This window comes from Urocitellus parryii, chromosome 2 (genome assembly GCF_045843805.1).
Source record: "Urocitellus parryii isolate mUroPar1 chromosome 2, mUroPar1.hap1, whole genome shotgun sequence".
Classification (NCBI taxonomy): Eukaryota; Metazoa; Chordata; class Mammalia; order Rodentia; family Sciuridae; genus Urocitellus; species Urocitellus parryii.
Genome location: NC_135532.1, coordinates 33,597,589 through 33,885,946, shown reverse-complemented (window position 1 = coordinate 33,885,946; position 288,358 = coordinate 33,597,589). Strand labels below are relative to the sequence as shown.

General features: G+C 38.0%; 4 protein-coding genes across 4 annotated transcripts; 2 read left to right on the top strand and 2 right to left on the bottom strand.

The window, feature by feature from the left end:
• Positions 1-50,044: 50,044 nt before the first annotated feature.
• On the bottom strand, positions 50,045-60,463 carry Nhlrc3 (NHL repeat containing 3). Its single transcript, XM_026408749.2, has 7 exons — positions 60,086-60,463; positions 59,619-59,771; positions 59,176-59,323; positions 56,960-57,160; positions 55,522-55,613; positions 53,061-53,173; positions 50,045-51,824 (listed from the first exon to the last, which is right to left on the bottom strand). Exons 1-7 carry the CDS (start codon positions 60,167-60,169, stop codon positions 51,572-51,574), a joined length of 1,044 nt encoding a protein of 347 aa, XP_026264534.2. The 5' UTR covers positions 60,170-60,463; the 3' UTR covers positions 50,045-51,571.
• A 455-nt stretch (positions 60,464-60,918) lies between these two features.
• Positions 60,919-83,750, top strand: Proser1 (proline and serine rich 1). Its single transcript, XM_026408754.2, has 13 exons — positions 60,919-61,612; positions 63,449-63,514; positions 65,868-65,936; positions 68,196-68,290; positions 69,674-69,767; positions 71,709-71,819; positions 72,381-72,464; positions 73,726-73,804; positions 74,234-74,329; positions 76,652-76,696; positions 79,460-81,245; positions 81,723-81,876; positions 82,439-83,750. The coding sequence occupies exons 1-13, from the start codon at positions 61,568-61,570 to the stop codon at positions 82,559-82,561; spliced, it is 2,847 nt and encodes a 948-aa protein (XP_026264539.2). The 5' UTR covers positions 60,919-61,567; the 3' UTR covers positions 82,562-83,750.
• A 6,364-nt stretch (positions 83,751-90,114) lies between these two features.
• Stoml3 (stomatin like 3) lies at positions 90,115-108,072 on the top strand. The gene is made up of 7 exons (XM_026408755.2): positions 90,115-90,166; positions 99,204-99,307; positions 99,389-99,461; positions 102,609-102,691; positions 104,546-104,749; positions 106,433-106,567; positions 107,845-108,072. The coding sequence occupies exons 1-7, from the start codon at positions 90,115-90,117 to the stop codon at positions 108,070-108,072; spliced, it is 879 nt and encodes a 292-aa protein (XP_026264540.1).
• A 15,811-nt stretch (positions 108,073-123,883) lies between these two features.
• Frem2 (FRAS1 related extracellular matrix 2) lies at positions 123,884-286,437 on the bottom strand. Its single transcript, XM_026408751.2, has 24 exons — positions 281,253-286,437; positions 276,213-276,302; positions 214,536-214,682; positions 209,392-209,622; positions 198,702-198,827; positions 197,263-197,514; positions 165,195-165,344; positions 158,356-158,565; positions 156,739-156,936; positions 155,520-155,684; positions 154,626-154,808; positions 151,449-151,579; positions 149,287-149,445; positions 147,573-147,876; positions 145,410-145,541; positions 144,788-145,119; positions 133,534-133,726; positions 132,085-132,189; positions 130,553-130,680; positions 130,319-130,453; positions 129,472-129,598; positions 128,456-128,643; positions 128,078-128,224; positions 123,884-126,723 (listed from the first exon to the last, which is right to left on the bottom strand). Exons 1-24 carry the CDS (start codon positions 286,420-286,422, stop codon positions 126,211-126,213), a joined length of 9,516 nt encoding a protein of 3,171 aa, XP_026264536.2. The 5' UTR covers positions 286,423-286,437; the 3' UTR covers positions 123,884-126,210.
• Between the last annotated feature and the right edge of the window lie 1,921 nt (positions 286,438-288,358).

The window sequence follows — 288,358 nt, the reverse complement described above, 5'->3', positions numbered from 1 at the left end:
GGATACACACAATTTGAACAGACCAATATCAATGGATGAAATTGAAGAAGCCATCAAAAGACTACCAACCAAGAAAAGCCCAGGACCAGATGGGTATACAGCGGAGTTTTACAAAACCTTTAAAGAAGAATTAATACCAATACTTTTCAAGTTATTTCAGGAAATAGAAAAAGAGGGAGCTCTTCCAAATTCATTCTATGAGGCCAACATCACCCTGATTCCGAAACCAGACAAAGACACCTCAAAGAAAGAAAACTACAGACCAATATCTCTAATGAACCTAGATGCAAAAATCCTCAATAAAATTCTGGCAAATCGAATACAAAAACACATCAAAAAAATTGTGCACCATGATCAAGTAGGATTCATCCCTGGGATGCAAGGATGGTTCAATATACGTAAATCAATAAATATTATTCACCACATCAATAGACTTAAAGATAAGAACCATATGATCATCTCGATAGATGCAGAGAAAGCATTCGACAAAGTACAGCATCCCTTTATGTTCAAAACATTAGAAAAACTAGGGATAACAGGAACTTACCTTGATATTGTAAAAGCTATCTATGCTAAGCCTCAGGCTAGCATCATTCTGAATGGACAAAAGTTAAAGGCATTCCCTCTAAAATCTGGAACAAGACAGGGATGCCCTCTATCACCACTTCTATTCAATATAGTTCTCGAAACACTGGCCAGAGCAATTAGACAGACAAAGGAAATTAAAGGCATAACAATAGGAAAAGAAGAACTTAAATTATCACTATTTGCAGATGACATGATTCTATACCTAGAAGACCCAAAAGGATCTACAAAGAAACTACTAGAACTAATAAATGAATTCAGCAAAGTGGCAGGATATAAAATCAACACGCACAAATCAAAGGCATTTCTGTATATCAGCGACAAAACTTCTGAAACGGAAATGAGGAAAAACACTCCATTCGCAATATCCTCAAAAAAAATAAAATACTTGGGAATCAACCTAACAAAAGAGGTGAAAGATTTATACAATGAAAACTACAGAACCCTAAAGAGAGAAGTAGAAGAAGACCTTAGAAGATGGAAAAATATACCCTGTTCATGGATAGGCCGAACTAACATTATCAAAATGGCGATATTACCAAAAGTTCTCTATAGGTTTAATGCAATGCCAATCAAAATCCCAAAGGCATTTCTTGAAGAAATAGATAAAGCAATCATGAAATTCATATGGAAAAATAAAAGACCCAGAATAGCAAAAGCAATTCTAAGCAGGAAGTGTGAATCAGGCGGTATAGCGATACCAGATTTCAAGCTATATTACAGAGCAATAGTGACCAAAACAGCATGGTACTGGTACCAAAACAGGCGGGTGGACCAATGGTATAGAATAGAGGACACAGAGACTAATCCACAAAGTTACAACTATCTTATATTTGATAAAGGGGCTAAAAGCATGCAATGGAGGAAGGATAGCATCTTCAACAAATGGTGTTGGGAAAACTGGAAATCCTCATGCAACAAAATGAAACTGAATCCCTTTCTCTCGCCATGCACAAAAGTTAACTCAAAATGGATCAAGGAGCTTGATATCAAATCAGAGACTCTTTGCCTGATAGAAGAAAAAGTTGGCTATGATTTACATATTGTGGGGTCGGGCTCCAAATTCCTTAATAAGACACCCATAGCACAAGAGTTAATAACAAGAATCAACAAATGGGACTTACTTAAACTAAAAAGTTTTCTCTCAGCAAGAGAAACAATAAGAGAGGTAAATAGGGAGCCTACATCCTGGGAACAAATTTTTACTCCTCACACTTCAGATAGAGCCCTAATATCCAGAGTATACAAAGAACTCAAAAAATTAGACAATAAGATAGCAAATAACCCAATCAACAAATGGGCCAAGGACCTGAACAGACACTTCTCAGAGGAGGATATACAATCAATCAACAAGTACATGAAAAAATGCTCACCATCTCTAGCAGTCAGAGAAATGCAAATCAAAACCACCCTAAGATACCATCTCACTCCAGTAAGATTGGCAGCCACTATGAAGTCAAACAACAACAAGTGCTGGCGAGGATGTGGAGAAAAGGGTACTCTTGTACATTGCTGGTGGGACTGCAAATTGGTGCGGCCAATTTGGAAAGCAGTTTGGAAATTCCTGGGAAAGCTGGGAATGGAACCACCATTTGACCCTGCTATTGCCCTTCTAGGACTATTCCCTGAAGACCTTAAAAGAGCATGCTACAGGGATGCTGCCACATCGATGTTCATAGCAGCACAATTCACAATAGCTAGACTGTGGACCAACCCAGATGCCCTTCAATAGATGAATGGATAAAAAAAAATGTGGCATCTATACACAATGGAGTACTATGCAGCAATAAAAAATGACAAAATCATAGAATTTGCAGGGAAATGGATGGCACTAGAGCAGATTATGCTTAGTGAAGCTAGTCAATCCCTAAAAAACAAATACCAAATGTCTTCTTTGATATAATGAGAGCAACTATGAACAGAGCAGGGAGGAAGAGCAGGAAGAAAAGATTAACATTAAACAGAGACATGAGATGGGAGGGAAAGGGAGAGAAAAGGGAAATTGCATGGAAATGAAGGGAGACCCTCATTGCTATACAATATTACATATAAGAGGTTGTGAGGGGAATGGGAAAATTAACAAGGAGAGAAATGAATTACAATAGATGGAGTAGAGAGAGAAGATGGGAGGGGAGGGGAGGGGGGATAGTAGGGGATAGGAAAAGTAGCAGAATACAACAATTACTAATTGGGCATTATGTAAAATTGTGGATGTGTAACCGACGTGATTCTGCAATCTGCATTTGGGGTAAAATTGGGAGTTCATAACCCACTTCAATCTAATGTATGAAATATGATATGTCATGAGCTTTGTAATGTTGTGAACAACCAATAAAAAAATAATAATAAAAGAAAAAAAAAGAATCATAGGCATCCTAACACCTGCATCTGTAGAGCAAAACTCATTATCTTCTCTCCTTTATTTTACTGACTCTTAATTAATTTAACAATTCAACTAAACTCTCCCAAATCATCCGGTTCTGTCTTCCCTCTCTCTTTCCTAGATCCAGTCACTGCACTCTTCTCAAATCCTTCCCTATCTCTTGTATCCACTGGCACTTACTTGGTTAAAGTCCTCAGGACTTTACTTTGTTGCTTGGCTTGTTTATTTGTTCAACTTTTGTGTGGAGGAGGCATTCATATTAATACCTTTCATGCCTTTATTTAATAAAGTCTTAGCACCTTCAGATGTGTCAGGATCTGTACTAAGAAATAAGGATACAGAGATAAAAATACCAGAGCAACCTTATAGATTTGGAGAAACAAAAAGGAAAAAAAAATAGTGCACCATATTATCTAGGGTAGGGGCACAGAATCAGCTAAAGAGGCTCTGATAGTGTTTATGTCTGAGTAGAGTTTTGAAGGACAAGTAAAATTTACCCAGGTAGAGAGATGGAAGCATATTGCAAGTGTAGGAAATTGCATGTACAGCAGCATGCAAAGAGAAATCACACTGAGCTCATACAACAGCAAGTAGTTTTGCACAGCTGAAAGAGAAGGATGAGAAGAGAGTGGTTTGAACATTTTAAAACACATTGAAAAGAGTTTTATGATGTGGGATGAACTTGAAAGATGTGTGTGAATTTTTCATTAGTCCTTCCTTCCCAAGATGATTCTGAATTCTCCAATCCTGGAATATGCATCAAACTTAGTCACTTGTTTAATGAACAGATTGTGGCACAAAGTGCTACCATGTGACTTTTGAAGCTAGATCATGAAAAAGTTGGCTTCTGCATGGCTCACTCTCTCCCAGATGGATTGCTCACTGTGGGGAAAGCAGTACCACACTGAGAACCCCCATGCAGCCATGACGGGAGGAACTAAGGCCTGTGGCCAATAGCCAGCATCAACTTGCCAGTTACCGGAGTCTGCCACCTTGGGGTCAGACATTCAGCCCCAATTAAGCCTTGAGATGATTGCAGCCCCAGTTGACATCTTAAATGCAAACTCATGAAAGACCTCTAAACAGAAACATCCCACTAAACCATGCCTGAATTCCTGACTCACAAAAACCCTGAGCTTAATGAGGGCTTATTGTGTTAAGCTACTAAATTTTAGGATAATCGTATAATAAGTTGTCTTAGATAACTAAGACAAAAGAGGATGTAATTATGTGTATGTTTTGCAACAAAAATTATGACCTACTGAGAAACGGAGTGAAGACAGAGTGGAAGCAGTTAAATAAGTTTGGTGACTGTTACCGTAATTACGTAAGGATGTGACAAGAATCTGAATCCTCAGGCCTCAGCTTTCTGGTTAGAGAAAAAGAAAAAAAAAATGGGAGACTGAGAGAGGAAAAAGCAACAAATGTTATTGAATAATTATCTGTGGGAAATGAGACAGTGGAAAACATTAGAGATGTGTCAGGAGCTGCCACATGGGAACCAAGTGCCCCTTAACTTTGAGCAATGAGAGTGTGGAGAGGTGGCAAGCCAGTCATGGGCTGTGTGTGTGTGTGTGTGTGTGTGTGTGTGTGTGTGTGAACTATGAGCTTTGAGCACACAAGGTGGACTGAACCAACATGTCCCATCTGTTTGGGCGGGCGATGTATGCATCTTTTTGCTCTCTCTGCCCAAGATCCCCACACAGCACATGAGATGGATGTGGCCTTACTAGATGTCAGTCAACCTGCTGACAGCAAGACATCCCGAAGCTAGACTCAACCCCCTGAAACCTGACCCCGTGCCTCATTTGAATGGCTTCTCCCCAATAAAAGGGTTCAGCACATGATCCTTGCTCTCTTTCTTGCCTGCCTTGCTCCACTTGTGAGTGCTGAGGCTGAGGAGTGGTCACTGAACCCAAAGAAAAGATACTTTCTGTGTCTGTGTCTTTATTTAGACCACAAATTCACTTGGAGTGACCCTGACCGGTTTAGTCATGTGATGTGACAGAGATGTAAGTTAGATTTCTTGCTTAGCAAACCAAGAAGATGGAAGAAGAAGAAGAAGAAGAAGAAGGAGGAGGAGGAGGAGGAGGAGGAGGAGGAGGAGGAGGAGGAGGAGGAGGAGGAGGAGAAGTAGTAGTAGTAGTAGTAGTAGTAGTAGGCAAAGAAAAAGAGAAGCAAATTAAGTGAGAGAATACAGCTTGGTTTTTATTTTTGAATACATTGAGTCTGATGTGCCTATGATAAATCCAAATGAAGATGTCTCAGTAGTTATATGGGCACAAGCGTCTAGACCTCAGAAAAGGGAAATAAGGTAGACTTAGGTTTGGAATCAAAGGAGACAGAAGAGTGTCACTGAAGATGGCCAACGCAGAATGTCAGATTGCTTCAACATTTAAAGATAAGCAAACCAACAAAAAAATAGACAAGTGATCAAGGGGGTGAAAGTTTAAACCTAGAAGGAAATCACAGAAACCCAAAGAAGAGGATTTAGAGAAAAGGTTGCTGGGAACCAACTAAGATAAAGACTAATAGGTGTCCACTTGATCGAACAATCAGGAAATTACTGGTAAAATTGGACAGAGCAGGTTGAAATGGAGTGAGGGGGATAGAAGCCAGACTGAAGAACATGACCAGAGGGGAACATTAAATATGAAGTATGCTCTTGAGGAGCTCACTGAGTGTTTTGGTTTGGATACAAAGTGTTCCCCAAAGACTCATGTCGAAGGCTTGGTCCCCAGTGCAGCAATGTTCAGAGGTAGGACTTGGGCAAGTTATTGGATCACAAGGCTCTGACTTCATCATTGGATTAATGCATTGATAGAAGAATGGACTATTGGAAGTTGGTGGAAACTCTAGGTAAATGGGTCATGGTTGGAGAAATAGGTCACTGAGGGCATGTCTTTGAGGACTAGATCTCATCCCTAGCTCAGTCCTCCTCAGTCCTTCACACCTTCCCTCTTTTCTGGTTGCTGTAAGCTGAGCAGTTTCCTCCAACAGAACCACCCACCATGATGTTTCTGCCTTGGACTCAACAGACCATGGACTGAAACCTCCAAAACTGTGAGCCAAAATAAATCTTTCCTCCCACTGTTCTTGTCGGGTATTTTGGTCACAGTAACAACAGGCTGACTAATGCACTGGGAATGGGAGAGGGGAGAGCCTCTCCCTGCTCCTGCCCTGGTTCTCCCTCCTCTATTTCCACTCCACACTGCTGTAAGGGTGAGAAGGTATGCGTTCAAATCTGAAGAGGTTCCTGGTTAAACTTAGTAAACTGACATCATTCAATGGTCTCCCTGTCTTCACTAGATGTTATTTAAATAATGGCAAAGAAAAAAATTTTGAAACATAAATCAGAGACATAGCGGTTGAGATTTATCAACAAATTTTTGGAAGAAGGAAAGGCAAAATGAGAGTAATGACTTAACAGATAGAAAGCTTTGAACTGCTATCTGGAGAAGACTGGAAGAATTATCTGAGCTGTCCTCACAGAACCTGAGATTCTCAGAACATGCAGACACTCTAAGGAAGAAGAGGTAATAAAACCTTTGGCTGAACAAGGGTTGATTAAAAGGCTGACTATGTGCTGGTTGGACTTCTAGGTGCATGGCAGTTTATTCTCTGTATAAAAAGGTGAGCAAGGTTCCAAAAGAAAATGCCTTCACTACCATAAGATTAAGAAGGACTCCTGGAAAAAAGAAATTGACTTAGTTCTCAAATATTTTTGCAAACCAAGCCACCAAATGACAGAAGCCAGGAGTTCAACTATGCGGTGAATAACAACAGGTAGGGACATCATATAAATCGAAAGAGCATTTTTATGCCACTCCCCAACCCACCCTTGTTTAATCCCTGCTCATCATGTGAATGGGAGTATGAGCAATTTTACTAAATTTTCATTAACTTTAAGAAATTCACATTTATTTTCCATTGGTGTGGGGTTTTATCAGGATAAGGTCCTAATCCAAAACTCTTTCTACTACTCCCAATTATTGGTCACCTTTTACATTTCCTTTATGTGACCTTTCCTTGATACAATGATTATGAATAAAAACGATCTCCTGGAATTGTCTATTAACCTAAGTCTCAATGCAATACAGTTATTTCTGTCTATGCTTATTGTTTCTGATAGACAAAATTTCCTCTTATCTGAGATGGTGACTTTCTTCATATTAGGATCTACTATAGCAATCAGCACTTTGAATGAACATTTAAAAAGAAAAGAAAAGGAAAGGAAAGGGAAACCGAAACAGGGAGGGCTGCATCTTATTTAGCAATAAGACTGGTTACTACCACGGCTTCCCTCCTAGGGACCAACAGTCCTATTTCCAAAGTCTACAGATGGGGGATGGTGAGGCTAGCACCACTCTTCTTTTCTTCTTCCTGCTGGGGTTCTTCCCTTGAGTGGTCACTGCAGAAGTCAGTGCCTACCTTTCCCATTTTTTTTTGGCGGGGGGACATCATCCCCTATGTGTGGGTGAGAAAGGGATAGAGGAAATGAGGAGGGACATGGATATTCCTACCAGAGGAGCTGGACAGAAATCCTAAAAACCTCATCTCCAGGAAGGGGCCCAGATTGAAGAGGACATTTTGTTGCCAGCTTCCACAATTAGAGCTGGTGGGTCTTTTTCACCTGGTAAGTGAAGCTATAATTTATAGTTTGTTCCTAGAGTGTTATCAGCACAGAGTTCAGCCCTCACATTTTAGCAATTACAATTCGAGTGTGAGCTTATTTTACAGAAATTATTAGGCAATTATCACATTATGCTACTGATAGCTTATTCTGAATCTCAGCTTCAAAGTTGTCACATTGAAAAGGAATTTACTCGTACCAGTTTTGAAAATAACTTATTGATTCCTCACCATCTCCGTGTGCCTTAGACTCCAGGAACCTACTTTAAAAATCTTGGAATTCCTTGATAACACAGACTTGCATTTTAATGTGCTCTTTGTAGAAGACTGCTAAACTTATTTTCCAGATGTACTTGATCTTCTTAGGATTTCATTTTCTCCACATATTTAGGTCAAAGAGTCTCCAAGTGGTCTTTGAGAGGGGAATAGCACAGGTCAGTTCTCAAGATCTGTCACTGCCTGAGCTCCAAGGGAAAACTGTGGTTCGTCTGAACTCTGCTGTCATGGTAATCTTCTAAGCAGACAAGACTTATACTCCGAGACAGATTGCTAACTCAGCAGGTGCAGTGAAAGACACAGACCCAGGCAGGTGCTAATAAAAAACTGAGGGAAGAACAAAGGAATATTCTCTGTGCTCCTCAGGAAATGCCACCCACAGGAAGGGATACACTGCCTGCCAGACACGTGGACTTCATCATGGTCCGCTAGGCAGAGTGAATCGATGCTATTGTCAGTAGTGGGCTCCATCTATGCTCTTGTGGCTGCTATAATGACTTGAACAACAGAGCAAGATAAACTCCATCTGGTTTCCTCAAGCGGAAATGTCCATTTCATTGAGTGTCCCACCTGCCACCTTTCCCCTTCCCATTATGGAGTAGGATTAGACATAAAGTGTCTAATCAGATCATGCTGCCGTCTTTTAAAAATCACCCAACTTCGGTCTGGGGTTGTGGTAGAGTGCTTGCCTTAGCACATGTGAGCTACTGGGTTTTATCCCTAGCACCAGATAAATAGATAGATAGATATAGACAGATAGATAGATAGATGATAGATAGATAGATAAAATAAAGTTATTATGTCGATCTAAAACAAAAAAAAATTAAAAAGATCACTCAACTTGTACATTTCTGTTTATATTCCAGTATTCTGATTTATATCCACACATAAACATGCACAAGGGGTGGGGGTTCAAGAAAGAACAGGTTAATTTTGCAAAAGGCGTGTTGTGTTAATGTAGTTCTCCACTCCCTCCCTCCTGTCCCTGATGTGTGCGTACGTAAATTAGGCCAGCTTAGGTTTTGATGCTTTTCCACCCAGGGAGACACACAGATTTTATGTAGTATGTAGGTTTCTTAGGCTGGGAAGAAAAGAAGTCAGATAAATTAATGCACACAAAAGTGATGGTGGTGAATCAGATTTCTTTCTCCCTGTAATGTATTATAGAAGAAAAGCCTACTCTTGGGGCAGAACAATTCTTTCTTGTGTTAGACAATCCCTCCCTCTTCAGGAAATTTAGTAACTCTGCCTGCATTACCTGTGCCCTGTCTCTCATCCCATCTTTTTGCATCATAACAACCAAAAGGCATTTCCATCCTTCTCCAAATACCATCCATTAGTATTCAGTGCCAAAGACCATCATGCTTCCAATAAGAATAACAACTTCAGTGACCACTGAGTGCTTATTGGATACTTAGCACTGTGCTACTTGCTTCATTCCTGGCTTTAAATAAACTAATTGCAGGTAATTGCTTAGCTGAATATTTGGAAGTAGGTATTACTTTTGGGTACTACTAAAATTACAAAGGGAAAAAAGTTCTTTAAGTTTAGCCAAGACCAAAGGAAGGGACTCTCAGTGAAGTTGAGCTTTGAGCTGTTCTGCTCTATCATTGCCAACTTCTGCAGTACCATATGGTATTTCTTAGGGTCTACTTAATACATAGCATATCGGTTCATTTTCCATTACTATAATAAAATATCTGAACCTGGATGCCTTTATAAAGAAAAGTGGTTTATGTAGCTCATAGTTCTGGAAGTTAGGGGTATAGAGCCAAGATCAGCTTGGCCTGGTGAAGACTTTGTGTCAGGATGGAAGCATTTGAACAAGGGACAGATCACAACACCAGTCAGCAAGCAGACAGGGGCAATCTTAGGACCTCTCATTAGGCCTTTCCTCTGAAAAGCCCTACCTCCTCTCAACAACCACACAATGATCAAGGTCCCGACACATGAATCTTTAGAGGACATATTCAAATCATATTCAAAACATAGCTACAGAGTACAGCTATTTTATCGGCCACTGTCAAACTTATAATGTGTCTGTCCACTTGACACCCATGAGCCCTTTTAGCTACACTCTTTAAGTACGTGGACCATTTGAGGACCCTCTGAAGCTCCCGCTGTCCTGCTTACACTGGTTCACCAGCAGCCAGACAATCTGTTTTGAAAATGGGAGAAAAACTCTCATAAAAATGGTATTTGGCACAAGTTTCCAGTGGTGGGGGGTTGAATTCAAAAGGCTTCACAAATAAATTTTAAACCTTGATAGAAAGAGAGCCATGCATAATGCCTCTGTCTTTAAATGGTGGCTACTTGGTGGAGCTTTGAGGCTCTGCAAATAGTGATGACTATTTATATTGACAAAAGAACCTAGTCATTGTCTATATCCATTTTTCATATTACAGTCCCTGGCAACATTTTTCTTTAATTTTTTAATTTTTTAAATATTTATCTTTTAGTTATAGTTGGACACAGTACCTTTATTTTATTTATTTATTTGTATGTGGTGCTGAGGATAAAACCCAGGACCTCGCACATGCTAGGCAAGTGCTCTACCGCTGAGCCACAACCCCAGCTCAACATTTTATTGTTAAAAAAGCATCTAACAGTTAAAAATACTTCCAGTTCGGCCAGGTTGGTGGCGCACGTCTGTAATCCCAGCAGCTCTGGAGGTTGAGGCAGGAGGATCATGAGTTCAAAGCCAGCCTCACAAAAGCAAGGTGCTAAGCAATTCAGCGAGAACCTGTCTCTAAATAAAAAAAAAAAATACAAAATAGGGCTGGGGATGTGGCTCAGTGTTCAAGTGCCCCAGAGTTCAATCCCCGCTACCTCCCTCCACCCCAAAATACTTCCAGTTCAATGTTTTCTGCTCTGTTTAGTGTTTAGAACAAGGATATTCCTTGCTCAGTTTATTAGGCTAGATCTCTAAATAAACTCTGTAATGTCGTGATAAAAATAAAGAAAAAAAGAAAACTGCTCAATGATGCCATTTTTTTCTTAGCAGTTATGGAAAAAGTAATTACTGCTTTATTTTCTAGACACTCTTAGAAGAACTTATGCTGAAGTGTTTTTTGTTTTTTTTTTTTGGAGGGGGAGGCATTTAAAAAGCCATTTGCTTTCATAGATGCCTCCTTTTTCACCATTTATCCATTCTTTCACGGATCATTACAGAAGTTCCAGGTGCTTCCACAGGGCTGAAAGAAGGTAGCTCACACGACAATGTGCCCGAATGAGTAAGGTCCCTTTCAAAATATATATTCCGGGGGGTCTGTTTCATAGCATGAAGTATGTCAGTAATAATTTGTATTAATGACCAGGTGATTTCAGAATACTTGAGTAATGTTCACATTGGTTGATGTTGATTTGGGATATTTTAGTTTCTCTTTAGTGAAGGGTAAGAATCCAGCAGGCTCAGAAGTCATAAAACAAACCGATAGGAGGACAGAAGTAGGGTCTATATCTACACAGACGCTAAACAGGAATAAAATCAATGCTGGATAGTATCTAATTTTAGTTAATAGATATACATAAGTATATGCAGATATATGTGAAATAGTTGTCTTGGATCTCCATATTTTAAAGAGACAATTCTAACATTTTTTTCTGTTTAATAATTTTCTAACAAAATATATATGTTTTTTATCCTTGACAAATTTTAATGTAATAATTATGATTGAAACAGTCCAGACAGAAAGTCCTTAAAGTAAAATGTATCCACCTATTCTTAGTATGATACAATGACAAAATAAAAGTATTTTAAGCATAAAAGATATAACAAGTTAGGGAAAAATTCTGAAATGGAAATAAAATGAGAAAATACATTCAAGGAGAAAGGGATTATTCAAAATTTTTTGAAGAAGTTGTTGATTTTTTTTAAGGACTGATAATGACATAAATTCATTATGTTGTTTCAGCTCCACAGACCATATTGAAAAGACTAAAGTAACAGGTTTATTTTTAAAAGCCAATATTTGTATTATCCCATAAGTTAGGTCCTTTACAAGATTTTCCAGTTTATAAAGGAAGATGGTCGGGCTGTGATCTCTAAGGAACTTCTAGTTCTGTTTGGTAAATATGGTTAATATAAATTGCATTTCCAGTTCTTTTCTCTCTTGACAGAAATTAGGATGAAGATATAATAAAACATGATTTCTAAAAAAATTAATGTGTTCCATAAGTATTTATCATAAACCCACTTTCTACCTTAATGTTTAAACATTTAAACATTAAGGATATATTCATGCTCAAGAATGAAAAAAAAAATCTTTACCCTCTTGAGGTTATGTTTGAGTGAGAAGAAATACGTACACACATACATACATGAAATACATGGTATATAGGTGGCGATAAGTCCTATGGAGACAATGAATACAAGAAAAGGCAGGAGAACATCAGAAAGACAGACAGTTTTCAATAGACCTGGTAAAAGTCATGAGAAAGTAACATTGAACCATACGGTAAGGGTTTGGGTATTGTGAGATGATCTGGCATCCTCAGCTTCCTGAGGACTGACACAATTTAGTAAGTACAAAAATGATATCAGAGCCCAGTGTGGTGGTGCAGGCCCTTAATCCCAGTGATTCTGGACACCGAAGTAGAAGGATCACAAATTAGAGGTCAGCCTTAAAAACTGAGGGAGGACTTAAGCAACTTAGTGTGATCAAAATAAAAATATAAAAAGGCTTGGTGGGGGGGGGTGTAACTCAGTGGTAAAGTGGCCTGGGTTCAATCCCAATACCAAAATTAATAAATAAATTAATAAAAATAAAAGTTAAGAAATAAAAAAGGAGATCAGAACCAGTGGCTTCAAGAAGGGTGGTGGTTGTGACCCCATGAGCAGGGGCTGATTTTATGTGAAGCTAATGGAGCTGAAGCCTCTAGGACCCTCATTTGCATGGGCTCTTTTGAGGACCCCAAATGGAGCTAGCAATGAGTTTGCATGGCATCTTGTTCTTGTTACTTGAAGAGGCCACCCTCAAACTGTGTAAATTTCAGATGCCACAGAATTTGGAGTGTTCTGGCTGCAGACATCAGGTGGGGAGGGAGTGGTGGTGTGGCTCATGCTAGGGGCACACAAAATTCTGCTTGGAGCTGGGGTTGCACAGTTACCCACTGTCCCAAAGCAGGTGGTGGGTCACCTTATGGTTCTCTATTCTTTTCCCTTCCCTTTATCTGCCACTTAAGTCATATGTCTTTGCAATTTATTCCATAAGAGGTGAAGTGTATTTTCTTGCTTCACTGCTGTGGGCTTTGGCTGTGAGGTTTACGTTGGCCAAAGGAATGTTCTGCATATGATGAGAAAAGAGGCTTTAAGATACACCTCTTGGTATAGACTTTTCCTTGAGTTCTCCTCCCTGTGTCATGCAACAGGGCAGCCTTCCAGTCTCGGAAAAATGAGACTACATTTAGAAAACCTGACCCCACCCTAAGCTTATCAAATCCATCCTAGATCAATTGAACCTTAGCTAATCCACAAACAACAATAAGAAATACATGCTTATTGTTTATGCCAACTGAGATTTTGTGACATAATTATGCCAAATATGTGGCATAATTGATAGAGCAAACTATTCAGTTTTGTCAATATAGGCTAAGTTCTGCTGCAATAACAAAAGACCCCCACTTTTCTCACATTGTATGCCATCATGGGTCACCTGAGTCTGCATTCTGTAATGTCACTTAGGAACCCTGTCTTATATCAAGATTCCTATCTGGCCTTATGGAACTCCTAGAAGAGGACAGAGAGAGATACAGAAAGGTGCAATACCGCTTAAAACTTCTGTTCAGGAATAATGTGATTTTTTTTTCACATTTTTTTGGTCCAAGGAAGCTAAGCCTGAGCAGGGCAGGGATCCTGCAGAGAGCAGCACAACAGAAAAGGACTCCACAGGAAAGCTTTTGCTTCAGGGAGAGGCAGCAAATAACTTGAAAAATAATAAAATCTACGATAAACCTTGAACATTTGAGTGCATATTATGAAGTAGATGAAGTTCAACCCCTGCCCCATCTTTGAGGTTTTTTCCTTGGTTGTTCCAAATTATGCTGGAACATAAATCTTCAAAGCAAAGGCTGTTTTTGTGCATTCATGTGGATCTGCAAGTTATCACAGGGCCCATCACTCTTCACAGGACAGACAAGCAGTAATGTAGAGCCTGTAATTTTCTCCCTGACACTATCAACACTGCTGTGCTCTCCAGGCATCAGGGTTTTCCATGGAAAATAAATTAGATATTATTAATTTTCCAAATCAAGCAAAATGACTATGAAGAGGAGCCGTAATGTTATAGGGACCTCATTTTCCCTTGCTGCTTTGGTACAGGAGTGTTCCAAAAGCATGGATGTCAAACTGACACTGCAGAATCTAAAGTCTACCCAATATCTATCTACCTCAGGCCACAAGAACTGTGTTTTACATTTTATGCTAGCATAGAAGGAAAATTCTATAATTTCTTTCTCCTATAATTAGTTTTAAGAACCAGTCAGTCAAAATGATACATCATTTTCCTTTGTTTGGAAACTCAACTTCCTAGCTGTGTGATTCTTTTCAGCATTACTCTCTTGTACATAAGCCAAGATGGTCACCTGTTGTGCAGGGGGACACTACAAGATAATGCAGTCTTCCACCCAGCTGCTGGAGCTAGAGTCCTGGACGTCTCCAAGGACTGTCGGTTCTACCTTCCCTCTTTTTTTCCTACACCACTGCCCTAATTCAGGCCTTAGAATCATTTGCTATACTAGTGTCTTAGCCTACCCACTTCTCATCTCTTCCCTCGTTGTTAGTTCCCTAAAACAGTTAGTGGGACCACAGTTCCTCCTTAGTTTTCTTTTGGCAGTCTAAGAAATCTTTCGGTAGCTTGCAACTGGTAAGAAGTAATAGATTGTATTTAGAACTATGTAATGTTATGAACGACCAATAAAAAAAAAAAAAGAAAAAAGAAAAAAAAAGAAAAAGTGATATACAATGAAAAAAAAAAAGAAGTAATAGATTTGATATATTGGGACATGTCCCAATTATGGAATTTTAGCTGATAATTTTGCATTTTTCCATTGATACTTTGCATCTTTTGGAGGCAAAAAAAAAGTGCTAAGACACATAAAACCTATTTTGGAGCTTTATCTTTGGAGCTCACACAGTGGGGGAAGAGGCCATCTATGTTTCAGATGAGGGTAGAATGGCAGTAGAACTCAAAGTTAACTCCAGCTCTTCGCTGAGCACTTGAAAAGTAATATGGTCTCAAGAACTTCTGGCTCATGGAAGGCTTGAATACTTTTGGTTCTTCCAAGGAAGGGCAAATGATTACTGGCATCTGACTCTTCAGGGTACAGTAAGTAGTCACAGGTCTACAACTGTGACCCCAGGTGGAATAAAGGAAAGAATACCATTTGAATTTGAATCCTAGGGATATTTTGAACCTGATCTCCATCATTAATCATATTTATTTATTTATCTATTTCCCACATTTTATTTTGCAAAATTCTGTGTGTATATATGTATATGTGTGTGTACACACACACACACACACACACATGCACATAGTGTTATGTATAATCTGCTCTTATTTATTATACATAGTAGTACACTATGTATTCACTTGTATCTTGCTTTTTTAAATTTATGAAAGTATTTTAAAGTAGCTTTACCAATTCATAGAGGCTTACCTTAGCATTTTTTATTACTAACTAGTAATCTATATATAAAGATGCATCATAGTTTATTCAACCATCTCTTTGAATGGCCCTAGTTTTTCTCCAATATTTGGTATTTCAAACATTACCACAATATGAAACCTTGCACAAACATTGTTTCATGCTGTAGATGTGTTTCTTCACAGTAAAATCCTAAAAGGGGGCATGTTGGGTCAAAGTATAAATGCATATGTAATTGTAATTAATATTGATAAATTCTCTGACATTATAGTTGTAATAGTAATTTTTTATGTCAATTTGGATTGGGCATGGTACCTAGATATTTGGTCAAACAAACGTCATTCTGAATGTTTCTTTCAGAGTGTTTATATATATATAAAATGTACACATATATATGACATTATATATATGTCATTATATATATGTCATTATATATATATATATCACATTAATATCTACACAAATATATTTTGAATAAAGCATATGGCCCTCCCTAATGTAGTTGGACCTCATCCAGTCAGGTGAAGCCCGAATTGACCAATAGGCAGGTCTCCCCCAAGCAAAAGGCAATTCTCCAGTCTGGCAGACTTTGGATTTGAATTTTTTAGTTCAGCTCTTCCTTGTTCTGCAGACTGCTGGCCCATCCTGAAGATTTTGAACTTCTTAGCCTCCGTAATAGCATGAGCCAATTCCTGAAAATAAATCTCTTTGTCTTCATATATGTTCACCCTATCGTTTCTGTTTCTCTGCAGAACCCTGACTAACACAATGGTCACATTATTAATCATTCCATTATTTATGTATGAGAGTACCTGTTTCCCCAAAACCCTGTAGACAAGGTATTGTTAAGCAACTGAATTTTTTTTTTAGACTGATAGGTAAGAAATGGTATCTTAGAGTAGTTTTAATTTGCATTTCTCCTATTGTGAGCGAAATGAGAGCATCTTTTCATATGTTTAAAGACCATTTGTATGTCTTTTCCAGTAAAAATGCCTTGAAAAGATTTTTATAATGCCCCCAAACAAAAAAACTCTACCCATGGACCAAACTAAATCCCTGTTAAAGAGATAGTTTAATGATGTATGATTAATAATTTTATATTCAGAGTTAATATAGTTGATTTTTTCCTAATAAGAATGTACACTCTTATGGAATTTGGAATACACATGTCCATCATTTCATTGTTTTGAAGTTTTATTTTTTGTCAGTCATCACACAGTTAGCAAAACAATACAGACTAGGAAATTCTATTTCATAAAATGTGTCCTGATGGAATTTGAGATTTTACAACAGACTTGCTAAGCCCTAGGGAAGATGCTTTGTTAGGGCACCTGGCATCTTTCTATTAGCTAAGGTAATCTATTCTTTTTTTCTCTCTCTCCTTTTACTTCCTCCCCATCCCTCAGGTTCCCTGAAGTTTTCTTTGTGCTAATTGAATAAAGACAAGTCTGTGCCTTTTCCCTTCTGTAGCCAAATACTTTCTTTTATTAACACTATCAAGTGTAAATAACAGCTCAAAAGGTGCAAAGTGAATGCATTTCAAGTTAAATCTGCTTCTAAGGTACTAAGCCCAAAGAAAACCAGACTGGCAACAGGAACCTTTACTTGCAAACTAGATTGCTCACCCTCCCAATGATATTCCATTTTCCCAAACCTGCCAGCAAGAAACTTGTTTAATATGAAAGGACATTGAAAAGACCAACAAGGAGTGAGTTAGCCATTCCCTATCACCAGGCAGTTGCAAAATTAGCAAGTTGTGAGACACATACTCCTTGTAAACATGTTCTATTTTAAGTTTGAAAAAGTTGCACATATTTTAAAAACTCAAATCTACTGAGCCAGTCAGTTCTCTTTGAAGGAGTCCTACTTTTCTCCAGAATTTTCTTTCAAACACACTGTAATACATGCATGTGATGAATAATGGAGTTAACCGCCTCATCACAAACTCCTACAAGGGCACTCTCTGGATAAAAAAGAATTTAAGATTTTAAACAACCTCAGTGTTTGACTCCTTTGGAAAAACTGCAGCAGACATTGTTTTCCAAAGTTCCCACTAAAACAACCTAGAAAGGAGCTAGGCTTTGAGTCTCCTAATCTCTAAAACTCTAATGATAATAGCACTTCAGAGACTCTATGGGGTCCAATATGCATAGTTTGGGCTACCTCAGGAATACTATATAACTATTGCTAAAACTTTTAGCCTAACTGAAAGACTCATTGAATCATAAACTATGGGCAATGAACATGAAAGAGAAAAGGAAGACCAGTAGGAGAAGCTCACAGGTAACTGAAGGAGATTTGGAATTGTTTCCTGAAGACCTTAAAGCCAACCCCTGATTTCATCAGACCTGAGCTCTGAAGGAATCTTTCGGACTGGAAGCCTGCATAAGAAGCAAACATGACAGAAATTGTCATACCCCTTGTCACTCAGAAGAGCCATCTGCTCCTGAGTTAAAGCCATTTTCTATTAAATTCACCAGCATGCTAATTAAAGAATGACTGGAGGATGGTGAAGCTGCCAGATGCTATGAAGATATATCACTGTCTTTTTATATGGTTAGGCAAACGTTTAATTAAACCTGCAGCTGCTCTGTCTGCACTTCCCACCAACACAGCTAAATCTCATTTACCTGAGAAAATCATTTCATATTAGTGTCTTTCAAAAAGTAAAACAACCTAAACCAGACTTTCCTCAAATATTTAATGTCTTTGTACATGATTTAATTATACGCATCAGTAATTACATAAGGGGCAACTTGAACCTGACATTCCTTGGGGTTCTCCTGTGTCTCCTGATAACTAATCAGACGTCTCTCTCAGCACAGAGAGCTCTGGTATGGGGCTGGGTGCTCCACCTGCATCTACCACATTTCACTTGGGTGTATGAGTTTCAGTGTATTTAAAAGAACTCTTTTTGAATAAAATTAGACACATGGGCCAGGAAGATGGAAATGGAAATTGGCATGAGGGACGGCTGGTTATAGGACTCTTACTAACAATTGTCATGACCATCAGCTAGCACCAGGGACGGCTACTGGTCATTTTCTTTTGTAATAGAATTTTGTTTGAATTGGGGGTTTACGCACATTTTTCTCCCTTTTAAGTGAGCACAATATTTTGATCGGCAGTGAATTTAGCCGGAAAACATGCTACATATCATGACATTCAAGAACAAATCATAAGCATTAATCAAGGCTATCATCTGATTAAAATAGACTTGCATTAATTGAAGATCATGGAGACTGGGTGTACTCTCCTTCAGTAATGGGTTTTGGGGTTAATGTCTTTATGATCAAGTGCAATTCGAAGGGGAAAAATGCAGTTGAAAGTTTTAGATCTGCTAAGAGCTGAGTCTCAGATACAGATTTCCCTGCAAATCCTCCAGGGAGAAGAGCCTCCCTGGAGGCATCCAGCCTCACCTCCCTGCGTGGCTGGTCCCTACAGTGCTGTTAAGAGTGAAAGTGCTGGGATATTTTGTGCTGGGATATTGTGGCAGGGAGTGACAATAAATACAATGCAGGGGAATCATGATCTGCTTGGGTTATGCTGCAAACTTAACCCAGAGAGTTAAAGGTTCTATAGGCTCTCTCTTCTCCAAATGCTTGGCATCCTAGTGACTATTTGTCAGTCATGACTAACCCATCAGTTCCTTTTTCCAGCTCCAAGGCTGTTCCCTTTCCAGAAGAGCTAGAAGAAATGCCCCAGGCCCGGTGTCAATGGGTCACATTCAGGTACTGCTGCTTGGGCAGCATGTTGCAATTTGTGTTCTTACTTTCTTGCTAAAGAGGTTGGAGAAAGTTTACTTGGAGAAAACGTGTGATATTTTCATTCAATCCAGTAAATCTTCATCACTCTGGGAATGGGATCGCTTGGTTCCTTACTGACTAACCCTAAATAATGTTCCCCTTCCAGGGCTGGGGACATAGCTTGGTTGGTAGAGTGCTTGCCCCTCATGCACAAGGCCTGGGTTCAATCCATAGCACCATAGAAAAATATAAATACATACATACATACATACATAAGTAAGTAAATAATGCTCCCCTTCCATAATAAAAAGGAAACAGAACTTCTAAAGACAATCACTGCAATTATATGGGAAGGCCCAGAGGAGGTACAGAATTGAAAGTATATCATAACAATATTGTGCTCTTAATTTATAAACATGGCACTTTGAGAAGTACAGTGGGGAGGAAGGAAAGAGTGAACTCTTTGAGTGGAGCATTGTTTTGTGAACCTAATGTGAATTTTGTCACAATTCATTGTAAGAGTGTCAGATGGTACAATTATGATGTCTGTGGACATCTGGGTTTTTTGAGGTTGTTTGTTACTGTTTTTGTTTTTAAGGAGAATGCTCACCTTTCTGTAAACACCAAAGTTATGTTTCACAGCATGGGACATGACCACTGACCTTCAGTCTTCTTTCAATTCTTTATTCAGGACAAAACCGATAAAGAAACTAAGAGGGCAAGACAGACTGAAGTGGGGTGGAGTTTCTTGCAAGCAACTGAATGGGAAGTGGTAGTGGGAGGCAATCCCTTCCTGCCTATTATATTTTAAATTAGTCCCCTGCGTGTCCTCCTTTCTGAATCTTAAGTTGACTCTCCTACTTAAAAAACAAACAAATAAACAAAATCGATCATAAGGTGACAACTGAACTCAGGATTTTCTGATTTCAAACTAATAATTTTCTGCAAACTAGACATGACACTTCTGGATCAACAATAATTTTAAGTTTGTTCTTTTGGGTTTTTTTATATCTGAATGTTTGACTCCTTTGTGGGGAAAAAAATGGAGGATAAAAACTGTTAACCAATGTCTCCACTAAACTGACCCAAGAGGGAGATGGGTTCAGGTTTCCTAAACTTGGGAGCCTGCACTCTTGGCCCACACTGGCAGGACTCCAAGAAAATGCCTTGAATGCAGCTGCCTCTGTGTATTCTGCTGGGACATATGCTGGACTTAAAGATATTAAAGCAAAAGCTCTAAATAAAATAGGCATGGCACCTGTTGTTTTTCCACCAAGATCAACCAATCTAGAGAGAAATTAAAAAGTGGAAGAAGTAGTCTTACATAAATTCTCTGTTGTTTTTTTCCTAAAAATAAACAGGTTTGGATTCTTGGAAATCTAATTCATTATAAAAATTAAGTATACATGGGGGCTGGGATTGTAGCTCAGTGATGGAGTACAAGTTCAGCATGAATAAAGGCCTTGGGTTCAATAAGCAGCATGAAACTCCCCCCTTAAAAAAATGAAAAACAACAAACAAACAAAATCTACCATACAACACACAAGATGGGGGAAAATAAATGAAGAGCCATTCATTATCGTAGGAGTTAAGTAAAGAGGGAAAAAGCATTAGTTACCAATGGTAACAGTCAATTACAGGGAATTGAAAGTAGATCATAACAATATTGTGCTCTTAATTTACAAGCATGGCACTTAGAGACCCTGCTTAGGAGGAAATGAGCTTTGGGTTGATTTTCCAATGATGAGGTTATTCAGTTCCACTTCCCTGTGATGATTGGCTGTGACTCAGGATGTCATTTGTGACTGTGTATTATGACAGGCTGATTAATCTTGGTCTTATTTATGCCATCTGCTACCAATAGAAACATATAGTCAAGACAAAGCAATAATTTGTAGAGAAAATAATATGCATAGTTTCAGAGTCTCCTGGCCAGAAGTAACTAATTCAGATGGGATTCATGAGCTAATTCCCCCTTATGACATCATCAAAACCTAATTACTTCTCAAAAGCCCCATTCCTGAATACCACCATACTGGAGCTGGGGATTCTACATGAATTTGAAAGGGCACAGTTTAGTCTTAGTAGATAAAAGAAAATGCATATTTTATAAATGCACTTCCAATACATTTGTTGTCTTCTTATCATGACTTTTGAATAGTACTGTGAGTATGCAAAGGATATAAAAATAATTAAGACACAAATTTCCTGTACACTAAAGAGTACTACTATAAATATTCTAGAATGCTCCTTTTGGTCAATGCATGTAAGAGCTGCCTTGTTGGATCAAATGCACATGTTTAGATCTAGTTTTTCCAAATGGCAATACCAGTTCATACTCAAGCAGCACTGTGAGTTCCAGTTGGATTGAAAATTTTCAAACAGGAAGAAAATAACTGCAATTTTCTTCAATGAGAAGAAATGCCCAGATCCCCAGTTGGTTAATATAGTTTTGGTTTTTTCTTTTTGCATTTTCTTTTGCATCCCATACACTAAAAGACTAATGATGGAAACAGAAACTACTTTAAGTACTACATAGATAAATATTACTAAATGACTAGTAAACTATAGCCCTCTTCTCTTGCAACTTAAAAAATGACTTTCTCAAGGTCCAACTCACATGCTGCTATTGATAAAGTTTTCATTCATCCTCTCAATGAGCAGTGATACTATTCATTTAAACTCTTCTTCACTTTATGTTATTCAGGTCTCAACTTCTATTTTGGCCAAGTTGTGTAACTTATCTCCTCTGATTCAGTACTGGTTTGAGACAGGGACTATGGATATGTAGAATTATCTGTTCCTCCTAGATTTTGTATACTTGCCCAAAGGGAGATTTTTGAATACTTGCTCAGTGAATAAATAATTTTCATATTTATTGTGATGAGTCCCACTCATGTATTTCCGGCAGCACCATGTTCTGGTACTGGCAATGAGTGAGTGGGACTGATGTCTGGTCATTTGTTCTCCTTGCTTTAGAAAACAAATGAGTAAAAACTTGATCTTATAAAGTTTAAGTTTGAAGCTCATTTCCCACTTGCCCCAGGGAGCAGGTTGTGGGAGAAAATGTGGAAGAGAGGCAGAAGGTCAAACAATTTTTATTGTTCAAAGGAATGCAGTGCAATATGTTCTCTTGGAGCTCTGGGGATTTAAATATCAGAGGGATTGCTGGCAGCTTGAGTTTGCATATGCAGCACTGTTTGGGAATGCTCATATGGTGTGTGATTTTGCTGTGCCTAGAACTGACAGCGCCATCTGTTCCTTGCTTATTGAGCAATGGGACTTAGCCTGCCCTCTCCAAATGAACACAAATGCATGTACACACACACACACACACCACACAAGCACAAGTGCAGGTCCAACCCCCACTCCAGCCTAAACAACAAACACTTGACTGACTCTCCATTTCAAGCTTTAATCTCAGCAGGAAATTCATATGAGTCAGGTATCAAAATAGAGTCACACTGAGATCATCTTTTTTCATGGAGAACTGTGAGGTCCAAGTGACTAAAAAACCAGTAGTCATCACATGCAAAGACATTTAGCATGGAAGATGAGTTATAATGACAGATGGCACCAGTCAAAAAAAAATCCATAGAAAGAACTGTACAGGAAGGGTATCGGTGTATAAGTCAAACACAGGCAATGTAATGAAACAGCGATACAGGATAATAGAATCAAATTGCAATTGTAAGAAATGTTAAGAAGAATGGTTTTGTTAACTGCGGCTGTGTATCTATCCATTGATTGGAAATGGTAGCTATTTCCTCATATCATCTTCATCTTCTTCATCATCAAAGGGAAGCAATGGAGCTCGAGGCTAGATCGACACACCTGTGTTGCTGGAGATCGTGTTCTATGAACAAAACAGAGAAGCTGAGCAGCATGATTCATGAGCCATGGGTATAGAGAACATACGCCTAGGGTTTTCTGTGGTTATCTCAGTTTTATGTAATTTAATTCTTTCAAAAAGATATAACTGAATGATTGACTAAAGCTAGAATGACATAATTTAATTTTTTGTAAGTCTTTCCACGTAAAAAATGTTCACAAACCAGGAAATGTCCTTTTCAGAAATGGAATCCTTATTTTGGATTCAGAGAAAGAGCCATCATCATGGTGGCCTCAAGGTGATAGCTATATTTTGGTGTCAATGTACGAGTAGGTGAAAGCAAAGGTCAATTTTGGCAAAATGTTAGCAGAGTTAATCTGAAAAAAAAACAAAAAACCTCTCACTATAAAACACAGAGAAATGCTGATAAAATACAAAGAGAACTTTATTAAGTGTATTGACTGAGCTTATAAGATAATATAAAGCATTCCTATGAGACCAACCTGGAAAAAAACTGAAAACATTTGTAATGAATCTTATAAACTGAGCCTTTGGGAGGCATTTGTTTTGGAGATGCAAAAAGGGGTGCTTGTTAGTTTAAATAATATGAGGCCTTCAGATTTATATCAGAAAAGACTAGACCTTAGGTAGTCTGACATAAAAGTTGAAGTCCAAATAGGATATTTCATGGCCTCAAAGTATCTACCCCCCAAGATATAGTAATCACAAAAGGAAAGATGGTAAATTTCCAGTGGAGCATCCTGGCAGACATCATCTTAGCCCAGAGATCACATTTAATACAGTTGGTCCCTGTATCTCCAATTTCCCCATCCATGGATCTCACCAATCACAGATCAAAAACACTTGGGAAAAAAAAATACACCTTTACTGAACACATACAGACTTTTTTTCTTGTCATTATTCCTTGAACAATAGAGATAACAACTATTACCGTAGCGTTTACATTGTACAAGATACTGTGATTCACAGAGATGATTTAAAGAGTACAAGAGGTTATACATAGGTTATATGCAAATACTATGCCATTTTATATAAGGAACTTGAACATTTGTGTATTCTGGAATCTGTAGGGGATCCTGGAAACAATTCAGCTCAGATATCAAGAACCAACACTATATATATATTTTGACATCATACACCCAATAGGGTGAATTGAGAGGCATATCACTTCTCCAGTATTCTTGCCAGTGACGCCCAACTTCAGCATAATATTGAAAAACATCAAACAAAATCAAACTGGCTGGACATTTTACAAAATAATTAAACAGTACTCTTGGAAGATGTCAAAGTCAGAGAAGACAGAAAAAAATGAGGAGCTGTCCCAGACTGGAGGGAACTAACTGTAACATGAGATTTTAGATGGAGTCCTAGAGCAGGAAAGGAAAAAAAAAATCTTTTTCATTTTATTAACTTTAGTTAATAATATTGTAAAACAGCATGTTAGTCAGATATACACCACTATAAGCAAAATACCTGACTTAAACAACTGAAAGGAGGAAAAAAATGTATTTTTAGCTATAGTTTTAGAGGTTTCAGTCCTTGGTCAGCTGGCTCCATTACTTTGAGCCTGAGGCAAGGCAGAGCAACATGGTAGAAAGGTGTGTTGAAGGAAAGTTGCTCACTTCAAGGCAGTCAGCAAGTAAAGAGAAAAGAAGGGACCAGGGACAAAATATAGTCCCCCAAAGGCATGTCTCTTCTCCCTCCAACCAAGTTATACCTGCAACAGTTTGTACCACCTCCCACTAAGGTCATGAAAGTATTCATCTGCAATAGATTAATACCCTCTTGAGGCTATAATCCAATCGCTTCCCCCAAGGCCCTCCCTGAATATTGCCACACTGGGAATATGACTGAGCCTTCAACACATGAGCCTTTGAAGAACACTCCATACCCAAACCATAACACAAGGTTAACTTTTTTGATAAGAGGTTTTTTTTTTTTTTTGGTTAAGATGTTAACATAAAGCAAATCTGTATGGAGTCATAGAAGATGTTAACATAGGAATGAAGGGTATATGGATCTCTCTGGTGTTATTGTACTTCTCTAAGTCTAAAATCACCTCCAACCTATTAACTAATAAAAAGAAAGAAACAAACAGAACAAATAGGAACCAGTTACCTCATTGTAGTTATAAAAGGGTTCAAAAGAAAAAAAAATAATGGATCAGGGAAGAAGAAATGGGGCAGGGAGAAAGGCCATTGAACCTGATTAAAGTAATTTATTATATTTAACTCTAATGAGCAGGCAGAGCCTCTTTTTCTCTTTGACGGCTACCATTATGTAAGAGGGTATGTGGGCACAGTGCCCACTCACTCCTTCCCACCTGCTTAAGTCACCAGTAAGTAACAAGTCAGTGCTAATGGCATTGTAAACACCAGGAGGAAGTTGTCAGGAAAGCAGTTATTATCAAAGTTCCAGGTGGCTTGAAATTTCCTGGGAGTGGCTCCTACTTCCTTTCACTCAGTTGTAGGTAGGCACTGTGAATTTAATGGAACCATAAAAACAACATGTCATTCAATAAACCTTGGGCTTTAGAGGCTGAAAAAAATAGGAGGTTCATATTGACTCAGATGAATCAAATTCAACTAATGATATATTCAATTATATAAATCAGTTACTCTAGGCTTTCTGATACCATTTCTTTTCTTATATTCTAAAAATTTACCTGCTTTCTTTTTTGAAGATTTTGAAGTCACCTTTGAAGAAGACACACAAGATCGTCCTATTCACCAAGAATAAAATACTTTCACAATGAAAGAAAATATATTTTTGGCATGAAGACCTGTGGAACTTCCTTACAAGGTCTTTGGGTCTATGATGCTCACAATATCAGAGCATTGACGTTCATGGTTTAATATATGCGAATTTCCCCCCTGATTTTATATGTAAATAGCCATGGACTTTTGGTGGAGCAATAAAGCTAATTTGAAACAAGGCATGTATAGGTCAGGTTTTATAATCGAATATCTGGACTTCATATGTTACACAAATAGGGAGGGAGGGGGAGAGGGAAAGAGAAAATACTGGGGAATGAGATTAATCAAGTTATATGCATTTATGAATATGGCATAGTGAATCCCACTAATATGAATAATTATGATACACAAACCATATAACAATTCTGAACTATATGCATATAGTAACATAGCCTCCAAATATATGAAACAGAAATTGAGAGCATTCCAAAGAAAATGAACTAACCCCCATTTTCCCATTAATTAAAAGCTCAATAAAAACAAAAAATAAAAATCAAATAATACAATTAGTAATTTTAGACAGCAAAATATTCAGACAATATTCATTATTTTCATGCATAAATGGAGCATTTCAAATTGACCATACACTTAATTATAAAGCAAGTCTCAGTATTACAGATAATCTATATCAAATATACTACTTTCTCTACAATTAAGTTAGAAATCAGTAATACAAAGACTTAAAATTTCTCATAAATTGTGAATCTAACAGACTTAAAAGAAGAATCATTATAGAAACTGGAAAGCATTTGGAGCCTAATTATAATTAAGGTGCTGCCTATCAAAACCTGAATAGTCTAACTAATGTGCTACTTAGAGGGGGAATTTATAGAAGTAAAAATAAAAGGAAATAGATTTAAAAATAATGAGCCAAGCATCTACTTAAGAAGTCAGAGAAAGAACAGAATGAACCCAAATAAAGTGAAAAGAAAGAACAAGGACCCACATTAATAAAACAGAAGGCAACGTGTGGAAAGAATCAACGAAGTCATCCTCTGGTTCTTTGAAAAGACAAATAGATAAATTCTAGCAATATATATATATATATATATATATATATATATATATATATATATATATATATATTTTTAGTTGTAGTTGGACACAATACCTTAATTTTATTTATTTATTTTTATGTGGTGCTGAGGATTGAACCTGGAACCCCGAACGTGGTAGGGGAGCACTCTACCACTGAGCCACAACCCCAGCCCTTAGCTATTTATATTTTTTAAGAGAGAGAGAGAGAGAGAGAGAGAGAAAGAGAGAGAGAATTTTTTAATATTTATTTTTTAGTTTTCGGTGGACACAACATCTTTATTTTATTTTATTTTATGTGGTGCTGAGGATTGAACCCGGTGCCCCACTCATGCCAGGCGAGCGCTTGAGCCACATCCCCAGCCCAAGCTATATATTTTTTTAAAGAAGAAAATCCCAAACAAGCAATAGTGGGAATAAAAAAGAGGATATGCATACAGTGTAGTTCATATTAAAGGGAAACGACATTGCACGTGACTGCTTGGGTGGATAGTAAGAAGTGCCCATTTCAGACTCTCTGGGCTTCAGCTTCTCCTCAATGACTGCTGCTTTTGTGGGGATCATTCTGTCTGATATTTGAGTCCTTGAAGCTGCCCCTTCCATTTCTCTGTATCAACTCCCCTTCTAAGCTATAGAGGTCTGTACCTCTGGAATCTGTGTTCCTCTCTAGTCAACAGGGTTGTAGAAACAGACTGAAGCCCTCAGAAGAGCTCAGAGAAGCTCAAAGGAGACACAACTCTCACCTCACCACAGGGTTCCCTTGTCTAAGCCCTCCTCGTCCCAGTCCTCAGTTGTCCCTAAAGCCAGCTAAAGGTTACTTTTCCCCAAGTCTGTCTCTGTGGTAACTCCAGAACAGAAATAACACTATTCCATTTATGCAGCTCTGGAGACCTGGGGAAAATAGATGTTCTTTTTTCTCTGTGTCCTGTGAGGGCTCGGGATCTGTAGCTGTGAAGTGGATGGGCCTGAGGTAGCTTCTGCTGTCATTCCCACCCACCCCAAGGGTCACAGTCACATCACAGGGAACGTCTGCAGTGTCAAAGAGTTTGCCCAGGACAGTTGGTAGCTGTCACAATTGAAATCTTAATCTAGGTCTGTCTGAGTCAAAATGCTGTCTTTTTTTCCTTTTTGACTTCTGTTGAGGTAAATTCTTGTGATGCATCACTTCTTCTTTCTGTGCTATTTATGTCTCCCATGCTTTATGTGACTTCCATTCCATCTTACAAAAGGACATCAATAGAATAATGCATGAGAATGAAGGGTGCTATTCTGGCGTGGTGGCCCATGCATGTAATACAAGTGGCTCTGGAAGCTGAGGCAGGAGGATTGCAAGTTCAAAGCCAGCCTCAGCCATTTAGCATGGCCCTAACCAATTTAGCAAGACCCTGTCTCAAGATAAAAAATAAAAAGAACTGGAGCTGTGGCTCAGCAGTTAAGCACCCCTGGGATCAATCCCTGGTATGTATGTATGTATGTGTCTGTGTGTGTGTGTGTGTGTGTGTGTGTGTGTGTGTGTGAATATGTGCGTGTGTGTGTTTCAATTTTTTTTCCTTTTTAAAAACCCAAATGCATAGTTCTCTCACTAGTCCCTGCAGACCACAGAATAAGACCACATTTTCTCCATGATTATCCGTCTCCTCACTTCAAAAATAAAAGATAGAGAACGGGACCAAACATTAATCCTTTCAGCTCTACTTGCCTAATGGAGTGAATAGTTCAGGGATAGAACTTCCCCCTCTGATGTATCTAAACTAAAACTCATAGGGTTCACAGGAGAAGCTATTGTGTCTGGGAGCTGGCAACTGCCAATTTCTGCAATACAACAAAAGACTAAAGGTGCAGGTTAAGAAAATTAACATTTACTTCTATTGTACCGTTAGTGAAGTCTAGGTGTTGCAGCCTTGTGCAGTTTGAGTGACATATTTGTGCTAATCAGCACTATCATCTTTATGATATTTTTATGCCACAGAATTGCAGCATACTGCAATGTATTTATTTTCAGTCTTGAGATAGTACAAAGGTGTTGGGGTCATGGTAAAGAATTAGGCATGATGATACAGGGAGAAATGAATTTTTCCTTCCTTTATCATTTGTTCTTTGCATAAGGAAAACTAGAGCAAGCTCCACTCCTCATTCGGTAGGCTCCCAGCCCTTCCTGTTTCAACTCTCATTTCTTTCCTCAATTTTTAAGCTCTATCTTCTTCACAGAAAGTATTTCCAGTTCTCTTCAATCTTAAAATGGGACACATTAAGTGCATTCAACCCGATAGCCTTTTCTAACTAGGTACCAGCCTATTTCTTTGTTGCTTCTCAGTCAAGCTTCTTGAAAAATTATACTCCTTATCTCTCTTTCTTCACCTCCAATTGATTTTTCAACCCACAGCAAATAGGATCCAATTTTTCCTAATTGCTTCACAGAAATTGTTCTGACTAAAGTTACCAAGAACCTCTTCTTGAGTCAACCCAGTGGTCATTTTATTATTTGAATTGTCTTTAACAAGTTTCAGGGCTGGTCATGTCTTCTTTTTGAAATTATTATTTTTTTGGCCTCTGTGACTGCCATCCTGTTATTCTCTCCTGGATTTCCCACCATCCCTCTGGCTCATCCATCCCATTCTCCTTTGGTAATTCTTTCTTGTAACTGTCCCCTCAAAACTTAACACTCTTAGACTTTGGTTGTTAGTCTTCTGTTTGTGTGTTATGTCTCGTTTTCTGCTCTGAGTGATCTTACTTTCTGGGCTTGTCTTCCAATTTCCACCTAAACAATGGCATTCCCCAGATCCCCATTCTCAGCCAAGACCTTCCTCCTGAGCTCCAGGCTAGGATATCCAATTGCCTGCAAGATGTCTCATCTTGAATACATCCCAAGCATCTCAAGTTCAAATCATGTTTCAAATTGAATTTAATGGGTTTTTTTGTTTTGTTTTGTTTTTCTCCAAAGCTGCTTGCACTATCCTGTTTTCTTTGCCAGAAACCCCAAGCTGGAAACCTGGAGTCATTCTAAACTCCTAACTATCACTCACTTGGTCCAGTTCCATGCAATCCAAGTCTCATTTCTTTTTTCCCCTTTAACCTAAAGCCTTAGTTTTACCTCCTCTTCTTAACTAGACTTAACTACTTTAGTGACTTGGAGAATCCCAATCAATTGATCATCTGAGCCAAAGTGACCAATGTGACCTGTCGTAATAGAATATTTACCTTTGTATTATATTCTTGTTTAACACCTGTTGATGTCTTTGCACTTCAGAAATAACCCAAACATGAGCTCCATAATTGTTGCTGGGTTGTGTTCAGTAGCTGATTTAAGAGATGACACAGAGAATAAGAAACACTTCCATTTTTCAAAAGCTCCCATCATAGGATTCTGATGAATAGTCAGGTTTGAAATGCTCCTATAATCTGGCTCCTGCCTTAATTCTCTCTTCATTCCAGAGCCCTTTCCAAGAATCCTGTGTTCCAACCACATGGAGCTCTTTTTAACTTCCTAAGTTCATGATGCTATTTGGTACCTCTATTTTTACAGATGTTCCTCCTGGTTCTGGAATGTCTTTCTCCTCTTCTACCTGGAACACTCTTAATCATCCTTTAGACTTCTTTCAAACATCTTCTTACTAAATATTTCTAGGCTTAGAAAATTAGAGCAAAAAACTTCTCATTCATGCCCATATTCTTCCTGGGACATATTTCTATTTTTGCACTTTCAATGCATTTTAACTATATTTTATTATCCATTAGCCTTTGTTATTCCCTTTTTTGGTACCAGGGATTGAATCCAAGAGTGATTAACCACTGAGTCACATCCCCAGCCTTTAAAAAAAAATTTTTTTTAAATTTAGAGACAGGGTATTGCTAAGTTGCTTAGGGCCTTGCTGTTGCTACGGCTGGCATTGAACTAAAGATCCTCTTGCCTCATTCTCTTTTTTATTTTTTATTTTTAGTTATACATGACAATAGAATATATTTTGGCAGAATATACATACATAGAGTACAACTTATTCTATTTAGGTTCCCAATGTTGTAGTCATACATGAGTGGAGTTACCCTGGTGATGTATACAAATACAAAGCTAGAAAAGTTATGACCAATCAATTCTACTGTCTTTACTATTCCCCTCCCACTCCCTTCCCTTCATTTCCCTTATGTCTAATCCAATGGACTTCTATTCTTCCCCTCCCCAACCTCCCTTGTTGTGGGTTAGCATCCACAAATCAAAGAGAACATTCAGCTTTTGGCTTATTTCACTTAATATGTCATTCTCTAGTACTATCCACTTACCGGCAAATGCCATAATTTCATTCTTAATTATGGCTGAGTAATATTCCACTGTGTATATATACCATATTTTCTTTATCCGTTCATCCATTGAAGGATACCTGGGTTGGTTCCATAGCTTGGCTATTGTGAATTGAGCTGCTATAAACATGGATGTGGCTGTGTCACTGTAGTGTGCTGTTTTTAAGTCCTTTGGGTATAGACTGAGAAGTGGGATAAGTGGGATAACTGGGTCAAATAGTGGCTCCATTCCAAGTATTATGAGGGACATTCATACTGCTTTCCATAGTGGTTGCACTAATTTGCCATCCCACCAACAAGGTATGAGAGTATCTTTTCCTTCACATGTTTGCCAACATTTATTGTTACTTGTATTCTTTATAACTGCCATTCTGAGATGGCATGAGATGGAATCTTGGTGTAGTTTTAATTTGCATTTCTCTGATTACTATAGATGTTGAACATTTTTTCATTTATTTTTTGACCATTTGTATTTCTTCTTCTGTGAAGTGTTTCTTCAGTGCCTTTGCCCATTTATTGACTGGGTTATTTATTTTTCTGATTTTAAGTTTTTTGAGTTATTGGTATATCCTGGAAATCAAGGTCTTATCCTGTCTCATGCTCTTGAATGGCTGGGATTACAAGTGTGTGCCACCAGACCTGGCTAGCTTTTGATATTCTTAAAGGCAGAGATAGTATCTTAGATATTTTTGAGTTTCCATACCTGAAACAATATGTAACACATATATGATATTAGATACCTTGAATGAATGAATTTCTTCAAAATATCACCCCAAAAGATTGAATCCCCAAGTATTTTTTGAAGTGAAGTTAAAAATGACAGAAATTATTCAGTCTTTGATGGAAATTAATTCAATGATTCAAAAGCTTGTTTAGTATCAGTTACTGGTCCTTCAAGAGGCAAATCCTTCCTCTTTAATCTGATGCTGTGGTTCCTGGGCTATTTGCTAAAGAGTATATAAATTTATATGATGAAGCTCTAATAGCCAGATGTTTACAGTATTTATTTTTTTCAGGGACAAAAACAAACCATCTGATGTATCCCCATCAAGGATCAACTGCTCTGTCCACTAGTGAATTTATTACATAGCAGACATTTTACTTGGCATTAAACAGATGAGATAAATATAATGGAGTTTTGCCCCAAAATCTCTATGGGGCACATATAGATATTTAATTCCACCTGAATGACTATGTTCAGACTATGAATTCATAGAACATTGGTTTTGGGAAAGCCCAAAAGTAATATCTTAGATAAAAATGATTATTGTTTATAGAACTTGTACAAACAAGATGACAATAATGCATTCATTAACAGTTGTCCTCTATTTAGGGACAGGAGCCCAAGCTGTGATGGATGCCCTTAGGGGCTATAACAGATTGCAATGATGAAGTAATCAGTAGAGCCAGATCTACGTGTAGTGGTTCATTTATTAGATCAAGGAGAGCCCCAAGCCTTAATTACAGTTAGTAATAGGGGAAAGTATTGGCTGGACTTGGATTCCTGATGGAAAAGTGGAAATCACAATGGATTTTCTTCACCAGGGGATCTTGTTGACTTTAGGCAGAATTTCATACAATGTTAGCTTTATGAAAAATAATTATGTTATTTTTAAATAGGAAAAAAAAACACCCTAGAGTAACTAAAATAAATGATTCAAAGTGACATACTGGCAAGAAATTTCACTTCAAATTCCAAGCCCACCTTCCTCCCATGACACTCCAGACTGGATTACCATAAGCAACTTACAACACAGGTGTAAAGTGTCCGGAATCCACCTCCCTGACTGATCCTTTGTGTTTTGAATATGCTGTGGTATGGCAAATAGTACACCAATCAAGCATTGTAATAAATGGTATGTAAAAAACACACTCCTATTGTCTGAGCTTCTTAGTAGACATAGCATATGAGTAACTCAGGAAGAGTAGGAATCTATTCAAGAACATCAGTAGGGGAGAGCTGTGGTTTAACATTTTAGGCAGCTTCAAGAAGGGAGAAAGAAAATTTCCCTTTGTGATTCCAGTCTTCATGTGGTAGAGCCTGTGGCCTGAAAGACGGAGAAAATGTCAAGAATTCTGCTTTTATGTTTCTAGGCATGTTCGAGCCAGGAGTGGGAATATCCAGGCTCTAGAGGCAGTGAGACCTTTGCTGAAACCCAGCTAGGTCACTTTCCACCCTTAGATCATTGGCACTCTGTTTCCTTATACAAATGATAATGCCTCAGAGGGTGGCTTTCCAGAATAAATGGAATAGTGAAGCATTCTGCCCTTTTCCTGCTTTATTGAGGTCTCAGGTTCACAGCACCCGATGAAGAGAATGAAAGACTTGTACACAAAATGTAAGGACATGGTGAAAACTGTGTCAATCAAGACAAATGATATGATAATGCAATATTTTAAAAAATCAAAATCAATGTAAAAAAAAAAACGCATGATGAAGACAACATCAATATTTTATATGAAGTGAGGATCCAGCCCTCTGCTTACAGGACTTAGCCTCACTTGCCTCCCTATAGCACTGGCTCTGTCAGATCCTATCTTTGCTAGTTTGATATTTTATTTGCCATAGATTTTTCACATTATTTCATTTTAATATGTTTACATATTATTTATATTAATTACTGAATTTGTGAGTAATCATTGCATTTTATACCTGAGCCAAGCAGGTCTCTCTCCTCCTTCTGATCCCTGCCTGCTTCTTCCTTCCTGTGGGCCCCATGTCTCCGTATCCTTTCTTTTCCTCTTGGAATCTGACATTCTAATCTCAACTCTAGACTGGAGGTACAGTGGGAGGCAGCCTCTGAAGTTCAGGCTCTTCATGACTTATAAACTCTTTGAAGAAACAAGGATAAAACAATTGTAAAATGAAGGAGGACATTATATCTGTTAGGAGTCACCTAGAGCTGCTGTGCCTGACAAGTGGAGGGTAGAGAGGGTGAGAGCATGGTGCTAGACAATGTGCCATGTCCACCCCTCACCAGCAGTGTAACAGCAGATACTTAAGTACCGTCCTTTACTAGTTGTGCCATTTGGGACAAGTCTTTTCTTAGTAGTGGTGTCACCTTGGACAAGTTACTTAAGTTGTTCATCTTACACGTTTTGCTGTGCTTTGCAAATTATTTGAGTCCTACCCCTTGCTAGAAGTGGAATTTGGAGGAGTTACTTGAGGTCTGCTCCTGACTGTCTTGGTTAGGTACTTGAGATCTGCCACTTGCCAGTTGATGTCCATATTGACAAGTTTCCTTAGCCATACATCTAATTAGTTTTGCCATCTTGGGTGAGTTATTTGAGCTCTACCCCACTTCTAGTACCATCCTGAATAAGCTACTTAAACTCTTGCCCTTACTAGTTGTGCCATCTTGGAAAATTATTGAAGCTCATTAACAGGCCATGTTTGGGACATTTCTTTTCTCCTTTCTTTTTTTTTTAAATTTTTTATCAAGTCAGATTACTATTTTATTCTTTAACAGGATGTGTTTTTTCCTAATTTGTTATGTATAACAGCAGAATGCATTACAATTCATATTACATATATAGAGCACAATTTTTCATATTCTGGCTGTACACAAAGTAGAGTAACACCATTTGTGTCTTCATGTATAACTTAGGATAATGATGTCCATATCATTCCATTATCTCTCCTACCCCTATACCCTCTCCCTTCCCTTTCCTCCACTTTGCTCTATCTAGAGTTTGTCTAATCCACCACGCCCCTCCCCCAATTCCATTATGAATCAGCCTCCTTATATCAGAGAAAACATTCGGCATTTGGTTTTTTGGTTTTGGCTAACTTCACTTAGCATTATATTCTCCAATTCCATCCATTTACCACAAATGCCATGATTTTATTCTCTTTTAATGCTGAATAGTATTCCATTGTGTATATATACCACATTTTCATTATCCATCATCAAATGAAGGTCATCTAGGTTGGTTTCCACAGTTTAGCCATTTTTTTGTGAATTATGCTACTGTAAACATTGATGTGGCTGTGTCCCTGTAGTATGCTGTTTATAAGACCTTTGGGTATAGATCAAGGAGTGGGATAGCTAGGTCAAATGGTGGTTCTGTTCCAAATCTTCTAAGGAATCTTCATACTGCTTTCCATATTGGCCGCACCAATTTGCAGTTCCACCAGCAGTATATGAGTGTGCCTTTTCCCCCACATCCTCACCAACACTTATTGTTGTTTGTATACTTAATAGCTGCCATTCTGACTGGAGTGAGATGAAATCTTAGAGTAGTTTTGATTTGCATTTCTCTAATTGCTAGAGATGTTGAACATTTTTTCATATATTTGTTGACTGATTATATATCCTCTTCTGAGAAGTATCTGCTTAGTTCCTTGGCCTATTTATTGATTGGGCTATTTGGTTTTATGGTGTTAAAATTTTTGAGTTCTTTATGTATCCTGGAGATTAGTGCTCTATCTGATATGTGTGTGGTAAAAATTTGCTCCCCAAATGTAGGCTTTCTAGTCACCTCACTGATTGTTTCTTTTGCTGAGAAGCAGCTTTTTAGTTTGAATCCATCCCATTTATTGAGTCTTGATTTTAATTCTTGTGCTATAGGAGTCTTATTAAGGAAGACAGGGCCTAGTTTTTCTTCTATTATGTGCAGGATTTCTGGTTTAATTCCTAGGTCATTGATCCATTTAATTTCATTTTGTTGCATATGGATTCCCAGTTTTCCCAGCACCATTTGTTGAAGAGGCTATCTTTTCTCCAATGTATGTTTTTGGTGCCTTTATCTAACATAAGAAAACTGTAGTTATGTGGATTTGTCTCTCTGTCCTCTTTTCTCTACCATTGGCCTACAAGTCTATTTTGGTGCCAATACCATGCTGTTTTTGTTACTATTGCTCTGTAGTATAGTTTAAGTTCTGGTATACTGATGCCACCAACTTCAGTCTTCTTGCTAAAATTTGCTTTAGGTATTCTGTGTGTCTTTTATTTTTCCAGATGAATTTCATGACTTCTTTTTCTATTTCTATGAGGAATGTCATTTTTCTTTTCTTTTTTTTTTCTTTCTTTCTTTCTTTTTTTTTTCCTGCTGGGGATTGAACCCAGAGCCTTGCACATGTGAGGCAAGCACTCTACTAACTGAGCTGGAATGTCATTCTTGAGCTCCACCTTACCACCTGTGCCATCTTTGGAAGCTGTGTAAAGCTCTGTGCCTTTTTTTCCCTTTATCTGTAAAATGGACATGATAAAGGTGCCCGTCTTGTGGCTAATGTGAAGATGAAATGATTTAATACATGATTCATAGGTATTAAGTATTCAAGAGCTATTAGAAATTATCATTTAAAAATGTTTTAGACATTTGTTTTCCAAAATGAAAAAAGACATCAGAAATAAAATTATAGTTTATTTCATTTGTGATGATGGATGGTGGGGTCTTGCAAATATGAGGCCCCAGACTCATCTGATTTCAAAGGAATTCCAAAGTTTATAAATTCTGCCTGGCCTTGAACTTGTGATCCTCCTTCCTTGGCTTCCTGAGTAATGGGGATACAAGTGTGCCCCACCATGAATAGCTATTGTTCACCAAAGAGAAGAAAACTGGTGTCCAATGAAGTTAAGTGATTTTTCCTGAGATGCACTTCAAGTAGAGGTGAAAACTGGGCCATCACCCACTGCTTTTACAAATTCTTTCCTTTTAAGATGAAGGACTCCATGAGAGGAAATGTTGATTCCCACTCAGAAGCAATCCAATTATCAGTGGATTTGTATAGTTAAAATGAAAATTTTTACTTCTAGGTATCTGTGAACATGGAGATATCCCTGAATAGAATTGTTCTCTATCTAGGGGCAATGCCTTGAAGACATTTCTTGCTTTGTACCTGTGTGAGTTGGCAATTTATTTAAAATGTATTGACTAAATGCATAAAGGTGGAAGATGGCAGACCAGTGAATGGGACACCATATCTGGGAAGAATTCCCTCCAATTCTTCACTTCCCTGCTTCATCCCATGTAGGAATTGTAGCAGTTGGTGGAATCCTTGGTCCTGAAGGCCCATAGATGGGGGATAAGAGACTGCAGGGAATCAAGTAGCTCATGTCCATGCCAGACCTCTGTGCCCCATTTCCATCTCTTCCTGATGAGAAGGGGTAAGTCTCCCTACCTTTTTGTGTTAATGTGAGGAAAAAACCTGCTTATGGCTCTATTGCTATTTTAGCAACAGAGAGGTCCTTTGGGCCTAAGGAACTAGCAACCTAGTTTCTAGGGGAACTGCCTGTCTTTCTCTGCACTCATGGAACTTGTGAGAGTCAATCAACCCTTTGACACTGCATTGTGGTCCCTTGCTGGACTCTGAGGAAATGGAGAATTCCATTTATGTAGCTTTCCTATTCTCTGTTACTGAATGATCTTTGAATCCAGAAATAGTGCATGGTACTGGGTGAGGCCCCTGGACAATATCAAGATTCTGTTCTCAATTATTTATTAAACACATGGAGGTTAAGATATAAGGACACAATGAAGAATAAGATCTAGTTTAGGGCAAACTGAGGAATGAAGAATAATATTGTAGGAACTGAGAAAGGGCAGAGAGGAGTCTCAAAGACTTCAAAACTATTTTAAAATAACATAATGGTCTTGATCGTTGATGTCACACCAAATGCACCAATAGTGCTCTGGTTTAAAACTTGCCTTTGATATTATTCTGTTTTTTTTTTGTTTGTTTGTTTGTTTGTTTGTTTGTTTCTTTGTTTTGTACTGGGATTTAACCCAAGGGCACTTAACCATCTAGCCACATCCCCAGAACTTTTTGTATTTTATTTACAGACAGGGTCTCACTGAGTTGCTTAGGGCCTCACTAAGTTGCTGAGGCTGGTTTTGAACTCGTGATCCTCTTGCCTCAGACTTCCAAACCCTGGGATTACAGGCATGTGCCATTGTACCCAACCTTTTGATATTCTTCTAAACAGGAAAAGTAGTGTTCATTTTTTCCCCTGTGTTAATTATAAGCTGTTGTTTCTACATAGATACTTAATAGTCTGACATATACAAATGAAATAGGTAATAATCTTTATATGCATTGTTTCAAATTAAGATCGACTTTAAATATGATCTCCAGTTATTTCTAAGGAGTTGGACATTTTATTGATGAGTGAAAGCCTCTTTGTCCTCTTTTTTTTTCAGGTAGAATCATCCATCATCAACCCTATTAAGGGCCTGAAAGGTTGAGGACATTATATTCCATTTTTTCTCTGCAATGGACTTATCTTTTTGGAGTTGTACCCTGGAGTACCACCTGAATCGGATAAGCAATCTTGTCTTTAGAAGCCATAAATTAAGGAGGATGCAAAATACTTATTTGCCAGAACTGAAGCTAATAAGACATTCTCCATTTATAGATATTCCCTATAGAAAGGAGAAGGACTTTCTATAAGTCTGCACCTGATAGAAGTGTTTTGTATTTTTAACGTAGCTGCCTGTAATTGCTGCATTACTTGGTAAACTCATATTACATGTCAACCTATCATAGAAAGTAATTTTTCATAGTCCAAATAATTCTTACTTGTTACTTTGTTACTGTCTTTCATATGAGCTTAACCCTTTCTTCATTCTAAGATTTAGCGTTCCCTCTCATTCCCCACCTGTTAAGTTTTCTGTTCAAAAATTTTTGTATTTTTTGGAGGGTGGGCACAGAGAGAGAGAGAGAGAGAGAGAGAGAGAGAGTCTTGCTAACTTGCTTAGGGCCCTGCTAAATTGCTGAAGCTGGTTTTGCAATCCTCATGCTTCACCCTCAGGAACCTCTGGGGTTATGGACATGTGCCACCACACTTAGCTCTGTTCAAGCTCTTGAGTCATATCTATATTGCTTTTCTTAACATAAAATGCTTCTTACTGATCATATGTTCTGAAATCCTTAATCTTTAGCAACTCCTACTCTACTTTCTCTGGGCTGAAAATTACAGCCAGAGAAAATAAGGAAAATGGGAATACCTGACACAGTCAACAATCTTTATTTATTTATTTGTTTGTTTGTTTGAGACTGAGAAATGATGGTGGAATGTGATGGTCATTATTATCCAATGTATATGTATGAAGACATGAATTGGTGTGAATATACTTTGTATACAACCAGAGATGTGAAAAATCGTGCTCTATATGTGTAATGAACATTGTGATGCATTACACTGTCATATATAAATAAAAAATTTAAATATCTTACAGTATGTATTCTTTGATTTCTATTTTTTGTGCTCAGCATTCATCCATGTTGTTGGATGTATAATTTTTGTAAATAAACTTTTATTTGAAATCTACGTTAGCAGATAAAAATACAGCCACTTTAGCTTTCTTATAATTACCATTTGCAATGATGTATCCTTTCTCATTCAGTCACCTTTTAACTCTGTATATATAAAGTCTATCTCTTGTAAACCACATACAGTTTGCTTTTCTTTCTTTTTTTTTAATCCACTCTGACAATCACTGATTTTAATGGGGGTGTTTAAATAATTTATATTAAATGTGATATTTAGTATGACTGGTTTTAAGTTTTTGTTTTGTCCTAATTGTTTTTTGTTCCTTTTCTCTCTTTTCTAGCTTCTTTTGGAATTGACTATTTGTACACTCTTTTACCTTCTTCTATTGGCTTATGATCATTATGTTCTTGTTTTCTTTTTGATTGCTTGCAGTAGGATTCACAATGCTCCTTTTCAAATTGCCAGTCTACTTTTGAATGATGTACCACTGCTTACATTGTTATGATCGCATGTTCTCCTTCCCAGTTCTCATTTTTTTGTGCTATTTTTATCATTTTTTTTGCTTTTACATGTTATATAAATGTATCAATTCATTTTTATTAGTTTTGTTTCCAACAGATATTCAACTTTAAAAGAAAACTTTTAAAAGGAAAATGTCTTTGATGTTTATTACTTGTGGTCCTTTTTATTCCTTTGTGTGCATCCAATTTCATTTTGTTTTGTTTTGTTTTTTTTAATTTGGTACCATTTCCATTCTTTTCAGCCTGAAGATCATCCTTTAATATTTTTTTGTAGTACATGGTTGATGGCAGTAAATATCCTCGACATTTATTTGCTTAAAATATCTTTGGGGGCTGGGGTTGTCGCTCAGTGGTAGAGTGCTTGCCTGGCATGCATGAGGCTCTGGGTTTGATCCTCAGCACCACATCCATGTAAAATAAAGATACTGTTTCCACCTAAAACTAAAATAAATAAATATCAAAAAAAAGAACCTAAAATATCTTTGTCTTCTTCTTCTTCTTTTTGGTGTGGTATGAGGATTGAACTCAGGACCTTGTGAATGTGAGGCAAGCACTCTACCACTGAGCCACACCCCTATCCCTTTGTCTTCACTTTTGAAAGAAATATTTGCTGGGCATAGAATTCTAGATTGACTTTTTTTTTCTTTCAGCAGTTTAAACACATTATTCCATTATCTTATGATTTATATTTTTTCTTATTGCTGCGTAGTCTTTGTTTTCATTTTTATGTTTATTCCACATCACATACAAAAAAAAAACATATTTTCTAAAAATATGTTTCCCAGTTTCTTTTGAGCCCATACCTGCAGCACTTTGGGTGTTCACATTTTTATTAGGAATCCACTTGTGAGGTTGCAGGTGTTCCCCAAGAGGATGGGGACTTGCCCTCTGTGCTCACTCCCCACTGAGCCTTGCTGCAGCCCTTAATGTCTGTGCTTCAACCAACACTATGGATAAGAAGATCTAAGACTTTTCCCGTTATGCTCTTCAAAATTCTTCCAGCCTCCACCTACCATCCAGTCCAAAGTTCCTCCTACCTTCTCAGGGGTGTGTTAGAGGAATACTCCATTTCTAGGCACCAAGTCTTTATTAGATTACTGTGGCTGCTGTAAGGAATGATCACAAGCTTAGTGGCTTAAAACAACACAAATTTATTCTTTCACAATACCAAAGTCCAAATGACTGAGTTCAGTATCACAGAGCCAAAATCAAAGTCCAGGCAAGCCCACATTCGCCCAGCCTGGAGGCTCTAGGAGAGAATCCCGTCCTTACCTCTTCCAGCTTCTGGACACGGCTGACATTCCTTGCCCTGTGGCTCCGATGCTCCCATGTCTGCTTTCATGGCCACACTGATTCCTTTTCTGTGTGTTGAATCTCCTCCCTTCCCCCCCCTTTCTCTCTCTCTCTCTCTCTCTCTCTCTCTCTCTCTCTCTCTCTCAAGGATCCATGTGGTCGCCTTACACAAAAGGATCCAGCCACCAAAAGGATCCAGGATACTCTCATCTCAATAACCTTTTCTTTTAGGCCATATAAAATAACAATTGCAGGTCCCAGAGACCTGGACATGGACGGGGCATGACTCATACTACAATGGCCTATATACTTCTTTTCAAGTGCAATGGTCCCTGTTCTCCCAGCTTCATTGAGTGTCATTTGGACACACAAACCTCAGCAGTTGTGAGGAAATAGCATCCCAAGGTGGATTTATGGGGAGAAATGCTAGGAAAGCAGGCTGAAGATATCTGTGTAAAATGCTGTGTAGGACATAGGGTATTTTTTGAAGTCTCTCTGAAATTCAGAGAGTTTGGGAAATGACCTAGGATTCCTGTATATATATTTGTATGAGGAGAAAGTAGGAGGTGGCATGAGAGTTGTATCTTCACAATGAAAAATAATACACACAAGAAAGGGCAATGCTGAGTGCCGCCCTGGATATTCAGGCTTCGGAGAAAGAGAGAGAAATCCAGAAATGGGAAATGAAAAATCCAGAAATGGCTGAAACAGTGAAAAAGAAAGGTAGGGGGAAAGGAACAGAGAAAGGATATAGGTCTCCAGAAAAATAGGCTAGGGCTAGTGAAGGCTGGCCTCAAATGAGATCCACATGGATAAATGAAGAGAGAATTTCAAGCTGAGATGCTTAAGCTGGTTAATGATATACCAAACTACTGAAACTTAACAGAAAGTAAGTTATAAGGTACTAAGATTCATTCATGCAGTCAACACTTGGCAAGTATTTATTGACCTCCTTCTATGTGCCACTGTGGTACTAAACAAAGCGAAATCATCTCGACCCTGACAAAGTTAAAATTCCTGTGAGAGAAATGGGTGGCACAAGAGTAAGAAATAAATGAGTAGTACCGGAGGATTATAAGAGCAGAAAAAAAAGGAGGGTGTAAACACTTATTTAGAACAAAGGTTCAGGTCAAACCTTGCAATAGGTTGGATATTTAATGTCCTTAAAGATCCATGTGTTAAAGGGTTGGTCCCCAGCCTGTGGCACTGTTAGAAGGTGGTGCACGCCTATAATCCCAGTGAAGCTGGACTCAACAATGGCAAGGCGCTGAGCAACTCAGTGAGACCCTGTCTCTAAGTAAAATACAAAATAGGGCTGGGGATGTGGCTCAGTGGTTGAGTGGCCCTGAGTTCAATCCCTGATACTCAAAAAAAAAAAAAAAGTAAGAAAACTTTAAAAGGTGGGGCCTAATGGGAAGAACTTAGGTCACTGGGGCCATACCCTTGAAGGAGATTTGGGGACTCCAGAGACTCCTTCCTTTCATCGCTTCCTGACAGTTATGAGTTGAGCAGCTCGTTCTACCACATGCATCCTAACATACTAGGCTGCTTTGTCACAGGCCCCCAAAAAAGATACTGGAGAAGAATAAATGAAAATCCAGAGGAATGTGGAAATCTGGAAGCCATGTGAAAAATATGTTTCAAGGGTATGCAATTTGGAAAATCAGACTCCTAACTTTTAACATTTGCCAGTGGATTTTTATACTGCATTTAAAATTAGTATAAATATGCACTGATCAATGGGGCCAAGCAACCATAGACTGAGATCATAAATCAAAATAAACCTTTCCTCTATTTACATCGATTATTTTGGGTATTTTATAACACTCATAGTTTCAGAGATTTCGGGCCACTTGGCCCCATTAATTTGGATCAGCAGTGACATAGCATATCATGATGGAAGCACATGATGGCCTCATGGTGGCCAGGAAGTAAAAATAAGAGACAGGATGAAACTGTGGTCCCAATATCCCTTTCAAGGGAACATGTCCAGTGATTTAACTTCCTCCCACTCAATCCCATCTCTTAAAGGTTCCCAAACCTCAGAGGAACAGAATGGAAACCAAATCTTTAACACATGGACATTTGGGGAATATTTAAGATCAAAGGGTAGCACTAAATACATATCTCTTTGAGGAGGCTATATTTGAGAAGAACCTGCAAGAATGTATGGATTAAGGTAAGTGAAGATCTGGAGAAATGATGTTCCAAATAGAGACAGAGGAGCAGCTAGGCCAATAAATGGTGGTCACAACTATTCTATCTGAGAAGGAGAGAGAGGAATCAAATATCTATTTTGGACCTGTTATATTTGAAATAACTATTACAGTTCCAAGTAGAAATGTCAAGGACTTGTCTATCTAAGTCCAGAGCAGAGAAGAGCACTCGGAACTACAGATGCTAATTTGAAAGTCACTGGATTTGGATGATAATTAATTTAATTGGCCTGGATATGGTGGGCTGAGTACAGATAGAGACAAGAATAAGCCCCAGGCGTTGAGGCACTCCAGCATTTATGAGTCAGGAAGAGAGATGCAGTCCCAAATAAAGATACTGGAGAAGAATAAATGAAAATCCAGAGGAATGTGGAAAGCTGGAAGCCATGTGAAAAATATGTTTCAAGGGTATGCAATTTGGAAAATCAGACTTCTAACATTTAACATTTACCAGCGGATTTTTTATACTATATTTAAAATTAGTATAAACATGCACTGATTAGGGATTGCTAGACTGTAACTTTCAAAAGGGAGAAAGAAAGGAGAAGCAGCTCAAAGACGTTGTCTTGGGAGGGTTGCAATCTGAAAAGGTGATTTTCCTTTTACTTTATTGGTTGTATTTATAAAGGAGATCAAAATCTTTGGAGAGTTCATGGACAATGCATATTTTCCATAATACTACCACATAAACAATATCATTATTATCATTCTGATCTCTCCTGGCATTTGTTGATAGAATGCATAAATCATTCTTTCAAGATTTAGAATATGGAGCTAATGCCTGGGTTGAAATCCTGGTTCTTTTTTCCTGTTGTAAGACCTTGACTTCAGTCTGTTTGCCGCTCAGTTGCCTCAGGTGTAAAATGAGAACAGCAACAATGCCCACTCAAAGGATTTCTGTAAGGATTAAGTAGTTCACAGAGCTTGGTTCAGAGAAAGTTTTGCATATGTTGTTATTTAGTTGTAACCACATAACCATAAAGAACATCTTACAGTCTTGTATTATTCCAAGTCTTTCTTGCTTCATGTAATTTCCCAGTCATCTTCCATGTGGATTCACTCTTCTTCATCACTATTTTCAAAGGCCACCTAATGGTCTATGTAGGATAAACAAACCATTGTGGTCTTGTGACATTGGCAATTCTAATTCTTTGCTATTTAATTAGTAAACACCCTGGTCCTAGATATTTTTTAATACATGCATACATTTGTGCACATGTATATGTGCATCCTTCTAAGAGAAAAGTCTTAGGTCCTTAGGCCAAGGTAAGTCTATTTACTCTATCTTGAAAATCACCACCTGCCCACTCAAGCATGACCTTCCCGTTAGGCCCAAAGAGTCCCTAACTACTGAAACCACAGCAAAGATGCCAAGTATCAATCACAGGACCAGACAGCTTATGTTTTAGCTACTCCATTGTATTTGACTATATAGTTCAGAAGTTTTTTTCCAGCAGTCTACTACACCTTGCAGAAGGGTAGCAGCCTGGCAGATATTCTCTGTCAATAAACCTTTGCTAGAACTCAGAGATGTGTCTAGATGTGTCTAGTCACAAAAAGCACATTAGTGTAGTGGTCAGAGCACAGGTCTGGAGCCAGACTACCTGGGATTTGAATCCCATCTCTGCAGTTTACCAGCTGGGACAAGTTGTTCATCCTTGCTGTGACTCGTCTAATAATGCCTTCTCAACCTCAAGGCCATCATGAGGTTTAGTGAGTTAATGGATGGCAAGTGTGAGAGCAGTACCTTTCAAGTACTAAGTTTTTAATACAGTTCAACGATCAGTTTTCATTGGAATATCACTCAAAGTACATCATTTTGTAGAAGTATAATTATTAGGTCAGAAGTCACACTCTCAGGATGGCCACTGTTTAAAAAAAAATAATATTGTAAGATTGTATGTAGAGAACCCATGTGCACTGCTGTTGAGATTGTAAGATGGTGCAGCTGCTGTGCAAAATGGTATGGAGTTTCATGAAAAACTTAAAATAGCATCACTAATCCCATTAATGGGTATATGTCCTCAAGAGCTGAAAGCAGAATCTCAAAGAGATGTTAGTACACTCAATGTTTATTGCAGCATTATTCACAAAAGCCAAGAGGAAGCAGGCCAACAGACCACCGGCAGATGAATGGATAAAGAAAATTTGATACAGACACACGATGGAATATTATTCAGCCTTTAAACAGATGGAAATCCCATCAGAAGTTACAACATGGATGAAGCTTAAGGACAAAATGTTAAGTGAAATAGGCAAGTTACAAAAAGATAAATACTCTGTGATTTCACTTAATGTGGGACATCTGGGGTGCATCAATCATGGAAACAGAAAGCAGCTGGTTGCTGGTTGACCATCCTGCTTGCATTTTAAACCCAACCTATGTCCTCTCTGGTGTCCACGGAAAAATCCAGCCTGGCACAGTCCCTAGTTCTTCAGGTGGAAGTCACCACCACAATAGGAATAACTGGAGAAAGGGCAATGAGGAGCTTTTCATTGAGTAGAGTTTTGGATCTGCAAGATGCAAAGGTTCTAGAGATGTTAGACCACCTTGTGAATATGGTTAATATCACTGAACTGTACACTTAAAAATGATGAGAAAGGAGATTTTATAATGGATGTTTTTTTACAATTAAATTTTTTTAAAAAAAGTTAAAAACCCTCAGGGCTTGGCACAGGGCATGTGCCAAAAACTGTCAAATGAATAAAATGAATAAAAGCCTGATAACATAGTTTTACAATCAGATATAAGGATCATCCTCTGACAACAACTAAATGTTTTATAATTACTCCTAGTAGTAAGAGTCCGGTATTAATCATACCAAAGTGAAAATCACTGGAGGGAAAGGGGCACAGGTATTTTATAAAATTCAAATGAAAAATATTGAACAACCCTTTTACAGTCATTTGTTCAGTTATATGCATTCTTGTAGCTAACTCAATTTGAAAGTCTCAAATCAGCAGAGCTCCTTGAAAAAGTTAAGTGGATACAAGACACCATCTTCTCTCAAATTTTTCTTGGTTAAATTGCCTTGGTAGGGATCTAGTAGATAAAGATCTGTATTGTTTATACTCTGGCATGGTAAATTTAGAGTCATTTTGGTTCAGATTCCAAAATAACATTTGAGAAGATGCTTGGTCTTTTCTGTCCGTGACCATATCCTTGGGCTTATATCCAGTGAAAAAAATCTAAAAATCCAAACAGCTGCAACTCAAATATCTAATCAGGAGGGTCATGTTAGATAATTATTGATCTCAAGAGGTTACGAGACAGCTGTAGTGAATTCTTATAATTTTATATTGCGTCAGCATCAACTTCGAACACAAATTTAACTTTCTCTATCTGAAATTGGGCTCAGTCTCCCTTAATGCAGTTTTCAGTTCTACACCACACCCAAATGGCTCAAGTCAGCAACCAGAGAGGAAAATTTAGAGGCATCTCCCCACTAGCAGACTGGTGCTTTCATTAAATAGAACATTCCGGCATTTCATTAAAACTTAAATTGACCTATGCAATCCAGGAAAGAAGTTTTCCCTGATTCATTATGCCCTCTTTGCCAGGATCTCCAAGGCAAAAATCTTTGAATGTGTTTCCTATTGTAGTGGTGACTTCTACCTGAAGAACCAGGGACTGTGCCAGGCTGGATTTTCCCTGGACACCAGAGAGAACGTAAGATTGAGCTTCAAATGCAAGCAGGATGGTCAAGCAGGCATAGCTGGACACAGGTCAGATAAGAGCCACAAGGGCATCTGGTGGATGAACAGGTTCTCCTGTGACAGAACACCTGGTGTCTGGTTTGAGAACTAAGTATTAGGCTACCCAGCAGGTTAAAGTATATCCTGTGCATGGCACACTGGAAACACCCATATCCAGCCCCCTGTTTCCCATCAGTGTAGGATTACTAGCTACTCTAGTATTGCAAACCCCAATTTAGCTGGGGCTCTGAAAACAAAGAAATTGAATGAAAATAAATTGTAGTTAGGATGACAAAGCTGTAGTCACCTCCTATGCTATCCAAAACAGTAGCCAATAGCCACCTATGACATCTAAATTTAAAATATGTAGAAAATTCAGTTCCTCAAACCCACATTATGTTTTAAGTACTCAACATCCACATAAGCGAGGGGCTACCATACTGAATGCCAGAGTTACAGGACATTGCCCACCATCACTTCTATTAGATAGTGCTGAAGACTGCATGCAGTGAATGGCATGTGCACCAAATAGGAATACTTGACATTTACTGTCACTGGTTTAAAGACTTTATCCCCTTCTCACATTGCCCTTGATTTTTCATCACATAAAAAATAAGTTTCTTCATGTTCTATTAAAATTTGAAGATGTGCTATTTTGTTTCACCTGTAAGGATGCCTGCAATGAAAAGAGAAAAAAAGTCCTTGCTCTCTAAAGAATTAATTCATTTGCTTTAATCAGGTAAGAGATATCTCTTTCTTTCTTTGCTACAGCTACTCAGAAATAACTCAATGCTTAATCTCTGTAACTATTATTAGCTAAGGTTTTGAATAAATGTACTTTTATCCCCTTTCCCATACAATGTCTGACAGTCTACCTTAATATAGTCTAAATATTTTATATTAAGGAAACATAATTCCTTTGGGCGATATATAGAACATAATAAGTTGTATATGAATAGAACTCTACTGCCCTCTTTGTTTCATGAATGAAAGTTTCAAGCAAATCATTATGACCAAAAGTTTTTTCCAATGGTAAATGAAAGGGGAAAAAGTCTCTAACACTTATTACATCAACAGATAGTATACATCAACACCAAAACCACTTATCTTTTCTTTACAAATTACACAGAAGTAGAATTAAATTTTAACTATTATTATTTACAATACAGGAAGTATTTTAAGATATGCTGTTTTTATTGTTCCAATTCTACTTAGCTCTTTTGTATAAAATGATATCTACATGTTTGAGGATTAGTTCACTCTATCAACTCAGACTCTATCGATCAAGTGCCAGGTGTAGAAATGATTTGGCATTTCTATAAATAACCCATTTTTCTTATATGTAAAAGAATCATAAACCAGAAGGCAAAATTGTTAAAAAAAAAACTAGTATAAGAAAAAGAATTGCTGATTAAATGCATCTCCTATTGTACTGAACTCACATAATCAGTTTATAGTTTTCCCTTTGTCTATAAGAAAAAGAATTGCTGATTAAATGCATCTCCTATTGTACTGAACTCACATAATCAGTTTATAGTTTTTCCTTTGTTTAAAGGGAATTATTCACCTCAATCTGTCAGTTTGAATTATTGAAAATTAAATTTAAACTTTTTTTAAATGTAGAAAAGTTCAATTAAACAGTAAATTTCCAATCCTTGAAAAATGTCATCTATAAACCAATTTTCCTCAAGATGTAAGCAAGATGAACAAAAAGTATAGCTATGATTAATGTAGATTCAATTTTAAAGTCAAAGTTATAGAGGTCGACATTTGCCCATTTGTTTCAAGAAATGCTTACCATAAGCAGAACACTAGTGCCCTCTTTTGTATGAAGAATGTAATGCAACCCAAGTGCAAAACAGGGTAACTCCCAGAAGTAGAGCAATGGCTTAAGTAGATTGTTTTCTAACCAGCCGCCAACAACTAAGGCAGAGGACACTTACCTGAGTAACTCTATCCAGTTTTTTTTTTTTTTTTTGGCTCAACCCCCCCCTTTTTTATGAATAAAGCTTATTTATTCTGAATTAATTTTTTTTAATTATCGTAGAAAATAAAGCAATTTAAAGTCATTGATGCAGGATTTAAAAAAAAATGATAGACATGTTTTAGGAAGTTTAAGAAGTAAAAGCTTAGAAGTTCCCAATTTTAACAAATAGAAACTAATAGAGAATTGGCATTAGGCTGGGTCCCAATTTTAATGCTGGTGGCACATACAATCCATCCTGCTTTCAAATACTAAGTGTTTTAAACCAGCAAAAGTCAAAAAAGTTAGGATTTTGTTGTCTTAGCCTTACAGCCAGTGACTGAAGCAGTCTTTTGCTAAGACACCTACACACAAATTAACAGATCCTCTTTTTTTCTCATTAGACTGTACCCAAGCTTTCTCTGCATGACAAATATGTCATTCTAAAGATTTACTCTTATAGAGGAGGTTAAAAAAAAACAAAAAAAACAAACAAACAAACAAAAAAAAACCCTTAGCCTTTGTTTTTGATTGGAACACTTCCTCTCCTCTCTACCCCAAAAATGAACCTAGAAAGTAGAGGCATAAAGAGGTTCCACTTCTGCTGTAGAAACATAAGACAATTAGGTAGTTAGTACCCCCAGTCGTAACCACCTGCCACCTCAAATGAAGCCACGCTGTTTAAATCTTCCAAGCAACCTCTATCAATATTTATGCAGAGCAGCTTACATTTTATAAAGATGGATATGTTCTATTAGCACCAACTTGTAATATTATGATTGCTGAATATTTAATGGAATAAGAAGTCACAAACTGCTTTTTATGACAATAAAATCAATCTTTATTTGGAAAGCCAGATAATATTAACTTTTTTTCAAAATTTTAATATGCATATTTTTAAATGGAAAACACATTTCTCATTAATTTAACCAATTAATCCAAAGGAAAAAAGTGAAATACTGTGATTGCAAGTTACCAATCAAATAAACACTTTTTGCATATATACAGAAAAACATTTTCCGTAAGTTTTATAAGATTTGAAGGGCACATCTGTACCTTACCCTCACAGCCTTCAAGGAGGAGGAAAAGCCACCATGCTCCCACATTACTCAACAAAGACAACGCATTCAAGCTGCACAGACACATTTATCAATGGCCTTAGAATACAGGTTAGGGTTTCCTGGTGGTAGATTTACCTTCCTAACCACATTATGATCCATGCATATAAACAAGTACAGATTCAGTCATAAATTCACTATGACTCTAGTCATAATGGGGAGGAGCAAAGTCAGCTCAAGACTCTTCATATGCTATACAATTCACAGTACAACACTAGATAAAGGGGAAGAATCTTGAAAGATAACAATGATAAGGTTCCCCCAAAACCTAGAATAAACTGGAACAAACTGAAAAAAATGGCCCTAATTTGGAAGCCAATATTCAGACCAATGTGAGGGAAGAGGATAGAAACAGAAGCAGAAACAGAATGGCAGAATTGCTCCAAATATTTGGCACATATCCATACAAATAATTCTCATGAAAAAAATTTTGAGGTAGACAAATATTAGAAATGTACTTAGTTATGCTAAAAATAGAAAAGAAAAATAGGAAAAATTGAGGATAGGCCCTATTTCCATCATTAACTTAAAATAATTTCTACTTATTTATAAAAACTCCTCTTAGTAAAGTGCTTATGAAATGTAATTTTACTCCTAAATTTAAAGATGTCATTAAGCATCTTTTAGCTAAAGAACAAAAAACAACTTGGGTTTCTAAACATGTTTTCCCCTCTGCGTCCCCTGCCAAGATCCTTCTGAGTTTTGAAGTTCAAGCTCAAGCTGACTTCCCCTGCAGTTTCCATGAGTCCAGAGTACCACGCTCCTACTAAAGGCCCACCCTTGTGCGTTGCTGTCCCTGCCATGACTGTCCACTTGTCTCCCCACTGGATCCTGAGCTACTCAAAAGGCAGACAATCCTGCTGCCTCATTTTTGAATCTCCAGGTCCTGGCACTCTGCAGGTACTCAAAATTACTCAAAAGCCCTTTCTATTCACAATTTCTCAAGGGGTCACTTTATATAAGTTGAATGAATGTAGTTCTTCGTGTGATATTCAATAAATTATCCTATGAACTCATCTGATTCCCACTTTTTGTAAACCAAGGAAGTTAATCTGCCAGAACAAATAACTAGGTTACAATCTTAGTTCCTCTTTCTGACACTATTTTTTTTAGTCATATTTCTTTCATTAAAATGTCCTTATGCACTTAATAAGTAAAATTAAATCCCAAGAATATGAACAAAACATGATTCTTAATGGCATAAAATAAAAAATCAATACTTCTGATCAAATGTATCAGGTAAGAATAAACAAAATGTTTGTGCTTGGATAGCAATGGTAAACCTTTAATGAATCTATGAACCTGAACTGCCATGCCCTCAAGTATTGCCAGGAATAAAATTCTATACACCGAATGCAAGAAGATAGCTATTCAGAGGGACAAATTTTTGAACTTGTTTTGCCCCAATTTCTGCTACATAGATTGCTCCAGTCTTTCTGTCGACTTCTAAGAGATGCGGCAAAACTTGATCTGGTAGTTGGATTGTGCTGATCACAGAGCAGTCACCAATGCTTCCCACCGGGGGTGCTGCCAGAAAGGACAGCCTGCTGAGAGTCAGCTGGGCCACAATCAAGTACTTCCCATCTGGAGTAAATCTAAGGAGGAAGACATTTTACATAAATTTATACAGAAGAAAGATAAATGCTTACTTTTGTAAATATTTTTATTCCCCTACAATACTGAACAATAGGCAGCTACTCCCAGAAATATTCTTTTAAGAAGAATTTTAATTTGGTCTAATTCTGTTGAGGGGAAAAACATCTAAAATAGTACTTGTGGCCCAAAATTAGCTTGAATTAAATGATAGCTGCAAACAAATAGAAACTAATAGAGAATTGGCATTAGGCTGGGTCCAATACTATAGACTCAAATTTTGATTTTCCTTCTTTGCTTAGAAATTTGCCAAAGGCTCACACTCTTACATTGGGGACTGCAAACTGGTCAACCAGTCTGGAAAGCAGTATGGAGATTCCTTAGAAAACCACCATTTGACCCAGCTATCCCACTCCTCAGTCTCTATCCAAAGGTCTTAAAAACAACATACTACAGTGATGCAGCCACATCAATGTTTATAGCAGCCCAATTCACAATAGCTAAACTGTGGAACCAACTTAGATGCCCTTCAATAGATAAATGGGTAAAGAAAATGTGGTATATATACACAACAGAATATTACTCAGCATTAAAAGAGAATAAAATCATGGTATTTGCAAGTAAATGGATGGAGTTGGAGATTATAATGCTAAGTGAAGTAAGCCAATCCCCCCAAACCAAAGGCCAAATGTTTTCTCTGAGAAGTGGATGCTGATTCATAAAGTGGGGGGGGGGGGGATGGGATGATGGAGAAACTTTGAATAGGCCAAAGGGGAGGGTGAGGAAGGGAGGGGGAATGGGGGTAGGAAAGATGGTGGAACATCATTACCCTAGGTACATATATGATGACAAGAATGGTATGGCTGTACTTCGTGTACAACCAGAGACATGAAAAATTGTGTTCCATTTGTGTACTATGAATCAAAATTTTGCTTCCATGCATAACTAATTAGAACAAATAAATAAATTTTTAAAAAATAAATTTGCCAAAGGCTGTAGGAGATGTCTAACACATATTTATTATCTTTGATACTGAAATTCCACAGAGCACTGGAAATTTAACTTTTCACTTTATCTGGGATTTAAAAATCCCAGACATCAAATATTTCTGTATCTTTTCTGTCCATTTTCCCCTGCTTAAAGTTAACAATAAATATTATAAACTTTAGCTAGCTTCAAGAAAATTAATCATATAAATCAGTTAAAACAAGCATTTTAAAATAAAAAGAAATAATTACCTAACTGAAGAAGGTCCCTCTTCTGTGAAACAATTATTCCATTCTCCTAACCACTCTCCAGTTTCCTTATCAAATACTTGGATTCTTTTATTTCCTCGGTCAGCAACCCACACCTGAAAAACCAGAAACACTCGAAATGTAAAAAAGATCCACGATACAATAAAAAAGAATAATAAATGTTTATTTTCATCCATTTCCAACACATTATCTCTTGGTACTTACAGTTACTAAGGAATATCAACCCCATTTTCAGATAAGGAAAGAAAGGTTAAAATCATTGTCTATAAAGCTCTTACAAGCAAGAAAGCCACAGTCTATGGCCAAGCGTCTTAATCCACAGGCTGTAATGGTCTGTCTAGTTAACCAAACATGAAAATAACTAAAAACTGGACACAATGCTGAGGATTGATATACTGAAAAAACAACATTCATTCAATCCTTGAACAAGCATCTACCTTCACTGAGCACTGCTGGTCTGCCAGTACCTAGACACAAGCAAGTAAAAGCAGCCTTGCCCCTCAGCAGTTCAGTATAGTGGGGAATGAGGCATTTACTCATTCATATTGCAATATCATTAAAACTGCTGTTATTACTAAGGTTTGTCCAAAGTGAACTATTTAAAGGAGGGTGGGATGTTAGTAACACATAAACTATTATAATAATATGCTTAATTTAGGTTTGTTATAGGTAATGAGTTATTAAGGAATTCCTGGTAGAAAATAGGAAGTTAGATTCATTCTAAATGACATTTCATGTGTGTGTGCAATTTACATCATGCATAAAGTATAAGAACTTTTGATGATATGTGCCTAGGGGGAACAGGAGGGGAGAGCTAACTTTGCTGATCTTTGCCCCCAACCCTGCACTTCAGGTCCATTGGTTTCTTGGGTTTATGGATTTAGGGACTTTTTCTGCAGTGATATTCTGATTTTTATCTTCATCAACATGTGAATTTTGATAGCCACTGACTTCATTTTTAAGCAGAAACATGATGCAAGGTGATTTCTCAAGGCATTTTCCTGATCTGTGATTCTTTACTATGGACAGGTCTGTTCAAGGATTTTGGGATCACTCTCTTAGACAAATGCACCAAGGTGTAAATAAAGTTAACGCTCTGGGATTGACTGACACTTTATATTGTTAGCAACATCTTTCCTTCTTAATATTCAACAAATTTTGATGACAGGAAATCCTGTTTAAGAACTACTAAGTCTTTAACTCTGGAGTGAATTAACTTACCATATAAAGTTGTCATGATGATCAAATGAGTTAATCATGTAAAATGCTTAGAATAGCATTGCTGCTGTTATAAAAACACAAGTGTATAGAAATTAACACTCACTTTTTATCACTAAGTACAGAGTACTCCCATTGAATGATCTCCAAGGCCTCCTGGAACATTCCTCACCATTCTTTATTTGCATGGGTCTAGGTCTTGCACACTTTGAAATTTGGTCTTTTTATTAGCCCACAAAGGGAATAATTAACCAAACTCAGGAGGATAATATATAAAACTAGAATTCTAACATTCTAGTTCTCAATTTATATACAAAGTTCATGTGGTCAGTTAAGTTCTTATGGTAGATAGATCCGTGATCAAAACATTCTTCATCAATATGTAAAGTCAAATCATAATTAGACAGTTGTTCATTGCACACAGAATCAGAAATGAAAATGGAAGAAATGTCTAATGGCATAAAAGCCAAAAGCCTGAAGCACTGTGAATCAAGAGGAATAGCTGTTAATAAGTCTATGTGGCTAGTATGTGCAGGCACTAACATACAAAGCAAGAGAGACTCAATATGTGCTTTTACACAGCTTACAATCTATTACAGGAGACAATTAAATGACGATAATATAGCATGATAGTTACTATAATGAGGAAGTACAAACTACTTACTGTAAGAAAACATGAAGAGAAATACAAAAATATTTGATGGCGATTTGATTGTGGAAAGGTAATCCCAAAGAAGTGATATCTGTTCAGAAGGTGAGTAAAAGCTGAAGGATGTGGTAGTAGGTAGGGGTGGAAAAGATAAGAACAGACTGAAATTTTTTGGTTAAAGGTTTTTGTCCCTCAGAGTGGAACTAGTAGGAATCAGAGTTCACCCATGAGGCTCTTTTTCAAGTTTAAGAGTAACCTCTCCCATCCCCTTTATGATCAATTCATTTTTCTCATGAATTGGAAATAGTTTTCCTCTATTTTCAACATTAGGGCAACATTTTTTTTTCACCTAACTTTATGTTTGGTTCCTTATTTGTTCCTTCTAATCTACTGCGCTCATTTCTAAATACTTGGGGAACCCCCTCAGTATAGGACCCCAACATTTGCATGAGTGTGAGTGCATACCCAACACCAGAACATGCGCCCAGACATACCTAGTAACACACAGATCCACACACCCATACACACACATATGCACAGAAATTGTCCCAGACACAAATGACACTGTATTTTTACCCGACCAGATGAATCAAGTGTAACACTGTGAGGTATGTTGAACTTAGCAGGCCCTGTCCCATTTTGTCCATGCAGCCAAAGGATCATGAAATCTATAAATAGTAAATTTATGTGGTCAGTGCAATATATAGAATGTCTTAAGTATTTGTGTATTACATTTTGTGATACAAATTGCAAAAAACTAATTATGCCCCCATTCACTTAACTATGCTTTCCTGGCTTTCTATTTATTCATCAATTTGCCTAATTTTACAATGCTTCAAGCAATTAATCTACTTCTTTAAAAAATTCAAATGGAGATACTGATTAATGATTTCAAAATCACCATTAAGGGTTCACATCATTCTCTCTCAAATAAGTTCCCTTTCCAACTTTTACTTCATATTATCATTTCACTGAGCTTAAAAATTAACATTATGTTTTTATAGTTTGTCTCCTTTACTATCAATTAATTGTGGGCCTAATCTCTTTTACTTGTGAATGTAACAGTCTTTGGAATTAGGGATGCTGCAGATGCAATTAAGTTGAAGTGAGATTATTCTGAATTTAGAGAAGGACTATATCAGGATATATTTCTAGTGAGCTCTATCATTTGGAGATTATGTAGTCATTTTATCATTTAGTAGTAAATTTGGTAACAGTTAAAGGAAAATAAGGTGTGGTAAATCTAAAAAATCTGATGGAAAAAACCAACCAACCAAATTTAAGAGACAGATTGAATATGGGTGTATTTAATTTCCTGTGGCTCCCTTTAAAAATGGCTACAAACAGGTGGCCAACAGAAATGTATTCTCACAGTTTGCAAGAGAAAGGAAGGGGAGATTTGATTGAGACACAAAGCTCCTTTGCTGCTGAGATCTACTACCTGTGGATTTGCAAAATAAAGCCTCCCAGAACTTTTTGCCCATTCCTCTATTTGCCTCCCACAGAAACCAGTTTAGTTGATGGACTACTTCTTTAGGAAATCTTGTCCTATTCACCAACTTAGTTTCTCCATCTCCTAATTTTTACTGTATATTAAAACAGACTGTGGGATTCCAGGCTCCTAACTCTCCATTCTTAATTACATAGGATATCCACTTAGCCCTCTATTTTGTTTTTGTGGGATACCAGGGATTGAACCCAGGGGTGCTTAACCACTGAGCCACATCCATAGCCTGTTTTTTTTTTTATTTTCTTTTTGAGATAGGGTCTCACTAAATTGCTTCAGTTGCTTTTGAAGGAAACTCCTATCCTTGATGAAGAACAAGTAGACCTATAGTAGAATCATTTATTGTTGATAATGCCACCCATAGTTTTCTAGTTTTCTCCCAGAAATACATTTTAGCCCTTTATAAGCAGCTTTATACCCATCATTATTACAACATTATACAAAAAAGCAAACAAATCCAATTTAAAAATGAGATTATTTTAATACCAGAGAAACAAGGCCATGTACCTTGGGACAGTTTGATCAATCTGTTATTCAATCCACCATCTCCATCCACAATGTAAATATCTCCTGTGTCATCTACATAGAGTTCTGCAGGGTTATCAAATTGCAGAGGATTCAAACCAGTGCCTTTTTTCCCGGGCGTACCCAAGACTTGAACAAGATCACCAAAGGTATTGTATTTTTTAACAGTATGGCCATACGATCCTGTAAAGATACACATGAATGTCTCACAAATAAAATTACTGTACAACATTCAGTTTTCAAATAAACTAGGGGCAAAACCCTGATAGAATTAAACAGTAATTCAAGGTTGAATGGCTGAAATAGTTAAATGTTATAATTGATAAGCAATAGTGCTTCTTTATAAATTACAAATTTGTTCATGAATTAAAATCTTAGTTACTCCAACATAAGTGAATTCTAAAGTCAAAAAAATAAAAAAACATTGGCTCACTGCAAAGAATGCTCATAATGTTAACAAACTATGTGTACCATTTTCTTTTATCTTAGGAACCTAAAAAAGATGGAATATAAAAGCAAATCAGAAGGAACTTAAAATGAACAACTTACATGGGAAACTGTTATTTCAATCATAAATGTACAGATTTTAAATTTCAGTAGGCAAGAAAAAAGTTCTCTGTAACACAGCTCTTTTTTTAAAAAATGTTTTATTGTTGTTGATAGACCTGTATCTTATTTATTTATATGTGGTGATGAGAATCGAACCCAGTGCCTCACACATGCCAGGCAAGTGTGCTACTGCTGAGCCCCAGCCCCAGCCCCTATAACACAGATTTCTTAAATTACATATTTTCCTTGTACAAATTAAAAATTGAATCCACTGATTTTTTTTCCATGGAAAAAAAGAATCTTTCCAAATCACTGGCATCTTATTTTCTCACATACATTGAAATTTATTTGAGTTAACATGATCTTATAAGCAAAAGAAAAAAGCAGAACATTAATTAATAAAGTTAAATCATAAAGCAGTTATAAGAAATCAACTTGAAGGCATATAAGATGGAACTAATGGATAGGTAATCAACAAACTAATTGGCTACCCTAAGCTTACCAGAAATAAAGCATATCAGCTTGCATTCCATTTTAAAAAGTGTATTTAGTATAATGCATGTTTTGGATCCTTGAGCCAAAGTTTGCAGCAATAAGAGAACACAGTATTATTAGAGAAAGCAAACCTCAAAATTTCTCAAGAAATGACAAAAAGGATAGAATAATAGTAAATTTTTTTTTTAAATGATTGACTTGCAGTCACATTTTCATTAGAGGAAATCTCCTTTGAAAAAGGAGAAATTAAAAAAAAAACCCTGCTTTCCAGATCCATGGGTAGCAAAATAAATTATGGAAATATAAGCTCATCTGCTCTTTTTATTTCTGGGAACAAGTGAAGTCATGTTAAAAAAAAAAAAGGAATGTTAAAAAAAAAGAATGACATAAATAGGGGGAAAAAAAGTAAAAAAAAAAAAACAACCTAATATCTAAACTAGCTAGCATGGGAAAACAGGATGTCCCTTAAGTCAAGAACATAACTGGGCCCAGGAACACTAGAAATATTCTATTTATGATCCCATGCCTTCCTGAATTCTTCAGGTAATGACAGGCTATTTCTGGTGTGGTTTTAGCCACCAGTCCAAGTGAACTGCTTTCTCTGAAAAGTTTCTTCATAGCTGCAAATTAAATTATGCTTACTTCGTTTTTCTGCAGTCTACTGAAAATATTTGAGACAGAAGATTTCAGACATGCTTCAGTCAGCGGAAATTCAAAACCATTACCACCAGTTTCTATAAATCTCTGTACTCTGGGCAACAAAGTAATTAAGACTTCTTAGCACAACCTCTTTTGAAGAGAACTGGTGCAAGAAAATAAGAGCTAAGGACTCCAGTCATTCCATTTAAAGGATCACTGTCTTATTGGGCTTCATAAAAAGGTGTAGTCTTACTTAACTTGAGAAGAACCACCAAGGATTTAAAGAGGAAAGGACCTTGACAAGTTTAAAAGATCACAATGATTACAGCCTCCTTGCTTAATTTCTTGATTCTGAAGGAGTACAATATAAAGATTTTTAGGAACCAGTGATTTCAATGAATTATAAAAGAAATTTCGATTAGATTTGGCAACTCTGACTTTAAAACGTACAAGCAAGAACATGGGCAAAGATGTGATTTCCCGCAAGGTAATTTAATAGATATTACTACACATACCACTTCCTACATCTGTGATCCAGACGGATTGTTCATGTAGTGTACTGGCTGCAAACATACCATGAGGTGTGTCAACTGTATAATTCCAGTCTCGTAGGAAATATCCATCCTCTGTGAACACTAATACCTTTGGGATGTTATCCCCTCTCTGAAGGTATACAAAAATAACTGCTTAGATGGCATCGGTTTAAGGAATGGTAATCCTTATTTTGTCGGAGAGAAACAAAAATGAAGTTAATTGAGAAATTTAGTAATGTTTAAAAAAAACAATTTCAAAACCACCAATATTAATATCTATCACTTAAAACCAAAATATTTTCTTAAGCCAACTTTAGAAAGTTGCATAGCTCGAATAATATGCGTGTACATGTATACTTAGTGCAGTGAAACAGGAAGTCTGCTGTTTCCTGTCATAAAAAAAAAAAAAAACTCATTTTACTTACTTGGGCTACATAAACCAATCCGTTGAGTGAGTCAACTGTAACACAAAATGTTGTTCCTGTAAAGTAGTCTGAATACTTAGGCCAATCCAAATCCAGCCGGTAAGCAACTTTCTCTGATCTCCAGGAAATTTGAAAAGCAAAGTTCCTTAAAACCTTAAGTAAAATTAGAAGATAAAGATTCAGTGTGCCCTCCAGGTGTTTTTTTTTTTTGTTTGTTTTGTTTTTGTTTTTTTAAGATTCCAAAGAATGAGGTTATACATCGAAAGACCAAAACGAACATAATAAAACTCTAGAGCTGGGGAAGAGGCGAAAATAGCATCCACACACCTTTTTAACATCAAGAGGCGACTGGTTCAGCCTCAAGTGTAGGTTTGGGGAAGAAGCTGGTGCAGGAGCCAGGGCCCACCATCTCATCCCAACCGTGCCATTCACAACACTGACAGTCCTTTCCTCACTACTCAACTCACCGGGGAGCCACAAAAACGCGAATGCAAAATTAGACTTGCAAGAAAAAAGCCGGCACCGGCCACGTAGACCCAAAATCTCGCCATGACCAGAGTTAGGGGAGGGAACGGTCCACAGGTGAGGGGTCCACAGGTGAGGGGTGCCGGACAACCCCCCAAGCCTGAGAGGCTGGTAGCTGCAGAGCGTCAGTCTGGATGCCCCGGCTGAAGACCCTTATATCCTACCCCCTTCCCAGAGGTACAAGGAAACAGAAGGTAAAAGAAACTCAAGTCCAGGAAGACCAGTTCCGGGTTTGTAGCGACTTTCCAGGTTCCCGCCCCCATGTCAGGTGCCCAGAGGGCCGAACCAGTGACCACCCTTCCCCGCCCTCCGGAAGGTCTCTGCATCCGGCTTCTCCCAGCCACCCTTATCGCGGCTCCCTTAGATATGCCTTATCCTCTTGTCGTTGATTGCTTTTAATTCAGGCTTAACGATCAAAGCTTCACACCAAACACCTGAGTGATAAGGGAGGAGTCTCACTCAAAAAGTGATTCTTAGGCTCTGAGAAAGATTTAAGCTACACCCGATTCCAAAATATCCAGGCATCCGCTGTGGATGCCTACATTCCCACACCAGGACCCTTCACTGGCTTCCAGAAAAGTGCGGCCCTTGCTGGCGGCGCAGAGTTGAGTTTCTTCGGGCGCGACGGGCTGTATTGAAGGTCCCTAGGAGCCGGTGGGGGCTGTAGGGGTAATCTGGCAGGGCGCCTGGCGCTGTAGGTATTGCGGTCTTCGCGAGCCCCCTTGTGCGAGGCCGTGTCCCCCTTTCCCCGGCTTCTGGTGCTCTCAGGTCGCGGCCCGCTCCCGGAAGCCACAGAAACTGGTAACAAAGAGCCTGCTGGGCCGCCCGCTGCCCGGGCTGGGGGACCCAGAAGTCTGGAGGAGTGGCTGGGGATGACCGCGAGCCGGGCCATGAGTCCAAGATCACTGCGGTGAGGGGCGCGGCCGGCGGCCGAGGCGCTGGTGCAGGCCGTGACGCCGGCGCTCCACTCCTCGCCGCCTGCGGCGCTCCGGAGCTGGTGCCTCTGCTCTCCTGGCCGCTCCACTGGGGAAAGTGGCTTCCCGGCCTCTCCCGGGCAGCTCCTGGCCCCCAGCTGCAAAGGAACGGCGCTCAGCCCCGGCCCGAGTCCCCGGGTTTCTCTGCAGGACACACAGGACCTGGCTCTTCCCCGAGGTGCCCCGAAGCTTTGTGTGAAGCATCTGGAGAAGCCGACAGGAGGGATTTTTGGTTTTAATAAAGTTTTTTTTTTTTTAAAAGTCTCCGTTTTTAGATATTTTTCGCGGAGTTTGCAGTACACTCTACCTCTTCGCCTTCTTTCTCCTGCTCCTGGAGTGGTTTATTCCTCAGCTGTAAACATTTTTACTATCAGTGGAGCAAACCAGAGATGAACGTTTTGTGATTGAAAGTGTAACCATTAAAAACCACGTCGAAATAGTATAGTCAAGATGGACAAAAAGTCCTTCGAGACGGTGCTGGATGAAATCAGAAAGGTAATTGCACTTGATGCCTTAAATTAATCTGCGAAATAGGAATCATCGTGGTTTAGTTTCTGGGAGGTACTGTGTGTAGGTTGCACAAAATAAGAATCAGAGCATTGCCAAATTGGTTTGAGTTTTCACGTGTTTTGCAGGAGCTTGTGCCTTGATAGGTTTCACCGTGCGGATAGCAATCCCAGTTTGAGAATCAGCGCGGCATTGTGGAATTTGTATTACTCCTCAGTTGTGAAGCCAGCTGTGCAAATCCTTAACAGCTGTGTATTTTCGAATAAGTAATTTAATATTTCTGCGGCTACTTTTTTCCTTTCTGTAACACGAAAGTGTTTGAAAACCAGAAGTACCACGTGGAAAGTTTCTATTACGGCAATTATGGTTTTTTTTTCCCCAAATCTAAAGATAGGCAGAATATATTTATTGCCTCGGCCAGAACAAAGTTAGTGTTCTGATGATTAAATGTGGTTAAGTTTACTCTGTTGATGAATTGACCATCGATAACTTGAGTTTCAGTTTTTTTCTTATTTTCGTGATTCTTTTTGAGATATAGTTGGGTATCCTGCCTCTAGGAGTGAACATAGCAAAAAATTTTGGAATGTAGTTTTGAGCCTAGCATTATCTGAAGCTCAAAAATTAGTTACCCATTTAGAATTTAAAGGACTTCTAGTACCATTATTCTGTTAACTGAGTGCCTTGCTTCGGCCTTCTGAGCACTTCTGTGGCTCATTAACTGACACCAAAGGAATTGTTACCACGTGCTTCCATGCTTTTTATTTATATCAGCTTATGAGTTTTTTACTAAAATTGTTTCTGGAGCTGCTGTTTCATATTGTTTTTTATAAAATCTTTTTTTATTGACGTTTCATTTTTTATATTTGATACTTTTGAATGCTCTTTTGAAAACAAATTTCTACTTTTGTAAATCTAGTTTGTCCACAAGTTTAGAAACAAATACCAATTTGCTAACTGTGTAAAATTAGAGTTTGTCACAATTTGTTCATGAGCTAATTTGTAAATACTGTTTATGAGAAAATAGTTCTAGACCAGCAGATTTCTATTTTTGGATGATACAGGATGTCAGTGTATAATTGTTTTGTAGTAAGAGCAAAAGGATTAGTTATTTTTAATGATTAGAGCCACAAAGCTGTGATAACCTGGTGTTTCCATCTTTAAGCTCTGCAAATACCTGCAAGGAGAGAGATTTGATTTCATTGAGCTCTAGATAGTGGAGGTCAAGGCCACCAACATCTCTTTCACCTACTGATAGATTTCTATGCAGAAAAGGAACCTTTAACTAAATGTTCGCAGTAACTTTTTGAAATAGGTGGTGAATTCTGTTCCCTTTTGTGAATGAGGAAGCCCTAAAGGAATTAAAATGCCTAGCAAAGACCTTGAATTCACGGACCTTGGGGCTTTTTGTTTTCTCATTTACCGGGTGAACTACCAAGCCTCAGCTAGACCTTGTCCTCTTGTTTACCTATAACTTAGCACATAATGGGTACTTGACAAATAATAGATAAATCATACATTTACTCTTAAACAATGAAAATTTGTTTGGTTTTCAGATATTAATTACATATTCAGGAATTATCTGTGTAATTTCTACTAATGTGGAATCTGCCTATTACAATTTATTCCCTTTCTTTGTAAAAGTGAGTAGGGAGGCCCTACAATGTGGGACCTGAAAGGGTAGACATTCTGTCACCACATGACCTTAGCTGCTGCTGTGTGCCAGGGCTAAAGAAGCCCTGCCACCATTGAGCTGCTTGGGCAGTTTTGATATATGCGTATTACTATGCTGCTTACATATATTAATGATGTTTTTCTATTTTTTAGGCTGTTTTGACAGAATATAAATTAAAAGCAATTGAATATGTGCATGGATACTTCTCTAGTGAACAGGTACTTTTAATTATTTGTTTAAATGAGCTTTTTTACACCATTGTTCTGGTTAATACCAACTTACCAGCTGTTCAAATTTAGAATTGCTTGTACTTTGTTCTTATATTTATTCAGGAACTTTAGAAGCTTGTGGTTTTGACAGAGCCTGAAAGTAGTTAAAAGTGTGAATTAGTCTGGACACAGTAATCAAAAGTTATAAACTTAATGATAAACTTATACCATATAATGTCAGTAATTGCAAAATTCAAAAGAGAACATGAATAAGTGATGAAATGTGTTTTTATGTGAAGCCACTAAATAAAAATCTTAGCAATAAGGAAATATAAACACTGTGTCTAATAAGTAGTTTCTGTCATAGCCAGAAGACTAGTGTTTTAAGCATAATAGTTTAATGAAAACTTTAACCCCACATTAGGAGTTTGATTTCTTTCTTTTTTTCTTTTTCTTTTTTCAAGATGGTATCTGCCGTATTCCCCAGGCTGGGCTCTAGCCCATCATCCCCCTGCCTCCCCCAACCCCAGGGTCCCCAGTAGCTAGGATTAGAAGAAGTGCAGCCACTGTGCTGGGCAACTTTGATCATATTTAAGAAAAAAAAAATGTGTATGTATATAAACACACAGAAGAAGGATTTCTGAAGGGCACTAGGAAAATTCTTGATAGCAAAATCGGGCAGACATAGAAACGTACATTTAGAAAGAAGTTGGGAAAGGGTGAATCATCGATGAATCTGCAGACTCAGAGATAGTACCAACTTTTTATTTCTCCAGAGTTTGAATACATGTCAGCTTGAATAACTTTACGCCTGAAGTTCTTCTTAGGATTTGCATCTGTTAGTGCCTTTTTAGGGATAGTTTTTCAGCTTTCCCTTTGCTTCACAAGTTGCCTTATGCTCTTTTTTTAAATCTAAATGTTTTGAAAGATTTATGATTTCTTACAGCTAACAGCTTTTTTTTTTTCCACATACATGCATGTGACATTTTGTAGAAAACATCTTCCTTTAGTGATGCCTTTGCTGACATCCTTTAAAACTTTATTAAACACTAAGTGAGACATTCTGAGTCTACCTTGTTGAAGATTGATAGTTAAGTTTTATGGTTTGTAAAGTACAACCTTCACTGTATAGTAAGAACACTGTTCCCACAAAATAAGGACATAAACTCTTCCCAAAGTAACTGGAGAGTATGCCTAATGTTATTTATGCATCTCTCTATAAGCAATAAAAAGTATTTTCACTTTCTTCCCATATCACTCTAGTTTACACCATTGACTGGTTCTTGTGGAATAATTAAATTCCTAGCACATTTTCAGGAATTCAGGGTAAAAAAACTCAGATTTTATGACTCTTCCTATTTAATTTTTCTCCCTTTTGGAGTATCCTCAGAGGCTGTGAACCAGAGTGGTATTGATCATGCTGAGACTTGAAAGTTGTGATCTTGAAGCCCTGCTCACCTCTTACTGCCCATCTCACAATGTCCCCTTCATTCATTTGAAGTTCTCTGGTGGTGGTGGGAATTGGTGGTAGCCTGGTTCTCTGAACTGTGAAAATGATGTACCATTTGAAAACTGGGAGAGTAAATCTTGGTGGTTCTTACATGATTTATGTTATGAGTATTACAGATTCAAATAAAAAGGTAGAAGGTAGACTTACACTGAATCATACTGTCACACCATTGTGAATGATTAAAACTATGCCACTCTCCATTATTGTTTTAAAGTTTTTCATTCAAATACATCTTTTGTTCATAAGCTGTCATTTTTATCTCTATCTAGTACTTTTCAGATTTTTTGTCCTCAGTAGGATACCCCCCATTGAATATCTTCCTTTCTTGCTAGACCAGTGCTATCCAATAGAACTTTTGTAATGATAGACATGTTCTTCAGCTGCAGTCCCTTATATTAGCCATAAATTTGGTATGACTGTTGAGCACTTGCAATGTGGCTTATACTAAAAAGGAACTGAATTTTGTTGTGGTGGTGGAGGATACTGGGGTATAAACCCAGGCCTTTTCCATGCTACTCCAGTGTTCTACCACCAAGTTATGTCCCCATCCCCCTTTTAAAATTTTTATTTTAAGACAGGGTTGCCCAGACTGGACTTGACCATGGGATCCTCCTGCATTGCCTCCTAAGTAACTGGGATCATAGATCTGTGCTGCACCCAGCCAGGAACTGAATTTTTAAATTTTGATTTTTAAGTGATTTAAATTTGAACAACCACCCTTAACTGTGTTTGACAGCAGGTGGAGACTCTGGCGCATGCTCATCCCCTGGACTTGGGCTGTATTGAATTTCACATATTGAAATAAATCTTAAATATTTGTAAACCACACTGTAATTAATTCTCTGCTTTCAGGTAGTGGATTTACTGAGATATTTTTCCTGGGCTGAGCCTCAGTTGAAAGCAATGAAAGCATTACAGCATGTAAGTAGTTTGTTTTTGCTTAGAATACAGATCTTAAGTATTTTTACTTCTCCCAGTTTTCTTGGATTCATCTTAACTTGTAATATGTTTGAATTAGAAAAGTTAACCTTAAATTTTATACTTTGATTATTCAAAACTATGTTACAAAATTTTCTAAAGTGTGAAATTTAAATTGCATATACTGTATCATTAAATTGTATGCCACAATGTCCTAAGTGGCAAATTGACAAACAAAACAAAGGATTTGAATTCTTAAGTATTTTTATGCACTTTCTTCTATTGTTCAATACTTATCTTTACCTGCTTGTATTTAGTCTTAGAAGAGTCATCAGGTTACACTTACATTCTTTAGATCAGCACTGTTCAAATGAATTTTCAGTGATGATGCAGATTTTTATATCTGCACAGTCCATTTTGGGAGCCACTGGTCACATGTGGCTATTGAACACTTAGTCTGAGGAACTATTTTAGTTTTATTTTATTGTAATTAGATTTAATGGGCACAAGTGCCTTGTGGTTACTGCATGAGATAACATAGCCTGGAGCCTAGATCAACAACAGTATGTAGATTATACAGTGTTAGCTGGATGTAGAGGAAGATTTTCTAAGAAGTGATTGGCATGAATACTTTAATAGAGTCAATTTATAAGACCTAACTTCCTTAAACTGATCTGCCTAAGAAAGAATTTAGGTGTGTTATGCTTCTATCTACCTCTTTAACAATTGCTTGTTTTCTACTTTACAAAAGAAAGGGTGAAAATCTTTGTGAACCAAAAAGATAAGCAGAGTACAGTTATTCAGCAGGAAATATCTGGGAGGGCTTTGCCTTATTTTATCAGGACAGCAAACCCATGACAACTCCGAGGCCTGCTTGCCTGTCTACCTACTTTACGATTAAAATTTAGAGGTGAGAAGTACATTGCAGGGACAACTCAATACACTTACTTGAATTAAATTAAATCTCACCTTTTCTAACAAAGGAGAGATTAAAAAAAAAAATTGGATTTTACTGGTGCTTTCACACTGAAGACTTAACTTTGCCAAAAAGGTTATATAATGAACATTTCTAGAAACTAAATGAGCTAAATTAGCAGTTCTGTATTTTTTACAAATATACACTATCAGGGGTACATAAATCAATTCCTTGGTAGTACATTATTAATGGGTTTGAAAATCACTGCTCTGAGTTTTAGGAGCTAGGGTATTAATCCTAACCAATCTTAGTTCTTCATTGATTTTTGCATTTGAATTTCCATAACTGTTAACTAACTATGAATCGACCAAAAAAAAAAATTTTTTTTTTTTCTGGTACCATGGGTTGAACTTGGGGTTACTCAACCACTGAGCCACATCCTGAGCCCTACTTTATTTTGTTTAGAGACAGCTTAGTGTCTCACTGTTGCTGGCTTTAAACTGGAGATTTTCCTGCCTCAGTCTCTTGAGCCCCTGGGATTACAGGTGTGTGCCACTGTGCCCAGCTCAAATTTTTTTAATGCTCTTCAGAAATAGAGATACCCTAAAGAAATAATTATGTAACATCTCACATCTTGGATAGTCACAATGTATGCTTAACGTATCAATCTTATGATGGCTGTTCAACAGGGAGCCCAGTTTAAGTTTTGGTCTAGCTTTTGTGACTAGTATATCCTTTGCTGTGTAACACTAGCCTCTTGCACAGCTTTTTGGCAAGTGATCTGTGGCATACCTGCTCCCACCTCCCAACTCAGGAATATAATTTTTTCTCACTCCTTGACCAATTGAGCCTCCTAGATATATACTTTTCTGAGGAAGGTAGTACTTGCTAGTTTCTTTATTCTATAAATGAACACATTGAGAAATGTGGATTAAAAGAGAGCTCATAAGAGAACTGAGATCTTGATCTGAAATTGTTACATTGAAAGAAAATAAGAATAATTCACACATTTTCAGAACTTTCATTTGAAGTTTCACCTAAAATATATTTCACCTAAAATGTTTACATTAAGAGTATTTAACTATTTCAAAAAGAGAGCAATTTTGGGTTTGTATTGTGCTCAGTACTAGAGCACTTGCCTCATGTGTGAAGCACTGGGTTCAATTCTCAGCACCACATATAAATAAATGAATAAAATAAAGGTCCATCAACAACTGAAACAAATATATATATATAGTATGTATACATATATATATATGTATGTATGTATACATATATATAAATATGTGGCAATTTCCAGCATGAAGATTTTACATTGAAAATAAAATTATCTTTTATATTAATAGAAAATGGTAGCTGTTCACCCAGCAGAAGTGGTCAATATACTCAACTGTTTCACCTTCAGTAAAGATAAGCTAGTTGCTCTTGAACTGTTAGCTTCGTAAGTATTTCTTTTTTCTATTTACTTCAAATTTGGATGCTTTTTAATTCTTCTAACTTATTGTTATATCTTACTGTATTCAAATTATGTAAGTAAACAAATCTCTCATAAAATGTAGTCTGAAAGCATAGGGATGAATTCAGATTTCTTTGTGGATAAACATTCAATTTACTTATTACACATATGGTTGTAACTTAGAAAATAGTGGGGCTTATCAAGATTATTTAATTTGACTTTTCTGCATTTTAGTAGCTTGTTTTGCCTTCATATTCTGAATGACTTAACAGGCAAGTTGGTAAAGACATAGGAGTTTAAGAATTGTCAATAGAATAAACAACTTACAGCAGAGGTTCTCTGCTTACCCATAGCATATTTGGGGATACTTTTTTTTTTTTTTTTTTTAAAGAGAGTGAGAGAGAAAGAATTTCTAATATTCATTTTTTAGTTATCGGCTGACACAACATCTTTGGTGAGGATCGAACCCGGGCCGCACGCATGCCAGGCGAGCGTGCTACCACTTGAGCCACATCCCCAGCCCCATATTTGGGGATACTTTAAACACTATGAGCAATATGTAAATATTTTAAGTATTCTGTGGAATAGCCCTTCTGATTAATGTAAATTAGTACAACTTATCTGGAAGGTAAACTTGAAGAGCTTTTAAAATGTCTCTACCTAGGGCAGCATTTGATAGGTGATCATGATAAATGTGAGCATGAAGGGAAACGGAGGGGACCTAACCTAATTCTTTGCATGATTAAAAAGTATGTATTAGTTGTTTATTTATGGAGCATGTATTTTACAGTCCTTAATGTCTTTATGCATGTCCATAAATACACAAAATTAAAATAAAACATAAGGTAAAACTTCAGTTTTAGATTAACTGTAACTTTTATGCATTTAATACATGGTTTATGGGGCTGGGGATGTGGCTCAAGCGGTAGCCTGGCATGTGTGTGGCCCGGGTTCGACTTGATCCTCAGCACCACGTACAAAGATGTTGTGTCCGCTGAAAACTTAAAAAATAAATAAATAAATAAATATTAAAAATTCTCTCTCACTCTCTTTAAAAAAAAAAAATACATGGTTTGGCTCTATTGCAATAACGTTCAACACCATCAGAGAGGGTATATTTTCAAGATTCTCAAAATAATCATTTTTATTTACAGTATTACTTTGTCCCTTTCCAGTAATCAGAAAGATAAACCTCAGTTCAGTTATTATATTTATCTTTATAATATAAATTGACCTATTAAAAATAAACAATCACATTTTCTCCCTATGTCACGGGAAAGCTTTACTCAGGTATGTCTGTGTGGTAATCAAAAGCTGCTGAACTGTGTGTATTCTTAAATGAAAAACTAAATTGTATTTTCTTGGTAGAAACATTGTCGATGCGCAGAATTCTCGTCCCATTGAAGATTTGTTCAGGATAAATATGTCTGAGAAGAAACGGTGCAAAAGAGTACTTGAACAGGTAATTGTTCTCAAGATTGCTGTGCCATTTTTTCTGAATGGTAGCACATGAAAAAAGCACCTGTCTTTTTTCTCTGTTAACTTTGAGAATAACCCGAATGCTCGTATGTGATGAGTTAAGAGTGTACATTCCTGCAGCTCATGGAGTAAAATAGATCTGGTTGAAGGGGATAGTAGAGCAGGGAGAGATGGCTTGAGAGTGAAAAGCATCACATTGTGCCCCCTGAAGCTGTTATGTCTTGGTCCTTTGATAGCTTTGCCATTATTGCAGATTTTTGTCTTTAATTTTATGTATTTAGGAACTTGATTTTTTCAAATTTGCTTTGTTTTCAGGCTTATGTTAATTAGATTCCTAAGAGATTAATACCAAAGCCAAGTTCCGGTTTATTTAAACCTACCAAAGTGGGAAAAGCAGTTCTTGTCCAAGGCTAGAAAACTTGATATGTCATCTAAGTTAGTAAGTTCCTGGGACTGTGATGTCTATAAATTGAATTAATAATTCAGAACCTCCTTGAAGAAGATGCATATTGCTCTTGTAACTCTGTCCTATTTAATTCTTATATCGTCCTCTGAGCTTAGGGAGGGTAGGCAACTTTGCTTTAGTCCTATGTTATTGTAGTAGAGATAAGGTCTGAACCTACAATTCTTTTACTTTTTAATTACTTCATTGGATTTCTTGACTGAAATCTTTATGGTATCATGCCTTTGCCACTGTAGTTTTATTCCTTACAAAGTGTTTTGTTGATGTTACCTTTTAACACAAAAGTTCCACGTCTAAGAATTTTTTCCAGTGGAACAACTAGAAATACAGTCTTACCTAAATGCATTTACATAAATTTATAATAATCAGAAATAGGGATGATTTTTAGAGCTGAAGTGTTTAGTAGGGGGCTGGATTATATCACCAATATGATATGTGTTGTGGATGAATTTATGAAACCGATATAACTATAAAAATATGTGTAAAATCATGCATACTTGTAAAATCTTTATATATATGTAAAACCATGTAATCACAATCACATATATATTATATTTTACATGTCTATAAATAACTGAATATTCCTGTAATACAGTATAGTCTTGTTGGAATATATTTGCCTTATACAGTGTTTATCATTCATCTAATAATATTTTTTAAGAGAGAATTTTTTAATATTTATTTTTTAGTTTTCAGTGGACACAACATCTTTATTTTTTTTTTTATGTAGTGCTGGGATCGAACCCAGCGCCCCTGCGCATGCCAGGCGAGCATGCTACCGCTTGAGCCACATCCCCAGACCTCATCTAATAAATATTGAGCTCCAACTCTGTATATGTGAAGCATCATTTTAGAAGCTAGAGATCTAGTAATGAAAAGCCTAGACCCAAATCCCTTCTGCTACTGTGTCTCAAGGGTGTAGCATTATTCTGGACATCATGTGGTCAAGTGTATTGAGCAATGCAGTTCTTTGAATAGTAGCATACTCTGTTATTTGTTTGCATTTTTCCCACTAAAATGTAAACTTCTTCAGAGCAAGGACTTTGCCTCTTTCACCCCTGTGTTTTTCTTGCCTTGCCTTTAATGAGCTTGGTGTTTAGAGATTTGGACTGTATTATTTCTTGTTGGTTGGTGAAATGGAACAGATTTGATAATAAATACTTTTTTTTTTTTTGCACATAATTTACAGAATGCATTGTGAAGATTTCTTTGTTTAAGGGTCTCTTAGTTGCAGTTGAAAGTATATTATACCATTTTAATAATTCCACCTAAATAAAGTGATTTTGCATATTGCCTTTGAACATGTTAATCATTGCAAGTGCTGACTGATGTGTTAACAGATTGAATGTGATGCTGTTCCTTAATTCATGTTTTTTACCTGGGATTCCTAGTATCCAAAATATTTGATTTTATGGGTTTGACTTTTTTTTTTTAACCACTCTCCTCTTTTTTATATTACAGGCTTTTAAGGGGGGCTGCAAAGCTCCTCACGCTATGATATCTTCTTGTGGAACAATCCCAGGAAATCCATATCCCAAAGGAAGACCTAGTCGTATAAATGGAATTTTCCCAGTAAGCATACTTTTATGACTGTATATGAAACTTCTCATGACTAAGTGTGAAATATAATCCAAGTTAATGATATTTAAGTGAAAATACCAGTTGATGATGCTTCTGCAAAGGAAAGGAATTTCATCATGTCATCAGCATAATTTGTGGATTCATCACTGATTGAAAGTTCATGTGTAAATTTCATTAACATTTGTGTAAAATCTTCAAGCCAAACAAAAAAAGATGATGATTTTGTTTCCATATTTTAAAAGTACTCATTTACATTTAATAAAGGAAAATTTCTCAAACCCTCAGTAATTTTCAGTTTTACAGTTAAATATGTTTGGGAAACTTTGCATGCAAAGAGGAAGCTTAAGAACTTCATCAGGATCATGCAGCCAGCCAGGGCAGAACTGGGTCTGGAATTCAAGTCTTATTCTTACCAGCTTTATCCCTTATCGTTGTTTTCTGTTTTAATATAATACAGTGTGGTTGTTCGGGCTTGGGTTTATTTGAAATCTCAATTACCTTTCTTCCCCACCCCTCTTTTATTTTTTTATTATTTATTTTTTAATAACACAGGGAACCCCTTTGAAAAAGGATGGTGAAGAATGTACAAATGAGGGCAAAGGCATAGCTGCACGGATTCTTGGACCATCCAAGCCAGTATGTGTGAAAATGAAAGAGAAAATAATTCTTAACACCTAGTAGTTTTCTATTAAATTTTTGTATTGCAAAGTTTAATTATGTCAGAAATGCTAGAAGAGTAAGAGTAGCCTAGAGAAGTATAGTGTAATCCGCAGTGTTAAGACCCCTTTTGAGATTAAGCATTATTTTAAAGTGAGATGAGTTAATTATTTTTATTGTTTTCTCTGGACACATTCAGTTGTTCAGTTCAAAGTGTGATGTTTGCTTTAACAGATTCTGGTTTAACAAAACTGGGGTGAATATTAGTGAAACAAGAATGACACCAGGAGACTGAGAGTCTTTTCAAGGGTGTGATTATGGTGATTAGAATGTAAACTGAACAGGCAGAGATAGCCCTATGGGTTTAAAGTATTGTCAGAATTGAAGTATTAGAGGCCTGTACTCGGCCACCTTGTAATCTCTGCCCATCCATATGACAAGAATGCCAGTGGCTGTTTTTTGTGACAGCTAGAAAGAAACTGGGTCCCTTTCCCCCAGTGGGTCCCTTCTGCACTAAAGGCATTCGTGCTCGCCCTCTCTGTAGGTAAAAAGTACAGCATTTGCCTTAGCTTCAAATACTTGCTGTTCTCTAAAAACCCATTCTTTGAATATTTGTTATTTATGTAATGCCATCAACTATAAAAGTATTTGTGCATTTATGAATTTTAGAAAACGAAAAAACCCTGAAATATTCAATTCCTAATTCTAGTATACATTTTATGAAAGTTGTCAAAATGCCAAATGCTAAAACAAACAGTGCATTTATCTTCCAGAAGAAGAAAAGAGGGTAGGAATGATAGGATGAATTCCTAATCAATTGAGGAGGATATGGCCATTGGGGTTCTTATGTAGCTGAGATTCCAAAACCTAGTGGATTTATTGCATTAATTAATATAAGAGGAGAGGAATCCTTGGATTAATTTAGTCTGGATCAGAGAGTAGTTTGCTATTTAGGATAAGTTCTGACCCTTCATTGGAGATGATTGGGTAGTAAAATTAAAAAAAAAAAAAATACTTGGCCATCTTTGGCAGAATTTACTTTTCAGAGTACCTAGAAACTACTTTTATTAAAGCAAAGAAATTTCCCTCATTTATGCCATTTCTTAGGCCAGTAGCATTTGATCTTTGGGGACATTTTTAGCCTATTAGAACTAAACATTTTAAAAGGCAGGTTGTATTTTGTTTTACCAGGAGACATCTTACTTGGCTTCCTTCTAACTGCTGTTCTTGTCCCGTCTAGCCTCCTTCGACATACAACCCACATAAACCTGTTCCTTATCCTATACCTCCATGCCGGCCACATGCAACCATTGCACCAAGTAAGGAGTTCTCTTCTTTTTACTTCTTTTTCTTTTTTCCTGTTTATTAATTTGAGAGTAAATTCTAATTTTATGTAATTGGGATACCTGCAGCACTTATGAAGTTCTCTGAGAGTTTGCTCAATCTTTTATATTTTTTTGGTAATTTAACTACAATATTGTCAAATATAGATATTTAAATTAAATGTATGGCAGATTCTGCCTGCCATGCCATTCAGTGAACTTATGCCTGAAATGAACATGTAATGGGAATAGCCATCTCCTGTTATCTCATTATCTCAGTTTTTATTTAACCCTAGACCCAAATCTCTATAAGTTGCAAATCCATTATATAAATAATTTCAAATAATAAATGAGATAGCTGCATTAATATACTTTGAACTCCTAACCACAGAGAAATACTAAATTACATATATTCTATTATTTTAGGTGCTTACAACAATGCAGGTCTGGTACCGTTAGCCAACATGATAGCTCCAGGTGTACCCCCTCCATCTCCATATACTCCGAATCCTGTAGGAACAGGTAAAGTCATGATATTTGGAGTGTTAAAAGTAACTAAATTAGTCATTCACAAACATACATTTGGCAGGGACAGTTGTTTGACATGGCATGTCCTAACAATGGGAGCACAAGCTCAAGAGCCTTACCAGTGTGGTATGAGTCCTTGGTAACATTGGGCAGTTTTCATAATCTTAATGACTTCCATTTCTCCATGTGAAATACAGAATAATACTTTAAAAACTATTGTTCAGTAACATTCAGCTAACATTAGAGAGATGATCTGCAGTGTGCTATATATATGTAAATGAAAGAAATGTGAACAAAGTCCTGTTTGCAAAGAATTTGCAATCAATGAGAAATATAGGCGAGGAAGGAGAAGACAATTTCAGTTTATTTTACTTCATTCATTCTAAACTGCACATTTTTATAGTTTAATTTCTCTGAAATTGGATGTGCTTTATAGCAAATAGCAGCTTAGATTCTGAGATAGAAGAATGATTATTTCTGTGAAAAAGTACAGGTGGTGTGCAATCTCAGAGGAAGGGCATCCAAACTAGTCTTGTTAAAATAAATATCAGTTGCTTGTGTCATGTATCACTAGACATTGTTGACTCAGTAATGTCCTAAGTTGAAGCACAAACAGGTAAAAACGGACTGGTAATGAAATACATGACAGGAATGACAAGGTGACAATAAGGTAGTTTCTCTGTGGCCTAGAAATACCTGGGGCACAGTTAAAAACATCTTCAGTAGAGATTCTGCTTCAGTGGATGAGAGGTGGTGCTGTGGTATCTTCAGTTTTCCAATGACTCCAAGTGATTCTTATCTTCAAGCATGTTTGGGAAATACTAGAATCTGTGCACACAGAACTCCCAAAGTATCAGCATATCAGGGTTTTGTTTTTTTTTTTTAAGACTGCAAAGTTAAGAGAACCGAGGGTGTTCTGCCTCCAAACCTTTTTTTTAGGACAGATGCCTGTCTGGTTTGCCAAAGGAGTGATAGAGAGGGAAACCAGAATTGATGGATATTAGTATGTGGAGCAGAGGGTGGAGTAGCAGAGGATACTCTGCCCTAAGTTAATTTATTTTGTGCATATTGGAAGGGTAAAACCCTGTGGAAGAGTTGGACACCCTGTGTCTTAGAGGGACAGGAAGGGAGTTGGAATCTGTCCTCCTGTAGCCTGAGCTCTGCTGCCAGTTGGCCTGATTGTGCCCACTCATTCTTTAATGACAAGGGTTCTACTTGAGTGCCTTTGAGCCACATGTTTGAACAGGGGCAGGTTGTTATAGAAAAAAGAACCATTTCTCATGGGTGATAAACTTTTGACAAACTATGAAGAAGTAATTAACTTAATGGTACAGTGTACAGTTTGGCTAAATTTCTCCTACCATAGGGAGCAAGGACTTTGAAAAGGTAGTGGGAGCATTCAGTTTGAGACCCAACATAGAGGGAAAAAAAGAGAGTAAGAAAGTAAAGGATGATGAGAAGGGTTCATACTGTATATGAAGAATAAATATTTTTTCATTTATTGCCAAACTGTTCTCCAGCAACCCTGTACCAGTTACACCTGCCCATGAGCATATATGAATTAGTTTCTTCACACCTTCTCAACAGGGTAGATAATCAGTTTTCTAATTTTGCCAATTTAATAGACTAGTGTGTGTGTGTGTGTGTGTGTGTATGTGTGTATTACAAAAATTTAGTTTTTATTTGGATTAATTATATTTTACTTAGCTCTTTGTTTTTGTGCCTTGGTCAGGACACCCTTCCTCAGCCCAAAAGTATGAAAGTATCTTGTATACTCTCACATTACTTTAATATTGATTTTTAAATATGTAGCTTTTACTCTGCTTGCCCTCTTACACACAGTGGATTCTGCTCTCATTCACCCAGCAGCCGCCTCCTGCTTCGGTCTTCCTAGTCTTCCACTCCTATAGGCAGCAGTTCTGAGGGGCTTGCTGGTACCTTAGCCAATAAAAATGGTCTCTGCACTCTAACTGCAGGCTGCACTCTCTCCTGCATGTACACTCAGGCTGGCTCCTTTTCAATAATGTGAATTTAACAATGTGAATTTAAACCTTGATAAATTCAGGGGAGACCAGCAGGGGAAGAGAATGGGTTAAAGAAAGGAAAGAACAATCATTTATAATCCCCTCAGATTCATTATGACTTTTGTGTATTTCTTTTATTTTTCCATAGGTATTCATTGTATTTTCTAACTTAGTGTTTGTATGTTCATATCCTTTGTTTTTCTCATTTTGATACCAATCTCTGATTGTTATGGTGGGGGAAAAAATTTGATTAAAGTTTGAAATCAACTTCTGTTTATTTACTTTTACATAGAAAATGAAGACCTTTCCAGTCAGTCAAAACCTACACAAAATCAAAGTAAGTACCAGATCTGATCCAGAGATAACATGTCTGTCATGGTTGTCTGCTCTTTGTTGTTCACTGAGGACAATTTGAATTGATTATATTTGGACTATTCTAAGAAAAGTTCCTGGATAAAGAATGTAATTGATACTTACTAAAAGTTGCTTAATGAAATGCATATTAATAACTACATTTAAAATTAATCTTATTACTTTAATGTTATTTGCAAAACTTGTAATGAAATCTAAGTGCTGTGTAGCATGTGGATCCATATTTACATTGTGTGATTTTGAAAGCCTCATTTCTTTTTGATATAAACACATGGAATGATAAAAATCCTTTTTGACAAGTGCTATTTTGGATTCTACTTTTAATTATTTCAGTATTATTAAACATAACTGAATGTAGAAAAGAATAAGTGACGCCAAAGCAGAAAGTAAATTGAAGTGTGGCCAGGACAGTGTTGTCCTATGGCAGCAGCTTGATAGCATTGTATTCTTCCTTTCTTGGAGGATATGAGATGGTTTCAGCTATGAGACCTGGAGTAAGTTCTTATGTAGCAGAGTATCACATGAATCTAATTACTATAGCAGATGGTTTCAGTGGGGAAATTCCCTTCCCTGAGAACAGTATGTAAAAAGGGTGCTTTTGAGCTGGTTCCTAAAGGAAGGAGCAAATTGGGGTGAAAACAACACCAAGTAAGATGTCAGGATACCTAGTTTCTCATCCCGTCTCTGGAACCATGAGGTTTTGTGACCTTGACTCATTTAATTTCTATGGAAAGATGATTAGGGAAACTTCATCCTTTGTGTTCAGCTTTATTCATGAATCTGTTTTTGGAAAGAGGTAACCATGGTATCATAAATACCGTTGGTAGGAGTAGCATAGTTTGATTTCCTATGCTATGTTATGTGAACGTGATTAGGAGTTTTTTCTTATTCTTTTTTAAACCATGTTAGGAAACACTAATAAAGACAAACTAATGTAATAGTTAAGAGTAAGGATCTAACAGGACTAGGTTCAGATCTTGGCTTTACCACTTAATAGATACATGATCTTTTAATAGCTTGCTTAGCCACACTAAGCCTATAAAATGGAAGTGTTACTGTCTATCTCAGAATTAATTTGGGAACGAATGAAATGATAGCTATAGATTACTAGCAGGGGTTGTGACAGATAGTGTTTTAATTATTAACTAAATTATATAGCAGAAATTGATGTTATGATCATAGTATGTAGTTGGGATTTTATAGGTGTTTTTTGTTTTTTTTTCTAAATTTTTTAATATTTTAATTTTAGGTGGACACAGTATCTTTATTTTTTTTTTTCTATGTGGTTCTAAGGATCGAACCACATAGAAGAAAAAAAATAAAGATCTTGTGCCAAGCAAGCAGTCTGCCATTGAGCCACAACCCTGGCACCTTGTTTTGTTTCATTTTTAACTGTAGGCACAATTATTAATAGGGCAAAGCTTGTGCTTTATTACATTGAAAAGTATCTAGTAGAAGTAGCTATAAAGAGCACTCTAGGATTAGCTTGGTTTCTCTTGAGATTATCATTGACTGTATAGTCTTCAGCACATAGTTAAATCGGATAGTGGATTCTCAAATTTTTCCAACCACTATAGACTTAAATAATTTTTTGGTACATTATTTACAAAATCAAAATTAGAAATATATTTCTTATGTGTCTAGTTCTTATGAAATAAGATTAAATCCATTTTCATAGGTACTCCAAAATGATAGTCTAGCTTTCCTGAAATTAAATCACTACTTAACAATACAAACACAGTGGGACTGGAATATAGTTCAGTGGTAGAATGTGTGCTTTAGTTCAGTCTCAAAGCTTGTCCTCAATAAAACAAAGGCATGACTATGGTTTAGGCTTGGCCTTTGAGTTTGCAGTTTTATGCATTTATGTATTATAGTTTGTGAATTTTTCCTCCTATATTTCTATTGTAAAACAACTGCAATGCTTATTCAGCCCAGTGCACTCTTTGACCATTTCAAATGAATTAGGTCTATTTGTTTACCTCTATTATTCCTTGGATGTCCTTCCCCTGTGATTAACGTGGCATTATTTCATTAACATGTCATCTCTTCATATCAAATAGTTTTACATATGTGTAGATGTTTAAATGTCTGTTTTAGTTCATAGAAATGATTTCAGTTGATTATCACTGCAGAAGGAACATTCCCTGTTGAAACAGTATAAGTACAGTATGAGTACAATATTGGTCAGTATTAGCAAATGCAGCAAGTGGGAACCGTACATATTAATAACATGTACTACTGAATTCACCTCACTGGGTGGCAACAAACAATACTGAGAGAGAGGGACTTGAATCCTGGAAGACCTATTATGCCCCTGAAAGGGAAGTGGTGTCCTGAAAACTCTTGAGAAGAGGACTGGTTTGTTATTATTACTCTAAGTAAGTGATTTGAAAGAAAGAAAGTCAATGTACTAACACTAATCACAATTAAATGATTTTTTTTTTTATTTTAAAAAAGTAGAAAAATATGAAATTTTCTGAGCTTCTTAAGGCTTCCTCAGTGTGACTTGGTGGATGTTCTGGGTACTGTCTAGAAGACACTTGGATCTGACTGAGATTTCAAAGTGAAGATAGGATAGTGGAATCTAGAAATTTAGATATTACAAGAGCTGATTATAGGTGTCATATATTTGTGAAATATGACAAAAATCATTATACATTTCTTTGGAGTTCAAATTGGGCATTTTGACATAATAAATTCTTGCCTTTTTCTCTTCCTCACACAGCATTTTCTACCCCAGCAAGTCAACTCTTTTCTCCTCATGGTTCTAATCCTTCAACACCTGCTGCGACTCCCGTCCCTACTGCATCCCCAGTCAAGACAGTAAACCATCCATCAGCCTCAGCAGCTGCCACCGGTTCTGGAATGAACATGCCCAATACTGTCCTCCCGGTGTTCCCAGGGCAGGTCTCCGCAGCCATTCATACACCTCAGCCATCGACGCCAAACCCTACAGTTATCAGGACCCTCTCATTGCCTACGGCACCCGTTACTTCCATCCACAGTACAACATCTGCTCCTGTTCCTTCTGTTTTTTCTGGCCTGGTGCCACTGCCAGGTCCTTCTGCTACTCCTAACCCAGCCCCTCAGGCCACAACCACACCTCGGGCTACTCTGGCTTCCAGTGAATCATTTGCTTCTACTTCTGCTCCTTTCACTAGCCTCTCCTTTTCTGCCACCTCTGCTGCTGCTTCTACCAACAATCCAAATTCGGCTTCATTATCATCGGTTTTTGCAGGTCTCCCTTTGCCCTTAACACCAACCTCCCAAGGTGTATCCAACCCGACTCCTTCTGTAATTGCGGGTGGTTCTGCCCCCAGTGTTGCTGGTCCACTTGGTGTAAATAGTCCTCTTCTGTCTGCTTTAAAAGGCTTTCTGACATCAAATGACACCAATTTAATCAACTCCTCTGCTTTGTCATCTGCTGTCACGAGTGGGCTGGCTTCATTATCCTCTCTTACTAAGCGAAACTCTGATTCTCCTGCTTCAGCGCCTAGCAAGTGCTATGCACCCCCAGCTGTCCCCACTCTGCAGGGGTCTTCCACTCCTGGGATGGCCATGTTCCCAGGCCTGCCGTCCCCCGTGGCTAACCCAACTTCCACTCCTCCTACGCTGCCTGTGCAGTCTCCTTTGGCTACTGCTACGTCCTCCTCAACATCAGTGCCCGTTAGCTGTGGCTCCTCAGCCTCCCTTTTGCATGGCCCCCACCCAGGTACCTCAGACCTGCATATTTCACCTACCCCTGCAGTTACTACCATTCCTGTAATGATCAAAACCGAGCCCACAAGTCCTACTCCCTCGGCCTTCAAAGGCCCATCTCATTCTGTGACTCCCTCTCATGGCACTTTAAGTTTGTCAGGGACATTGGGTCGTGCATATACTTCGGCGTCAGTGCCCGTCAGTTTATCTACTTGCCTTAATCCTGCATTATCAGGTCTCTCCAGTTTGAGTACTCCCTTAAATGGCTCAAATCCCCTTTCTTCTATTTCCCTTCCACCTCATGCTTCCTCCACTCCTATTGCTCCCGTGTTTACTGCTCTTCCTCCTTTTACTTCTCTGACCAATAGTTTTCCTTTGCCTGGCAACCCGTCTCTTAATCCATCGGTGTCTCTTCCAGGGTCATTAATAGCCACCTCATCTACCACTGCCACCTCCGCAGCTATGCCTCCTCCTAGCTCCACGGCAGCTGTTCTCTCAGGGCTCTCTGCCTCAGCACCAGTCTCGGCAGCACCTTTCCCCCTCAACTTATCCACTGCCGTCCCCTCACTTTTTCCAGTTACCCAAGGACCTCTTCCCCCTTCAAATCCCTCCTATCCTGGCTTTTCTGTCTCCAATACCCCAAGTGTTACCCCTGCTCTCCCTTCGTTCCCGGGGCTGCAGGCGCCCTCCACAGTCACAGCTGTCACACAACTACCTGTCGCGGCTACGGCCCCGTCACCAGCTCCTGTCCTCCCGGGATTCGCTTCAGCGTTTAGTTCTAATTTCAACTCTGCTCTTGTTGCACAAGCCGGGTATGTGAAAATGTGGGAATAGGATTGAATCATTCTTCACGTAACATGTAATTCATTATCTTAAGTTATTCAAATGAAAGTCAAAATGTAGCCATTCAGTGGTGCTGAATTATGTCTTTCTGGGCCAAAACGTCAGTGCTCAAAAAATGTTTTATGGTTCTTGGACCGTTAGTTTAGATGCATATAAAATATTAATACTTATTAGCAAAGTTGTAGAATTTACATTTGGTAATTTAACTTGCTTTCAAAATAGGAAGAATTATATGTAAAACACAGACTGATGAATTCAGAATAATACACTTCGTAACAGTAAGTTCTACATTAGTGAGTGGCCGACTTTTATGGTTTTTTCCAACAGAAGAATAAATTCTAAGTTTGTGTTTTGTTTTCCATACCTTAAGATACTACTTGGTAAATCTAAAAAGAACTTTGCTATCTTGTCTGCAGTTTGACCTGTTTTTCTATCAATTGTTTTAGTTTATCGTCTGGACTTCAAGCTGCAGGCAGTTCTGTTTTTCCAGGCCTCCTGTCCCTCCCAGGTATCCCTGGGTTTTCCCAGAATCCCTCACAGTCATCCTTGCAAGAATTACAGCATAATGCAGCAGCGGCACAGTCAGCATTGTTACAGCAGGTAGGCAGGCGATGTCTTGCATGAATAAAATGGTCACCCATGTAATGGTAATCAGTAGTATTGATGTTGTGACATCCCAGTATTGGCAAAAAGTGCCTCTTATTAGAATGCCTAGAGTTTTAATATGTAGTTCTCCTCAGACTTGCAAATTATGCTTATCTTCTTTCAGAAGAATAACAAAAGGGTAGGATAAAGTCCATCTGTATGAGTTGTTTTTCCCACTTAACAGATTTTTTAAAATCTGTTTGGAGATTTTACTTAATAAAATGTAATCTTTATTCCTGAAAATTAAATTTTAACTTGTCTTCTAAGTTATAATAGGCCTTTCAAACACATTGTAGAAAACCTGTTACTCTTTCTTTGCAAGAATATTTTTTATTTAATTGGCATTTCTATGTCTCTCCTCCACTTGAAGAAGACTGAATATTTCTTTAAAAGATTCAGCAAATGTTCTTTTGCCCAAAATATGTTCTTCCTATTCTGATTATCTGAAGTGTGGCACAGGCCAAAGCAAGTCAGGTTTAATTGAGCTAACCTGCATGTGTGTTCTTCTCTCTTTCAGGTGCATTCAGCTTCAGCTCTGGAAAGCTATCCAGCTCAGCCTGATGGGTTTCCTAGCTATCCTTCAACACCAGGAACTCCATTTTCTTTGCAGCCAAGTCTGTCCCAAAGTGGATGGCAGTGAATATTTTTTAATTTTTATTATTCTTGGGAGCAACATGAGATTTTCTTAAGAACTGCAGTGAACAATCTGACAAATGTGAAGTTGGCCAAAAGTCAGAATATGAAAATGAGGATAATCCTAGGAAAGTTGTGGCAAGAATTTGAAAAGTCTGGTTGCATTTTTTAAAATGGTTTTAAGTATGAATACTCCCCATTTCTTTATGTAAATATGCTGACAATAAATTGTATGGAGAATAGTATTTAAAAAGTATTTGGGAACTTTTCACCTCCCAGTCTACAAAATTTTGAATCATGTATGTGATCTACATAGAAAGAATATTAAGCAGGAGACTGAACTCCTTATAGCCGAATACAGCCTTAAATCTGCTTGTATAGCATCCATGGACAGAAGTAATAGTTGTGCCTCAGACTTAATGGGTTGCATGTGGCCCTGGGGGACTTACTACCCTTGGTATGCATGAGTGGTTCCTGTTAGCATCAGTTGGAACTCAATACTCCATGTGTATACACAAAAGGGAACTTGAGACCCACTGTTATTTTTTATTTCTGATATTAATGATCATACATACTGCTGAATTTAACTCAATATATTTCAGGTAAGTGAAAATGGTGCTTAATGTAGTCTTTAGAATGACTTTCAGGTTTTCGACTAAAAATATATATCCAGAACTACTTTCTTACGGAAATATAAGTAAGGAAGGCTTATGATAATATTTGCCTTCAAAACATTTTTCCCAATCTCAGCAGTATCCACATGAGTGAGGAACACTTGACTGACTCTTGGGCCACCTCTATTACTCATTGTACTCTGGAAGCTCTTGGTGAATGTTTACAATCATGGGATGTCGTATTTCTCTTTGTACTTAAAGTCAAATGCTTATCTGAAATAATTATGTGACAGCAAATAGAGAATACTTGCTCTGTTAGTAATGCAGTGTGTACTCTATTTAAGGACCTGTGGTAGTATAACATGATTGAATGTCATTAATTTAAGAATAACAACTGCCACATTGGGGGCGGGGGGTGTAGGAAGAATGAATTCCAATCCTGTGATTAAAATTGTAAATTATAGAATCTACTGTAGTACATTTCAGCATCTAGAAGTTTTACTTTTATAAAGATGGTGTCTGGAAGATGTTGCAAATGTATTTTCCTTCAACATGGGGAACAAACTTTTTAAGTATATTAAATATTCCTGTATGGTTAGTTTTTAACAATTTTTTAAAATAAACTTTATGGATATGACAAATATTTTGTGTTTTATTAAATGCTTGGATAGGGTTTTGGGGTTTTTGTGTATGTGCTTGAACGAACATACTGAATGGTCTTTGTCTGAATTTATTTGAAACCCTACTTATACTACCGATTACCCAACCCTTTAAATAATATGCTAAAGTTATAACTAACAATTGAAACAGATGAATAAATACTTTGAATTGTCTTTGAATACATATATTTCCAACAGTTAATGATACCAGTTGCCAGAATTTATCATGTTTTTCATTTTAAGTCTACATTCATAAAACTTTTTAAGATGATATTGTATTATTGCTTATATACATTGACCATTCAGAAAATAGTTATTGAATGAGTGATCTTTATAGAGTCCTGCTACTTCGAGGTGTATTTTTGTTACCCTATGAGCTTCTGAGCAGAGAAAACTGTATCCTCCTCATCTCAGATGTATTTCTGGCATCTTGCACATATTTGGCACTCAGAGATTTATATAAAAGTGAAGAAAACATTTGGAACACTCACACTAATTACTAGGGACTATAGTATATAGACTGTAGTATATGAGGAAGCACAATATACAGTTCAAAATTAAAAAGCAAGAGGGCTGGGTTGTGGCTCAGTGGTAGAGAGCTCGCCTAGCATGCGTGAGCATGAGGCACTGGATTTGATCCTCAGCACCACATAAAAATAAAGGTATATATATATATATATATATATATATATATATATATATATGAAAACTCACGTAAGCTGCAACATGGAGGTTGGATTAGTGGTGATAGACTGGGTGGTTATTGTAGAAAACCAAAAATAAAAATGTAAGACTGGCATTCTATAAAGAAAACAGAAGTGTTAATGTAAAGTCCTATAGTCCATATAAAGTAAAGGTGATTAATATAATTGGTTAAACTTAAATTTAATCCTCACTACTTGATTTCCCATATAAGTTCAACCTGTGTATTCATAAAATATAATTGATGTCAATTTTAGAAAAGACCTTCCTCCAAATTTATTTTAAAGGTGATACCATATTACTAAACAATGTCTAATTTAGTTAAGACATTAATATTGAACAAGATTAGCCAGTAAATTTGGAAGGGTAATCAAAATTAATGTGTCTCAAAGGTCCTTGTATTCAGATGGTGCATTATGAATTTTTTAAATTTAAATACTTCTAATAAAATTTTATAGTAATAGCTAAAAATCAATGGTGTTTATAACTCCTAGTTGGTAGAGAGGAATATTGAAATAAGAAAAAAAAAAAGTCCAAAGAAGGCAGGAGAAGAAAGGCCCAGACAAGTGGAAGAAATATGCACACAGGAAGATGTTAGCTGAACTTCCCATTTACTAGTGATCACAACCTTTCTAAATGCAAAGGAAGCAGCAGGATCAGAATTGAGGTTTTCTCCAAGAGAATAGAAAGTGAACCAAAACTCTGAGAAGAATGGTATGAGAATAGTATTCTCAAGAGAATAGTAAAATAAATAAATATAGAAATGCAAACATTTAAAATGGCATACCATTATCAAGTTAGGGTTGTATCAGAAGTGCAAGAGTCAAATAACACTAGGAAAGCGCAATTCACCACTTTAACAAATGAAGAAAAATGCTGTTAGAGTAGGCATAAAAGCATGTAATAAACTTCACCATAGTTTTTTAAAAACTTGGCAAACAAGAAAAAGAAGGAAGCTATCAGCTAAAGGAAATCTATATGGAGTATTTATAGCTTACATTATTCTTAATTATGAAACATTAGAAATATCAGCATAAAATTAGAAATCAAGGAAAGTGCAATCCACCATTGAACAAGACATACTAATGTAGGTAGGTATAAAAGCAAAATACAGACGTGACAATATTCAAGAGGTGACAAATAATTAACAAAGTTTAATGGATCCACAGATATTCAAAGATCAGTTTGCATTATCAAACATGAGCAACTCCAGAAAATAATTTTTAAAGGCAATTGTGACATGTTACCTAGGAAAAAATCCAACATGAGATGAATGATAACTTCAAGGAGGATTTTTTAAACTGAACATCATTAAAGAAAACCTGTTTAAGGTGGAGAATATACAATGATTATGGTTACCGGTAGTGTCTAGACTTAGGATATCAAATCTCTCAACCTTGGAACTCAACACAATTTCAATCAAAATCCCAACAGAGCTTTACAAGCTTAATTTAAATTTTATGCCCACAGCCAAAGGATGGAAAGCAAAACACTTCTGAAGGCAGTGAATGGAGGAGGGACCTGCTGTACCAAATATCAAGACAATATTTAGAGCCCCCATCCCCACCCTCGGTACTGGAGACTGAACCCAAGAGTGCTCTACCACTGAGCTACATCCCCAACATTCAGAATTTTTTTTTTTTTTTTTTTTTTTTTTTTTTTTTTTTTTTTTTTTTTTTTTAGACAGAATCTTGCTAAGTTGTCCAGGATGGCTTCAAACTTGTGATCCTCTTGCCTCAGCCTTCAAAGTGTATGCCACTGTGCCTGACTGATATTTAGAGGTTTAGGTGATTAAAACCTTAGGAAGGGGAAGATTTTTAAACAAAGTATATTGGACATTGAATACATTGAAACTTCACATATTTGATATTAGGTATATTTGATATTAGGTACATTGTAAAAGGAAAAAAAAAAGAATTTGGAAAGCATATTTGCCACTCATAACTGTCAAGTATCATTTATATATTAAGTATAATGTATGAAGTGTGTATATGTACATATTATATATAAAACTAAGAAAAGGTCCCTCCCTCCAAAAGAAATGAGAAGAAATAAGATACAGTGAATGGTGTGTATGGTGAAGAGTTAATGAAATCAGAGAACTTCTTCATTTAAAGAAAAGGGAAAGTTTTCTAAGGAATATTTGTGTGCATTTTAGCAAGAAATCATAGTGAATTACACCTGGCCAAAAAATGTTCCTGAAACTGGATGCTTAGGAAAGGAGAAAGACTCAGGGATAAAAGGGATTGTTGCAAGCAACAGTTTTGCCTAAGATGATCATTTAAGGAAAAGCAAATATTCATACTTAGGAATAGATGTCCTATGTGTCAAAAGAGATTAGAATTTGAACATTTAAAAACAGCTGTCTGCAGACATAATGGTGCACGCCTTTAATTCCAGATACTGGGGAGGCTGGGCCAGGAGGATTATAAATTTGAGGCCAGCCTGAACAATTATCCTTTCTTAAAATAAGAAAGGGCTGGGGATGTCACTCAGGTGTAGCACATTTGCCTTAGCATGCATGAGGTCCTGGGTTCAATCCTCAGCACAGGCAAAAGAAGGGAAAAATTTTATAATGTGCTTTTCTCATGATTGTTGTAAGGATTCAGTAAAAGATAGCACTTAAAGAGCTAGAAATAGTAAATGGCACAGAAAACCAGCTCAGTAAATATGAGCAATTATTGTTATTGAAAGTTCAGCAGATACGGCTATCAAGACAGTAGAAACTTCACAGTATTTACAAACATTGGAGGAGGTAGGGGAAACTCCTCATTTCAGGACTTTTCACTAGTGTAGGAATGGACTTGTGTAGGGACGGAAAAATCTTCATCAGAAGCACCTTCCAGCAATTCTACCACCATCACTCCTTCAAGATGAAGTGGGGGAAAATTCCATGCAGCTTCATCATCTGAAGTGTAATTGTGGATATTTTATGGACAAAGAAGGAGGCAACTTAAGAATGGGCTTGGGTGTTATTTCCCCAGGTCCTTCTGTACCGAGCGAGACCCAGCTTGTTGATGCTCATTACTGGTGGAAACCTCTCATGCTTTCTAGGCCAAGACATTTGGAACATTTTGCAGGAAGAAGGAAAACAGTTGCTTAGTCATCTTCCAAGGGGATGTATGTAGCAAGGTCCCTTGAGGTTCTTTCCAGCTGTCCCTTGGGAACAATTATTGTTTGTGTTGTTTTGAACCTTATACCTCAGTGACTGGCAGGGCCAGCATAAATGATATTTGGCCAATATGAAGGAGAAATGTATTTAGAAATGAGCTCACCTAGAGCCTTCACAGCAGGGCTGTGGAGGGGCATCTGATTCAAAGGCAAAGGGGCCTCCCATTCCAGGGAAGATTGGCATGGCCCATTCATGAGAAATGCTGGAAACAGGAAGCTTTTCTGTTGCTCTCATCACAAAGTGATGATGACATGGTGGCTAGAAAGAAGCAAGATGGAATGTATGTACTGACAGGCAGGCAGGCCCAGGAATGGGCCTCACGCTTTCAAATTTGTAGCAAACAATAACCCTAGACTACACAAGGAAGCAAAGAGATGCCGACTGTCTTGACATTCTGAATCAACTACCAATCTTGCATTCCCTTGAAACCAGGGGGAAAGGGAGACATTGTGAAAATTAACCCAGTATTCCTATTTTAGATGATAACTGAACCCTGAGATATACAGCTCAGCTCCCACACAGGGTGATGATGGTTACTGTCTGTGAATGCCAGTCATTACTCTGAGAATTTTCTATGTAACATTTTATGTGATTCTCAGACAACTCAGGTAGATATTATTAACTCCATTGTACAGATGAGAAAGATGAAAGAAAAAGGGGTTATATAACCTCCCCAAGGCCACCTCAAGGGTTCACAGTGGAGCAAGAATTTCTCTCCATGGGGCAGTGTGATGTGAGCACAAAGCTTCCTTTCTTACCACCCCCGGCCCCATGCGTCTGGCATCATTTCCATATTGAGCCATAACCAAGGGTGTATAAGGTCAATTCAGCAGGAAGTTTAGAAAGGTGACACACACTGACCATGCGCATGTGTCTACTCTCATCTGTCTCTGGTCCCCAGTCTCCTTCCCTGAAGTTCCCAAACTCCACATTAGCCCTTCAAACCACAGTGGCAGCCATCATTATTACTGCAATTCGAATTAGTGCACAACACAATGCAGATCATTAAGTATTTGTTGAAAGTAACCCAGACTCTGGGAAATATTTTAAGATGATGTTGCCAGGAAGAAAACAGAAGAGACAAAATGAGGAGAGATCTGAGTCTGTTTTGTGTTGTTTTGCTTTCACACAAAGGAAGACACACTATTGGGGATATTGTTATGAGAAAGATAAATATTGGGAAATTGGAAAACTGGTGTTTTTGGTATTGGAATAAGCTGGACATGGTTCTTGATTCCATGTGATGTGATGAAAGAAAGAGTCCTGCCCAGGAGCCTAACTCTGGATTCAAGAAAAGGGTTTGCCATTGTGAGCCATAATCCTTGACCAATTATTTATTCATTCATTCAACAAAAATCACTGAACATCAGCTATGGGTCTGTGTTGCTCTAAATGCTGCAGATGCATTGGTAAATAATACCAAACCCAATCACTACCCTCAAGGAAATGTGCAGTGTAGGGTGGGACCAGCAGGCTTTTCCTGCAAAGGGATAGCTAATCAATATTTAAGGTTCTGCAGGTCAGATGGTCTCTGTCGTAAATAACTCTACTGATACAGTGCAAAGGTGGCTGTACATAATACAGAAATACAGGGTATGGCTGTGTTCCAGTAGCTATTAACTTTAAAAAAAAAAGTAAAGAGGTAGTAGAGCCAACTTGGCAGGCAAGTTGTAGTTTGCCAATCCCTGGTCTACAAGAAAAAACCAAATTCAATTCAATATTTATGTCTATGATACCATATGCAAAGTCCCTGTGGCAAGAAGACACATCAAGTCTTAGAAGGACTGATGGCGGGAATGAACGGGGTGTCATGTGACTGAAGCTGGAAAAGGAGGGAGGGACAGACCAGCAGGATCTTCTAGAACATTCAGATCTTTGGTCTTTACTGTCCTAATAGTTTATACCATCTTGGATTATTTTAAGAAGGAAGATAACAGCATTAGACATAAGTTTTAAAAGATGTCTCACTGTATTGTGTTGCATGAATTGGATTAAGTTTCCTTTTTTAAAACGTAAGGATGGATATACTTGCCTTGTGTATCAGGCATTTCATGATAGTGACCAATTCCACAAGGTACACAGAAACGTTTCATGAAACACAGATGACACAGAGAATTACACAGTTATATCTTATAGGAAACACGAGACCACCAGGAGTTCATATTCTTTTGGATTTCCTCTATGAACAAAGACACTGTGAACTCATGAGATAAGTCTTTTGTTTATGTTACTGGGCTTCCTTCACCAGGGTAACTAGTCCTCAGGGTGCTCACTCAAGAGCAGGAATTCCCTGGCTCTCTCTCACTCTTTCTGTTCTGCCTTCTCGCAAGCACATCTGACGTGCTGCCCACAGTCCAGGCCTGGCTCTACACCCATGAAAAGTTGCCAAGTATAAAAGCTTCCCAAGCATGAGATGGATGCTGGGATGTCTTCACCTGAGAAGCAGGATAAAGACAATTTAGTGGGTATGTTCCTCTCTCCTGTTTTAAGCACGTTAATGTTACAGAGCTGAAGCAAAGCAAGAATTACAGCTTAGAGTTACAGAGTAAGCATGGGGTATAGGCATTGAAATTGGCTCCAATTCCATTTAGAGCCCATGATTTTGGATTCCTTGCTTATGTTGGTTCTATTTGCTTCTTGAGTGACCGTCTATAATTTGCTCCTTCTCTTCATTTTGAGATGGAATTGATGTTTATATTTGCATTCCTTTTTTCACATTAAATAGCAAAGATATATTAAAAATGTATTCAAATACATCTGGCAATGCTGTGATTAAAAAAAAAAAGATGGTTTGAGTTTCATCATGTTTGATAAATGCAGAGAAGCTGTGGAAAATGAAACCAGCCCTTAAGTACCAACTGCTACCTTACATACTATTAAATATTAGAGAATAGTTTGCTTACGTTATGTTTTCAAATCTTATAGTACTTCTGAAGTAGATCCTCTTGTAATCTGACTTTACAAATGAGAAGACTGAGTCTTAGAGGGTTTAAAAACTTGAAGGTCCAGCCAGGCACAGTGGCGCACACCTATAATCCCAGAGGCTTGGGAGGCTGAGGCAGGAGGACCACAAGTTCAAAGCCAGCCTCAGCAAAAGCAAGGTGCTAAGGCAACTCAGTGAGACCCTGTCTCTAAGTAAAATACAAAATAGGGCTGGGCATGTGGCTCTGTGGTCAAGTGTCCCTGAGTTCAATCCGTGGTACCAAAAACCTCAGAAAATCCTTGAAGGTCCGGAAAACCATGATGATGGTGTTGATGGTATGCATATGTGCATATGTATCTAATGCACACTTTATACCTTATGTGACCAAAAAGTCGTAGTCTAAGTTGGAAATTGAGAACACATTTATTATTATTAATTTATAAAAGAAAAAGTGTACTTTAAAGTCATTTACTTACACTGTTGAAGTAAGCATAGCTACACTGATATGCTGCAGGCAGCAGATACCACCTGGAAATGGTAGTGGAGGTGGAGGTCTCTTCCAGGATACCCTTTGTCATCTTTTTAAACAAGATGTTCCTTGAGACAGTAAAGATTCCGTTCTAACAGGTTAAGACAGTGGCTGGGAAGGTGGCAGGATTGAAGTTGCATCACCAGTGAGATATTTGAAAGCATTCATAAGTTTTCTTGGTTTTGATCTTTTATTGTAACGGAAAATTTGCACTATGGCAGAAAAAACAGGACTAGAACTTCTAGTTTACAGTTTACAGTTTCCTGTGGCTTTGGATCATTTTGACTATTCTTTGAGGTTTGTGGAGTAAGTTTGCCCTCACTTTCCTCCAAGTAGGATGCACTAGACAGTCCTCTACGTAGTACAGGAATTCCTACTTGAAGGTGATGAGGGAATTAAATGAGAACTGAGTCCTTGCCATCACCCCCAGCAGTGGTCTTACCAGTAGTTTGCTGCTGGCATGTGCCAGCTTTAAAAACGACCCATGCCAGGTGTACTGCTCATGCCTGTAATACCAGCAGCTTGGGAGGCTGAGGCAGAAGGATCTCAAGTTCAAAGCCAGCCTCAGCAAAAGTGAGGTGCTAAGCAACTCAGTGAGACCCTGTCTCTAAGTAAAAAATATAAAATAGGCCTGGGGAGGTGCAGTTGTCAAGTGCCCTTGAGTTCAATCCCCAGTACCCCCTACTAAAAACAAAAAAACCAAAAAACACTCATGCACATCTCTAACTTCAAGTTCATGATGTCACAAGGATGCATTAGAATCAACTGGTGCTTGGGGGCTGAGGGGTGAAGGTGTTATTCACATGATTAGAAGTGCCTACAAATGAGGGCTGCCCCCTCCCAGTAACCATGTTGTTAAACACTTCCTAGCACACTGCCACTCACTAGTTTTTGACACTCCTGCCCCCTTTTTTTTCAAAGTGAAATTAATTGGAATCTAGAATACCCAAGTCTTAAATATTCTTCTTAACATTAATATGCAAAAAAAAAAACTTTCTGGGGAGCTTGTCTAAATGCAAACTGGTCCCTCCCTCCTAAAAATTCTAGTACTCTAGGTCCAGCTGGGTTTGAGATCCTGCAACTAAACCAGCTCCAGAGAAGTTGCCAGAGCCTATGTTTTCTGACCACTGTATTTCTTTTAAGCAATTTTGAACTTTCCTGAAAAATGTTCTTTTTGAAATAGGTTCATACCTATTTCAGAGAAAAACACAGAGGGAAAATGAATTTCAGATGATGAAAAGAAAGTGTTTACCCCTAGGGTTTTACTTAGATTTTATGTTTGATGCTCAAAACCCTTGATTCTCAGCAGAAAGAACCAGAAAGCTGCTGAATTCTGTTGCCAGTTTAATCTTCACAGGATTGAAGGTGAATAGAGAGAATTGTTAATACACCTTGCCAAACCCAGGGAAGGTGATTGTTTCACTCCAAACACTTTTTATTTTTCTCCAGGAAATAATCTGATCTTCTCTTTTCTGCAAACAAAAAAAACTTTTTTTTTCACTTGACATGCTTTTTATTTTGAATTTACTTTTAAAAATTATATTAAAGGACTAGAGTTGTGGCTCAGCGGTAGAACACTCACGTGTGGGGCCCTGGGTTCGATCCTCAGCACCACATAAAAACAAATAAACAAAATAAAGGTATTGTGTACAACTAAAAAATAAATATTAAAAAATTATATTAAAACCCAGAAAATTCAGAATTTTAAGCCTATCAAAAATTAAGAAAATTAAAAAAAAAACGAAAGAAAGAATTTCCACCATTCAAAAAAACCACGATTCATATTTTGGTTAATTTTTTTCTAAAATTCTTTCTATGCATGCAGGTATTGCTATAATTGGGATCTTACTGGCCATAAAATCTTACTACATAAAATTCTACTACATGTTTCTCTTAACATTTTACCATAATGATTTCCCCATGTTTCTTTTTTAAAATTTTAAAGCAATTATGCATAACATGAAACACTGTGTGTGTGTGTGTGTGTGTGTGTATGTGTGTGTGTCAGGGGTCACTTAATTATCCCGCCATTGTTGTGCTCTCCAGGTGTTTTCGACTTTACTGCCGGTAGAAATGACACCATCATGAGCATATTTAAGCTTAAATCTTAAGGACAAAGTGCTTGTACTTGTTGTTAGCAGTGCTGTTATTTTAGAGAGGATTGGAAATGTGGGGAGCATGGGGACAGTAGAGAATGATGCAAGGAAAACATTTTCTCTTTATTTTCTTCTCATAATGATGTGGGGGTGCGGGGACAGAGAGGGAGAAAGCACGACAGAGAAAATGCGAGGGCATAAGGTTCTCAGCTTAATTGACTCTCTTGGGAGAAAACAGAATCTCGTCTGATGGATCATTATTTCCAGACAAGAGCAGTTCCAACTCTGTTATGTTACTGAGCATTATTCTGAGACTTCAAAGTGGGTACCCGGGCACCGTTCACTTCACTTGTATGGCATCTACTGTGGGTCAGGAGGGGAAGACATAAGAATAAAACACCTACCTTCAATGCACTAAAAATGTATAGGGAAGACACAGGAGTTAACGAGAAAAATGACAATGAAATAGGAAAAGGGATGACAGAGGTAGGCTCAGAAATTAAAAGAGGGGCATCCAAAGGTGGGGATGAGAGTCACCTTCCTAGGAAAGAAAGTGATGTAAGTTGAGCCCTGAGGCTAGGTGACATAGGGGAGGATGTGCCATGCAAGAGGGGGGGCTGGGGACCCAAAGGCAAAAGGATAAATATATGCGAAAACCTGAATGTCCTTCTCTAGTCATGTTAGCATGTTTGCTGGGTCACTGGACCCATAATGGAGACCACTGTGATCCCTGCCACCTGAGAATCTGAATGCTTGCTGTGCTAAGAGCCTGTGTGTCAAGCCTGTTTCTAAATGGTAGCCTTGGGGTTGTAGCTGCATTGGGCTGGAAAGAATGGAAATCATAAAAAGGGAGCTGTGGGGCATGACTGGGAGACGGGTGCTGGGGACCAGGCTATACGAGGGGGCTTGCACTTTGTGGGCAATGCTTAAATTCTTAAGCTGGGTGGTGGGTATAAGGCATTAACTGCATTATTTTTGCAATTTTTTGAATGTTCTATTTCAAAATATATCCTAAGTATTTCTTTATAAAGAAACCAAATGGTGAAAGGAAATCACAGTGGATGATATGTTTTAATCCACTGTGAAACCGTATGTTTCAACTGCTAAGCACAGATTCTGGAACTGAAATGTACATCTTTTAGAAGACTCTCAGGATAACATCATATTGTGCTCTCACAGGGCTAGCCTGGATGATAAGATCACCATCCACCTCTGATTTAGTAGTTCTGAACCAAAGACTTGGTTTTCCTGCATTTTTTCTTTCTTTTCTGTTGCACATACATTGGTGGATTTCGATAAAGCAGACGATTGGGTGTGGTCAGAGCTTTGGTATTTTCTTCCATCATCCTCTCAGCCTCTAGGGAGGGCTCTAGCAGGAGCCTTGCTAGGTTGACCTGAAGGCAGTAGGGCAGTTTCTGAAGGTCTTCCACAGCTAGCAAAAGCATTTCATTTCATACAGAATTATAATCCTCAAATCCAGTTCTCAGTATAACTTCCTGGTGGGAATGGATGTAGGGGGTGAAAAGGTTACCTGAAAGATTTGTTCCCTTGGAAGCTACAAAGATAGTACCTTGGGGTCTCCCCCAGGGCTGTGAAAGCTCCTTAGGCTGAGCTGGGAGGCTGCAGGGTGGTGCACAAAGGCTCAAAGCCCCACTTTAGCACAGCTGATAATACCTGGAGGCCCCTCCAGTTCTCCCAGCAGCAGAGGCACTGATAATTCTAATGCTCAGCTGTAAATCTTAGAAAATTAATCACATTGTCCTCTCCTTTCTCTCTCAGCATGCTTCTTACCTAACGGAGTCCAGCCTCCCGTGGACATGTAATGATGGGAGGGCTTGCTGGGACTCCGGGGAGCCCTATAGTTTTCTCTGTGATAAATTCTTATGCAGCTTGGTATTGAGGTTGAGGCTCTTTGGAAAATGTCCAGAATTTAGCTCAGGGCATCAAGTATCCTTTCTGAAATCTCAGCTACACAGTGAGACCGAGCTGTGCTGGTAACATCAGACCCCAGAATCACCCAAGGTGTCTGAATACCAAATACCACAGTGTCAGCAGGGAGGAAAGGCACCAAGGATGGCAGAACTATGTGCCTTCTCAGCACTTTTATCAAGATTCCATGGAAATGCCTATTGACCTTCAAGGCAGGTACAAGCACAGTTATTGCGGCTTTGTTTGTAAAGGCGAAAACTGCAAGTAAACTGAATGTCAATCGACAGGAGAATGGCTAATAAGCCAAAACACAGATTTAAGATGGGAGAGTATGGCTAAGGTAGATGAGTATGTAATGATTTGGAAAGATATAAAAGTTGATTAGGGTTTTTGTTTGTTTTTTTTTTTTTTTTTACAGAAGACGATTTTGTTTATTTATTTATTTATTTATTTTTGCATTACAATTTTAAATACACATATATACCACAATTTTTCATATCTCTGTTTGTATATAAGGTATGTTGACACCCAATTCAAGTCTTCATACATGTACTTTGGATAATGATGTCCATCACAGTCCACCATCCTTGCTAATCCCCTGCCTCCTCTCTTCCCCTCCCACCCCTCTGCCCTATCTAGAATTCATCAATTCCTCCCAGGCTCTCCCTCCCTCCTCCACTATGAGTCATCCTTCTTATATCAGGGAAAACATTTGACATTTGTTTTTTGGGGACTGGCTAACTTCACTTAGCATTATCTTCTCCAGTACCATCCATTTACCTGCAAATGCCACGATTTTGTTCTTTTTTAATGCTGAGTAAAATTCCATTGTGTATATGTGCCACATTTTTTTATCCATTCATCCACTGAAGGCATCTAGGTTGGCTCCACAGTTTAGCTATTGTGAATTTTGCTGCTATAAACATTGATGTGGCTGTGTCCCTGTAGTATGCTGTTTTTAAGTCCTTTGGGTATAGAATGAGGAGAGGAATAGCTGGGTCAAATGGTGGTTCCATTCCCAGATTTCCAAGGAATTTTCCATATTGCTTCCAAATTGGCTGCACCAATTTGCTTGGGTACTGTGTGGTACATTTATCAAAATAAATAAATAAATAAATAAATATATAAATCTGGAAATCAAGCCAAATATTTTCTAAATGTAAATATATAGTGTGCAAATATATAGTGATTGGTCCTTAAAGACATACACCAAATTGATGATAACTACGGAATTTCTCTAGATGAAAGCAGAATTGAGAAGGGGGAAGTAGGGAAGTCTTTAGTTTTATATCTTTAGATTTTTTTTTTCAATGAGAAGATATGGGCTATGTTACAAAAGGTAAAAAATGTGCTAATCCATATAATACAACAAAGTTGTTTTTTTTTTTGAGAATGCACAAAGTATCTTTTTTATCCCACATCATAATAGTCTAAAAAAGAACCCTATAAAAGAATATTTTTACTCAAAAGTTTTTAGTACTGAAATAATGTATCTAGAACTTAGATACTTTTCACCTATGAGAATACAACAATTGAGAAACTCAAAGTTATCTTATAAGAATAAGATGAACACTGTTAGTGCAGATACAGGTGGGTACAGACTTTTTGAAGGACATTTACCATGGATCAAAATCATAAATACTAGTTCATTTGGCCTAACACATCCACTGCTAGATATTTATCCTACACAGGGCACAAAACAAAAACAAACAAACAAAAACAAACAACAAAAACAACAGATGTTTAAAGACATTCATCATAGCACTGTTTGCAAGAGCAAAAGCCTAGGACTCTTCTAAGGATTAACAAATATGGCTCAGGTCCCACTGAATCAATAGCAGTGAAATGGCTAAGTAGGGATGCTTTTGAGGAGACATCATTTAGGCTCAGAGACTTTGGTGTCCAATAGGGAAGAGGAAATGATGCCCTGAGTCTGTAACCTGGGCAATCAGGTGGGTTGTTAAAGCTTTTACTGAGATGGAGATAACATGGTATTTAAGGAATTTCCTGGGTGGAGACAACTAATCAATACGATTGTTCTCTAGTCGGTGGGGAGAATATGCCTCAGTGGGGAGAGATGTGGGGATGAGAATGGGGATGGTTGTCAAGGAGAATGGGGAAGTGAGGATTGAAAGGGAGAAACTTTGCTGGGTGCAGTGATGCAGGCCTGTAATCCCAGCGGTTTGGGAGGCTGACACATGAGGATGGAGAGTTCAAAGGCAGCCTCAGCAAAAGTGAGGCATTAAGCAACTCAGTGAGACCCTGTCTCTGAATAAAATACAAAATAGAGCCAGGGATGTGGCTCAGTGGTTGAGTGCTGCTTAGTTCAATCCCTGGTGCAAAAAAAAAGAAAAAAGAAAGGGGGCGGGGGCAGGGCATAGAGTGGTGAGCATAGAGAATTCTAAAATAAGAGGATCAATCAGACACGCATGTTTTCCAAATAAGCATCTGAAAAATTATGTATTGATGTAACTAAAACTACAGTTTTAGGTGATTGAGGTAGGATTTGAATTCAGTTTCATCTCATTGCAAGGCAGTATTCATGAAGACAAAGTACCCTTGCCATCATAATGTGTGATTAACCAAAAGAAATTTAATGCAATAAGTCAATATAACAAAGTTCCATGAAAAGTGAAAAATATCAGCTATCAAGATCTGACAAGTCCTTGGAATTCCTGTCCATCCATAAAATAGGAATAGTAGTGGTAATCCAAGTTTACTAATGGAGATGGCAATGCATGACGAGTTATCTAATTAGTCATGAAATCTTCCGAAGTAGGTAATTTCAATCCCCATTTTACAGATGAAGAAATAGAGACCCACAGAGATTGAGTGATTTATGTAAGGTCATATAATTGCTAAGAGACTTGCATAGAAACTGATACCTAAAGGCTCTTCAAAATATACTTCCACAGCCAGGCGCTATACACATCTGTAATCCCAGTGACCCCAGAGGCTGAGGCAGGAGGATTGCACGTTTGAGGCCAGCCTCACCAACTTAGTGAGGCCCTCTTTCAAAATAAAAAATGAAAAGCACTGGGGGTATAAGCTTAGTGGTTAAGCACTTCTGGGTTCAGTCCCTAGTTAAAAAAAATAAGAAAAGTTCTTCTATGTGCTACATTGTTGCCCTCTGGGGATAATAGTACCTGCCTACCTATCTACCTACCTCTAAGTTATTTTGAATTTCACCTGGAGAATTCATGAGGCTCAAGAATCTGAAGGTTCTGATGTGGGTGATCCATTGGACCATATTCTGAGAAAAACAATTTTTTTTTCTTTTGAGAATAATAAACCATGTCTGCTGTATAGAAATACAATGATAATTATTGCTGTTGATTGCTATGAGACTTCTCTTGGAAGGAACAGATCAGTTTCAGTATCTAAAAACCTGAAAACATTGTGTGCTTGTCTACATTCAGGGGTATGGATGGATTTGGGTCTCCTCAGTTGCGTTACCAGCCCTCTGGATAGTTTCCTCACCTGCCGCAGTCTGGCTGGGCACAAAATCACGAGCCACTCACCCCTTGTAGATTCAAACAGCAACTCTTTATTCCCGAACTCACACCGGCACTCTCCACACGTTCTGGGGAAATCCACGTTCTGAATCTCAAATACTCTGTGAATCCCGGGAGAACTCAATGGGAACTCTAGGAGCGGGCATGCCTGAGGCAGCAGGATACGCCCTATTCCCAGCAGGGTACACCTTAAACCTGGAACCGCCCTAAACCCAAGGAGCAGGATACTCCCTAAAACCTGATCAGCCCTAAACCTGGATCCGCCCTGGTCCTTGAGCAAGGTCACCTTACTCAAGCATACATGCAATGTCACTGCAAATGACCTGGGTCCAAAGGCAAGCCCATTACCACAATGGAGAGTCCTTCCTCTAAGCAACATGGAGTAGGCTGACAAAGAAATTGCCATGTGTCATTCCTACTTGGCAATGGCTCTCAGCACTCACCTACTCAGCTGGAGGCCTCTTGAAAGAATTGCACCAATCACAGGCTTGCTTCTTTCTCATTTCCTAGGCATCAACAAAAAACAGCTGGGTGTCTGTGGCTGGATCCTGTTTTCCATCTCTTTCCTGTTGATGATCATTACCTTCCCCATCTCCATATGGATGTGCTTGAAGGTAATACCCTGGGAATTAAATGGGGCTCTCCGTATTAGCCAGCAAACCATTAAGACTAAATGCTGTCCCTTAACCTCTTAGATCATTAAGGAGTATGAGCGCGCTGTTGTATTCCGACTGGGACGCATCCAAGCCAACAAAGCCAAGGGACCAGGTATGACACAGTGGCTACTCCTGTTGAGGATCACGGGCATCCCTTACTTCTGCTGCCACCACCACTATTTTTCCTGGTGGCACCGACTGGAACTCAAAGCAAAATCCCAGGAAACTGGAGCTCTTCTGTATAATAGAAGGATGTGCCCTCCTGGGAGTGGCCACCAGTTTGAGAGATTCGAAATCTGGATCCGTTTCCAAACTCTTCCCCTGAGAGAGGCTGTGAATGTGAGCCAAGCTGGTGGACACGGTTTACCAGGTCCAATAAGAGCATGTCAGGACAACAAGGGGAAAGAGTAAATGACTGGGCTTGGTGGCACATGCCTGTAATCCCACTGCTCAGGAGGCTGAGGCAGGAGGATGGTGAGTTCAAAGCCAGCCTCAGCCAAAGCGAGGCACTAAGTAACTCAGTGAGACCCTGTCTCTAAATAAAATACAAAATAGGGCTGGGGGAGTGCCCCTGAGCTCAACCCCCCAAAAAGAGTAAATGGCCAACATATACCATTAAGGTATTTGGAGCCAACATTCAAGTGGTTGGGATTTGATTCTTACTCTTTGAAAAGGGCTAATGGAAGAGTAAAAGGTAATTTCCTTTCATGGCAAGTAGACCAACAGACCAACAGAGCTGGAGGCCATACTATGACTCCCTTTGTCTGGTCCCCTGGTTTTGAAAATAAGGAAACTGAAGCCAACATAGGTCTCATGGTTTACCTAAGACCATTCTCACAGTTGGAGGCAAAGATGAACTTTCAGGCTTTTTGATATCTAGTGTAGTTTCATTTTCATCTTTTCTCTAGAACTTTAGAAGGAAAAACATTCCAAACTGTTCATGTTACAAAAAGATTTTTTTTCTTTGACCAGGGTGAAGGTGAGGGTGTCAGTTCAATATCTTATTTCTAAACTTCTTAGAAATAAGATATTGATTTAATTCTCACAAAGTCTCGGTGTATATTTAGTTGAACCATACAAAATTGCTATTATTTGTTTTGGTTCACAAAAATGGCAATTCCATGTGGTTAATTTTAATATTCTTAAAAGACTATCAAAAAGCATCTTAAGAGATGATGTTTTTTTAGCTCTATTTCTCTGGTAACATTTGTTTTTGGCTTCCTCTTATGGTATATTTAAGTAAAATTTTGTCTTTCTATCTGCACTAAAAAATCTCTGGGGTTAGAAAGGTTTTAATGCATAGTGATATTCTGTGTATTTTGTATTTGGTCGGATACCTGCTACATGAAAAAAAAACTGAGATGCTTCAAAAGGTGAAACTTGTGAGTGACACTTGGCTATTTTAAGTAATATAATCTTACTTGTCGAATTTCATAAAGAACCCAAGGAAAAGAGAGCAACATCCATTATGCATTAGGGATGTTCTTACGAGTTTGCCAAGACAGCAAATGTAAGAATCATCCAACAGAGGAAAAATAGAACAAAGTTATCCTGTTCCTGGGTGCTCAGATTATAATAATGATGTGAAAGAGGCGGGAAAGCCACAACTTGGAGGACTCTGGAGAAAAATGTGTCTCTTGTAAATGAATTTTCCCAGAAGATTTTGCTACTTAATGTCCCAGGATAACCAACGTCGTCATACGTGTCTCTGGGGCTAATGAGTTACCTCAGCATGTCATAAGGACAAAAGGGAGACGAGCCAAATTGCTAACGGAAAACTTCTCCACTTTTGCAAATTGCAAATTATTCTTCAATAATAAAAAGTATTTACAATAAGAACTTCGATTCCTTGAGCACCTATTACATACCTATTCCTACCATCTTGTATGTATTAAGCCACCAAAGCTCAGAAAAGTTGAGTGAATGTTCCCTGTCACAAGGGTACAAAGTGGCAAGGCTAGGACTTAACTCCAGAAGCTCTCAGGGCCGTGCTCTTAACCACAGAGACCTGATACCAAAAAAGCAAATAAATAGGGCAGCCGTTCTTACCACAAGTCTCAGAAATGTTTAGAGACCAAAAGGGAGAGAACATTCCAGTAGTGTACTCTGCCTGTGCTGCTGTTCCTTCTCATGGTGCTTACTTAACCTGAGAACAAAAACAGTCACACAAAACTTTCCTGATAAGCAGAAATGGATTAGTGTCCCCATCCTGCTGACAAGCCTTGTGGTTCTCATCCTTGTAATTCTTATAATAAAGAAAGAACATCCTCAGTGTAATGCTGAGGATTCACAGGGTCCTCTAATGAGTTCTTTTATACCCACACCTCTCTGACGACCCCAATGCTTCACCATGCAGAGAGAAGTGTTTACAATCACAGAATGTTATTGTCCTCGAACCAGAATATGACTATGTTTTGCAAAGCATTGGTTTCAGGAAATCTGAGACCCTGGGATGATTTATTTCTCCTCCTCCTCCTCTTCCTCCTCTCCTCTTCGTGCTCCCCTCCTTCTCCCCTCCTCCCCCTCTCCTCCTCCTCCCTCTTCCTGCTCCTCCTCCTCCTCCTCCTCCTCCTCCTCCTCCTCCTTCTTCTCCTCCTCCTCCTCCTCCTCCTCCTCCTTCTTCTTTTTTTTTTTATTTTTCAGTGATGGGGATTGAACTCAGGGCCTCAAGAATGCGAACAGCACACTCTATCCCCAAACTATAACCCTAGTGCTTAAAAAAAAAAAAAATTTGTTTCGAGTCAAGGTCTCACTATGTTTTCCAGGTTGGCCTTGTCCGCCTGTCTCAGATTACCAAGTAACTGGGATTATAGGTGTGCACAATCATGCCCAGCTTTGGGAAAATTTTAGTTCAATTATTCCTTCAATACACTTGAAGATGCTGAGAATGTTGGCACTCACTAATATTCAAGACCAAAAGTCTATCTCCTGAATTTTTTATATTGTACCTTTATTATAAGAAAACCAATTTCCAAAATGTCCTTTTAAATCAACATCAAATTAAACACTTAGAAAGAAAGAAATAGATTGTTTTTAAAAATCGAAGATCAAATGCCAAGGATCATTAGCATTTTACCAAAAGACTTTAATTCTTAGGCAATTCTTTTTATTTTTTTAATCCCCAAAGTTGAATGTGTTCATATTGAAGATCATCTAAAACATATACAGCCCTGTGAAAATGATGTACCAAACAGCTGGGATGCTATTTGTTTTAATTATTATCAATAGGTAAAAATTTAATGAATTTTCTGTTTTGTAGGTCTGATCCTGGTCCTGCCATGCATAGATGTGTTTGTCAAAGTTGATCTCCGAACAGTTACTTGCAACATTCCTCCACAAGAGGTAAAAGGTTATAGATTTGTTACTAGAAATAAAACCGACATCTCCATTACACGGGCAATCAAATTCTTACAGTATGTTTTTGAACAATAAGAGGAGAATGAACTGAATCCCCAGGGACCTGCTCTGAGTGTTGTAGGTGGCTCCTAAACTACTGGGCTTTTTGTTTTGCCAAAGGAATCCAGGGCAAGACCCAAGAACTAGAAGACTTGAAACACTAAATGACCTGGATCAATTTATATTACATGCATGTAGGAATATGTCAAAATAAACCCCACTATTATGTATAAGTATATTGCACTCATAAAAACATTAGAAAATACTAGAAGGCTCAGAATGACCAGATAAAAGAAAGTCTGAGAGAAGACAGTTGGCAGGGAAGCTGGGTTGGAGAATGACTAAACAGATGCTTGAGAGAGACAGATAACTCACCATACAAAGAGCTGAGGAGAATGGGGGCAGAGAGCAGTGTTTGGTTATTTTATAATCCTTGCCATCATCATCTTTTAGCAGTTGATAGACATAATAACTTTATTTATTTGTTTTTATGTGGTGCTGAGGATTGAACCCAGTGCCTCCCATCTGCTAGGCAAGCACTCCGCCACAGAGCCACAATCCCAGCCCCATTTTCTAAGATTTTTAAAGTAATACCTGTATTAATCCCCTTTGCTTTTTTTTTTTTCTACTGGGGAATGAACTCTGGGGCACTTAACAACTCACCCCTGAAATCGGGTCTCACTGAGTTGCTTAGGGCCTTAATAAATTGCTGAGGCTACCTTTAAACTCATGATCCTTCTGCCTTAGCCTCCTGAGCTGCTGGGATTATAGGCATGCACCACTGTGCCCCGCTCACCTTTGCATTTGACCTTAAGTTGGTTTATGTTTGGATGCAACAGAGCAGACAGGTGTGGAGACAGAGCAGAGGTTGTGAAGGGCTTACCTGTATTTGGATTTCAAATGATTCTTGGAATACTATAATGAATGACCAAAACTAATAACTGGATACTAGCAAAGTCAGAGTTACTAATGATTAATTTGCTTTCTCATAACCAAAGTGACCTAAGGAGGAGGGGTAATAACTGTGAGTAGGATCTAGAATGGGAGAAGGACTTAGGGGGAGGGCAGAGATAATGAAAAGACAGGACACTCAATCAAGACTCAACGACATCTCCAGGGCCTCTGTCAGGAACCACAGGACTGAGTGCAGAATTCAGCTCCATCACAGCACCTGGAATGCTTGCTGACCTAGAGGAGAAATTTTCTGGCTCCGTTGTGGACAGTTCTGGCCTCTGTTTTCCAGGATCCACGCACAAATCACTCATTTGCTCCAAAATACCTTGTCACATTATTCAGATTGATCAATGCTGAGCTTCTCTACAAATCCGAATCAGTTGTGCTTTACTTAAATAGAGAACACGGTCTCTGGTGCCATCTATGTTTTCTAAGCAGTATTGCTTCACCACATCTGAAAACTGAAAACCAAGTAGAGTACAGGTATCAGGAAACAAGTGTTCTCCATCTACTTAGAAATAGAAGATGATAGAATTCCAAAAGAGTTCTACCAATCCTTAAAATGGGGGTCTCTATTCTTACCTTGGCAAGTCAAGAGCTTCTGCCTATGGGATGTAAATATTCTCTAAGATGAAGTTACAGGGGTCGATAGGGACCAGATCTGGGTTGGAGTGTTGTTACTGAGTAGGATGAGGTTATATTCAACCCAGGACAGGATTTGGTGACTGTTGGCATGAACTGTAATTAACACTTTCCTGTGGAGAAGGGCTTTAGGGGTTGGCTATCACTCTTTCCATTGCTGTGAATGCAACTCACGTGTGATCTTGCCTTGTTTTTGCTCTATAGATCCTCACCAGAGACTCTGTGACTACTCAGGTGGATGGAGTTGTCTACTACAGAATCTACAGTGCTGTCTCAGCGGTGGCTAATGTCAACGATGTTCACCAAGCCACGTTTCTGCTGGCTCAAACCACTCTGAGAAATGTCTTAGGGACACAGACCTTGTCTCAGATCTTAGCAGGGCGCGAAGAGATTGCCCACAGCATCCAGGTGAGGACTCCAAGAACTAATACTCTGCCCCATAGTTAATTTTTCCTAATTATCAGAGACTATCGATGTACCCCCTCAACGTGTGTTAACACACACACAACACACACACACACACACACACACACACACCACACACAGAGCTATGCTAGAGGGGTGGGGTTCTATTGGTGATTTTGTTTACTTATTACAAGGCATAGACTTAAATATCTGGGTGGGAGAAAGGAGCTATGAGAATTGTACCCCTTATCCCCTTTCTTTGGAATTCACAATCACGGATTAACGTTGTACCTTTTCTGAGAAAGTTAGAGACCAGTCTTTATTTTCAATTTAGATTACTCCAGAGGAAGTATAGCCATTTCCCAGGCAGCCCCTATATTCCTACATTTTAGTGGGGTGTGGAAGTCAGAAGAGGATTGATCTGAGACAGCAGAGATATGCCTTGTCTGAAAAGATTTACATCATGGCACCAATATCAATAACAAGATTAATGATACTGATCATCATCATTATTGTAATAATGATAATAGGGACTTCATTTTTTAAAGGAATGGTAGAACCCTTCTGGAATCCTACCATCTTTAATTTCTAAATAGATATACAACACTTGTTTCCCTGATACCTGTAATCCAGGTTGCAGGTAGCTAGATGGAGCAGGTATGACCTCATTTCTTGTATATTCTAGTTTATAAATTGCATTTCTGTATTTTCTTAACTTGGTTGCATTTTGATTCTCAGCTTTCTTTCTGTAAGTTAGGACTTGGGTCATTCTTGGCCTCTTGTGCCAAGACCTCATGGTTTTATGAGGTGATGACAATTCTGCATGACAGGTCCCCATCTCCTTTCTAAGAACCTGCTGAGTTTGACAACTCAAATGTTTCCCATTTAAAGCCAGGTCACTGGCTTCTCGTGAGGTCTCACCAACTCTTGGTGTCCTGCAGAACCCACAGAAGGGAAAGGCACTCTTGTCCTTTCTTCCCCAGGACAACCAGTTAGATGTCTTTCAGAGTTTTAAGGTTTTACAAAGGACAAGAATATCTTTACTGTAAGCTTCTTTAAAAATGCACCCTAAAAATATGTCCTACTTAAAAAAAAAAAAAGAAAACACATCTTGTTACTTGTTTAAAACTGGCCATCAGATAGGGATTAAGGAAAGTAAGATAAATAATAGCTTGAAAAGTACCCAATAATAATATCCACTGAGTCATTGCTAAGTATTGATATATACTTCATATGTATTATCTCAAAGCCTCACACGAATCCTCATGACAGTCCAGACAGGAACTGCTCATAGGTGAGAAAACTGAGAATCAGAGAGGTTAAGAAGCTAGTCCTGTGATTATAGCTGCAAATGGCAGAGCCAGGACAAAATTCAAGCGTCTCTGAAAAGCTCACCCATTGCGGTCTGCTTGATATCAGTGACAGCGGATCTGAGGCATTGTTCCCAATCCCCATCATATACCGATATCATATGCTGGTGTCCTGTGGGATGGTTGAGGGGTGGGACCTTCTAGTAGACTACTCACTGAATTTATTAGGATTTGTTCATGAAGCCTTCAAGGGATTCACTTCAATTCCAAGAAGGGATCCATAGGTTTGGGAAGAATTACCTTCCCAAAGCATCAGAAACTTAACATCAAGTCACCTGTCTTCTGATCAATGTCTTTTCTTTTGATCCGCAAACAGACCTTGCTTGATGATGCCACGGAGCTGTGGGGGATCCGGGTGGCCCGAGTGGAAATCAAAGATGTCCGGATTCCTGTGCAGTTGCAGAGATCCATGGCTGCTGAGGCCGAGGCCACACGGGAAGCCAGAGCCAGGGTAAGGGCTACTCCATGTACATGACAGGGGAGGCTCCTGGTGCTGGGGCAGACAAAGATGGAGCTGAACAGAAGATCAGGGTTGCTCTGTTATTTTTAAAGAAAGGCTTTGTTCACAGATTTAATGAGAATTTCTTTTGATCTGAAGGTAATGAGCATAGCAACAGGTCAAGAGGATGCTCAGCAACATGTTGAACAATTAGCAATGTGGGGCCCAATGCTGGCTGCACCCCAGAGTCTCCTAGAGAACGTAGCAAAACACTTCAGCTCCAGTGAAGCAGAATCTGGGCCGGATTCAGGGACCAGCCTTTTTATAAAGCTGGTGTTTCAGATATAGCCGGCGTGTTGCCTGTCTTGTGAACACCATTGTTTTGGTGTGTTTCATGATACCGGATTCAAAGGGAGTAATCAAACACAACCCAGGTTAGAATTACTAAATGTAACTCCACTCTTTCCCCCGAATGTCCTTGAAACGGTTGGATCTGTAGTCTTTGTGTTGATGGATTTCCTGAAGCATCAGAAAGCAAGTGAAATCAGAAACCTTCAAGCAGCCTCGTGGGAATCTTACTTGTGAGCTGACAAGGCTATTTTCTCTGTCCTTACCCATCCTGTACTTTGGTTTATCTGCTGAGTTCTAGCAGTTTCCCAGCAGAAACTTGGCAATGATGGACAAGACATCACTCTCCCACGGATAGCGGGGTACCCACGCTGGGGGCGATTAAGCCTGGCCAAGTTGTTCCTGGGCAGTCTGAGAACTAGGAAAGCAGAGTATGAAGAGAGTCCCAGGCTGGCACTTTCTACTACTTGTAATCAAGAGCTCAGAGAACTGGGAACAATTCCTGCATTGTAAGAACGAGACTAGGTTGACAATAGAATGAAATAACAACATCTTGTATGATAACTGGAAAACAGCAAAAAACCTGGTTGGAGCCCTTGAACTTTAGGCTTCTCTAAAAATGAATGCAGTAGGCAGTGAGGCCCCCCCAGGCTTTAAGAGCATTCCTCGGATGGATGGCCAAGTATTTATTTGTGTTAAAGAGAGTGCTTTCATTTTTGTTTGAAAATGAAATCTAGGTAGTCATAATTTGTAAAACATCTATTCTGACACTGTGCAACCTCCTCGTTTCTCCATTCACCATAGGATGTGACACTCTTATCCTAGCCAAAAGCCAAGGAAACATGTATGGCAAAGCAGGGGGCTGGGCGACCTATATCAGCACAGACCCAGAAAAAGAAAACTCTTGTCACATTTGTAAGTGTTTATTTCTGTCATTTTAGGTCCTGGCAGCAGAAGGGGAAATGAATGCTTCTAAATCTCTGAAGTCGGCCTCTATGGTGCTGTCCGAGTCCCCCATAGCCCTTCAGCTGCGTTACCTGCAGACCTTAACCACTGTAGCCACCGAGAAGAATTCTACTATTGTATTTCCTCTGCCCATGAACATACTGGAGGGCATTGGTGGTATCAGCTATGACAATAACCACAAGAAGGTTAATGACAGAGCCTGAGGTCCTCCTGAGGTAGCCAGTCCACTGCTTAGAGAGTTCTTTGAATCCTGTGGGGGAAGCCAGCAGTTAGAGGCAGTGAAAATTATAGCACAATTCATGCCACAGTCACTCCATAGCTGGAATAATTAGCAGGGAAAATGTGTAGAGCCTATTAAATAAAAAAGGAAAATGAGGGTTGTATATTAGTAATAAAACATAAGCAACTTTGCAACATTCTTATATTATTAATGAATAGTCATTCTGAGTTATAGCAGGAACTTTCTCACACTAGGGAAGGAAATCATTGGTTACTGTGACCAAGATGCAAAATTACTTTCTAATTGTTTTAAAAAGAAGTACTCTAGATCACTTGTAAAGTAAAACAAGTCTCATGTGCACACCATGTCTGAAGGAATTACTTGCTATATCTCTGACAGTTGCAGGAAAACCCCTCCATGCTAAAAATTATGATTGATTTTGATATTAAAGATAAAAAACTTTGGCTGCAAACTCGGCCTGGCCCCGCAGGACAAATTGCACTCAGCTCAGGGCACCAGGTCTGTTGCTGCAATGCAGGTCTTGCTGGGAGTGTTGGCCAATCCTCAGCCTCCCAGCACAGTTGTCAGAGGGCCGAAGAAGACACAGTTAGGTGGACCCTCCTGTCAATTATTTTCTTTCAAGTGAGACTGCTTATAAAAGGCTTCAGAGGTTGGAACCGCTGGGGAGCTTGTCCTTTGAAGTTCATGTTTCCATTCTGCTGTTAGTCTCAAGAGTCACTCATACCCCAGAATTATTGGCAAACTACACCATTCCCCCTCCACCAAAGAACCTGCTACAAATAAAGAAGTCATAGCATGTGAATGTACTTAAAAACAATGCTTTGTTGGAGGTTTTTTTTGCTGTCAAGGTGTAATTTTCTTTGGGGATCAGGTTTGAGAAATGGGCTAGAATTTTTTTTATTTACAGATTCATTTGTTATTTTCCTACAGCAGTGCATATTCATACACACAGGTACGCCTTTACAACTTGGATATAACAGGAAAAGTTTTATTTTTTTTAAATTTTTTTAAAAATTTTTAATATTTATTTTAGTTTTCGGGGGACACAACATCTTTGTAGGTGGTGCTGAGGATTGAACCCAGGCCTCACACATGCCAGGTGAGCACACTACCATTTGAGCCACATCCCCAGCCCCAACAGGAAAAGTTTTAAATATTCCTTTTTATTGACCACTTTGTGTTACACTGAATTCTGCCCTTTGGGGCTGCCAAGAAATATCTTTATTTTACAGAGGAGAAAGTGATGTTAAGAGGTTAAAAATCACTTGTCCAGGGACCCTCAGTCAGTGAACGTTGGACCAGAATTTTTAAAAATCCAGGTCTCAATTGAAAGTCTTGGCTCTTACACATCATCGGGTTTTACTTGGGGAAGAGGGATAGAGGCCTCCAATTCCCTTTCTTGCCTTTAATACCAAACTTCTAGGTTCTGGAAGAGCAGTCACCACTGCAGTACCCTGGGCTACATGTGCATGTGTACAAACACAACTTCCTTGGTGCTTCACTGTCTTTTTCACACTCTACACCCTCCATGTAACCTCTGGCCCTCACTTTCCTGCTCCCATCACTTCCCCAGCCTCTCCTCATTCAGATTCCGTCAGGACCCAGGCACAAACTGCATATGAATGCAAAATGAGGATCATCTTCCACCTTTGGTTTCATAACCTATGTTTTATTTTTCCCCAAACGATATGATATTTGGATAATCCTCATTTTCTGAATCTCGTAGTAGATCCTCTGGGCTGTGAATCCAACACTCATTCTTAACTCACTGAGGTTAGTATTTTTTTCTTATAGACTCACCACTTGCATTGTAACAGGCGTTGAGAACTTAGGTGCACAGGCAAGAATCTAAGGTGGGTCACCCACATCAGCCAGAATCCAAGTCCACAGAGTTATGACGCTTGTCTTAGTTGACTTAGCATTGCTGCAACCAAAATATCTGACACGAACTACTGAGAATAGGGAAAGTTTATTTGGGGATCACTGCTTCAGAGGTCTCAGTCCATAAATAGCTGACTCCATTGCCCTGGGCCCAAGGTCCGGCAGCCATGCCCCACCTGCATAAAGTTACCACCCAGTGAGTCCATTCAAAGCAGGACAGATTGGATTATAGCTTTCATAATCAAATCATTTTACTTCTGAATATTCCTGCATTAACAGGAGCTTTTGGGGGACACCTCATAGCTAAACTATCTAAACATTACCTAAACACTTAATTGGTGCCCCTACAACTAAAGAACAATGGTGAAGACCCCGAGAGAGGCAGCTCAGGGGGTGGGGATCCTATTTATACAACAAAATTTTGCTGGCCCTTGTAAATGTCTCTTCTTAGTCTTGTTCCCACAGATAAGTTGTTGCTCCTTTTTCAGCTTCAGTGATTTACATTGAAATGCAAATCTTTGCTGACAATGTACAGAAAATCCTAAATTAGTGGTTCTTGGTGGAGATAAACAACATTTTTTCACTCACTGGAACTTCTTTTTCAAAACGCACAACCAGTAAACACACACACACACACACACACAGAGATACACACACCCCCGCCCCCCCAAACAAAATAATGCCCAGTCTGTTTGCATCTCACGTACATTGAGATGGGGTTTGGAGCATGAGAGCTATATCAGAATATTTGGAGCAGGGACAGATGTAGCTCAAAAACTCCCTAGAAAATTCAAGTCATTCCATCCTTTCCAACATGAAGCCTTATTAGTTCTTCAGTGCATTTTTCAACAGATGATTTGTTATATTACTGAAGGCTGACTACAGAAGCATCCCCTGAAAGTTAGTATATTTGGGGACCATGGGCTTATAGAAAAACCAGAAAAGGCAGAGGTCTTGGAATGTGAATGCCAAGGATGATGTTCAAAACAGTCACCTCCCCACTGTCACCCACAGAATAAGGCTAAAATCGTTTTCCTCTGGAGGTTGGGGCAAGGCCAGGAGGGAAAATAGTAGATGACCCTCTTAGAGAGAGAAAAGTGGCTACTCCTAGTAATGCAACTGTGGAACCCACAGTCATTCCATCAGTACTGAAGTTAGTGCAGATAAGCTCCCTCGGGTGTTTCCTGTTTTGATGGCAGGGATGGCTGGGCCCTGGCTGCAATGCTGAAGTGGGTTTGAGGCCCCAGGACTCACAAAAATTGCCCCTTTGTTGCTGAGCTAGAGGGAAATAGCAGGGCTTTCTTAGTCTCTCTGGGCTGCCTCAATACCATAAACAGGTGGCTGATGGACAACCGAAATTCATTTCTCATAATTCTGGAGGCTAGAAAGTATAAGATAAATATAAGAGTTTGATGAGGCCCTATTATCTGGTTCAAAGATGGTGCCTTGTCCCTCTGTCTTCACCTGGTGGAAGGAATAAAGCACCAATGATAAGAAAGGCTCTGCATGTGTGGTCTAATCCAAGGTCCCAGCAGCTAGTACCATCACCCTGAGGGTTAGGATTTAAAGATCTGAATTCTAAGGTGGCATGGACATTCAGACCCCCCCCCCACCCCGGGCACACACACACACACACACACACACACACACACAAACTACTTACCAATTGAATGTCAGTTGTGACAAATGTTCACTTCAAGGGGACCTGAGCTTCCAGAAGACAATGGAAGGTCACTGAGGAACTGTGATGAGGCAGAGGTTATTGAAAAAGTTCTCTGGGAAAACACCTTGGCTGTCACCCAGTCCAGCCATTATTTTTAAAGCCTTGAGGCAGACATTATGGGCAAATTTAAAGCCAATATATGCAATCAATAAACGTGGAGCTGCTCTGGCTGTAGTAGGGATAAAGGGCCCGGGGCTCCACCTACCACCCCATTCTCCTATTCCCAGTTCCCCTTCACAGTGGTCAATTTGAAAACCTCTGGTCACTGAATCACAGCTTGTGACACCATAGGAGATAAACAGCCAGAGAGGTGAAAGGACAACCCAAGGTTACAGGGACAAGAGGCAGCAGCTATTGATACCGCCGGTTACTGGTGACGAGTTCTGCTCCCTCACGTGTTAAAGTTTGAACGTTAGAGAAGCACGCCGAGGCAAGCCTATAAAGCAGGGTTTATTTAAAAAGGGGTAATACAGACTTCTCCTGGGAGGGTGTCCTGGTATCCCAAGAAGCGAGGCGTTCTGCCCTTTTTGTATGTTCTAGGTTTGCTTCATTCTCTTGCCCTCTTCCCCTAATCTCTCTCCTTTCTGTGACTAGGCATCTGACTAGACCTAGGATATGCTGGGTGGGATGGCCACAGGTGGGGGGAAGGGGGAAGGGCAGGAAGGAGCAGCCAAGGACACATTAACAATCTCTGGCTCCCTGTAGGGAGGGGCAACTCCTGGGACAGGTTACCTTGGCCACAGGTTGGATCTGGGGCAGGTTCTTGGTAAGGGTGGAGGAAGGGCTCTGAAGGAATTAACATTTCAATCCCCGGGCGGGGGGACAGTCTCCAACTTGCTGGACTCACTCAAAATTGGCCTCCTTGATCGGACTCGACTAGATTTACCTGTCTGTACTGACTGCCTAATTCTGGCTTCATCATGACCCACGTCTCTCAAGTCCAAAAAGCCGTGGAGTGGCAGGGAAGGACCAGACTTTTCTAATGCACCTTGAATCTTGGGTCCGATTTCTGGTGATTGTTGACATCACACACACTGTCACAAAGTATATCTGGCTGGGCCCTAGAGGGACCCCTGACAGGTGGTCACTTTCTAGAGTCCTAAATGGGGGATGGGGGAACAAAGAGAGCCTTTTTTGTTTGTTTTGTTAATCTTACTTACTAAACCACCTTACTTCGTATCTATTCCTTTAAACTCCACACATAATTGGACTTCATATTGTAAGGGACTGGTGAAACGTCAGAGGAAGAGACCACCAAGAGACTGTCTCATGCAACAGCAAAGGGTTTATTTGGGGACCAGCATGCTGGGGCTCAGAGCTCACTTGAATAGAGCAAAGAGAGAGAGCCCTGAGAACAGCTTAAGCAGAGCTTATATACTTTCCTTCAAGAGGGCAGGGAGGGAAGTTCATTGACAGGTCAGGGGGAGTGGGCAGTTTGCCTGCAACCGAGTGAGGGAGTGCATTCTGCAGTTTGGCAGTTGGGGACAGCACATTCTGGGAACAAGATTAGCAAACAGTTCTCAGGATTTTAACAGTGTTTTGTTAAGCATATAGAAAAACGGAGTGACAAGTACCTATTTTATTAACCTTTCATTATCTTCCTTCAGTTCATTCTCTTATACCATCCCGAGTACAGAATGGCTATAAGGGAGAGAAGAAACAATTGCCTCTGAGGATATCTTGTAATGCCAGATTCATGGGACCCCAACAGACCTTCAGGAGCTGAATCCAATGCAATCACACAAAAGTCTTTATTGCAAGCTCGAGCCTGGACTCACAACTGTTCCCTACACAGCAGTCCCAGGGAGTGAGTCCTTTGTTCAGTGAGATTTTATAGGTTTTGGGGGGATACTCTGTGCATCACAACATCACACAGCAAATCATTCCACACCACGGGAAAGTCAAACAACAACTCTTAACATTGATTAGCACATTCACTGGAGGGAACAAGTTGGGGAGGGGTGATTGGTTAGTACAAGAGGGGGATTCCTTTGAACTGACTGGTTTAGGCCACGAGGGGTGTATGTGCTAAACTAAACTGCGTGGTTTCCAACATGTTATCAACCACCATAAACTACTGAGGGGTCATCTGGCATCCCAGGTATTTTCCCTGTCTCATGCTGATTGGTGGTTGCTAGGGAGTTGCTATGGGTCCTCACCTAGCCTGAGTCAGGCACAGATCTCTCTTATTATTTACAAACAACTCAGCAGGGTGGGTATGTGCCTAGGAGTGCTCCATGGGTTTTTCCCAGGACAAGGGTCGCGCCCCCTTCCTTGGACAGGCCTTGAGGTAGAAGCTGCTGTTATTTATTTATTTTCAAAAATGGAGTCATATCAGTTTCTCAATATGGATCTTGAATTTCAAGCCTTTAGAACTGTGTGTAGGCAAGTGGCTGTTTAAGTTGTCCAGCCTGGGGTCTTTGTTATGGCATCCCCAGCAAACAAATACACCCCACTTCAGGGAGTCTAGGCCTATGACCTGGCGGTATCTCCTCAATGCCTATGAGGAAATGTAGTGTTGTGATGTGATGTAAATCTCCAGCCTCAGCCCTGGCTCCTTTTAAAACAATTCATGGAGGTTTAAACAATACTAATACCTGGGTTCCATTCCCAGAGTTTCTGATCTAATTAAAATGAGGTGTAGCTGGGTGTGAGGTACAGGCCGGTAATCCTAGCAGCTCAGGAGGCTGAGGCAGGAGGATTGCAAGTTCAAACCCAGCCTCAGCAACTTAGCGAGGCCTGAAGCAGCTTAGTGAGGCCTTAAGCAACTTAGTGAAACCCTGTCTCAATAATGATAAATAATAATAAGTACATGCATATAGTTAGGAATGTGGCTCAGTGGTTAAGTGCCCCGGGGTATAAACCCTGGTAAAAGAAGAAAAATAGGATGAGGTGTGACCCTGGCATTCTCCATGTGATGCTAAAATAGGGAGAATAATAGCTTTAGAATAATTCTACTACATTTGTTTGTCTATAACTTTTTATGACTTGTGATAGAAAAAATTGTTTTTCTCTCCTGATATGTAAAATGGATCTTCAAAATTCTGTGTTGAAACACCATGGTAGGTTCTCCCCATGTGGAATCCAATGGTGCTGCTAAACATCATGAAGTGTGGGAAGGATGATAAGGCCCTGGAAGGCAAACAGCAGGAGGACCATCTCACACTTAGGTTCTTTCTTTTAAGTGAGAGGTGCAGGCTGTAGTAATAGGAAAAAATGTCATTTACATCTGACCTGACAGTGTGCTATTTCATCTGGAGAATTTTTTTGTGTGAAAATTTCTTTCTTTGAATCCAGCCTAATCCAGGGCCCAGGCTACTCTAAAGATATCCCCCTGGATCTTATGAAGTCTATAAAATGTCCTGCATTTCTGTAAGTTACAATTGATGGTCCTCTGGAAGCCGTCTGAGACACTGCAGAACTGAAATCTGTTTTCTTTACTAAACACAATTAAAATGTCATTTATTCCTGCTTTGCAACATCTGTGATACCTAAGAAATCAAAGCTTTCTTTCTAAAATCAACCCACAAAACAGTTGAGACGATTCTTGGGCATTTTATTTATTTTTGCCCTTTTATTGTGCTGTTTAAGGAAATCATATCTCCAGATAGACCTTCTATTCAGTAAAAAATCAAGACTGCTTCAATGATGCTGGGAAAACAAATCTGGGGTAGAGACCAAGAGATAAGACTGTAGGTGTTCTGTTTCCTTATGTTACCAAAGAATGTGAGCATAAACACCCCCTTACCCTTGTCTCCCTACGTGTGGTGGTGGGGACAATGTATGGTTACAGGGCCCTGAAAACCTTAGCTTCCATCTCTGAACCTGCAAATTTCCAAACCCTCAACAGAAAGACATGAAAGTCATGGTTTAGACTATCCTAGTATAGAAAATAACCCAAGTATAGATTGTTTTCAAAAGTTTTCCTTTGTTTTCTCTTTTTGTATTTGACAAAATAAGAAATTTCTCTGCCAATACAATTTTTCTTTAGCTTGCTTGCTGGCAACGTTGTACTATTTCTGTTAAAGGAAACAGAGCAAAACACAAAACAATCTTCCTTACTGCTTCAAATCAGAAAAGAAAAATGCTAAGGGGATGTGAGGGGATGTGAAGTCCTGTCAATCATCTTGGGTATGCAAAAGAGGCAGGCACATCACGGGAAAGAAGCAGAGGCCAAGTTGTGTTCAGGGAGCTTGATGGTGTGTATCTATTTGTACATATGTCGCTGACTCCTACGGTTCTGTCTCCCTACTGTGGTGGTGGGGACAGCCTATGGTTACAGGGCCCTGAAAACAAAAGAAAGACAACTCCCTGGCAGATTGTGAAAAAAAAAAAAAAAAGTTGATTTCAGGAAACATGATTACTGCTTAATGTTATTTTAGATGGAAATTCAAATTGTTGAAAATCCCTTCTGAGGGTCTTTTGGATATTTGAAACGTTTATTCTTTGCCTCATAAAAAAAGAACCCATTAATTAATTAGAGTTTGGCAAAGAGAACTGAGTTTTCATTGTTCTTTGTCCAAAACTTCATTTATTTCAGATTTCCCTGAACATTTCCTGTCTTGTTCCTCACTGCACACAGTTCCTAGAGCACCTGTCATGGCTAGAACAATGGCCAAGAGATTAAACACAGCAGGAAAAGATAATTAATCATGGCTTCCCATGTGTTTTTCTTTTCCTTTTTCTCTTTTCTGAGGGAGTGAGATGGAGAAAGTATAGTCTTTAGTTTTATTAATTTGACTTTGATTGCGAGAGTCTTTATCTTTACTGCCTTATTTCTGGATATAAGTAAATATCTTGGTATCGTAGTCCATATTTGGTAGCTATGATAAAATACACAAGGCTGGGTACTTTATAAGGTAAAGAGGTTTACTTAGCTCATAGTTTTGGAGGTGGAAAGTCCAAGATCAGGTGATTGCAATTGTTCTGTATTTGGTGAGCTCCTCTGGCTTTATCACAATTGGATGTTCAGCTTTATATAGAGGGGGCAAATGCTAGAGTGGTGAGCAGAAGAGAGATTTGAAGAAGGTGTCAGCTCACTTATAACAACTCACTCTTGCAAATTCAATCTAGTCCCATGAGAGTTACAACTCTTGAGAGTCAGCACTGATTCAAATGTGGTTCCCCAAATGACCTAAGCATCTCTTAACAGGTACTATCTCTTATAGATTCTATTAACATTGTGATACTGTGGACGATGTCTGTTTTTGGGGAAAAAAACCCACATCTGAATCATAGCACTTGCAGTAAACCAGCCCTGGTCCTTCTCTTAGAAACTACTTACCTCTGCCCTCAAACAGACTGGAAGAGCCAACAACTATAAGTATGTAGGCAAGAAGTATTTTGGGAGCAGGTAGCAGAGCTGTAAACCTAGTGGCAGAGAGAGAAGCATTTTCTGATTCTCTCCTGTACCATTCAGCCTTGGTCAGATCAGAGTACTATTCACTCCCATCTCATCCTGTATAGCATGATGGTAATTTAATACATTAGGGTGAGTATTTGTGTAATTCAAGGTCTTTCCTCCATTCTGGAAGCTCATAATGGTATTGAGTAGCTGACAACCACCAATGTCCTTCCTACTTGCCACGGTACCCTGTGCATCTTTAAACAGATGAAAAAAGAGAAAAAAAGAGTTAAGATTAAACTGTTAACCTGGTTGTCTGATCACTGCTATTCCTGCAATTCTTGCCTTCTGCAAACCGATACTGCTGTGGTGGACATCTGTGCTAGGGGTGCCTTATGACAGTTAGGACTCTGCACAGCTGCTTTAGATTAATAAATTTAGAATTTAGATTAATAAAAATTGATTTCACCCCTAACCACACAGTAAATTCTGGCCACAAAACCTCAGATTTTACATAACACATTGGCTCCCCGTGGAGAGCATGCATTTATTCCTGGATAAGCAGGTGTGTTTAGTTCTTCATATTGACGCCTTACCCTGGGCTGCTCCAGCCATTAGCCTTTCCTCAGGAAGGAGAAACACTGTCTCTTGAAACCTTGTTCATTAAGCCACATGGTCCTATCTTATCCCCTCCTGTCATCACATTCAGCCTGGGCAGCAAGTCCCTAAAGTTGCAGGAGGGTGTTAGGTTGAGTAAATGCTGGGTTCTCACTTATCACAGGGCCAGTGGCTGTCAGCAAAGTCAGTGAATTGATCATTATTTTTGCTCTTCTGTCTGTTGTTCCCGAACTTTTTAAAATAAAGAATTATAGAGCTAGTAGATATAAGTAGGTGGTAGTTCTGAATTGACTGGGGTCAAATGTCAGTGTTTCTTCCTATTCTAATTATTTTAACCATCTCTAGACTCACATGTATTCTAAGTCACTTGGATTTTACTCAGTTCTCTCTCAAGAGGAACTTTCTTTGCCGTGGTATTGTTTTCCTGTTGACTGTACTTATGATATACAATTGTCTAATGATTCTGTAAAAGTATTGTGAATACTTGAGTAATACACATTACTCTCTTAAAGACTCATCTCCTGTTAATGAGCTTTAAGCTCCAGTAGCTGTCGCTATCAATTTTGATTAAAAATGTCCTTTTTGAGTGATATCTATCTCCTCACCTCCATTCCTAACTGTAGTAGGGGTCCACCCAGGAAAACCTGATGTGGGAAATTAGGCTAACTCTTAAAAGAGTTTCAAGGGCATCAATTGTTTGGCCTTTATGGATGGCTGTTACAAACAGATTTGTATGTCAGTTGCTTCAGTCTTATACGCTCTTACTTCGTGAAAATTTTATAGCCTAGCCTATGAATTTGCATTCGTGGAGTGCACAAAGATTCAGGACTGAGAGGCTGACTTACCATCTTGGAGCGATGCGCTGGAGTGGGTTTGTATTGGCTAGTGGGAATCAACAGTTAAATTTTTATGCACTTTTCAAACTGACTGATTTCATGTTGATAGCTTGAAATTGACCACAATGGAAGCATTTACATGAAGAACTCAGCAAATGTTCATTTGGGACTCGGTTTTCCTCTGAGAACCGGCTGGTAAAATATAGCAGCTCACCGCTGACTTGTTAAACCATGCACTTCCTGCAAAAAGTCCCCTTCCATTTGCTAACTATGTGTTTTTGATGATTTGACCCCTCTGGCCTTGCTGATCCTGGACAGACTACCCCTCCAAAGGTAGCCCATTCTCAGAGATGATAAAAAAACTTAGCGCATGGAGATGCCTTCCATATGCAGCCCAACCAATCAGAGCCATACTGGAATTACTGGCCCCCTCCATCATGGGCTACCAACCACATGTCACTCAAGGGCCAGGCACCAGAAAACTAGGGAAAGGCCCGAGCCTCAGAGCCCACTGAAAGTATCCAGACTAACCCATCCAAAACCTGCTTACCCTGCCTCGTTCTTTATGCTCACAGAAACCACAGTAAAGGCTTTTGCCCAACCCCGTCTCCTGACCAACCTGGTCCTTCCCTCTATGGCTTTCCATGGTATGGCATGCCTGATCCTCTTGAGAACTGTGAATGTACCATGCCATATTTTGAATAGCAATCATCTGCTCCTCAGTTGGCATTGCAACAACTCAACAACAATAAAAGCTACAATGAAAAACACCAACCCATAAACCTGGAGTCTCATCTCATAGAGGGACTACTTTTCTCTCATTCATCAAAACAGAGTGGGTACCTGTTTTCATGTTCACAAAGGACCCATAGAAACGATACACTGGCCTCCCACAGAAAAACATAAACCTATAAACTGTAAACAAGCTCCTTGGATTCAGGGAGACTCAGGGTTTATGGCAAGGAGATTTTACTGCAATTGCCCTTGAGGCTGTTTCTTATGACACTTGGGTATCACCAGTGTATCCTAAGTTAGTGATTTTTTTAAAAAAATTAGGTAAAGTAGTAGTGGTGGTATGAAGGAGATGAGTAACCTGTCCTCACCAGATGTGGTTGAACTATATCAGGTCATAGTGATTGTGGGTCTTCAATTCAGCTCAGAGTAACCAGACATGGTGACCAGACCATGTCAGCAGTAAAGGCCAGACTGACTGATTCACCCTCATCAGTTGAAGCTGGGCAGGGTTTTCTAATTACAGCAGGGTCTAGGCACCCACCTGCTTTGGCCCAATGATTAGTCACTCCCAATGTGTTGTTTCCTTTAAGTATACTTTGCCCTTCGAAGACTTCAAAGTTCTATCTACATCCTTTATAAGTGGTGGTTAGGTTCCAGGACCTGTGAGTATATCCTGCTGAAGAGTGGCAAATATTTACCACCCTTATCTGGGCACACGTGTCCCAGTCTAGAGACCTGTATAAGTTCAAGTCATCCGCATGGCATACTGCAGGAATCTGTGATTTTAGTGTAATCGAAAGTTCCAGAATGAACTCTACATCATGTACAACCACAAGAATGGGAAGTTATACTCCATGTATGTATGATATGTCGAAATCCATTCTACTGTCATGCATAACTAAAAAGAATAACAAAAAAAATTACAGAATGCACCACAAAACTTGGCCATTTGATCATTCGTATTTGTATGTGCTTTATTTATATTAAAGATGTGATATACTTTGAAGGAAAACGGGTAGTTATGAAACACAAATGGTAGCAAGAATTATTTTGGATATGACTGTAAGACTGAACATCTCCAAATTATTTGCAAAATTAGATTCCCAGGAATAAACTTCAATATCCAGCAAATATGTAGTAACTTAGCAAACATATAAAGAAAAAAAAAAAAACCAAAACAAAACAAAAAACAAAATAAAACAAAACAAAAAAACTAGACCCTGTTGGATTTTGAAGAATTCCCATGGGAAAATAACAAAGGCTATTAAGTCCTGCAAATAATTCTATTACACACAGATATGTCACTCAGTGGCCAGATAAATACACATTTACTAATGTTATGGAGGCCACTTGGGAAGAAGGAAGCACTGAATACAATTATAAAACACACAGCTCCTTGTTCAGGATAAAGTATTCTTTAACACACAAATGGGCTTTAAAAACATCTTGCCAAAAACTTGGACTCCTGAAGTTACAGCAAAAGGCTCTGCTTTGTACCATTTTTTTTTCTTTTGTAATGTGTACTATTTTGACCCTCACAGAAATTCTCTTTTATTCTGACCAGTGACTACTTCTCCATATTTTAAGTAATTTTTATAATCATGCTCTTAATTTTTAATTTTGAAAAACATACACTATTTTTTTTCCTTCTTAGGCCACAATGCTGACAATTCTCATGTGTCAGAATGATCCAAATGTTGGAAATGATAAATATCCATAGTAGAAACTCATGTGGTGTCTGTGAGTGACCATGTAATCAGGGAAGGTGCCATCTGGCTAATCCAAAACACCTTATGTCTTTAATAATTATAATTCAAAACGGATAACAACGAATAACGTGGTTAATATTTTAACAATTTCTTTGGCTACTGATTCCATGGCAAAGCCTTCAATCATCCCAAAGAATTTCATCTGTGTGATCTTTGACCTTTGATTTGTACTCCATGAAATCTCTAAAGGGATTTTTTTTTTTTTACATCTTAAATGTCAAGGTTGAATTTCTACTGAGAAAAAAAAATGAAGGCACAGATTGTCAGTACATTATTCAATATGATGAATTACATTATTCAATTTTGATTTTGGCAGGAAATTGTTTTTCCTTTCACCCCAAAGCTTTGACATTTTGTACAGAAAGGAGTATACCACCACGCCTGTAATCCCGGTGACTCAGGAGGCTAAAGCAGGAAGATTGCAAGTTTGAGATGTTTTAGGGAGACCCTGTCTCAAAATAAAAATTATAACAAATAAAAGGCTGGGGATGTAGCTCAGTGGAGCAGCACCCCTGGATTTAATACTGAGTACCCCAAAGGAAAAAGGAAAAAAAAAAGACTTAGTTCATTAAGTTAAAAGGGAAGGAGGAAAAAGGACAGAAAAAGAGGGAGGGAGAGAGCGACGGAGGGAGGGAGGGAGAGAGAGAGGGAGAGAGAGAGAGAGAGAGAGAGAGAGAGAGAGAGAGAGAGAGAGAGAGAGAGAGAGAGATATTGAGATTAAATGCTTTTGAAAAACAAGTTTACAAATTTAATATTCTGATTTTTCTCCCAATAAAATCAAATCAAGAGAGAGACTTAGTTTAGTATATTTTGTTTTTTATCAACTTTTGTTCAGTTTTCTTTTAAAAAGTTTCTATGTAATCTTTCTGATGGAAGGAAGGTAAATATCTTGTTCTGTTTTAAAGTCTTAACCAAAATACCTAGTCAAATCTCAAAGCCTTTTATTTCTTAATATGAATGGATATGAAAAAGGGAAGTAATAGAAAGGAGTACCTTGAAATTTTCTGTCATTACAATGCAATAATAGAATTAATTCTAGGGAAATATCTTGAGAAAACATATTAACGTTTGGACTAACATTCCCACAAACGACCTTTCTGTTGACCTTGATAATCATGAGTTATTTCAATTAGAACTATGTCTTTAGGATTATTTTCATTTAGAAATGACGAGTTTATTTTTATTTGCATATGTGTGTGTGTGTGTGTGTGTGTGTGTGTGTGTGTGTGTGTGTGTGTGAGAGAGAGAGAGAGAGAGAGAGATACACAGGGAATACTAGTATTTGTAGTTTCCTGTCAAATTAGACATTTTTGATTCTTGATAAGTTAAACTATTTGAACATTTGAGTTCCATTCTTGTGCCTCAAGTTTGGTGAAAAGACTTGTTTTCATCCTTTTATTATTGCTACTATGGCTAGAAAAATGAAAGAGTTTTAAAGAATGGTAACATGCTTGTTTTCACAATAATACAATTATGAAAATTTCCAATTTGTAAAACATTTGCACTTTTAACAATAACATTTTTTCTTTTTCCTACTAAAGCACTGAATTGGTGTCCAAGATAATATTAAATAGATATTTGCAAAATAAAGTTTTCAACTTTTAAAATCTAAGTGTCCTTACATTTAGTTCTAATGTTGGTACTTTCACATTGCTCTATCTGGAAATATTTTGAGATATATGAGGAAAGGCTCTCAATTATTTTTACACAGATCTATTTTCAATGTAAACCTTGGAGTGGGTACCCTGGAAAAAAATTAAAGGTAAGATGACTTGATAAAGCTCTGTTGCTGCCCATAGAACTAAATCTCTTCCTATTGAGTCTCCCTCTTATCACCATGCCACATAGGGAGTTGACAGCAGGATTCTAGTTGGTCTTTATTCATGTGGTTCAAACATGGCAGATGCTGAGATTTGAGGACATGCTAAAGAAGGAAGAGTTTCATCCTGTTCAGCCCATTCTTGGAATAAAATGAGCCTATCATCTACTAAGAAGAAAAGATAATACAGTGCCACCCACAGCACAACAATGTACTTCCTCTGGATGAGTTTGTAAAGGTCAAATCCATCAAATGATTGATTTGAAATATTTTGCATGGGGTTCTTTTAGATGGGAAAGAGTGGACTCTAATTTTGGTGCTGTAGAGATTTTTTTTTTTTTTTTAAAACATGGTCCACAGATCTGCCTGGTGTGTCCCTGGTCGAGGAGAGAACCTTATGCAATTCCTGACACTTTAGTTCAAGGAAAGAACCCCTACCTATGGTGGACAAGGAGAGTAGCTTGGTTTCTACATAGTCTTTCAGAATGGCTAACCATTTCCAAGTGAGCATTCAGTAAATGCTAACTGAAGAAATGAAAGGAAAAAAATTAAATGATACCATCACTAAAATTTACTTATGTATTTTAATGTTGCATGGTTCATCTGCTTAGAAGAGCCACTAATAGCAATATTTATTTTTTGTTTTTATTATGTAATATCAACAAGATATTGATTGGGGTCAGAAAATAACGAGAAACTAAAGAGCTATTACTGCCTAGAACCTGTTCTCTATGGAAGTTATTTAATGTATTTGTTCTGATAATAACAGAATACTTCTATAAAAACAAAAATACTGAAAGTAAAGGTCAATTTTATTGAACAACAAAAATTACCTTATTTTTTTCTATTTAAAATAATTTTGAAGATGATCAATGTTTATTATATCACATATTTAGTAACTAGAATTTTTAAAAGTGATGCATATATCCTAAGTAATTTGTATGTAAGAAAGTTATATCTGCATATTTCCCCAGACTACTTTCTTTTTAATAGGGTTGAAAGTTTGATTCAAATATATGATATGCCAAGATCTTTGTACTGTCATGTGTAACTAATAAAAAAAAAAAAAGAGACTGGGGAGAGAAAAAGAAGAGATGGGCAGAGAGGAAGGAATTTCTTTTGGTTAGGGAAGAATAGACTTGTTTCATATTTAATAAGCTCTCCAATTTCTAGACAGTAGCTTCATTAACCAATGCATTGCAGAGCGTAATCTGGTAAAACCCGCCTGGCCAATGACTCAAAACAGACTTAAATTGACGCTTCACTGAATATTGTATTCACTTGTCAGTGAGACTCAGAGGTTGCATTGCATGATTGGCTCTGGAGTTCTTAACTGCTAAAGTATCAGAAAGTTGATTGAGAATACTTGTTGCATCTGCCTACATAAACTGAACCCAATGCAAAGAAGTAAAAAAGTCCATGCACTATTTGAAGCTGTTTAATTGATGTTAATTCCCACACAAATTGTGAGGTAGCCAAAGATGTAGCAAAGCATCTACCAGAAGTCAAGCAAGAGAAAGGGAGATAATTAAGAATGTATCACCTATAGAAGATTACAGTCTATTATTTAAAAGACTTTTGTAAAGTGCAGAGCTGCCTAAAAGAAAGGAGGCAAGTATCAGACACTTTTTAACCTCTCTACCAGTACCATGTAGCTTCCGTTTTTTAAACCAAGAGATGGTTGGTACACGGATACACCAAGCAAAGATGTGCATATATGACCTGAGAAGAAATTTGCCTTCTAAAAATCTCCATTCCACTAGAATGTTCACTTTGGCCAGAGTCTGGTTGGAAGTGGAAGGGGATTCCAGGAAACATTTGAGGGTTCATCTTTAGACATTGTTCTTTTTCTCCTGATTTTATTTTTGTTTCAAATATGCTTACCTAGCTTTTGCAAGACTGGTCATTAAACTACTGAAATTTTCTTTTTCTAACCCAAATCTCTGCCATTTGGTAAAAAAATACATTCTTTTTTGCAGGAAAAGCAATAGGTGGTTTGAGAGAACCGAGAAATTTCACTCAAATTCCCTGCGTTTGAGGGGGTGATTGATTAGTAGTGTTATAGATTATATTTTTAATTAGTGAGTGGCACCTCACTGTAGCAGTTCACTGAACTGGGGATGCCAAGGGTGATGCTCTATTCTTGGATCAAAAAACAATATGATCCATGATGCTTGGCACATCTAAGACCATTTCTGGAAAGACAACCACAGAGATTCCCATCATTTGGATCAGATGCTGACAAGAAGTGTAATAAAAATTCCTATGGCCATCTTAAGTTCTGGACGTTATTGTATGGTTATGCTACTCGGAGGACAAATCTCATTTGCAATGTGTCGAAATGTTCTTTCATTCTATAAAGTAGATATCAGAGGCACCCTGGTTATACATATTATGTTAATAAATATCACCTTTGTCATCTCTAAAGATGTTTCTTATTATCATTTATGGGTTCAATACTGCAAAAGCTAGGCTCAGTTCTTACAGAACATTGTCTGGTAGTGAATCTGATGCGAAGGCATTTCTTTGTCAATGTCAACAATACTCTTGTTTTCCACAAATGTTCAGCACCAGTAAGGTATATTCCTAAGCAAAAAAACAACAAAACAAAACAAAACAAAAAAAACTACTATTCCTTATTAGACATGCAAATAGGGCAGTCTCTCTAAAAACTTTCTTCCAGAATGAACATATTCTTTGGTTTAATTTAAAATTAAATAAGCAAATGAAGCAAGAAGGGTTTGAGGAAGATGAGAAGCAATTCAAATCCAAGTGAGTGAGTGAGCTCCTCTCTAGCTTTGCATCCACTCTTTCCCAAATAGTAGAAAAAGGTGATTTATGGGTTAAACTAGCCCTGGTCATAATTCTATGCTGTCTTCACCTATGAAAACTTGTCATAATGAACAGATCATTCCTATTGGCTACCAATTAAACCTTTCTAGTAAGATCAGTTACAAATGAATGAACAATGTGATAATTGCACCTTTCAAGTTCACACTAACATAATAACAACGGACTTCTCTTAAACTCAGGAGAGAGTCTGTTAGCACCTTTGAATTTGTTCATCTCTACAGCAGAGAGAACATGCTGGGAAAAAAAAATAAAGGAAGAAGAAGAGAAAGTACATTCCTTGCTGTCCATCCATGGCTCTGTGTGTGAATACATCACTGATACCTTCTGGCAAAATAAAAGATGTGGTCTGAATTTGTCCTTGGATGTACAGAACTCAATTAAAAGACATTAGTACAGTGGGGTTCTCTGAGCAGCTTCTTCATCACACAAATCCCCAATTCTCTGCTGTCCATCAGAAGTATTGGGGGTTCTATTGTCTTTCCTTAGGCACTTGAGGAGAAGGTTGAATGCTAGCTGCAACGGTCACACCTCTGAGCTGTCGCTATGGTGGCTCTGCGGGGGCATCATGGGCTCGCTGCTGCCAGAGCCCTTCGGAGTGTCCTTACCCCTGACGCTCTTCTTGCTTCTGCACATCATTGCTGCAATGACAGCGAGGCAGATGGTGAGTAATCCCACCGCGATGCTGCCCACGATGGTGACCAGACTGACCTCAGAGCTGGGACTGTTGAGCTCCCGGGGTAGGATGCCTTCGGGGGGGACTCTCCCTGGGGGGGTCTGCCTCTTATTGGTGCGGTCCAGGGCAATGTGCTGGATGTTTGTCCCTCGGTTGTTTTCAGCACCGATGTCCCATGCCAGTGGGGGAGCGCTCCTGATCTCTCTCTTCTTCAGGCTCCCGGTGGTTATCTGTGGCTTCCCTTGATGCACCAGAGAGTGGTACTCATACTCTACACTTCTTTTGCCGATACCTCGATTGGTGTTGTCTTTTGATCTTACTGTATAGATTGTGTGTATGTACCATTCTCGGCCCAGAGCAACCTGGAAAACAGCCCTTTTTGTTAGGAAATACGATTCTATGACAACCTGATTCATGACTCTTTACAAGAGAAATTAGAGATAATGAAACATGATAATTTAGCCTGACTTAATTTACTCAATAACTTTTTGAGAGTGTAGAGGTGCAAGGCTCCAATGTAAAGCACTCTGCGATAACTTCTGTGCAACTCAAGGAAGCGTGCACTGGTGAACATCAGCATTTGCAGTCACAGAATGTGAGTGCTGTAAAGAAGTTTCTTTAGTACATAGTCTAGCTTATTCTTTTAAAAACAAGCAAAGAAGAATACACAGTAGTTCAGTGCCTCGATCAATCTCTCCCAACTAGTTAGTGGCAGAGTTAGAACCAGATCTCAAATCTGACCCTCTGTGTTCTTTCAATATGTGTTGCTGCTTTTTTATAGATAAGATCACAGTGGGGAAATATTAACTTTTAAGCTTTTCCAGGGTCTGGGAATAGGAGGGATTTTCTGATTGACTCTTTGAAGCATTCAGGATTTAGAGAAGTTAGATGTTTTGAGAGATAATAACAAAATTGAGAAAGAAATCATATTTTGATCTGTTGTTTGAAAAAAGTCAGAATAACAAATATGCTTTCTTAAGATTTCTTCCTTAGGCTGAATGAGAATAACATTCTCCTGTCTGTGCAAAAATCCTGCCTGCATAATTTTCAGTAACTATCCTGAAGGGTGTACTTGCTCCCTCAAGGATTCACAATGCCAACACATCTCTGAATTTGTTGTGTTTGTATTCTCAGTGTTATTAGGACAGCCTGCATCTCTCTGCACTCTTGTCTCAGAATTTTTTATCTTCATGGATAGAATCTTTGAGAAGGGAGATCTTGTATATTGTGCACAATTGTTTTTTTTAATACATTTATTCAATCTGCTGTTTATTTATTTATTTTTTATGTGGTGCTGAGGATCGAACCCAGGCCCTTGCATGTGCCAGGTGAGTGCTCTACCACTGAGCCACAACCCCAGCCCCACAATTGTTTTTATGAGCCCATCAGTTCATGCAAGATCACTCTCAAAAGTTGGCTGTGAAAAGTCCCCAGGAAGGCATATTTCAATAAGAAAAGCAAACTATACAGTTGTCTGACTTAGCTCTATATTCTGGGCTGAATAACAGTCTTCATTACATGTAGTCTTAAAATAGTAACACATTAAAAGAAATAATAATAGCTAGAATTTATGGACTGCATTATCTTAAATGTTCCTGTTCACTATGTACAATATTACTATTACTTCCATTTATCTAGGAGACTTCTGAGGCAGAAATGTCAAGAGTCTTGCACATGGTTATTCAACTTTTTAAAAGGAGCTTGTTTGGGGCCTACCTGAAAGAGTGGTGTTGAGTCGATTTTAAATCCATCAGAGCCAGGCTGATTCACTAAGAGGATGGCTTCAGGGTCATCCACTGCCAGTTTGGCATTAAAGAGGACATTTCCAAAACTGGTGGCTTGTGTCTCTGGTTGAGCTTTGTCCTTAGAGCAATAAGGAAAGTGATGGTTGCTATAGATAATGCCAATTTTTGCAAGGGCTTATAAGTTTTCCTATTAGTTGTGTGTAAATACAAAGCTTTTTAAGCTTTTACAGATCGACATAAAATGTTACTATTTGACTTAATTTAAAAGGATGATATTGTTTTAAAGTATAGAACCAAAAGGCTTAGACTTAAAAATCTATCCAGCTCATGTTTAGATGAAAGCACTTACCACAATTTTAAATCTATACAGAAGTGAAGGAGAGTCGGCTAAACAGCCATATTCTTCATTTGTTGGACTGTACTTGGGGACATAGCCATCAGCTCCAGTGCATAGGAAAACCTTCTCAATGCTGCAGTAAAAGGAGTCACCCAGATTCTGGACAGGATCTACCATGACACGACCATAAATTATATCACCTGAAACAGACGTGGCAATGTGATTTCTCTCCTGTGATAGGATGACATCTGAATGATGCTATAGCTTATGACAATAATGACCCAGAGATTATTTCCTTTGTGTCTGTCATCAAATATGGAAAGCCTTTTCGTGTTAGGATCTGGTCAACTCCCAGGTCTCCAATAAGACCACTTTGTAGAATGACCGAGGCCGTCTGGAGAGGTATGGAGCCTCCGACGCTCAACCACCAGGGGGAATAATCTGAAAGTCTGGCCTATGATTTGATGTTCATAACATCCCCTTGTGGTTAAAGTCCAGTTTACGCAAATTAATTTTTTAGTGGGTGAGATATAGACTCATATACTATAAAATCACACTGAAAAGGAAAACATCAATAAAAAGTCTAATTAACTTTATTTGCTTTGGAAAGAGAGTTTAGTGAAACCCCCTGGTATTTAATCACACATTTCTCAGTAATTACTAACCTCTTGGGTATGCTAGGTATTTTTCTAGGTGCTGAGTCTATACCATTAAGAAAAGATGGGAACAATATTTTCTTGTGAGGCATTTACAATCTCATGTCGCTGCAGTATTTTAATTTGTGAAAACTGAAAAAAAAAATCTAAGAAAAACCACAGACTGCTCTATGGTGAACAGAGGCTAAAAACAGAATAAAGACACCATCCAGTGGCATCTGCCCAATTTTAGTGACTCCTCATATCTGCTGGAGTGATGAAGACTCGATTGTATTCTTACATCCACAGGAGAGGCTGTCATTTTTTCCCTCAAACACAATCCCAATAAAGCAAGGACAAACCCAGCAGCCCTACTCATTTGTGAAGTAATACCTTCTGCAAAAGCAACATCGCTTTCTTGTCCAAATCCCATGGATCCGTCAGACAACCAGAGACTCTTCTTGGAGAGTAGGTACATCTGAGTATTGAGGCTAAATTCAGCTGCCACTGGATCGCTGACCTAAAACCAAGGGTGAAAGCCCTTTTATGTATTCTTGATGGTTCTGAAGATTCACAAGCACACACCATACTGTTCACGTACACGTCCACTGTGTACTGCCTTGTAGAATACTAAACACCATGCTGCAATCTCCATATCCAATCAAGTCAATTTAGGGAATTATTATGTTCATTTTTGTCCTTCTTGAAAAAGCAAAACTATTGGGATTAAATCATTTTTTTTTGGAATGGGGCCAAGAAGCATTGCTTGAACTCATTTCTACTGGCATATTGGGGCATACAAAAAAACCTGAAAATATCATGGTTGGTGGTGGGTCAACATTTAATACATAATAACAATTAGGTACTTTAAAGTGGTTTGAACTATAGATTTCATTCTCCTTGAAGATTAAGAATGAGACGTAGATGGGCAGAACTCTGAGAAAGTTCTCAAATCTCTGAGGTAGCAAACTGCAGGAGCTGACAAGATGAGATCAGATAAGAGAAAAATCACTCCTGCATGAACTTAATCTATGGATTTAAAATCTAGGACCAACAACAGATAAAATTCAATTCCGTTTGCCTTCTTTCTTCCCCTGCTTCCTTCCTATATGACTTACTTTTTTCTCAGAAGAATTAAAGTCATTCATGTGTGAAAAAAGGAGTAGTGATCAAAGTAAACCATGACTTTAATGAAGTGGGACTCCACAAGTCATGGCATAAGTAACCCTGTGAAACACACCTGTTGGAATCGGATGTCAAGGTCAAAGATGACAGGCTCTCTGGGGTTGCAGGTGACTGGCAGTCGGTACTCCTGATTGGATGGGGTGGTGCATGGCACCAGCTTTACAGTATAGGTTCCCGAGTAGTCACGTACCTTTGAGAAGGAAAGAAGGCATTTATATAGTTTTCACTTAAAAACTCAAGGTGCAATCCGAAGGCAGCAGACAAGGAGAATTAAGCAAGCCTTACTTACTGCAAAGTCAGAGACAAAGCTCCATTGCTGGATAGGCTGGTTATAGGTTGGTTCACTCCTTACAAGGCGGAGGGAAAAGGTCAGGCCTGGATGATCAGCTGACATGATCATTGAGCTGGTAAAAGATGCTAGGGAAGTGCCAACAATAACAACAATTCAGTGGTTACATTGAAAGAGCGCACAGCAGTTTCGTGTTCAAAATACCTTACCACATATTATTTGCTTGTATTCTTATAAGTCTGCAAAATAGTCAAGGTTGGTATGGTAATCTTCATGTTGCAGGAAAAAAAAAAATTGGGCCGAGAGCAATTACATGACTGTCCCAAGCTCATCACACAGAGAGGGTGTGTGACTTCTGATTGTTAATTCAGTGTCTTTTCTGCTATGATTTTTTCTCAAAAGGTAATTGTACAGAAATGCTCAAATTGCTCAGGACTACTTTCCAGGGTGTCAGTGCAGAGGGATCAGAGTGGCTATGAATGTTTTTATTGTGCACCAACGTTGTGAGCTGAACTTCAAATAGTCTGTTAGCATCTGCACAGCTGGGCAACCCCAATCTACAAATGGGATCTAAATTTAATTAGATTCCCTGCAACTGAGGCTAAACAAAGATTCAGTTTATGAGAAAGGTGGACCTGGGGAAGGAACTGTAAAGACCAGGAAATCCTCCTTTTTCAGAACTGTCAATTACAATAATGCAAAATGATTCCTTTTGGTTCTTTCTTGTAGCTCAATCTCATAAAAATACAATGAACCCTCTTTATTTGCCTGCATATTCAGCTCTGGTCTCTCTTTCATTAGGGCTTACATCCTGAAAAGGGAAGGATATGGAGAAGGAAAGTCAACTAATTTTCCTTTCTAATCTGACAGAAGTTGGCACTCCAGTTAAATACGCAAACCAGTTTATAGTAGTATGGAAAGTCAAATAGGAAAACAAATTATTTGTAATGAAATGTCCTTTTTAAAACAAGGAAACATGGGGCTTCACTGACTGCAGCCTCACTCATACTCAAAGCACTGTCCATCACATTGAGTAAAATTGCCTAGACAGTCCTAGCAGTTAAAACATCTGAAACTTCAGTATGAAAGTCAAGTACCACTTCTGGCTGTCTTATAAGGATTTCTCACAATACCTAGAAAAGGGCTATAAATGGAGAAGTGTTTGCTAAATGAATCATCTGAAATTTAAAAGGAAAAAAATATACATATATTTTGGCACAACAGAAGCAAAGTGGGGAAAGGAATTGTTATCCCCATGTTCTTTATATAAGGAAAACTCTACTAAACATGAACTCTGTGAGGTTTCCTTTTACATTCCACTATCTCCAAGAGTCTGCATAATGATAATTTTGTGAATGATGAAATAGCAGCAAACAATTATCAAGCCTTTAAGGAGATAATTGCACATATAAAATTCACTTGAAATTTAGGGCTTCAAAGCTAGCAGGCAAGCCTGCCGAAACACGTGTGAGTATGGAAACTTCATCTCTTTCTTGTGTGGGGAGTGACTACTAATGGATAGTGGCGCTTACCGGGATGTGACAGCACAAACAAGCCATGGAACTGAGCCTGGGTCTTGAAGTTCACAGCCAGGCGCCCCTCTTCCCTGATGCGCATGCTCGTTGGGTAGAGAGACCCTACAATGGGAACAGCACACAGAGCGGAAATACAGGTGAGCAGAGACTCCTAATGTACTGATTCTTTCCAAAAACAAAATAAAATTTTTCTCATCTTTAAGCACCACAGGTGAAGGATATTATCAGAAGAAATCTGAATAATTAGAGAGAGAGATTTATTTATTTTCTAAAGAGAAAAGACATCTAAAAGGGAGGTGAAATGAATTAGGTAGTGTCAGTTCACTATGAAACACACAGATTGATTACAGTAGAAAGAGCTTTTTTTTTTTAAGTTTAGTCTACAAAAATGAAGCTGTAAACTGAGAGACACGATAAACTTGTCAAAATCATATAGAGCTTTGGACATCTAAGTGGAAATGGGGTTGTGTTCTCCAAAATGACTGCAAATTTTACAGGCTTAAAGAAAACTTTGATGCTTTCCCAAGACATTTAATAGTTTGGCAAAATTTAGTTCCACATATAAGAAAGAAATGAGATCCTTATGCACACACTGAGAACCAAGGGAGGATAATCATTAAGATTCACTTAAATATCCATCTAAGGTGAGATGTGGAATTAAAATACTGGACATATCTGGAGTGATTCCTTAGCGTGATCAGGTTACTTGTCACATAGCTTTATGGTTATTTTAATCTGTTCAGGACAGTATATTTATGATGGAGATATGCTACCTACTCTGCTTTCTTTCTGGCTAGTAATGAAGTTTCAGCACAAAGCTATAACATTCTTAGAACCAGAACAATAAGGTGTGTCTGAAAAGAAAAAGTCCTCATCTACAATGGAGTAATGAACTTTAAGCCGATAGACTTTGAGTTATTATTCTCACAGAGTTTGAAATAAAATTTTGAATCTGCCAATGGATCTTAAGCATTCAAAGACTTGTGTTTTAAGATATTTGGCTATAGTATCACAGAATAATAGAATCTTAAATAGGCTAAGAGATATTAGAAGTTTTGTGCATCCCAGAAAGGTTAAACGACATACCTGAAATCACACAGCTAGTTTCTCTATCCATTTTCTAGAACCCAAGGGAAATATACATCAATGGCTAATCATCCAAGATGGATTGTTGGGAATAAAACACCCATGGAATGCAGAAAGCTATATTTAATAGTCACATATACAAAATTCGAGGCATTGCTATGATCTCATTAAACAAAATTCTGTCCACCACAAAATGGAAATGACCTCAGTACTGAAGAGAAAAAGAAAAAAATCTTGAAGTTGCTTCTATGTTCATTAGCTACAGTGAACAAACCAAGCCAAAACAAACACCCACACTCAATTCTCTTCAGTAATGCAAGTGGGTAAGAAAACTGTGGAGTGCCTGTCCGATGCACGCACCTTGGAGTTCGGCTCCTGGTGGGCTGCCAATCCCATTGCTCCACAAGATGGCAGTGTCATACACAAAAGTCAGACGCAGCTCCGACTTCAAATCAAAATGCTGCCAGCCACCTACTCCCACTGGGGAGTGGAACACGTAGGAAACATACAGAGGTACTCGAAGGGTCACGTAAGACTGCACTAGGTTTAGGACCTGAAACAATAAAATCATTTTAAAATCATACCTATCAACACGATGATCCTGTGTTAACTAGAGGAGCCGATTTTGTACAAGTCGTCTTCTCCTTAGACTTAACTGAGGATTTCACATTAAGTCACTGAGGAAAGGAAATGACAGCATTCATTCCGTAACACTGTTTCCCCCCCTCTCTTAACTTTGGATCCATTAAACCATTGTTACTACCACCTTGATTTGCAGCAAAGGGTTATGCAAAAGAAATGCTTAGGATGAACATTATTTTGAGCACAGTATGCTCACACAGTCCTTTTGATTTTGTAGCAGCTTTCTTAAGATAGTTCATATATCGGTATTGCTTAAAGTGGAAAAATCAGTAGTTTTTAGTATATTCAAGGAGTTGTACAAGTATCATCACAACTAATTTCAGAATATTTTTTTGTCACCTGCCCAAAGAACTGGTACCCATCAGCAGTCCCCCCATCCCCCAATCCCTTCTACCCACAGTTCCTGAAACACTAGTCTACTTTTGTGTCTCCATGCATGGCCTCTTCTGGACATTTGGTAAAAATGGATTCATATAATTGTGGCCTTTTGGAATGGACTTCTTTCACTTAGCATGTTTTCAGGGTGGCTGTGTTTCAATACTTCATTTCCTTTTATAACTGAATAGCAGCCCATTTTGTGTATACATTATATTTTATTTATTCATTCATTAGTGGATGGGCATTTGGGTTGTTGTCAGTTTGGGGTTATAATGAAAAATGCTGCTGTAAGCTACTTTTCTTTTTAGTTAAACAGAGGAAGATGAGACAAAGCATCGAAGATTTGTAAACAAACATATTTAATAATGACATGGAACATTTAAGATGACCTAAGAATAATTAGTTGCAAAAAAATAAATAATTATTTTCAGTAAAGTGTCTTTATACTTTTCCTCTTCAGATCCTTAGCAGGTGGACTGGGAGTACTGGAGATTAAAGTAATATTTATTTATTGGTACTGATCACATTTCAGACAATGTACTAGATTCCAAAAAAAAGCTATTTAATATTTTCACTCTCCTCCATAATTATATTTATGTTGTATGTGTGGGCGATTGGATGGGTGGATAGGCAATGAAAAGACAGAGAAAGAGACAGGAAAATCCTCTTGAAGAAATAAGGTACATTTCTCCCAGGATACTTTAAAGGTCCTGAGTGGCCCCACCAAAATTAGAATCCAGCTTCTGGTCTATGCTTTTTCTACTCTTACTATGATTTAATCACATTCCAAACAAAGCTGGCAACAGTCCAAACATCATCTAACAAAAACTATCATAGCTCTAATTCTCTGAAGAACAGCAGGACAAACCCGACTATTATCTTCTGTGCCAGTGGAAATGGACTTAGGTCAGGTCACACTCTTTAGAAGTTCAAAGCCAGCTGGGAGATAATAGTCTCATTTCTCTATGCCGAGTTGACAAGAGGAATCAGTACCCAAGTGAGCAAATAATTTCAATCAGGAAAACTCTAATATGGCATGCCACCATGGAGTTAATAGTGAACTCACGTCACAAAAATGATCACCGGAATCACTAATAAAAATATATAAAATGAGAACCATCAACCAATAAAGTGGATTCCCAGCTCTGTAGAAGCTAACACTTCCCATTTCCTGTTAATCTGGGCAGCAAAGAAGGTTCCTTGCAATACAAATTCTGTGAGAGACAGTTTTCCAAGAATGGCAGTGTAATGGAGGGTAATTAAATCAATCTGCAAGAAGTGGTCATTATGATTCATATTTCTTCCTGAGGTTTTCAAAAGCAACCAGAAATTCAGTTGTGAATTTCAAATTAAACTTTATGATTTTTGCCAATGGTATACCATTACTCAGTGTATTATTTTGAAGGGAATTGTTAACATTCACTTGCTATGAATAATTGGGATAGAACTCCACGACTAATTCTTATTTGATTTTGTTTGATTCTTATGGTGAATTAGAAATTGATCATCTCAAGACATGAAATTAGCATCTGATCTCATTTTCTGATTATCCTTGGCCAAGTCTTCTTTTTGTCTACTTAGAATCTCTGTCTTGAGAACAATCCACAAAATTACAACTTTCTTATACTTGATAAAGGGGCTAAAAGCATGCAATGGAGGAAGGATAGCTTCTTCAACAAATGGTGCTGGGAAAACTGGAAATCCATAAGCAACAAAATGAAGCTGAACCCCTTTCTCTTGCCATGCACAAAAGTTAACTCAAAATGGATCAAAGAGCTTGATATCAAATCAGAGACTCTACGCCTGATAGAAGAAAAAGTTGGCTCCTATCTACATATTGTGGGGTCGGGCTCCAAATTCCTTAATAGGACGCCCATAGCCCAAGAGTTAATAACAAGAATAAACAAATGGGACTTACTTAAACTAAAAAGTTTTTTTCTCAGCAAAAGAAACAATAAGAGAAGTAAATAGGGAGCCCCACATCCTGGGAACAAATCTTTACTCCTCACACTTCAGATAGAGCCCTAATTTCCAGAATATACAAAGAACTCAAAAAATTAAACAATAAGATAACAAATAACCCAATCAACAAATGGGCCAAGGACCTGAACAGACACTTCTCAGAGGAGGACATACAATCAATCAACAAGTACATTAAAAAATGCTCACCATCTCTAGCAGTCAGAGAATGCAAATCAAAACCACCCTAAGATACCATCTCACTCCAGTAAGATTGGCAGCCACTATGAAGTCAAACAACAACAAGTGCTGGCGAGGATGTGGGGAAAAGGGTACACTTGTACATTGCTGGTGGGACTGCAAATTGGTGTGGCCAATATGGAAAGCAGTATGGAGATTCCTGGGAAAGCTGGGAATGGAACCGCCATTTGACCCAGCTATCGCCCTTCTCAGACTATTCCCTGAGGACCTTAAAAGAGCTTACTATAGGGATACTGCCACATCAATGATCATAGCAGCACAATTCACAATAGCTAGACTGTGGAACCAACCTAGATGCCCTTCAATAGATGAATGGATAAAAAAAATGTGGCATTTATACACAGTGGAGTATTACCGCAGCACTAAAAAATGACAAAATCATGGAATTTGCATCGAAATGGATGGAATTAGAGCAGATTATGCTAAGTGAAGCTAGCCAATACTTAAAAAACAAATGCCAAATGTCTTCTTTGATTTAAGGAGAGCAACTAAGAACTGAGCAGGGAGGAAGAGCATGAGGAAAAGATTAACATTAAACAGAGACGAGTAGTGGGAGGGAAAGGGAGAGAGAAGGGAAATAGCATGGAAACGGAAGGAAACCCTCAACGTTATACGAAGTCACATATAAGAGGTTGTGAGGGGAAAGGGGGGAAAAACAAGGGAGAGAACTGAACAACAGCAGATAAGGTAGAGAGGGAAGATGGGAGGGGAGGGGAGGGGGGATAGTAGAGGATAGGAAAGGTAGCAGAATACAACAGACACTAATATGCCATTATGTAAAAATGTGAATGTGTAACTGATGTGATTCTGCAATTTGTATTTGGGGTAAAAATGGGAGTTCATAACTCACTTGAATCAAATGTATGAAAGATGATATGTCATGAGCTTTGTAATGTTTTTAACAACCAATAAAAAAAAAAAGAATCTCTGTCTTGAGGAACTGGAGCCTAAATGGAATGACCTTGATCCTCCAGGTCACCTGTTTTTTTTTTTTTTTAATTGAAGCATGAGATGTAATCAATTTAACTTTAGATGTCACTTTAAAGATAGCACTCAATTTCCTTTTGGCCTGCTGTAACACAGGAATTTTTAAGGTATTCATTTATATTAAAAACGGCAAATCTTAAATGGAGACACAGTGAATGATTCCATGTGTCCTTGCTGACCTTTGAAGCTTTTTCAACAATGGGAAACAACACTTTATATACTATATTTAAAGAGAAAGTGTAGAATCTAAATGCCCTGGAAAAGGTAACACCTTGTCAAATTTATATTACTATTACTAAGTAGCAAGTATGTATTTGGGGAGTATATTATCTGCCTAAGAGAATGTCTGCTAATCAGTGTGAGATGCATACAGAAAAGGACGAACAGAGAGAAAGACTGTGCCCCCAAAGAAAAACTGTACTCGTAATATTTTCTGAGGTGGGAACTCATGTTAAGGAAAATTGCAGTAGTTTTAATTCTTCGCTTATTTTGGGCCTACAGTTGTAACTATCCAACTTACATTTTAAACTTCTCATAAAATATGATATATAAATGTGTGTGTGTTAGTGTGTGTGTCTGTTGTAAAATTCTCATATAAGTAAACATACAAGAAGTATATATGTATATATACTAACATCCAAGTACATACACCAGTGTTGTTCCATAAAAATATATTATGAGTCACAAATATAATTTTAAATTTTTTCATAGATACATTTGAAAAAGTAAAAAAAAAAAGGTGAAATTAATTTCAATTATACAGTTAACTTAGCCCAATATATCAAAGATTACATTTTAATATGTAATCAATGTAAGATAATTTTTGGTAAGATATTCTACATTCTTTTTTACATGAAATCTTTGAAAGCTGGTATGTATTTTACCTGCACCCTGGCTGGGGCTATCAGTTTGGACGGTGCAGATGTAAACCTCTATCCTCAATTTCTTCAACTACCTCACACATATTCAAAATAAAAATCATTTAAAACTATTTTTACCAGTAGGTGCATTCTGCACCTTTATCTAAGATAGGTGGTTTGTATTTGCCTCACAGATTAAAAACTAACCTGATCTGAGGGCTATCACTGCTGGGAATTTTCCACTGGTTGAAATATCTTTCTGTTGCTTCTTTGGTTGCCAGAAACATCAACATGTTGCATCAAGATGGTGGTGTTTGTGAATGTGGAAAAAAAAGTTCATCAATTTCAATAACTCCAGGTATGCTTAGCTGCATGGTTTAGGTAAGGTCTGTTTATCAGAGAGGCAGGTGAAAACCCTGGAATAGGTGTCAATATTGGTCCACAAATTCTTTTGCGGCAAGGAGCACTCTATGGGATAGTTAGAATGAAAGAATTATAAATGATTTAAATGACCAATAACAAAAAGATGGTTGAATTCAGTGTGATGGCTGAATTCAACCATACATGTGAGTATCGTGTAGCTATCAAAAGTCATAGATCTGAAGAATGTTCCTTGTCGTGGCAAATGCCCATGTTAGGTTAAAAAGCAGAATACAAAATGTTATAATAACTATTATGCCACTGCACTTAAAAATGTGATGCATATTAAAAGGAAACTAGAAATATTATGTCTTTGTACAGCAATAGTGGGATAATAGGTAAGGTATTTTTTCTTTCTTTCTACCTTTTTAGTTCCCTAGATGTCCACAATGATATTTCATTAAAACACACACATGGTTAAAAAATTAATTGGTAAATTTGACAAAACAGGAAGCAACACAGAAAGTTTGTTAAAGTTATACATTTTGGATTTCTCTTGCTATTTCTTGCAAAATGATTTAAAGCTTATACTTAAAAGAGAATCAGTGCACTAAATGCAAAGTAATGGGATGAAAACAGATGACCTCAATAAAGCATATTCCAGCCTCAAAGTCCATGTTTGAAAATCAAACACACCAGTAAAAAGAAGGCAAATTATTCATCAAACAAAGCAACTAGAAGTTTTTTCTATACTTTTCTAAAATCATGTCATATCTTCTCACAAATTCATTGCAATTTCATGTCTTAAGTACAAACTGTAACTGGGTTGCATTTCTGCAGCTTGTTCATACACATTGAACCATGTTATCAGTTGATGTTTACCTAACAAGGTGAAAGTTAAGATTCTTACCTTGCAATATAGCTGATAAAAGGTAAAAGAACATCTTTTATTTTTTAAAGAACTTGTTTTCATGAAAAAAATCACAAAAAATATCCAATTCTTTTAAAATCTTAGTTTAATGTTAATAACTATTTTGTATCAAGAGTGTTTTTCATTGCATACCCAAACAACTTTATTATCATCATTTTTTAATGAAACACAGGCACACATAAAGGTGGAATCAAATAATTTGTTTCATCTACATTTTTCTTTTCCTGTTATGGCTCTGCTTTTATATTTTAGAAACTAATGATTAAAAATTTTAGAAATTCAAAATTTCATTTTCTTGGCAAGTGGAATTCTTAACTTTTACACAAGTAATGGTCTAAATCTTTTCACTTTGTATCATTGAAACTGTAAGCTCTGTCTAGTGTCCTCTCCCGGTATCTGATATGTTCCTTGGCACAGATTCGGCGTTCATGGATACTTTCTTTAATGAATGAATGTACAAATGAATAAGATGGCCAAAACTGATAAAATCTTGATAGCAGCAGCAGATCATTGTAGTCAGACTGCATAAAAAAGTCAACCGATAACTATCCTGGATTTTCCAGGTGATTCCTTCACTTTGGTAACTCCTCTTTATATGATAAATAATCTAAACTGGGTGGTTGATGAAGGCAGAAAACGCTTTTAGAATCTGTCAGAAACAGATCTCTAATCACACACACAGAGGCAAGAACTTGGCAATATTTCATGGTGCTAGCTTTATCTACTAAAAACACATAAAGAAAAAAATCAGTTCCCCATCTCATAGCTTCTGGCAGAAGCAATTACAGGTTAATAAAAGTTGTTTGCACAGTGATTACCTTAATCTAAAATGCCAAGTCTGGGCTGGGGATGTGGCTCTAGCAGTAGCGCTCTTGCCTGGCATGCGCAGGGCGCTGGGTTTGATCCTCAGCACCACATAAAAAAATAAAATAAAGATGTTGTGTCTACCGAAAACTAAAAAAAAAAATTAAAAAATTCTCTCTCTCTCTCTCTCTCTTTAAAATTAATAAATAAATAAAATGCCAAGTCTAAGAAAGGACTAGAAAGGGAAGTAATGTCTGCTAGGTGCTTGGCCACGTCTCTATGGCTCTGCAGAGGACAAATATACCTGCTTGTGCAGCTTACAGAGGAGGCTGATAAAACCACTTGAAATGAAGCTACTCAAAAGCACACATCATGCACACTGAGGGCTCCAATTTATTTTTGCCTGTTTTCACATTCAAAATGCAGAAATGTGAGAGGTTGGAAGACTTTCATGAAATTCTAAAGTAGAATCTATTCTCTGCACTTTTCCTTTGTTTTTCTTCAGGTGCCATCACATGAAATATGTCTGCATTTAAAATTGAGATGTCTGCCCTTAGAGGATCACTACTGTTGGGATGTGAGTTTGCTCCGTTTTATCAACAGTGGGTGTGAGCATAACCTGGTGCATATTTTCATGATTGCTAATGGGCAGCATTCTTGTATCAGGAACAAAGGGAAACATTCATTTGGCTTCCTTGCAACTGCATCTGTGACCATATCCATTCTTCACATTCACTCACTCAGTTAAATAAATACCCAGATAAGCATTATGATGTAGTTAGGAGCCTAGGCTTACTAGCTACATGAACTTGGGCAAGTTATCGAAATTCTCTCTGCTTCAGCATCTTATCTGTAAGGAGGGGACAAAAATAGTACTCATCTCAGAGGGTTGTTGTGAGATTAGCATGAGTGAAAATATACAAAGTATTTAAACGAATGGTAGATTCATAGTGAATATTAAATATATGTTAGCTATTATGATTATTATCATTGTTAATTGATAATACTATTATTAGAGATTTCATTTTCTTCTCTGGAACCCAAAATCTAATCGAGGAAAAGTAAGAAAATATCTCAGCAGGTTAGCTTTCTTCTACTTTAATTTTTATTTTCTACTCCTTCACCTATATGCAAGCAATATGTATGTGTGTTGTGGGGACAATGTGGGAGAATATCAATGGATATTGATAGTGGAGAAATACAAGTCAAAGCCCAAGGAAGAAAGTAGGGGCAGGTGGGTTGTGCATTGCTATGCTTCAGCCCATAGCAACATGTTTTATGAGCTTGTTTTACCAGTTAGATTAAACTGATCATTTTATAATTTCATAACAAGGTCCTGAAATCTCAATGAGTTACAATAATCTGTTCATCTCTATGATATTGATCATCATGGTGTATGCTATTAAATTTATTTTCAAAAATGCCTACATAGAAGAATCCCTTCAGAAGGAACTTATACAAGCTGGTTATCTACTACAAAAGGTAAAACAAATTAGTTCAGAACTGGGTGCTGTCACAATTTTCTCATATGATGCTCTTTCTTTTTCCTAAGTATTATGTCACACATATGCCTTTTGATCTGGTGGAATGTAACTGAAATCTATAGTTGCCAGGTAGCTTAACTACAAAAGCAGAGCAATGACTCTTCTGGTCATTAGAGGTCATGAGAAGAAAAAAAATGTTTTAAACTTAAAGAATTCAATAGAAGAATTGGAATTTAAGAACCAAGGAAAGAAGAGTCAGTTTAGGCGAGCATTTTATATAGGCTGATATGTTCTGAGGATTGAACACTTAAAGGGCAAGCTCTGAATTCAAAATGACCTTGACACATTGGAGAACTATACAGACACAAAGGAATAAAGCTTAGGCAGGGTAAGTGCAAGGTTTTAAGTAGAAGAGGGTGGCTGAGTCACTTATATAAAAAGACAAGACAATGTTGCCATTTTATGGAGAAGACAGAAAACATTCCATGACTTGACCAATTTCCTGAGAACAGAGCAATCAGAAGAGAAAGCAGAGTGATTCAATAATGGATTTAAAAATAGGCTCTGTGAGGAGGAGCTAAAGGAACTAGAGAGATTTGATCTATAAAGGAAACTTTTTTGAGATAGAGTTAGTAAAATGAACCTTTGTATTTATTCTGGGGATTGGATATTTTATCATGTTTTTTTTTTTTTTTTTCACGTGGCTAAGACAGGTTGGGACAGAAGGAAATGAAGAGCTGTCATTTATGAGGGCTTAAGTAACTTACCCAAGAAAACATAGGAAGAGTATATTAGAACCAAGTTTGGGTCTCCATTAGATTGATCCCAGTATCCAGGTTTTGTACCACTATTTCACGTTGACTTTATGTTGGTGTTTTTATTTGGCATTTCCCCTTATTTGTGCAAGTTACCAAGGGTTACTGCTTTTAAAGGAGGCTGTTAAGATGAAGTCTCACGACCTTTAGTTCGAAGCTCCAGACATCACATGTGGCTGCTCAATTCAACATCAGCACCAGCTGAGATTGTCAAGGCCCACAGCTTTGCCATGGGATTAAACTGATAATGAGTTATCACTGACTTTTCTTTCTCTACTACTTGCTTTATATTTTAACACCTTAGGAAAGAAGCCTAAAGGAATTTAGGTACTGTGGATTCCATTAGGAATTGAGCCTCATCTTGGCTAAATCTTGAAAGATAAAAAAGTTATATTCTGCATACCCCTTACTACTTTAATGTACAAACCTACTTTTATAACTCTTTATTCAGTCCAAGTAAGACAGAGCATTGCTTTTAGTTCAAATATGCATTACAATCTTAGCCTATACTCAACATATTTATATTTTCTGTTATGGCCCCAATGGAGACCTGCTTTCTTATGATTTTTTTTTTTTTTTTTAGTATTGGGATCAAACCCAGGCCCTCCTGAATGCCAGGCAAGTGCTCTACCATGGAGTTACCTCCATAACCCTTCTTTTGTTTGTTTTTATCTTGCTACAAGGTCTTACAGATTTCCCAGGCTGACTTTGAACTTGGAATCCTCCTGCCTCAGCTTCTCAAATGGCTGGGATTAAAAGACCATACACCCAAACTGACTTCTCCTTAACATTTTAACATTTTTTTTTTTGATGATGGTGGTGGGAAGAGGATTTTGTGTGCAAGTGTGTATTTTATGCATAAATGAAGAGAAATTGTTAATTGTAGAGGAGAAACAACAAAAATGTTTAATGAAAATGACTTTGACTATTAGTGATGGAGACATAAAAGAGAAAAAGGGAAGAAAATTAGAAAGAAAAGAGAGGAAAAAGAAACAAGGAACAATAAAAATAAATAATTAAAAAAAGAAACAAGGGGACAGAGGAAGAGAAAGAAGGGGGAAAGGAAAAGATAGTAAGGAGGGATAAAAATTAGACTTATCCTTGGGATTGTAAATCCTCATTTTAGATGATGTATGATACAGTTTTGTAGGCATCTATACATATATACCAGATATGACAATGTATACTTTAAGGAGAGGTCAGTATTTGGATTTTTAAATGCAGAGTTGTATGCAATTTCAGGCAATGGTTACACAGTGTTCTCCCCATACAAAACTAATGCTGTCTCTTATTTAAAAATATAACCAAATGACTTAAAATTAGCATATTGCTGTGATGCAGCCAACATTGATGTTTATAGCAGCTCAACTCACAATAGATAAACTATGGATCCAAGTTGCAAACTGAACACTTATTTAACCTAGGTGAACTTCAACAGATGAATGGATAAATAAAATGTGAGATATAAACTCTTCCATGTACACACACACACACACACACACACACACACATACACACACACACACACAAAATACCACATGATGAAATACTACTCAGCCTTAGAGAAGAATGAAATTATGGCATTTGCTGCTAAATGGATGGAGCTGGAGAATATCATGCTAAGTGAAATAAGCCAATCCAAAAAAAACTGAAAGACCAATGTTTTCTCTGATATGCAGATGCTAATTCACAATAAGAATGGAGTGCCAGGGAAGAATAAGTTACCTTAGATTAGGTAGAGGAGAAGGGGTATGGGGGTAGGAAGGATAGTAGAATGAATCAGACATTATTACCCTATGCATATATATAACTATATGATCGGTGGGATTCTACATCATGTAAAACCAGAAGAATGAGAAATTATACTCTATTATATATGATGTATCAAAGTGCATTCTAGTATTACTAACTAGAACAAATTAAGAAAAGGAGGAAAAAAATACATGCATTTTGACACAATGTTCCAGAAATAGCACGGGTTTTCATGTCATCCATGTCAATTATCTGGTCCCACTTGTAACTAATGACCTCTATTACTAAGACTGGAGTTAAGATTCAGTTAAAAAAAATTCTGCATAGAACAGACCAGCTGGTCTATGCAGGGATGGAAGCTCAGAAGTTAGAAATCTGTACCTGTCCGTCCGTTCCAATGGTGCCTCCACAGTCAGCGAGGAGCTCTGACATGTCATAGTAGCTGACAAACTCCCACAGACAGGCCTCCAGGTTGAGGTTCCGGTAGAAGCGTAAAGTGCTGTTTCCTCTGAGAGGTGAGCTGTACTGGTAAGGATATGACTCTCCAATGACTTCTGGATTTTTCGTGGCGTCCGTCAGGAAGCCATGGTGGGTCCTCACCTCAGTGTAGTCCAGGAGGTTGGAGCACTTGTGGTTCCCAACTCTGGTGCCATCCGGGCTGAGGGTCAGCTCGAAGTTGGAGAGCTCTCTGGTGGAGATCACCGGGAGCATGCCTACAAGGGAGCATAGGAACCAGGATTTTGTCTTCCTGGGTTTGGAACTGTGTTAAATTTATCGGATTTGGGGAAATGTGTTAAACTGATTTAATTCTAAAGAGTGCTGAAATTGTCCGACTTTTCAAAGCTGGGAGGAAAGAAGTCCAGAAAGACACAAAAGGACTTGAAGCTCAAGTTGCAAACTGAACACTTATTTAAGCCTTGCTATTTAGGAGGTTACATCAAATAAACCAGATAATGAGGAGCCCAAAACTCTTCCATGGGGCTCGCTTACCCAAGTCACCTACCGTCTATGTGTGGCATGGTGACTGTGAGCTTGATAAGGTTTGAGTAGTCCGGGTCCTCGGGGCCCGTGTAGCGCAATTTAGCTGAGAACGGTTCAGCCCCCACTACTCCAGGCACACGGGGTTGACAAAGACCTGGAGGAAATCAAACACATTTATGCTGAAAGAAGATAATATCTAAAAAAAATTTTAAAATACATGCTATTATTTTTCTACATACTTCACAATTCCCTAGGGACTACTAGTGAAGAATGTGCATTCCAAGGAAGCTGAACACTACCAGGTGAGAGATCATCACAGCACACAGCTGAGTGGCCTCTTTACATTTTAGAGACTTTAAAAGGTTTGAGAAAAAGCAGCTGTTATTCAACATGACTTAATACGCGCCAGTCATTTTAGATCATGAACATATTCCAAAAATAATTTCAAATATATAGTACTAACAGAGATAGTAAAAAATGATTGAAAGCCAGTAGGAAAAAAGCATATTTAAATCAAGCAAATTTGAGTTTTACCCTAGAATAATACCCTAATGATTAGTTATAAAGTAGACATAATTTCCTAGTGAATAAAACTAAAAATGTGCTCTTTTTTTTTCCATCCAATGCCTAGATGGAACCCAGGGTTTCACCTTGCTAGGCAGGTGCTTGAACACTGAGCAACATCCCCAGATTCTAAAAAAATGTTTTAATTTTAAAAACAAAAACTAACATCTCCTTAAAATCAGAGAGCAAACTGAATATACCGTAGAGTTTTTCTCTTTTTATGTAATTTGTTAGCATGTGAGACTAAAATGCTGGATTTTAATTTCAAGAGAACTGGGAAATATATAACTTCTTTTCTGTTTGTACACAACAGAGAAAATAAATAGGCATTTTTAGAATAGTGGTAAAATCAGAGATAGGCCCCAGAATCTGGGCTTTCTATTTTCTTAATGAGGACACTAATTTTAAAGTACTGTTTAATTTTTTTTGAACCAAAGAATAGTTCAATTTTAAGAGAAATTTGAAAATCATACATCATAATCCATTTAGAAGAGAATGTGTATTATAAGTGATATCATATCAAAAAAATATTTGATCCTGAGTATATAAAGGTAGAAAGTGGTACTTTGGCATATATTACTTTTGTTTATCAGCAAAGGTACTTGTGGTATGTGTGTGGGGACAGACAGGGGTGCTTTGGATCACACCCATACTAAGCAAGCACACTACCACTGGCTTACATTCCCAACCCTAAATGTGATTCTGAATGCTGTATGCAAATAGAAATTTTAGAAATTGAATCATACATATAACTTAAAAAATCTGATTTAGAGCTGGGGTTGTAGCTCAGTGGTAGAGGGCTTATCTGGCATGCGTGAGGCCTTGGTTTTGATTCCCAGCACCAAAAATAAACAAAATCTAACTTAAAAGTTCTTGTGCAAAGTGAGGAATTAGTTAATAAAGTGGATTTTCTGTTTTTCCAGTGTTCTTCAGCCATATCCTACTCTCTATCCCTAATGCATTCTTAGCTTTAGCTCCAAACACAACCTCTCTTATAATAAAAATGTATGAGCCTGTGCACATAACTCTCCACCTGGACTATATCTTCCTGTTCCCAGAAAACTCCTATTCATCCAACAACCAGCTGAGCTCCTTGTATGACACAGAAACCTCCCCATTTAGACATGGCCCTTACATCCCATCCTGCTGTGTCTCCATCCTTCCTCCTCTTCTCTCATACGTTCCCCCATTTCTCTTCTGGTCACTCCTAAATTCCATGTTCTTTCATGCTTCTAGAAGTCATCACTTCTGTTTCCAAAATTCATTTTAAGCTTTGCCTCTATGAGGAGGCTTTCCTGATCCACCCAGGGCAGAACTAATCACTCCTATATTTGCATTACAGTGTTTTACCCAGACTCAAATTTATCTGTGTCCTCAACATTCCTACGGACTCCTGGAGGACTAAGATCTTGCCTTCTTTTCTTACATCACCCAAAATTGCTCACAAAATGAAGGACAAATAACTTTTTCTGATGCATATTTTTATAAAAAGGAGATTTTCATTTGGATGTAGAGTAGTATGGAACACACTGGACATTTGGAAAAGTTAATAATCATGTATTAGACATATGTAACATTCCACAATGTTCCGGTGATCTTCATGCGAAACACATTGCCTCACCTTCTTCCCTGGCAATGGTAATGATAGGGCTCGTCAGCTCCAGGCCTTCATTCCCGTTGGTGTTCACAGCACGAGCCGCACACTGTACCCGAGAGCCAGGCTGAAAGTATATGGAGTCTAAGGTGATCATCTTGGATGATGTAAAAAAGGTATCGAAGTCCACCTCTCTCATGGGGCTGGTCACACCATCAGGGCCAGCAGGAGCGCTAATCAGCCATCGGTAGCGGGTCAGAGTGTCGTTGATGTTCTCACTTGCACAAATAGAGCCCGTTTTATCGTAGTCTGAATATTTGGGGTTGCAAGCCTGTGAAAACAAATAATTGCATCAGGACCACAGTACACAACGATGTGGACATCATTCCTTTCAAGTCCTCTCAATCCTAGTGTTTTCAGTGCTCCCCACCCCCACCCCCACTTCCATATGCTGTTCATGTCACTTCCAAATTTCTATTCCTGGTCACAATAGCGTTTATGAACTGTTAAGCTTGATTTCAAACGGCATATGGGACTTTTCCACCTGTAAGCAGATACATGTAAAGTATCCAATCATATCATCTGGAACCCTCAGAGTGGTCAAATTATCCTTATCTCCCCCCACCCCCCCCCCACTCCATGGAAAAGGTGCTAAAGTCCATCTGTCCTGCGGGTGACTGAGGACCGTTAATCTGCTGTTGGTAGGTGGCTCCCTTCCTTCCTTCCTGCCATGTCCAGTGGATTAGAGAGTTTTATTATTCTTCTTTTGCCATGACTCTTACATTGGTTACTTCCTTTCCATTCCCACCACCACCTCCTCATCTAATTCAGTTCTTTCTTTCCAGTCAAGTGACACATTACTGCCCTGCTAACTCTCCAACATCACCCCTCCGATCATGAGGTCCTTCTATGCAATAGCTCCCTGCTATCCAACCAGTGAAGTTCATGTAGAACCTTTATCATTTGGCACCAAATGGTTATGTATGCTTTCTTAATTCAATAAGCATTTATTGCCTACCTATTAAACGTGGATTGTTACAACAGGGCTGTTGTGATAATAATAAAAAAAAAAGCAAGTCACAGTTTTTGCTCATAAGGAGTTTATAATTTAGAGTCAAGGAAAGGCAAATTAGAAAAAATAATGATGACAGGCCATTTATTCTGATCTTCCTTTGGCTGTAGTTTGTGTTTTGATCACTTACTTTTGAATGATCTTTCTTGAAATTCTACCTGACCATCCTAAATCTTCCTTAATAGATGCAGCTGCAACTCTGCTTCCTAGTTTGCATCATTCCTATGATAATAATCACATCTTCTATTAGAGATACTCTCTTTTATGTATTTTTCTTTTTATTATTATCTTTTCTTTTTCTTTTCCTGCAGCACTAGGGATTGAAGTCAGGCCTCATGCATGCTAGGTGAATACTCTACCACTGGATGCACCCCAACCCCTCTTTTCCTTTTTTTTTTTTTTCAAAGAATTGTGTGTCAAGTTCATGGTTTACCTGTTTTTCTATTAGTGACATACTCTGGGCTCCTACTTGATGTATACATCAGTTAATAAAACTTTATTAGGTAAAGGAAGAAAAATGGGAGCTTCGTTTAATGAATGTTATTACCATTTCTTCTTTAAAGGTCAAAGTTTAAACCTTGGAGTATTTTCCCACTTATGATAATACTGATTAAAGTGTATAATTATCATAATTAATTATAATTTCACTCAGTTTTGTCAACTTCTTACTGTGACGCAGATGATGGGATAGCCGGACACAGGTCCTGCACTCTCCTTAGCTTTGGCTGTGTCGTCATACATCAGCAAGGACACGATTTGAGGGACAGAAGGAAAAGTGACATCTGCCATGCTGTTCATTTCTTCTATATACACAATGGCCTTGGTCACCTAGAAGGAAAAGATAATTATAATTGATTAGCGAAATATTAGGTGAGACTTTTGGTGCTTCTACTATTTAGGACAAAGACTCATGATGCTGGGCAAACTCGTAGGATCACTGTGATGAGAACTGTGGAGCCACAGCCCATGCAGAGTGACAGAACTGGGGCCCTGACACCTGTCTCTTGTCTTGTGTCTCCAGTGGGGGACACCTGTTCTTGGGGCAGTAAATCCAGAGGTTGGTCAGTGGTCCCTGAATATTTGGGGTCCAAGTTCTTTTTCCCTTCTATTGTGATGATAGTGCTAAATCTGGGGTTGGAAAGTGGAAGTTCTAAGAAATCAATTATTTGACAGTAGGAGGAAAGCTGCAGATACCCTGAGTGAAGGGAGACCCTCTAGGTCATGGGATTGTGTAGGAGATGATGAAGTGGATACCAGTTAGAGGTAAAAGTCTAAATGAGCAAAAGTCAGAAGGCATTGCCTGAAGCCCAGAGAGGAGACAGAAGCCCAAAGGGAAGATGAATTCCAGACATGAGGAATCTGAGTGCATCTGCACTGGGCAGGGTGACAGAAACATCTTGCTATCAATGCTCTGACTCCCAAATAACTTCCAGTGTCAAGTTCTTAAACCTAACCTTATATGAATAGATGCTCTGTGGCTTATAGAACGTTTACATCCCATAGAGCCATTGCAAGTTGAAAATACTGTAAGTCAGAAATGTATCTAACCCACGTGACCTGGTGAGCATCATAGTTTAGCAGCAAAGTGCACTGCAGAGACTCAGCTGTTCCTGATCACTTGGGAAAAGACAAAAGTATAAATTTGAAGTAGGAAACTACTGAATGCATAACAGTTTTACAAAATTGTAAATTCAAAAAATTGTTAAGTTGAATCATTATAAATCAAGGATTGTCTATGTACCTTTTTTTTTTTTAGTTGTAGATGGACACACAGTATCTTTATTTATTTTTATGTGGTGCTGAGGATTGAACCCAGTGCTTCACACATGCAAGGCAAGTGCTTTACCACTGAGCTACAGTCTCAGCTCCAGGGATTGTTTATGTACTTTTAAGAGAAGCTTTTATAACTGGAAGTGATTTTAGTGAATCTTTATTTCTTTCACTAAACCATAAAAATAATAATAAAGATTCATTTTATGTGTAAAGACATAAAAAATGTTTGATAAAGATTTTCTATCCAAACTTCTTGATTATAAGAAAAATATTATAAAAAATATGACTTGAAAAAGAGTAACACAATGTAGCAGAAACACCTTCAAGCAATAAAAATGATAAAACGATAAAAATGTTTTAAAAAATATTTTTCTCAATTTTCTCCAATTTGACTTCATAGTAATGAGGAAATAAATAGTAAAAGCAATCAAGTAAGTTTAAGCCTAGATTTTATTAAAATAGATATGTTCCTAAAAGGAAATGTAATTTAAAAAAATTATTTTCAATGTAGAAGTCAGAATTCTGTGGAAATTACGATGGACTTGAGGACATCTGGCTGATGATACAATATAAATTACATGAGTGTACAAAACCGGTCTTAGGACTGTAACATTTTGGACATGAAGCTCTGAGCATCAAATTCTAATCCAACTAGGAGAAATAGGTGGGAATTTTGATGGTTAGTCAACTGTTTTGTGGGCTAGAATGTATGCTTTAATGAGTTATGGTGCTAAATTAATATCTCATCTTTGTACCAAGATGATGCTCTTTCTCACTTTTCCACGTTCAGTCACTACTGAGTGACATGGGAATGGTACAGGGTATGATATGGGGCTCAGTGACTCCATGCCTGAAATTTCTATAAACATGATTTGTCAAAAACAGAGAGAATTCCCTGGTTATGATCTAATCAGAACAAAATTTATTTCAGAGGGGAAAAAGGGTTATGTACGTCCCTTTCATGTAAGGCTTGTACAAAGTCTCATTAGTTTATTGTATACTATTTGATTTCTTAAATGTGTTTGTTGGCCATGAGTTATAAAAATCAAATTACTCACCTGGGTCTCTGCTATCATATTTTCATCAGGTTTTAAGTGAACAGTGAAGGCCTCTCTCATCTCTCTCACCCCATCGAAGATTACTTCAATTTCAACAATGTGCTGGGTTTCTCCTTCCTTAAACTCAATTTCTACAAATACAAAATTACAGATATAAAATTTTTGAATATGAGTAAGAAAATTTTTAAACAAGTCTTTTTGACTGTGGTATACAATGAAAAATACATTTTATCTTGTGATCCAGTAAATTTGTGTGTGTGTGTGTGTGTGTGTATGCATGTGCATATAGGTGCCAAAACACAAGATTAACAAACATCACTTACTTTTTATATTGTACTGTGATATATTCTGTTCTGTTCTACTTTAATCTACCCTATTCCCCACTTCTCTACACAAAAGGAAGTCCTGATTGTATATTTCTAAATTGATTCGTTGATTTACAATTTGAAAAATAATGCTGAGTTATGGTATAATTAATAGTTCTTACACTGGGTCATAATCAGACAAACTCACCTCTCATTTCCCAGAAATCCTAAACCAATAGCATCAAGGGTATAATGGTGTGTCAGTAGTATTTACTTTACATGTATGTAGACAAACTGGAAAAAAAATTGAGTTTTCAAATGCAATATAAAATTATATTTGAAAAATATTTCTTTTTGCTTTTTTTGAAACCTAGAAAAGTTACTACAGATAAATGTTAGTGACTTTTTCCCTCACCCTTTTCCTTCTCACTAAAAAGAATTGCTTTATTATCATGAAAGTTAAATCAAATTATCAGAATCCTTTTTTAAAACCGTTTCTTTACAAATTTAAAAATTTTCATATCATTGGTTTTTATTGAACTCATTATTGTGCCATTGGCCATATGTTAAACGTGAATATACAATTTTGTTGGATTTTTAAAAAATCTTTCAAGAAACTGGTTTAGAAGAAAAAATATAGAGAGTATAAAGCATAATCATTCAAATTAGAGGAGATAAGAGTTGCTTTCTGATGTTATTGTATCAGAATCCTATCAATTATAAATTTATAATTCTATCAATTGTTATAAATTTAGAGTCTGGCAGGAAAAAAAATGCAACTCTAGAATATTTTTTTTCCTACTTCAATTCTTTTATTATCAATGACAAAGAAAACTGTTTTCTTTAAAATCGCATTTGTGAGTCAGACTTCCTTACAGTTAGCTCTGTTTCTCGAGATGGTATCCCCCATGCCCTTGCCCCATAACCCTAGCATGTTCTTCATCCCATCAGTTCCAGGCTTCTTAGACCCTGAGATAATTTATGGTTCTTGTTCCAGGGGATAAGATTTAATTCTGGCCCACTTATTTGTTTTTAACTTTAATTTTTTAAAATAAATTTTATTGCATTTTTTTAATGTATACAACATGAGGTTACAAGATAATTTTCTTAGTTAGACTTGTGTGATGTGACAATAAAAATTTTAGTTTCTGACACTTAAAAATCCAGGATTTTCAAAGGAAACTATGGATTTTTGAGTTCTTTTTCCCTTTTATGCACCAGGATAGTTAGGTGGTTATGATCGAACAGGCTTTTCTCAACAAGGAATGTACTTTCTGGTTTGAGAATATTTCAATCATTCCATTTTCCCTTCATATTTTTGTTTATTACCCATTTCCACTGTTTGTCCTGCTTTTGTGTTCATTCAGGTTTTTATAACCCTCTGAGTTATATAAACCACAAGCACTTCTTATAAGAAGTTAAAACAAAGAACTTGTTTTGAATATTTAAATTGTTGTTTTCTGATGGTACACTTGCTAGATGACAATCAAAGCTTCTCAGGTATACTTTCCTGAATCTGTTACTAAATTTTCAGTGCACAAAAATTTTTAAACTTTCTGTTTAATTTTATCTTCTTATTAAGTCAAGACTGATCTTGACTTAAGTCATAAGAAGAGAAATTAGAGGATGTTTCAGGAAAAATAGTCCCTTTAATTTTTATTATAAACATTATAAATAGCATGTTAACTTTTATAGAGTAAAAGCCACAGGTTGATTTAATATTATTCAACTTTTCTCTGAATTCATTTATCAATCCATTACATAGTTATAATTTTGCTCCTGTTTTAGACAAAAGAATACCTTTAATTCTTAGAAAAATCTTTCTATGAAAGGTCATACCATTAATTTTTAGAAGACATTTCCTTTATGTAAAATCTGCTCATCATAGAAAAGACTGACTTTAGATTTTTACAATTCAGTAGCTAATCAGTTTTGTTTTATCTTCTTTTGCATTCTAGGTGATTTATTTCAATTATATTGAGAATGATATGGGGATAACTTTGAAGTTCTACAGTGGTTTATCTAATGTTCACCACACATACAAACCCCTTTGTAGAAGATGGTATTTCTTTTCTATGACTTCATTAACTTTGTTACTAATTCAGTAAACACCCATCCGTCACTTTCTAAATCTTGTTAGCAAATTAGAAAATCAATATGAATGCCTGAAGTGCGAGGATGGTCAAAAACTGATTACTGGTAGTGAGAGGTAGAAAAATATAAACATGGTGGATAAGCAAAATTCCAAATAATTCATAAGCCTAATTTTGGATGTAAGTCTAATGTTTAGTCTGTCAATAAATAAATTAGAAGCGGGGATGGGGGTTAGGAGGAAGAAATAAAGAGATAGAGAAATCAATTTGTTTTAATTAGTCATAAAAGTAAGCAATAAAATGATCCAATAATTTTCAAAAAGAGAAAAGTGGAATGTACCCAAAGAGGCTCTTACATTCCAGAGAACTCGGGGTCCCTTTCACTGTCCTCTGTTAGCACAAAATTTTCTAGCTTTAGATATTTATCGTGGGTGTTCTCTGAAACAGACTATCATCATGGCCAATAGGAAATTTACAGGAAAATTATTATTTAATGTCTGATCACTAGATGGAGATAAAATCAGAGAGAGGAAAGTTAGATACCAAATAGATCATCTAGGTCTTCTACTCAAAATTTCCCCAAGTCCTACTACATATATCCTGCAAATCAAAAGAAAATGCTAGAAATAAATTCTGTTCTTTATTTTTCTAAAGGAGATGAATTTAAAAGAGCGGCTGCATTTGCATTTCAGCTGAAGCTTTTCTTCTTCTCAAGGGCATAGCACCAACACGCAGTGCTGGCATGATCCACATGGTGACAGGCCCTGGGAGCCCCGTACCTTCTGACACAGGGTGATAGTCTTCTCCGGAGGTGGCTGAGCCATCCTTGGTGTGGACTCTCACAATGGAGACCTTCGAAGTGTCTCCTTGGCGAATCACTGGAATTTCAACCACGACTGACTCTCCTGGTTCTTTGGGTTCTGTGACGCTAAATTTGGTTTCTCCAAATTTGATAATAGTCTCTAAAATTGTGGACAACAGACAGATTAAATTGTTAGTTAGGGGAACACTTTTCTCCCATTCCTAATGTTTCCTTCCATGTGGGAGGAGAGTAATTATTACTATTACATCCTGGCTTCTCTCTGTCCCCTCACTCAATGTTAGTGTGTAAAGTGAAGCTGCTAAGTTAGCTCAGCTCCTTTCTGGGATTTAACCAATCCCCAAAGAACATGTGCTCTGGGTTGTCCCTTTGTGCCATAAATATACAGGAGCAAACCACTGGCAGGGGACAGGCAGGGAGCAGACTGTTGGCCCAGGAATACTTGTACCCAAAGTGTGTGTAAGGAGAGGACCAGGGATGAATGTTTGAGCTTCCTTATTTAGATATAAGTCATAGTCTCCAAAATCAATTTTTTCAGTTTGGTTTTCTTCTTTCTTTTTATTATTATTATTATTATTAATTATTATTATTATTATTATTATTATTACTGTGTTGGGGAATTGAACCCAGGGCCTTGCTCATTCCAGGGAAGCACTCTACCATTGAGCCTCATACCAAGCCTTCAAACTTTATCAGTTTTAATGATTTGTTTTGTTCTCCATTTTGTCTTAATCTTTTTCTTATTTCTCATTTGCTTTCAAATCTTAGTCAGCCAGTGGGGGTTATTTTCTGAGCTGCCTAAAACCTCAACAGGGATGGATTTCACAGCTGAGCATGAGCAAGGACTTCTTACTATCAGCATCGTCTCGGATCCTTATCAGAGTTTCATTCTGTTCACCAACTGCAGCCCCAAAGGGAGAGCTGCTTTTCGGAGTGCCAAGTACCAGGCGGAGCTCTTCCACCTCCTCGTAGAGTAGGTCATCCATCAGCTCAAGGACACATGGCTTTTCAATCTCACCTGGAACAAATAACAATAACAGCAGTTCAGTCACATCCCATAGGCCAGGAGCCATATGTCACCAATTAGAATTAAACATCACAGGAGCAGGAGTGTTACTTTCCCCTGTTGTCTCAGGGGAAACAATAGTGTTTGGCATGAAATAAGCCATCAATAAATATTTGCCGAACGAGTGAATAAATGTTTAAACACATGCTATGACTGACCTTATTCGTACAGGGAATTTCCTTAATGTCTGCTTTAAATTCTATCACTCATCTTAGAAAACAAAGAGGAAAAAGAGCATATGCCAATTTTGCCGAGGAATTTCTAGCATTCTGATTAGGAAGCAAATTGAGTGGATTTGTATTAGTTGATTATCATTAATTTGACCACAACACTAGTTTCTAGTATTATTACCTTTTGTCTTATTAAATAAAGCATTAAGTCAAGACCAATTAGGTCCCAGCCTCTGATGAATAGGGCCAATATTATGTCCTAAATTTTCCCTCATCTCATTAATAATTTTTAAAATGGTTTTTAATGGCAATGAAATATACTATAGTATAGATGTTCAAATAACTAGTTCTCTAATTGTTGGACATTTATTTAAGTTATTTACAGTTTTCCCTTACAATAAATGTTAGTTTATGACAAACATCAGCATAAGTAAACTTTTTAACACATTTATTATTCTTTAAGAATATATTCTTATAATTACTGGATCAAAATAATCAAATAGTTGAAGGCACTGAATACATATTTAAAATGTGAGGTTTATTTCATTTCAAAATGAAGTTCAAGTCCCAGTATTGTGAGATCTGCTCATTTGATATGTTCTTGTCCACTTAGTTGCAAATAAACAATATAGCACTTCCTTAGGAATCAGTGAGTTAATACAGAAACACAAAGCACATTCATTCAACCTGTCTCAGCTGCTTCATCTTATCATTGAGTGAATGTGAAAACATCTCACAAGCTTGAAGTCAAGGCACTTGTATTTCCCAAATGCATACTTCTCAACAAACACTTGCTTTTCTTAAATTCCACATGAAACTTCCAAGCTCTGATTTACCAGGGAGGAATGTGATGATGGAGACGTCAGTGTTTGGGCGTTCTTCAAAGTCCATCATCACCTGTGCGGACCCCTGCCGTGTATAGCATCGCACTGAAGACCTGTACTGGATATCACCGCTCCTGTGGATCATGGCAGCTATATGCCCATCACTTTCGCTGCCAGTGTAAACTCGTTCTTTGAATTGCATCTTAGGCACTGCAAAAACAAATAATCTTATGGATCAAAGTGAATAGAAATTTCCTCAAGGACCATGGCATTTTGAAAGATGAGATACAGTGGAAAGAATAAGAGAAAAGAAATGAGAAGTTAGGATCTGAGTCTTTACTCGGTCATTTGCCTATGTTTTGAAATTGAAATCACTTAACTTTAAGATCTTTGTTTTCCTTATCATTGAAATTTTGCTCTGCCTATTTTGTGGAATAAAGATATGCAATGAAATGATAAAGTAGGTGATATGATTTAGATATGTGGTGTTCCCCAAAAGCTCAGGTGGGAGTCAATGCAAGAAAGGTTACAGGTGAAATGATTGGGTTATGAGAGCCTTAACCTAATCAGTGTGTTAAACAGGGGATTTCAGAATTTCTTGGTATGACGAACACTAAATATTATGCACTTAATTACAAAAGGTTCATGCAGACCATGCTGAGAAAGTTGACAATGAGTGTGCACATATATAATTTTTAGGTGGCACATAAATTGGGTCAGTTACACCTGGGTCTCATTGGCAAGCACTTTCCTCTAAGCATAATCAGAATCATCAGGGCTGACATGTTCAGAATTCCCTTGTGATGATGCCTCAGAGAGCTCTGCCATGTGTTCATCGGCCGGTTGTCACAGAGCAATATATTTGGCACTGTATTAGGGAAATCTAAGAAGTGGCTGGGTGAAGGAAATGAAAGTGTCTTGTGGGTCTTATGAATTGGGAAAAGACCATTGAGTAATGGTCTGCACGGCTCCATGGAGTTCTACCCATTTGTTGTGGGGAAATTCTTGGGATACAAACCAAATACTGACGACAACACCACTGTTTTCTTTGAAATTTGAGAAGTCTAAAGGATTCCTTCTAAGACTTTTTCTATCAAAATGATAGGAGGAGAAAGGAGGATGGGGCCTGCTAATGTATATGCCTGGGCTGCACCTGTGTCTACCACTGCCCCTGTCACATTCACATGTTGAAGTCCTAACCTCTGAAACATTAGAATGTGACCTTATTGGTAGGCAGGGACTTTACAGAGGTGACCAAGTTCAAATAAGGATATTATTGTGGGCCCAACTCCAAGATGACTGGTGTTCTCTCTCTTAACACAGAAAACTGGACACAGAAGATGATATAAAGAGACAGGGATAAGAGGGCCACCTCCCAGTCAATGAAAGGGTTCTGGAATACCCTTCCTTTGCAGAACTCAAAAGGGACCAAGACTGCTAGCACTTTCTGGCCAATGGCTCCGAGGCCATGAGACCATCAATTTCTGTTGTTGAAGTCCTTTGGTCTGTAGTCTTTTATCATGGCGGCTCTGGTAGATGAATATAGGAATACATAGCTTATTGTTCTACTTGTGAATCATATAAACCCTGGCTTATCATTTTATATTTGTAAAATTAACAGGCACTCACAGTCTGAGACAGAGTCATTTATGAACACCGTGGCTTTGTTGGGCTCCCCAAGGGCAGCATTCATAGGCATACGAAGCACCAGTTCAAATTTCTCAGTTCCCTCCAGCACTGGTTGTCCAAGGTCATCCAGAATGATAACACGAACAGTCTGCATGTTGACTCCAGGTGCAAAATCTAAATTGCGACTGATTCCCACATAGTCTGTTCCAGCTATGAGAGTAACAAAAGGATTATTCAGTTAAAAGATATACAAGAAATAAATTATATAGATATATTTTATTAAAAATAGAGACAAGCATAATAATACAGAAAAATACTTTAATGAAATGCAAAAGATTAGTAGTATCCACATTGGCTGTTGAGGGGGGTGAATCAAAGATCAGGTTCTAAACTGAATCTATGTAAAATGGTTGAACTTTGGATTCCTTATTTTAGCTTTCTGCATTATAGTTCCTCTGTCTTTATTAGAATCCTCTAATGGAGCGAATAAAAATCAAATCTATATGACCGCACACATGGTGTGACACTACATAGTGTACAACCAGAGAAATGAAAAGTTGTGCTGCAATTGTGTACAATGAATCAAAATGTATTCTGCTGTCATATACATAATTAAAATAAATTAATAAAAAACAAACCTAAAACAATCAACAGTGTCAATCAAATGTTAAATTTAATATAAATTATTATATATGAATACAAAGCATTTTTAAACATTAGTTTAATATCATACTTCTTATTTCTATATTTCTGGAGCTACCATAGAACACCCTGTTTAGGTGTATGGTTGTCTGTTAGATACAGCAACATATTTCAGGTATGAGCAGCTGTTTCCTACCCCTACCCACATTCACCCCAGGAAACAAGAGCAAGCTTCTATTCCAAAGATTTGTTTGATCTTTGATTTAATATTTTTCAGACCATGAAATGTTGGTATCTCCATTAATATCTAAAGTAGTGGGCTGGGGTTGTGGCTCAGCAGTAGAGCACTTGCCTAGCACGTGTGAGGCCCTGGGTTTGATCTCAGCACCACATAAATATAAATAAATGAAACAAGAGTATTGTGTCCAACTACAACTAAAAAATAAATATTAAAAAAAAATCTAAAGTAACTAAAAATGAAACTATCTTTTAATCTTTAGCCACTACATCTATAAAGACTTAAAACTAGAGGAAAGTAATTTAGCATTATTGCTTCTGTTTTCATACTTTTTGCTGTTCTAAGTCTCGTTTTGTACCTACTTTACCTCCAAATACACAACTTTCTAAGAGTATTTGTCGTTAATTCATTTCAAGACTTTTCTTTATTTCCTGGGGCAGGGGTTGTAGCTTAGCATGCACAAGGTCCTGGGTTACATCTCCAGTGCCAAAAACAAAAATCAAAAGCGAAATAAAATAAAACAACAAAAATCTCCTTGTAGTTCTTTTTCTATTTTCTTTGCCTCCATTTCTTACATTTTATTCTCATTTGTCTTTCCCTCCCTCCAGATTCTGATTTGAATTTTGCTTTCAAAAATAAAAAATTTGGAAAAAAATAAAAAATTGGCTGAACAACTTTTACTGAATATTTGCAGTATGCAAAGCACCACACTAGTTCCATTGCATTGAAAAAGATAAAACTTAGTTGACTTTTGAAAATGGCATGCATGAATATGTGACATGTATATGACATATGTGTGCACAGTTCACACATTCCTAACACAATGATGAATCTATATATATGCGAGACTTTGTATTCTTGGTTGACTAGAAAAAAGAAAGGGGCTGGGGCTGGGGTTGGGGCTCAGCAGTAGTGCACTTGCCTGGCATATATATGGGACTGGGTTTGGTTCTCGGCACCATATATAAATAAATAAATGTCTATCAACAACTTAAAAAAAAAAAAAAGGAAATCTTGAACCCTATGCTTGCCCTAAATTTATGATCAGCTTTTTGGGATATAGATCTCAGAATAAGAGAGAAGCATGTGGTAGCTGGGACAGTTTGTACAATGAAGTATGAAAAAGACTTTGGGTCTTATGTACTTCTGGGGACACTTGGTTAAAATAAGGAGGAAGTCAAATTAAGATGCATGACACTTAAGCTTTCTGTGAGGGCAGTCAGCATTACTGTTGTGCATGTAATTTAACAACATTGAACCATGTTAGATTTCCCAAGTATGGAAATCAGCTCATGCAAACATAGGCATTAGAATTTAGAATATCACTGTTTGGCTATTGTGAAGTCAAATGTGGGCATGCATATATCACTGTAGTATTACGACTTTAATTCTTTAGGAAAAATACTGAGGAGTAGTATAGCTGGGTCAATATTGTGGTTCTATGCCTTGTCTTTTGAGGATGCTACCGAATTACATAGTAGTTGTACTAATTTACAGTCTCGCCAACAGTGTAAGAGTGTTACTTTTTCTCTACATCCTCTCCAGCATTTATTATTCATTTTCTTTTTAAAAATTCTAATTTGTTACGTATGACAGTAGAATGCATTACAATTCATATTATACATATAGAGCACAATTTTTCATATCTCTGGTTGTACACAAAGTAGTCACACCATTCTTGTCTTCATACGTGTACTTAGGGTAATGATGTCCATCTCATTCCACTGCCTTTCCTACCCCTATGATCTCACCCTTCCTCTCCCTCCCCTTTGCTCTATCTAGATTTTGTCTAATCCATCCATGATCTCCCCCAACATCATTATGAATCAGCATCCTTAATATCAGAGAAAACATTTGGCATTTTTGGGATTGGCTAACTTCACTTAGCATAATATTCTCCAACTCCATCCATTTACCTGAAAATGCCATGATTTTTTCTCTTTTAATGCTGAATAGTATTCCATTGTGTATGTATAGTACATTTTCATTATCCATCATCAAACGAAGGGCATCTAGGTTGGCTCCACAGTTTAGCTATTGTGAATTGTGCTGCTAGAAACATAGATGTGGCTGTGTCCCTGTAGTATGCTGTTTTTAAGTCCTTTGGGTGTAAACCTAGGAGAGGTATAGCTGGGTCAAATGGTGGTTCCATTCCCAGATTTCCAAGGAATCTCCATACTGCTTTCCATATTGGCTGCATCAATTTGCAGTCCCAGTAGCAATGTATGAATGTGCCTTTTTCCCCACATCCTCACCAACACTTACTGTTGTTTGTATTCTTAATAGCTGCTATTCCTACTGGAGTGAGATGAAATCTTATAGTAGTTTTGATTTGCATTCTCTAATTACTAGAGACGTTGAACATTTTTTCCCATATTTGTTGATTAATTAATTGTATATCAACTTCTGAGAAATGTCTGTTCAGTTCCTTGGCCCATTTATTGATTGGGTTATTTGTTTTTTTGGTGTTAAAATTTTTGAGTTCTTTATATATCTTGAAGTCTACTTGATTTGAGTAACTCCTGCTTGCTTCCTCAGTCGATGTGAGTGGTGTGATTTTTTCCAACATTTCACCTTCAGTCTGTGGATGTCTTTCACTATGAGAAGAGTCTCTTGCAGGCAGCAAATTGTTGGTCTTTTATTTTTTTCAATCCAATCTGCTAGTCTATGTCTTTTGATTGGTGAGCTTAGGCCATTAACATTCAGGGTTATTATTGAGATATGATTTATATTCCCAGCCATTTTTGTTTATTTTTGATATTTAACTTGGTTTCTCCTTTGATTAGTTTTTCCCTTAGTGTAATACCTCTCTCTGCTGATTTTCATCATTATTTTTCATTTCCTCTTCACTGAATATTTTCTTGAGTATATTCTGTAGTGCAGGCTTTCTAGTTGTAAATTCTTTTAACTTTTGTCTATCATGAAAGGTTTTTATTTCATCATCAAATCTAAGGCTTAATTTTGCTGGATATAAGATTCTTGGTTGGCATCCATTTTCTTTCAGAGCTTGGTATATGTTGTTCCATCATCTCCTAGCTTTGAGGATCTGGGTTGCAAAATCTGCTGAGATACAAATTGGTCTCCCCCTATATGTGATCTGATTCCTCTTTCGGCTATTAAGATTCTATCCTTATAATGTGTCTTGGTGTAGATTTATTGTAAATTTGTACATTTGGTATCCTGTAAGCCTCTTGTATTTAATTTTCTAATTCATTCTTCACGCTTGGGAATTTTTCTGATATTATCTCATAAAAGAGATTGTGCATTCCTTTGGTTTGAAACTCTGTGACTTCCTCTATAACTCTTAGATTTGGTCTTTTGATGCTACTCCATAATTCTTGGATGTTCTGTTTATGGTTTCTTACTATATTCACTGTGTGGTCAACTTTATTTTCCAGATTATATACTTTGTCTTCATTATCTGATGTTCTGTCTTCCAAGTGATCTAGTCTGTTGGTGATACTTTCTATTGAGTTTTTTTATTTGGTTTATTGTTTCCTTAATTTCAAGGATTTCTGATTTTTTTTTAGAGTACATCTTTCTTGAAGTAATCTTTTGCTACCTCTATTTGCTCCCTTATCTCTTTGTTGGTGTGATCAATGGTTGCCTATATTTGCTCTCCTATCTCTTTGTTGGAGTGATCAATTTTTGCCTGTATTTGCTCATTTAATTCTTTAATTCACAGATCATTTTAATTATGAACCTTCTGAACTCTTTCTCTGACATTTTATCAACTTCACCGTCCGTAGGATCTGTCACTGTAGTATCCGGGTTTGTTTGAGGCACTTTCCTCCCTTGTTTTTTCATGTTGTTTATGTGTCTTCCTTTCTTGCAGTGTGGATCTGAGATATTACAGTTTCTACACTATAATCTTGTGGTATCTGTGCAGATTATTTGTACCTCACCTTGATGTTGGACTTCCAGACCCTGCAGGGGTCCCTCGATGTATGCTACTTCAACTAAAGTTGGTGGCAGCCATAAGTGGAGGTATCTCAAGATAGAAGTGGAGGTGTCCTAAGATGGATGCAATGTCTTTCAGAGATGGTGCTGAAAGGATGGCCTTATACTGTCTTTGGAATGCCTGCTCCAAGATGCAGCTGCTTCTAGACCCTGTTGTCCAAAGCTAGAGGCTACTGCGTGGGGAAGTCTATGGCGATATCTGCAGTGTCCCAAAATGGAAGTGGGTTAGGTCTGAGCTTCCAGGTTTGGGGGTGTGTGGGGCAGAGTCAGACCTGCCCTGGGCCTGGGTCCTGTGCAGGTGGGTGGAGGCAGCCCTGTGCTGGAGCTTGAGCTCCAGCAGGAGTCTGCCCGTGGCAGGATGGACTCGGGCCTACCCTGGGCCTAGGTCCTGCGCAGGTCTGTTATTTGTGTTCTTGATGACTGCCATTCTGACTGGAGTGAGATAAAAATTTCAGTAGAGTTTTGCTTTGTATTTCCCAAATTGCTAATGGTGTTGAACATTTTTTCATATACTTGTTGGTCATTTGCATTTCTTCTTTTGAGAAGGGTCTGTTTAATTAATTTGCCTATTTATTAATTGGGTTATTTGATTTTTTGGGGGTGAAATTTTGAGTTTTTTATATATTTTAGATATTAATCCTGTCAGAAGAGTAGCTAGCAAAGATTTTCTCTGATTATTTTCTCTGATTATTTTCTCTTCACATCCCTAATTGTTTCCTTTGCTGTGCAGAAGCTTTTTAATTTGATGCCATCCCATTTAACAACTCTTTGTATTATTTCCTGAGATTTAGGGGTCCTGTCTATCCATGTTTACAGCATCCCAGTTCACAATAACCAATCTATGGAACCAGTCTAAGTGTCCATCAATGGATGAATGGATTAAAAAACTGTGGTATATATACAAAATTAAGTTTTATTCAGTCATAAAGAAAAACAAAGAAATTATGTCATTTTCAGGAAAATGGATGGAACTAGAACTATTATTTTAATCAAAATAAACCACCCTCAGAAGGTCAAGGCCTATGTTTTCTCTCATATGTGCAAGCTAAAGAAGAAAAAGTAAAATAAAGGTGGCGGGGGCAGGAAATCTCATGAAAATCAAAGGAAGATCAGTAGAAGAAAGGAATCTGGGGTTGGGAAGTGCTGTGGAGTGATAATGGCCAAATTATATTGTCATATGTGTGCACGTACAAATACTTAACAACATTTCCATCATTATGTACAACTATGATGCACCAAGAAAAAATGTGGAAAATTTTTCAGAAAGTTACAAAAAGCGAAACTTGAATTTGCCACATTCCAAGCACTAGGTTGAATCCTACAAGTGAGGTGACATGTAGATGCACCTTACATGGCCTCCCACTTTCACCACTCTGCGGTCTCTCTTCTGCATTGTTGGGGCATCTTCACCTTGAGTCACCATTATGTGCTCACACATGGGTTGACAATGGTGGCATCTGGACTGAACATGTACAGACTCTTTTTTTCCTAATCATTATCCCCTAAACACTAGAATATAACAACAATGCACATAGAACTTATGTGATCTGACATATTATAAGTACTCTAGAAAAGACTTGAAGTACCCAGAAGATGTATGTATATTATATGCAAATATAGCATCATTTTATGAAAGGGATTTGAGCATCCGAAGATTTAGGTAGCCACAGAGGAGTCCTGCAACCAATAACCACATACAAATAAATAAAATAAAAAATTTCATCAACAATAAATTTTTTTTTTAAAGTATTTTTGGAAATAAAAATAGAATTTAGAGTCTCTGTGTCTTTTATTTTAACCTAGCCTCTGATTCATGGCCCTGAATGTCCCACAATAGTAAATAAAGCCCAGGTTCATCTACTACGAGTAGATATCGGGAAAAAACATCCATCCAGATTGTTTCAGTAAGAGCAGAGCCATTCTGGCTGTGAAGCATTTTGTGTCCTGATAGTTGAAAGCTGCAGAGCAATCAAAAGAGCTAATGTGGGAAACCTCTCACCATCCGCAGAAGGAGGATCCGTCTTCCGAGATCTCACCGTGACACTGGAAGGCCTGGAGAGGTCGGTACCTGTTCTCCACACCTGCACCTCCACGTGGCCGGAGCTCTCGTCCACAGAGTACTGCACATTCCCAAAGTAGAAGCTGGGTTCTGTTAGGAATGGAACACAAACCACTTCTGTTATTTTTACTCTTTCACATCAAATGCTACTGACGTGATTTCAAAGAAGAGTTACCTTCATCTTATGTCATCATAAGTTTTCCTTTTAGTAAGCTAAAATCTCTTTATTCTGTGCATCCATACAGTTGTTAGGTAAAAGTGCCATGGCTCACTTTACTTTTACGGTAAAGTGCTTTATGGAACTTTCTAACCTTGAGGCATAAGAATGAGTTTGTCGTCCCTATCTGGGATTATGAATGGCTTCTAAATGTACTTCTTGAAAGCTTAGATGGAAAAAAGAGCGAAATGAAATGTAACACATAAGACTGATTGTTTTTAAAGTCTGGCCCCAGCATTCATCATCTCCTACCAAATTTCCACTCTGATCCGGAGACATTATACTTGCATTCTGTCTTTTATCTATTAGATTTTGGGCTTAATCCAATGTATTTGGGTCCATTATAATAAATAGTGTGAGAAAGTACTGGTGCAAAGAGACTGAATATGCATGATCACTAGCCACAAGGACTTTAAGGAGAACTGATTGCTGGTTACCTGTGTATTTTTTTTTTTTTTTTTTTGGATCTTCTCTACCAACTGAAGCTTTCCTAAAGTGTCATGGTTTATATATGAGGTGTCCCCTAAAAGCTCATGTGTGAGACAATGCAAAAGCTTTTAGGGTGCAATGATTGGGTGATGGGGGTCTTAACCGATTTAGTGCATTAATTATCTGATGGGGATTAACTGGGTGGTAACTGTAGGCAGGTGGGTGTAACTGGAGGAGGTGGGTCATTGGGGACATGCCTTTGGGGTATATATTTTGTCCTTGGTGAGTGGACTCTCTCTCTCTGCCTTCTGGTTCCAAGTTCTCAGGTGCTTTCCTTCATCATGAACTTCCTCTGCAATGTTCTTTCTTGCCTCACTTCAGACCCAGATGAATAGGGTCAGTCATCTGTGGACCAAGACCTCTGAAATCATTAGCCCCTCAATACACTTTTCCTTCTCTAAAACTACTCTTGTCAGGTCTTTTGGTCACAGCAGTGAAAAAGCTGACTAAAACAGTGAGTAAACCATCTAATTCCAAGACTTCAGTGTTTGTCCTTATATATGAAGATGATGTGACTCCGGTTACAAAACTAGGACATATGCTTTGGGACTTTGTCTTTTTCTCCAGGATTGGTGATGAGTCTGAATTTATCTAATCTGATAATTATTTTCCATCTGATTCTACCTGTGACCAATAGTTTACTTTGTGATAGAGCTGTTAGGAGTCTGAAATAAAGCAGTCAGGTGACTAATGAATAAAACTGAGAGATAATTTGTGAGTTTTTTAAGAACGTATTTTGAAATACAGAGAGGCACATAGGAATTTGGAAAAAAGTGGAGTCTATACTTTTCCTATTTGTGAGCTCACTTTATAAGTCACTAAGAAAATTAATTGTACACACATAAAATGAACAGCCCTTTGAAGTGAACATTTTAGTCATTTGTCTCTATTTTATGAGATTTGAAAGGACTGTATCTAAAAGGATGGGCAATTCACATCACTGTTCCTTGGAACACAAAGTCATTAACAAGATATTGTCATGTTCCAGAGAATCTGATCCAATTCCCAAATTCCCCCAAAATGGAGCAAAACCTGGCAACAGTGGCTCAAAAAGCCACTGCAGAAGCCAAAAAAAAAAAAAAAAAATCTCTGTGCACTATTCAAGTTGAATATGAATTCTTTATTTTCTTGCCCTAAATAATTTACTTTTGTTAAAATTAGAAAAGTCTGTTCATTTTTTTTACACGATTAAAAGCACAGTCGCCCTGAATTCTTGAATAATCCCAAACCAATGTTGGACATTTTGTTTGCACATTTTGGTTCAGGAGGTGATAAATCTGCCTACAGCATAGTCCACCTCCCTACCATCCCTCCAAGGTGGCTGCTGTTAGGGAAAGTGAGTGCACGGTATAGATGAAGGTGTTATCTTATCCACCTTAGTCAAAGCAGACTTGGACTGCAAGCCAATACATTCCTTACATTTCTCACACTAAGGAGGGGGCAAAGGTGAAGACAGAAAGCCCTGACAAGGCTTACTCTGGCCAGATGGCAAACCAGGCACATCTGCATGTCTTTTCAAAGGCTTTTTATAATTATCATGGAGGCTCAATCACCTCCAACCAAAAAGTGAGCTCTCTAAATCTCTTTACATTCCTGGGAAACCATAGCATTGCACAGATTAAGTTTCTGAGTTATGGGATAGAGCTGTGGAAGGCAGTCAGGAAGGACCAATCACCTATTTAATAATGTTACCTCCCATCTGCCTGCTCCTCACAGATATGTACTAGGATAGAATGGAATAAAATCATGGAAGTACAACCATAAAACACCAAAGGAGCTACTTACCAGAGGAAAAATTTGTGTTTTTTTTTTTTGCATTTGTGTGTTCAGATTTGTTTTGTCAACTTTCGAACAAGTTTTTATTTTATAGCTTAATGCATAATTAAGAACAACTTTAGAACAATTTTTATTTTATAGATTAATGCATAATCCATACATGGTGGTGGTGGTGGGAGGTCCTATGTCATACTCTGAGAATTTTATCCAACTGGTCATTCAGAGTAAGGAGTAATGATAATAGTTAACGTAAGTAGACACATGTACTTTATATACATGTGTGTGTGTGGGGGGGAGCAGCATATAGCAATGCCATAAATAAGTTCCATAAATGATGCAAACAATATTGTCATATTGCCTATTATGTGGTGTATTGTTAGCTCTAGCAGAAAGAAGGAGGGGTAATCTAAACAGGGTTTTAATCCTAAATCCCTCAGTTATAAAACAACAGTTAATAGAACGAGTTAGGAAAGTTAATTATTTACTTCCTTAAAAGGAAGTTTTGGATTATCAGTCAATTTAAGTTATTTAGAAGATTTCTTTCTGTCTCTGCTCCACTGAGGATGACTGGAAAATTGGTTAAACACAAATTGCAATCATTGCATTCAAGTTTGAGGTGATTAATTATTATGAGATTAAAATACAATTAAATAGTTCCTATAAGACAATAACAAACAAAAAACACCCATACCCTAACTACTTAGTTTCTTGGGTGGGGTAAAATAAAAATGATTGGATATTAGAACCTTTATATCTAGATGAATTAGAACACATGCAGATTATTTGTAGTTTAATTTCTCAATATCTTTTCAAAATCTCTAACATTTGAATAGTGTTTATAATTATTAATTCTGGGACAAAACCTTATGCATAAAAATGAGCTACTGGGGATTAAACTCAGGGGCACTCAGTCACTGAGCCAAATCTCTCAGCACTATTTTGTATTTTATTTAGAGACAGGGTCTCACTGAGTTGCTTAGCATGTTGCTTTTGCTTAGTATGGCTTTGAACTGGCGATCCTCCAGTCTCAGCCTCCTGAGCTGCTGGGATTACAGGCATGCACCACCATGCCCGGTGAGGTACAGATTTTTTTTTTAAACTATATAAATCGTCAATGGATCTTTTTCTTTTATTTATTTATATGTGGTGCTGAGGATCAAACCCAGGACCTCTCACTTGCCAGGCAAGTTCTCTACCACTGAGCCACAACTTCAGCCCTGAGCTACAGATCTTTTAAGCAGTGAGTTGAGTTATAGACATCACTCAGGAAAAACAGCAAGATGTTCCTGAAATATTTTAATGGCTGCCAAGCGAGTTTTAAAGGAAGAAAAGGATAAATGGGTGAAGACTGTCCATGATTGAAGGATACCTATGAAAAATCCAGAAAAATTGCTTGTGTTAGCAAATAATTATTATTTATGAGTAAGATTTTTGACTCATATCTTCCTTTGGTATTTATTTATTTATTTATTTTTGCCTAGGAAATTAGCTTCTTCTAGGCATTAACTGAAGATTTTTGTGGATCAGTCATGGAAATACTCATATGACAACTTAAGAGTAAGTTAGCAAAAGCATGTTCACTTGTTTAATTCTCTAATTCTGCTCTTAAATATACACTATGCCTTGTGTTACATTGAAGTTCACAGACTTACTGGGGAAAACAGTCAGTAGCTGATATTATAACCAGGAATGAGCAGATAGTCAGAGAAAGCCACACATCCTGCAGCCCACACCTACATGATACCATACAAAAGCCATTTCTCAGCACTCCCTCACCCTCAGGTGAGACTCCATAATGCAAGTTTATTTCTTCTGCAGAGGAAAGATAAGTCATGTCCAAATTGCTGTGATCAGTACAGAGGAGGTTTGCAATTGGCCTAGTGAAGGTGTGAGATTCCTAAAGGGAGAAAAAAAAAATCTACTCTCCAAGCTTTGTGGCATTGCACTTCCAAGTCCAGGATGCAATTAGCTCAATAAGCATTACTAAGACTTTCAAAGTTGGAGATACTTTTACTCCACATGGCACAGAAACAATCACATTTTTTTCCTGCAAAGGCAGAAAAGAAGGCTTGGCAAGCCACACAGTGTACACACCTGCAACAAAGGGAAATAGTTTCAGTTTTTTTCCCATAGGGTAAAAGTGAACTTTTTTTTTTAAGGTGTCTAGATTGATGTTTACAATTACACTGTGTCTCATGAGATGAAAGCAAGAGGTGCTTGGAGTAATTGCTATCTGGAGCCAAGTCTTATTTACTCACGTGTACATGAACCATCAGTCAAATAACCTTTGTGGATCTGACTAACATGTTTGTTTAGAACTGAACCGAATAGAAGCTTTCATGCTTTCTTTTGGTTCAGGCTGAAAATAATACAAAGAAGCCTCCTAAAACTGTCTCCCACTCAGATCTTTCTTCTGAGCTTTGACCTTGAGAATTCACCACCTACCTAACCACATCCCAAAGGGCACCTCAAGGTAAACTTCTCCAAAACAGAGTTGATCAAGTCAGTGCCACCACACCCCCTAGTGTCCTTCTGTCTTCCTGCCAATAACTTAGATGCCTCTGCAGCCAGCGTCACCTGCCATTTGAATTCCCCTAATAACCACGAAACAGGCTCTTAATTGGAATGGCCATCCCCAGAGCACATGGTGTCAGGGCAGTCCTTTTGCTGAAAAGCTTCTAACATGGCTTATAAGACACTGAAACATCTGGCTCAGTTTACCTTTTCAACCTCCTGTCCCTTTTCTGCTTGGTTAGGCAGTGTCTCCAATGTCCTGCTTGTACCAGTCCCAGACCTGGCTGTTATCAGTGACACTCCTCCCTGCTCCTCATCTGGGTAACTCTTGCTCATCCATCCTAGCCTAGGAGTCACAGTTTAATTCCCAAGAATTAATCTGTTGGGACGTCACTTCTATGAGAGCACGCTGACCTCCTGTCCAAGCCCTGGCTCATCTTCCACTATCATTGCATGTCCTGTCCCCCATGGTCTTTGAACTAACTACCTGTGGGGAGACATTAATCTTTCTTTATTCACTGGTGTTGTCCCCGTACTTAGCTCTGCCTGTACCTGGCAATAGGTACTCAACTGAGAGAGTAAACATGTCTGTTTCTGAGGTGGGTGAGTGAGCACCTGGAAGCATAGGAGTCTCCCAAGGAGAAACATGGGGTTGTCCTAGCCATAAAATCACTTTGCAAGGCTGCCCTTTGGATCAGGAAGAAGTCCACAGGGAAAGGGAATGGAATCACAATGAACTCTTAGAGAACCCCATCCCTCACCCCCTTTTCTTTAATACTTTGTCTCCAGTGGTCCTCGTGTTGAATGTGCTTTGAAATTATCCAAGGAGATATAAAAGTACCCTCACCTCTTATATATCCCATCAGAATATTCAGCACAGGCCTCCAGGCACCAGATTTTTTTTTTTAAAAGGAGTTTATTGTTTAGAGCAGTTTTTGTCTCATGCAAGAAGATACAGATTCCTCAGGCCCCTTGTCTCTACACAGGCACAGAACCAGTTTTTTAAAAATCTCTACATGAGCAATCTGCATGTTGTTTTAGCTCACTTCATCGTCTTTAGTGATGGTGACTTCGTTATTAGATGCCACACTTGTTTTAAATTCAATTATCTTATTTGAGGCTCACAACCACCCTTTGAGTATATTCTATATTAATCCTTTTTTTTTTTCAAAGATGAGAAAGCCAAGGATTTAGGAGATCAAGAGATTTGCCAAAAGTATCACATCAGGGAAATGTTGGAGTTAAGATTCATATTTAGATAATGAATCTGTACCCTCAACAACTATGAAGAAAGAACTGAGTTATAATGATAAAAGGTTTCCACAAGATTTTAACGGTAAAAAGTTTTACATAGAAATTCATCATATGGAAATGCTAACATACATGTACAAGGATACACACAAAAGAATGTTTACTGTACTTCTTTCATTCATATTAGGGTGTCATAGAAACAAGTCCAAAATCCCCCAGAAGGGGGCTGGTTAAAATATAGTTCTATGGTGAAATAGACTACCAGGCCAATTGTGTGGCACACCCTTGTAATTCCAGCTACTCAGGAGACTGAGGCAGGAGGATTACAAGTTCAAGGGCAGCCTGGGTAATTTAGTAAGAACTTGTGTCAAAATAAAGTAAAAAGGGCTGGGCTAGCTCAGGGGTAGAACACTAATGCATTTAGTCCCCAGCACCAGGGGGAAAAGAAAAAGAAAAAGAGAAGGAAAATGAAAACAAAGGGTAGACTACTAGGCTATTGCATATAATACACACACATATCTCCAGGTTAAAAAAAAACAATCTAGTTGAGATATCGATGCTAAGGGCAACTGTGGGATACTGTATCTTATATTTTCCACTTATCTTTACCAACATCAAAAGTTAGATGAAAAATTGAAGACAATCTCTTCTTTCCTTTTAGAAACTTTGAAGATTTCCCCTTTTATCATTAATATACTAATATGAGGAAGGAGAAATCTGCACTCAGAAGAAGTGAGTTAAAAGTGGATTAGAACCTCACAGTGCTAAGTGGAAGCAAAGTGAGCGTGGTTCCGCTGCTCTCTGAGTCTGGAGACGCAGTGAATCTAGACTTGAGGGGGTTGCACAGGAAACTGAATTAAAACACCATTCAAGAGTGAGGGTAGGGGCTGGGGTTGTGGCTCAGCGGCAGAGCGCTCGCCTCACATGTGCAAGGCCCTGGGTTCGATCCTCAGCCCCACATAAAAATAAATATATAAATAAAATAAAGTTATGTGTAGAACTACAAAAAATAAATATTAAAAAAAGAGTGAAGGTAAAATATGGATTTTTTTTTCAAGTATCAAAGATGAAGAAGGTTCAGCCATCCACAAGATGCACATTGAAAAATTACTAAAAGCACACATATAAAAAAAGAAATTCAATGGATGGTGGTTACAAGAAACTATGTGAAACAAAGAAATTAATAAAGTTTGCTGGTACACTCGATACCTATTGATAAAAGGCATAAATAATAATTATGATTGATATTTTTCTATTCAATGCCAAAGCTAAAAGTTGAGACAAGAATAAAAAGGTTATAAATGCAAGAGTTTAGTCTTGTATTTATGGTCTTTTTCGAGAGAGCAAACTTATCTTTCTTTTTTTTTTGCGGGGGGGGGGGTGGGGGAGAGGGGAGGATACTGGGGATTAAACTTAGGGGCACTCAACCACTGAGTTTAATCATCCTCAACCTGATTTTGTATTTTATTTAGAGACGGGGTCTCAATGAGTTGCTTAACACCTCACTGTTGCTGGCTTTGAACTCTTGATCCTCCTGCCTCAGCCTCCTGAGCTGCTGGGATTACAGGCGTGTGCCACTGCACCAGGCTTGAGAGAGCAAACTTTCTTAGATACATAGTTAATATCTTTGTTGAAATTATAAGTGTTGTCACTAAAGGGACAGAAGGCAGAAGTCATAAAAATAACTCTGAATAAAGAAAATGTTCCCCAAATAATGGGAAGCTAGGAAAGAGGGGAAGCAAAGAAAAAATTCACATGCAGAATTCTGGAGAGAAAGGAATTCTACAGTCCATCAAAATTGTATGATAATCTTGACTTTGCATTGAAAGAGTTAAAGTGAAAATTGACAGACTTAAAGGAGAACATTGATCAGTCTACAATTAGAGTAGGTTTTTATTGAATCACTTTCATAAAATGGAGAGGACACAGAACAATTTAATAAGAATATAAAAAGTTAAAACCTAAGATTTGTCTAAGGTTTGCATTTACTTTCCTGCCCCCCTAAAATGAAAGATCAGTATTCAAAATGAATAAAAGCTCTAAGAAAACTATAAGAAAAAGTCTAACAGCAAATGGAAGAATTGGAGAATTATATAACCATGCAAGTGTCTGAAGAGAAACTATATTGTTATACATAAATAATTGTGTTACTACTCAGGGAAAAAAAATTAGACACCAATGAAATTCTAAAAGATAAGCAAAACGAAAGTAGTTCAATTCTATAAGAAAATAGATATCCTCAGATATTGTTGGTAGGAATGCACTTTACAGAAATTTTGTAATAACTGGCAAACTTTAAAGTGTATATGCAGTGCAATCCAGCTGTTTAACTACAAGGCCATTAGGCCATTAGAAATATACTCTACAGAATACACACACACACACATATATATATATATATATATATACATATATATATATGTACATATATTTATTTATTTTCAAAAATATCAACAAGCATGTAAAATGTAATATTATTTATACTTACAAAGCAAGGGGAAAACTCAGAATGAGTTAATTAAAATTCACTTAAATCCCTCAAAATGACCAGATCTTCAAAATACAATGCCATTAATTAAAAAAATGGGTTGAAATAAATATATATCTAATTATGATCACCGCTGCTCTTGGGGACAATGGCAGTTGAAAGATCCTAAAGGGGCTTAATATTATAGTGCTGTGCTTGATACCTTCAAAAGATCTGAAGCAGGCTATGGGTGAAGCTCAGTGACAGAATGTGCCTTGCACAAACAAAGCAAATCAAAAATATTTAAAGAAACTCTGAAAAACAGCAACATTGCTTAGTTTGATACAGAGGACATATCTTGCTGTATTATTTTTATATTTTTGAACTTTTCTGTGATGAAAATTTTTTAATGGAAGTTATAGAATGGCATGCATAAAATGATTGTTTTATTAAAATGTATGTATATATTACTGATGCATAAAAAAACAGTAAAGATTATATGTCAGACTGCTGATTGGCTAGGCATGAGATTATGAGGACATTTCACCTCCTAAGTCATATATTTCTTATACAGGTTCATTTGCTGTACATTTAACTTTTAAAGGTAGACTATTATTTTTACAAATTAGAAAAATGCAGAAGAAAAAAAAACCCTAATGAACTGCCTATAATAAGTAATATATTTTTAAAAAATAGTTTCAAATAATTTTGACTGAGACTTTTCCACTTTCTCAAGAAATATTTTAAATATATAAACAAACGTTCTTAAGAATGATCTTTAATCTAGTCTTCAGAAAGCATTTTCAAAATTCTTGTTGAAAAACTGAAGTTCAAATGTATAGTTAAGGGGAAAGTTTAAAAGCATATATCATCTTAAAGGCATGTTTGACATTGTTTTTTCTTGCCAACTATGATTTTTTTCAGAGAGAAAAAAGGAAAGCCTGTACATGCTTAGGATGCTGATAACAACTGAAACTTTCCAAGATTTCTGTGAAGAATATAGCTGTTCTCCAAAAAGATAATGCTATCAGAGATTCTATTACCAATATAGTTTTACTCCAAAACTCTGATGTGATCTTTTAGAGGGTCAACATAAGTTTAGATTGAAATTTAAATGTCATAGTCAACAAAAATTACTACCATTTAGTAGCATGTGGTGAAGCTTCATGAATGTTCTTTATTCAAGAGACATTGTCCTGTTCCCTGTCTTCTGTTTTAAAGACTATTTTTTTTTATCCTATATGATTCGATATCCCATAAACATGGAGGGGAAGGAAAAACTGGTCATGACCTCTTCAGTGATTTCTCAACTCCATGGTATGCAGTTCATGATTTTCTAAACACTTGTTCTTTATGACAATGTTTTCCTTAGGTGCTTACAGATCTGAATTTTAAGTCCCCAAGGAATCAAAAATTTTAAAGGGTCTCAGGTGAACTGAATGCAAATTGGAGACTGAGAAGGGCAGCCTGCCCTTTAGTTAGTGTGGGAGGACGTAGGAGCAGAGTTTAGGCATCAGGTGACAGGTGTTGCAGCCCAGTTTCCAAGATGGCAGGCTGCTCCAGAGCAGCAACCAGGAGAAGAGAACATGTGAGCTGGGCCTTGCATCCTGAGCATGGTTGGCCAACAGCAATGAAGTGGAAAAGCATCTCAGGTAGGAGGAAAAAGAGGTGTTATGGTTTGGATGTGATGTGTCTCCCAAATCTCTTGTGTGTGTGACAATGCAAAAAGGTTTAGAGGAGAAATGATGGGATTAACTAAGCAGTAACTGAAGGTGGGTAGGGTGTTGCTGGAGGAAATGGGTCTTTGGGGGTGTGCCTTTGGGGTATGTATTTTGTATCTGGAGAGTGGAGTCTCTCTCTCTGCTTCCTGATAATCATGTGAGCTGCTTCCCTCACACTCTTCTGCCATGTTGTTCTGCCACACCTGGAGCCCAGAGGAATGGAGCTAGCCGTCTATAGACTGAGACCTCTGAAACTGTGAGGCCCTAAGTAAGCTTTTCATCCTCTACAATTGTTTTGGTCTGGGATTTTAGTCATGAAAGTGAAAAAGCTGAGTGAACAGCACCTGATGGGATGGAAAGTGGTGTGGCTGGAGTCTAGAACTCAGCTGAGGGGAAATGGCAGGGGAAGACATTTAGGTGGGAACCAGACTGTGCAAGTTCTAGCACTCCATGCTAAGAACAAAGAAAAGGAGACTCATTACTGATTTTTAAGCTGGAAGAGACAGGATCGGAACTTGATTTGTGAAAAGAGAACTCTAGGAGTGCAATGTACTAACTGAAGCAGGATTAGGAGCTGGGAACCATTCAAACCAACATGTGGTCCAGTGGATTCAGGTATTGAAGTCCTTAGCTAAGGCAGTGGGAGAGGGAAGGCTAAGAAATCATAATCAAGAAGGGCTTCAGAAATAAACACAATGCTTTGTGCTCAATTACACATGAAGGGCAACATCAAGGTGGATGAGGAGGTAATATTCAGCTTGGCAGATTTTTCATTGTGAAAGTTCTTTATATTGTCACTGTTTTGCTATTGACAACTAATCTCTCAGAAACAATCATTCTCCTTGCTTTTATTTGCTATCTCTCCTAGTACTCTGGTATCTCTCTCTCTCTCTCTCTCTCTCTCTCTCTCTCTCTCACACACACACACACACACACACACAGGTATTGTGGATTGAACCGGGGGTACTTTAGTATTCAGCTACAACCCTTGCCTTTTTGTTTCATTTTTTTTTTTTTTGGTACCAGGGATTGAGCCCAGGGGTGCTTAGTTACTGAGCCACATCCCCAGCCTTTTCTCATTTTGACAGTGTCTTGCTAAGTTTCTTAGGGCCTTACTAAATTGGTGAGGCTGGTTTTGAACTTGCTTGCCTCAGCCTCCCGAGCTGCTGGGGTTACAGATGTGCACCACCACGTCCTGCCCTTTTTATTTATTTATTTTTCACTCGGAGACAGGGTCTTGCTAGTTATGTGGGGACTTGCTAAGTGGCTGAGGCTAACCTCAAACTTTTGTTCTTCCTGTCTCAGTTTCCAGAGTTACTGGGATCACAGTTGTGTGCCACTGTACCAAGTCTAGTGTGATATATTTCTTCAAAATTATCTAGGTAAGAATATTTGTATGTTAACATGCTCTATTCACACCTGTGGATTCCTCTTTTAGGGTAGAAGAAAATTCCTAATTTTTCTTTATGAGGAATGATGAGGACATCCTTTAGATTGTTGCAGAGTTAATATATACAGAATTAAATTTAAGGTTATGAGTATATTTATTTTAGAGGACTAGTAAAAATACTGTATTTAGTCAGTGCCTTATATTTTACAAGACAAAAGCAAAGACAAAATTTGGAGAGAAGCATCTTTTGAGAATGAATCACTGTTGGAAAGTAGCCAAGTTGTTTGATGTGGGCAAAATAAATTTTTTCCTAAATCTGTGTATTCCAAGTATTTCTTCCAGTTTCTAGATATCATTTATGTACTTGTTTCATCAAAAAATGGAATGAGTTCTATACTCAATTAACAGGTGAAACTAACACAAAGAACATAAAATCTATTAAAAAAAGAATATTTTCCACTAATGTCTCCATTCCTCTGTTACACTACTTAGCATACTATCCTACAAATAGCATAAGGGGACCCCAGATGCTTTATTTTATGTAATAGTGTGTGTTTGTCTCTATCATCAACAATAAATATTCACCTTTGGTGTAATACCAAAGTGAGGAATAATAATAAATGGTTAAGAATTGTCTCCTTTACACAAAATCTCAGCATATTCAATTTAAGAAAAAAAATATTAAAGAACAGAAAGTTTCTGATCTGTTAGCAGGTTTTGGCATCTTTACCAGCTTGCTGCAGCATTTCACAGTGTTTAGGACAAGTATGCTATCTAGGAAATGAATAGTCATTGCACTTTAAAAAAAAATCATTACCTCAGAAGTCTCAAGGTCTTGCAGGGTTTGTAGCTTTTCATTCTTAGATATAACCTATTTCCAACTGATGGCTGCAACGTGTCCTGCCTTCTCCCACTTCTCACATTGCACTTTTGAAATGGTTCATTCACACAACACTCTCACTCATTAAACAGACCTCCTGGAAGGCAGGAATCATGTGTTGTTTATCTGTGAACTCCAATAAAAAAGCATGAGGCTGGAGCATATAGGTCACACACACACACACAAAATAGGTGGGGACATAAACTATGACTGCTTGCAAATTGTCTAATCAAAATTCCAGGCTGAAGCTGGAGGATTTGTGAGTTCAAAGCCTGCCTCAGCAACTTAGAGAGGCACTTGGCAACTCAGTGAGACCCTGTCTCTAAATAAAATATAAAAATGGGGTGGGGATGTGGCTCAGTGGTTAAGTACCCCTGGGTTCAATCCTCACTATCAAAAAAAAAAAATGCAGTTATTTAGCTTTGAAGCTCATCTTGTTCATCTTTTGTGTGAGAACACACCAATTAACACTATAGCTAATGAAATAGCAATAAAATTATTATTAATTATTATTACATTATAATGTAACATAATATACCCATAGCTATATGTTTTGAGTGTTTGTCTTTGCAAATCACATCAAGATCTTTAGAATCTTTGTTTTTGTTTTTTTATATATCGCCTTTAGGATTCACAACAACATTGCAAGGTATCTGTTGTTTACCATCAAAATTGAGTTAAATAAGTTGTCCAAGATCACATAGTTAGCATGTGATACAGCAGGATTCCAATGTAAAACGCTAATGCTGTAAAATGCGTGCCTTTTTTCATTAAGTAGTACTTTCTTTGAAAACAGTTAAATATCTAGACAAGTAAACAGTTTTAGATATTTAGTTTTTTAGACCATTTAAAGATGCATAAAGAGAGTGTTCTTGAAGGAAAAGGGAAAAACACTATACTCTATGTAAGAGAAAATAAGAATGTGTTATACAGGTCCGTATTCCTAAGTTGTGAGGAACATTTCTTAATTTAAAAACAAAGGGTGTACCATCATACGAAGAGGGAAAAAGCATGAGCTATGCTTTACTCTCTCTGTACCTTTAAAATCATCAATGCCTCCAAATCACCTGTCAGAAGCTATCCATGTATGTTTGTCCCTGCTGACTAAAGTGAATCATGTGAGATTTCAGAATCAACAGAAACTCTGACATCAGGCTGATTTATTTGGGAATCCCAACAGCTGAAGGAAGAAAAGCTACAACTAATAAGGTGTTAAACACAACCTGTGTGAGGTCTCGGGAACAAAGGCATGAGGTTGACACTCAAAAAATAAATAATCTTGACCACAGACCGCCTAACACTTGACACTTGAAACGGGCCTGCGGGCAGCCAAGGAAGGGAATCCAGAATGGACGGTTAAAGCTACTGTATGGCAAGGGAAAAGAAGTGCACTCCCTTTGGGTCTGGATCCTTCCTTGGTATGAGAGTTGCTGCTTAGTGACCAACAGCTCTGCTGCTCTGCTTCCTGATGCAGGACGGGAAAATCACTGTCCTCCAAACCCACGGTATCTACCCCCTTGTGGTCATTATGAAATGCCTGATATTGGGAGACCCACCTATGGGGTCTTGGTCTTGTAGGTCAGTATGGAAATAATCCAGCTGTGCCTTGTGAAGTCTCATGATAGAGCTTTTATTCTCTCATAGATTCGTCTTTGAGCATTAGTAGGCACTACTTGGTAGCCATCTCTCATGCAATCCATTCATACTTATTTTCTGCATTCTTCAGTGGAAGGAAGAGAGTTTGCTTCCTTTCCAGGAAAACCAGAATTTAGGAAACCATTCTTGTCTTACAAATTGTTTGTCAAAAAGGAAACCATAAACCAACATGATAAAAATTTAGGCGTTATGATTTTCATATGACTTCTTATATTTGAAGAAAATGTACTCAGTAACATAGCTGGCTCTTAAGCTACCACCTTGTTTAATCATTTAAATGATTTAATTTATAACTGCTTAAATTAGTAATCATTTAATTTACTGAGAATAAATGTAACGTTTTAAAAGTAAAAATATAAAGCCATATTACCTCGTAGGGTGAAGCAAGCAGCCTTAATTGAAGGCCTGAGGATGCTCATGGCAGAGTCTTGTGAGCCAAATAGTTAATAGGCAGCTCAAAGAGGAGGCTGGGTAATGGAATTGGACAGCTCAATAGATGGCTTTTATGTGGAAACTTAAAAGCCAATTTAAGGCTATTAGTGTTGAGATAAATATGGTGTCACTATGAAGCTATTTAGCACTTCTCCTCTAACAGCTGCATATAAGCTAGAGGAGGCACAGGTTTCTGGAGCAATGATGGTGCCTCTCTGCAGCCTTTGGGTGGGAGGATCACCAATGATTTTCAGAGAAAGACTGAGAAAAATTCTAGTAAGCTACAAAGAACACATCTTGTTCTTGGAAATATTGATGTTTCATAAACACACTAAATGAGATAAGTAAAGCTCCATTTTTATCTGAATTTTATTATAAAACAGTAAGTAACAGTAAGAATATTAAGAAATGAAAATCTGGCCATCTGCCTGCCTCCATGCATTCACCCTTCAGTTGATTACCTATGTATTGAACATCTGTAAGGGGTTAGGCACTCACTCATGCTGCGAACACTAATAGAAAAAAGCCCTTGTTTTTAAAGAGTTCCAGATCCACCAGTTGAAATAAAAAACAAACACACCATTGCACAGTTGTCCTGGAAATAATAACAGCGGCAACTAAACATACTTGTGTTCCAAATGCTTCGCATCTGTTTAACTTAATTCTTCTTCTTCATAACAGTTCTATAAAGTAGGTCCTATTAAGTGGAAATTGTGGCTCAGGAGGGTTAGTAACCTCAGGCACATGGTTACTTATGAGACAGAACCAGGATTAGTCATCAAGCAGTATGGCTGCACGAATACATTCTGCTTCTCCATGAATTATGTAAGTCTAACTGCTTAGATGGTGCTATACAGTTTTACTACTTTATTTACATTATGAAAATGTATCTCTCTTGTCACTCTTTTTTCTCTTATCATAAAAAATTCTCCCCAATACTACTACCCCTTTGTCTACTATGGAAATCACCTATCTTAAAATTTCTCTCTTCTTTCATTTGAATAATAGCTTGAAAGCTTCTCTCCATTACCTTGGTGTTCTCAACTTCCGTTGATTTGAAATTCACTGAGAAATGACTTCATCCTCCAAAACACTCAAGAATTACTCTCCCCATGTTGACCAGTACCCTTCTCTTTGCAAAATCCAACTGCATATTGTGAATCTTTGTCTTTATTTCTGGAGAGCTTAGTACAGTTGGCCACACCTTTCTTCTTGCACCTTTATCCCTTTGCTTCTATGATACCTCTTTCCCTCAGCTCTTCTCTCATCCCTTTCATTTCTTCCCTGTCCATTAATTGTGTTTGCTTTTAAAAGAAAAATATGAAAATGACCACAACATAAAAATCATTATTATTAACAGTTGGATTTTGAGGCATTAATGTGAGTTAAAAGGGCAACAAGGTGGAGTGGGGAATCTTTGCAAGCATAAGGAGCAGTGCAGATGTGGAAACAGGCTGAGTAGACAGTCTTGTAGGCTTGGGGACTGCACAGTTTAGTATGGTGTGCTGTACTGATTGGGGAAGGAGATGGGGTGAATAAAGAAATTGGGCCATGAAGGCCATTGTGGTTAGAACCTTGTTTTACAAATTAACAGTGAGAGGTGAGCTCAATTTTGAGAAAGGAAAAGGACATGATGAAATGCTTGTTTAGGGGTCTGGAGGAGAAGTGGGCTGGGGAGGAGGGAAGTTGGGCAAACCAGAAATACAGAAACCAGTTAGACAAATGCTGGAATCTAGGCAAGACTTGAAGCTGTCTTGGCTCAGATGATGGCAGATCAGATGGGGGAGGAAAGTAAGGATAAAATATGCTGTTATGGTTTGGATATGGACTGTCCCCCAAAAGCTCATGTGCTGAAAGCATGGTCCTCAATGCAGCAAGCTTCAGAGGTGGGGCTATTAGGCCATGATTCTATTAAGAGGGCTCTGACATCATCAGTGGATTAATCCATTTGATGGACTTGATGACTTAATCCACTGATAGCTGGATGGACTTTTGGGAGGTAGGACCAGGTTGGAGGAAGGAGGTCATCGGGGCTGAACTCTGGAAGTACTTGTCTTCTCCCCACCTCCTTCCTCTCTCTAATTCTCTCTCTGCATCCCAACTGCCATGAGCTCAGATGCTTCCTCCACTGGGCCCTTCTGCCATGATGTTCTGCCTCTCTTCAGGTCCAGAGCAATGGATCCAGTCCACCATGAGCCCAAATAAACGTTTCCTCCTCTAAATTGTTCTTTTCAGGTATTTGGATCAAAGCAATAAAAAGTTAACTAGCACAGATGCATAGATATAAAGGAGGTAGAATATGGATTTGGGGTGGGAGAAGAAAGAAAGGAGTCCAATAGCAATAGAAGCATCCACCAAGATTAGAAATATAGGAGGAAAACCAGGGTAGAGTAGACTAACTTCTCCCTCCTATTTATACCCCTCCCTGACTTACTTTGATTTCTCTCAGAATTGAAGACTCTGAGTCCTTGGTAACTTGTGTGCCTACATCATTTATCTTTTACTGTTTAAGAAGACCAAAACAATTCTCATTCACAGCTAAAATACTGGTCTTCTATAATTACAACACAAGGGTTTGCTGAAGTCCCCCTCTTCATAGAAATGTCAAGGGATGTAATGTTTTGAACACAGTAATGAAGCGTTCCTCAGAGAATTAATCAAACGTCTCCTGCTAATGGAGGATTTGTCCTCCAGTATACGATGTAAATTCAGTACCTATTACTATCTAGAGGTACTGACACTTTAAAGAACTTCAAAATATCTATTCTGGATGAATGTCAGTGAAAACACGCAGGTTAGATTTGTCGGGAGGACAGGGATTCCCTGGAGAATGGGTACAAATCTCTGTACCTCTCAACCCTGTTGTGTGGTATGGATAATATTGCTCCATACACTGAGATGGAGACCATGCACAGAGGCGTAAAGCCAGCACCTTGCCCATTTGTAATTCTACCTCATATTTACGGGTAAAATGTGAAGTAAAATTAATGACAAAAAATTGCAGTACTGGGGTTGTGAGGACTCTGTGACTTGGGCTTTTTAGGTTTTTGGTTTAGCTTTTTTTAAAGAAACAAAAAAACAAACAAACAAAAAAAACTTTTCCAAGCAGTGAGTGTGGTCCTAAAAACTACCCCTCTCAATAACTGCGATTATTAAAAAGAAAAAGTAAAAAAAAACAAACAAACAAAAAAAAAAAAACCGACCAAATCCCCCCAAAAGAGAATGAACTCCTTGCTGGTATTTTGGTATAGATCTCTAGCTTTGCAGTGTTTCCTGGAACTGTGAAACTGATTGCTTGTGATACACCCTCAGAGAAATTGAAGCTGAGATCTATTTCAGCCTAGAAGGTGTAAAAGGAAACATTTCCCCCACAATGCCTATATTCTAGTTTTTTTTTTTTAAGTACTCAGTAGTCAAGAGCTACATCCCTTTTATTTCTCTTTGCAGGGACTAACTGATCTGTGCCGGGATGTGGCTCAACCCAAATGGTGGTTGTCTTCACAACAGAGAGACTGTCACAGCTTAAGGGGACATGTGACAATGCTCATCAATTTACAAGCTGCCAATTTGAATGACCCTCTCTTCTAAGTTCTTGGTGTGGGAGCCAGCTTCCTGGAACCCAAGGCCAAGGTGCATGACCTCTGAAAGCTTCCTTCTATCACACGTGGAGCCCGGCCTTATCATTTGCCTTGTTGCATCTGTTTGTCTTTCTCCTTGTTCAAATCCTCGACAACAGAGCTGATCTTATTCAGCATGGTACCCTTAGTGACTTAGGGCGTGCCTACCATTTAGTTGGGGCCTAGCCAATATGTGGAGTGAGGATTGGAGAAATCCTTGGTCTCTGTTTCCCCAACACAGTAGCTGGGACAATGGAGATATTCAGCAAGTATTTTAAATTAATAAATGACTGAATTCAGAGGATCTCTTGATAACCACGGTTCCAGGACTTTCTTGGATACAAAAATCTTCAGATGCTCCAGTCCTCATATAAAATAGACTGAAAAGTGTCTGCATATGACCTATACACATCTTTCCATAGGCTACTTAATACCTAATAAATACCTAATATAATACTTAATACCTAATACAATGTTAATGCTATGTAAATAGTTGCTATACTTCATTGTTCAGTGATTAATGACAAGAAAAAAAAATTAATCTGTACATTGTTCAATAGAGATACAATCTTTCTCAAATATTTTCAATCCTTGGATGGTCAAATCTGTAGATTCAGAACCCATGGATATGGAGGGCACAAGTCATGTTTCTCAGAGAAATGATGAAGAGATGCTTTATTTCTCTAAAAGTGTGAAGGGAAAATTTTATACATAATTTTATACATAATTTCAAATTGTTAGAAATGACTTAAAGAAAGGGAGCATTTTTAGTTTTAGCTAAATTTCATAATTCCAACATCAATTATTATTGTGATTATTTGTAGCATAAAGTAGTTCACTGGTTTTACCAAGGGGTGTTATCTCTGCTCCTTACTGTGCAATCTTCTATCTCTTTCCATCATTGACAAGGTTTTCTGTATCATTCTAAGGAAGATAAGTTTCTTTACAAAAGGTTGTTTACAAAAACAGCATGTATAGTTTACAAAAACAGTATGTATAAGATTTATAGATGAGGAATAAAGAAAGGAGAGTCGAGTCTTTGGGACAGACAAAGACCTGCTTCTCAGGGAAAACGTGAAGCCGTAACTGTTTTTCATGAAAGGCAACATCAACCTGTCAAGAGAAAGAAAAATTGACAGAGCACGGAGGGACACTCTAAGGACTCCTAGTTAGAGAACTACTCCGGGTTTTATAAGGAGACAAACTAACAAGTTTTCACAGCTCTACAGTGACCTTGATATGTCACCAGTATCAGAAGGTAGTATACGTTTCAAAAACTTTTTCTTGATTTTTCATTTTAAAACCATAAATTGAGATGTTGCTATCTGTTTAGAAATGGACACTATGAGCACATGTTTTCAACAAGAGGTCACAGGTGCACAGTGTATTATCTGGACTTGCTAAATAAGAAATCATAGCCCTAAAAGTCCCCTGTAGCATTTCATAGGCTCTGGTCTTTCTTGCATCACTGGGGCATACAGGCCAACATTCTGAAGCAGCAGCTTTTGGCTTATCAGTATTTTGTTTTTTGTATTTTATGATTTCAAAAACAGGATTCACCAGAGCCCTGCTGCTGGCAAATAATTAGAACTTTCTAATGCTCTCAATAACATTCTTAAGAGAAGACCTTCTAAAATTATTCAACCTTTCATGCATTTTATTCATTTGGTTTTTATTATTAAGATTTTTTTTCCAGTAGTGTTAAGCTTACAGATTCTGAAGTCTAGTGTCTGAGAAGTGGCTTCTCAGATTTATGTGATTTTTGCCACTCTGATGGAATTTGTCGGTGACTGAGTTCTTGAGGTTTCTATCAACGTTTAATGATATGCTTCCAGGGTTTTAGTGAGAATAAATCAGCACTACTTATCCTTTGATGTCTACAAGATACATGGCCAGATTTCACTCTCCTGTTTGGAAGAGATGAGAATCAGGCAGATAGTGTTACTATGAAAAAGACAAAGCAAACACAAGACAGTATTTAACATAAAGAACCTGACAAAATAGAGGCAGCTCAATCCTTCAGAAAGGCAAACACTCCCACTGGACAGCATGCTAAATGATGTGGAAAAAGCGAGGCTGTTTCTTGTCCGACCACAGTAGCAGACTACATTAATAAGCTCCTAATGATCCTGGAGGAATTATAATTGCCAAAAGGTGAACCTGAATAGCTCATTAACAAGTTATCCCAAGATCTGTAACATTTTAATTACTCTAGGATAATGTTCAGGTTTTCATATAAAAGTTTGTATTCATATAAAAGTATATATGCCTTGTTTCATCTTGTAAGGCTTTCTGTTAGGATATCTAATAACATCTTTTGAGTATTACAGTGTAGAATCAGAAGGCAGCTGTTTTTGTTAAATAAACATAAGTGCTATATAAATAAGAGGTGGGCTGCAGAGGTTAATGGCACTGATGCTGAAATCAAACTGCCTTCCTGGTTACCTGACCACTCACAGAGGATGAAACGCATAACACAACTTGCTCATAATATATGGGTGTGCTTGGGCATGCCAGTTAAAATGAAATAATTCAAGTCAAAGGTCTAGCATGCCTAGGAGGGTGCTCATGTTAGCTATGATTACATGAAATATATGTTGTCTACGTGGCCCTGAAAAATAAAGACATGAGTTCATTTTATACTGTGAACAGCATCGTCCTATTCAGTGTCTTAACCTTGAACAACCCCAGCAGACCTCATGCCCACAGATGTACATTCCAAGAATTTGAGAGCTCATGTCTGGGTGAACTGCCCCTGTGTCCTGGCACGGTTCCCTGTGCTCACTTTCTTGGGGGCAAGAAGGTCATTGTTCAGGGTAAATTATATGAAACGGCTAGCTGTTCTCATAAAGAACTCTGGAGTCTTTGCCTTTTCTGGTAATGGTGGAGAGATGTTTTCCTGCAACTAGCAGGAGAGATTCAAGTGGCTGCTTGCCAGCCTGCATGTGTGTGGTGGAACAAAGCTCCTGATGCCTCTCCTGGGGTAAGCAGAGCATTGAATTAACAGTTTCAAGAAAACCAGGGGAGTCCCCAGCAGGCAGCACAGCAGGAAGGTCTCCTTTGGAGTTTGAGCCAAAGGGACACTCATTGCTAATGACCCTTTTCTAGCAGTTTGACCCTTGATCTTTTGTCTTGATTTTGCCTGGTGCGCCCCCAGGCCACCATGGAACTATTTCTCCTTAATGGCTGCTTTTCTAAGCGCTGCATCCATGTCCAGAATTAAGTAGAGAGGGCTAGGAATTAGGACCTTGAGGGGCCATAGGTCCCCAAAGGTCATACCTGGAAAAATCTCACTTCTCTGGACACTTCTCATATTTAGTAGAAGACTTCCTCATTTTCAAAAGTGTCTATTCCTCTCTGCCTTTTTTTTTCCAATGTAAAAATGAATACTGTGATTTTGCAATCCCTCTCCTGAAATCATCACAATTAGAAAGACAACATACAGTGATTCTATCAGAAAGAGGTCTAAATTTAACTGAAAGGATTTACAAAATGAGAGAATGAAACCATACTCATTTGTTTTTAGTTATATTTCAAGGAAGCAACATTTAAAGCCAGTTTATCTAAAAGCTCTGAAAATATACTTATTGTTTGACCACTGCAATAAAGTACTCTATCCTGCATATTTCTATAATTTTTTTGTCATATAATGATGGATAATTACCATTGCAATACATTGTGTATGCTAATATTTAGTAGAAATATCCTCAAATAACTTTTTATCACTCTACTTCACATACTTCATTTAATATAAATATATGTGAAATTCTAGTGCATGGTAACTTAACTTCTGTCACCCTCTCTCCCCTTCCTTGTAGTTGTCATGTTCCCTTCTAATTTCAGCTATTACCACTGGAAATGCAATTTACAATTCTCACACCACAGCTTATGCAGTTCTGTATTAACTCAGCTCTCTTGCCCAGTCCCACAGGACGCTCAACCTCAATAAGTTTGTAAAGAACTTCTCATATTCTTCCAACTTCCTTTTCCTACACTGGTTCTTCTTCTAACCTCCTATCATAGTACCAGTGTTTGAACCTTCCATGCACAAACTTTTTGATATGCATTTAAAAAAATTCCTCTCCTTTCTCCTTTCTACTTGAGGTCCTGGTCTTGTCAGATTTTTCTTAACAATGGGTCATTTCCGATCCAGTCTTAATTCCTAACTTTATGCTTCCAATTCCTTTTTTGGTTCTAATTTTGGTCCACTTACATTGCTATGTAATTGGTAACCTCCAAACCCTGCTCTGATTATTTCACCCTCTGGTATCAGATAAATTCAGACCTCCTTCTTCATTCAAGCCACCCACGGAGTGTGTCAGTCCTGCTTTCCATCATGTACTGCCAAGGAGTCTTATCTTTCTTTTGTTTAAGTCGTTTTAAAAGCCATTCCATACAGATCATATTGTATGGTCTTCCCAAAATTTCTGTAAGCATGAGATGATTTATTCATGCTTCAATCGAGGAGAAGAGGATGGAGAAGAAAGGTGGACTGGTCCAAAAGAAACCTCAGTTGGTCAAGAATCATTGCCTAGCTGGGCATGGTGGTGCAGCCTGTAATCCCAGTGGCTCAGGAGGCCGAGGCAGGAGGATGGCAAGTTCAAAGCCAGACTCAGCAACTTATCAAGGCACTAAGCAACTCAGTGAGACCCTGTCTCTAAATAAAATACAAAAAAGGACTGGGGATGTGGCTCAATGGTCGAGTGCCCCTAAGTTCATACCCCAATACCCCGCCCTCCCCCCAGCCTGGCCAAATGGGATTGCCCACCGCTCCCAGCAGCCTTTCTCTCTCTCAAGTAATCTTAGAATAATTGGCCTTATTCTCTATTCATTTAAGTCCTTTTCATCTTTTAACGGCTCCATCCGTTCTTGCCCTGACTCATAGTGACTCATAGAGTGATTGCTTTTAATCACAGTCTGCCATTTTAGTTCTTTTCATGGCTTCAAGTTCTGTTTAAAATAAATTATTCTCATTTAACCTTTTATAAACTTATTTTTTCGTCTTACATAGGTTTTTCAGTCTTTTGAGATCCTGCCCTATGTCCTACGTGTGTTTGTGTTTCCTACTTATATACTTAGTAGGGGGAAAACAAATATTTGCTGCCTAGGTATGGGATCTCAGAATAGCTTTCTCTAAATGGCAAGACATTTTCCCATAAACTGTTTTTATTTTATTTTTGTTTCAAAAGGATGTAGTATCTATATCACTATATCTAATATCCTTCCCATATGGAAAAATGGGTATAATGTCTCTTAGTCACCCCTTCTGTGCCTTCATGGGGCAGAAACTCCCTAAACATCCTTTGGTTTTCATTGAATCTTTGGCACCATCAACACTATTAGTCCATAAATGCTGCAATGCAGTAGTATTCTGAGCATTGAGAAATTCATTTTTTCCATTTCTTGATATTTAATATTGCTCTACCTTAGGCAGACTAAATACAGAATGTAAGTTTGTTTTGTCACCTTGGGGCTTTAATTCAATCTGCCCATTTCTTATAATGACTGGCCTGGCATTCCTTCATCGAAGCTAACATTAATGCAAATCACTGCATTTAAGCAGGAAAAAGATAGTGAGTAGGTCTTTCAGCTTTGCACAAATGAATTTAAAAATGCTTCACCCACACACTATCCCATGATGTATTTTTCAAACACTAGAAACATTTTCTTCTCTAAGCTACTCCTGCTGTTGAGAGAGCTTTTCTGATGTCAGTAAGCTTCCGAATGACATTGAATTGAGGTACATTTACCACAGGGCTCACCATGTCGTCTTTCACGTGTTCCTGGTTTCTATTGGGCATGGTAATTGTTCCAGGGTGGTCAAGGAAGACAGCACTTTAGCAAAAAAACCCCTGCAGGCTTCACACAAAGGCAGAGAATGGATTTAGCTTGAATGTGCCTTAATTAACTTCCAAAGACTGACAGCAAAGATTAGTGAAATATTCTTGGCACAGCCTTAAGGAACTAATATTGTGGTATTAAGCTGTGACCTTATTGAAATACTGAGGACTGAAGACAGGGACGCAGGATGTTTAGGGTATCAGCACAGAGAGCATTTTGCACGTCAGGCATGGAACATGCTATTCTCCAAACACAATGAAGTTTTTTTCTCATTTCTTAAAGACCTAACAGATTTTTATCACGACTCATTTCTGTACTTCTAGAGTCCCTGCCTTACTCTCCTACAGTAAGGTTGACACAGAGAGAAAATGCTGGGTTCCAGTAGAGATTTTCAGACATGTGCACCTAAGAAGAACCACTAGCAATCCATGAATTGGTCCTCTGCTCTGCAGACACAGAAATCTCACTTTATAATTTTATGAGGAATAATTTAACTTTGCAGAGTCAAACTTTTTAAAATTCAGATTGCCCTATGATACAAATTACAAGGGATTTATTTCTTTTTAGTTAGAGAACGGTTGGTGTGTTTCTCATCTGGTATCCCTATTCCCATAGAAACACAGAGATCAGAGCTAAAGGCATAGGAAAGGGAAGAGGCACTCTTCATTCAGGCTGAGTAACAGGCTTGAATATTTTCCATACTCCAATTGCATAATTTTCAGGGATTGAAAAAATTGGCCACTCTTGGAAACATCTTCCTCTTGACAAATGTTGACATATAATTTTACTATTTTTTTCTCCTAGATTTTAGTTTTAACACCCTTGAGTACATTCAGGATTCATGATAGTGTAGTGGTGAAACACTCTGACTCTGAGTTTAATAGACTTATATTTAGGACACGTATCCAACATTTTACAGCTGTGTGGTCTTAAGCAATTTTCTAATACTTTACAGCTAGTGATGTTCTTTTTCACTTATAAACTTTGTACATGATAGGCAAAAAACGTCACCATTAGATATCAAAAACTGAACACAACATAGGTACAATTAGTGTAACCATTTTAAATCTATGGAAACCGAGACCTAGAGACACTAATAAAACCTGAAGTTAATAAAAGATGAAGTTTCCCAACAAAGCAAATTCCTCTAACGTCAACTGTGGGTTTATCTTACCTACTATTTAAAAGTTGGTGACATATTTACATGTGAAAAAAAAAATCTCCCCAGGCTGGTTAAAAGCCTTCAGGAAGCAAAAGGGATATGACAATGACCCAGCTTGTCACATGCTAGATGCAGGTTTAGGAACAACTCATAACACTTAGACATTGAAATGTGTTTGATCCTTAGATTCCTTTTTTTTTTTTCTCTCCCAGTACTGGAATTGAACCCAGGTCTCACACCTGCTAGGCAAGTGCTGTAGCACTGAGCTACACCCCAGCCTGATACTTGTACTCTTCTCAGTGCCTCATTTTCAGGGGTTCTCACACTGTCATATGGACTTCTCTCCTGTTCACCACTTCCACTCTCTGGTCAGCATTCATGAAAGCCATTCTTTTTTTTTTTTTTTCCTTTCAACGTATTTTATTGTTGCATGATAGCTGTATATAATGACGGGATTTGTTGTTACATTTTCATACATGTACACAAAATAACAATATTTTGGCTGATATCACTCCCCAGCATCTTTATATTCTTTAAAATGGAGAATCATAAAATTTACTCATGGGATAAGTCATGTAAGGATCAATGTTGCATATTTTCTTAAGCAATCTTGTTATGGTTTAGATCTTCAGTGGCCCCCAAGGGTCATGTGCTAAAAAGGTTTGGTTGCTAGCATGTCGCCTACTGGGAGGTGGTGCGACCTTTATGAGGTGAAGACCTAGTGGAAGGAAGTTAGGACACTGGTTGTGCCATTTGATGGGATCCTGGGAAACCCTCTCCTTTCCCTCTCTGTTTCCTGCTGCCATGAGATGAGCAGCTTTGCTCCACCCCATGCTGCTTGCTATGATGTCCTGCATCACCACAGGCTCAAAAGCAATGTAACCAGGCAACCATGAACTGAAACTGTAACTGTGAGCCCAAATCAGTCTTTCCTCTTTTATAAGTTGACTTTCTCAGGTGTTTTGTGACAGCAATGTAAAGCTGACTGACACAAACTATATAGTCTCCTAAGACTTTTATCCTTAATAGAGATAACTTATAGCAATCTCTCTAGCATAGCACTCTGCCTAGCACAGAACTCGTGATCTCTGAAGACCCATATCTTCATTTGCCTACTTGACACCCCATATTTTGAAGTCATTCAGGCTCTTCAAAATATTGTGGCCTAAAAGAACTCAACATTTGGTTCCTAATCTGATTCTACTTCCATTCTCCCTCTCAGTGAACTGGACCAACTCTTAATCCCACTGCCCTAGCTAGAAACCAGAGCATCCCCCGAGTCTGACCTGTTCTTCATCTTTCCATGTCTTTCCATGGTAATTACTTACCATGTCATGTTCTCTCTCAGCACTATCTCATGGCTGCTTGCTGGTCTCTCCCCTGGCTATAACCACTCTGTTTCCAGTGCTGTCCCCAGCACCTGTACCCATCCCACACTCCCCATCCCCAGTTCTTCAAAGCCATTCTCTATACTGTTGCCAGAGCAGAATATTTCTAAAACACAAATCTAATTTTGTCATTTGACTTAAAACCTTTTAGTAGTGTCCTATTTCTGTTTTAAGAACAAAACACAACTCCTTCACACGGCAATAGGGCCTTAGCAGACTGGGCCTTGTCCATCTTTCCAACTCCTCTTTGTTACTCCCTCGTGTGACGTCCAGGTCCCTGCCACATACAAACTTTCAGTCTCATGGATGCATTACAGCCACACAGCCATGTGCTCATGAGTCTTCCCCTAGGAATACACTTTCACCAGACTATCCTGATACTGTTCTCAAATTCTAGCTAGAAAATCATATTTTCAAAGAAGCTTTTCCTGGGCTGGGAAAGATGTAGATGACTTGTCACATTTATTTTATGTTTGTCTGTTCATTTATCTGTATATGCCCAAAGTCTGAATGGCCTGGGAGTTAAGAGGCTATGGTTCTCTTGTTTCCTATTATATCCTCAGCACCTAGCAATGGGTAGGTCTGAAGATGCTCAACACACATTTCTTGAATGAATGGGTGAGTGATAGGTTCTCAAAAAAAATTTTTTTGAACAAGTAGTTATTTAACTGCAATGTGACATCCTCCAGAGATTCTATATTATGATTTGCTCCAATCAGAAAATCTTTAAAGTGGTTTCTTTTTCTAAAGTGAAATCTATGTTATACATGAAGTTGAAATTTTTACAGTGTGAGTTCATTTAAAATAAAGCACCAAATATACACATCAGAGTAACTTTAACCCATAGAAGAAGGGGAGGGATACTTTTGTTTCCATGTTTTCCTTTGTATTATTCATGTCAAGTATATGATAGGTGTTTAAAGTGACTTCCCACAGGAAAGCAAAAAGGACCTCCCCTAAAATGACAAAAACCAGGGTGTGCTATATTAGGTTGAGGAGCAGATAAGCAATGCCAGGGAAGAAAGAGACAGTTTGGCAGATGTGCACTCACTCTTTTTACTTATAGATCCTTTCTGCATTGAAAGACAAACCAGGTGGAAAAAAATATGGCAATTTTGGCTTTCTGTGTTTTTTTTTTGTAATTTTGCATTTATTCTTCATGCATATGCAATTTTAGGGATCTTAGCCAAGGCAAGGAAAGGGTGAATAATCAAGATACCATGCAAGAGAATGTTAAACAGAAAATTCACACGTGGACACTGAGCTGCTTGGCTCATTCACTGGACCCTTCCTTGATCCTCAACTCTTTTCAGCTTAGATATCAAAAAAGAAAATAAGTCAAGGGAGGGCTTTTCAAATTTATTTTATTAAAATGTATATTTGTAGATGTGCTGTTGGGGGAAGTACTGTGACTGTTTACTTAATTCATGGGTTCCAAACTTAATTTATTGACTTTTCCCCTCTATTGAGTCTCAGTCTCTAGAGATACCTGGTGCTAAATGAGAAGCGAGCTATTTTGGTTGCTATTCAGTTTCCTCTACCTTGTCAAGTATTGCTGTCTTTTTCACGTGAGAACTTGGTTTACAATGGAATTTTACTAAGGCCATTGACAACTTCATTCTGAAATTCCGTATGAAGAATGCATTGTGGAAAACATTCAAATTGGATTAAAATAAGACTTCAAACAACTGATTTTGTGTTTAACTTAGATATCTGTCAAGATAATAAAAGAAAAGCAGGGTTCTCTCAGTAATTAAATTACTGTGCCCAAGAGGGTTATGTGCAGAAGTTAAGGTTCCTAAGAAAAATTTATCTTAGCAAAAAATAAAATAAAAACAAAGTTTGGATGTGATCTTTGGCTTAGCCCTGATGTTTCTGAAATAAAAACTGTTAGTTCACATGGCAACCTAATATCATACAAGAGTAGACCAGAGCCCCATTAGAGAACAGTGTTAGAGACGCGTCATTTTCATTCAGTAAAAGCTTTTCCAATGAATTACAATGACAATATTGTGAAATAGATACTTGGAAACCTTCCCATAAAATATGCTACAATCATAACCAATGTTCTTTTAAATGTAGGTCTTAGAATAAAAAAGGGATACTTTCAATAAAATGGAATAAAAGTAAAAAACAGAATGCTATGTAAATGAGTTAATACTGTGGCTGCCCTAAGCAGATTGCATTTCACTACCTACATAGGAACAGGAGATGTAAGGTGGGAATTTGCAACTGAAACCCCAAATGTAAATCCTGGATCCTGAAAGAGGTATACAAGTGAGGATAAAATCCATCTTCTAATGGAGCTTGTTATTTCTGCCTGGACTGTGGAGGGGAATAAAGTTTCAAGCTATGTAGCATTGAAAATCTTAAAATAAGAGGAAAATTAACATAGAGTCTGGCTCCTACTACTATAAATGAGAAACTTCTCCGAGGGTTTAACCCCTGAATCTAGGTGTAGTTTTCCCAACCATTCAAATGGGTACTGGGATGTCATAGAAGTGGTTTGTCCAGAGCAGAGATGCTACTGGATTTCTCTAGTCTCCTTTTTCTCTCTCTCTTTTTTCTGTATTATCTCTTTATTTCCTCTTTGGATATTATGCTCTTTCATTTTTCTCCCTTAATTTCTTGGAATGTCCTTGTCTTACTCTTTGTCCTGTCTTTGGTTTGTCTCATAAGGCTCATTCTCTTTGTGCCTCCCTCTTTGTTCTATTTCTTTCTCTCTCTTTTTCTTTCTCCTTATTCTGCAATTGGACTGGCCATTGTATTTTTAAGAAAATAATTGCAATATTTATTGAATAACATTAATAAATACGTTCTTAATTAGAAAACGACTTTATAGGTTTTCTACCATTACACCATCAGAATAGATTAAGCAATATTCTGTTTGCTTTTTCTTTCTTGCCTTGATTGGGGGGAGTGAAATGTGCCTAACATCCGGATGACGGTAAAGTTTGCTGTTAATGGTTTTGAGTTTTGTACAGAGGAATGGTAATGGTATGAGTTTCAGCAAGATGAAATTGGTCTCAGTGGGAACCAAGGTCTGGCTGGGAAGAGATCTGAGGCTTTGGGGCCTGTGAGAAGTTTATTATAATCTACATCTGAAAGGAAGAGGGTCTGCCCAAATTAGAAAAGCATTGTTAGAAGTGGAAGGAAAAAGACAGATGGAAGAAAACAGAGCAGTCTGCACAGGACTCCTGATCCACTGAGTATGGATTGGGCGAATGGAGGAGGCTGCGTGACGGTTGCTGAGAATGCCTGACAAAGTGCTGGTTGAGCACATGGTACCCTGAACTCATGGTGAAAATCCAGCGGCCCTGTGTTCTGGGGTGAAGAGCACTGAGCTTTGGCTATCCCAGATGATGTCTACCTAGTTAAAATGCCACTTGCCCTGTTCACACTGTGGTTTGGTAAAGCTCAGATGAAACACTGATAATGATGAAATATTTTACAAGTATTAGCTAATGGTACCATATCATCAACCCGATCACTATGAGGGAGACACTTTAAGGGCAGAGTGACAGCAGAGGTCATGCATTTGGGGCCCAGAGACCACTGTGTTGTACACCAGCCTTGCAAATTACAGTCTGTCTCTGTCTCCCTAAATCTTCACTGGGTCATCTTGAAAAAGGGATAAAGACATCAACCTTCTTTCTTATAAAGATTTAGTGATATATATGTTTAATGGTTTATTTGTGCACCTTTATTATTTTCCCCATGTGCATCTTGTAGCGATCCATACAGAAATTATTATTATTATCATCATCATTATTATTATTATTAATTATTTTGCCAATGAAACAAACTGAACTAAAGTAAGCATCAAGTAGACTTTTTCTATTTTTACACTAAACCTCATTCTTCCTGTTCATACAGATTATCAATAGGTGAAGAGCTCTCTGGGCAGTACGTAGTCTTTTAGTGTGAATCCTTAGATCTGTTTAGACTGACATTCAATATATTGGTGCCTTCTCTAATATTGATTCCATTTGAAATAAAATTGCTACACTTTATTCAAATTCAGAATGGAACTTCTTATTAAACTAATACACTAAAGCAACATTTAAAAATATTTTCCATACAGTTTATTATCTATGGATAAGGAGCTTATCCATATCCAGGGGTAGAATCAAGGCTTTCTTCCATCTTCTCCTGATAAAATCATTCCTAATTTTATCATCAGGATTTTTAAGCCTTTTCAGTAAAGGACATTATTCTCACAGGGAAATAAAGCACAAGAGAGCACAAAGAATCCAGCACTGACCCCTGACCACCTCTGCCTCTCACATTCTCCTTTCTCTTAACTAGCAGAGACCATTCCTGGTGGATTATTTTCAATTTGCTGAGTTTAAAGATGATTTGTGATTAAAGTCTTTTGACTCTCCTCCCAGTCGAAAGACTCCTCCTTCTTGTCTTTCAGCTCCCATGAGAAAAATGTCCAGTGCCAGGTGGGGCAGGGCCATCTGCTCTCTCTGTTCACTGCTCTTTGCTTTCATTATAAGATTGTTTATAATCTTTGCTCTTATTCTCTTTCCTGATAAGAAAGTACAAACTATTTCTCCAATTGGGAGGATTAAGACCTCCTTTACTTTTTAGAAGGTCTGACTTCCTGGTCAGCTAGTTTCCCAGCAAAGAGTGGTCTAGTGTATCCACCTCTCTTCATCTTCGGGGTCAGGGAACTGCCTGTTGGAACTTAATTTCCCATATATTCATTACCTTTCCAGTTATTCATTGAACAGCCTTATCTGATGGGTTTCTCTGGAAAAAGGGGCTTGAACGCTGAGAAGATTAAAGTTACAAAAAAAAAAAAAAAAAAAACAAGCTTTAAAAGCCAAGCAAAACACAGTGAAATAAGTTGGGTTCATTAAAACGACTTCAGTTCTTCACCATGATATTTTAAAAGTGTAATATCACCTAATGGTAAATGGTATTATCAAAGAAACTCTATGGGGGCCAAACAAACAAACAACCCACAAAAAACAAAAAATTCAAACAACAATAACAAAACTACCATACAGGTTGTTCAGCCCTTTAAAAACATTAAGTCAAGAATGAGGCTTTGGTTGAGGCAACCAATCCACACCACTGAATCTTATTCACGTTATAGAATCGAGCATAAAATAAACGTGCATGCTTTGATTGCTTTAGATTTCCATGCTTCTGTCTAGGAAGTTGTGCTTGATATTTGCAGGTAAATGAGAACTTACCATCATCTTTGTCGGGGAGGATTGTAACCTGAGCTCCTGGGAACTCTGATCCAATTCTCCCACCCATGGGCATGCTCAAAAGGACACGGAACGTTTCCTCTTCTTCATATAAGGAGTCATCAATAACAACTATCCGACACATTTTCTCCCTTTCATCTTTGTCAAAGCGAATAACACTGGTATGGTCCTCGGGCCTGGATATGTAATCCGAATAAGACAACACGGAAGTTGGCACAGTTCCAGTCGCTGTTCCTAGAGGAGGGGAGAATCCAAGAGGTTTTATGTAGAACATGTTACAGGGTTATTTCCAGAAACCACTGTTTCATATGCAGTATATGAAGTCATTTAAAAGTCATTAGTATATACAATACCCCCAGAATTGCAATAGCAACTGTAGACTGTTCTACTATCATGAGTCAACTTTAGGGTGACCTCAAACCTTTACATCTCCAGTGTTTTCTCTTTGTCTTTCCTGTCCATGTACTTTTAGATCAACACGCTATTATAAAATAATAGTCCCTCTATTCAAATGCTTGACATCTATTAATCCTCTCAACTATCATTTTGGGTTTTACACATTTGGTAACTGAGGTTTATAGACATTAAACCACTTACTCTGGAGCTCAGAGCCCAGAGCTTATTCTGAAGACTATTTTCATCATTATTCTATACTGCCTTCAAATTCATATACAGAAATAAAAAATTTAATGGAACTCTGCTCAGGTATCAATGCATATGTGACTTTTTCTTTTGCATTCTTAGAAAATCGTCTGCTTTGCTGGGCTCAGTGGCCCACGCCTATAATCCCAAGAATGTAGGAGGCCAAAACAGGAGGATTGTAAATTCCAGCCTCAACAATTGTCTCAAAATAAAAAGGATTGGGAATGTAGCTCAGTTTTAAAGTACCTCTGGTTTAAATCCCCAGTGCCAAAAAAGAAAATCTACTGCTTTCCCAGAAGGCATCTAGTATGTTAAAGAATATTATGTATTCGTTTTAATTTTGCATGACATAAATCACCTTTCATAGGGTGCTTGTCCAAGAGCAAAACAAGTATTTTGAAATTGGTTAAAATGAGTTTCCCACTAGTTTTAAGTTAGTTTATTTTCCTTGGATATACATTGCTGCTTTTTTCTTTTTGTTTGTTTGTTTTAAGCAATAACTCCCCTCAACCTGAAGAGCTCGAATGGGCGTCAGTTTCTTGTCATCTGAAAAGCCTTGAGAATTACAGTAGGTGATCATGTGGAGTCAGAAACATCTGCGGTAAGTAGCAGATGCTCTCCGGGGCATCCTCAGAGGTGTGACATGGAAGACAACTTCTGAGTAAATGCTTTTTTTGTGATTATAAAAACTTCAAACCCTTCATGGCAAAATGTCATGGCTCCACCATGTTAAAGAGGCTTATTTACATGGTTGGGTCCTATTTCAGTTTAGTTTCTACCTTGCTGTGTGTAACAGATCACCATGAACTCCTGGCTGACGTCTCCTGTCCTCCTGATGGGAATGAACAGCTCGCCCACATCTTCTTCAATGGAGTATTCAGACTGGGGAATGAAAACAGTTGATTCTGAAGAGAAAACATAATCAAGGTGCTCTGATTATTTTGCTTGAGCTTTAATTTCCTGTGCAAATTAAAATTTCTCTAGTGATTAATTATTTTTTTTTCCTTTCGTGTATTCTTTTAGAGTAATAGTGTGAGGGTTAAAGAGAGGAGGGGGAAAAGAAGGAGTTGTAATGTATGCAGGCTGTGGGCCACTGATGTTTTAAATCTACACAAAACCCATCATGACTTTTATCTCCAGTGTACTGCTCATTTCTCAATTAATAAGTGCTGCTGACAGAGTTCCTTTAAATCCAACTTTATTCTCCTTCCCCTGGAGGGGTATAATCTGAGAGGCCTGTGACCTCAGTCATTTCCTCAAACCTTATGGGGTGGGTGGGGGGCGGAAATCTAGGCTTGCACAGTTGAAACTACTTGCCAAGACTCTCCCTGATGGAATCAGGATTAGAATTCAGCTCATGTAATGTCTACTCTAATTCTTTTCACTCTTAGAGTGGTCCTTTTGGATGATTCATGATTTAAAATATAATAATACACTGTTTGACACATTTAAACATAACAGTTCCTTTAGAATTCATAAATCTATTTATCAGTTGCAGGGAATGATTCTGCAGTATCCTTTCCTAGCAGGATAATCATAGCATGTGGTATATAAATTAGATTTATGTACTAAGTTTCAACAATTCACTTTTAACATAATTAAAAGGTACATTAAATAATAAAAATAACATAATTAATTAAATTGTTAAAAAAACAGTTACTATGTAAAATTATAAAACCATTGAGTTCAATAGTTTGACATCATAAATCCCAAACCGGCACCCTGTATTTGATTGGGAGGGTGTTTCCCTGAAAGTATCATATCATACACACCCACAAGATGTTTTGTGACTATTTTTAAAATCGTCAGCCCCACTTTGGTGGATAGTTATAAAAGATGGTGGATACAGGCCTTGAGGTCCACTGTGCACCCTGCTCTGTTCCCAGACCCTGGAAAATATATGAAATGTATAATGGTTCATTTTTCAACTTCTAGCTTGCAGGTGGGTCAGCCAAAGGGGGACACTGGAGTGGCCTTGGGGGGCGAGAGCCTAGTGAGTTTCAGCATTTATCCCTGCCCACCTCAGGTTTCCAGAGCTGGCTGCGTGCCCCTCTGGCCCATAGGTGAGGGCAGTAACCTCACTCATCTTGGGGCACTCTGCTATGTCTGGGCTTCTAAAGATCCTTTTCTTCACCTTGGTAAAAGAGTCACAAGGCTAAATTCTATTAAATTAAATTTTATTAAATTCTATTAAATTCTATTTGAGCCTGTCATTTATTTTCTCCTGGGTCTCTGACACACTAATTTTTAAGTTGCTTATATTTAAAAAATCTGAATATAAGATATAATAACTAATTTTTTCATTTATCAAATATTGATGGAGTGACCCCAACTCAATAGGAACTGTAACTAAGCAAAGCAGATATAAAAGTAAACAAAACCCATGCCCTCCTGGAGTTTCCATTCTAGTTGGGGGATGGGGAAGAGGAAGAAAATAAATATATATAAAAGACATCACATCAGGGTATGATATAGTCAACTAAAATGTGCTCCCCAGTAGCAGGGCATGCTGGGGCTGGGCTTGTGGGGGTGGAGGGTTCTAGGATACACAGAGGTCACAGGAGGTGTTTCTGATAGAGTCACATTAGAGCTGAGGTTGGAAGGTAGTGATGAGATGCCCTAATGTTCTAAAAATATGTCAGTGTACAGTGCCACCACCCCATGAACGGAGCCCTCCATGGTTCCATTTTGAGAGAACACTGCAGAGATAGATGACAGTTCCAGGCAAAGGAATGAATATGTGAAAAGGGTTTCCGGCCATGTTGTGCCAAGAGTGTACAAGGAACAGCCACGAGCCCAAGCAGCCAGAGCAAATTGGGGAAGGCAGGATTAAGACCTAGGACCAGAGAGAAGGTGACAGGGTGGATGGTGGATGGATCACAGGAAGCCTTCAGGAATATTAGCAGGACCTTGGTTTTTATGGTGAATAAGAATGGAAATAAAGTTTTGAGAGTAAAGAGATGTTGTTTATTTAGAGCTTGCAATAACGATGGAGCCCACCACCTTTACTTGTGTTTAGACAGAAAGCCAAAGGCAGACAAAGGAGCGGGAAAGCTTAGTAGGGGAAAGGGAATCTCCCGTGATCCCTGGTTACAGGCTGTGGGGAAGGAAAGATGTAGCAAGCTAACTAATTAGGGTGTCCTATGGGATTGTGAAGGGCTGTATATTTGGGTTTTTCTAGTTGGCCTATAGTTGGAAATAAGGAAAAGAATTAGGGAAGGTATCAGGTCAAGTCCTGATGATCTTGGTCTGATTGGTATAGAGATTGTGGTTTGGCTTCTGTAGGTCCTGGGTAGAGCTGAATTTTCATATGTGGTATGGCCTTCTCTGCACATTCAGTCTCTCCAAATGGAATCATGGTAGGGCTCTGGCCATGGGGCGATGGCACAGTACGCTAATATATTTTCAGAACATAAGTTTTGGCTGTCGTGAGATAGCCATTAAGTGGCAGCAACTGAAGCAAACAACTTGGTTAGGAGACTTTGCAACCACCCAGGGAGGAAATCACAGAAGATTGGACCAGGAGGTACATTAGAGGTGTTACTGGATGTGTTACTCTATGACCCTGGAGGATAAATTACCAAGGAAGATCCCAAAGAATTTTCTGAAAAATCACATATGTCATGTACGAGAACCTGAAGAGCCAAGGATGACTCCAAGTTTGGTTGTCTTTACTAAATGGTCAGATGAAATTTCTGTTTACGAAGGGGAGGAAGACTATAGGTGAGTCAGATTTGGGGGGAACTTGGAATTCCATTCTGGACATATTAAAATCAAGGTGTCTTAATTATCCACATTGAAATGACGGAGTGCCCTGCTGAGAATATAATCCTGGATTTCAGTGGAGAGGTCCAGATTGGAAATACACAGGTGGGAGTTGGGGGCAGGTTGATGGTATGCCCAGAGTGAGTGAATCAGAAAAAAATCACACAGGAAAGGATTACAGACAAGGAGGGGAATGGGTCCACAGACTCCCTTCAGGGCATTGAGATGTCAGGGAGGAGACTGAACAAAGAAGGCTAATCAGTGATGGGGACAACCAAGAGAGTGAAGACATGGGAGGTCAAGTGCAAAACCTGTGTCAAGGAAAAGGGGGAAGATGGGCACGGTGGAGCATGCCTATAATCCCAGCTGCTTGGGAAGCTGAGGCAGGAGGATCATGAGTTCAAAGCCAGCCTCCGCAAAAGCAAGGCGCTAAGCAACTCAGTGAGACTCTGTCTCTAAATAAAATACAAAATAAGATTGGGGATGTGGTTCAGTGGCTGAGTGCCCCTGAAATTCAATTCCTAGTACCCATCCCTCCAAAGAAAAAAGAAAGAAAGAAAAAGGGGGAGAGCATTTGTTTCAAATGCTGCTAAATCAGTTGAGATGAGATGTGAGAGCTCATTATCAGATTCAGCAAAGAGAAGGCACCAGAAGTTGGCCATCTTCCCTAGGACTGTTTCAGTGGAGGAGAGGGACGAGATATTGAAGAAGTGGGTTTACAAGAGAATGGGAGAACAGGAACTGGAGACAATAGGCACAAGAATTTCTCTCATATACTTTAAATGGGATCAAAGTGGCAACTAGAGAAAATCTGGTTTATTTTTAAGATGAATTTTTCTAAGGGCAAGAACTGCACCTACATTTATGAAGTAAGATTTTACCAATTAAAAATTTCAACATAGAATCATCCTGATTTTAGTGCAAAAAACACTCCATTTCTTTTTTTAGTATTCAAATATTGAGTTTCAAAAGTTTTTTTTTTTTCATTAACAGATGTACAATTGCCCTATGTCACCTAGGTTTTGGCAGACTTTAGGTCCGGCACTTGTGGCATGGAATATGAAATATCATGGAAAGCTTGGTATCTTTTCTAGGGTTTTTTAAGGGGTGCATGTTTGTGTCTCTTCAAATTCATGTGTTCACACCCTAATATCTAGTGTGGTGGTGTGCAGATGGGCCTTTGGGAAGTGATAAGGTTAAGTGAGGTCATGGGGCCCCTAGGGTGGCGTGAATGTGCTTATAAGAGGAGCAAGAATGAAATCTCTCTCCATCAGTGTGCAAAGAGTGCTGAGTGATACGATGCAAATACAGCAAGAATGTAACTGTCTATAAGCCAGAAAGAGAGGACCCTTACCACAAACCATATCAGCTAGCACCTTAATTATGAATCTCCCAGCCTCCATAACTGTGAAAGAGAACTGTCTGTTAACACCCCCAATATCTTGGTATAACAGTTGGAGCTAAGACATGGTCAGTCTATGTAATATTCATAATACTAACCTATACTGGCCAATTTTGTTTTCAAATAAGTTATTTAAAAAAGTTTTCTGGGTGGGATTTTAATTGCATAAACCCTTTAAGATTTATACCTTTAATACCTAAGGTTCCTCCTAAACTCCATGACCCATGCAGCATTGATTAAACAAGACAGGACTTCTTGGCAGTGCCAGCATGTTGAAGGATGAATAAAGAAGAAAACTGAGAATTTGGATCATGCCCTCAGCTCTGGAATTCCCTCCTACAGTTGATCTGACAGAGGGTAAATAGGCCCAGTATCAAGTGCAGGTCTTCTGTCGACCTAACTTCTAACAGAAATGTGTAATCTGTGGGAGAAACTAGGAAAGGGTATCAGGGAGACGAAGAAAGATTTCCCTGGTAGACTTTTCTGTTAACATTATTTTTCAACTTCGATTTGTATATACAATAGAAGTGTATGTACAGGCTGCCTCAAGTATGCACAGCTCTTGAGGAGAAAATTTTCTAAAAGCGTCATTCTCGGTATTATCTTTAAAAATGATTAGCTAACCCACACAGACTTCTTACTGTTTGCTAAGCCCTATTCTAAACACTTGACGTGTACTGGCTAGTTTTATCTTTGCAACAACCTTTGAGGGGAGAACTATTGTGGCTATTATTTTACCTCTGAGGACATGGGGCTCACAGATGTGAAGAAACCCCCGGAAGGGCTAGGTTGGCAGGTGTTGATGGAGTTGAACCCAGACAGCCCATCTCCGAACCCTTGCTCATAGCCTGTGCTCTATTGTCTGAAGGGAGAACTCTCAGAGAGTATCGCTCAAAGCCCAGGAAAACAAAAGGCTAAACTAAGATGAGAAAAGAGGAATTTAAAGTATTGCTGAGAGGGGGAGAGAGCAGGGGCCTAGGGGAATGTATAGGGAAACTAGAAACAAGTGTTGGGAGGAATAATTCAAAGATAAGTACTGTTAGACCCAGCACAGTGATGCATGCTTGTAATCTCAATGGCTTGGGAGGTTGGGGCAGGAGGATCACAAGTTCGGAACCAGCCTCAGCAACCTAGTGAGGCTGTAAGCAACTCAGTGAGATCCTGTCTCTAAATAAAGTATTAAAAAGGAGCTGGAGATATGGGATGTGTATCAGTGGCTACAGGTCCTGGGTTCAATCTGTAGTACCAAAACAAACAAACAAACAAACAAAAAAAACAAACCCCAAAACCCCAAAACCCAAAACCCAAAAATACCCCAGTACCATCACAGAAATTTTATATAGACATGCAATTGTACACATACAAAGTTATAAAAGTATCATATGTACAGCAGTACAGCATACATATTAGTATATAAAGAGAATATGACATATGGATATTATATAAAAGTATATATGTAAATCTCACTCACACATTATATTGAAACTATAGCTGTCTTTCTGAAGATACTCATTGAGGGAAAAATCAAAGGGCTAAATTATAGAAATACAAAGTTCTTGCAAAGTAAGTAGAGACCAGTACAAAAAAAAAAAAAAACCACTCAAAAACCAACCAGTCAACAAACAAAAATGACTACAGAGTCATGCTCTAAAACATTAGCAATTGTTATTCCTATGTATAGGATTGCAAATGACTTTTTACAAAATTTAATATGATTTAGTTTTTGGTAGTTTTAGGTTTAAAAAAAGAGTAGAAAAGTTAGTACATAACCCTACACCCCCACTTTTGTATTCCACTATTATTAACATCTTGGATTTGTCTTTTTGATAATAAAAGTGTGTAATTTTTAGACTTTCAGTATGGTTTCATTACCCTTTATTTTGAAAGATAAAGCAGAATTGAGTGAATGCATTCATTATTAGTCAATGTGATTGTACTGTAATGAACATTTGCATTTGTAACCATTGTTTTTATTTTTAGGTCTTGACTGTGCTTCAACTCAGGCAAAAAAAAAAAAAAGACTTTTGTTCTCACAAATAAAGTAGTTGTAGCTATCTGAAAGAGAATGTTCATGCTGTCCTTTTGCTCAATTATACTATACAAATGAAAAAACAAACAAAAAGAATAATCAGACTTGGCTAAAAACATGATAGAACAAATTATCTTCTAAAAATTTGCCATAATAGATCAAGGAAGGAAAGGGAAATGTAGCACAGGGATAAAAGCACTGAGTGTTCACTGCTTTTAAAAAATTTGGCACATTCAAAAACGACTAAAAGTCATTCCGGTGCATCTTCCTGCTGTGATTTGTGAGGGCACAGAGGATCTGCCATTGGCAAAAGGATCATTCGATGGGAATCTTTCAGTTGCCATTCAGTGGAATTTCTGTTCCCTCAGATGGAGTGTAATCACACCCATTTCTGCTAATACCAAAGAAAATCAAACCAAACAGCCTGCAACTGGTTGACTTCTGCAGAGAATAAAGGATAACTCTATTTCTCAGGTCCTCATTTAGAAAATGTGGTAAATGTTCCATGAACTTTAAAGCCCCTTCTAATTGGAAATTTCTACATGCATATAAAAAAGAAGGAGATGATGGGATCCAACCGAAATAAGGAATGACAGTAATGGGCTAGAGAAGAACCAAGGAGTGAGGTAAAAATCATGACAACAAATAGCTAATTTTCCACTTGTGCAAACTCTGGGGCCACAAATGTCCCCATTTGTGGTATTACAAAGAGGTATTACAAAGAGAGGGTAAGCAGCCTGTTCTTTCCTTATTTTAGTTCTTCTCTTTATTTAAGAGGATTTTGAATGTATTTATATGTTCAATAAATGAATGAATCCGTTTGTCTAGGAAGTTGTTGATTTTCATTATCATGGCAGAATGGTATATTCTTTCTTCAGGGCTCCTACAGCAGTTTAATGAATATCAGAAAAACCTTTTTTTCAGTCTTGCATTTTCAAATGAAAAATATGTCTGTGCTGTACAAAAACGTGGACTTCCCAAGCCCTTCCAAAAGTGGCACTGTACCTGGGTGGTCCTCTCGGATTGGCAGGGGTAGGTAGCACCTGTGAGCACAGCCTTAAGAGTTTGCTCCATCATGTTCATGCCTTCCCAAAGCTCTCAGGTCTGTGATTGGCTGCCACTTGCAGCAGACTCTTGCTGGTGTGTGCCACTCAAGACAGGCTGTGCTTCTGCACAGAGGCTGCAGAATACCTGATGACTGGGCCACTTTTGACAGGGGAATTAACTCTATTGCTTATAGAGCTGTGGTTTCAAACTGGGGGAGGGGGGACACAGACATCTGCAGACGTAAGAAGAATTATAAACCATCCATGTAAGCACTGGGTATTGCCTCAGATTATTTAGGTAAATAAGTAAGCATTCAATGGTGTTTGTTATTTTTCCAATAGATGTGGATGCTGATATATGGAGTAAAACACATGGTCATTTAAGATCTTGGTCTAAATCATAAGTACATAGTTTAAAAATATATAAATGGATAGAGAAAATTATAATGTATAATTATGAGCATGTAAGAAGCCAGATGAATACATGCATATGCTATATATATATGTTGTGTGTATATAGAATTTATGTTTAAAAGTTTGTTTTTGTTATACAATTTGGGAACAAATGCTTTAAAACTTGGCACACGTGAAATTAAGAGTCTCCTAAAAACATGGAGTACAATGCCTAAAATGGAACACACATCTCCAACGGAGTGAGGGAAAGGGGGTTAATTGAAAGAGCATAATAAGGTGTTAAGCTTGCTATCTGGTGAATAATAAGGGCTTGATGAATTTTAATCATTACCATTATCTGAACCTGTTATTGGTTAGTAAAGTATTGTGAGAAAGTATGCACTTTCTTGTATTCATATGAATCAACTAATAAGGAAAAGTAGCTCCCAGCATAAAATGAAGTGGAATTGCTTAAACTCTTCTGGCCCTCACAATCCTGGCCCAGAATCTGTTCAGCAATGTCATGTTCTGTTGGAAGCACCTATTTGTAGGGCTCTCTTTCCCACCTGCTATATGGTCTTTGAGAGTAAGACTTTCATTCTATTGTCTTTGCATTCCTGATATAGTTCAGCTGTAGTTCCCAGTAAGAGAATGAACTGGATCATTTTTTAATGCATGGAAAAAAAATCTTGTAGTATATTCTAGAGTGAATATATGGAGGGAGGAGAGAGAAAGTTTATAAGCATAATGATTCCTAGGGCAAGTTAATTTACTTTTGAAAAGCTGGGAAAGAAAGTATAATAATCAGCAAAAAAATTTTGAAGAGGTTGGGAAAGTGATTATCTGTTTGAAAAAAATATTATTAATATCTTAAAATGGAATCTAATATTAGATTAGATTATGATCTTAAGAATAACAATATTTGTATTCTGTTTTATCTTTCATAGAAATGCTGTAATAAGAGAATTATTGTGTGTTTTGTTTTGTGCATTAGGAAACTAAATCTGAATAAAAGCTCTCTGATTTAGGATCATACAATTAGAAATAATAGAGTTGGAATCAAATTAAAGTCTTATAATCTAAAGACCAATAGTCTTCAACAAGACACGGAACATACCAGGCATTGTGGAACATTTGTCAGTTATGAAAAGATAATCATGGTTTGAAATGAAAAGGGCTGCATTTGATCTAGAAAATTCCAAAAAAAAAATTAGATAATCATTAAATAAATAAAATTATGGTAAAATTTTATTTTATATATCCTATACTAAGAAGAAATGATATAGGGGATTGTGTTTATGTGTATGTGTGTGTGTGTGTGTGTGTGTGTGTGTATGTGTGTGTGTGTTTTAATATGCCACCACTCAGATATCACTGGTAGAGTGTGTCATTCTGGGTTTATAAATAGGAAGGCAGAAATAGGTTTAAAATGTTCTATTCCTTAAAGTAAAGTATAGCAATTGTACCAAATTTGTAAAGAAAGTCTCCAGAAATGGCCTTTAGCTTTAACTAATGGATTAGTTTAAATGTATTATTGCTGTCACGGGCTGTTTAAAAGAGAAAAGGTTTAATATTGAAGTACATACCAAAGCTCAGGACTAGAAGAAAGTTTAATGACTTAGCCCTAGATAATGCAGATAAAATTAAATGTAATTAAATGCTAACTGTTCTTGAGTGGAAATGATAAACACAATTGGACTTCATATTTGACTAAAGGCAGAGATGTTAGTTAAACAAACCATGTCAGAGCTCCTGTGTTCTTATCCACTCTCGTTAATTATGCTCAGCCTTTTAACACAGGGATTTCCACATGCATCTCCATTTCATGTACTCAGCAGATTATATCTTTGCTGAACGTTTAAGAGTGTTCTGACTGACAAAGTAAAGTAGGCTGGCACTTTAAAGAAAGTCATGTCTGGCTTCTGACAGGATTTCAGCTTTAGAAGTCTCTACAAGGTTTGTCTAAATGCCAGCCCTCAAAAAAGCCATTCAAACTTTTTTTTTCTTCTTTTTTTTTTTTTCTGCTTAACAAGCCAGGATTGTGGAAGTTTGGCAAGGGGAAGAAAAAGGTCAAGTTACACACAAAAGCATTAAGGTTCACTTTTACCAACATTAGCCAAGAGTGAGCAATGATAAGAACACATAACCTATCAGAAATTAAGAGCAGTGTTTCAAGACCTTGTGTTCATTGCCGATGGGGGAGGGTCAGGTAGGTGGGATGCATATTATGTAACAAGTATGGAAACCACAACCAAATGAAAAATTTTTGGCTGTGGAATAAATGAAGGAAACTTGAATGATTAAATGCAATCTTGGGAGCAAAAAATCAATCTCCAAATGGTCTAACTCTTAAATCATGTGAAAGATATTTTAAGACATCTAAAAGACTCAAAAACTGATGAATTAGTTCAAGAAAAAGGAAATGAGTGGGCTGGGGCTTAGCTCAGTAGCAGAGCGCTTGCCTAGCATGTGTGAGGTGTGAGCCACTGGGTTCTATCCTTAGCACCCACATGAAAATAAATAAAATAAAGGCAATCTGTCCATCTACAATTATAAATAAATAAGAAAAATGAGATGAGTAATATTGGTTCCAAAGGATAGAATCATAATAACAGAAAGGACATGTGGTCATCTGTGTAGTTCATTTACTTAAACGAAAAAATACAGCTTACTTTAATTACTCTAAGGTTTCCCTCTTCCCATTAATGAATCTGGAAATATTAAACTGTTAATCCAGAAAATTCCTTCAACAGAAGATACAAATATTGAATTTTAAACTTTCTTTATAAAGTATTTTGTCATAAAATCCCACCAGCAATTACACAAGTTCTTACCATCTCCTGGGTCAACAATTTCTACTGTGGTCACTGCAGGGAACTCCAGGGCAGCCAGCACTGGCTCCGAGAGAACCACCTGGAAGGTCTCGGATTGCTCATGTTCCCCGTCACTCAGGATACGCACTCTCCACGTGGCCCTGGTCTGGCCAGGGTTGAACTGCACTTGTTTCTGTGCTTTGCCTTTAAAGTCCTTGTCCTTTTCTGCCGTCCCATCTCTTGTGCCAATACCTGCACAGAAACATAGTATCATTTTCTTAGTTTTGTTTTCATTTGTGTTAAGGCTTTCCTTGTTAACTATTCATATGTCTGTCCTGCAGAGTAAAGTAGACCCTGCTTGACTCTCTAAAATGGAGTATGGCTCTGCTGATGAAAGTGTTCTTCTGTATGTGTTGGTAGTTCATGATTCTGTTCTACTCTTGCCTCAGTTATGGTTTTGCAATATACTCTTTGAGCTAAGTTTGCATTAGAATTTCATACAAAACAAGACTGAGTAAATTCATGCTCATGTTGAATAATATCTGTACTCTTACAAAATCATATTCTAACTAGAAAATACAGGTCAATAAAAACACTCTGTGGGACAAAGAATTCTTTGATAATCTAATTCTAATTCTTTGATAATCTAATTCTTTGAAAATCTAATTCATGGTCAAATGGTAATAAAAATTATAATATTTCTTAAACATTTAATGGAACTGAAACCCTTAAGGGAATCTAATTCAGTGTTTTTTACTATGGTCCTTTCCAGGTTTTTAGTTGTGGAACACCCCATCCTTGAAATTATGTGAACAGGATCAAAGAGCTAAATAGATATAGTTATTATGAGCAGTATGCTTGGCTTATTGGATGGTTCACTCAAGGTCAATTTCAGCTGTCTGGGAAGGCCGAAGAATCACCAAGCCTCTATCTATCTAAATCACAAGAAGATCTTTAGCATTACTATACTAGGGACTCAAACCATAGGATATATTATCAAAAAAGCAGTGAACAAATTCAATGTCATAGAAAGGTTGTAAAATCACAATAGTACCTTATATATCCTTAAGTACTGAATCAGAACCTCTCAGGCAAATCAAGTATAAGTTTCAAGTGTATTTTTTCTAAACATTGACACAATTTCTGAGAAGTTGGTAAGGAAGATTTAAAGAGGGGACAAAAAGTATTGTGATTGTGAAATTTAAAAGTCTGAAAATCACTTATTTGTAACAGTTTTTCTTTAATTAAAGAATTATCATTTTAGGAAAAAAAAATTCCTTTTGTTTTTAAAAGTAGAATTGAAACTGTACCAAAAAAGAAGCATTCAACCTCAAATATTCATTGAGTACTTACTATGTGCTAGGCTTTGTTCTATATGCTGGGTATGTGTCAGAGAACAAAACAGAAAAAAACCCTTGGCTCTCAGCACAAACAAAATTAATTTGAATATTTATTTATTCATCTGAATATATTATTGGCTGTTAAAATGAGGATCAAAATACAGGTTTTGTCAAAAGCATTTGTCTTACAGGTCTTAGAAAAATAACTGACAGATAAAGATTGCATTGTGTGTTTCTTTTTCAGTTATGGATGGAATATAATTTTTTTAATGGCAGGAGAAGGGCCACAGAATAGCAACTACAATAGTATGCATACTGCTCAATGTTGTAGACTTAATGTTGGCTCTCTGGTTCCTAATGCCCAGAGTGGTTGTCAACACCTCTTGGATCCACTGCAATCCACCACCAAGGGGATGACAGAAGGAACCATTCTCTGTGAAGTTCCAGAATGAATGTTGCTCACTGACCCATCCATCCCTAGTGGCATGACCACCAAAAATCTGCTAGTCTGCCTCTGGTAGCTCCTGTGTTCTATTTTGCTGTGTTTTTCTTTTATCACCAATACATTCTTTTCCTGGAGATTCAAAAGATCATGAAAAACAAAAAGTTATTCATGTAATGCAGGGAATAGAAACTAGTGCCAACTAGTCATCTTCACTACACAAGAATCAACTCCTTCAACCCGACAAATAATAAGAACCAAATCCCAAATGTTGCTACTGAAACACCCATAATTTTTCAGTTTGCTTATGAAATGAAACCACAATTGCATCTTTTTGTCTTACAGGGAAAAATACCCATGTACTTTTGGAGTGAAAAAAAAAAAAGATTTTGTGTATCAAATCAGTATATAGACATGGGATTGCAGATGACTTACTGCCTTCTCTCCAATATAAGAAACCCATGATTCTGTGGTTAAGGGTGTGGGCCTTGGAGCCAAATCTCAGCTTTGTCCCTTATTAAGTGTATAACTTTGGGCATATCATAACCTCTCTGTTTCTCATCTGTAAAATGAGGGATATAATGGCACTCTTCTAGCGGGGTGAACTATGGAAGGTGTTGGGAATGAGGCCTGGCACATAAGAAGAATTCAGTAAATGTTAGCTATCATTAGCACTTCAAAGGCCATTACCTAACACAGCACCTGGCATGTAATGAGCACTCTAGAAAATATTAGTTGAGCTAGTGAGTAAAGAGTTGCTGTGGACTAAGAGAGAGACATAAAGTGCTTCATGTTTATGATAAAGTATTTTGCCTTTGGTGAATGTTTGATAATAGTAGCAATAAGATCTTTGAGATACAAAGACTACTGTGAAATACAAATACACATTTAGTTTATTAGTAGATTATAACAGTAATAAAGTGAATGATCAGCTTTGAGAAATACATCTACAAATAATTCATGACTCACTGTTCAAGTGATATTTTGGTTTTAGCTATCGTGCAATCTAGCTCTTTCTAAAAGTCCGTTAGTGACAGTGGAAGTTGTGTGGGGACGGCTACATGAAATATTCTCAGTGCAGAGACCTACCAGACTGAAGTTCAGTTTATCCTGCTTTGTCCCATCATTCCAGACATGGAACACCTCTAAACACTTAAATATAGTATGTAACATACAATATAATTTTATGATATGTAGCATAATTACATAATAATGTAATTAGAATCTAATTAATATTTTATATATATATATATATATATATATATATGCTCTAGATTATGACTTCCAAACTATTTTAATGAACCTGTGTCAATTTCATTAAAACAAGGAAACTTGGACTTAATGGGTAATCTGACTTTCATTCCAGGCGCTAGCAAGAACGCTGTGCCATTTTCAATGATGGCAGAGGTGGGCTGCACACAGAATTTTCTATTACTGCAGTTTACTAAGTCATCATCTGAGGTTAACCAAGTAACGCTTTAGAGCTTTTGAAGAATCGCCAGTGCCACCATTAATTTGTAGGGAAATAATAGTTCGTTGAAACAAAAAAAAAAATAAATAACTTGGAAAACAGCTCTTTTAAAATATTTTAGCATTGGGCTTAAGTGGAAAACAAACAAACAACAGGCAGTGGAGGAAAAAAATCCAAAAGGACAGTTTTAAAATCTTTTCCAACTATTAACTTCTCACTTTTATCCACAGGCCAGTTGTGAGCAAATAAATTTGGGAGGAGTGGAAACAAATGCTACCCAGATATCCTTAATAATTGCTAAGGTGTTCTGTTGCTAAGGTACTGTTTTTTAGTGACTTTTCTGAACAATTTATTTGCTATATTCTTAACATGTAGCACAGTTAAGATTAATCTCTGCCAGGTGCAGTGACACAGGCCTGTAATCCCAGCACCAGGGTGTGGGTAGATGAGGGTTGAGGCAGAAGGACTGCAGGTTTTGAGGCTAGCCTCTGCAACCTAGCCAGACCCCATCTCAAAATAAAAAGTAAAAGGGGCTGGGGATGTGGCTCAGTGGTAAAGTACCCCTTGGTTCAATCCCCAGTACCACCTTCCCACCCCCCAACTCCCCCACAGATTAACCTCTCACTGCAACAGGTAGGACAGGTTCTGCAGGGCCTGTGTGTGCAGACAGAACATGCCCCCAAAGGGAGAGCAATAAGAGCACTCATTATACCCTAGAAGGTTCCACGCAGAGTTTAAAGGACAGCCATGTGGGAGCACATGCAAACAAAGAAGGAAGCAGAGCTGCCCCAACATCTGCAGGTGCCAACCCCCCGCCCCCCGAAGCCAGCCTCAAGAAATCCACAGAGTATGAAAACCCTTTTCTAAAGTTAAAAAAAAAGAAGTATTTTTAAAGTAAGCAGCAATTAATATCCAGTATTAAAACACATCAGGGGAAATCATGAGGAGGGCAGGAGGTTGCGGCCAGGCAAAGGTGTGGTGGTATGAGGGGGTGGTTTTCTGTTGATAAGGACTGAGTACTACTTAAAGGTTCATAGACCAGTAAAATTTCAAAATAACCATTCTGAAGACAAACAGGGTTACTACCCTTTTATTTTGCTAATACTGCCCTAGATTTCTTAGTTGATAGTCTAACTTAATGAAAAGCTTTTACCATATAAATTCTATCAACCTAAATGTCCATAAACTACATAGTACCCAAAATAATACAATTGTTAAGGTGCTGCCGATTTTCATAGACATTATCAAATATTTTGTGCCACTATATCATAGCTTCAAGTCACCAGTATATCTACTTTTCCCTATTTTATGCTTGAATGAATTTGAACTTGAATTAGAGTTGAAAAAGTTATACTCATTTGCTTTTGACTTTCAGTTTTACTAAAAGAAAATAAAGCAGAAGAAAGTGAGTAATAATTAACACTTTAATATTTGTTACCAAGAAAAATCACAACATAAACTTTTACGTAACACATTGATGATGTTCATAGAACTTTTAGTGACCAGTTTGAGCATTTGAATTCAACAAATAGTAAACTACACTTTCATGCCTAATAAATCACTGAATAGATTTTTTGTTTATTTATTAGTGTTTTACACTGTTGTTTCAATTTAGAATAAGCCTAAGCTTATTCTATGACCTAGTGACATTTGTTTTTAGTTGTTAACTCATGAGTGATTACTTCCTATTTTATAAAGTTATTTTATATCAGAAAAAAAAACACATTTAGGTTGACAGCTTGAAGAAGTACATCCCCTTGACACAAATCTGCAGTTTGTTTGTTTGTTTGAACCAGTTAAAGAAATGCCAATGTCTTCCTGAATGTTTAAACTAGAGAAGTGAACTGGAGGGAAGTTATAAACTGCTGCTAGAATAATGGGATTTTGAGACAGAAATGCAAATTAAACTTACTTATAAATGAAGTTTCTCCCAAGTAACCTCTACGTTTAAGAACAACATCGAGAAATTTAGAATCCTCATTGATCAGGTAATATTCCTTTTCAAAGGAGATCCATGCCCAATTCAGACGAAAATGCTGATTGGTTAACTTGTTTCCACCTGGAAAATAAAAATTTAAAACCCTTCATTAATACTTTCTTGAAAGAGTGACCTTAAAATTTCCAGCATGCTCCTGCAATCTGTACACGTGGGAATAATAAGAATTCATACCGTATTTGAAACAAATGTATATGATATATGATATGTCAAGATCAACGTAATGTTTTGAGCAACTAATAAATTTCTGATGCTTAAAAAAAATTTTTTTTCCAGCATGCAACTTGAAGAATCCATACAGCTGCATGGTTTGATACACAACTCTCGAAATCGACATGAAATACAGCTTACTGTTCAGTGGTTATTACACAGACACAAAACAGCTGACATAATTGTTCAAAAATACCATCCTCTTTCGGGGGGGGGCGGGGATTGGTAAGGGTGAAGAAGCACACAACTAACAGAGGCAATTTAGCTCAATCCTAAAACCGAATATCCACATTGCAGGATGATGCACCTTCCACAAGGTGTCGCTGAAGAGCAAGCTTTTCTACGGAGAGGTCCTCCAGGCTCCTTTGTGATGTTCTTAAAAACACAACTTCACAAATACCTTTTTCTGGTTCACCGAGCAATTGGGTGGAAGGCTTTCATTATAACCACTTAAGGAAAAACAAATATCCCTTCCCCGCCGCCCCTCTCCACTAGATTCCCCTCCATTCCTCAGAGCAAACAGACAACTCTTTTCATTGACTTCCATTCCTCTCTGAAGATAAAGGTTTCTCCTCCCACCTTCCCACCAAAACGAAGCTGGCTGCCTATCAGGAGAAAATAACCTTTGCGTGTGATCTTTCTATTGTGAAAGCTACTATGTTGGGTAAATGAAAGGAAAAAATGGTTATCAGCTGATCACTCTGCACCTATCCCTAAACTCCTTTTGATCTCTGCCAATTACTTCAGAGTAAAGTGAGGTTTATAAACAAAAGCATCAGTAATTCCTTTTAAGTCTTTCTGGAAAAGAGTAGGGGGAAAAAGCCCAAATAATAAACATGGCTAGAGGCACAATTTCGATTCTAGTTTCTTTTCTTAGTTCACATAAAGAGAGCTATAGTAAAGAAAAATAAATGAGATGGGGAAAAAAAATCTTTCATAGACTGGTGAAAAAAAATCTACATAGTGGGAAATGAGTGAACAAATATGTTGTTTTTTCTAGAATTTTTTTCAAAAATAAAAATTACAGTGACGTTGAGTTACCAATTAACACATACTAAAGAATAAAAACCTAGTCCAGCTGAGATTATGTAGGAAAATGGGTTTTCCTGTTTATTTTTGTTTGACTTGCAAATGAGCACATACCTTTTAAGATAGCCATATGACAATGTATACAAGAAGAAAAACCATGTTCATATCACTCCATCTTGTAAATTCTTGTATGGGAGAAGTAAAAATGTGTTTGTGAGCAATCATTCATTGCCATATTTTCTACAATAGCCCCAAACCCGAAAAATTTAAGATTAACTATATTGTGATACATCAAATCAATAAAATGTTATTTGCACACTGAACAAAAAATAAAAGATTCTTGTTGAAACACTTCAAACAATGCATAGTGTGTGTACTTGAAATAATTACAGGTGGTAGTTAGCAGCAATGTCATTTGACTCTCCAGATGAAGAGACTGAGGTCTAGAGAAGAAAGTTGCCCCAAAGTAGGCAACAGATAAGAAATGAAGTGGTCCTTGAATTCTAAGTCTTCTCATCCACAGCTTTTCCTCTGCAGAGCTGGGAGTACCCAGGGACCAGGAAATGTTTGGCATAACAAGTTCACAAAATATGAATGAGTTTCCTTCTTAAATTGACAAAAAAAAAAAATCCTGGTCAGAAATCAATTTATATTTAAGTAAAAAATGGATATGTCCACAATCCCTTCCATTTAAAGCACCAAGCAGTTTCTCATGTGTAATACCATATTTTAGGTAGCTACACTCACAGCATCAGGACCATCTGTTCCTGTGATTACTTCAAGGATCAAGTGAGATAACCCATACACATACAGCACCATGCGGTCCAGAGATGGAATCCTTCAACAAATGTCAGCCTACTTCGCCCTGCCTCAATGCACGCGCAAATCCACCCTGCACCCCCACGGCTAGACTCTTCATCTTCCCCAAGCCCACCTGTGCCGCTTTCTCCTTAGCCCCATTTCCCTACAGCTGCTGCACACATCAAGTCAGCCCTCTCTGTGGATTTCCAGGTTCAGCCTGACCTATCCCTATCATTACTCTTGAGGCTGCTCACTCTGTGTTCAGGCCAAGATCTTGGCAGTGCCCAGACTGTGCTACCCTTACTCCTCTGACACCTTGTTCTCCTGCCCCAAAGATGTACTTTGGTAAAGTTCTACTCTTGAAATCTCTTTTTCCCCAGCAACTTCCTGAAGTCTCCTGAACCTCTGGAATTCAATAGCTGCTCATGTATTGATGATTCTGCATAATTATGTTCTGAATCATTATCTTTCATATAGTTTGATTGTCCTAATTTACTGACTGTACTAATTTATGACAGAAATTGAAAGTGACCATTCTTTTACAACTGTCAACGCTTCATCAATTAAGTGAAGGCAAAGACAGTTTGATTTATTTTTTTATTGGTGCATTTTAATTACATTTAACGGTAGAATTCATTATGCCATATTCACACACGCACATAATTTGATCAATCTCATTGCTCAGTTTCCTTCCCTTTCCCTCCTCTCCTCCTCCGATCCACTTGTTCTACTCTACTGACCTCCTTTCTATTAAAAACAGGTATGATTTCTAAACAAATTATCATATGAGAACAACTTTAGGCTACATTTTTGTCCATTTTGATTGTGGTTCCAGTGAGCCCAGATTTTATTCCAAACTTGTCAAGCTATCCCAAGCCATTCCTTATCCATCCTAACACCTTCAGCTGCACATCCCATCACTTCCTTTCTAAAAACTATTAATTGTACCTATTTCAGGGGCACCGGTGTGATAATTAGATACATACACCCAATGCGCAATAATCAAATCAGAGTAGTAAGCATTTGCATCTCCCTTAACATAAAAAAAAGAGATTCTTTTAAATGCCATTACTAGAGGCTGAGAAGGGTGGAGGGAACTGGGGATGGAAAGAAGTTGGATAAGGGTTACCCAAACACAGTGAGGTGGTAGGAGTAAATTCTAGTGTTCTACAGCACAGTGGGGTGGGGGATACAGTTCACAGTAACCATAGCTATTGTTTAAAACTCAAATATTTCCCAAAGGCCCACAAGTTTAGATAAAACACAGAATTGAAGGAAGGAGCCCAAATGCTGGTTAATCCAAGGTTTTATATGACCCACAGTTGAACAAATCTGCCAATATTTCACATGTCCACCCACCACTTTGAGATCTCATTAGAAATGAAATTCAGAAACAATATCAAGAAACTTTGCCCTGAAAGACAATGAGATGCCCCAAGTTAAATATTATATCAACTTAAAATCCACTCTAATACTGGGATTTTAAAATAGATGTTTAACTAGAGAATATAAACTTCTGTCTATAAACCTTAACTCTGAATAGAGGTAAATACGACAAAACTCTTCTGAATCATAGGAATTTGTAAAATCTCAGTACTCACTTTTGATGCTAGAGTGATACAGGATTTGAGGAACTGAGCTATAGCTCATTGTAACTCCCTTTACTGAAACTGTGATCTTGCCTAATTTAACTCTGTAGTTTGCCTAAAGAGTGGAAGGTCATCTTATTTACTCATTTATTATACACCTCTCAAGTGCCTCATAAAACTGCAATAAATGGGAATAGTGACTAGCTACAGCTACTGCATGTGAAATTGTAGATGGAACTGAGTAACCTTAAAACCTGACAAATTTTTACTTGCATGTGATTAGCTGCCTTTCTAAAATAGAATTTGTCATCTATGATGCTGGAGGAGCTAGTCTCATTGGAATCAAAGTCCATAGCTTGCACCATAAATCCACACAACAGGTGCCTGACAGCTGATAACCACACTCCCAAATGCTTTGTCCTCAAACCCTGACACTAAAGTCATTAAGGTTTTGATGAAAAGACCCCTTTTGAACTTTTCCAGCTGGTCTTCAGGCTTCTTCATTTTCTTTTTCAATTCACACTCAATAGTTATTTTAGAATAACAAAGAATCCCAGTCTTCAATTAGCCCTCCCTAAAAACACAGGGCCCCTGATTTCCCTGAGACAAAGCAGACCTCTTCAATAATAAGAAACTAGTGTCACAACTTTGACTTGTGCTTGTTAAAGGCTGGTGCAGCTTTAACACTGACAAGAAAATGCTTCCTGGACAAGTTAGTTAACAATAGAGAATGTTCTTGGTATTTTCTAGCTTGGTAAAATTTCATTTGCCCAGAATAAAGTTCCACCTAGAAGCTGAGCTGGAAACCAAATATACAGCTACTAAAACAAACAAACAGACAGACAGAAACCCCTCAAAAAACCTGGATGGAGTAATTTAAACCAGCAACAGAAATAGGTATTTACATTAGAAAAGATTATAATATTATTACCTAATTTATTGGGGGAAATGAAATAATTTGGTTTTAGGCAATTTTTTTTTTTAAAGAAAGAGTGAGAGAGAGTGAGAGAGAGAGAAATTTTTTTTAATATTTATTTATTATTTTTTTTTTAGTTCTCGGCAGACACAACATCTTTGTTTGTATGTGGTGCTGAGGATCGAACCCAGGCCGCACGCATGCCAGGCGAGCGAGCTACCGCTTGAGCCACATCCCCAGCCCTTTAGGCAAATTTTAAGGGGTCTCGCTCACTTACAGGAAAAGCCCAATGATTAACAACTGTGCAATCACCGTCAGGATCAGAGCTGGTAATTCTGGTGAGAAGGTAAAATTAAAGTAAAAATGAGAATTCTGTTTTATCTCCATTTCTGTGATAAGATGATCTTCTCAAACTCTGCATTGTTTTTAGAATCTTCCATAGAATCTAAGCTTGTGGAATCCTGTCCTCTGGGCCTTGAAGTCAGGTTGATTTTACTGTTTACTGGAAACCATCTGGTGCAAAGCTGAAGCCAACTCGGCTCTTATGGGCCCTCAGGGGTTGGCATTTGACACAGGAGATGGCACATGCCAGAGATATTGCGCATAAATTAGATCCTGACAGATACTGTAAGAAGGGCACTATTAAGGAGCTATGAGAGTTCACAAGAGGGAGGGACTTTAACCTCTGGGCATCAAAGGAAAAGTCATGGAGAAGATTGTGTTCAAATGGGCCTTAAGTACAGGGTGGTTCTTGGACATTCAAGGAGATGGAGAGGAAGGTGTTTCTGGAAGATTAAATATAAAACTAGAGATAAGAAATCCTGTAAAATAATGAATTTCAAAGAATTCAATTCAGGTAGATGCTCAGGACATTTATTAAATATTTATTTCCTGCTCCTTTTCCTATTTAAATGATTGCATAATAGAGATAAAGAAGCAATAGTTAAGATGCATCCAAATTCTGCCCTTTTGGGTGGGAAGGGGTGTGCATTCTGAGGTGTCCAAGAAACACAGAGGTGATGATCATCTATTGACCCAAGAGCAGCTGTGCCTTCCTGTGACTGTGGAACTCCTGAGGAACTTCGGACAGACCCTGAAGAATTGCCAACATAGTTTTTGTTTTTACTCCTTTTGTTCCCCCGGCAATAGTTTTTAATATTTGTAGACTACTTAATAATTTTAATGCTTGTTTTGGCTCGATAGTTAATTGTTCAAAAATTACTACCAGCGCATGCCTGTAATCCCAGCTAGTGAGGAAGCTGAGACAGGAGGATCACAAATTTGAGGCCAACCTCAGCAATATGGTGAGAGCTTCAGCAACTTAGTGAGACTCTAAAAATTTAAAAATAAAATAAAAAGGGCCGAGGATGTAGCTCAGCGGTAGAGTGCCCCTGGATTCAATCCCCAGTACCTCAAAAAGAAAAAATTATCACCATATTCAACTTTTGATCATTGATATATTGTTTTCTTCCTCCATTCTGCACACCTCACATTTCCACTATTTTATGCACAAGGGGTCAGATCCACAAAACAAAACAAACCACATGCACACAAGCAAACAAAACAAATCCAAAACAAGATAATGTGTAGAGAAATGTATAGAAAGAAAAAGAAATGATGAAGACCCAGGAGGTAGAGAGAAACAAGGGGAGCACATGTTGGTCTCTACTGGATACACACACCCATCCAGGATCTTGTAGGCTACTTTCAGGAAAGATGCAAACAAGCACACCCTTCCTCATTAAAAGAATAAATGGAAATATCATATCTTGTAATTGTCACACAAACTACGTTGAATGGAGCTCAGGTATGGAGTAGTTCATGCTCTTCTCTGTTCTTCTGTAGAACCTGTAGATGAATTTCCAGGTGATATGGGGGTACAGATTGCGTCTGACAAATATACTGATGTTCACCTTGAAAGCCGAAAGTATCACAAGCCATGTTATTGCCTGTAATTTTGTTCCTTGGGGATGTGATTTGGTGATATATCTACCCGTAACAGGTGGAGAACGTGGGTGTATAGTGGGTATTTGTACATGTGGTTCCAAAGACTTTATATTCCTATTTTTCTACTAGATCACAAGCTAACTCATAGTCCATACTCATGGTTCCTGGATTTCATATTTGCAGATTCATCTACTTATCAAAATTTATAATTTTATCATCCCCAAATTAGTACTCCAAGTATTTCCAAGGTCATTCTTAGGCATGTGCATTATAGGGTCAAAATTTTTGCAAAACCTGCTACTTGGCTTTCTGTTTCTAGCTCCTCTTTCATAAACACGTGTCCTTTTCACAGTCTGTTTAGCACCACACTGTTCACATCTGGGTATTATTTTCTTGGTGTTTTCACCATTTAAAATGACTCCAGATCATAGTGCTGAAGTGCCATCAAGTCTTCCTAAACACAAGAAAGCTGTAACGTGTCTTAGAAAGAAAATGTGTGTGTTGGATAACTTCTGTTCACATGTGAGTTATAGTGCTACTGGCAGTGGCTGCAAAGCTACTGAATCAACAAGCAATATCAAATGAGGTGTCTCTGAACAGAAGCATACATGAAACCAGGCCATGTATTGATTGGTTGATGGAAATGGACTGGAGCTCATAGGAACCAAACCCTGTATTTCCCCTAGGAACAACCATTCAGCCTTTGCTAATTTCATATTCATAGTGATTTTATAGAACCTAACTGCTGTGAATAATGAAAACCAACTGAACTTGCTGAGTACAAGTTACAATAAATTATTCTTTTAAGACATGCACAATGGGGCACAGGAGCAGAAACGACTTCTTCTTCCCAACACCTTTTCCCATTTCTTGAATCAACACATTCCCTGGCTTACGCTCAGGAGTGTGAACTAAAAGGAACTCTCACTATATTCTTAGACAGGAACTCCTGGCCTTCCTCCAGCCATCTTTCCCTGGCTACCACTGCACAAGGATGCAGACACCATTGTGGTTCATGGATGAAGGGTGTCCTGCCTCCTGCATGACTATGTGCCATGATATGAGGATAAACAAAGAGAATTTAGGGCTGGGGATGTGGCTCAAGCGGTAGCGCGCTCGCCTGGCATGCGTGCAGCCCGGGTTCGATCCTCAGCACCACATACCAACAAAGATGTTGTGTCCGCCGAAAACTAAAAAATAAATATTAAAAAAAAAAAAACAAACAAAGAGAATTTAGAGAATTGCTATTAACCTATGTGAAAGTAATGTGCATGGAAGAAATTCTGATGCAGAATTGCTCCTAATCCTGCCAGAGTGTCTTAGGATAATTCATATTAGCATCTGTGTTTAAAGTACAGCCCACAACTGGGGTTCATGCCTACCTATGCTTATGTGGGGAACTGGAGTGACAGACCTCATGGAAGCTGATTTTCTCGGGTTATAGGGAGCCTTTGGAGAGAGAACTCACAAGAATGGAAATCAATGTCAGACACAAAGATAGATTCCATACAAAGTTTTAAGTATCAGTGTGAAGCAGATTTCAAAGTATAAGTTTCTTCATCTCTGACTTTTACCCAGGCTCCTAAATGAATATTTGGGTCCCAAGAAAGAGAAAACTACAAGTGGAAATTTAGAGAGTTGCTTAATTAGTTTTTTTTTTTCCAAACCAGGGTCCAAGTAGCAAGCTTTTGGACACCTTTTTTCTTCAATACAGAGTAACAGAAAAAGGTTACCACACAGCTCTAGGGCCCACTCCTTGGGGTTCTTTGGAGACACAGGCAGGGCCTATGCTATGGGGGAGCCAGGCATAGCTGCTAGAATTTCTGAGGAGCTCTGCTGGTATCAAGGGACCAGGTTTACTGTAGAGAACACCTACTCTTGGGCAGCAGGGATAGTAAACATTATCTTCACCAACCAGTGGCATGGGCTTGGACCAGGAGGCCTTGGGACAATGCAGGTATTAAGCCATAAAAAAAGACTTGCCAAAAGCAGCTGGAACCTGGATGTACTTGCAAGATATCTGAATTCAGTTCAGCCTTGAAGACCCTAAAAATGCCCACTACAGAGGGCTGGACACACTGGGGGCCATGGTCAGTGTGATCTTTAAAATATACACATAATCTTAATGAAACTCACAGTAACCCTGCAAGTTAGTAATTTTCACATTCTATGAATCAGGTAAATGAGTGCAGGTTAAGTCACCCAATTAAAATCTCTATAGATTTAGTAGGTGGCAGATCTAGGATTTGAATCCAGCCTGTTAGTATTCTTTCTAAACTTCCTCCAAGTTATCAGATCATGTCATTCAGATCAATATTTCTTTTCAGGCTATTCCAGATTAATCCTGATTTGCTTAACTTAATTTACAAATTAATGCTATTGAATAGGAGCAAAATATTACCTGAGTTTCCTTCTATCTCTGATGCTAATGAATAACGAAGCAGGCAAATAGTAAAAATTAAAAAATAAACAAAAACGTTAAAAAATTTAAAAAAATAAATAAAAACAAAAAGCAAAAAGCCAGAATCTGAAAGTCAGTTTCTAAATATGGACTTATTAATTAACACAAGCTAAGACTCAAAATCCTCTTTTTCTATGAATGAATTTATAGTTTAGCTGGGAAGGCTGAAAGGAAGAGTCTTCTTCCACACTTACTGATCCAGGCTGACCCATCAGGCCACAGCCGGGGTGGAATCTGCAAGCCCCTGCCTGCAGAAATCCTTCTTTGCATTACCCAAGCACAGAACCCTCCCCCAGCTCTAGTTTAAAATAAGTAAATAAATTTAAATTCTAACAAATTGTGTTTATTTCCATTCTCTGCAACAAAAAGAAAAAGAGAAGAGCAGAACCACAAGTTTACATCCCTTCACCTAAGGTTTAAGCAGATTTCCTTAATCAAATCTGACTTAATTTTGTCCCACTTTGCTTTCTTATTTGGAACCTTCACACCAGTGTCATGAATGTCTTTACTGCTGGTATGCAGGCCTAGGGTAGGGAATTCAGGTGCACATCCACAAAGCACAAAGGACAGAGCCAACATGTAATAGCAAGGTGAACTTTCACTCACCACAAGGATGTTACTGCATTGTCATTTGGAATCTTAAATGAAAAGCTAACTTTGCCATTTTAATGATGCAATGTGAGAAGCTAAGAATTTTTTTTTTTTTTGCTGCTAAAAATACAGATGTAACACTATATTTTAAACAAAACCACAAACTAATTCAAGAAATAATTGTGTTGGTGAACAATACAAATATAGACTCCAAGCATTTTGGAGCAAGAATGAACATTGTATTGTATCTTTTCTCATGCAATTTTACCAAGATCCAGAAAGATTGTGATTTTACCAAGATCCAGAAAGATTGTGATTTGAATAAAATTATAAAGAGAATATTTATAAAAAAGAGGAATATGTTCCCATAGGTTTTTCCTTTCTGGTTTAGGGGTCTTTATATTTAATAGACTGATCTCAAATACTGTCCTTAAGCAAGGACAAGATCATAAAAATAATGTGCTTAAAATTTTATGTATGATATATTATATAAAATACATTTTGTGTCTAATTTATATTAAAATTATATGCTTAAAATTATATGTAAAATATATTACATATAATGTTTATATCTAATTCATATTTAAATTGTAATTTATGACATGTTATATATACATATATATATGTATGTACATAGACATATATATATATAAATTGGGAGGGACTTACGTTTTTCTTTTTAAAGCAGCCTAGGAATAATTTTCTATCATTTTTCTCATTTACCAAGAAAAGTCAAAATTAAAAAGCAAAAATTGCACTTTCACAGAAACACTAAATGCTTTATGGAAAGCTGAGTTTGTGGGGATGATCCACACCCTCTTCTCCCTCTGGGGAAAGGAAAAAAAGGCAAAACACCTGTGCAGCAAGATTTCATGCATGCACAGCCTGAAGCTACAAATAAATTTATTAGATCTCTGGCAACACATTCTTAAAATAAACTTAATAGCCTTCAGGTCTCTGTTCAAACCAGAACCTAATTCCTTTTGTGGCGCCAGACATCTCCCCCACCCCCAAAGAGGCTGGGGAAAGGAAGGCAGTGGTTCTGGGTACCCTGAACCTCCAGGAGTAACCGGTTTAGCACCATTTAGTTAATTCCCTGCAAAGTAAGGCTGTTTTCTAATTCCTATGTGTATAACAGTACTAGACACATTACTGTGAGAATCTCATTGCAATTAATGTGCATTACACGCTGAACTGTATTTTGGATTATCTTTTGACAATGTGGTATATTCACTTCAGGAAACAAAAGTATAAAAGAGAAGGGAATCAATCTAACTTTTAACAAGAAAAAAAAAACCTTTAACCTTTTCCATTATTCCCAGAATTTAAATTTGATGGCCAGGATGGAGGGATTTGTGTGAGACAAGAGCACAAAAGCTAATCTACAAATTCAAAATATTGTGATTGAATTTTAACTTAGTATACTGGAAAGTTAGAACTAAGTGAGAATTTCCTGAAGATCATTTTTGTTTAATTTTTTGCTATTGTTCTCTTAAATGTGGCTTGGTAACATTTTTCAGCTATATTTGCTTTCAGTAGCAAAATCAACATGTGGCAGTTTTACATTTGTAGGCTTAAAATAAATTTATGGAATCATGATTGGTTAATAGCTATTTCTTCTATAAGAGAAGAACGAAAAGAAGAGAATGTGTGTGTGTTGATGGGGGGAAGAGAAACAGAGACAGAGAAACAGAGAGACATGGAGAAGAGGTGAAATACTATAATATCAATGCACATGTTTATTCACATTTTCTTTTCATTTATTTCAGATTAGTTTTGCAAAGCTAGCTCTTGTACTTAACTTGTAATATTATTTAATTAGTTCAACCCTTTGGTGACTGCTCTGATCCCTTTAAAATTATGCCAGAGCTACAAAATGCGGCTCTCCTTGGTGATTTCCCTATCTGAGATTAATTTGAAAGTTGTTCATTTACATATTTAGCTGCCAAAAGAAGAAGAAGAAGAAGAAGAAGAAGAAGAAGAAGAAGAAGAAGAAGAAGAAGAAGAAGAAGAAGAAAAAACAACTACAATAAGTTTACAGAGAAGTTGGTTTTGTCATAGAGCATCAGACCCTGCTAGCCAAACAAAAATTGAACAAGGAGCTGTTTAATTCAATGTGTATTTTTGAACAGAGCTCTGGGCAAAGCACATATAGTAGGACGTATAAGTGGTTCAAGTATATTCCCTTCTGTAAAACTTAGATTCTAATAAAGGGGATGAACCAAACACCACACAGAAATTGTATTAAAGATGTAAACATAAAGTATCTGGGGCTCAGTGGACTGTGCAAGGGTGTGAGATAGGAAGGACACTAAGGGCTTTGTACAGAGGTCTCCAGGAGGGACACAAAGGGCTGGACCCCCTGGAGGGGAACTGCAGGGAAACAATTGCAGGTGAAGGATGATGGGCAGGCTCCTAGGAAGGAAGGGATCAGTCCAGCTCTGCAGGGTCAGTGGAAGCAGTGGGAAGAAGAAAGAGATAACTGAAAAGTCAGGCTGCCCCTGGGAAGGATGTGGGTTCAGGAGAGTTAGGATCTGCATCACGCTTTAAGAAACGTCATTTTTAAAAAATTCCTTAGGAAAATGATGCAAAGGAACATAATCCAAGAGCCCATTTGTCTGGAGCAGTGAAAAGAAACCATGGCAGGATTCCTTGAAGGAGTTTTGGAACTAGGTTATCTATTTGGTCAAAATCCAAATGATATCACAGGCAAAAATCATGCTTCTCTCTCTTTTCCTCTCTCTCTCAAGAAGAAAGAATCAATGTGACAAAATTCTTTTTTTTTGGGGTCAAGATAAACCATATTTTCTCTTTACTTGGTTAATATTCAAACACAGGTGGCATTTTATGAATAGGCTGAGGATTTGACAATTTGAATATGCAGAGAATTCTGACTGATGACATGCAGCCACTTAAGAAAGCACATCTGGGAAGCAACTAGAATGACTCTACAACTCATAATATAGTCTAAACCCATGGTATCTAGGAGTGGGTGATTGAAGGATATAGACCAGAGGTCCCAGGAAACGTTCTTACTGTTCCCCTACCTGCCCCGCTGCCCCGCCCTCCATGAGCCCACCACCCAAACTCCTCCCATGACCTGGGCCTGCTAAACCCTATAAAACCCAGACCTTTGTGGTGGCTTGCTACCATTTTCCCCTCAAAAATGTGCCCCTCCACTGCTGAATAAAGCATCACTGGTCTACTGAGGTCTGCCTCCATTTTCTTTCTCTTTTTGTATTTTCTTTCGTGTGCTTTCAGTGATGATTTTGCCACTAGGGGCAGGGTTGGTTGTGTCTGGAGATATTTTTGCTGCAATGGGGTGGGGGGCGGAGTGGAGAGCGAGGAGGTTGTTATTGTTATGTTTTGGTGGTTTGAGACCAGGGAGGCTGAGATTCTACACAAAGAATCATCTGGCCCAAAATGTCACTAGTGCTAGTGTTGAGAAATCACAGTCTAAATTTATTACGTTCTGACATATCAACACATATACCCTAGCATAAGCATATTATCTGGCTTTCCCACTCTTTCTTAAGAGCTGAATTAACAATACATATGATCAAATGATAAAACTGCCTCCTTGTCTTATGTAACTATGCAGAACTGTTCAAATCCATCAATCATGTGGAAAAATTCTGAGTACAAAGTGTTTATTCTCTTATTTCAGGAAGTAGTTGAGCCAGTAGTTTTCCTACTTAGTTAAAATTTATGGCTAATCCCATGGGAAGTTAGGGGTGAGGAAAGATCTTGAGAAATGCAGCAAACTGTGTCCAAGTAAAACTCCCTGCAAGATTTAGATTTTAGCATGAAATCAAATATGTGGGCAGTGATTTCCACTCTCAACCTTTTTGGCAGATTAGGTTTCACCAGGGCACCTGAGAATTCATGTGTTCAAATGCACCTGTGTGCATGTACACACACACACACACACCCATGTACATACTTGCATGTGCATCCTTACTGTTGCTTCTACAAAGGCTGAAAATAGTTTCCCAACCACTTTACAAAAGAATTCAACACACAGCACCTTTTATAGTCTCTTCACTGAACAATTTAGGGAAAGATTTCCCAAAATATGTTTTTGTTTTGTTTTGTTTTGAAACTTATTTTTTCCTAGATGTTAGGAGATTCTTTATTTTTTTAAAGAAATCACTCTATATCAGCCAGAAGAGAAATATTTAATAGAATTCTCCACTGCAGCAATTCTCAGGGGCATGCAGCATCCCCAATCTCTTTTACCAGGAAACCCATTCCTTAAGGTTTCACGTAGACTCTGTTCTATGGCATGCATTTTGGGACAAGCTGGCTTCAACTATGGATGATTTAAAAGGCAGATATAAGCATACAGCCTTGTGCAGTATCAATCACATTCAGGTCACATAATATTCAATTGCCACTTTGAATACCAATAGTTGGAATTGTATTTCATAATCTTTAGAAGCAAAATCAAGGGCTTTCTTTCTTTCTTTTTGTTCTTCTCACTATGAACAATCCAGATTCTGGCTCAAGGTATTTCCATTTCCTAATCTAAATGTCAAAGTAAACATGTTAGTTTGTAGACTGCCAAGAAAAATAAGCTTTGTTCAAGTGAACACATCTGATGACTGGTATGCTTACCACATTTATTGTTGGAGACGCATGCTTTACCTTTTTGGTGGCTTAACAATATAGTTCTTCAACCCTGCCTTTTAATTAGTTAAATGTGGAATCAAATCTCAAAAGAGACAAAGATTAGGATTTTGGTCAGTTCAAACACACACACACACACACACACACACACACACACACAGAGAGAGAGAGAGAGAGAGAGAGAGAGAGAGAGAGAGAGAGAGAGTTAAAATCACCAATGTACAACGAGCTATGTCAGCCCCCATTTTCAATGGGATCTTACTCCCCGTGGATATTTGAACCCTATGATCTGCCCAACTCTGATAAGGGATTTAAAGGCTTACTAAGAAGAATGCTTCTGAAGCTATTAAAACAACCAGCACGGGAAGCATGGGCTAAGCTGGGTTTTGGAAAGAGTATAATGCTGCAACATAAACTTTAGGCTGATAAACAGATAAAAATTCTGAAAGCACATTGTTCCCTGGTCTGTTCTTCTTCCTCTGAGCAGTAACTGCTTCCCATGAGAATATCCACAAATACAACGGCTCTGTCCTCATCAGAAGGAAGGTGAAAGACATTTTGAGCCAACCATTCACATCTCAATGGGTTGCTATAATGATATTAACAAATTCTCCCTTATATTATAAAAAAGTTTATAAATACCTTTTATTGTCTGAAAAACCAAATGGGCTACAAAATGAAAATGGTTAATTAACCTACCCCGTGTTATATATGTATACAGGAATGTGTGTGTGTGTGTATGTGCATGTGTGTGTGTGTGTGTGTGTGTGTACACACAACTGTATGTCAGGGTCGGATGCTCTGGACATTTAGGGCTTTAGGAAACAGAGTACACACACACACACACACACATATTCACATCTACATACCTATCACCCAACTTTATGCCCCTAAGAAACTAAAACTGTTTTTTTTTTTTTTTTCTAAGAAGAGAAAATGTATACTCAGAAAATCAGGCCCTGAGTACCTTTTAAAGAATAACAGGAAAACCATCTTTTAGGAATATAGAAGATTCATAGAACGCATTCTTAAGAAAAATCTAGTAATTATCTTTTAGTACCTTACTGGTAACCAAGTGAGCACAGACACCTGGGAGCGCTTCTGTTTCTTGTTTCTATTAGACCTTCTCTTGCCTTTCTTTCCTCAACACAGGGGACGGAGTATGTGGCAGATGGAACCCAAGGCATTCCTTGTTGGAACTTGCAGAAGTTGGATGAAGTATGAACAAGGCAGACAGGACTAAGTTGTCCTCATTTGTAGTCAGGCACTGAATTAAGACATCTGGACTAGTCTGGAGGGTACAACCTGGCCAGTGTTTAGAACTCTGCACTGGCTTGTACCAAAGACCTGAAGTGCTGCCAAATTGGTGAGGAGAGCCCCGTGCACTCCAGCCTTGGGAAACTCCTCCTGCATGGCTTCATTTTTTTCTCTGGGGGAAGTTAAACCCCCCTTTGGTTATTTAAAGCCCTCTCTCCTTTCATGCCAGACTGCAACTCAGCTACTCCCCTTCTTTCGGCCCAATCTCAATTATAAACCCCTTTACCTCACTGCCATTTGTCGGGTATAGGACAGCTTATCTTCATTAATTATTTAGCCTAAAAGATGCACAGGCTTATTTTTTTTAAGATTTCCTAGAAAGGAAAGAGCTTTGTGATATTAATACCCTTCTAGTTGAGGGAATATTTTTAATATAATTATACATAATAGTGGAATTTATTGTTACATATTTATATATGCACACAATATAATTTAGTCTATTTTATTCCCTAGTACATCCTCTTTTAATTTTTTTTAATTTGTTCTTTTTAGATATATACATGATAGTAGAGTGCATTTTGACATAGTATACATTCATGGAGTATAACTTATTCTAATTAGGATTGAGAGGGAATATTTTTATGAATGAGTTTTTCAACAATATTTTTCTACATGAGACCATTGTTCTTCATTACTTTGCGGGGCAGTATAAATTCACAAAACCACATGACTGGTTCATTTCATCTTCTTGTCCCCACCTCCTGGCCATTCACTTCCCTCACCTGGTTATTGCCAAAGACTTTCGTCTAGAAAAGCAATCTAGGTATTGTCAATATAAATGAGAGCATTTTTATGTATTGTGGAAAAAATCTTGACTTTATGGCATTTTATTCTCAATAAAATGTATTAAATGTATTTATTCTCAACACAGTATTAAAGAACTTTCACTGGGAACAGCCTGAAGACATACAGTAGCTTCATTGTGCACAGGTTTCTCCAGTCATGGATTGTTTGCAAGCCTTATCAAAATGTTAAATAGGGTTGGGATGTAGTTTTGTAGAAAAAAAATTTCACAGCTATGAAGGCTATGCTTAGAACTCCTCCTTGGCATGAGTGGTCTAGAGAACAATTCGGGGCAGAAGAGTAGAAATGAATGCTACTACTATGCCACTGTAAGAGTTCTACAAAAATGCACGGTTACGAATTTAATGAGAATATCTGCTGTGTTCCACGAGGCAGGATTCATTAATTTGTGTGGTACAGGGATCATGAAGTGTGAAATAGAGTCCTCATATAGAAACAATTACATGGCCCAGAAGGGATATAAAATGTGAATTTGGCACAAGGGACAAAATACAGGCTCAGCTGTAAGGAGTTGGGACAGGAAGGAAAAATGAAGAAGGGAAACACATATAGGAAGAAGATTCCTAATTTTACCCCTGAATCTGCTCCCACAATATGAACAATAACCCATTGCTGACTCTGTCAGCTACTTAGTTTCAATCTGACCATGGACTGAAATCTCAGAAACCATGAGTTCATAAAATTTTCCTTCTTTCAATCTGTGCCCAAGAGATGTTGGAGGGAAAAAAAAAACCCCAACCAACCATTCTTCTGTGGTCATGTTTATATAGGGTGATCCCTGAAAACGGTGACCAGAGTAGAGTGCCGACCTCACTTCTTTGGTTTGATAAAGGGGAAGAAGGGGGAAGGAAAGTTCTTAAGAAGGAACAAAACCACATGAGAAGGACAGGAATGAGCCAGGTGTTTTCAGACACCTGATTAAATAGTACCTCTTGACTTTTAAAAGAAATCATACCAGAATAAAAAAAAATAATGATGTGAAAAAATATTAGTAAATATATACACTGTTTTATTCATTTATTTTTTAAAATATGGAACAGAAGTCTGTTATGGATTGGATTGTGACTGTCCCCCAAAGGATCATATGCTAAAGGTCTGGCTGTCAGTCTGTCTTGGAAGGTGGAACCTTCAGGAGGTGGTGGAATGAAGGTAGGTTACTGGGGGTGTGTTTCAGTCAGGTTTCCATTGCTGTGACCAAAATACCTAACTAGAAGAACTTAGAGGATAAAAAGTATATTTTGGCTCATGGTTTCAGAGGTTCGGTCCATGGTCGGTTAGATCCATAGCTCTGGGCCTAAGGTGAGGAAGAACATCATGGCGGGAAGGTGTGGCACAGAAAATCAGCAAAGGACATGGAAATAGAATCATAATAGAATCATATCACTTCTGAACATTCTTGCAATGTCTTACACATGAACTTTTAGGGGACATCTGTAGTTAAACCATAACAGAGAGTATCTTTGAAAGGGGTATTGGGATCTGAGCCCCTTCTTTCTCTCTCCTTCTTTGCTTCCTGGCCACCATGAGATGATCAGCCTCCTCTACCATGTGCTCCTTCTCTGATGTACTTTGCTACCACAGGCCCAAAGCAACAGGCCCAGGTGACCATGGACTGAAACCTCAGAAACCATGAGTCAATAAAAATTTCCTTCTTTAAATCGAATTACCTCAGATATTTTGTCACAGCAACAGAAAGCTGACTAACAATTCTGTTAAATTTATCTTTATTTTGTTAACTCTACTCATCCATTCCTATGAAAATTAGGAAGATTTTCTTTTGTGCCTTTTGTTTCAAAAGTAGCTCAATGATCCTCATCATTATTTATCTGTTTGTTATTATATACAGGTTGAGTATCCTTTATCCAAAATACTTGGGATTGGAAGTGTTTTGGATTTTTCTGGACTTTGGAGTATTTACATGTATACATAATGAAATAGCTTGGAAATGGGACCCACTCATAAACACAAAACTCACTTATGGTTCATGTACGCCTTCTACACATAGCCTGAATATAATTTTATACTATTTTAATACTATTTTTGAAAATAATTTTGTGCATGCACTAAAGTTTTATGATGTGGAATTTTCCACTTGTAGCATCATGTTGGAGCACAAAAAGTTCCAAATTTTGGAGCACTGTGGATTTAGTATTTTTGAATTGGGGTGCTTGACTTCTCCTGTGTGTGTCTGTGTATCCAACTATCCAAAAATAGGAAAAATCAGGATAGAAAACTTAAGTGTGCCAAGTATGAAGTTGGCTGGAGCATCCCTAGCTTGTATATCCCAAGCGTACTATTTAGTAAGAAGAGATTGGCGCACATCTGTGATAATTGGGATGCAATGGTACAGGGACTCAGTGACATCAATTTTGTTTAGGAGATTTTTTTCCTTCCTGCTCCTTCTTACTGGTATTCCATATAGGTTAGTTTGCCAGGTACACTGAGTCTGAGAAATGTGAAGTTTATTGGTACTTGTGAGCCCAGTTCATATTATCCCAGAAATCCTAGTACAGATCTTGTTATTGGGCCATTTCCATAAACTGCCTCATGATTATAGCCCTCATGATTATTTTACAGTTGCAATAATTCATAATTGTTCTTACCAATGTAGAAGTTAAATCCTCATTTCAGTCCCAAAACTCATTGGAAGAACTACTGCAATGTAGTAAAGAACAAAGCTTGAGGTTCATGGTTAAAAAAATTACCCAAAGATTACACTTAGATATTTCTATGCTCTTTGGAAGCACCCCAACAATTCTAGTCTTGTAAAACAGCAAAATGGTATAATCCCACAAGAACAAAGAGAGCAGGAAATAAGGCAAAATAAAACATTTGTAATTTGGAATCAGGTGGGTTAGTGAAACAGACCAGAATATCAGAAAAAGCACAAAATGAAATTGACCTGGGAAAAAAATCCACAGACAACCCAATTTGTGTCTATATACCTAGAAAGACTTAGACATTAATAATGTCAGGTGGTTCCTCACAGCTAGCTTTTGTTTGTTCCCTGTACCAAATTCACATTCCTATACTCTTTCTATTCCACATAATTTTTCTGTATGAGGAATTTGATCTCATTTCTCATTTTCATGACTCCTTCCTGTATCATATAACTGAGGAAATCCTACCTCACTTAATAAAGCAGAAATACTTCTTATTAGATTTGCAAATGCACAATTTTATAAAACTCATCAATTACATTCATCTCAATTCATCTGTCCTAAATTGTTCTTTAAAGCAATTATATGAACTAAGAACTCCAAACATACACTCACTAACTGGTAGATATACTTAAAACCTGAACAGTTAAAGGGTACTCATTGTAAGGAAGAAACTTTGCCAAAGAGGAAAATGACTGTCCAATTATTATAATGAAAATGTTACTTTGCTTCATTTGAGTTCAATCATTCAACATACCGTTTTAATGGTTTATTCATTATGTATATCTGACCTCTGCTCAAAATGTATTATTTTTCAGCATCAAAATTTATCAAATGGAAAGCATAAGCTAATAATCAGCAAACTTCAGTGCCTCCTCTATCTCCAGAGAAGCATAATAGACGTCAGCCCTAGATTTACACACTGGTATATTGGGGGAAGTTTCTACCGGTGTGTTGATGAAATGATTCCCAATTTCACATCCTCATAAAAATGCATGCCTAGAGCAATGGATACATAGCAATTACCTCCCATGACTGAAGAACAAAGCCACTTCATCTCAAGTAAGTGAATGAAAGCAGCCCTTTCAAAATATAGAGAGCAAGAGGGCCGCTGAGGTGTTGCAAAGGTAGTAGCCATCTCAGACTTATGATGCTTCCTAGGAAAAACTAAAATCAAGTATCGCCGGTACCCCCATTCACTTCCAACAGCGACTTACTTGGGACAAGAGAAGTTTGACACACACTTCATCGTACACACTTGAGAGCATCCTCCATCGACCCTGCTTATGATTTTTTTCAGAAAAAGATTACTGAGTTCTTAATTAATGGTAATTTGATGACTTGATTCAGGCACAAAAGAAGGAAGAAATTCTGTTTGTAACATGACAGATGGAATATTCCTTCCATGTTTTGAAATATGTAACATGCCATGCACTCATCTTTGTATTTCTGAGTGTCTATCACTACTTCTCCACAGTCTCCACCAGTGCTAAATCAGGCATGAACCACAGTTGTCTCTTTTCTGGCTACACGGCTACAACAGGGACTGTGTACTTTAGTGGAAATAACAGGTGCTTTGGAGTTACATCGGACAAGGGTTTGAATCCCCGCTCTGTCAATTACTCCCTGTGACTAAGAATATTTAATCTCTCTCTGCCTTGGTTTCCTACCTCTATTGTGTGGATAAATACCGTATAGGGTAAGGATTTGGAGTCAGTGACTGTAAAACAAAAAGATATATTATCCGATTTATTGTGGAAATTTTTACATGTGACCTGTATGTACACAGAGGATTTCACTGCTGAAAGTGAAATTATTTTTCACTTTTTTGTTGAAATTATCTTACTTATCATTCTTTTTTTTAAAAAAAGATGGCCACAATATCTTTACTTTATTTATTTTATTTATTTTTATGTGGTGCTGAGAATCAAACCCAGTGCCTACCATGTTCGAGGCAAGCACACTTACTACTGAGCCACAACCTCAGCCTCCTTACCATTTTTAAGAAAGACAAAGCACAAGAGCTGTAAGAAAATTTCTTATTCCTGTTTTCCTCTAACAGAAACCATATTAATAAAGCGGCAAGCTTCCAAATTAACACCATGAATAAAAGTTTCCTTAATACCTTAATACAGTGTGCAAGAGAACAATCATTTTTACAGTGGTAGCTTAGAACTGCATTTCATTGCAATTAACATTTTAATTATCATCAATATTTATTGATAGCCAGAGGGCTAATAGCACTCTACTGTATTTTTGTTTATGATGTGTATTGCAATGAAATCAGAGAACAGAATCCAGAATGATACATTTATTACTTTATGAGGAATGATGTTTCCAAATGGGATATTATAATTTTCTTTGTCTGTTTTGTTCTTACAGTGAAGAATATAACAGAGAATACAATGTAATCATTGGGTTCTTTTATTGGCTCCTATTTATCACCTCAGTAATTAATGCATTTCAAGTTCATTTTAAAAGCCCTGTCTCCTAAGAGTGCTCATATTGTTAATGTCCCATTTCTGAATCTATATGTTTAAAATCTTGTTTATTTTATTCTCTCATTTTTCCTTTGTTACAAGTCTTCAATGTTTATAAAATGAAGTAACATAACTCTAGACCATGAAAATGCAGTATATAATAAATGTCCTTCTAATTTTTTTCTTGATAGTTTATTAAGCATTTCAGCAACCCTAATCTCTTGCATTACAACTGGACTTACTGATTTACACAAAACACATTGATCAAGAACATTTAAAAATAGATAATTATAGCTCAAAACTGAAAAGTTTCCTTTGGGTTTATAAAATATGGTGATGTTTTTGTAGAAGTATGCAATGTTTTTGGCTTTGAATTGCCATGCAGATAAATTATAAGATAATTTATAAATATAATTTATAAATGATAAGATAATTATAAGAAGGAAGAACTGTGATCTGCCTTGTTATTTTAAAGAAACTTAAACATAAGCTAATTAAATGGGAAGATAATATTTTGCTAGTATCAGTAGATAATGCTCTTATCACATGGTTAAGGTCTTAGATCTGGGATGAGACAGTCATGTTTTTATACTTTAGTTCCAGAAATATTAGCAATGTCACCCTAGACAAAACTAGCTTCTCTAAGGCCAGTTTCCTGATTGGAAAATGTCACGATCATAGCATCTATCTATGAGGAATGATGCCAGCTAAATCATGTCATTTCCATTCGCAAACCCTTCACTAACTCCCTATGGACATGAGGATACAGTCTACAACCTTAGAACAACATAGTATTTCTGTGAAGATTAAATGATATCACATATGTAGCACATTGGGCCATGACAACTCTCCCACCTACACCCACAGTAATTGCTCTTGGTGAAAGGAGCATCAGAAGTAATAGAAATGGAGGAGCAGTAATAGTAGAAATCATCATCACTATTTTATTACTATCAGGAAAATTTCAAAGCCATTGGATATGGTTTTTAAAATTGGCAAATATTTGGAAAAGATAAAGGAAGATAGGTACCAAAAACTTCCCAATGTATTTGAAAACTTAAACTTGATTGGTGAACTTAATAATCACTTTGGGACAAGAAGACCTACTGCCATATGGGCACAGTGTTAGTAGTGGAAGGTAAAGGAATTGGGATTGATTTTGTAGAACCCTTTGTTTGAGGGTTTGGGAAGAAGAGAATGGGGCAAGAGTTGGTGTTGTGTCCTTAGCTCAGTAATTGGCCTATTCCAACACCCCCTCCTGAAATTGAACTGTTCTAGATTTTATGATAAATAGTGCTTCTTGATCTCAGGTACCAAACAGAACATGAGAAGTCACACCAGCTTCTCTCATTCACTCACCTCCACATCTAATCAGGCATCAAATCCTAAACACATCTGGAATTCATCCCCCCTTTTCTTTTGCCATAGCAAGTTAAAATGGCTCCCTTCTGTCAGCCCCACATAATCTCTCTGCAAAGGGTTTCTACCTGTTGCATCTGTGTTCCGCTTCACATTCTGTTCCCCTTTTCATCCTCATGGAGCGTCCCAATCATCTTCCTAAAATGCCAGCTAAATCATGTCATTTCCATTCGGAAACCCTTCACTAACTCCCTATGGGCACGAGGGTACAGTCTACAACCTTAGAACAACATGACCAAATCTTCATGATTTGTGGTCTCCTTAACCTCCCCGTCTGTCTCACTGCCCTGTTGTCTCCATATCAACCCCTCCTTTAAGTCATGCCATGCTGCTCAGGGTCCAGGAACATGATGCGGACCCTCAAGGGACCACTTGACTCTAATCGACATTCAGTGAGTGTCTAGATTTACCAAACACTGACCTGGGCTGTTTCCTTTTATCCCGTTGTCTTATAAAATTCTTAAGACATATAGTTTTAACTTAGTTTCAACTTTCAAGTTATAGCTCAGAACTGGTTTGTCTATCACAGATCAAAACAGATTTTCCCAAGTTTCATATATGCTAGATAATCTTTAAGAGCCTGCTCTTTGCCAAAGATATTAAAAAGAACTATACTAACATTGTATTCTCTCTCTCTCTCTCTCTCTCTCTCTCTTTCTCTCTCTCTCTCTCTCTCTCTCTCTCTCTCTCTCTCACAAATGTCTTGGGTTTTAATTAAAATAATCTAAATAATAAAAGCATGTGCATTCCATCTATCTAGCATTAAAATAACAACAATTTAGAGCTTCTTCGGTTCCTGACTGTTCAAAAGTTAAGCTCCTTAATCGTTCTACTCATTTATTCAGTGATCTTGAAAATGTACAATGTTTAAGGGGCTGTGCTGGACAGGCAAACACAAAAATGAAGGAGACACACAGTCTCTCCTGGGGAGAGACAGGAAAACCAACTACTGAAATCCCCACACATGATACCCACTTGTGCAGGGCTCTGGTGGGTGAAAGAAAGAAATTGCTTCATATTAGTAATGTTTTCTAAGAGAAGAACATGCTGAAGTGGAGTCTTCAAAAACAAGGATTTACTTTAAATAGGAAAGGGGAGTAAGGGCATTTGAGCCAGAGAGACTACCAAATACAGAGGCCTACTAAAAGTAAGTGGTGAGAGAAAAAACAGAAGTAAGAAAGAATTAAAGGAACAGGAATGAGAGTAAACAGTTCATCTATGAGTTAGATGTCTGTATAGTTTCTAAAAGTTAACACTGTTCCACTGGCTAATGGAAATTCCATCAAAGGGAGATGTTTAGTTTTTAACATCAGTAACATCAGTATGAATTTCTTTGCATGATGATTTTCATTATTTATTTTAACTAGGATTATTTAATAATTCTTCAATTTGTCTTCCTAAGAGTTGAGATTTCACCATGTATCCAAGGGTCTGCTTCTTCTGTAAGCCTCATGCTCAAAATAGTCTTGTTACATAATATTATGCTGCATACCCCCAAAATTGATAAAGAAAACTCGCTGTCTTATATGAATATTTGGGGTGTAAATATTTAACAAAATGGAAATATTTCATTGTAAACCATCAAAAATTTTGACATGACATAAAGTCCTACAATAAATTACAAATACTTTTCCTTTGACTTTTCAAAAACGAAAATACCTGTTCCCTGGCATTTTTGATGAAATAGCAGTTAATAAAATCATGATATTTCTAAACAGATTCCCTTCCTAGATCAGTCTCTCCACCCCAATTTCGAGTCATTTGTTTTTAGGTCCTTTCAGAGCAATTTTGTAGCTCCCTTAGGCCAGAAAACACATGGCAGTTAGAACCACTGCTGAAAATCATTCTTATAAATAGGTTACTTTCTAGTTAAAAATTATCTTTCAAGGTTTGAGATAGCTTGTATCATTAAGTGAACCTCTGAGGCAGAAAAGAGCTTGACTGAATAAACAGTGTAATCTAGTCTGGGCCTGAGCAATGTGGCTAGGGGAAGTTGGGTACATTGAAGTAGTTTAATACAGCCAAAGGGCATCTGCCTTCTGCACAATTGTGTCCCTCGTTCTGCTACCGACTGTTTCTCTGTGTTCCTTGCAGCAGTGAGGACACCAGCTGTCACACCAAGGGCACCTATGTGACTGCAAAAGTCCAGGTGAACGAACTCTCATATCTGTCTGAATCACCTGGAAATACAGGTGGAGATGGTTCCGCAGAGAGGGAGGCAGGGGAAGGAGAGGGTATAATCTAATCTTGCAAGATGTTGAAGCCCTACCAGGAGCTGTGTCTCTGATAACAGATGCTCAGCTTCTGAGTCTATGGAAAAGCCATTCTATTCTCTGACTAACCCAAACTCTTCATTTGAGACTTCTCATTACCAGTAAGTTAAGCTTTCCAGCCACAGCTATTTAAGTTCTCCTGAGTGGTTTCCCAAGAAGGCATTTTAAAAGAGATCTTGCTCTATAATTTCCTGCTGTGATGATGACAAGTAATTACTATTTTGATAAATGGTGTTTCTTTCAGTAAGAATAAAAACTGAAAATGAAATGACAAAGGAGTGGTTATCGTGTTCACAGATATAATCAGAGAGAACCATCAAAGAAAACAGGTGATTCCTTCCTTTAATGAATTTCACTTTCAAACAAAGACATCACAGGACATGTGTGTTGCCCTCATAGGTCTGTGTTGGTCTAAATTCAACCACACAATTTCTAAATCAAGTGGCACATTGATAATTTAGCATGTGAAGATTGTTGTAAATTGGGATGATTCTAAGGCTTTATGCATTAAGATGAACACCTCAATTTCTAAAAATTAAAAATATAGCATTTGAAGATGGACTTCTTCATAAGAGGGAAAATTTAGCAAGGCTGTATATTCAACCCACCTGGCATATCACCACCAATCAGATGTGGAATCAGATCTGAGAGCCCTGCCGTCCTCTATTAAGCCAAGCATTTTAGATATTCCTTAAAACATTTAGTGCTGCACTTATCACCAATATTTTTATTTAGGAACATGGAGTTACTGTTAATAATATTGTTATTTTAGTATACGACAATTATTTTATATTTAAATGAATTGCTAAATTACTATCTGAATTACTATTTTCTCAGTTTAAATTATGGTACACATGAATAGGTATATCCCAAACAAAATCTGATTTATTTGAGGGTCTCAGAAAAGTTTTAAGAGATCCTAGGTCTGAAACATCTGAAAACCTGCTACACGATATGCAAAAAAAAATAATAATAACTGGGTCATAAAACTGCCCCAGGTTAACAAAAACAATATTTTAAAACTAGTTATTTAAAATATACTTTGTAGCTGAAAATGAGAGAGAGAGAGAGAGAGAGAGAGAGAGAGAGAGAGAGAGAGAGAGAGACTCTGCCTCTTTTTAAGGATTCATCTAGGCCTCTTCTTTCTTGTATTGGGCTATGCCTCCAGCCAGTCTCAAAATTATATATTGAACACTTATAGCTTAGTGAACACACATGATTATTGAAAAAATGAGATAAGGTGATACATGATATTTTTACAAATAAAAAGTTCTTTGAAGTGTTTCATTTTACCTGGTTTGTTAACTTGAAATGTCTTTTTGTAGACTATAATAGGTCATTTAGTTTATATTGTACAGCATTGCTCTCCTTTCATTAACTAACATGACCTATTAGGCTCCCTACACATTTGTTTAGATGAACTACTTATTCTGGTTTAGGACTAGAAGCCCATTTTCATCATTAATTGGGCATTAAAAATAGTCTTATTTAAGACATTTTGTGAAACACAGGCAGTTTATGTTTCCCATGATCCAAGTATGCTATTTGCATGTATGAATATGCAACAATGAAGTTCATTATTCAGTGTAATTAAAATGCATGAATTAAAATATCATGAAATTTAAAAATTGATTTTTGACCGATTATTTTTGTATATGTCTTTAAAACAGTAAAACAAAGGAAAGGGATTTGAAAGAGAAAATATGCCTCTGTTTGAATCATACCACTTGTTATGGATGTATGGATTAAAGATTCTTAAAATCTTGTATTCATTACAAAAAAAAATCCTTTATTGGTATGTTTTCCTAACACGTTCCTTTAATGGTTACTGAAATCATTTTACTGGGTAGATATGTAACAAGCAAGTTAACAAAAGGAATAAAAATAGAAAGTGTCAGTGTATTGTAGAGAGTAAAGGTAAACATCGTTTCAGAAAATTTACTGTTCTTTTCATTGTTTTTATTCAGTTCTAGGCAAAAACATGTGCTTTTGAGCATTTCTATGGTCTTTTTCTTCTTTGCCTTCAAATCCAATCTTTCCATCATCAGAAAAACCCATTATTCCTAAACTCCTGCAAGGAAGGTTGCTCTCTCCTCCTGCTTGTCCCCGCCACAGTGAGGAGTAGGTGCTGGTCCATTTCTTACTCCTCAGTGCCTCTTAGGACGTGCAGGTTCCTCAGCCATTTCGTGACAACTTTTTCCACACTGTAGTCTTGACCTTCAAGATGCCCTTCCTCTGTACTTGATGGCTCAAGCAAGCAGCTTTCCTTGCTCTGTCACCTGCTGCTCACTGCCATTCTCTAACAACAACAACCCAAAGCAAAACACAAACCCAAAAAGCCTCATAAAGCGGCAACAAAAACCAATAAAACCTCCTTCATGTCCGGATGACAGATGCTCTTCCAGCATCACTGCGACCTATCAGTTACTGAGACAATATTTCCAGTAATACCAGAAAATGTTTCACTGTTAACCAAACCAGTGTGACTCCCCAGGCTCTGAAGGTTTGTTTGAAGTTTCCCAAACTATGACAGTGTTCTCCACAGACTCACTATCCAGATGGTACTGAATCTTCATTGACATTTGGCAACTCTGATATTAATTTCTTCTTAACTTCCCCTCTGGATCTTGCCAGGAGGGCTTCTTACTTCCGGAAGTTCATCTTCATGGGTTACTTTAGTGAGCTTCAGTGATATTTAGAGGGACTGCACAGCTAGGGATAGTATATGCAAGTCTTGGATTGAACCCAGTTCCACTGGACTCAAGGGTCACCTCTTTCCCCACTTCTACACCACTGTTGGGGGGATGGTAGCTACATATTGGTGACCTTTGAGTCACCATACAGAGTTGAGCATAAAGACTTCTGAGGGTTCAACAGACACTTGTTGAACTCATATGTACTACACCTTAAAAATAATGGTGGCCATTACTCAAGTAGCTTATTAGGTAAAAATAAATCAATGTATCTGAATGACAATACAGTCATGGCGTTTTATTATGAGCAGTGATTTCTGTTAATTAGCAACATTCATGGGTGAGCTAAGTCCAATTAGGAATTTGGCAAGATATGGAACCTGAATTGACAAGTTCTGATTTATGTGCAGTCTTAACATGAAAACTCTGAGTGAACAGTATTCAAAATTTAAGCGTTAAAGGACTAATAAGACAGGCGATTTTGTCAAACCTCGTTGTATTCTTTTAAAGGAATTTTAATGAAGCTTAAATTTTATGCATCCTTATCTCATTCTTCTGAATGAAAAAGGACAATACACTTCTAATTCCATTTTCCTCTTGCAGTCACCAGATTCCCTGAACATGAAGTAACTGGTGGTCCAGCATATACTAACAATTCAAAGCTCAGGGTGACATATTAAAAATGAAAGTTCAAAATCAAGTCTTTTAGGCCAGATATCAAATGCTGGTGATTTGTGGGATCTATTTTTAGTAGTGGGATTTTTCCTCCAATGTAATTGTTTGCTTAGTCTCTACTGAACAGTGAAGAGTATATTTCTTTTCCTTTTTAATTTTATGGACAAACAGTAGCTGCTTCACTGAGGCCATTTATACAGCTCAATCTATTCTGAGCAAATGTTTGCTTTGTAGTTGGTAATGTAGGTAAGCTCTAGGAGGGCAGGCTAGTTTGCTTATTTCAAAGTTGTTCCCAGTGACTAGGACAACATCTTGAACAAAATCAGTGATGGTGTAATGTGATTATTGAAGAGTTTTCTTTTACTCTTGTGCAAATAAATCCATAATCTGTAGGTTGACCATTATTTACTTGTCCAGGACGGCCCTTGTTTATATTGGTTGATTTCATGTTCAATGGTTAGAATCCCCTTTTCTCTCTCAAAAGTGTCCTATCTAGATAATAAATTATATTGTCCATCTGATCTTTCAGATAATGAAGTAGCCCATTGTTAAGGTAACGTGTTCAACAGAAGACTGGCTTCTTGACTGCTTTTCACCAGCATCTCACAATTTCAGGGAGACCCCAGTTACATGCTATTTTTAAATCCAATTTATCTAAGAATAATCTTTAATCATCTGTTTTGTATGTTTTACATACAAAAATGTGTGTAAACATAAATCATTATAACTCATTTACATAAAAATAAATCATTATAGTTTTCTTGATTTAATACATAAAGTGGTTCCTAAGAAAATAAAGTCAGTTAAGCATATATTCTTCATTTCTTTCCACAAAGGTTACATTTTCTAGAAGTTAGCACAGACTTTTTGAAGTCTTCCTTAAGTGTTATTCTTTTTTTCTTTTTCTTTTTTTTAAGTTATATATGGACACAATACCTTTACTTCTATTTATTTTTAAGTGTTGCTGAGGATGGAACCCAGTACCTCACACATGCTAGGTGAGTGCTCTACCACTGAGCTACAAGCCCAGCCCCCTTAAGTGTTACTCTTGCCACTGTTGTGGGATAATTCTCAGACATAAAATTTTGAATGGAACACTATTATGAATAAAAGGTAGAAATTGAGCTTTAAATTTTGCCTTCAATTTTAAATCTGATAAATTATGGATTCTTCAGATTAGACAATGTCTAATATCTAATAATGCTCCATTATCTATAAGAACATTAATGTTTCTCAGCAAAGACATAAGTAAGAACTGTTGTGAAGAAAAACTCACGAAAACTAAGTTGCATAAGAATGTTTTATAGCCATTTCGGTGTATTTGAGCCAGCTTTTACACTTTGAAACTTCAAAAACTCAAAGAAAAATAGCATCTTTGAACCTTCTCCACTTTAATATACAAACAATGATATTCCTGGCTGATTCATCTTATCTGCACCTACAAAATGCAGGCAATGAGTCTTGTCTAAATGACAAATTGTAGTTCCATAAAAGAAAACCATTTTCATCTTAAAAGAATAAAGCTACAAACACATCTCAAAACACATAGGTGCAAATAATAGGTTTGAGGGAATATGGATAGGAGAGTGCACAGTCTGAGGCAGAGGTCAAATATAATTCTTTTCCTTTCTTCTTGCAAGTCTTTCCAAGAAAGTGCCAGGTCTTAATGAGAATCTCCAGCAATCCAGCATTCCTTTCTCCCAGAATGGGATGCAGATTCACACTGGTAGAACAGCAAAAGCTCAGAGATCCCTCACCCCATCAAGCACATCAGTGCCTCCAAGTCGTTGCCAGGATGCCCTGTTCACACTCCCTGCACATCATCCTTAGGTTAAGTTCTTAGATTCCATTTGTGTTTTTACCACCGAATGATGGTTAACAGGCAGCATCACTTTACAAACAAAAGAAATATTATTCATTAAGAAGTTAAATGTATGGATCCCCCCCACATTTTAAAAACAAGTGTATCATAAGCAGACCTTGGGCAGTGCAGTGGAAAATGGGGAAATTGTAGTTACAGGAAAGATCTCTTCACATTGTCACCAGACCCAGGGTTACTGTATGATGTCTGATGATAGAAATCTTTACTTATCTATCAATTTCTCAATTTTTGACCATCATGGATCCACTTCCCCTTGACATTCCTAAATAACTATTCTAATAATTATACAAAAAAGGGAAATTCCTTCTTAAATGAAGAATTCTTCTCTTCATGTATTTCATAGAATGTAGCTTTATCCTGACAATTTTCTCTGTTTAATTTTTTGGAAAAATCTGGATAAAAACTATAGTAAGCCAACATAAAGACATTTTATTTATTGCTAGACCACAGTAACACTATCAATTCTCCTGATTCACCACTCATTATATGAACCACGTTTAAACACTCTGTAATTATGCATTTTTGAAAAAGAAAACTTATTTACCTCATCTGCTCACAATTTCTAGGTACCATCTAGCCACAATCGAATTTCAAAGAAAGTTTCAATATGTGTATCGCACGTGTCTAGACAGAGTCACTGGTTTTTAAATGCCATTTAATCAAGCAATTTTACATTGAAAGTAAAAATCAATAAGGGATTTTTTCCCCCAACTTTAATAGATAAGGTAACCAACTGGAAATGAATGTTTCCCTTCAAGATTTCCAGTCTGTAAGAAGAGAGAACAAAGTAGAATACAGCAGAGCTCATTATCCTGGTATCAATGCCCTTTTATAACATGTACACCTAACAAAAATGAGATTTCTGGTAAAGTGCACATATCATAAGTAACAGGTCTTCAGAGAGGTATCCTTTATTAAAAACAAAAGTTCAGTGAAAATTAAATTCAAGTCTTTTAGTAAGACTGAAAATGTCAGAGATGAAAATAGTCCAAATTCCTAGTTAGGTCAAGAATTCAGCAATAATGATTATAACAAAATTTAAAAATCACAATCCTGGTGATGTTGCGCTAATGAAAAACTATATGCTTTCATACTCTTGAGGCTATTACAAATTCACATTCTTTTTAGACAGCGTGATGGTATTACATTTCAAGAATGACATACAAGTTCTTATCTTGATATTATCTTAGAAATAAAATAATTCAGGAGAAGAACAGTATCATATGCACAAAGAGTATTCATCACTTAATCCCATAATGCGCACCATGAGATGCATTCTTTAGAAACCAAATTCCACAGGACACCTTGGTGTTACCTGAGAAAGGAAATGCCTGTGATCAAATGAGTATGAGTTACAAGTTTCTTTTTTTCAGTACTCTTTACTGTGACTCTCCAGGAGACAGATAAGTAGGTGGAATTTCCCGAATGTACTTGACTATGGAACTCTTCATTTAACATCTCATGAACCTGCTTTTTTGTAGAAAGTTTTCATGGAAATAATAGCATGGAGTCCTATTAGGTGTTTCTTCTTAGACACAAGGACTGTTCCTTATCATGCAACCTTCTGAAGTACCCAAATGGGAACACCAAATTCATGATCATTGTATACTTGTCCCTATTATTTAAATTGTACTTGGTGAAAAATTGTAGTACTCAGACTCCTGCCAATGATAACTGGTAACTTGGTCCTTACAGAGATTCATAACATCACCAGCTAGGAAAAAATAAAAGATACCATGTTCTGCATTGTTTAATGGTGCAGTATGCACACGAGGGCACAGTTTATCCAAGATTTTAGTCCTGAACGTATGATTAATTAATGGCATCAAACTAAACATATCCTAAACCTCTACTTGCCTTATTTGATTCATCTGAGAAATGACCTATGCCCAATATATGCTAGAGGGTTAAATATGACTTTCTCAAAAGTTTTGTGAATGTTACTATTGTGTCTCTGACTTTCATCTAAGCCATGGTCACAGGACAATCTTGGGTTAACTTTTAATTGCAATTATAACAAAAAAGGAATGTGACTAATCATAGAGCTCTAATGTGCTCCATTTTGCCATCACTAAAATTACATAATAAAATTATGAAATATTATTGCCAGAAGCTCCTCAGAGGTTATGCATTGCACACTGTTTGAGGAGATGGCAATGCTCACTGCATAGATAATTCATGGCCATTGTAGTGTACCTGGTAAACCCTGGTTCACGTATTTACCAGAGGTTTTCTGAGAGCTTACTTTGTGCCAAGTGCTATGCTAGGTGCTAGAAAAAATGATGAACACACATGAACCCTGCCTTAAGCAGCTTGTAAACATTTTATCTATAAAAGAAAAATTCTCAGATATACCTGAATAGAAAAATGATCTGCATTTTTACAGTACTTTAAGTAAATGAAAAAAACAATATTATACCCAGAGTGACTTTTTAGGATTAATTATATAAACAAAAAGATTTCTATATCTTAGGCTCAAATCTAAAACTCAAATCTCTTATGATTTAGAGGTGTTTTGTTGCAGTAGAAGAAAATTTTGTTTGAGTGCTACTGAAATTGTATTGAAAGCATAAAAACTATTTCCAATAGGCTTTGGAGAATTAAAACAATACTTTCTTGCACCTTAATTAAAGTCAATAAAGAATCTCACTTTGTCAGGCCTGACAATCACCACCTTTCATTTCAACCATTTTAATTAAAATACCGAGCGACTTGGCAGAAGTTCTACCGATTAACAGAACTACCACTTAACTCTGTTGGAAACATCTATCAGATTCCAAATGAAGGTGCAACAACAGCTGTGATTTCATTATATGCATAATAGGTAAATATTTTTATTTCCTCCACCAACAATCATGTGTCTGTGCTCAAACATAAAACATCCCATAAGAACAGTTTGGGCAACAGGATGGGGTTGGGAGAAGGCAGCTGCTCTTTTTTTTTTTTTTTTGTCTAAACTCCCTCTGGCCATCATCTTTAGTAGTGGAGGAAACAAAAACAATGTTAAAAGAAATATTTTCCAGTATTTCTCTCCCTCCCCCCGCCCCCGCCCTCTCTTTTTGGTACCGGGGATTGAACTCAGGGGCACTCAGCCACTGAGCCACATCCTTTGGCCCTATTTTGTATTTTATTTAGAGACAGGGTCTTGCTTTTGCTGAAGCTGGCTTTGAACTCCAGATCCTCCTGCCTCAGCCTGGGATCACAGGTGTTCGCCACTGCACCGGGCTCCAACCTCTCTTTTGGATGCACCTTCTAGCATTTTAGCGAGGCTATCTGGGATAGCCAGTATATCTTAACTTCCTTCCTCCACACCCACAACGCCACACACGACAAGTGTCATTGACACATTCACATCCTGTATTGGCTATATTTTCATACCTTCTGTGTTCCTGGTGCTCTGGCACTTGGAGCCTTGCTGACTCAGGAGAAATGCCTGCCCAAGGCTAGTTAATTCCTAGAGAGAGCAAACTATCCCAGCAGTGTGCCTTTCACAAGGAGATCCACCACTCCAGCGCACACTCCAAACACCTCCTCCTTTTGGCTTTTACATTCTAGGAGGCGACATTTCTTTGTCATCATCATCTCAGGCCCAGTTCCCAGACAACTAGAGCCAGACGGTGCATCCCAGACCTGCAGAAATGGTTTGAACTAGCCAATGCTTGCTTACCATGCTTTGCCTTTCCCCCAGAAACCACGATGCAGGATGATGCCCACATTGTCCCTTTATTGCCTCTGCTTTCTGACCGACCCCGTTACTTCCCCATGTGGCTCTGCATGGGATGGTATGCCCTTTTTTTCTTGGAAACTGTAAATAACAGATACCACTTCAATAGCAGTTGTCTCCTGTTGGCCTCACTAGATCTGAGTAATAAGATCTCCAATTAAAAATAATCCCAAACTACTGTGAGTTCTACAACTCTGTAATGAAATTGCTTGCTGGACACCTTTCATAGATATCTCCATTCTGACATTTCTACAGCCAAACTTTTCATTTCCTAACGCTCACATGACCCACGTCAGTCTTGCCATTCTTCCAATTATTTGAACCAAAAAAAAAAAAAAAACCCAGTCCCGTTCTACAGAGATCTGTCAAAATAAAGTAGGGTTTTTATTTGTTCGTTTCCTTTTCTTTTTGTGACAGGGTCTTACTACATTGGCCAGTCTCAAACTTGTTTAAGCAATCCTCCTGCTAGAGCCTCCACATAGCTGGGACTATAGGCATGCACACTTGGCTTTGCCAGGTATTACTTTGTTCCCTAGGTTGAAAACCTTCCATAACGTCCAAGGTACTTCAATGGATCCACAGTCCTCAAGAGGGTACGGCTTTGATTGACTGGTCCTCTGCTCAATTCCTCCATTTCCTTCTAGCTCTCTTTGTTTCAGCCATCCTGGGCTTCTCAGTTCCAAAGAAGTGGAGCTTTTCACTTTCTGAGAACTTTGCACAAAGGACCTGGGCTATTTCTTTTGAGCAACCCACTTTCCCCCAGGTCTTTCCAGGGTTAACTCCTTTTCATTCATCAGAGCTCAGCTTGAACCTAGCTCTACAAGAATCCCCTAAGGCCATGCTTTAGAAAAGTTAAGCCCTCTCTACACTTACTCATTTCTCCATTACTCCCCAACCACACTTTTGTTTCCTTTTATATATGTATTAGTTGTAGTCAGACACAATACCTTTATTTTATTTATTTATTTTTATGTGGTGCTGAGGATCGAACCCAGTACCTCAGACTTGCTAGGCAAGCACTCTGCCGCTGAGCCTCAACCCCAGCCCTTCCTTTTATTTTTAAACCACTCATTATACTTTATAACCATTTTTTAAAACTTTGTTTACGAGTCTGCTGTTTGTTTTCCTCATGCATTTAAGTGCCACAAAGGCAGGGATTTCATGTTTTATTCAGTGGTCTAAATCTTGCACTTAGTGTTACAACTTGACATAAATTTGGCCGATAAAAGGCAAGTAATAAATGAATGAGTGAGTGACAAATGAATTTGTATGTATACGCTCCCATTTGCATATTCAGATCACTGGCTGTGGTTTATAGGACCTAAACTTGGGATTATGCATAAGTCTTATCTATAACTTTGTCTCTTCTTTTCCTTCCCAAAAGGACATGTTTCAAAACAAATATATTTTATATTTAAAAATTTCCAGACACATTTCCTGTTACCCCAGCAACATCATATGGAGCCTATCACCCACGTCTCCCCACCAAAGAAACTTCTGGTAGGTGGACGGGCATGTGTTCTTAGTTGATACAATTACAGTAAATCTTGGAATTTTATAAGAGTTACCGCAAACAAGACTTGCTCTTCCCACTGAACTTGAATGCAGTTGATGTAAAACAAGTGCTGTAGCCATCTTGCTACCATATTGCCCAGAAAATAAGGACAATTAACAAAGGCGAGCTGAGCCAAATAGAAACAGAAAGACCTCAGGTGCTCAGGATGCTTGTTCTAATCATCTCTGAAATCATTCTCCCCTGGCTTCAAATACATTTATTCTTTATTTAAACAAATTTCAAGTTTTTTGATCACTTTCAATATAAAGAGCCGTAGTTGATATGATGCTACTATTATTAGGATATTTTTTATTTTACATAAAGTTGTTTTAAAGCCTTTAGTTCTTTAAATAATATCTTATAAAAGATAGTATCTGAACTTTGGGCTTTGGAATCTAATAACATATCCCTGTCATATGCTGGTGGTGGCATTTTGGTTACTTTATCTTTTTGGAGCACAGAGGTATTTAAATTATAATGTGTTTTATCTTAGAAGGCACCACTGGGAGTGAAGTGAGAAAACGCACAAATCTCATGGCAGATTGTTAATCCAAGATTAGCTGCGTACTTTGTTCAGGGCTGATTTCCCATGATTCTTCCTCTTTACTGTACGACTCACTGCCATCCCCAACCACTAACAGATATAACATGCCGTGGAACAATCTGTGGGACAGTGCTGGAGCACAGAGGTGTTGGGTCAGCTGACTCAGTAAATGAGTAAATCTAAAAGAAACACAAGTCTGACTCCAAACACATTTGCATTGTAAAGAATCTAGCACAGCAACTAAGAATCGGGGTCCCTAAAGGGGACCATTCTTCCTCTGCTACTTTCTTTATGACCTTGGGCAAGTTATTTAGTTGTGCCTCAGTTTCCTCACCCATGAAAACGGAGGATAAATAATAGAATCTATTTTATAATATTTGCAAAAATTAAATGAGCTACAGCCCACAAAGTGCTTGGAGCAGTGCCTAGATTCCAGTCCTACAGGAAATTATTTCAGTGATTATTTTCTCAGTTGATCAAGGCCTGACCATTCTAGATGAATAGTCATGAAGTAAATTGATTTTATGCAATAGATGTTTTAGGGCATTAGGAATGGACTTTCACAAACACTGGTAGATAAGAGATAAGGAAAGTGCTCAATAAATATTAAGGACTATAGAAGTTCTCTTTAAGAGACAGTGAAGGGACAGTTGCTTCACAGCCCATATGCAGCAAGGATTCTAAAAATCATTTCCACACATTTCTTAACCCAAAAAATATTTTTAAAGGACTACATGTTCCTTTATTCATGGTGATATATTTGTTCAGTGGAGCCATGCTCTGAAATCTCCCTGTTACTAAAGGAGATCAACTTCTCCCTAAGTCCTGACTTTCTTTCCAATAACAGTGGACCCCATCAACCAAATATTCTTGCATCCCATTCCACCCCACTTCACCAAAAGCTTGGTTTCTGGCTTAGCCGACAAAGGAATCTTTCTTCATAAATGTAGGGGCAGGAGAAGGCATGCAAGCACCCTTAATTTTGTGATAAAAGTTATTCTCACCATATTTGACAAAACCAAAAATTTGGCACACATGTTATCAAGATCTACATAGTGTATACTATGTGCCAGATACAAAAACTAACATGTACAATGAATAAAAACACGGATTAAGACACCCTCCCAAGGACATCTCCAGCTATGTTTTGAATACTTCAAAGTTTAAATATTCAATGCTTTGACCTAGAACTTTATTTAGAAGTTTTCGACATGTTGTCAGAAATGAATAATACAAAGCACTTAAAGTCTTGTGTTTTATATTAGCACTGGGCCACAGATTGAGTCTCTGGGGTCAGGTGGACAGGCAGTAGGATGGAAAAAGTGTTATCAGGGCTGGGGTTGTGGCTCAGTGGTAGAGCACTCGCCTTGCATGTTTGAGGCCCTGAGTTCAATCCTCCGTACCACATAAAAATAAATAAAATAAAGGTATTGTGTCCAACTAAACTAAAAAATAAAATTTTAAAAAAGAGAAGAAAAAAAAAAAAGAAAAAGTGTTACCAGACATCAACATTGGTCATCTTTACACCATCTTGTGAGGACAAGGTTTCTCAGCACTTGCCTCCAATGCCAATAGCTTTGGCATCCTGAGTCCCACCTGTACCTATGGAATCAGATCCATCGGATGTGGAGCCATCAACCTGTGGGTCAAGAAGCCCTCCAGGTTAATTTGATGCTTGCTACAATTTTCGGACCACTGCTCAAGAATACTGACTTAGCTCAGTAAGTTAAATAAGTATTAGGGGAAAAAAAGTTCAGAAATGCAGGCCAGCCAGGACTGAGGATTTACTTTCTCTAATCCAGTGTTTCTCAATCTTGGCTGCATTCTGAAATTACTTGAAGAGGTTAAAAAACAGACCAATGCTTGTGCCCCCAAACCAGAGATTCAGACTGCTAGGCTTGTCCTGGGCTTTGGGACTTTAAAAATTCTCCAAATGATTCTGATAACAGATCAGCACTTATTCTCTCTAAAGAGTAGACAGCATCCAAGAAGGATAGCAACTCATCATCTTAAACTTTCTATTATTTCTGGCACTGGTAGCTTTTGGTACCATCGGGAGATAATGAATCTGCATGTGTTCCACTAAAAATAAAGGGTAAATATTGCTTCATTTACTGTTTTCAAAATAAAATTTTGTAAGTTTCATCAAGATGACTGGATTTATCCAGTGCTAAACTATTTTCCAAGGGCTAGATTAGCCTTAGAAATTGGAACTACAAAACAGCTAATGCTTTTTGTCCTCCAGCTTTACAGTTTGTTGATATTTTATCACTTGGGTATGCATAGCCTGGCTAGCCACTCTTTCTCATAAGTCTTGCTGTTAGAATGCCTTTTGGGTCAGAATTGGCAGATGGTTATCTCCAATACAACCAGCTGGTTACCGGAATGTTCTGCCTTAAGGATCAGCTTGCCACTGCCACACAACGAATGCATGTTCCACAGACAGCTGTGGTGCTCTTGGACTGGTGCTACTTCTCAACTCCTCCAAGTGGCTACCTTTAGAAAAGGGATTTTTTTTTTTTTATTTTAAAACACGACTCTTGGACATCCTGACATCTCCCTTTTCACACCAGTGTCCTTAAGAGGCCACACCTTGTCTAGGTCTGGTCTTTCCTTCAATCTTTGGAATCTGTTTGCTCTGCCTTGGTTTCTTTAGCATTTGTCACTTTGTCTCATGTAGCATTTGCAAAACACATCTTGGATCCTTCAATTCCAATTCAGTTGGACCGAGGACGTTAGATTTTTGCTCCTTTGGCTGTGGGCCAAAAACCCGCCCGCCCTTACCCTGGTTCTGCTCAGGCTCTCAGAAATCCTGCCTGGCATCTGACTTTATAAGGGCGTGATTCAGAAAGCTTTCTCTGAGACTCATTTAGATCACCCAGTCAGAATTTGTAAATCTAGGATTGTGTGTGTCAGAATCTACCCAGAATGAGAGACACAATTAGAATCTGCCAGAGCATGTATAAGCTACATAGCTTTAAGCAATGTGGTTTGTATATACTAAGAATTCAATGAAAATTTGTCCAATTGAATGGACTACTCCTCATGCTAATCTCTGCAGACAAACCTCCATTCCATTCTAGCTGACAGCAGGCCCACTGATTTTCTTTGAGTTCAACTGTCAAGCATCAACAAGATAGTAGTAAATAAGGATTAATAATTCAGAGTTACAATGCTGTTTGTACATGTTTGTATGCCTAAGTAAGAGGGAAATCTTACCACTAAGACTGGCTCCGGGCCAAATGATATAGTTGGCTAAAAAGAAAATTTCTATCACTCCACCTTCCCTTTCCATGACCTCTGCCTCCCTTCCTCCCCCTCTTTAGGAATGTTCTGTGTGTACTCAGTAAACTACCCGTGAACCATCTCCTGAGCACCTATGTTATCTGAATGTCACTTTGGGATTCTTAAAGGCTTTTGAACAGAAATCGCCCCAAATCAATTCTAATGGTGGAATTTCAAGCATCACAACAAGCTGTGCATTAGATATTTTTTTCATCCAAAGACCTACATTGAGTCCCTGGAATCCCATGAACAGGAAGATAAACCTGGATTGGACTTATCATGTGGCTCCTTCTTATAAGTAGGATGACTTTGGTCGGCTGAATGTGGGTTCCCCAAAGATATCCATGTCCTAATCCCTGGAATTTATGGATGTGTGAGTTTACATGGGGACAGGGAATTAAGTTTGCTAATCAACTGACCATGAGAGGGGAGATTATCCTGAATCATTTTAATAAATTCCGTATAATCACAAGGGTCCTTTTAAGTGAAGAAGGGAGGTAGAAAGTTAGAGCTAGAGAACAAAGATGACTGACAGACGATGAAGATAGAGACAGAGGCCAAGCAAAAGCAAGCAACCTCTAAGAACTGGGAAAGGCAAGAAATTCAGTGTTTTGCTATTAAGTCACTTGAGTTTCTTGCATAGTTTTCCTTAGCTTCTTATCAGATGCATGATTTGCTAATATTTTCTCCCCTTCCATGGGTTGTGTGTTCCTAATTATTTCCTTTACTTTGCAGAAGCTTCTGTCTACTTTACTGCAATCCCATTTGCCTGCTTTTGTTGCCTATGCTGAGTCCTAAGAAATCATTACCCAGACCAATGTCATGGAGACCCGAGTTTCTTCTAGTCCCTTAATTCCAGGTCTTATATTTAGGTCTTTTATCCATTTTGAGATCTTTTCATCCATTTGCCCTCCCCGCTCCTTCCTGCAAATGATCTAGGAGTCTAACTTCATCATTCTCTATGTGGCTATCCAGTTGCTCCAACACGATTGAGGAGACAGTCCTTTCCCCACTGTGTGATCTTGGCACGTTTACAGAAGAGAAATTGACTGTAGTAATTGTGTTTCTGACTTTCTTTCCTGTTCCATGTGTCTCTTTTGATGATATCAGAACCATGTTGTTTTGATCACAATAGGTTTATAGTACATTTTGAAATCAGGCACTGTGCTCTCTGTTCTTTTTTTTTTCTTTCTCAAGATTGTTTTTGATTATTTAGCATTTTCTGGTTTCATATGAATTTTAAGATAGTTCTTTTTTTTCTATTTCTGTGAAAAATGCCATAGGAGTTTTGATAGTGAATGTATTGAATCTGTGGATGACTTTGGGCATTATGAGTATACTAACAATATTAATTCTACCAACCCATGAACATGCGATATATTTCCATTTATTTGTATCTTCTTTAATTTCTTTCATTAATGTTTTATTGTTTCTGGCATAGAGATATTTCACCTCCTTGGTTAAACTTATTCCTAAGTGACCCAATTTGGAACTACAGCCCGGCGGCGCCAACAGAGACTGGAAACCCAGATGGGTGAGTTCAAGGCTAAGTCCCTGTGAACCTATCTGAGCCTAGCAAAGACTTAACCAAGCCTAACAAACCCAGGGAAAATCAGAAGCTAAGAGGATTTTCCCAGGGGGGAACAGAAGTTGGAAAGGCTGGAAACAACCCAGCTCCCCCCAACCCGGTGAGTCTGGTGGCTGGCAGCAGCTCACAATGCCAGCTATAGCAGGTCAGGAAGTTGAAAGAGTGTATGTGAGGGCGCTTGGCTCTTGGCTTGTCTGGCTGGCCTGACCCCTATCTGGCCTATGTCTGGCACTGCCAGGCCTGCCTGTCCCTCTTTTCTGCCAGCCTGTCACCTGGCCCATCGCCCATCCAGGCCAATTCAGCACACCCAATCCAGCTCAATGCAGGGCCCTGCCCCTGCCAGCTCAGCCTACCTGACCCACCACTTCACTGCCTGGCCCAGCTAGCCACTTCCTGCCCCACCTGCTAAATGGCCTATCAGCGTCTCAGTGGTGGACTAGAAAGGGTACAAAGGCACCTTGGAGAGACTCATGGGGTACAGTCTATCAACACAGATTGGCATCTACTGGGCTCTAGGTGTACACTGATTCCAGCCCTGACAGAATACTCGCCAAGCAGTAAAGCAACTGGAACCTCAGTAAACCCAAGTCCAGGCAACTCCACCTACCAGAGCCCCTCTCATAGAACCCAGCAGTGGTCACACCACACAATCTGACCTTGCGACCAATGCTACAACAATAAATAATATGGCAGAAGCCATAGATTGATGATAGAATCAATAAATCAAATAAAAAATTCAATGGAAAGCATCATCAACAAACTAGATCATTTGAAAGATAGATTTTCAGGCCTCAAAGACAAAGTATACAATCTTGAAAATAAAGTTGACTATAGAGAAAAGATGTTACAAGACCAGAACTTTCAAGAAATATGGAAAAACATTAAAAAGCTGAATTTAAGATTCATTAGGATAGGTGAAGGCTGTGAAATACAAACTAAAGGAATGCACAAAAATTTCAATGAAATAATGTCAGAAAATTTCCCAAACCTTAAGAATGAAATAGAAAATCAAATATAGGAGGCATACAGGACTCCAAATATACAAAATTGTGACAGAACCACTCCAAGGCACATTTTTATGAAAATGCCAAGCATATAGAATAAGGATAGAATTTTAAAAGTGTCTAGGGAAAAATGAATGGTCAGATTTAGAGGTAAATCAATCTGTATCTCAGCTAATTTTTCAACCCAGACCCTAAAAGCTAGAAGGTCTTGGAATAATATTTACTGAGCTTGAAGAAAATGGGTGCCAATAAAGAATACTATATCCAGCAAAATTAAGTTTCATATTCAAAGATGAAATAAAAACCTTCCATGATAAACAAAAGTTAAAAGATTCACAACTAGAAAGCTGGCACTACAAAACATACTCAATAAAATATTTCATAAAGAAGAAGTGTAGAATAACAATGAAAACCAGTAGAAGGAGAAACTTCACTAGAAGAATACTCAATTAAAGAAGAATCTAATTCAACTTATAAACTATAAGTAAATAAAATGATTGATAGGATATAAAAAGCATCTTTAAATAATAACTCTGAATGTAAATGGTCTAAACTCATTAATAAAAGACATAGGCTTGCAGATTGGATTTAAAAAAGACCCAAGAATATGCTGTTTCCAAGAGACTTACCACATAAACAAAGACATCCATAGACTGAAGGTGAAAGAGTAGAAAAAAATATATCAATCACAAAGACCTCATAAACAAGAAGGGGTTTCTATTCTCATATCAGATAAGGTATACTTAAAACCAAAGTTAATCAGAAAATACACTTCATATTGCTTAAGAAAATCATAAATAGGAAAAATAACAGTCATAAAATTTATTTATGCTCCAAATAATGGAGCTATGTTCATCAAACAAATGCTCCTTGATATCAAGAATCAAATCGACCACAACACAATAATACTGGGTGATTTAACATAACTCTTTCAAGACTAGATAGATCATCCACACATAAACTAAACAAAGAAGCTACAGAACTGAAAAGTACATTCAATAATCCAGACTTAACAGATATATATATATATATATATAGAATATATAGAGACATATATACAGAATATTCAATGACAGAATAAACCTTCTTCCCAGGCCATAAAGAAACTCTTAGTAAATACAAAAAAGTAGAGATAATACCTTGTATACTATTAGATCATCATGGAATAAAATTAGAAATTAATAAGACAAAAAGTAGAAATTACTCTACCACCTGGACACTAAATAATTAAATATTGAATGATAAATGAATAGCAGAAGAAATCAAGTTGAAATTTAAAAAAAAACGTAGAAATAAATGAGAATAGTGATACAACATATCAAAATGTCTGGGACACTCTGAAGGTGGTTCTAAGAGGAAAGTTCATTGCATTGAGTTCATTCATTAAAGAATAGAAAATGCCAAATAAATAATCTAACATTACATCTCAAGGCCATATAAAAAGAACAAATTGACACAAAAAACAATAGAAGACAGGAAATGTCAAAATCAGAACTGAACACAATGAAATTGAGATTTAAAAATAATTCAAAAAATCAACAAAACAAAAAGTTTATTCTTTGAAAGAATAAAAATATGATAAAACTCGTAACCAAGCTAACTCAAAGAAAAAACGAAAGAATTCAAATTGCTAAAATCTGTGATGAAAATGGAAATATTACCAAAGACAAAATTAAAATACAGAAGATAACTGGAAACTACTTTGAAAATTTATACTGAAAATATTGAAGATATTGGCAAATTCCTAGAGACATATGACCTACCAAACTGAACCAGGACATATTGAAAATTTAAACAGAGCAATTTCAAGCAATGAAATTGAAGATGCCATTGAAGGCCTACCAAAAAAGCAAATCTCAGGACCCGAGAGTTTCTCCAGCCAACTTCTACCAGACCTTCAAAGAAGAACTAACACCAATCCTCCTCAAATTATTCTATGAAGTAGAAAATGAGGGAACCCTTCCAAGCTCATTCAATGAAGCTAGTATCACCCTGATACCACCAGTAAATCACCATCAGTAAATTTTTTAGAACTAATAAATGAATTCAGCAAAGTAGCAGGGCACAAAATTAACAACCATAAATAAACTGCATTCTTATAATCCAATGATGAATGATGTGAAAGAGATATTAGGAAAACCATCCCATTCAAAATAGCCTAAGGGAAAAAAAACACAAAAAACTTAGGAATCAATCTAACAAAACAGGTGAAGGACTTCTATAGAAAAAAAGTACAGAATACTAAAGAAAGAAATTGAGGAAGACCTTAGAAGATGGAAAGACCTCTCATGTTCTTGGATAGGCAGAATTAATATTGCCAAAATGGCCATACTATCAAAAGCACTATGCAGAGTCAATACAATTCCCATCAAAATTCTGATGATGTTCTTCATAGAAATAGAAAAAGCTGTCATTAAATTTATTTGGGAAAATAAGAAGCCCAGAATAACTAAAGCAATCCTTAGTGAGAAAAATGAAGCAGGAGGCATCACAATACCAGTACAAAGCTATAGTAACAAAAATTGCATGGTATTGACACCAAAATAGGCAAGAATATCAATGGAACAGAAGACACAGAGACAAACCCACGTAAATACAGTCACCTCATACTAGACAAATATGCCAAAAACACATTGGAGAAAAGAAAGCCTCTTCAACAATGGTTCTGGAAAAACTGGAAATCTATTAATAATAGAATGAAAGTTAACCCCTATCTCTCATCCTGCAGAAAAATCAACTCAAAGTAGATCAAGGACCCAGGCACTAGACCAGAAACCCTGCACAAACTAGAAAAAAAAATGTAGGCCCAACACTTCAACATATTGGCTTAGGAACTGACTTTCCTAACAAGAGTCCTAAAGCACAAGATATAAAATAAAATATCAATAAGTGGGATGGTATTAAACTAAAAGGTTTCTTCACAGCAAAGGAAACAATCAAGAACACAAAAAGAGAGATTCTGTTAAATGAAATTTTTGCCACCTGAAACTCAGATAGTGCATTAACCTCCAGGATATACAAAGAATCAAAAAATTTAATGCACACACATGCACACACACACACACACAAACAAAACCAAACAAAAAACCAAATAACTCAATCAATAAATGGGCAAAGAAACGAAACAGATCCTTCTCAAAAGAAAAAAAATATGAATAGTCAGCAAATAAATGAAAAAATGTTCAACATCTCTAGGAATCAGAGTAATGCAAATTAAATTATGAGATTTCATCTCGCTTCAATCATAATGGCAACTATAAAGAATATAAGTAACAACAAATGTTGGGAAGGATGTGGGGAAAAGGGAATGCTCATACATTGTTGGTGAAACTGCAAACTGGTGCAACAACTCTGGAAAGCAGTATGGAGATTTCTCAAAAAACTAGGAATGGAACCACCATTTGACCCAATTATCCCATTCCTCAGCATATATCCAAAGAACTTGAAATCAGCATACTACAGTAACACAGCCACATCAATACTCTTTGCAACACAATTCACAATAGCTAAGGTATGAAACCAATGTAGATGCCCATCAACAGATGATTGGAGAAATAAATTGTGGTATATACACACAATGAAATATTACTCAGTCATTAAGAAGAATGCTTTATGACATTTGCCAATAAGTGGGTGGAGGTGGAGACTATCATGCTAAGTGGAATAAGACAATTCCAAAAACCCCAAAATCAAATGTTTTTGCTGATATGTGGAAGCTAAACCATAATAAAGGTGGGAAGGGGAAGAAGAGAAGTTCAGTAGATTAAACAAAGGGGGAAAAGAGATGTTAATCAAAGGGTACAAAGTTTCAGTTAGACAAGAGGAATAAGTTTTAGTGCTACAACACACACACACACACACACACACACACACACACACACTGCTAAATTGGTGAGGTAATAGATATGTTTAATTATCTTGATTGAATCTTCATATAATATATACACCAATCAAAACATCATTGTACCAAATAACTAGATGCAATTATTATTTGTCAATTTAAAGTAAATAAAAATAATTTAAAACTACAAATTCTCCTCTAGAGCTTCCAGTTAAAAACAGCTCTATTTACATCTTGACTTTGATGCAGATAGACACATTTCGGATTATTAATGTCCAATATATAAAGCCATAAATTTGTGTTAAGTCATTAAGTTTATGACAACGTGTTGTAACAGCAATGGGAAATAAATATAGTAACTTTGAGAATTCCATTTGTTTATTTTGGTTAAACAGGTCCTTGCATCTGCTAAGCATGTGCTCTACCATTAGGCTACAACCCACCCACTCTCCCCTGAGAAATCCAATTTCTTGAGTCTCAATTTCTTCCTAAGTAAAAGGAGAATAATGGAAACTACTGATTGGTCCTGTAACAATCGATGAGTAGACTTGGCGAAAGTGCTGCTCACAGAGGAAATAGTCAACACATTTTCCTCATCTCTTTTCTCCATTTGCTGGCCCACTACCAACCACTACCATAAATCTTGCTGTTTTGCTTATATTCAAAACCGGGAGTATGTGATTAAAAGGTAATTATTTAATAAAAATTATAGAATTTTCTCTCCAAGATATTAGTGTAATTTTTAAAGGGAAAACTGGTAGAATTCGAGCCATCAGCAAATACTGAAGAAAAACTGTTTATGTACAGTTTATCACTGGAGGATACAAAATGACTTCTGAGCGAGTAGGTGCTCTGAATAGGTATGCCAGAAATTCCAAGGTCAACAGGTCATTATAAACTATACTTTCTTTCTATTAATAATACAGAGAAGGAGTGGTAGGGGGTGTGGGTGTTATCAACCCTTAAAAGCAGAAAGAATGTAGCTAGATTCCACCTGCTAACAGTGGAAGACAGAACATCCATAAACGGATCCCGAAGTATCTTTTCACCCCTAGAGCTGGGCTGCCTTCATTGGTAATGTTAACTAAAGCTACTTAATCACTCACCTCTTAAAAATATAAACTTCTTTAAAATGTCAGTAACTGTTTAAGTAACTTATAGAACATAACCACATACTGAAGTACCAAGGAAACATTAAAAACAAAGTTGAAGATCTGTATTCATTGATCTAAAAAGATGTTCAAAACATACATGAAATATGAAAGCTAGGCCTTCAACAAGTTTATGTTAAATGGTGTATTTTTTTTTGGTAAAACATGATATGGAAAAAAACAAAGCTAAATGATAATTGTGCTTCTTCTCAGTTAATGGGATTATGATTACTTACTCATTTTTTTTTTTTTAGTTTTGCATTTGGCAATTCTCCTATAATGAACATATATACTTTGTACAAAAAAAAATCCCTCAATGAATCCCACTGATAAAAACTCCCTCTAATCTTCTTGCAGATAGTAAATGGGCAATGTTTTCTACAAAAAAAAAAAAAAAACACATTCCTAATCATCAAAATAAGGATCCATAGATTTTTATTTGAAAAGTCATTTTCTCAAGTGAAGCTGAATCGTACAAACTTAGAATTAATATCTAGCCCAGTCTCTCACCCTGTCTAGGAATCAGTTTTTAAGACACTTGGCAATAGTTATTCAGTCTGGAATACTTCTTGTGACAGAACGATTATGGTCACATGGAAGCTCACTTTAACTTCAAACAGCACTTGTTAAGAGCTTCTGTTTCACTGTTATCAAATCAGACCTTTCTTTTACTTGCAGCTATTGTTCTGGGTCCCGCATGGAGTTATTTACAGGCATTCGAGTGCAAGCTCTCTATGGCTTAATGTATAGCAATGGAAAAAAAACAAAAAGGGTATCTAGCTTATATTTGTATGTATATGTGTACACACATATGTGTGCAAGAGTGCACATGTGTGTATTGGAAGGAAAAGAACATATATATATATATGACTTCAAAGCCAACAAAGTGGAGATAGATATGAGGGAAGGTAATGGGGAAGAGAGACATAAAATCAATGCTTTGAATATGCTGTGCTGGAGGACGGTAGTTAAATGCAGGCTAATTAGATTTTTATACTTATTCTGGATTGAAAATAGAGAAACACACTGCACAAAATGGTAGTGAAATAGATTGCAGGCTTACAGTGATCACTAAACTTATTAATACTAATTAATACTGGTATTAAATGACTATTAAAATACTGCAAGGGGCCTATGTGGATATATTCTTGAGGGATAAATACAGTTTATGACACAGCCTGCATTAGGCTATTTTGATAACTTAGATTCAAAGGAGGCTTAATCACGAATTCAGTGTGTCTACAATTGACAATAAGAAAACTTGGGCCAAGTGACACAATCACCCTGGATTAAGCAATTACCTGACATGGCAGAATCATGTTTTTTAGAGTGTTGCAGAAGAGCCCTTAACCACAGCCAGGATCTCCACCACATGCTTCCTCTCTGCTCTGTTTACATCTAGTTCTTTAACTTGCATTTGCGGAAATGAATGATAGCCAATCCTTCTCTGAAACTTCAGAATTAAAGCCTATACAGTATCAGTAACTCTAAGGACTCACAGCTCATGGTTGTTACCACGTACATTCTCTACGCATACATTCCCACACAGTGAACATTTAATCATTAAGGTAAACAAATAAAACTCATAAAGATAGACATCCTTAAGATATCCCTTATCACATCATCTAGGAACATTAGTTTTTTTTTTTTTTTTTTGGAAAACCTCTAGTATAAATTGCTTTGCTAATCCACTTCTTCTCTACTAGTGTTACCTTTGCTCCAAACTAAACAGACATCCAGTGTCATTTAATTGGCTTCCAACTTTCCTCACAGATGCACACTGGTAAGAGGTGGACATGGGGATGGAAAGGGGTGGGTGCTGTCTCTGTTTTGTCAAAGAAATGCAGGGACAAGGGAGAGTGAAATGAGTCTACTAAGATGAAGGTATAAACTCACTCCATTCTCATGTATCTAGAACATGAATCCATAAGGTTCAGCATGTCTTATACTAACCAAGGAAGAGAAATTGTAGCATCCATAAATGCTGAAATGGCTAGAAGCAAAATCTCGTATCCAGAAACATACCCAGGCATATACACATAGGAAAATATGCTCCATTTTATAAAAAGTAAGACCATTGGATGTCACCATAAAAGTCTATGCAAAGAATAGTGGGAAAGTTATATGTTCACATACTCCTACATGTGCTTGAAAGATATCTGGAAGTGAACATAGACTTCCATTTATTTTACATTATTTTTAACTGGTAAGACGATTCTCTTTTACTTTAGATTTTTCTCTTGACTCCCGAAGTTCCTCCACATTATTCTTTAAGAGGAAACAAATCAACATTCACTTACATTCTGCGTTTACTCATAACTTCATTCACATTTCTTGATCTCCTACTATGTGCTTCCTGGTGACTAGGCACTGGACAAGGAGACACACGTATGCATAGAACACCTATTGTAGTTGAGAAGCTTCATAAACACAAGGGTACAGAAGAAGTTCCAGCACCAAATGGTACACTCAGGGCCGCTGTGCTGATGGTTAAAATACCGGGTACTTCTCTGTTGATTTATAGGTAAGCAGAGAGATAACTTAAAACTCTAATGGAGTCAGGATTCAAGCTCAAAATGCCTAAAATAGCTTACATTGTTAACCAAGATGTAACGTAAACATTTTTTATTTGTCCTGATGTATTAGATTTCACTGAACTAAACCTTGCATTCCAATGATTAAGTTTTGTAACTTTCTGTATAAACAGAGATATTGGATAAACACGAATGTCATCTATTTTGTAAAGCTGAGAAATAGTTTGGATGTGATTGCCTTAGTTTAGGAAAAGCTGAGAGTAAGTAGATTCAGCTTCACAACAAGATCATTGATGTTAAGGGCAAATTTCTGCCAATTGGGGATGCAAGTCACTCAATAATAACCAGTTTAAGGGTGAAGTCCTATTAAGAGTTTGACATGTATTGCCTATAAAATCATGGCCTAGGAAGGGTATCCATTAGCTTGTGAAAACGATTTTAATAAAAAGTGACACCAAAAGATTTAAATATTATCAGTATCCTTTGAGGAGCAATTTGTATTATAACATGCATTTATAAAACATAGATATATGCACATATATAATATATTATTCTGAATAGTATTTCAACAACCTTACACATTAGGTATTAATTATTTGTCTTCTACTTATATGGTGAGTCAATTCCATATACATGTATGTGTGCATATATGTAAGATTTTATTGTTGGCATGATTTAAATTATGATTTAAATCACTATATTGTTATATAAATGAATATTTTTAATATAACCCCCAGATACAAATATGAGTGGTTATGGGTGTGCAGAGGAGGTGATGTCTGATCGGACAGAGGCAGAAGGAGTCAGGGAGAAAATGTGCTATCTGAGCTGAATCTCATGCAGAGGCAATAGAGGGTTTTCAAGAAGAGGCAGGAGTGCAGGAAGAAGCACAGAGCACAGGAATCCTGAGTTAGCACTGTGGCTACTTGGTCAGAAATGGCTATTTTGTACATTAAGAGAAAAGTCTGAATTTTATGCCATGAAGAGGTCATGAGAGTTGAAATCTAAGGACAGCTCAGATTTGAATTTTAGAAAATTAACTATGAAGGGAGGGAAGAGGATTTTTTTTTACAAAGATAATTTAATATCACATCTGCTATTTTTAGTAACCATGGAAACAGGCATATATGAATCAAAGGGGAAAACAACAAGAAAGAAAGACACCCATGAGGAGAAGTGCATTTGACGAAATAGACTCATTCATTCAATAACTACGTAGAAATCATTGAGCATCTGTGTGTGCCAGGCACTAAAGACATATCCATGAAAAATAGAGATAAAACACCTGGTTTTCATGGGTATCAGCCTACATTATAGTGGGGGAAATGGCTCACTTTGGGCCAGTGATTATTTTAAGCACTTTCCATCTATTAAGTCATTTAAGATGAACATCAATGTGGTTGTAACAGAAGTAAATAGACATGGAGTGACATGCAGGAATGTGACAATTTAGGAAACAGGTAAAAAAAAAAACAAGTGGTCAGTGACATAAAATGATATTGAGGTCCAGGTAGCAAGAATAATTCTGAGGGGATTTAAAAAAATCTTAAGTGGGTAAGTATAATCTACCTTTTAAAATTTTATAGCTGAAAAGCAAATCACTTCATTTTCAGCTATTTTTGCTAAAATAAAGTGAGGGAAGAATTATGGGAACCCGAGATGGTTTTTCCTGTCTCCTGGATTTCTGAAGTTCTCCAACCAGTTTCACCACTTTGTTTTCAATTTCCGAAGTGGCTCTCTTGAACGGTGCTTGAAAACACTGTTTTCAGTGTTCTCAACTCACCGCCTCCCACAGCTACAGAAGTGGAGTTAGAGGCAGCAGGTGGCACGTTACCAAGATGAAATGATTCAACCTTTCTTTACTAAAGAATCCAGCAAAGGAATGGAGAGCAAGTGGTTCTGCTCTCAGTCTAGAAGAATGTAGTCAGAGCTGTCTCCAGTCAAAAAGAGAATTGTGTCCTGGGTTCCTTCATCAAAAGGTGCGAGGAAGGTTGTTATTTTCCAAGCTTAGTTCAAAATTAACATGAAGAACAAAGAGTAGTTCTAAATTGCAAACCAAACATAACTTTATAATTATTCTCTTACTCTTTTTTCTTTTAATTTCTTTGTTCCAAGAATACTGATACTCTGTTTAAAGAATAAATCTTGAATGATAATTAGCTATAGCTGAATTATTCATTCTGGAAAAATCTCTTCTAACAACAATGTCAGAATTCTAAATTTAAATCATTTGAAGGTACACTGTTTCTTGAACATGATATTTATTCTCTCAGAGAAAATTGCTCCCATATAGCTACTTGGCAATTTTTTATTTTTACTTACAAGGGCAGAGCCAAATTAATAAATTAATAATTTAGCATATTCACAATGATTTTTATAAAACAGAATATTAAAGAAAAATTTTTTTCTCATTATCATTAACATTTTGCTCTAAGGAAACATACATCTATCTACTTATATGATATAGGAGCTTGTTCTTAGCCCACTGTTTCGCCTGTGAAGCCCACAATTCATGCAAAGCGAAATAAGCCCCTTCAAAAGAACCAAAGGCCAAATGTTTTCTCTGATATGCGGATGCTAATTCACAATGGGGGGCAGTTTAGGGAAGAATAGAGGTACTTTCCATTACACAGAGGGGAGTGAAGGGAGGGGAAGGAACATGGAGGTAGGAAGAATAATAGATTAAATCGGATATTATTACTCTATGTATGTATAGGATCACACCACCAGTGTAGTTCGACATCATGTACAACCAGAAAAGTGAGAAGTTATACTCCATCTATGTATGATGCATTAAAATGCATTCTATTGTCATGTATAACCAGAACAAAAAAAAAAAACACAAGAAAAAAAGAAAATTAATCTACATTTGTAAAGTGCTAACAAGAGCACCAATACTTTATTTGAATGTGTGCTTCATTCATTCATCAATTTTTCACAAAGTTAAAGTTCAATCAGTCTTATTTTTCCTATTTGTAATCAGGATTAAATATGACATTTGACCCTTTGACCTCAATGGGATATTACCAAAAGACATAAACTTTAATACTTACAGAATAGAAAGTTTAACACTGTAGCTGTTCAGTAAAATCCATTCATTATCCAATCATTATTTATAAGAACGCCAGGATTACAAGATTTTTAAAAAAATAGATATTTTCCCCCTAATCTCATGGGAAAACAGATTTTATATTTTCATGACATGGAAACAAGAAGTATCTGTTTATGACAAATTGTTCTCACAAGCAACGTTTATTTTTTAAGGAACATGCTGGGTATATGCACATATACTCAGCACTTGTTTTTCAATGACCTCAACAGAAAATTTTCAATCTAAACTTATGAGCATTTCCAAAGGTACATTTGTTTAATTGCTTTATTTTCTTTAAAATATTCACTAAATGGGGCATCTGTCTATCAGGGCAACTACAGCATTCTGTACATACTAAGCCAATGTAATTCTAAGACCTGAATAAACATGGCATCTTATCAATATCTTCAGACTGTTGTGACTGAGTGTATTAAAGATTTGCAAGAAAAGCTATCCTTTGGATTTTACATTTGCTAAACCTAGATATTTTGGAGAGCTATATTTTGATAAAATCAAGTTAAGAACTTTAATCTTCAAGCCTACAAATTTTATACTTCCAGCCAATAGAAAGGAGAAATAAAACATGCTATATTCGGCTCAAGAGACACAGACTTTTGTATTTCTCTTATATGATCATAGGGAAAATTCCTTATGTGTATATATATATATTTTTTTTTCATGAAAATCTTGGTTAAGCTCCTTACGACCTGTAAAATAACTTTGGCAGCATCCTTAGCCTTTAAACTATGTGTTACAGAAAGGCTGCTCACCTTTCCATTTTCCATTACTGTAGTTCTCCCCATCTCTCTACCAAAAACAGACAATGGTATAGACTACTGCTGTGAGAGGAACAAGAGAACACAAAAAAGGAAGAAAGGGAGAGAAGAGAAAACGAGAAAGTTAAATAAAGGAAAAACAAAAAGACCAAACAAGAAGAGTAAAGAACAAAATGACTCCCAGAAGTCCCTCCAAGGGACAGGGACAGCAGCAGGGACAGCAGCCCCTGCACAGTAGGTCATATTCAGCAGACACTGCACCACGTGAGTGATCTTCTTTCCATGCAACATCGTACTTAATCTTCAAAAGAACCCTATTAGAAAGGTACTATTATTATCCCCAGTTCATCAATGAAATCAAGGTTAAGAATGTTTCCATCACTTGGCTCAGGGTCACATCAACAATTTTAGCAAGAGAACCAGTGCGTGTTCTAGTTCCTACTCTAAAGGCTGTGCAGCTAACTCTGATGGGGAGAAGATAAGCAGGGTCAGGGGCTGGCCTTCCTGTGTGCACATTTCAAAGGAGGAAGGCATCTATAATTAACATGCCCAAAAGGACCTCCTAATTTCCTGCTTTAAACCTTTGCCATTCCTTCCAGCCTTTCCCTTATCTTAGTAAATATTAGTAATATTCTTTGGGGGCTATGAAACCCAGAATCACGCTTGCTTAAGTTCTCCTTTTTGCTTTGCTATGATCCAATTCATCAATAAGTCCTATAGATTTAGATCCCAAATTGTATCTCCTTTCCACGTCAAATCTGTCCTACTGAACCTCATGTTAACGTCGGCCTCATCTTAATCTCCCTCTTTGCTTTATTGACCTTCCATCGATTCTCTACAGTCGCAAGGGTCCTCTTCTTAAAGCACAAAGTGGAATATGTTACTCCCTTGCTATAAAATGATTTGAGGGCTTCCTTTTCTAAATTACTCCCACTGATTTACAAGGCTCTGCACCATCAGGCCAGGGGCTCCTCTCCGCCTGGTCTCTGGTTTGTTGACTGAGCTCCAGGCATGCTGGTGCTCTCCCAGTGACTTGATCACCAAACCTCAGTACCTTTGCATATGCTTCTCCTTCTGCCTGGAGCACCTCTTCTTCTTTCCTGAGCAGCTGTATCTCATTCTAAGTTTAAATATCACCTTCTAGAAGCCTTTCCTGAAGGCTGCATTTCTATATTTTAACCTCCAGAATACTTTAAACAATGCACAAATGTTTCATCTATTGCTTTATCTTCAGGATGAATCTCAGGTCAAAGATTATGATTGTTATATTCATTATTGTCTTCCCAGATCCCAATAGACACCCCAAATGAAGTGGGTACTTCAAAACATATTTGTCAAATAATTTAAAGGAATAGGGAATCTCTTTTAAGCAAATAAATTTCACCATAGAAACTCTGATCCTTCTATGATATCCCATCCTGGTTCTCTCATGCATTCTCATTGCTTCTAGCAAATAGAGAATAATGCAACTTATACTTGTGAAAGTGCTCACTGAAAACCACTTTGGGATTCTCCCAGTCACCCAGAGGAAACTTAATGAGATAGAATGGAATATAACTGAATTGTGTAATAAATACCACAAATAAATATTTGATTTGTGATTATGGTATTTTAATCACCTGTGAAAGTTTTTAAAAGGTGACTGTGATTTGTTCTCAATGTAAACAGAGGTTCATGTTAAAATCTCTAGAGATGTGCCTGATAAGAATTCATACTCATCCAAAAGATTTAATGATTTCGGGAAAGTGTCCTCTGAACTAAAGCCAATAAAAACAGTAAAGTCATATGATAATTTTGGAATGAGCCTAAAGCATAATAACTGATACAATTCAGTTTGTATTTTTCTGTCTAAAAGGTATAACTTCTTTCCTGGACACTGAACAACAGGTATATTAATAGAGTGATGCTTTAAAGTCCAGGATCCAGCAAAGAAAGATCTTAATGACTTGAAGGATTCTGAACTACTCAATGGGGGCGGGGGGGAAAGCTTGTGTACATTTAACACTAGCAACACTACTCCCCAGGATCTGTATTCTAGTAGATCTTGTGCATGCTAACAGATTAAAAATATTTGTATCAGTGCCTGACATTACTTCACCATCTTACTATAACTAGTATACTTCCTCTGGTTGTCATGTCACTAGCAATTAATTTTATTGTCAAAAATGCATGCTTCACTCTCTAAGCTGAGTACTTCTGTATAATCTTTTAATGCTTGTACTCAGACCTTATTTTTCTATTCATAGTACTGATTTATATTTTTCCAGCCCTCGCTTTAACTTCAAGCTAAATATCAGTAATTGCTTTACCATAAACCCTGAGGTTACTGGTCACCTTCAAGTTAAAACTCGGGCTCCTTCTATCTAGAATAAAGAGTTTCTAGTGGTGTTTTTGCATTTGAGTATTTAGTTGTCAAGGATGGGATAAAAATTCAAAAGCCTCGACCTTAACTGACATATCAGAGATAAAAATGACTTTGAAACTCTTCTACTATGTCAAAATGCTATTTATATCTTTCAATAGCACACAAGTTAAGGATCTTGGCGAATGGAGAATGGAGACTTGGGCACCAAAAGGCATGATCACAGACAGCAGCAAAAAAAAATGTCTGGCTGTGAACCAGATGCACTGTAATGGCCTATACAGATTTTATGTCACTGCCCCAGTGTCAATGCCAAGACTGGAAGGCAGCACCCAGATGGCATGCCCATGTCATATGAGAGGTCAAATGAGGAAGCAGCAAACAGGTTTTGATAATGAAGAATAAAGCCCAGCTCCTCCTACTCAGTATTATTAAGCCAAATGACCACATATCCTAACTCTTTCTTATGACCATCAAAAACATCTTTAGGGCTGGAGATGTAGCTCAGTAGTAGGGCACTTGCCTAGCATGAATGAGGCCACGAGACCCTGGTTTTAATCCTGAGCACTGAAGGAAAAAAGAAAAGCAAACTATAAAAGTTTACACCACAATCTTTTAATAAGAACTGGTGATACTTTATGCTTATACAGATTTCTATTTCTTTGTCATAATGTTGTCTCATCACATGAGGAAAAAATTGGTGTAACCAAAATACAGAATACTTATGATAGTTTTTCTGGCTTCAAAATTTCAGTGATTTATTTTTAAAAATGTATATTTGCCTTTAAATTGTATAATTGTTTATATAGCATATTGACAAATAGTTTATGTAGTATATTGACAAATATTGATTTTTCCTGAAAAGAATTCTTTAAGAATAATCTGAGATTGGAACTGGCGGCTACAATGAATTTTTTCAATCTGAAGTATATTTCAGTGAAGATTTCAAAGGAATTTTCACAGCAGTTGATTTCATGTATTTATATATGTGAAAGCTTTACTAAAAATCTTTCTTGGTGCCACAGGGATTTATATTAAAGCTAGGATAAGAGATCATTGTAAAGGAATGCAGAAGGTCCACTGGAAATTGTTTATAGGAACTTTTCTTAAAATACTACTTAATTGAGTTTTCCCCTCCCATTTATCCATTCATCCTTTTTAATATTTGGTAAGTATGCCATGTGCTCAGCCCTGTGGGCCTAGAGGTACAAAGATTAACGATATCCTTTGATACGAAGGAGCTTGTTTCCTACTAATAGAAGTCTTGATGTTAACCAATAATCATAGTACCACATTCTTTCTGCAAATAAAGTTATGGATAGAAGCACAAAGACGGGTGAAGCTAACTTCCTCATTATGATTTGGGGAATAACTCTGGAGAGGAAACCACATTTGAGCCTGGTTTGGAAGAGTAATTAACAGTCATTTGGTTTGAGGGTGGGACATACCTGGAATAGTTTTGTGAGACTGTCTTTCACATCCCAATACACAACCAGAGGAGCTCCCTGAAGAGAAAACTAAAAAGCGACTGGGGAAAAAAACCACTTTTGTATTAAACAAGCTCACAGAAAAACCACAGGGTTGAAGGCTGAGAAGGAATCAGATAAGAATGTGTTCAGTGATGAAGGAGACAAATGAACACCCCCACAGAAGCCTGGAGTACTAAATCTGGAATTCGAATTCAGAGGCAGCCAGCAGGAGGATGCGTTTCCCAGGTCTGTAGTAGGATCATGTTGGTAAAACAACAACAACAACAAATGGTACGATTCCTGTATAACAGAGGAGGAAACCACATCACAGAAATGGGTAACTGACCCCCTTCAATGTGTACAACCAAGTAACCAGAGGCTGACTTCAATCCCAGATTCTTTCCCCAGGGATAACTGGTAATGCCCCACTTGCGGAGGACAGCCACAGGATGGGGAAAGCCTCCTGAAAAGAAATGGAAGACCCATTGATTAAATCCATAGGTGATGGCTTAAAGGTATTTAAATGCACAGGCTCATTAGAAAAAGCCACATGTTACTGGAATACATCCCTGAACTTCAGAGTTTGTCCTTCCAGGTTGGTACTGTGCATCCACATGTGGTGACTGGCCCCAGAATACCTGGATGGATGGGCCAGTCTGACTAAACATTTGCATGCTCTTCCTTAACATTCTAGTAAACATATTTCATTACTAAATAATCATTTTAAGAATTGCACCATAATACCAGGGAAGAGCACTCTAAAGTTTATGGAGGTAGGACCTTTCAAGGGTTCTAAAAATTCACATTCCAGGAGACACAAAACTTTCTGTATGCCTTATCGGTAAAACCTATTCTGACTCAGTCTCATCAATTAAATAGACCTAAAAATTTGGTCTGGACAAGGCAGAGAAGTTAGGAGTCTTTCCCTATCCTGTGGCTATCCAAAGCAAATGGGAAGTTATCAGTTATCACTCTGAAAGGAATCAGGGATTGAAGTCAGCCTCTAGTTACCTGGTTGTACAACTTGAAAGGGGTCAGTTACCCATTTCTGTGGTGCAGTTTCCTCATCTGTTATATAGGAAATCATACTGTTTGTTGTTGTTGTTTTATCAAGCTCACGGGGATGCTATGAAGGCAATATTACCAATAAACCATATAGAAAGTTTAAAATCTAATGGAAAGAACCCTAAGATGTAAGGATCCCTGGGCTTTTAAACACATAGTGCTATATCAACCAACAACATTCATCAAGTCCAAATACAGTAGAATCCCCCAGAGAAGAAAACCCTGACATTATCTTTTCCTCAGTACTCTTTACTCCTGTCATTTGGTAGGAACCTCAAAGTGCTCCAAAACCTAAAATGTGGTGACCATCGCTAATCCAAGGCTACCTCATGATAGAAAAATCCTGTGGCCAGACAGGTGTCCACGATCACACAATTAAATCTACTTGATCCCTGAAATTAAATTATTTGTTACCTTTAAGATTATTCAAGGATTATATTTGCACCAATAATTTACTTAGAGGGATACCATCCTAAAATTAGACTTGTTAATTTGAAGGTGAATTTAAAGATTGGAATGACATTTGAAATAAAGAATTATTAATTATAAGCCATCATGTCTTGACTGGCTTCCCAGATGTAAAATACTTGAAGTGCTTCATGTATTTCATGGGTACAATTTAAGGGTATGCTTACTATTACTATATGAAGTAGATAATAATTAGTCACTATAGATCATATTCTGCAAGTTTAAAGAACACTGTATTTCTCATTCAAATGTGAGACTATTTATGAGATAATACAAGAATACTTTTATAAAAGGAATCAGGTCAAAATAATTTTGAGATATATATGTGGTTTTTATTTTCAATCTTGCAAGTTTCTGTGTTTATTTTGTCAAAGGAAAATTTTCTTACATCAGGGAAGTTAAGGTAAACTTTGTTTAATAAGAGTTTTCCAGAATCTGCCTGAACCCTGTCAGTCATGCTATGCCTGTGGAAAGGAAAAGGGGAAAGAATATCTCTGAAATTCTTCTTTTTATGTGAAACTGAGCTCCGAAAAAGCTCGAATGATTTCCTACTTGTTCCCATAAACACAAAGACAATCTTCAGAAGTCACACCACATTTCCAGGAATTCTAAAATAAGCCTAGTCTCTTCAGCCTGTCAATCCTAACTTAATATTTGGAAATATGATACTACATGCTTTCCAAAGTTGAACACAGAATTAAATTTAGTGAAAATGCTATTATTTCACCCAGCTAAGGGCGTGCAGAATAATAGAATAAAAGTGTTATACGTGTGTGGGCATGAATGGGGGAAGAAAAGCAAAAAAAAAAAAATGTACGATCTATAATATCTTAGAATAGTTGTAGCTATTGGGATTTAAACTTGTCTTGTAATTTTAAAGGATTTAAATTTTGCTATTAGGGCTCGTTTAGACATTCTAAGTGACAGATCTGATGTCTTGCATCAATATTTGATTATTTCTGGTGTCACTCTACAGTCTCTTTCAGCAGACTTTAACCTTTGAATAGTAAGATCCAGGAAACTTTTTTAAAAAATAAATTTGATTTCTTTCTTTAGAACTGTGTTCTTTGCTAGGATTCCTTTTTTCAATATGTAGAGTACTAAGCTGTGACTTGTCACTCTCAAAATAAAGGCATTAGCTCTATTAAGCTCTGATTTAAATAGTTGAGCCCAAGTTAACACACTCAGCAGATGTCATTTCTGAGAGCTGTGATCATGTTGTGTCCAGTGATATTTTAAACAAATTCTATTTACTGCTTCAATGAATATGGAGGCTAAGGATGCAATCATTTTGAGATGGATGACTTAATAGTGTGCCATTTTTAAAAGGCATCATAAGGAAACAAATGACTGAGTCTGACTCATTTTGCTTCTCCCTCTTTTCTCTCATACATGCCCTCCTTCCAGTGTCCCGTTCACACAACATAAGTACTTGCTGAGTCTCTTCTGTTTCCCACGAGGGCACACAAGAACAAAACATCTTTATAACCAATCCAGAAGTGATCAGTTTTCTCCTAGTCCATAGGGTTTAGAAGAAGAGGCACTGGGAGCTGGAAAGAGCATGAGTGGCAGCCGGTTTGGGGGAATTAATAGTAATAACATTGCCCAGAAACTTAGATGGAAATTGTTACAGTTTGGGTCTGGAATGTTTGTTCAAAGCTTTAAGTGTTGAAGACTTGGTCCCCAGTGCATCAGCATGCAGATGTGGGGCTTGGAGGAGTGATTGGATCATGAGTCTCTGACTTCATCAGTAGATTAATCCATTTGGTGGATTAATAATTTGAATTGTTTACTGGGAGAAGGTGGAAACTGTAGACAGTTGGGACATAGTTAAAGGCTGTAAGTCATGAGGCACATGCTTGGGGACATCTTGTTCATGGCCTCTTCCTCTCTTCTCTCTCTTTTTGGTTCCTGGCTACCTTGAATTGAGCAGCTTTGCTCTGCTATGCTCTTTTACCATGAAGTTCTGCCTCACCTCAACTCCAAAGCAATGGAGCTGGCTGGCCTTGGACAGGAACCTCTGATACTGTGAGGCAAAATAAATCTTTCCTCCTCTATGTTGCTTATATCAGGCATTTTGGTCACAATAATGAAAAATTGGACTCTGTCAGAAATTTATACCCATTCTCTGCAGTATTCTTCAGAATTCACCAAGGAATTTTTTTTTTTTTTTTTTTTTTTTTACCAAGGAAAATTTTTTAGCTAGACTAGGTCATAAAAAAAAATCCTCAAACTAAGAAAAACATTAGGTATCCTGAGATAGGTGAGATAAAACAACCCTTTATTTAGCATTGAGTTCTCTGTGAGTACCAACCTTTTCTATCAGAATGAATCCACAGGGCACCATATGCAAATTAGAAAAAGATACTTATTTTGTGTAGATACACCCAGCGGGCACATGGCTGAGTGGAACTGGGCTGGATTCCAATATCCTTGCATCACCTCAAGTAGTCAACTTCATGCAAGACATATTCTGAACAACTGGACGTGGAGATCCTATTTATACAGATCTCTCTTTAGTGCTTACAAATCACCAAGACAAAAAGGATACAACTATAACATGTCTATAGTCATTACAGACTAGCATTGTGTCAGATTTAAATGATAAAATTTTCTGTAGCAAATATTAAATTCACTCCACCTAAATTCAGAAAAGCATAAAGTGATACTTGATCAAGACTCCTTGTAATATTGATATCAAAGAGCAATGAAGACAAGTCCCTCTCCTCCATTTCACTACTAGAAAAATGGAATACTTACCACCATCTTCAACTGCAAAATGGAACACATCACTTGTGGCATTAGCCCCTTCTTTTAAGACATAGCATATTTTCATGTCATCAATGTCAGCTAGAAAATAACCAAAAGCAAGATGATTAATTACTTTGGCAAGTTACTTGCTGTAAGTAAATCCTATCGGCTGTTGCCTTTCTGTAAATGTGTTTAGATCCTCTTCCAGGGGAACAGTACCATCTTAAACCGTCAGATCTCTAAGCCCCTTGATTTCAGCTGTCTGTGGAAATTTGATGCCCTACACAAGAGTGCGAGACATAGGATGTAATAATAGCAAGGTGTCGCCACTCCCAATAGTGCTCACATGTTCGTGCACCAAGAGTGACTCCTAAATACGGAATGTCAAGCACCATGACAGGTGGAAAGGAAGATATTTTGAGGCATGGCAGATTTCCTGGCCCTCTTGAATCACAACCTTAGGGCCCTCAGAAGCAAAAGGCTTTGCCCCCTCACTCTTACCTTCTGTGGTATAGCAGGCTGTTTCAAAGGGCTCCAAAGTTTAAAAGGCAAAATCAAGGAGGTGTTTCTTTAAAAACCTCACAGATTGAAATAACTATTCTGACTCGATGTCTAAGAGAACTTAGAACAAAACAACATCTAATAAGAATGGAAAGCTTTATTTAGAGCACAAAGTTATACCTCCTCAGGTTGTTTCCTACTCTTGTTGAATTCACTTGATATCAAATTCACTCTATGAAATTCAAATTAAATGATATTTTGTTTTCATTACTAGGGCACAATTTTTAAAATTTAGTCATCAATTTGTCAGTTCTCCTCCTTAATGATAGTGCACAGAGAATATAATAGGACAAATATTCTGTTCTGTGACACTCACAATAGATGGTTATTTGACCTGGGCCAATCAGTGAGTTTCCTAAGGTTACATAAAACTGGATCACAGTTAAAAATAGCTTTCAACAACATTCTATAATATATATTTACCTGGTATGTGTTTTAGGGTTTTTTTCATCTCCCAAAAACTCTACTTCAGTTCATGCTAGGGAGTTCAGAGGATATATACACACACACACACACACACACACACACACACACACACACACACACACACATTTATATAATATACACCTAATGAAATACAATAACTTATGAAAGAATAAACTTGAGTGAGGCAAGGTGTTAGGATCCATGCGTTTCTACAGCCCTACTCTATACATGTGAGATGTGCTCCTCACTGGCTCATACAAGTTTGAAAGGTGACTCACAGTCAGGAATCCCTGGGGTGAAAATCTGATTTTATAGTTAATGGTACCTTCTTGCTAAAAGAGGTACGTGGAGGCAAAGCAAGTTCAAGATGTTCTGACCTCCTGCAATACTTCCTTTCAGCTGTGCTATAATTTCCAAAACTCTCTGCCTAGTGTCATTTTTATCTTTCTGTGTGGCTGTCTTTCCTAGTAGATTGAGAATTTCTTGGATATATTGTTTTCCATCTTAACTTCCCCAGTCCTTTGCTCAGGGTCTTATAGTCCCTTATAGTAAAGGCTCAAATGTTCCTTAATGTAAAACGAAGATGTTAAGTTGCCTGATGGCTCACACTTGCATCTCTCCTTTGGCATGGATGGGTTTCTGCAGGGTAAGGAGTGCAGGCCCTCAGAATCTCTTGGTCTGTTTACCCTCCTAACTCAACTCCTGTAACCTTCCCTTTGTCAGTAAGGAGTTTAATCATCTCCATTGACTATACATCCCTACCATGGGAGAAAACAGCTTTGGGCCATGGGGGAAGACTCTTTCCAGTATTTTCACCTTTTCTTAAATTTTATAAGAAAATGTAAAAGTTTTACTAGGAGATAAGAAAGAAAGAAAGAAAGAAAGAAAAAAAGCCCTGCTTAGCACATCCCACATTGGTGTCAATGATTTCTTAGGCAAAAATACAGTATTTTGGAGACAGTGTCATTGAAACAAATAATTGCTTCAAAACTGATTTTTCAGAACTTTCCTTTTTTAAGAAAAAGAGATTATGAATGCAATATGACACTCAGGTGTCATGTTTCCCTTCCAAACCAGTGAATGTGTTATTGATTAATTGGAACTTAACAAAATTCTTTTAATTTTCTCTGAAACTTTGATACTAATTTATAGTTTAAAAAGAGGCTTTTTAAATCTCAAGTAAGTACTTTGGGCAAAATATTGTTATCCTCCAGGTGCCTCTGGAAATAACATAAACATACTGTAAATATGCCTTAACTCTAGCTTTCTTAAGGCACCTAAGTCCTAAGAAGATAAAAACTCAAAAGTTAAAATGCTATCTTCTTCAAGGAAACATCTAGGAATTAACCAGGGTTTCTTCTAATGGTTAAACATGCAATTACATTTATTTTCAGTTTACCCACACAATCATTCTGTCTTTTCTATTGTAAGTTCATTAACATGTCTGGTAACCACATCTGGTTCAAACTCTTTGGGGACATTTCCACTTTACTGAAACTGATTTATAAATTATCCCACACAGTGTATCATTATGTACCTACTGCAAATAAAAAAAATCCAGGTTTTTAAGACATATGATTCAGACCTGGAGTGAGGTGTTGGCTAGAGGGAGGGTGGGGGCACCTTGGGAAAGTTGTAAAGTTCGAAATAAATAAATAATTTTGACTGTGGCTGTAGCTCAGAGGTAGAGCACTTGCCTAGCATGCATGAGGCCCTGAGTTCAGACCCCCATACCACAAAATAATGATAATTTTCCTAATCTGATTCATTGGACACTGTTAATTTTTCCTTATAATGAACTCCAATTAAAATTTTACAAATCAATTCTTCTTTTTCTCCTAGGAACCACTTGGTCAATCAACATAAAAATTTTCTCTGGCTATCTGTGCAAAATTGAATCAAGTCAGTGCACTGAAAAATCCATCAAAATATAGTTTAGCTTATCCCTAGATGATAAAGACAAAGCAAAAACAAATTAAAAGACAGGACAGTCCTTCCTCTGCTTTCTTTCTCCTACTGGAAGAGCTGCCCTATCAGTTCTCTGATGAAGCTTTCCCCCCCCATTTTTAATTGCTTATCTAATCTCCATAAATAACTGCTATGAAGTAAACTCCAGCCTCAACTTGTTCATGTGAGTGCTGTGTGACTAAATTAAAACCAACAGTTTTCCTAGTCGATATTTGAGTTTGTATTGCAATGTAATAACTTCCCTTAAAAATCTAACTTTTCCCCCTAAAAAGAGAATCTCTATTTGCAACAAACTTGTAACTAGTCTACATCTACCAAAAAAAAAAAAAAAAAAACCCACAAAAGTTAGTGAAGATAATTCAAAATCAGTGAGAAATAGAACAACTGCCTAGAATAAAGTGGCATAATTTCTAGGGTTGAACATTTAAGAAATAACATTCCAATATTTTGAGCTGCTGGATTTGGTCTGTAGAACTCAAATCATTTGCTTGTCTTCATCTAAAAATTCTTTAAAAAAAATTCTCTGAAAAATCAGATTCCCATTTCAGGTCTGGAGAGGGATTTGAAGTACATTTTCTGTCCTCTAATATATTCCTTTCATCCTCTTCACTTTCCATGAAAATGAACCAGTGTAGGATTGCATGGCATCCCCACCCTCAGAAAGCCTTCACACAAAAGTTTCCTGCTGGTCTGGCGTGACACTTGGCACTCTGGGGTTTTCCTGTCCCTGCAGGCCCTGGGATACATTCAGGCTTTCAGCCAAGAATCAGGAGGTTGGAGTGTGAGGCTACTTGCCAGCATCAAACAGAGAAGCAGCTCACTTGAACACTACGTTTTGCTACATCCATGTTTATTAAAGTATCTGTTATCTAAGCGCAGAACACTGTTGTAGGAAAAGAACACCCCCACTGGGATGCCCTGGGGTTAAACTCCATCTCTACCCACAGAGCCCACAAATGGGAGATCTGATTTCCTTTCTGACATGGTGAGGTTTTCATGAAAGCAACCCAAATGCCTTTGTAATGCACGTTCTAGAGAACAGAGTCCTAACTCCCAAGCTGGCACACTGAATGGACTTGTCCCTTCTCTCACTGAATAACCCAGCACAGGTCACCTGCCCTTCCTGTCTCAGACTGTGTCCACCCACCAGGGAAATTCAGGTTAGAAAAACCCTGTTACCTCAAGAACAAAGGAGCTTGAGGCAACGGGTGTTTGAAACAGGCCAGAGAGAGGGCTCAAAAATGATGAAATAATTTCCTCTGTGTATTATTAATCTTGTTTACATATCTTCAGGTTCTAAATAATGAAACAAGTGTACAGTTTGGTGACGAATACATTGTCTTCTTATAAGTGTAATATAATCTCCTTTTCTTGGGTGTATCCCCCCCAGTCAGTATATCCTGTGTTATCACATATAATTCTAACTCATATAACTTGTTGTAACTCTAGATGGGTGTTTATCTGTTATGTCTTTGGACAGGTGTTTGCCTGAGTCATGAAATATTATAAGAGAATTGTGAAAGTCTCCATGTAAATGTGAACATATGTGGTTTTTTTTCTTTTAGTTACAAAGTTCCTAGCAACCACAACAGTATCAGTGATGCTCTTCAGCATTAATCAAAGTAACACAAATTTAAAGGTTTATTTGGATGCTCATTAATAATGATAATAATCTGAATAAATACAAGTTAGGGAGCTACTCTAGCTATAAAGTGTTGAAATGCTTCATGAAGCATGCATAGCATATGAAACAGAGGATGCTCAGAGGATAGCTGTGGCTAATGCAGCAGAATTGGAAAGTCTGCTTCAATTTTATTTCACCAATCCTGCCCCTACTTTGGCAACGTAACTTGCCACTATTGAAATATATCAGTACTCTCTCTAATAAAGGTCACTGTAATGATACATCTGGCAGCAAGGCAGCTGTTTTTGTAAGAAAGTAAGTATACAGTTATTTTTCCCTTTTCTTTTCTCCCTTCTCTTCCCTTGGACCCTAACTCAATGCTCTACTTATAGGCTTTCAGGGATGGCCACACTCTCAGGAAATAAGACCTGGAATGTCCTTTGGGTATAAGGAAAGCAAAGGAAACATACCTTGAGTAAACTGAGCGATGCTGTGGTTGCCTTTGTCCAGGTTGAAGAGATATCCATGTCGAGGAGCCTCTGTCACAGTAAACTTCAGAGAGAAGTGCAGGCTGTCTCTATCTTCCACTTTCAATATTTTGCTTGTGATCATGAACCCCAAGTGACCAGTGGCCAGATTTCGAAGCACAGAGGCCCCCTTATTCACTGCAATTTGGGGGACACTATTGTCAACAGGTAAGATCTGGATCTTCATCACTTGAGGTCTCTTCATTTCAAATACTGTATCTGGGAAAACATAGAAGTCTGTATGGGTGCCATCGGTCACCGTGAAGGAGAAGCTGTCTTCACTCGACTCTGTGCCATCATGCTTGTAGCTGATTAAGTTTTCGTTCAAGTCTTGCTTGGTAAAAGCCATGGCAGGTTTGGTATTGTTGAAAAGGAGATGACCATGAACAGGCACCTGGGTGACAGTGAATTTCAGGAGTTTGTCGGGAGTATCTCTGTCTTCAACAGTGAGTTCAAAGGGCGTGATCAGCTTGTTTTCACCTTCGCTGACAACCAAGTTATGGATGGTGACCACTGGCTTTTTGTTGTCCACGTCACTAATGGAGATACGGAACGTTCGGAAGACAGGGTTACGCCCGTCAGTGACTTGAAACTCAAAGCTGTCCATCTTCACCTCATCGTCAGCTGTGTGGATGTAGTAGATTTTGTTGCCAGCCAATTGGAGCTGAGTGAAAGATGTGATGGACACTCCAGGTTGGTCAGTGCACTCTAGGTGACCTCTCATGGGGGCCCTGGTGATGGTAAAAACCAAGTTTTCATCCGGGCTATTCAAGTCACTTGTACTTAGTAGGTCTGTTGTGAGGGTGACTTTACCACCTTCCTTCAAGGACACCCCCTTACTAATCACGTCAGGGAAGACAATGTCAACACTCCCAATGGACACATAAAAGTAGCGATCGATGAGGGCGTTAATTCCATCAGTCACATCAAATTTAATTAGGTCCCGGATGCCCTCTTGCCCAAAATGGACATACTGAATTAAGTTTCTGTCCACTTCATCCTGGGTAAAATTCATGCCCAGCGTGATATTTTCAAAGGCACCTGTAAGTTTTCGTCTCTGTAATACACCATGTCCTGGCCCGTAACGGATGATATAAGCCAAGGATTTGTCTTCAGAGTCCAAATCAGTGGCCATTAATATTTTGTTGTTGATGACTTTGGTTTCCCCAATTTCTATCTCCAGTCCATTATTGATGGTCATCCTGGGGGTCTCATCATCCACAGGGAGGATCATGATGAGGGCCACCTTTTCCAGAGAGTGCTCACCATCCGTTAACTTAATCACAAAACTGTCTTCCTGGGTCTCAGAGTCATCATGCTCATAAATAATGCTGGAACTCTCTATGATCTGATCCAAGGTGAAGCTTTCGACAAGAACTGTGCCATTTATCTGCTGGCTCATGATGTGGCCATGAGTGGGAAATCGGGTAATAGTGAAGGTTAAGTCATCCGGCGGGATGTCAGCATCAGCAGCATTGAGGATGGGCGTATCAATCACCAGACTCATACCTTCCATGACTATAAATTCTCTCATAAACATTTCTGGCTTTTCATCATTGGTAGGGATGATTACAATGGGGAAAAAATGTCTCTCGGAAAAGTTAATGCCATCAGAGCAACGAAATACAAACCGGTCCTCCACAGGTTCCACCCCTTTGTGGACACTCTGGACATAGTTAATGTGGCCCTGCCTGAGATCTTTCAGAGTGAAGGCACTTATGGCAATCCCTGCTCTGGACTTCTCAGAGCCTGGGGCTGGAGAAATGTTTTCCACGTAGCCTGAGGTTGGCTGAATAACGATTGTGCACAGGAGGTCGTCATTCAGGGAGTCAATATCTTCAGCGCTGATGTGCATTGAGGTTATAACACCTTTATCACCTTCCATTACTGTAAACTGTTCACCCACAGAAATTTCTGGAGCCTGGCTGTCCACAGGGAGGATGGTTACCCACACCGTGACACCTTGAATAGTATTGCCACCCATTCTCCATTCTTGAGACTTTTCTGACAGGCTCAGGTTGAAAGAGTCTCCTTTGGGCAACAGGCCAATCTCACCACTGGTGTGGGCATAGACAACGGAGCCCTCCAAGAGGTCCTTTTGGGTGAACTGCTCTGCTGGAGCTCCACTGACCAGGATTTCTCCATACAAGGGTGGATCTTCCAAGAGGAAAGTCAGCATCAAATCATCAGTGTGTTCATCAGTCCCCTTAATAACACTGGTGGTGATTTCAGTAGCTCCGTTTTCTAAGACGTCTAGATAGGACTCCAGAGTACCTGTAGGAAGGCTCAGAATGGGTACCTCCTGGTCCACTGGCCGGACATTTACTCTGAGAGTGATAGGCACCACATGGTGTCTGTCACTGACCTCCAAGGAGCAGCTATCAGTCAAGGACTCATCTCCATTATGAGTATAGGAAATTCGCCCCTGTTTTATGTCCTCCAAGTGGAAGAGCTCTCCTACATGCAGTGTCTGTCCGGACACTTGCATGTGGCCATGTTTGGGTGCCTGTGTGAGGGTAAAAATGATGTGGGCCATATCAGTGTCTACATCACTCACATGCAACTCAGTCTCACTTAGGATGTGGTGGCCCTTCTCCTGAATAGTGAAGCCAGTGTTGAGGATCTCAGGTGGCTGGTTGTCCACGGGCTGCAAGTAAAGGGTGAAGGTACCAGGAGCCACATTCCCAGCTCGGTCCTCCACCTGGAACTGGAACTGGGCCACTCGAGCAGCCACTCCCAGTTCTTGACCTGGGGGTCTGTATGCAATTTTATGGTGGTTGATCTGGGCTTGGGTAAAATGGGTCACCACAGTGGATGGGTAGTCAGTCAGGACCAAGGTGCCCAGTGGGACTGGTGAGTGGTTTTCATCGGTGTCCACAGGGGGCTGGGTCACGGTGTAACGGAGTTCTCTATCATCGGTGTCCAGATCAGTGTAGCGCAGCCACTTCTTCCTCAGTGGTGTGAGCTGGGATTCCTGCACCACCATCCGAAGGGGACAGCCACTGACCAGCTCTGGAGGGAGGCGGTCCACAGGATGAATACGTATGACAAACTTCTGTAGTCCAGATTGATTAGGGGGGTCATGGTTATCCTGAACTCTAAATGTAAACTGGTCCATCACTGGGCCAGGACTATGGGGCCCAGAGTGTCTATAGAAGAGCCTCCCTTCTGTTATGTCTTTCTGCTGCCACTCTGTCACTGTTCGTTCATAATATGCCCCCTGCTTCCTCCAAAGGCCACTGATCAGCTCCTGCTCCTCTTGGGGAGGATGAGTTTGGCGGAGAAGCAGATGCCCTGCAGTCGAGGAGGGTGACTCCAGCACAAAAAGCAGCAGAGAGTCATCAGAGTCTATATCAGTTGCACTCAGAGCAATGGGTGGGATAGGCACTGTTTCACCCTCTGCCAGTGTCAGTCCAGTGTTGGCATTCAGGACAGGTGGCTGGTCATCCACAGGCACTAAAGTGATGGGGAACAGGAACTGCACCTGGTGTCTGCCTCCTCCATCCACCATGCGGAGCACCAGGTTGTCACTCAGTGAACCATCTTTGTCATCATGCTGGTAGACCACATGGCCAGCTGCTAGCTCTGCCACTGTAAAGGTCTTAGGAGCAGAGTTGCTGCTGGGAGCACCCAGAATGACAAGGTGACCATGCCGGAGCCCAGCCACCACCTCCAGTTGCACTGCTTCTAGATCATCCTCATCACTGATGACCAAGTTTTGTGGTCCACTACCTACAGGGCCTGTGAGAGGCCGAGACTGACCTTCGTAGAGTATAAGACCAGTGTTTCGTGTGACCACCGGAGCCAGTGTGTTCATAGGCTTCACCACTACCATGAAAGCAAAAGGGTCGGAGGCTGCTCCTTCTGGGTCCACTACTTCTAGCTCCAGTTCAAAGAGTCTCTCCTGGTTAGAGTCTTCAGAAGGGGGCTGGTAGGCTATCTTCAGAAGGTGCAGATCTCTCTGAGTGAAGGAGGAGAGGGGTAGGCTGCGGTCATCGGTGCTCACCAAGTAACCCTGGCCGGGCTGTAAGGGAGCGGTGAGGTTGAAGATCAATAGGTCAGGGGTAGACTCAGCATCCTCGGCTGCCAGCATGTCTGGAGTCAGGGCGGTCAGTACAAACTGGTCCACCTCCATCATCATCATGGCCACAAAACTGGGCTTAGGTGCGGTGTTCTCAGCCCCTCCTCGGATCCTCACTAGCACCTGGAAGTGCTCGCGTTTTAGAGCAGGGCTGCCAAGAGGAGCCCCTCGTGAACGCAGCTCCACCACCATGGGTACCCAATCTCTGTTGGGTGAGCGACTGGGGGCTGTGTGACGGTAGCGCACACCTAGCTCCTGAAAAACTTTGCAGTCCATCAAGAGAGGCTCCGAGGTACTTCCTTCTCTGGCTTCTCCAGGGACCTGCGGATAGTGGAGGAGTTCTCCATAGCGAGGCAGCGCACTTAAACCCGTCAGGATGCCCACGCGACACTCCTCCGTCTCCGGCTGGTAGGCAAACTCCAAGCTCCGCGCGTCCAGGGCATTGCTGGTCCCCAGCAGTTCTTCCACGACCAGGGGCAAGTTCCGAGTCACAACCTCCAGTTGGGTGAAGACTACTTCCACCTCCAGGACCAGTGGTAGCACTACTGCCCCTCCAGGAGCGTCATAGCGCAGCTGCAGTCGCACGCGGTCCCGCGACGGGCTGCGCGCACCCAGATGGGAATAGCGCACCTCTCCTGGGCCAAAGTCGCAGGGGAAGCGCTTGGGACTCAGGCGGCCAGGCCTCTGAGCCAGCGCGTCGTTGTCTAGCACAGTCACCGCGCAGCGGTCCCCTGGCTGCACCTGCAACACTAGGTCGTGCAGAGGATCCAGCCAGACTTCACGCCCGAAAGGCACCCTGAGTCCGCGATTCGCCATCACTATGGCCTCCTCGGAAGGAACCCCCGCAGCCCCCGCGAGACCCGGAGACAGCAATGCTCGGTCACCCACGGCGGGCTGTGCCGAGATACGGCTTACCAGTGATAGGAGAAGCAGCAGCAGACTGGGTGGCGGAACAAGTATTGGCTGAGAGCTGGTGGAGTTGGCTGTCCGGCGCGCACGGGTAGAGACCTCTGGGGTCCTGGCTGGGTGCATGATCCCGGTGTGAGGGCTCAGACAGGTCAGTCTGAAAAGCATGCAGTCAGTCCTCAGGCAGGCTAAAAAAGACACCTTCGTAAAGTGCCAAGAACACCGCACTCTGCCTGCTGAGTCCCCCTGTAACTGGGACTGGGCCAGAAGGATGGGCAGTGTCCGGTGCGGTCCCTGCGGGAGCCGCAGCGGAAGAGGATAAGCCCTCCCAGCTCGTCGGACTCCGCCGCTGCCGGCTCACTCACGCGGAGAACTGAGTCCCTCCAACTCTTACTTCCCAGGTCCCCAAACCCCAGGCTGTGAGGGAAATCCTTCCCCTCCTACCCCCTTACTCCAGTCTTCCCAGGAGACCAATCGTTGGTCCCGGGAGGAGGGACGGGAGTCGAGGGTTGGGTAGTGATTTCTGTCCATCAGCTCTAGGGACCGAGGCGGGGAAACAGTGGGGAGGGGAGGAGAAAGAAGGAGCAACAGGTTGTCTTGAAAGTGCAGCGAAAAGGGACCTGGAGCTTCTTGCTCTTGATCGCGTTTTGCTCTGAGCTGCTAGATTTGGGGATCACTCATAGGAAGCGGAATTCGCTGCGGTGCGGGATTCACTTCTTAGAATTTGTCTGCAATTAAGAATATCCCGAATTAACCCCTCTCCCCGCTGCAATGAAATCCTGCAAAGAGGATAGCTTTTTTTTTTTTTTTTCACCGAAACTTGCAAAGCTGGGGAGTAAACACAATGCCTCCTGAGTTTGAATCGAAACCCAGAGCAGTTTAAGAAACTCCGGGCGCATGTTTGCAAAAAAAAAAAAAAAAAAAAAAAAAAAAAAAAAAAAGGGCAGCTGGAATTAAAAGCCAAAGCAAGAGCAGGTTACAACCCCCCAGCCCCGCCCCAGGTACCTTCTCAAAAGTTTACAATGGACACAGTCCTCGGACTGGTGAGTTTTTAACAAGCCCCTCCTTTGCAATCAAAGTTCACGGAGTAAAACGAAAATAGGGCATTTGGAATGCGTGAGAAATGTAGTCTGATCAGAATCGCTAGTCTCCCACCAAAGAATAAGTTCTAGGGAATGTAGCCCCAGGCTGTCCCAAAGCCGCCGCTGTTAGGGTAGCTGTCATTAGAGACGCTCCTGTTCTCTTCACAGTAATTAGACCAAGAACAAACTAAACCCACTTGTCAGCTTCACATTTCTTTGCCTGCCGAGAGAATTGATAAATATCCGGAGGGCGAACTACCATAGTTTAGATCCCATTTCAGTCAGCCGGTTAGAGCTGAGCTCTTCCTGCCCCCTTGTGTTTGTCTGGTTTCAGTCGTGTAGAGATTCCCTTTGTAACAGGTTTTCTTACCACCCTCATCTCCCCACCCCACTCCCTCAAAACTTCTCATAATTAAAGCGACCATTTTCAATTAGTTCCCTGAGCAGTCTTGCTTATATCATGGTCAAAATGTCTTATTTGGGGTGATTTTTCCCCTAAAAATAATAAATATCTGATTTTAAAACAGAAACACAGAATAATAGCAATCTTGCTCTTTTCCTCCTCAAAGGTTATTAATTTGGAAAAGAGAGGTGTGTAAGAAACTGTTAATACCCTTTTAAATTTCAGTCTAAATTTAAGATATAGATGTATTCAAGGATAATTTCAGGATGTTGCCTATCCTTTTAACTCTTTTGTGCTTTTAGCTTTAGCTTCTGTGTCAAGATTATGTTTCTGCTCGACCCATTCAGCTACTTTCCAGGCCACGTCATAAATTCTGTAAGTATTGATGTCAGATGGGAGATGTTAGATTCTGTTCTAGGAAGCACTCTGGGCAGTGGGTCCCTACAAGTCAAAGATGGAAAGTTTTGAAACTTTTCAAAAAAAAGCAAAACATTACTGCAAATAAACAAGGTTTAATTAATTGAATCTTAATTAACCTTACTGTGTGTGCTCTGCACTGTTTGAGGAGCCTTAACTC

Excerpts from the sequence above, each read along its gene's own strand:
- Nhlrc3 (XM_026408749.2), bottom strand. The coding sequence starts at position 60,169 with ATGGCGAGATTTTGGGTCTACGTGGCCGGTGCCGGCTTTTTTCTTGCA. Across the intron at positions 59,772-60,085 it reads CGCGTTTTTGTGGCTCCCCG|GTTTTAAGGAACTTTGCTTT; the intron begins GTGAGTTGAGTA and ends ATTTTACTTAAG. Across the intron at positions 51,825-53,060 it reads GAGGGACCTTCTTCAGTTAG|ATTTACTCCAGATGGGAAGT; the intron begins GTAATTATTTCT and ends CTTCCTCCTTAG.
- Proser1 (XM_026408754.2), top strand. The coding sequence starts at position 61,568 with ATGGACAAAAAGTCCTTCGAGACGGTGCTGGATGAAATCAGAAAG. Across the intron at positions 73,805-74,233 it reads ACATGCAACCATTGCACCAA|GTGCTTACAACAATGCAGGT; the intron begins GTAAGGAGTTCT and ends CTATTATTTTAG. Across the intron at positions 74,330-76,651 it reads TCCGAATCCTGTAGGAACAG|AAAATGAAGACCTTTCCAGT; the intron begins GTAAAGTCATGA and ends ACTTTTACATAG.
- Stoml3 (XM_026408755.2), top strand. The coding sequence starts at position 90,115 with ATGGATGCTGGGATGTCTTCACCTGAGAAGCAGGATAAAGACAATTTA. Across the intron at positions 99,462-102,608 it reads CAACAAAGCCAAGGGACCAG|GTCTGATCCTGGTCCTGCCA; the intron begins GTATGACACAGT and ends TCTGTTTTGTAG. Across the intron at positions 102,692-104,545 it reads GCAACATTCCTCCACAAGAG|ATCCTCACCAGAGACTCTGT; the intron begins GTAAAAGGTTAT and ends TTTGCTCTATAG.
- Frem2 (XM_026408751.2), bottom strand. The coding sequence starts at position 286,422 with ATGCACCCAGCCAGGACCCCAGAGGTCTCTACCCGTGCGCGCCGGACA. Across the intron at positions 130,454-130,552 it reads GCTTTGTCTCTGACTTTGCA|GTACGTGACTACTCGGGAAC; the intron begins GTAAGTAAGGCT and ends TCCTTCTCAAAG. Across the intron at positions 128,644-129,471 it reads CGATGTTGCTTTTGCAGAAG|GTGATATAATTTATGGTCGT; the intron begins GTATTACTTCAC and ends CGTCTGTTTCAG.